Source organism: Ambystoma mexicanum, chromosome 3p (assembly GCF_040938575.1).
Source record: "Ambystoma mexicanum isolate Mex_15411 chromosome 3p, UKY_AmexF1_1, whole genome shotgun sequence".
NCBI classification, from domain to species: Eukaryota; Metazoa; Chordata; class Amphibia; order Caudata; family Ambystomatidae; genus Ambystoma; species Ambystoma mexicanum.
This window is the reverse complement of record NC_090925.1, coordinates 1269194382-1269482739: the sequence shown is the minus strand read 5'-3', so window position 1 is coordinate 1269482739 and position 288358 is coordinate 1269194382.

Sequence of the window (288358 nt, the reverse complement as noted above, 5' to 3'; positions counted from 1 at the left end):
GGGGATCCCACTGGTGCTAGTGGTGCAGTGCAGGACCAGGGACAGGAGGCAGCACAGGCGGCCGCGGAGGTGCCTGTGTGCAATCCTGTCCCCGATCCTGTCCCTGCATCATCTTGCACCAGCAGGGATGCCTACGTCCAGACCCGTTTTCAGGCAGGGGATGAGCTGACGTCAACTGGCCTTCCTCTGCCTGCGGACGTGGCCATCCAGGTCCGGGTTGAGCCTGTCCTGGCTGGTGTGGCGTTGCGTCAACGGGCCATGCGAGGTGACCTGCAGTCTTTTCATGGAGAGACTGCACGTCATCTCGAATGGCTCGTTGACCACGTCAGCCTGCTGGGACAGGTCACCCAGGCCGGATTCCGCTATCTGATGGGGCTTGCTCCGACCCCCTCCTCAACTGGACCCCCTACGCGCCAGTCGTCCTCTGTGCCATCTTCCCACCCATCAGTCACCTGGGTGCCCTGTGGAGCTGCCTCTGACGGTGCGGCCAGGCTGGTGGAGGAGGCATCCCTGCCACAGTCGGGAGTCGGAGGTCCAGCAGGGGTGGCCACATCAACAAGTGCACCCCAGCCGGCGGAGGATGTGCAGGCAGCAGGAGGCAGTGCACGGGCAGAGGCAGAGCAGCAGCAACATGGTGGGAGACATGAAGGCTCGGGGCTTTCGACATCGGAGGGGCAGGCATCGGCCGGAGGGCAGGGGGACCCAGGACAGAGAGTGTCTTCCGTGTGGCAGCGGTTGGGCCACGCCATAGGTGCGGAGCGGCGGCGGGCGGAAGAGGCGCGGCTCACAATGGTCAGGGCGGAGAACTCCATGGGGAGGGCCCTGAGGCGGGCCGAGTGCCTCGAGGCAATCCGCAGGGGGTTGGAGGAGGACACAGCGTCGGCCCTGCGGACCCTCGGGGCCATGGAACTGGACCGCCTCCGGGACATCGAACAGGAGTTCGATGATGCCCTGGCCCGGGACACCACAGAGTGAGCCGCTGGACTTGCCCGCCGCCTTTGTATATAGTTCTTTAGTTTTAGGTTTCCTTTCGTTCTTATTATGATTTGGAGTCGACGGACACTGCTCCACTTTTTGTATATAGTTGATATTTAGGTAGGTTTTTTAGGAGGTTTCCTTTGTTCAGTTGGGCTCATGGACCCTTGTTATTTTTGTACATAGTTCTTTGTTGCATGGAGATTTTTTTACATTTGACTTTGGACAAAATTTTTTAGGATTTGGATTTCCAGTTTTGTGTTTTTATACGGACATGCAGCTTATTTTTTCACATTCACATTGTAGTTAGTTTTCTTTCTTTAGCATTCTTTATTTTTTTAAATACAATTTTGTTTGCATAGTTCACTTTGTGGTATCATCTCATTGGTTTCATGCATGTCATGTTGTGTGTTTTCCCATTCAATTGCAAAAAATGTGTGTGACGGACATGGGTTCATTAGCTTCATGAACATTGGGGGGTAACATGTGATTTCCATTTCCATGTGGGTGAATGGGTTACTTGGTAGGGCTTTTTGGCTGTGGAGGCTGACCATTACGCACATGATTGGGGATTGTGAGGACCTGGTGGGGGCTGCCCATGGTGGCAGGGGGGTGGGGGTGGTGGGAGACATGAGTGGGGGCCTGGTGGAGGGTGACCCTGGATGCTGGGGGTGGGGGTGCAGGGGGACATGAGTGGGGACCTGGTGGAGGGTGACCCTGCACTGCCGGGGGGTGGGGGTGGTGGGAGACATGAGTGGGGGCCTGGTGGAGGGTGACCCTGGATGCTGGGGGGTGGGGGTGCAGGGGGACATGAGTGGGGGCCTGGTGGAGGCTGCCCCTGCACTGCCGGGGGGTGGGGGTGGTGGGAGACATGAGTGGGGGCCTGGTGGAGGGTGACCCTGCACTGCCGGGGGGTGGGGGTGGTGGGAGACATGAGTGGGGGCCTGGTGGAGGCTGCCCATGGTGGCTGGGGGGTGGGGGTGGTGGGAGACATGAGTGGGGGCCTGGTGGAGGGTGACCCTGCACTGCCGGGGGGTGGGGGTGGTGGGAGACATGAGTGGGGGCCTGGTGGAGGGTGACCCTGGATGCTGGGGGGTGGGGGTGCAGGGGGACATGAGTGGGGGCCTGGTGGAGGCTGCCCCTGCACTGCCGGCGGGTGGGGGTGGTGGGAGACATGAGTGGGGGCCTGGTGGGGGCTGCCCATGGTGGCAGGGGGGTGGGGGTGTTGGGAGACATGAGTGGGGGCCTGGTGGAGGGTGACCCTGGATGCTGGGGGGTGGGGGCAGGGGGACATGAGTGGGGGCCTGGTGGAGGCTGCCCCTGCACTGCCGGGGGGTGGGGGTGGTGGGAGACATGAGTGGGGGCCTGGTGGAGGGTGACCCTGCACTGCCGGGGGGTGGGGGTGGTGGGAGACATGAGTGGGGGCCTGGTGGAGGCTGCCCATGGTGGCTGGGGGGTGGGGGTGGTGGGAGACATGAGTGGGGGCCTGGTGGAGGGTGACCCTGCACTGCCGGGGGGTGGGGGTGGTGGGAGACATGAGTGGGGGCCTGGTGGAGGGTGACCCTGGATGCTGGGGGGTGGGGGTGCAGGGGGACATGAGTGGGGGCCTGGTGGAGGCTGCCCCTGCACTGCCGGGGGGTGGGGGTGGTGGGAGACATGAGTGGGGGCCTGGTGGGGGCTGCCCATGGTGGCAGGGAGGTGGGGGTGGTGGGAGACATGAGTGGGGGCCTGGTGGAGGGTGACCCTGGATGCTGGGGGGTGGGGGTGCAGGGGGACATGAGTGGGGGCCTGGTGGAGGCTGACCCTGCACTGCCGGGGGGTGGGGGTGGTGGGAGACATGAGTGGGGGCCTGGTGGAGGGTGACCCTGCACTGCCGGGGGGTGGGGGTGGTGGTAGACATGAGTGGGGGCCTGGTGGGGGCTGCCCATGGTGGCAGGGGGGTGGGGGTGGTGGGAGACATGAGTGGGGGCCTGGTGGAGGGTGACCCTGGATGCTGGGGGGTGGTGGGAGACATGAGTGGGTGCCTGGTGGAGGCTGCCCCTGCACTGCCGGGGGGTGGGGGTGGTGGGAGACATGAGTGGGGGCCTGGTGGAGGCTGCCCCTGCACTGCCGGGGAGTGGGGGTGGTGGGAGACATGAGTGGGGGCCTGGTGGAGGCTGCCCATGGTGGCTGGGGGGTGGGGGTGGTGGGAGACATGAGTGGGGGCCGGGTGGAGGGTAACCCTGCACTGCCGGGGGGTGGGGGTGGTGGGAGACATGAGTGGGGGCCTGGTGGAGGGTGACCCTGGATGCTGGGGGGTGGGGGTGGTGGGAGACATGAGTGGGGGCCTGGTGGAGGCTGCCCCTGCACTGCCGGGGAGTGGGGGTGGTGGGAGACATGAGTGGGGGCCTGGTGGAGGCTGCCCATGGTGGCTGGGGGGTGGGGGTGGTGGGAGACATGAGTGGGGGCCTGGTGGAGGGTGACCCTGCACTGCCGGGGGGTGGGGGTGGTGGGAGACATGAGTGGGGGCCTGGTGGAGGGTGACCCTGGATGCTGGGGGGTGGGGGTGGTGGGAGACATGAGTGGGGGCCTGGTGGGGGCTGCCCATGGTGGCAGGGGGGTGGGGGTGGTGGGAGACATGAGTGGGGGCCTGGTGGAGGGTGACCCTGGATGCTGGGGGGTGGGGGTGCAGGGGGACATGAGTGGGGGCCTGGTGGAGGCTGCCCCTGCACTGCCGGGGGGTGGGGGTGGTGGGAGACATGAGTGGGGGCCTGGTGGAGGCTGACCCTGCACTGCCGGGGGGTGGGGGTGGTGGGAGACATGAGTGGGGGCCTGGTGGAGGCTGCCCATGGTGGCTGGGGGGTGGGGATGCAGGGGGACATGAGTGGGGGCCTGGTGGGGGCTGCCCATGGTGGCAGGGGGGTGGGGGTGGTGGGAGACATGAGTGGGGGCCTGGTGGAGGGTGACCCTGGATGCTGGGGGGTGGGGGTGCAGGGGGACATGAGTGGGGGCCTGGTGGAGGCTGCCCCTGCACTGCCGGGGGGTGGGGGTGGTGGGAGACATGAGTGGGGGCCTGGTGGGGGCTGCCCATGGTGGCAGGGGGGTGGGGTGGTGGGAGACATGAGTGGGGGCCTGGTGGAGGGTGACCCTGGATGCTGAGGGGTGAGGGTGCAGGGGGACATGAGTGGGGGCCTGGTGGAGGCTGCCCCTGCACTGCCGGGGGGTGGGGGTGGTGGGAGACATGAGTGGGGGCCTGGTGAAGGGTGACCCTGCACTGCCGGGGGGTGGGGGTGGTGGGAGACATGAGTGGGGGCCTGGTGGAGGCTGCCCATGGTGGCTGGGGGGTGGGGGTGGTGGGAGACATGAGTGGGGGCCTGGTGGAGGGTGACCCTGGATGCTGGGGGGTGGGGGTGCAGGGGGACATGAGTGGGGGCCTGGTGGGGGCTGCCCATGGTGGCAGGGGGGTGGGGGTGGTGGGAGACATGAGTGGGGGCCTGGTGGAGGGTTTCCCTGGATGCTGGGGGTGCAGGGGGACATGAGTGGGGGCCTGGTGGAGGCTGCCCCTGCACTGCCGGGGGGTGGGGGTGGTGGGAGACATGAGTGGGGGCCTGGTGGAGGGTGACCCTGCACTGCCGGGGGTGGGGGTGGTGGGAGACATGAGTGGGGGCCTGGTCGAGGCTGCCCATGGTGGCTGGGGGGTGGGGGTGGTGGGAGACATGAGTGGGGGCCTGGTGGAGGGTGACCCTGGATGCTGGGGGGTGGGGGTGCAGGGGGACATGAGTGGGGGCCTGGTGGAGGCTGCCCCTGCACTGCCGGGGGGTGGGGGTGGTGGGAGACATGAGTGGGGGCCTGGTGGAGGGTGACCCTGCACTGCCGGGGGGTGGGGGTGGTGGGAGACATGAGTGGGGGCCTGGTGGGGGCTGCCCATGGTGGCAGGGGGGTGGGAGACATGAGTGGGGGCCTGGTGGAGGGTGACCCTGGATGCTGGGGGGTGGGGGTGCAGGGGGACATGAGTGGGGGCCTGGTGGAGGCTGCCCCTGCACTGCCGGGGGGTGGGGGTGGTGGGAGACATGAGTGGGGGCCTGGTGGAGGGTGACCCTGCACTGCCGGGGGGTGGGGGTGGTGGGAGACATGAGTGGGGGCCTGGTGGAGGCTGCCCATGGTGGCTGTGGGGTGGGGGTGGTGGGAGACATAAGTGGGGGCCTGGTGGAGGGTGACCCTGGATGCTGGGGGGTGGGGGTGCAGGGGGACATGAGTGGGGGCCTGGAGGAGGCTGCCCCTGCACTGCCGGGGGGTGGGGGTGGTGGGAGACATGAGTGGGGGCCTGGTGGAGGGTGACCCTGCACTGCTGGGGGGTGGGGGTGGTGGGAGACATGAGTGGGGGCCTGGTGGAGGGTGACCCTGCACTGCCGGGGGGTGGGGGTGGTGGGAGACATGAGTGGGGGCCTGGTGAAGGCTGCCCATGGTGGCTGGGGGGTGGGGGTGGTGGGAGACATGAGTGTGGGCCTGGTGGAGGGTGACCCTGGATGCTGGGGGGTGGGGGTGCAGGGGGACATGAGTGGGGGCTGCTGGAGGAGGGTGACCCTGCACTGCCGGGGGGTGGGGGTGGTGGGAGACATGAGTGGGGGCCTGGTGGAGGGTGACCCTGGATGCTGGGGGGTGGGGGTGCAGGGGGACATGAGTGGGGGCCTGGTGGAGGCTGCCCCTGCACTGCTGGGGGGTGGGGGCGGTGGGAGACATGCATTGTTGATCAGTAGTGCAAGGTGACATGTGGGTTGGCTGGGGGGCATGCCCATGGTGAATGGGCTGCCTGCGGGACATGGGCAGGGGTGCAGGGTAGTCCCCCTTGGTGTGGGCTGCCTGCAGGGGCCGTGGAGGTTGTGGAGCGTACACCTGGGAGGACCCACACGGCAAATTCACGTGTAGTACTCCCCAGAACCCCTGAAATACACATTCCCTGCTGGTATCGCGTGTGGAACTTCCCGCGCACCCCTGAAATACACGTACACTGCTCGCACTGGGATTATCGCGTGTGGAACTTCCCGCGCACCCCTGAAATACACGTACCCTGCTCGCACTGGGACTATCGCGTGTGGAACTTCCCGCGCACCCCTGAAATACACGTACCCTGCTCGCACTGGGACAATCGCGTGTGCAACTTCACGCGAACCCCTGTAATACACGTAGCACGCTCCCCCAGGCCCGATCGCGTGAGAAACTTCACGCTAACCCCTGAAATACACATAGCCCGCTCCCCCAGGCCCGATCGCGTGAGAAAGTTCACGCGAACCCCTGAAATACACGTAGCCCGCTCCCCCAGACCCGATCGCGTGAGAAAGTTCACGCGAACCCCTGTAATACACGTAGCCCGCTCCCCCAGGCCCGATCGCGTGAGAAAGTTCACGCGAACACCTTTAATACACGTAGCCCGCTCCCCCAGGCCCGATCGCGTGAGAAAGTTCACGCGAACCCCTGTAATACACGTAGCCCGCTCCACCAGGCCCGATCGCGTGAGAAACTTCACGCGAACCCCTGAAATACACGTACCCTGCTGAAATCGCGTGTGAAACTTCCCGCGCACCCCTGAAATTCACATACCTTGCTCGCACTGGGCCAATCGCGTGTGGAACTTCCCGCGCACCCCTGAAATACACGTTCCCCGCTTGCCGTTTGCCAGCCCAGTGAACTGGTCCAGGGTTAGCGCAGCCCTTTGCGATGATTTAGCGATTTTGATGGCTTTTCCTTGCGCGAGGGCGTTCTTCGGGGCGTTACTGGCGCTGCTGCAGGGTCGCTGCGATTATCTGCGCCACGGCTGGTTTGGGAGCCTAAAATCCATGAATACGCTGTGCGCAGAAATCGGTTTTAGCGCACGTGCCTGGCGCAGACAATCGCACGCGGACACTCTGCGCCAGCCGCTTGCGACACTGTTCTGCGAAATTCTATGAATTACCCTGTAAGACTACAGGAGCAGCAGTAAACCCAATTGGTAGCAGTCTGCACCACCCAGATTTATCTGGTAGCTGTGGCTGAGCAGTCAGACTTCTCTCAAGAAGAGTTAGGCAGTATACAGAGCATACACAATAGGGCCAAAAACACACTAGAACAAGCAAACACTGACCAGAGCTTTGGTATGAAAAGTATATAATTATTTATTTAACACACTTTATGGAAATACACTGGCACTAATATATCAAGCAAGTTCCAACAGTCACTATAAGCATATACACCTCCCTAGTTAATTATTCGACAAGTCTAGGTTAACACACCACTGATTAACAAAACAGAGGTGAACGCGTAACCTTAGATGGCACTCCAATAATTCGTTAAAAAGGGAGAGAAAAGGCAGAGCATGGAAATACCACAGTATCAACACTTTTAAGACTCCCCAGCAAGGCAGGAAAGGCAGGGTCTACTGTAGAGCCAAAGTTCATAAGCCAGGCCCACTCTTAGAGAGAGCAAGGATGAATGTGCCCAAGATCACACAGTGGAAATGCACTCGAAGTCTTTGCAGAAAATGTCAAAAGAGGTTGGATCAGTTCAGAAAGATAAAGTTAGAAGGTTTGGAGGCCAACCCAGTTGGAAAGTCAAGGATTTACGGGACACCTTGGACAGTCCGTTCCAAGGGAGGCCAGTCGGGACACAGTACCTTAAATGGTGAGAACGTTACAGCAGGGACAGTTGTTCCTGGCAGCAGGGACACGTCGTGGCTTTGACCAGAGGAAGAGATGATCTCGAAGAGGAAGAAAGCTGGAAGTCGTTGCACTGCCAGGGATGAAACCAGCCGCGGAGTTCCCGATTAAAAGGTACAACCCTTTTTTTCGCGGTCAGTGGTGAAGCGTGGCTATCCGGCCGCCGGGGTGCTTGGCACCGGCGATTCGACCACGAGACATCCTGGAAGGCGAAAAAGGCAAATGGTTGGTCCCACCAGCTCAAAGGGAAGAAGACTCTCCTGGAAGAAGATCTCCTCTGTCGTTGGGGAAGTGGTGAGTTCTTTACAGCAGGGCTCCACCGGTGGTGTCGTCGTCGTAGATGGCTCAGCTTCTCCCCTCTTCGGATTCTTTAGGTCCTGTGGCGACCTCTGAAGTTCCAGTCCCCAAAGCCCTGCTTTTATGCAGAAAACCCCCCATTCAACAGCCTAGCTGTCACTCAAACATGCTAAGTGGTGAGCCGGGCGGCTCACCACTGGGCCAATCACACAAGAGTGCGACTTGAGTTGCAGAGGCAACTCAGTCCAGGGTGCCTAATCCCCCTCCCACACATCCGGTAGACCCCAGACAGAGTGGCACCATTTGGAGGACTTCTGTGCAGAAGCCCGCCAAAAAGTGGCACAAAGGGCTCGACTTGGGTTAGAGTTTCAGAGGCGAACACAAATGCCATTTTAAAACAGAGTCCTGGCAAAAAGACCCAACCGGGGAATTAATATTAAATAAATAACCCGGCGGTATCTTTAACATTGCACCAAAAAGTGGTGTGTTTAAAATCAATGGGAAAATCCCATAAGAAATATTCCGGTGGAATATTTTGCATGGTATCCACTGCCACCAGCCTGAAACTCGACAAGGGGGGACTGGACAGTGCCCCCTTGGAAAAAAGACCCAGGGGCAATCGAATTACCCCTACCAGTACTTCCACAATATGATGGTTTGTACTGGTTCTGTTCACAATTTGAGACTAGTAAGGCCAATAGTGACTTTTCATGCCCTGGGAGACAGTAGTCAGTCCCAGGGTATGGAGTCTATGTTTGGGGGTCACTATGACACCCCTGTGTTACTGCACCGAGGGTGCTGTGTAACACACATACCAAAAACACATGAAGCTCTATGGAGTAAAAGCCCCCATAACCCATAAAACACATTCACAGTCAAAGGACATTCTCAAATCATGCCTAAGAGTGGGAGAAAAAGAGTCTCACTCTTAGCAGGAGAAAAAGAAATAACCCCAAGAATCCAGCAAAACTGCTGGGGGACTCACTAGGTTTGGGAAATTCACTTTTTAAGAGAATTCTCCCTAACACTCGCCCCCCCCCCCCCAGACTAAGGGACAGGAGGATTGAATCCACTCCTGGATGAATCTCATACCTCTAGTCCGTTACAAACATCCTAGAGAGACCATCAGCATTTTGGTGGTGACACCTTGACCAGTGTTTAATGGATAAACCAAAGGTTTTCCTTAGTGCGCTATATGACCTACAAACCCTTTGAGGAACATCTTTCTTGTTAAATTTATAGAGGATCTGGTTGACCAGTCCCTCAGAAGGAACAAGTTACATGCCTGTAACTGTTGGTCTCCAGCATGGGTCTGGCATGGATTCACATGCTCATGAATATTCCCCGTTGTCAGGCTGGGAATCCTCGGTAAAGAAAAAATCAGTATCAGTTTTGTTTCTGATCTGTCTTTCTTAGTAGTAACCAATCACTGATCTCTGAGTCATACTGCCCCCAGCCAATGACTGCCCTCTCCCTAAGCCCCTCCCCTGGCAGCCATCCTCAGATTTGGTAGCACGTAAAGTGGCAGTATGACCAAGTGAAGAGCGTGGAGGGGAAGGAGGGAGGGGTCGCATGTGAATCCATGCCAGACCCATGCTGGAGAACAACAGTTACAGGTAAGTAACTTGTTCCTTCTCCAGCATGGGGTCTGGCATGGATTCACATGCTCATGAATATAAGAATACATAGCAGTATACACATGCACAACCACGGGAGGTGGCAACAGGCTCAACATTAAGCAATACAACAACTCAACATTAAGCATCTCTTACCCCCTCACCAGGCTCACCTTAAAGGAATGGTTTGGTCAAAATTTTTTATTGCACCTACGGGTCGGCCATGTGTTTTTAAGCCTAAGTCACTCGATTTTAGAAAAATTTCCTATGGCCCTTACCCGAGTTTTCGTCCATTAAACGCACGTCAAAAAAAGGCATCAGGGAGCTGCCATTTTGTGATAATCCTATAATTTCCCCCATCGGCCTGGCTGACCTGCTTTTGCGGAACTAAATCATATCCCCCGCCCCTGAGCCTGACATTATCAAAACATTCATATTCCCCGCCTCTCTCCGTGACGTTTCTGTGCTACGTAGGCAAACGCGCCCAGTCGTCTTCTACGCGACTAAACACAGAACCCGGAAACCAACACAGATCAACTCACAACAGAGCGTGCCACAATTCGGAATATGAAACTGTACTTTAAAATCAAACAGCAACATGGTACATTTGGTAAAGTACATTTATTTGACATTAAATGTTTATAGAATATTCAGCAATTGCCATATGAACTCCGAATGCCATTTATTTTCTTTTATCTCTATCCGCAAATCCATAAAAGTTTATCGTGAGTCACGCGCTGTTCCTTTAAGGTACACAGGGTGTTGGTTTTCGTTAAAAGAAGCACTTTGGTCGCACGTTGAACCGCAAGGCTGTTCTATCAAGTAGGTACTAGGCCAGCGTAAAGGTTGATATGTTGCTTCTAGCCGCTAGTACCGCGTGAGGGCCTATGGGCCCTTGGCGATCGTCCCATAAAATCATCAAAATGGTGCAGTTGTTTACATTAAGCTGCAGCTGGCGGTTGAAAAAACCATCTGCCGGTGTCTGAAACTGGTGGCAGTAGCAATAGGGAAGGATATACCTGTTTTGAAAACATAACATTTATAATTAGTCTCGCCAGCCGATCTTTATTAATATTATTCATTTTATTTACTACGGCCGAGCTGAAACTATTTGCTTTCAAGGATAGTGCAATGGAGTATGTTCGGCACTAAAATCAATGCGAAAAGTAACGAAATAAATCGAGGTTAGTACACAATGAGAAACAACTTTTTGTCTACATGCATGTGGAATGTGGATCTGCATGCCCATGTGCCCGCTACAAGGACGATCCCACAAATGTTTTCCTAGCTCTTCATTCATTCATTTATTCAGGCATCCATTCATTAATTCTTCATTCTGGTATAAAAGCGTCTAATGAGTTACTTACATTATATTTGCATTTTCCATTGTGTCTCTGCGTACTTCAGTCCGTAAATCCCACTGTGCTCTTGACAATGATTTTTCGCATACTGAACTAACATGAAACTCGGTCTAGTTTCAGAATTTTCTGCCTTATCGTCTCTTACGTTATTGCACCCCCTGCTTCAAATGAAGTTCTTTCGGCATGGTCCCTGTCTCTCAAAAAAAATAGAACCTTATACTGCCAGTGCGAGTTGTGGGCCTCTTCAGGGCGCGAGCTGAAAATCAAAGCCGCTGACCTTCACTAGAAATGAGCATACATTCTTTCTTTGAAACATCCCGTAGTAAAGCCATCTGTGAGAACTTGAAGTTTCGAATCCATCTATGTAGTGCGCCTCAATGCGCAAATGCGAACTGGCTTCTCTCCCATCTGCAACGGCTCGCTTGGCGCGTTCGAAGGCCCCCAATTTTGTCCTCATTGTCTGCGAGCTTTGAAGCCCCAAAGAACCATAACTACTGAGACTTTTAATTTTTTGGGGAAGGTTAGGGAAAGTATAAAGTACCCGAGGAGTTGAGTTGAAAGTGAGATTTATTGTTTGTTTGTTTTATTATTTGCAATACGCAAGCCTCCCCTCGGTTAACAGTGCGCAACATTTACATGAGATTGCGAAAATTAGTTACATCAACAAAAATATATACATACACATATAGACAAGGTCAGCAATATGAGGTGAATAGAGAGAGAATTCAAAGATGACACCCAGGTTGTTCGCCACCCAGGATGGTGAAGGTAGGGGTTAGGGTTAGCGTACTTTGTATGCACACTGTACAATAACATTTATTTACAAAAAGACAATCGTATTACAATTATTTAAACCGGGATTTGTACTTCACAACCAACTCTCCTTTGGGTGGACATGGCACAGTGGCAATGTTGGGTGGCAATGGATCAGTGCTATGCACAGAAACGTTCAAAATTCCATTCTGTGCTTCTCTAATACAGCAACAATAAGGCTTTTGACAAAGTCGAACTCCATTTCCTCATCGACTGGTTTGATCACCCATTGCTTACTTCTTTTTGAAAAGGCCTTAGTGTAGCGAGGCATCCTTACATTACCCGTAGTCCTAGATTGTTCACGGCCGAGATTCTCGTTATGGGCCAAGACGGCAAGTAGAGTCCTATGTCTCATGCCCTGTATGCTGAAATGAAAGCGCTTTGACCTGTACTTTAGGCACATATTGTGGAACACCTCCAAACCTCCTGTGTGACAGAATTCTGTCAGTCCCCTCAAATCTCTTGATAGAGTTTTATCAAAAACAATCTTCTCAATGGCTTTGTGTGTCGGTGAAGATGGATTCAACCACTTCTTCTTCCGTGTGTCCACTGGGGACAAAGGGCCATGTTCACATTGGTGGAAATGTAGGTTTTCTGACCAGCGGTGCACGTTGGTACAGTGGTGCATCAGTGACCGCCATTTTTCAAGTAGTATTTCCACTGACCCTTCACAAGTTTTGGAGCTCCACCAAAGATGGTTGCTGATAGACTGGGACCACTCTGAAATACTTTCCAAACCTTTTTTTTCCCCTCCACCCGAGATTTTCTTATTGATTGATTTAGCAAGATGCCATACGTCAAATTGATGTTTAATATGTGGGAACTGCTCTCTCATTGTCTTGGCAATTGAAACGTGCCTGTCCGTGGCTATGAGGTCGATGTGCATTCCCCTCGATTGTAGATATTCCACTGATTTTATAAATCCTAGTTTCTCCATGGCCACTGAGGATGTACATTGTGTTACCTGCATGACCACCAAACTCACAATTTTCTTACTATCCGTGTCCTGAAAGTGGTTGGTGCAGTACTTGGCAGAAAATCCAGGGCTGTGGCACTGTCCATCGCCGGCTGGCCTGAATCGTTTGCCTTCGAATGTACTTACTAGAGACAATTGTTCAATTTTCCAAGCATCACTAATGGCCGGAAACAGATAATCATGTTGGTATTTGTAGTACTGCGTTTTTGAAATGAAATGGAGTCCCACAAACTAAAAGAAAGACTCTAACTTTCTAAAACTGGAGCCACTAAAAAGTGATGCAGCTGCACACAGTAGATTGCCTGCTGGCAGTTTCCCCAGCATCGGTTGTGCAGACCATGAGAATGTATGATGTAATCTACAGTCGGCATGTATTGTAACGTTACTGTCTTGTTTTTGACGAGTCACATGAATCAATGGCTTCCCACATACTTTCCCTCTGACGGAATGCCCACATTTCAGCATACTTATAATATCCATCAAACAACTGTCGAATACTATGTATTTGACCTCTTTCATTAGACTGTCATCCTGTGTCAAAGTTGTTTCGGCCTGTGACGTTGAGGACATATCAGCACATTTGAAAGAAATACCGCTGCTATCAAGTTCTGATGCGTCGGTGAATGCTGCTGCTGGTTCATTCTCTGTCATTTCAACATCTGCTACCTCAACATTGATGGGAGAACACAACAATGTCGACACCTTTTTTGGTGTCAATATTTTGGCGGGTGTAGATTGTGTGAATTGATCTGCGACTACTTCAGAGCTATCTTCAATACATCCAGTATCATGTTGTTGCGGTGGTGCGGTCATACTGTAGCAATGGTCCAATACAACTTTGCTGGATTCTCTGGACACATTCATTTGATGTTCTGGCCATTGGACATGAGCATCCCGAGTCTCAACACGCCGCATCTGAATTAATAGTTCCTCCATATTGTAAATGGTCTGGCAAGCAACATCTCTCATTCGCTTCACTGTATGTGTATGTATAGTTCGTAGACCCACGGGTAACTAGAGGACAGATTGGAAAAGGGATGTTCAGTTTAAACACAAGATAAAGTATACTACAATTGACTGGAAAAAAACATAAAATAGTCCCCAGCACAAAAACATTTCTAAAGTTATGAACTGTTTGTAACTAACCTTATTTTTGTTTCTTTTCTTTGTAACTTTTTTGACTCGACCTTCAACATTTGCACGCTGTTGCTCCGATTCGTATCCGCATGTCTCCCCTTCCTCTTGCGCTGCAACGACTATATTTTCCGTATCCGCATAGACAGCATGGAATGAGGCTCCATCGACTCCCTGAAACATAGGGCCTCATTACACGGACGGCGGTGGAGCAAGGTGCCTTTAGCACCTTGGTCCATGGCGGTAAAATACCGGCACCGCCTTGGTGGAAAGGGTAATTACCGCCCTATTCCAAGGATGGTGGGGCGGTAATTCCCCCTTCCCCCATTGGCCTTCCCCATTCCCATTTTGCCCCATAGGGCATAATGGGAATGTGCTAATTATGGCACCGCAAATTGCGGTACCGTAATTAGCTCCCTGGTCCCTTTGCGGGTTGGTTTTTAACGCCTGCAAAAAGCAGGCCGTGTAATGAGGCCCATAGTATTTTCATTACTGTGTATCAAAATATTGTTAGCATAAAACACATGTGAGGACAAACACACAGGTACATCTCAAAAGCCAAACACGATTTAAACATTGTGTGGAACAATCAAACGACAAGTATTCGAGCTCTGATGACCTAGTTTGATGGAGCTGTCAGTATCCATACCTCTGGCTCTGCATGGACTGCCACAAATGATTGTATTGAAGAGGAGGCATCAGCAACTCCCTGAAACACAGTTCTTGCGTTAGTATGGTTTTCGATATTGTAAACATAACACACACTTGGGGTCGACGGCACAGGTACATATAAAGAGATAACCACAAATGTTGCATTGTCTAAAAGAATCAAAGAATATTTAAATATGATCAGATTTAATCGACTTATTTCTCCGATTTCTTTACATCTGCATCATCTAAATGGGATCTTGTGATTGTAGTAGAAGATCCATCGTCTCCCTGAAACACAGTACTTGCGTTAATAGGGAAGAAATTATAGCAAATGGAATTACGTTATATGATCACGCTCGATGGAGCTGTCAGTATCCATACCTCGTGCTGTTGAAGAATATCTATGGATGTTGTAAATCTGGTGCGCACTTCCGAAAGCTGTTGTGCCGATTCGTATTCGCATGGTCCCGCTTCCCCTGGAATTACTTGAATGTCAGGCTCCGCATCAAGTGCGTGGTTTGACGCTTCAACAACTGCCTGAAACATAGTATTTGCATTAGTAAGGATTACAATATTGAAAACACAACACACACTTAGGGTCGACCCCACAGGTACATATCAATGGCTAACCACGAATGAAACATGGTGTAGAACAATCAAACGACAAGTGTTCCAGTCCTGATGATCACGGTCGATGGAGCTGTCAGTATCCATACCTCAGGCTGCTGAAGAACATCTAGGGCTGTTGTCAATGTGGTGGACGCTTCAGCATCTCCCTGAAAGACAGTACTTGCATTAGTATGGATAACACTAATTATAACTTAAAATAAACACCAAGGGAAGACAACTAAGGTGTATATCAATTGGAAAGCACTAACCAAACAATTGGTAAAATAATCACACGATACATAAAAACTATTACTTGACATGCATAAAACAAGTCTGTAGCGGAATAGCTAAGTATGATTACCTGATACACGCTAGAAGTGGTTGATAACTGCGAGCACGTCACGGAAGTAGAATGTTCTTGCTTCAGATTCAAGGGATAGTCAAGAAGTTGTAAAGGTAAATTATTGTTTGATAATGAAATGCCAATATTTAAAATTGCCATGTAAGGAGACAGAATACTTGAGAGTAATGCTATTGAAAATGCGCAATATAGCACAGTTACCTGTGACCATATATAGATTTCCTTTGGGGGTTATAAAATCGAAAAATAATTTATTGATGAATGTCATTATTCAAAAAGCTATACACTCATATCAATATCGAAAGTATTACAAGGGAGTATTACAAGGGACACAACACCTAAAATATCAATTAATCCATTCGGCTAGCTACACACTACCGCAAGGCCTAAAGCTAAATCCGGACACTTGACTCACCAGTGGCGGAATGTGGACGAATAGAGTTGGAATAGCATTTGCGAGCAATTTTCGTGTCGTTCGCCGTTTATTCTTCTTTGTTACCCAAGATGTGGCGTACATGTTCGAGGAAAAGTGCCGGCTGCAGATGCGGTATCGATCACCCCTCTTGTCCTCTAAGACTTGTTGGACTCTACTTTCCAGCTCATCCAGGGGATATCCGCAATGTCTGACCCATTCTCTTATTCGATCAACAGTTTTCGGGAATACATGCATTGTAGTGCCTTCAAATGTAGCATGGGTCTTCGAAGGGCAACCGCTAATCGAACAGGCAGGCATTGTTGAAAATTCTGAAAAGTAAATATCAAGATTATTATAAAACCTTGATGAATAAAAATGTCATAAAAAGTAAATTAACCATACCATGCTCAATGCAAGGTTTGTTTTGGTCGCCGGAACTATACCAGTTCATCATGTGCGGCTTAGTATTTGCATAAGTTACAGACATTTTCTAAATTATGTGACTAAACTCTGAACATGTGACTCGTCCCTTGGATGTTCTGTCTTGCACGAAAAGGAAACATGCATACATTATAGACTGGACCCCCCGAAGGATGCAATTCGATGACAATTGACACAGATGAAAATAAATAGATCTATTGATAGCATAACAATTGAAACTCAAGTTAATAGCAATGAGACCAATGACCATAGCTCTATTGGGTACTGTAATCGCAAATAGATAGAAATGTAAAAATGACCAAAATACGACTAGGATATACGGCCTTACCTTGGCCAACAAACAGTTGGATTCAGCAGGCCGAGCAGTATGTTGCAGGAGAACAGGTAGATGGCCACAGGTAGCACACTGACGAGTTTGCTCGAAGCGGTCACAGATAGCATGACGACGAGCAGATTAGCACAGATCTCAGTGCTTCTCAGGTAGAAGGTTCAGGAGTTGACTTGCAAAGCACAAAGATGTTCTCATGAGACATATCAAGTGGTTTATAAAGTATTAGAAACAGGGGTGTGTTTGTGAATGAATGACGTGTGTATGTCGTGGTATTATGTGGTTTGCAGCGGGGCAGCCTGCCTCAGGGGATGCCCGCCTGGAGACACGGGGTCTGAGGAGGCCATGTGAGCGATGGCCCCTAGGCGTGGGATACCTTTTGAGTGTACATGCTGTTTGGCACCTTGGCCGTTTGAGCCCATGACAGCCCCCCATGCCAGCGCTCATCCCCGGGTGCGAACCGACCGCCTTTGATAGAGACGGTGGGATGGATGGGCCTGGGGCGTGCAGATAAGGCACAGGAAGACTGCTGAATGGAGACACACTTATGTGGATTGCAGGGGGGCGGCCTGCCTCAGGGGAGGCCTGCCTGGAGACACGGGGTCTGAGGAGGCCATGTGAGCGATGGCTCCTGGGCATGGGATACCTTTTGAAGTGTACATGCTGTTTGGCACCTTGGCCGTTTGCGCCCGTGACAGCCCCCCATGCCGGCGCTCATCACCGGGTGTGAACCGACCGCCTTTGATGGAGGGGGTGGGATGGTTGGCCTGGGGCGTGCAGATAAGGCACAGGAAGACTGCTGAATGAAGACACACTTATGTGGATTGCAGGGGGGCTGCCTGCCTCAGGGGAGGCTTACCTGGAGACACAGGGTCTGAGGAGGCCATGTGAGCGATGGCCCCTGGGCGTGGGATACCTTTTGAAGTGTACATGCTGTTTGGCAGCTTGGCCGTTTGCGCCCGTGATAGCCCCCCATGCCAGCGCTCATCCCCGGGTGTGAACCGACCACCTTTGATAGAGGGGGTGGGATGGATGGGCCGGTGGGCATGCAGGCAAGTGTGTGGGAGCGAGGGGCCATCAGTCACCTCTCATCCTTTATTTCTCAGTAGAAACTCAGACCAAGTGCCTCCAGTAGTGGGTTCGCCCCTTGCCCTTATGTGATGTTAACTTTGGTTGACATTCGCGTAGATGGGACCACTGTGCAGGACACGGGGCATCCATTTTTGTACCCCCTTTCAACTGAATCTTGGTGACCAGGCCTCACCGCGCAGAGCACATGGCCCCCACCCTCGTTCCCACTCTGACTGGAAAACTCCAGAGGTATTTGCAACAGCTAATAAATGTAACACATCACTCTTCCTCTGAGATCACTGTCCTGCATGTGAACCAGCCCGAACTAAGCACATAGCTTGTTCAGCTCCACAAACGTGTGCTTGCCCACGCACCCTCGCCAGTGGAAACTTACTGCCATTCTGACCCTGTGTCCCTGCAAGGTATTGTCTTCATGTGCCAGACCACTGACCATGCCATGATGCCCACCTAGCAGGTCCCCAAACTAACATTAGACTCCTACTGCAGTATATCGTTGCCTATCAATAACAAATGCCGGAGATTCTTGTGAGCACAGACCCACACTTCAAACAGTGTATTATAGTGGTCAAGACCCTTAACCTAAGGCCTGTATAATCCAATGTTAATTGATATTATAGACATATGTGTGACTTTTATAGAGACATAACCGACTGAAAGACTTTGAACAAGTGTTATTTAGTGCATGCATTATTGAGAATATATTATGTTAGCTTAGATAGTGACCACCCTGCTTCACACCGACCTGACCTTCACCCATTCGGAGCACAGATGTCTGACATCCATCCTTGAATGGAGACACACTTGATTCATTTAAAAAATCGAAACAACCGTTGTTAAAATATATACAGTGTTTTATTTTGTATCTTATTTTGATGACACAAAAATACAAGACTTTAAACATTGTACAGGTCAGGTTGCAGCACAGCTAGAGAAAATCCCCTGTACTGACCGCTGTCACTCGGGAACGTTTCTCTTATGGCACAAACGGCACAGGCGGGTATCACTCTTCGAACGCGGTGTCCAAGCCTCCCGTGAAGCCACCATGTAAAGGAACGATAGGCCACCAGCCTGTACCACCGGTGAAAAGGAATGAAACAACCTGTTTTTAAATGACCAAGTTAAGTTTAATAAATGTTTGTTTTCAATGACAATTCTTGTAACTAATGGCATTCTGCTCGGACAAATGCTATCTAGACACTGCACGTTATTGAACGACTTTCATGCGTTACAATAATATGTATATGTAATTTTGGATATAGTAGAAGACCATGAAATAGGAGTGGCATGACAAGCAGAGTATACTTACTCGTTACTCGGATTACGAGGACGAACAGTTGCGCAAAGTTCATGCATAAGCACCATCATTATCCTCAACACGGACTGTGTGAGGCAGGCTGCCCTCAAGTCTGGCAGCACGGTGTGAAAGGGGCCCCTAGGGGACCCTGACGTCTATGGAAACAAGGCGGGTCACCACACACGATAGAGACGCCAGACACGAGGTTGTATTCCCAAAGCTAGGGTTTTGTTGCAAAGCAAAAGTCTCAGTTGGCCAACTCGGTCTCACGCCCCGCGACGTGTATCTCTGGACCTCGAGGGACGCAAGAGAGTGAATTACGTACATCAGTTACATATATACAAAATGCATATCAAACAATCAGCTATGACATGTTTAACACCCCTCTTTATTGGGTTTATTTGAACTTGGTGTGATGATGGACCTCTCCGACCGCTATGACACCTTCAAACATCTATTCTAGTAACAATTTGCAATTTGTGAGTGTGTAGGCATCTTTCGGTTATTGAATAGAACACAGCGCTTCTGTTCTTGGAAGCGAACTACATACGGGGGGAGTTGCATTCCGGACCTTGCTATCTATCAGGTGCTATTCGCATCCTGGGAACCGACATGGTCTTAGCCGGCTCAGCAAAGGGGGGCCGTTAGAAAAGCATAATTCAAGCCTTTAGCTGTATTATTCTAACATATTCTGCCATCTAACGAGACTGGCTGGCAGCTGTGAAATGATTAAATGCCCTGCAGCTCTGCTTCAAGGCTACATTAAGGAGGGAGCCGGGAATTCTTCCTGACGCTGCCTACGTTTGTGTTTCAGCGAACTCTTGTTATCCTCTCGGCCCTGCGGGCTTGTCCTTTTCACATACAGACAACAATGTTCCACAGTCGAGCAGTGTAAGTGGAAAATATACTGTGAAGCAATAGAAACAGAAAGCAATGAGCAATGGTTAGAAAACAAAATGGCGATTCTTGTTACATCAAAATGGCCGTTCATTGGCAAACTCGAAAACCTATATTCTGTCGTATCGTGCACGAGATGGTTGGCCCTCGGCAACCAAAATGCGTTTGCAGTCTCAAATTAGAGGTATCCGTATTTCTAGACTGACAAACCCTCCTTTGGCCGTATGCCAAACGTCTCATCTATTTATTGAAACCTCCTCTAGTGATGATGAATCTGAAGTACTTATGTCTGAGTCCCGCATGCTATCGTGGACATCTTTGTCTTCATCAATATCTATTGCCATCAACTCTTTCACTACTCTCATCTCATTTGGGTCTGGGCTAGTACGATCATGAGGTTGTTTTTTCTTTGTTATCATATGCATGCATCCTTCCGTACATCCCTCAGTTACCTCTGCACAAACTATGGGTAAACAATTTATACAACAACAGCACGTTAGGAATATTCCGAACACCACTACTAATATTGAGATCAACTTCCATCCCCAAGATCGTAGTATTCCCCAAAACCAAGATCCTATTCCCCAACTCCCTTCTCCCGTGGGGAGTTCAGAGCTTAGAACGTGCATTTTCTTTATTGCTTCAAAGATAGTGGGGGAATAGTCATCGACATAAACGCAACATGCTGATCCCACTAGTTTGCAAATTCCCCCACAATCAACCAGGATTACATCGAGAGCCATTCTATTTTGCAGCGTCATTAACCTGATGGGAGTAGTTTCTTACCTGTAACTCCATTTCTCCAGCATTGGTATCTTTCATGGATTCACATGCTTAGAATATTCCCCGTCGTCAGACTGGGAACCCTCGGTACACATATATATAGTCATTTCCAATAGGAAAAACTTCTGCCCTATCCCCGTCTGCGTCCTCTACGGGGCCGCCCACGTACGCCCCGTTGGACGTGATGGTATATAAGCCCCGCCCCCGCGGGTCCCTTCAGATTTCGACCCCTCCAAGATAACGGGGGGAAAACTTGCTTACATACCAATCTTCCACATTGCAGTCCGGGGAGGCCGGAGGGCGCATGTGAATCCATGAAAGATACCAATGCTGGAGAAATGGAGTTACAGGTAAGAAACTACTCCCTTCTCCAGCATTGGATCTTTCATGGATTCACATGCTTAGAATAGATTGTAAAGCAGTAACATCAAGAAGGAGGTGAGAGTGCAATGTAACTTACATTCGTAGAGACACCCCCAAACACTACCGTTTACACCATGTATGTAAGCAACAACTTATTATACTGATACGAAACGGATTTTCGCCATACAATGCTATGTCATATGACTCAGTATGCACCCCTTGCGCACATATCTACCCAACCACTTATGTTTAGGTCAATAAACCATGCACATTCATGTATACACTCTGAAAAACCAGCTGAGGCCAAATAATAATAGGCAGCATTCTACTTGAAACTTTGGCTTACCTCATTGAAAAAGGTGGCGAAGCACTGCCCTTCCCATTTGTACCTCATCCGCGTGCTGCTTTTCCAGGCAGTAGTGGCGCGTAAACGTGTGCGGAACAGACCATGCCGCCGCCTGGCAGATGTCCGTCAGCGGAATTCCTGCCCATAGAGCCACGGAGGAAGATGTCGATCTCGTGGAATGGGCTCTGGGACGATGTAGTAGAGGTCTCCCGGCCTTGGAATGACACAGGGTAATCGCCGAGGAGACCCAGCGAGCCAGACCTTGTTTGGAGATAGCCTTACCCCTAGCCGAGGGGCCGTAGGCGACGAATAGCTGTCTGGTGGTTCTGATATCTTGCGTTTTTTGTAGGTAAAATTTTAGTGCCCTTTTGACGTCCAGAGTGTGAAGAGCCTTCTCCGCCGTCGACGAAGGAGATGCAAAGAAAGTAGGGAGTACCAGGGTCGAGTGCTTATGATAGACCGACGGTACTTTTGGGATGAATGAAGGGTTAGTTGATAAAATAACTTTGTCCTTAAAGAACCTCAGATATGGAGGGTCTATGACCAGTGCCTGTAGTTCCGACATTCTTCTAGCCGAAGTGATGGCAACTAGGAACGCGAGTTTCCAAGATAGAAATTGTAGAGATGAAGAGGACATTGGCTCAAAGGGAGGCTTCATTAAGGCAGCTAGAACCGTGTTCAGACTCCACGACGGTGGGAACCGTTTTTCCGGAGGGAAGGTTCTAAACAGACCCTTCATGAAATGCTTCACTAGCCTGTCACTGAATAGTGGAGGGGACTGTCTTCTTCTGGTAAATCTCGAAACAGCCGCCAGGTGTACTTTGATTGACGATGATGACAGTCCGCTTTCCGCAAGATGAAGAAGATACGGGAGGATTTGCTCCGGAGTTACTTCCAAAGGTTGTATATTTTGTTGTGTTTGACACCATATACAGAACCTTTTCCATTTGGTTACATATGATTTGTTAGTGGACGGGGCTCTGGCCGCCTGCAGAATCCTTCGGCAATCAGTCGAGACTTTTAGGTTCCCGAACTCCGAGAAGTCAGGAGCCATGCAGTTAAGTTCAGGCTGTCCGGATTGTGGTGCCACACGGTCCCCTCGTCCCTGGACAGGAGGTTCGGTACTTTCCTGAATGGTATCGGCTGATCCAGCGACAGATGAAGGAGGTCTGAGAACCATGGTTGCCTCGGCCAGCGCGGGGCCACTAGGATGACCCGGCAATTGTACCTGTGGATCCCCTGGATCGTCCTCCGTATGAGGGGAAATGGAGGGAAGGCGTAGAGGAACTTGCCTGTCCACGGAAACGAGAACGCTTCCCCCAGGGAGTCTGTTTGGGGCCATCTGCTCGCGAACTGAGCACATTTCCGGTTTCTTTCCGTGGCGAAGAGATCGATCGACGGGGTCCCCCATCTTTCGAAGATTTCCCCGAGTTGAGTGGAGTCCAGCTCCCACTCGTGTATTTGTGACATAGTCCTGCTCAGGGAATCCGCCTGTAAGTTCTTCGCTCCCGGTAGGTGGTATGCCACTAGGGAGATGTGGTGTTTTAAAGCCCAATGCCAGATCTTTTGAGCTTCCTTCGAGAGGGTCCTGGATCTGGTGCCACCCTGTTTTATCAGGTAGAACATAGCTGTCGTATTGTCCGTGAGCACTCTTACTTTTGACCCCTTGATGTGTGGGAGGAAAGATTTCAGGGCCCATCTCACCGCCCTTAGCTCCAGGACGTTGATATGTAGGCGAGATTCGGTCGACGACCACCTGCCTTGGGTTTGGTGACGTGACATGTGTGCTCCCCAGCCCGACAGAGAGGCGTCTGTAATGATGGTGTTCTGAAATTCCGGCTCCTGCAAGGGGACCCCTCTGTCCAGGTTGCGCGCCACTTTCCACCATCGGATGGCTTTGATAACTCGTTCGTCGTCGACTATTATCTTGTCCGACCAGCGGCCTGTGGCCTGCTTCCATCTGTCTGATAGGAACTCCTGTAGAGGTCTCATGAACAACCGGCAGTTCGCGACTAGGTGGATGCACGATGCCATGGAGCCGAGGAGAGCCGCATATTTTCTTACTGACAACCTTCTCTGTAAACGAAGTTGGCTTGTCAGGTGTTTGATTTTCAACAACCTTTCCAGGGATGGTTTCACTAGTCCCGTGTGGGTGTCGAATTGAGCACCTAGGAACTTCAAGCTCTTCGAGGGCTTTAGTGAAGACTTTTCGTAGTTCACTGCAAATCCCAGACGCTGTAGCAGTCGCAAGGTGGTCAATAGGCTGTCGTTGGTCGACGCTGGGGAGGATCCCCTCACGAGCCAGTCGTCGAGGTACGGGTAAACGTGATGCCCTTCCTTCCGCAGCCAGGCTGCTACGGGTGCTAGGCACTTTGTAAAGGTTCTTGGGGAGGACTTCAGGCCGAAAGGGAGCACAGTAAATTGGTAGTGTGTTTGGCCGACTAGGAACCTCAGGAACCTCCTGTGGTGAGTGCGCACCGGAATGTGAAAATACGCATCTTGGAGGTCCAGAGACGCTAGGAAATCGTTCTTTTGGACCGATCTGATTACCTCCTGTAGAGTAAGCATCTTGAACTTTTGACTCAGCAGGGTTTTGTTGAGGTCCCGTAGGTCGAGGATGGGGCGCCACTTCCCGTTTGGTTTCTTTACTACGAAGCAGCGTGAGTAAACCCCTAAGCCTCTCTGTGAAGCAGGGACTAACTCGATGGCGCCTTTTTTTAGCATGAGCGCAACCTCTCGACGCAAGACGCTTAGGTGTGGTTGAGACAGGCGTATCGGTGGACGTCTCGGAGGTCTGGATTTGAATCTTAGGGAATGTCCCAGTCTCACCGTGTCCAGAACCCACCGATCTGTCGTAATTGACTCCCATTCCTCGACGCAACTTGACACTCTCCCTCCTAGAACGTCATTGTTGATCTTTTTGTTTTCCCGTCGACGACGAGTAGGTGGGACGTCTCTTAGAGGCCTGGAAATTTCTGCGTCGGGTCGAGGACTGTGAGGCGCGTCTATAGCCTTGGGACGGATATGAAGACCTCCCGAATGCTCTATCCCTGGATCCCGCAAATCGTGCGTTTCCCGTAGCTCCTCTAAAGGGGCGAAAGGAACGAAAGGGCTTACCGCTTTGGAGAGAGCCCAGCGAGCGCGCCGTCTCAGAGTCCTCCTTCATTCCTTTCAAGGCCTCATCCACCTTTTCGCCAAACAGGTGGTCACCTTCGAAAGGCATGTCGACGACCTTATATTGCACCTCGGGTCTAAAGTTGGTGCACTTGAGCCAGGCCTGGCGTCGTAGAACCACTCCATTGTTAATTTGTTTGAACCCCGAGTCTGCCAGGTCCACCGCTATATTGATAGCATGGTTCGAGGCTTCTTCTCCTTCACGAACCAGGGACATAGCTGATTTTCTGTGTTCTTCGGGGAGGTGGTCCAAAATGGGTGCCAGTCTGTGCCACATCTCCCTGTCATACCTGGCCATGATTGCCAGGGAGTTCGCTGCTTTCACTGTTGACGCTCCCACTGACAGGATCTTCTTACCGAAAGCGTCTTGGCGTCTAGCTTCGGAGTCCGGTGGGGTAGAGCACTTATGCTGGGCCTTTGCCTTTCTCGTCGCCGCCGCCGATACCACCGAGTCAGGCGTGGGTTGCGCAGAGAGGCATTTTGGCGTCGAATCTGGAACTTTAAATTTTTTCTCTACGCGGCCTTTGACCGCAGGTTCCGAGAATGGATGCCGCATGGTTTGGACGCCCTCTTTCCATACGTGGTCCAGTATCGGAATCGAAAAAACGGAACGCCTATTCTTGCCCATGTGGTCAAAGAGGAAGCAGTCCTTCTTTTCTTCTTGTTGGGTCAAACCGAACTCCTTGCAGGCTTTTTCCATCATGGAATGGAAGGCCCCTATGTCATCCGGTGGAGATGGGTGAATGGGACTTTTCGGAGGATCCACCTCCACATCCGAAACCCATGACGGGTCTCTCGACGGCGAGAGGGAGATATCAGAAGCTGACCCCTGTTCAGAGAGGGAGTCCGAGAGCTCACCTTCTTCCTGGACTGTTGGCGCAGTTGGGCCCACGACCGATCTAGTCGGGCGGTGTGAAGGTCCGGGCTCGTCGACGAGGGGAGTCGTCGGAACAGGCGGGAGCCTTTCGTCCAGGGACTTCAAGAGCGAGTGTAAGGAGGAAAGTACCTCCATGGAGAGAGTAGCCTGGGCGTTTGGAGGCTGGGTGAAAACTTGAGAGCAGGTTGCACCAGAAGGAAATCTGGGCCGTAGCCCCAGGTCTTCCGGGCTCACTATTCTGAAGCCGTCGTCTTCTTTGGAGGCAATCGAAACTGGCTGTTCTTGTAGCAGTGTGTCGGGTAGCCCCATGTCGAACGTTTCTGGCCTCCAGGCCTGGAACTCCGTCGACGAGGGAATCGTCGTCGACGATGAGCCCGTTTGAAAGGCGGGGGACTGTGACGGAGTGGGCACTTGGATCGTCGCCGTCGTCGTCGTCGACGGAGGGCCTGCAGGTGGCTTAGGAGGTCCCGCCTTCGCGGAGCTCTCCCTGTGTTTATCCGCCTCTCTACTCGTAGCTGATCTTTTCTGATCGCTCGAGGAGGATTTTGGCCTGTCCTTGTCTTTCTTCGACGAAGAAGAAGAGGAAGATGATTTCTTCGTCGATTCTTTCGATGAGGCCTTAGAGGAATGACTTCGAGGCACGTCCTTCCCCGTAGGTCGTGATTTTTTGGCCGGAGGTTCCGACGGATGTGAGCGTCGGGAGGCTTCTGATGTTTTCGCTGAGGCGATACTGCGCACCGATCCTACCTCCGACTGAGGGTACGCTCCAGCGCCGTCGTTCAGCCACGAGACCAGTCGCCGATTCCGGTCCTTCAGGGTTTTTTGGGAAAACCCCTTGCAGATATCACATTGGTCCGCCGAGTGGTGGGGGTGAAGGCAGTAGATGCAGTCAAGATGGCCATCCCCTTCATAAACCTTCTTTAGACCGCACGTGGCACACGGGCGGAAAAGAGGCTTACCCGACATTATTGCCAGACTAACTAACAAAACTCGTAGGAGTTGGAAGCGGACCAAACAGACCAACTCGCAGGAGTTAGAAACAATCGATAAGTATTTGAAGAAAATACACGAGGAGATCCCACTATCTTTGGAGACGGTTGAAATCTGAAGGGACCCGCGGGGGCGGGGCTTATATACCATCACGTCCAACGGGGCGTACGTGGGCGGCCCCGTAGAGGACGCAGACGGGGATAGGGCAGAAGTTTTTCCTATTGGAAATGACTATATATATGTGTACCGAGGGTTCCCAGTCTGACGACGGGGAATATTCTAAGCATGTGAATCCATGAAAGATCCAATGCTGGAGAATCCTCTTTCTTCCAACGTCATGTTAAATAATATATCTGTTGTTGTGTTTATTGTATTCTTTATGATTCTGGACAGTTGCCTTATATTATAGGAGTTCACTATCTGTTCTAAGAATAGAATGAATGATTTCACTACATCAGTTGCTATTAAAACACCTTCGACAGTTCTCCTGACTCTAGTTCTGGATAATCTGGCCATGGCTGCTGTTTCTAAGAGGAATACTCCTGGGAACAGTAGCCCTAGGTAACATGTACCTCCCCAGTTTCTGGGCTACCAAGGGTATGCTTTCTCTCCACATATAAAATAAACTGGATCACTTGGGCTATAATTCACTGTGTAAGATGGGGGAATTGCATCTTTGTTCCCTTCTGTTCTTCTACGAAACGTCATTAAAGATGTTTTTTCTGGCAGGGACAATCTATCTTGTCTATTTTGTTGTGTTATCTTCCGTGTACTTTTCCTCGTGGGCTCTGGGGCTATTACTTGTGCTTTATGGAACATGGAACAACCCACAGGCTTCATTATTATCTCCTCAAACTCATTCATGTTGGTTCTGTCTAATTGACCCGTATTACTCTTATTCCACTTCCCATAGAACATTGCACCTAAAGATGCACTACATGCAGAACTTAATGGTAATGGCTGCACATACCACCCTATTCCTTTCCCGGCATGCTGTGGTAAATGGGCACATACCCAGCAGTTTGTTTTCTTTAGAATTGCATGTGTCATGTTCATTATCAGAAGTAAGGTGTTATTTCTAAAACCTTCCCTGTGTTTTTCGTCCATTGGGGGTAGGGTATAAGTGATCACCTGAACCGGGCTTTCAGTAGTGGATATATTAATTATTGGTAAAAACATTTCTAATGGGTGTATTGTTTCTACCCACCATAATATTAGGGCTGTCGATATTGGTGCTACCACACTCATAAAGCACATTATTATCGTTAGTGTCAGCATACAATTTGTTTTTCCATGCGTTTTTCTTAAACTTATAGTCTTTATAAGTGACTCATTCTCAGCGGTTGTAGTGCAGGAGGAGGATGGAACCGGTCCCGGCATGTTTCTCGTCGTCCTTCTTCTTCCTTATCACAGTTCGTTGTGGATATCTCTCTTCGTCGCGCTTGCTCTGATGTCTATAAGTTCAATGGAATTCTCACAATTCAGTGTTGCCTGTCCTTTTTAGCCTGCATTCGATTATTCGTTTTTATGCGAGATCACTTGTCCCTTCTTATACTGCTCAGAGGACCTTTGATCAGTTATCGCCTCAGTATCATGTGCGCCCAGCTTATCCGCTCTGGTTCTGGACACATGTACTGTTAATCAATTATCTCACTTGCCATAGTACCATGTGCGCCTAGCTTGTCCGTTCTGGTTCAGGACACATGTACTTTTTATGATCGCACCGAGGAGCCGCGAGTCTTGAATTGTCCGACACAATTCTCACGCTTCATTCCTCTACACCCCTGGTTCCTTCTACGTCCATGAGCTGAACCAGAGGTTGACATAAACACCAAACAAAAAAAAAAAATGCGGATCACTTTGCCTTCCGAGGCCGCAGGTTGTATTGCCTTGCTCCTTGTATAGTATGATCCGTGAACAGTGCCGGTGCACTTTCAGATTCAGTCTTGAAGTCAGCCTGTGGCGCTACTGCAGGTGCTGGTGTGCGCCGCGCCAATGATGCAAATCCGTTTTTTGGCGTGCTGGCAAGTGCTGGTGGGCGCCAAAGGGGTACACGATTTGGTTTTGCTGGTATCTGCAAGGCAGATTTCACGTCGGTCATCAGTGATGTCGATTCTGCTGGGCAACGTTGGGGCACTCTTTGCCCTTCCCCCTTTTTGGCAATCGTCTCAGTTTCGAGTTTCACTTCACGTTTTGGCAGATCAGGTGGCTGCTCACTGGCAACAGTTTCTTTCGTTTCAGGGCCGCTGTCTCTTTCCGGTCAGCAGTGTCAGGCAAGACTTTCAGTGCAGTTGTAATCTTTTTGGCATGGGTGGCATGGATCCACGACTTCCTTCCATCCACCCGTGTTGCCATCTGCATCGCCAAAAGTACTTGATGGGGCCCGCGCCACCTGGGTGCTAATGATGACTTTCTTTCAAAGTTTTTTAGCAGCACCCAGTCTCCTGGCTCCAGCGCGTGCCCCGGACCGGTATACCGTACGGGTAATGCCTCCTGCACCTGCTGATGAATCAAACGCAATTTCTGCATTAAAAGGCCAAAATAAGTACTAAGCACAGGATGTTCTATCTCACTAAGTCGTTTTGGCTGAGGTGCGCACCAAACATTTGCCGGCCTCCCCATCATGATCTCGTACGGGGAGAGCCCAGTTTTAGCCTGTACAGACATACGCATGCATAATAGTGCTTGGTAATGCATCCACCCAACTCAACTTGCTTTCCGCACAAATCTTGCTAATCTTTGATTTAAGAATCCCGTTGTGCCTCTCCATAAGACCGGCAGAACTCGGATGCCTTGAACTATGGAATCTCTTATCAATCTGAAGACCTGCACATATCTGTAACACCACTGCACCCACAAAATGTGGTCCATTATCGGACCATAGGACACGGGGCAAGTCAAATCTGGAAAAATACTCCTTCAACATTACTTTTGCTGTAGTCATTGCTGTGCAATCTTTTAAAGGATATGACTCCTCCCACTTACTGAATGCACAGATTACCACCAAGACCAGTTTTGGCACCTCTCCATCTCTATGAAATCAAAATGAACTACCTCAAACGGCATGGAGGACGGGCCAAAACTGCCTGTTGGTGTCACTGTTCCCTTTCCTACATTGTGTTGTAAACACGTGATACAGTTCTGCACCAACCTCTCTGCATTATTTTTTATGTTTACATTCTGCCATACTGTAGAAAGGTGCTGTATAATTTTCTTGGCATAGATGTGCATAGGGCTGTGGGCCATTGTGACCATTGCAGTCACATATGAATTTGGCAACATCCAGATTCTAGTTCCTTTGTCCACCCAACAACCCTCCAAATCCAACTCAGCAGATCCCTCTGCCCATCCCTATATTTCATCGGCCGTAGCCTCGGCCTGCATTTCTTTGACAGTCGCAACTCCATCTTCTATCATACAGGGTACTTCCTCTGTCTGAACCGTCATCATCTTGGTATTCAAATCAGTGGCAGTTTGTTTTGCAATCCTGTCTGCAAACACGTTTTCCTCTCCTATTTTGTATGTTACTTTTTTATGTGCCTCGCATTTCACTATTGCTAGGCACTTTGGAAACGTGAGTGCAGACAGCAATCGTACAATCAAAGGGCCATGTTGAATTCTGGCACCATGTGATGTCAGAAAGCCTCTCTCAGCCCAGAGTCGACCAAAGTTATGAAACACTCCAAACGCGTACTATCAGTATATATATTCACATTCAAATTTTCAGAAATCTTGCAGGCTCTGGTTACTGCTATTATTCCGCGGCTTGTGCTGAATTATAGGGGATTCTTTTACTTTCTACAACACTCTCTAGGGTAGTGATAGTGTATGCAGCAGTTGTCGTGCCATCTGGTAATTTAAAACATGAGCCGTCACAAAATAACTCTCCATCCAGCTCTTTCTGTGGAATATCACTTAAATCAACTCTCCCCTTGGTTTCTTCCTCAGTGACCATTAAGCAATCGTGGGGGGGGGTGATTCATTCTTCCCAATTTCTTTTATGGTTAGTGGCATTAATTCTGCAGGATTCAAAGCGCTGCACCTCATAATCTGGATATTGGGCGCGAACAAGATAATCTCATATCTTGTCAATCTAGCAGAGGTGAGGTGTTGCGTCTGTGTCCTATTTAATAGAACATCTATGGCATGTGGCACCATCAAAATTAAAGTGTGCCCCAATACCATCCCTTCCGTTTGTTTCACTGACGCAGCAGCCGCCGCAACAGATCGCAAGCATCGTGGTAGTGCGCGCGCTACAGGGTCCAGCGCAGAAGAAAAATAGCCGCACGGCCTATTTTTTCCACCTTGTTCCTGGTCAAAACCGCCAATGCACATCCTTCACTTTCACACAAAATAGTCTAAAAATGTTCTTATAGTTCGGCGTACCCAAAACTGGAGCCAAGCACAATGTGGTTTTCAATCCATCAAATGCTCTCTGACATTCCTCATCCCAATGCAAAGGCATAACCCCATCTTTTCTAGTCAAATTCACTAATGGTTTCACAATTAACGCAAAACTACCAATCCGTTGTCTGCAATATGAAGCCATGCCTATTATGGCTCTGACTCCTTTTTGTGTCTTTGGAATAGGCATACAAGAAATACTTTCTATGCGTTCTGGCGTTAGTCTTCTCCCTCCTTTCGAAAGTAGGTAGCCCAAATAAGCTACCTCCTTTCGATTATACTGAAATTTCTTCAAACTAGCTTTATGGCCATGTGATGCTAGGTGTGACAGTAGTAATACAGTGCTTTCTTTACAAATCTCCTCTGTGTCTGCAGCTAGCAATAAATTGTCTATGTATTGCAAAAGTACAAAACCCACGGGTAATTCCAGCATGTCTAGCTGTTCTTTTAATGCTCTACTGTAAATACTTGGACTTTCCGTATAACCTTGCAGAATCCGCGTAAATGTAAATGATCGTCCTCCTAATGTGAACGCGAACAAATATCTACTGTCCTTGTCCACTGGAATACTAAAGAATGCGTTTTTCAAATCTATTACACTAAAATATTCTGCTGAAACAAGTATCATTGTCAATATTGTAGTGACGTCTGGCACTAGAGGAAATTGCAGATCTACTACCTTATTCAATGCGCGTAGATCAATTATGAAACGGTATGGTACCTCATTACCTCCTTTTTTATAAACCGGAAGAATCGGGCGGTTACATGTACTGACTGTGATTTCCTCTATTACCCCTAATTTCACCAAATCGGTAACAATACTCTTCAATCCTTTCTCACCTTCAACCGAAATTTTGTATTGGGGTATTCGCGGTAGGGTAACACCTTCTTTTAAAATAATCTTTACTGGCTCTATCTTTAAACATCCCACATCGTTGTCATGCATTGCCCATATACAGGTGGGTACTTTACTTAGTTCCCCTGGTAACGCTTCGGACATGAATTGTGACACAGGGGCATCGTGTGGCCATATCGTTAGAAACACTCCGTCTGCCGTGCAATGTATAACAGAACCTAGTTTTTTCAACAAATTTAATCCCAACAAATTTTCTCCACAATTTTCTGTTAGAAGGAAAGGACAATGTTCGGTAAATGGTCCTATGGTAACTGGGACTGGTTTGGACACTGGGTTTATGACTGGTGTACCTGCGAACCCTACGGAAATATTCTTTTGCCCTGACAGTGGTATATTCGGAACCAAGTGATGCTCTATTGAACACTTCTGTGCTCCTTATCTACAAGAAAGCGGTGCTCCTCATTCCCGACTCTAATTTCTACATAGGGCCCTCTCTGATTCACGGGAATAGACACTGGTTCCGACCCCTGTCCTGGGCTGTCCTATTGGGGAAATAACACATTGTCCGATGTGTAATCATTACTATTACTGTAATACGTGTTTGGCTGTGTATCGAAAACATTTCCACTCTTCCCTCTATTTCCCCCACTCTGATTTCCATATTGTTGATTTTTCTGTCCCTGACTCTGGTTTGGGGCATTTTGGTTTTGGCCTTGGTTTTGATTACCTCCGTTATTATGATGCTGCTGCATATTATTCCTATTTGGTCCATTCGCTCCTGGGTGTCCTCTATGCTGTCTCCTCTGACCAGACGCATTTCTATTCTGTAGATGCGGGCATTGCGCTCGCCAATGTTCTTCCTCTTTACAATATGCACACTGATTCGGCCCCACTGTTCCCGCATGCATATTCGAACTATTCCTTCCTTGTGCGTTCCCTCGCCCTCTATTATGTCCTACTACTTGCTGCATTAATACTCGTGTCTTTAGATTTACCCTATCCCTCTCTTCTTTTTCTTTTCCTGCAGTCACTCTGCGCTCATAATATTGGGCCATATGCAGTACTTCGCCCAACGTTTTTGCTTGCCATGCACTCTCTGATGTCATTATTAGATCCTGAATTGGAAGTTTGAACCCCCTCACATATCTGTCAACAAATAACCTCTTTCCTGCTTCTGAACCCACATCCTGCCCGCTGAAGTCTGTGAATACTTCTTCAAATCTATTAAAATAATCTGTAGCCAACTCATCTTTGCCTTGTACACATGCAGTCAATTTGTCCCATTGGATTCTTTTCTCTGGGACAATTGTTTTTAACTTCTGTACTATACGTGCTGGTAATGCCACCAGATTCGGTCCTGGTGTTCCTCCAACCGCTTTATTTCTATCTTCTATTATCAAGTCCGCCCATGTGGCGCCAAAGGCAGTTGTGTCATCTACCTTCCTTATTTGTTTCCATATGTCTGCTGGCAGGATCACCGGGAATATTAGGTCTATATCACCCATGGTAAGCACGGATGACTGTAGGCAGGACTCTACTTCCTTGTAAAACCCTGCCGGATTCTTATATCAGGAATCGTCTGCTTTATGTTGTTCACCTCCTGTCTGGAAAAGGGGACATGGACACATTGGCCGGTGTTATGGGCTGGTGTTACCTGCGCCACTACATTGCCCACTGCGGGAACCTCCACTTTGGGTATAAAGGTAGGTGGGACCTCTCTCATAGGAAATGCCCCACTTACCGTCCCTCCCCCTTCTCTTAGCTGTAACAATATTCCCAGATCCAATGATAGGGCTTTTTCTCCTGTCCCTCGCTCTAATGCTCTTCTATACACTGCCATTATTTCAGGCGGGCTGGCCTTATCGTTTTTTATATCTTTATCTAATAAATGTTCAACCATCGATTGTAGCGCTTTTCTTTTCATAGGCATGGAATATTCATCAAATATCTCGTGTATCTCCATTGTGGGAATACTAGGATCTGACATCCATCTAAACGCTTCTCGCATACATACTTTTAACTTGTAGCCCCTTTGTACTGATATCGAATGTCGTCGCTGTATATATGGCTCTACAGTTTCCTTTCTATTTCTCCCAATATCTTTACTCCTGTACCCGGGTGCAGTAAACATTTCAGCATAGTCATTATCTAATTCATCTTTAAGCTCAAAAAGTCTATACACATGTTCTCTCACTTCTTCATCCCTCTCCCTACATCGTGCTAATGCATTCAAATCTAACAATCGCTGCGGTGGTAATTTCCCAATTAGCTTTTTCCATCTCTCCACCAAATATTCACCCATGCATTCCAACACTACCTGTCTTTCGTTGCTTCTACGAAAGTCATATATCGAAGCCAATGTTGCCGTCCCATCATTCCCGTGTATATACATCTCTGCCTGTTGCTGCATTACACCTTCCTTTCCTTGCTGATTGCGCTGCGGGTTACCCTTGTGCACTCCCGTTGGTCAGTCCCGCCTCTTGCCCCCGTGGTTTCAACTTCAACCCCGGGAGGAACGGACGGTACCGAGTCTGTGTCTAAGGCGGGAGGTGCGGATGGGACAATGGGAACAGCGAGTTTCTCATGTGGGCCTGGTTGGCTAGTAGGAAGTGTTACGTGCGCGGTCTGTGTCTGTGGGAGGGCTTGAGCTACCGGTGGGGGAGCTTGGGCTACGGGCGGGGTCTGGGCAATAGCTACTGACATATCTGGTCTTACTTCTGATCTTGGGCCTTGTTTCGTATGGGTCAATATATTTTCTATAAATTCATCTGTCATGTGTAATTATCGTTGTGGGTATATCTTTTCTATATTGAACTGGTCACGCCTACCTGCCCTTCTTAGACTCTCAGTCCACTCCTCCTTTTCTTTTTCTTCTGCTACCTCACCTTTTGATTTATGCCTGCGCGCATGCTTTGCTCTGCTTTTAAACCGGAGCATTGCATCCTTTCGAGTCTTTAATAGTTTCAAATGCTGCAGGACACGCTTTCTTTCTTAGCAACACCCTTTCCAAGTTATCTATCCTCGCCATCTCAAAACTACCATCAATCGGCCACTGATGGTCTTGTTGCTTTCTGGTTTGCCTATGCCAAGTCTCACAGAATATTATCGCACCCACTCCATACTTCACATACATCTCATACGCCGGCGTTCCCCCAGGTGGTACAATTTGGCCATTTTCCAAAGATTGTCTACCACAGCGGAAAAACCCTGCTAAGGTGGACAGTACCCCAGGCATGTTTCAACCTTCCCCCTGGTTAATCATCCTTACCTAGGGCGTTTGATTTTGCAAAGTCAACTCTCAACCAATATCAGGATACTTTGAATCGGGGAATGACTCACCTGATAAATCAAGTCGTCTGTATACTGACGCACCAATGGACGTCGTGTCTGCGTTTCTTGGCTTCCACCTTGTTTCAGGACCCTCGCCTCCTTGTTCTCTAGCCAGGCACGTCGATCAGAGATCAGATGTGTGCAGATCTGCAAAGGAGTCTCTCATCACTTTTACAGGGCGCCCTTAACACCGCTTGATCCCGGCTCAATCGTCCTGTCCTCACCGTTCTCTGCCTTTCTCAATTACAACGTTACACGAAGGAACAAGTGGGGGAGGGTCCCTGTTCGGGTGCCATCTTGAAAGGGGCCCCCAGAGGGCCCTGACGTCTATGGAAACAAGGCGGGTCACCACACACGATAGAGACGCCAGACACGAGGTTGTATTCCCAAAGCTAGGGTTTTATTGCAAAGCAAAAGTCTCAGTTGGCCCACTCGGTCTCATGCCCCGCGACGTGTATCTCTAGACCTCGAGGGACGCAAGAGAGTGAATTACGTGCATCAGTTACATATATACAAAATGCATATCAAACAATCAGCTATGACATGTTTAACACCCCTCTTTATTGGGTTTCTTTGAACTTGGTTTGATGATGGACATCTCCGACCACTATGACACCTTCAAACATCTATTCTAGTAACAATTTGCAATTTGTGAGCGCGTAGGCATCTTTCGGTTATTGAATAGAACACGGCGCTTCTGTTCTTGGAAGCGAACTACATACTGAGGGGAGTTGCATTCCAGACCTTGCTATCTATCAGGTGCTATTCGCGTCCTGGGAGCCGACATGCTCTTAGCGGGCTCAGCAAAGGGGGGCCGTTAGAAAAGCATAATTCAAGCCTTTAGCGGTATTATTCTAACATATTCTACCATATAACGAGACTGGCTGGCAGCTGTGAAATGATTAAATGCCCTGCAGCTCTGCTTCAAGGCTACATTAAGGAGGGAGCCGGGCATTCTTCCTGCCGCTGCCTACGTTTGTGTTTCAGCGAACTCTTGTTATCCTCTCGGCCCTGCGGCCTTGTCCTTTTCACATACAGACAACAATGTTCCACAGTCGAGCAGTGTAAGTGGAAAATATACTGCACAGCAATAGGCACAGAAAGCAATGAGCAACGGTTAGAAAACAAAATGGCGATTCTTGTTACATCAAAATGGCCGTTCATTGGCAAACTCGAAAACCTATATTCTGTCGTATCGTGCATGAGACGGTTGGTCCACGGCCACCAAAATGCGGTCTCAAATTAGAGGTATCCGTATTTCTAGACTGACAGGTGATGCATTGCAGTCATGGCTCGCCTCCCGAAATGTAGGCCACGCATCCTGAGTTTTCACAGCAGCAGCAGTTCTCGTCCTCTGTTGGCATTAGCTCGCACCGATTGCATGTGTACCAGGTGGAAACACCACCCATGAGACTACGTCCAGGCTCTTCAGCTGTTGAATCATCCTCCCAACTGCCGTCCAAAGACCCATCGTTTTTGCGTGTTTCCCTTTCCAGTAGTTCCTCCTCGGTATACTCGGGCTTGTACATGCAGGGCATTATTGTAGCCATTGTGTGTTAAACAAACTAAAATAATTTATAGTGGTGGTACTGGTATCTGTTCACACGGGCTACTGGCAACAAAGGTAGCTGACCAGAGCACAGAAACGAGTCACAGAATACTCAAAGTAACACACAGAGAGGAATGGAATCGAAAATCTGGTGCTGTGTGTTGTGAAACGGTCTGTTTATACTTATTGAGGAAAGAGGCGCCCTGCCATTTCCATGGCGACACGTCATTAGCTGAAGCGCAGCGAATGTTGACACGAGACAAGCTTTGGCGTTGTGAAATGGGCGGTACGCGTCTGCTGATGACAGGCTCATCAGGGGCGGGGGATATGATTTAGTGCCGCAAAAGCAGGTCAGTTAGGGCGATGGGGGAAATTATAGGATTATCACAAAATGGCAGCTCCCTGATGCCTGTTTTCACATGCGTTTAATGTACGAAAACTCAGGTAAGGTCCATAGGAAATTTTTCTAACATCGAGCGACTTAGGCTTAAAAACACATGGCCGACCCGTAGGGGCAATACATTTTTTTTTGACCGAACCATTCCTTTAAGCGAACAAGTTGCGCAGCACTGCTTGTCTGACCCTGGACTCCTCCCTGGAGTCCCGATCGATGCAGTAGAATCTTGTGAAGGTGTGCGTCGACCTCCACGTAGCAGCCCTGCAGATGTCCAGCAGGGGCACACCAGACAGGAACGCCGTGGTAGCAGCGATCGCTCTGGTCGAATGGGCTTTCGGACGGACGGCCAGCGGTCCGTTTGCCAACTGGTGACAGTGCATGATGCAGCCGGAGAGCCATCTGGAAACGGAAGCCTTCGAGAGAGTCTTCCCTTGATTCACAGGTCCAAAGATCACAAACAGCTGTGATGTCTTCCGAAAACTCTTTGTGCGGTCCACGTAGAACTTCAGCGCAATAGCAAGTGCAGAGTCCTCTCGGCCTGCGACAAAGGAGACGGGAAGAAAACTGGCAACACCAAGGGCTCGTTGAGGTGGAAGTCCGACGGCACCTTGGGCATAAAGGAGGGGTGCGTCCTCAGCACCACCCTCGTGTTGTGAAAAGTCAAGTATGGAGGCTTGCAAGATAGGGCCTGGATCTCTCCCACTCATCGTGCGGAGGTGATGGCCACGAGAAATGCTGTCTTCCACGACAGGAACTTCAACGGCGCCGAATGCATGGGCTCGAATGGGGCCCCTATGAGCCTGGTCAGCACCATGTTGAGCTCCCACGCCGGGGAAGGGGCCTTCACCGGCGGGAACGATCAGAATAGTCCCTTCATAAATTCCTTCACCAGGCGATGAGACCACAAGGACGCCCGTCCTGTAGTTCTGGTGTATCAGGAGATGGCAGCCAGATGTATCTTGATGGAGGCGTGAGCCAGTCCAGCTTTTGCCAGCGACAGTAGGTACAGCAATACTTGAGGGGCCGTATTCCGCAGAGGGTTAATCTTCTGTGCACGGCACCAGACAGAGAACCTCTTCCACTTATGTCCATAGCACTTGAGAGTTGAGGACGCCCTGGCTTTTGCAAGAACCTCTCTGCAGTCAGCTGGGATATCGTATCCTCTAAACTCTAGTGATGCAGGAGCCAAGCCTGCAAGTTCAGCGACTCCGGGTCGTGATGAAGAATGGCGCCTCCTTCTCTGGAGAGAAGATCCGCGTCCGTCGCCAGCTTGATAGGTGGGGACGCTGACAAGTCCAGAAGGTCCGGGAACCAGATCTGTCTCGGCCACGCCGGTGCGACGAGGATTATCCTGCACCTGGACCTCTTGAGCTGGTTGATGAGATGGAGCAGCAATGGCAACGTAGGGAACACGTACAGGAACAGGCCGTCCCAAGGGAACGAGAAAGCATCGCCCATGCTCCTCGGCTGCATGAACCTGCTGGCGAACCTCTGGCACTTGGAGTTCGTCGCCGTCGCGAACAGGTCGATCTGGGGTTTGCCCCATCGTTGGAAGAGCCGATCCACCTGGTCCTGGCGTAGTTCCCACTTGTAGCACGAGCGCAACTCCGTGCTGAGTGAGTCGGCGATGGTGTTTTTTATTCCTGCCAGGTGTAAGGGAACCAGAAACATCCCCTGGGCGATGGCCCAGTGCCACAGATCCTTGGCCTCCTTGGATAGGGCTGGGAATCTGGTGCCTCCCTGCTTCCGGATGTAGAACATCGTGGTGGTGTTGTCGTTGAAGATCCTCACCACTTTGTCCTTGAGGGATGGAAGGAACGATTTGAGCGCCCAGAACACGGCTCGTAGCTCCAGGATGTTGATGTGGAGAGACCTCTCCTCCGGGAGCCAGAGGCCTCTTGCGTGGAGATCTCCGGTGTGGGCCCCCCATCCCTCCAGGGAGGCGTCCGTCGTCACCGTCTCTTGATACGCCGGGGTCTGAAACTCTGTGCCTGCCGTGAGGTGCGCACGGGTACCCCACCAGAGAATCGCCCGACGGAACTCCTCGTCGAACGGGATCCTGTCTTCGAAGCTGCCCGCCGCTTGAATCCAGCGGGCGTCGAGGAACTCTTGTAGCGGACGCATCTGAAGTCTGCAAAGGGGCACAAGATAGATGCATGAGGACATCATCCCGAGGAGGGACTTGATGGACCTCACCCTGGTGACATCCGTTGCTAACAAGCACTGCACCTTGCCCAAAATGGCCTTCGTCCTTTCTTCTGACAGAGATGCCAATTGTTCCACTGTATCGAGCTTCGCTCCCAGAAACAGTACCACCTGCGACGGAACCAGGTGGGATTTGGGGTAGTTGATGGCGAATCCCAGTTCCGTGAGCAGGCGGACGGTCCTCGCTGTGTGTTCGACGGCGGGTTCTCTTGACCTTGCACGGATTAGCCAGTCGTCCACTTAGGGGTAGACGTGGATCCCCTACAGTCGCAGCCGCGCTACCACTAGCGCTAGGCACTTGGTGAACACCCTGGGTGCTGACTTTAATCCGAACGGCAGGGCTCTGAATTGGTAGTGACGCCCCTGGACTATGAATCTGAGGAACTTTCTGTGTCCTTTTAGAATGGGGATGTGGAAGTAAGCATCCTCCAGGTCAAACGACGATAGGAAGTTGCCCTCCTCCAGCTGTCCCAGCACATGCTGGAGGGTGACCATCCTGAATTTCTGTGCCTTGATGTACTTGTTTAACCGACGCAGGTCCAGGATGGGGCGCCAACCACCTGTCTTCTTTCTGACGAGGAAGTACCTTGAGTATACTCCGGAGCCCCAGTGCCTCTTGGGGACGAGCTCGATGGCACCTTTCTTGAGCATCGCCCTTACCTCCAACAGCAGTTGAGGGACGTGATTCTCCTTCCTGGCCACGGGAGGAATGCAAGGACACTTCTTTTGAAATTCTAGCGAGTGTCCACGGGCCAGGATGTCCAGCACCCAAAGGTCAGTGGAGATGGACTCCCACACGCTGACGAACTTCGTCAGCCGGCCTCCCACCGGGTGGTTCGGTGGGGGCCCGACGCTACAGCCGGTTCAGTCCTGCTTGGAAGAGGCCTTGCCCTCCTTGACGACGGCGGCAAGACCCTCCTTGCTTGCCGCAACCTCTGTAGGCCTCCTGGGACGAGGAGCGGGCCGCCTGGCGGTACTTAGAAGAGCCACCGATGGATCCCTTGGAGGCTCCCTGTCTGCCTCCGGAGCTCCGAAAGGGCCGCCGTTGCTGAAGGACTCCTAGGGCTCGGGCTGTCTCTGTGTCGGTCTTGATGGCCTGGAGGGACTCATCCACCGTCTTCCCAAACAGGTTGTTGCCGTCGAACGGCATGTCCAAAACTCTGGTCTGGATGTCCTGGCGAAAGTCTGACGCCTTGAGCCATCCTCGTCGTTGAAGGCAAACCCTGTTGCCCAGCTGGCGAAATCCGGTATCGGCAATGTCTGTTGCCACCATTATGGCGTGATCCGACGCCACCTCACCTTCCTGCAGAATCTGTAGGACCTCCGCCCTCTTGTCGTCTGGTAGGAAGTCTAGAAGGGGAGCTACCTTGAACCAAAGCTCCCTGTCGTAACGGGCCACAATCGCTAAGGCATTGGCCGCCTCAATCGTCATCGCCGCCGACGAGATGACTCGTCGTTCCATGGAGTCCAACTTCTTGCCCTCGCTGTCCGGCAGGGATGTGGAAGTTGAAGCCGTCGCACCCGCCACTTTCTTCTTGGCCGCTGCCAAGACGACAGAGTCCGGTGTAGGCTGGGCCTTGAGGCACAAGGGGGCGGCATTGGTACTTCTTCTCGTACCTGTCCCTTTTTGTGGGTGTCGTGGAAGGGTTCTTCAGGATAGCCAGGCCCTCGTCCCACATGTCGTCGAGCAACGGTACCGTGAAGACCGTCTTTCTCTTGGCCTCCCGTCGTTGGTAAAGAAAGCCTTCCTTTTTCTGTTCCTCAGGGCAGAGCTGGAAGAGCTCGGATGCCCTAGCTATCATGGCGTGGAAAAAGCCAATTTCGTCGGACGGAGAGGCCAAAGGGGGAGGGGTGATGAAGGAATGTCCGTTGTATCATCGCCACCGTCGTCGTCCGTCCCCGTCGCTGTATCCGTCGCTGTATCATCCCGATGGTCCGGCGAGGGGGATGAGGGGTCCATAGGCCTCGTGGTAACGAAGGGCGGTGCGGGGTGGACTAGGGCTTCCCGACGGTCCTGGTTCTGGATCCTCCGTCGGGGTCCGTGGTAACCTAGTCCTTATCTCAGTACATAAGGATTGGATCGGCAACAAAATGGCCGCCGAGCTATCCTGGGGCTCGAGCAATGGCTGGGACGGGCGGGATGGCTGCTCCACTGGGCACTCGTCGTCGCCATCGTCGCTATCTTCGATGACATCAGCAGGAACCTTCCCTGGGATCGAACCTTCTCGAACCTCTCATTGAGGCCTTTCACGGTTTCCACCAGATCCTTCTCGGAGTCTTAATCCGAGTCCGTAATGGCCACCGCCCCCCCTCTTTTTCCACCGGGGTCTTCACGGGGGTCTTAACGATGGGCTGGAAAGAGGATTCCCTCCGCAGTGGCAGGGAAACTCTGGGCCCTGAGGCCGCCTCCACTGGCGTAGTCTCTGCCGGCTTCGCCAGGGCCGCTGCGACAACCTCGATAGAGGCCTTTGATGGTTGGATCAAGGCCCTCACCACCTTAGGTGCGTCCTGGCCTTTGCTTTGGGGGGAGGGTCATGGCCTCGCCTCCCCTCGGCTCCCTTCGAGATCGACTGGGGCCTCTCCAGAAGATTACCCGGGTTCTCGGACTTCCTCTTCCCGGAACCAGAGCGCTAGCTCGTGGTTGATCGTGCCGGGGAAGTCGCGCCCTGCTTGCCAGCCCAAGAGCCCGACCTATCGGCGCTCCCGGTGTCCGCAGACTCGCGGTGCTTGGCCTTCTGCTGGGCCCCCGTCGCCAGGGCGCCCTCACAGGACTTAGAAGACCGCTCAGACTTTTTTTTCGCCTTCTCACCTGCTGTGCTCTTCTTCAACCAGGCGGCGAGGTGGGAACGACAATCTTGCTTGGTCCGTTCCGACAGGTTCTTGCAGAACGCACAGTCCTTCTCCACGTGCATCTTGTCCTCATGAAGGCAGTAGAGACATCTCGAATGCTCGTCCTCCTTGAAAACATTTTGCAATCCGCATCCCGGGCAGCTCCTGAACAGCTTGGATCCGGGAGTCGAGCTTCCCTTGTCCTGGGCCATGTCCGTTGAGGAAGGCCTAAATTCTTCTGGAATCCTCAATTAAACTGAAAAAATTAGAAAATCTCCTGAAAAAGCGTGAAAAGCTCGAGAGCTAAAGCACGAGGGCTCCCAACACTTGAACGTGCGGTAAAAATCTGAGGATGGCTGCCAGGGGAGGGGCTTAGGGAGAGGGCAGTCATTGGCTGGGGGCAGTATGACCCAGAGATCAGTGATTGGTTACTACTAAGAAAGACAGATCAGAAACGAAACTGATACTGATTTTTTTTTTACCGAGGATTCCCAGCCTGACGATGGGGAATATTCATGAGCATGTGAATCCATGCCAGACCCAAGTTGAGACAACTTCTGAACCTGTATTAGGCTTTTTCAAGGGGTCCTTATAAAGGATTCCCTTAGATCTAGAGGGGCCTCCAAGGATCCTCACCACCTCTCTGTTGGGAGCAGGTTGGATCTCAGGCCTCTTGGTTGGAGGGGTTGGGGTTAGGCAATGTACCTGCTTCCCATTCCTCTTAGATCTTACCTCACCTACTTTAGGAGCTTCACTCCCAATACTAGGATTGGAGTTGGAGTCTTCAGTAGAAGGTCCAACAGTCTGAAGGTTTTTGGCCTTAGACTTTTCTTTTCTGGTTTTCCACCAGCACTGAGAATTACCAGTTCTCTTAGGCCTAGGTAGGGGTCCAGTTGGTCTATCCACCTCTTCCTCAGAAGCAAGAGGAGTCAAAGACTCTAATACTGGGGGAACAATGATGGAGCTTGGTTCGGGCTCCCATTTCCCTAACATTTTAGCCTGAAATGTGCCTGGGTTAGAGGTCAATTTACTAACACCAGGGCTTGTAGTGGGGTTCTCAGTAGTTCCTTAAGGTGGCCTCTCTAGCCATTTTGGTTAGGTTCTGTGTCTCCATACTGGGAGGCCTGGGGGTACTGGATACTGCTCCTAGAGTTCTTAGATCATTCCACAACAGGACTCTCCCAGGCACCTCAGTCTGAACACTGACAGGAATCATCACTGTCATGTTGTTACACTGTATGAGGGCTGGTAGAATAGGAACCATTTGGACAGGGCCTTCAGACATCTTAGTGGGACCTTTGGGTGCCTTAGCAACATCCTCAGGCCTGAAACAACTTTCATTCACTACTGTTCTGCTGGCCCCAGAGTCTCGCCTGGCAGGAGTATCCTGGCCATTGACAAGAATACTGTCCATGTAACAAACTTTAGAGTTTTCTGGTATGGAGTCATACACACTCCTATTCTGATCACTATCCAGACCCATTGCCCCTAATGATACACTTGCTTGAAGACCCAAAGGTTCTTCAGCAAAGACTTCAAAGTGAGCACTAGCCATTTGGACTTCCGCCTCAGGAGTGAAGGCTAAGGAGACTGTGCTGATCCCTGCAGGTTTACCCTTACATCTGGGATCTCCTTTGAGGTGGTCAGTTACCCCACAGAGATAGCATGTTCCAAATGCTCTCTGGAATGGTGGCTTGTTCTGAACCCCTCCTGGTTGGTGACCAGAAGGTACACTAGCCTGAGTGACCCCTGAATCCTTGTGCGTAGCCCTGTTGGCAACCCACATGTCAGCAGCCTTACCTAGCTTTCTTGGATCTGTTTCCCTTGAATCAGCTAAGTGCTGTCTGAGCTCAGGAGAGCAGGCATCATAGATTGACTCCAACATAACAAGATTTCTCATTCCCTCATAAGTGTTCGCTCTGTAACCCTTAATCCATCCCTCTAAGTTTTCAAACTTTCACTCACCCAGGTAGGGGTACCATCATGCTTTTTGAGGGTCCTAAACCTCTTAAGGTACTGGGAAGGGGTCTTCCCAAATATAGCTATTAAAGCTAGCTTCACACATTCATAATCCTTCTTATCCACCTCCCCCAACTCCATTACCACATCAGATGCAACAGGGGTGACCCTAGAGAACAACCAAGGAAGTAACTCATTCCCTGAGATGTCCTGGAGCCCATGATTATACTCAAACATAGCCAACCAATCTAACACATCCAACTTAGGCTCATACATACCCACAATCTCTTTAGGCATCCAGGTTCTTTTGGGACTGGAACTCCTAGAGGACCCGGATAGAGAAGCATTTTCAACAGACAATTTCTTCATCTCTAGCTCATGCTTGAGCTCCATTTCTCTGAGCCTTAGTTCTTGGTTTAATTCTTGGTGCCTTTGTTCTGCTTGAGCATTAAGTCTCTTAAACTCCAATTCAAGCTTCATTTTCTCTAGTTCAATACATTGAGGACTAAATGTGGGACCTGGCAAAGGTCCAGTAGGTACAGCTGGTAGAGCAGACAGAGGCCCAGGGGGGACAACTACAACAGCCTCACCCTCCTCTTCTGACTCTGCCTCAAGATTATCAATACTTTGATCCATAGCAATATCATCACTGTTATCTACATTTGATGGGAGAGTAGGATCCTCTGAACCGCTACCCAGACTTTGGTTTGCTAACAATCTTTCTATTAGCTCCATTTTCTTGACTTTAGTCAGGAGATTCTTATGCTTACAGAGAACTCTTAAACAATCAGCAGTTTTTGTAGCAAGGGACTCTTTACTATAAATTTCCATAGTTGACAGGTTTAGAAAATAAACTTTTTAGTGCTAAGCTTTGTGGTTAGTTGCACTAAGGTATTTAAAAGCACACTAAAATGTATACGCAATACAAATCCCACCGCTGCCACCAGTGTTAGGCAGAATCCTGTGCATTTCCCTTGGGGAACACTGCAAAAAGATTAAGACTACAGGAGCAGCAGTAAACCCAATTGGTAGCAGTCCGCACCACCCAGATTTACCTGGTAGCTGTGGCTGAGCAGTCAGACTTCTCTCAAGAAGAGTTAGGCAGTATACAGAGCATACACAATAGGGCCAAAAACACAGTAGAACAAGCAAACACTGACCAGAGCTTTGGTATGAAAAGTATATAATTATTTATATAACACACTTTATGGAAATACACTGCCACTAATATATCAAGCAAGTTCAAACACAGTCACTATAAGTATATACACCTCCCTAGTTAATTATTCGACAAGTCTAGGTTAACACACCACTTATTAACAAAACAGAGGTGAATGCGTAACCTTAGATGGCACTCCAATAATTTGTTAAAAAGGGCGAGAAAAGGCAGAGCATGGAAATAACACAGTACCAACACTTTTAAGAACCCCCAGCAAGGCAGGAAAGGCAGGGTCTACTGTAGAGCCAAAGTTCATAGGCCAGGCCCACTCTCAGAGAGAGCAAGGCTGAATGTGCCCAATATCACACAGTGGAAATGCACTCAAAGTCTTTGCAGAAAATTTAAAAAGAGGTTGGATCACTTCAGAAAGATAAAGTTAGAAGGTTTGGAGGCCAACCCAGTTGGAAAGTCAAGGATTTACGGGACACCTTGGACAGTCCGTTGCAAGGGAGGCCAGGCAGTACCTTAAATGGTGAGAACGTTCCAACGGGGGCAGTTGTTCCTGGCAGCGGGTGCAAGTCATGGCTTCAATCGGAGGAACAGATGATCTTGACGAGGAAGAAAGCTGGAAGTTGTTGCACTGCCAGGGATGAAACCAGCCGCGGAGTTCCCGATTAAAAGGTACGACCCTTTTATTCGCGGTCAATGGTGAAGCGTGGCTATCCAGCTGCCGGGGTGCTTGGCACGGGCGATTCGACCACGAGACATCCTGGAAGGCCAAAAAGGCGAACTGGTTGGTCCCACCAGCTCAAAGGGAAGAAGACTCTCCTGGAAGAAGATCTCCTCTGTCGTTGGGGAAGTGGTGAGTTCTTTACAGCAGGGCTCCACCGGCGGTGCCGTCGTTGTAGATGGCTCAGCTTCTCCCCTCTTCGGATTCTTTAGGTCCTGTGGCGACTTCTGAAGTTCACGTCCACAAAGCCCTGCTTTTATGCAGAAAAACCCCCATTCAACAGCCTAGCTGTCACTCAAACATGCTAAGTGGTGAGCCGGGCAGCTCACCACTGGGCCAATCACACAAGAGTGCAACTTGAGTTGATGAGGCAACTCAGTCCAGGGTGCCTAATCCCCCTCCCACACATCCTGTAGACCCCAGACAGAGTGGCACCATTTGGAGGGCTTCTGTAGAGAAGCCCGCCAAAAAGTGGAACAAAGGGCTCGACTTGGGTTAGAGTTTCAGAGGCGAACACAAATGCCATTTTAAAACTGAGTCCTGGCAAAAAGACCCAACCGGGGAATTAATATTAAATAAATAACCCGGCGGTATCTTCAACATTGCACCAAAAAGTGGTGCGTTTAAAATCAATGGGAAAATCCAATAAGAAATATTCCGGTGGAATATTTCGTGTGGTATCCACTGCCACCAGCCAGAAACTTCACAAGGGGGGACTGGGCAGTGCCCCCTTGGAAAACGGACCCAGGGGCAATCGAATTACCGCTACCAGTACTTCCATAATATGATGGTTTGTACTGGTTCTGTTCACAATTTGAGACTAGTAAAGCCAATGGTGACTTTACATGCCCTGGGAGACAGTAGTCAGTCCCAGGGTATGGCGTCTATGTTTGGGGGTCACTATGACACCCATGTGTTACTGCACTGAGGGTGCTGTGTAACACACATACCAAACACACATGAAGCCCTATGGAGTAAAAGACCCCATAGCCCATAAAACACATTCACAGTCAAAGGACATTCTCAAATCATGCCTAAGAGTGGGAGAAAAAAAGTCTCACTCTTAGCAGGAAAAAAAAACAAGAATCCAGCAAAGCTGCTGGGGGACTCAGTAGGTTTGGGAAATTAGCTTTTTAAGAGAATTCTCCCTAACAGCTCCAATGGCATCAACCCCTTACAGAATTTGACTTGGAATGTGGACGGGACACATTACCAGACAAAGAGAACATAAATCCTAAAATACCTGAGCAAAGTTAAAATGTGGCTATTTTACAAGAAGTGCATCTGGTCAAGTAGGAATGTATTAAACTGGTTATGAAGCAGGGAATACTAATTCAACGCAACTATAGGGGGAAAAAAGGACATGGAGATGCTGCACCACAGAAACATCCCATATCAGATGAACAATATCGTTTCAGACTTCACTGGAAAATGGGTAGCTGTGCAGGGCAACATTGTAGGCGGCAACTTATTGTTGACGTCCTTCTATGTTCCCAACAAACAGGTCCCAAAATGTTACCCCTTGCTGCATACATGATTAATGTCCTCCTGCATCATTGGCAGAGGATAGGTGATAACTGAAAAGCAGGAAAAATCTGGAATCCCTAAACAACTTCCATCCCCAGCAGAAGAGCACTTTAGCCACCGGTGAGCGACCATGATCTTCTGAACAACTGGACACAGAAACGTTTTTATGGGGGTGAGGGTTACCTCCTGCCCAACTTGGGTGGGGTGTGGGGTGGAATGCTTGGGGTTAGGAGGGGGTTGGCACCTTATGGTGTGTTGCCAAGACACGAGACCAGAAAACATTTTGCATTCTTTATTTCTTTCTCTCATTTACATCAGCATTTAGACACAGAAAAGAAGAAATGCTTTGTGCATGCATGCCTACATCCACATTTGACACACACAACAAACAAGCATTTGGCAAGACCAACAGTTTGGGCTTTTGTGTAGACATGGGGAAGGCACTTGCCAGGCACTGCATAGTGCTATTAACTGGCCATTGATGGTAGCAGCTGCAAAATGGTACGTGTACCTGGACATCTAATAGCAGCGCATTGGGAAATGTCTAATACTTATACACAAGCCAAAGCTGTTGGCGTTGCCAATGCTTGTTTTTAACAGGACTTCAGTGAAGGACGCTCATGGTGCTTATAAATCGAGTGGCTGAAGGCAGACCTGGTTGACATTTTTTATCAAACCAGTATAGGCTTTACAACTCAGATTAAGTCATTAACTTTCAGAAGACTGCTTTGAAAAAACACTGGTAGACACTTTGGGCCTCATCATGAGTCGGGCGGTAAGTGGGAGTTTTACCTCCAACTTTTTGCTAGAAGTAAAATTCTTCCCTTACTGCTCGATTTCGGCGCTATTACTGCTGGCGCTATTACCGCTGGAGGTAATACACCCCCCAACCCCATTGCATCCAATGGACCCAATGGGTAATGGGAACTTACTGCTGTGCTGCTACTCATGATCTGGCGCTAATAGCCCTGGACTGAGTAGTGGTAAATCTTAGTTACTTACCTGTAATTGTATTTCTCCAGCATTGGTATCTTTCCTAGATTCAGATGCTTGAATATTCCCCGTCGTCAGACTGGGAATCCTCAATGATGTAAAATAATTATTCAAAATGTAATATATATACATTATTTCCATAGGAAAGTGAATGTAGATTTTCCATTATGCCCAATCAGGCCTTCACTTGAGTAGTCCCTCCACCTCACTTTGGTCATTATGACCCAAACCAATGAGGTGGAAGGGTTTAAGCTCTGCCCCAGGCAGCCATCTTCAGATTTTGAGCCATAATAGACTACATGCATGATGACTGCTGGGTGTTGGAGCAGCCTTTCAGGGGAGGCGGGTGGGTGCATGTGAATCTCTGAAAGATACCAACGCTGGAGAAATACAGTTACAGGTAAGTAACTAAGACTTCTCCAGCATTGGATCTTTCATAGATTCAGATGCTTGAATAGAATACCAAGCAGTTAAACATGCCCACAATATTATACATTCTGCAGATCCTTCTGTGCTATACATTCTGCAGATCCTTCTGTGCGCCTAGCATACAGCAACTCAATAGGTCACATTACTAGGCAAAAGGCGGGAAAAAGAAGGCTGCTCCTACCTTACGCAAAGACGGTGGCGGAGGACCGTCTGACCAACTGCTGATTCTTTGCTGGTATTTTCAGCCAGGCAGTAGTGCTTGCCGAACGTATGCAGAGTGCTCCAAGTCGCGGCTCTGCAGGCGTCCTTTATTGGCACTCCTGCGTGAAACGCAACCAAAGCTGCTCTCCCTCTGGTGGAGTGAGCTAAAGGAGGTCTGATGAGGGGATCGCCTTTAGACTGATGGCAGTCACTAATACATTGGGTCACCCAATGTGCCACACTCTGTTTCGAGATATGCTGCCCTTTTGTGCAACCAGAGAATGCAATGAAAAGTCTAGTCGAGGAGCGGAACTCCTTGGTCCTTTGTATGTAAAATTTTAGGACTCTTGCTACATCCAGCGAGTGTAATGATCTCTCTGCATTCGATGTGTGGTTCATGAAAAGGTCGGAAGCACGATGCGCTCCGTGAGCACCGTTTCTAATAGCACCTTGGGTACGAATTTAGGGTGCGTTTTATGTATGATGCAGTCCCTTTGGGACAACGTAAATGGAGGTTCCCACGGAAGGGCTTGCAGTTCACGAATCCTCCTGGCTGATGTGATGGCTAACAGGAAAGCCGTTTTCCAGGATAAAAATGTCATGTCACACCTATGAATAGGTTCATATGGTGGCTCCATGAGCCCTGCCAGGACCGTGTTCAGGCTTCACGAAAGAACCGGTGCTGGCGTTGGTGGGTAAGTACGCATCATTCCTTTCAGGAATATCTTGATAGCCGGGATGGTGAGCAAGGATGGTTGATTAGGATTTGTCGTGTAGGCCGATATGGCGGATAAATGTACCTTGATGGAGGCCAGGGAGAGACCTGCTTTCGCTATGTGTAGCAGGTATGGTAGCACTTGTTCTACTGATGCAGCGAGTGGGTCCACCAATGATGTTTCGCACCACTTGGTGAAGCGAGTCCATTTCCGAATGTATGTGGTCTGTGTGCACAGTGGTCGAAGTGTACAAAGAGAAGTAGTGGAACTATGTTCCCTGCTAGTCTGCCCCTGCTCCCCAGACACCCCATCGCCACACCCCCTCCCATGCACAATCCAAACCCCCAAACCAAACACACCTGCCGTTTAGGCGAATGTTCAGTGCTGTGCACTTAAGTGCAAGTTTTAACTTCTTCCTACACTTTTTTTTTAAAACGAAACCATTCTGGAGCGGTTTCTTTTTAAAATAAAAGTAAAGGAACAGTAAAAGTGTTTTTTAAAAAGTAGAGGAATTCCTAAGCCTACTAAAGGAGCACCATTTAATTGACACATGGCGAACAGCACACCCGAAAGAGGGCCTTCACTTTCTTCTCCCCCCCCCCGCATCAAACTTTCTCGAGAATAGATTACCTTTAACTGGGCGCAGAAAGCGAAAGAGACATCCTTGGATCATCCATAGATGTGGTGGCCTGGTCTAATCATGACCTATGCACACTAGACCTTGATCTGGGCCATCTGCCTAGATCAGAGCGAAGATGGGTTTGCAATGATTTCTTGTGTAGGGACCCGGTTTTCAAGGAAACACTCTCTGAAGGCATCATGAGTTATTTTGAGACAAACAAAGTTGATGGGATGTCGCTGAATTCGGTTTGGGAAGCAGGGAAGGCCATAATAAGGGGAATCCTGATAGCTGAAGGGGCAGATAAAGGAAGACTCAGACAACTTAGAAAAGGGGAATTAAGAGCTGACATTTCCCGCCTAGAACGGGCTCTTAGATGCCACTCCGCCCAAAGCGAGGACTTGGCGAGTCAAATTAAAGCGCTGAGGGGAGAGCTAAGGGACATATGGAATGGTAAGGCGCTGACGCAACTTAAATACCGTAAGCAGAAATTTTTCGAGAAAGGTGACAAGGCCCACAGGATGCTGGCGAATAGGTTGCGTAAGCAAAGAGCAGAAAGAGCAGTGTATGAAGTCAACGATGAGTCCGGTACACCTCTTACTAATCCGCTAGAGATTGTCAGTCATTTTTCAAGGTTTTATTCAAAGCTGTACACAGCGGAAGGTGATAGTACCCCCTCGGCAATTGAGGAATACCTAGCTGCCCTCCCTCGCCCACCAATAATCAGAGAATATCTAGACATGTTAAACTACCCGATTACCACCCTAGAAGTGCAGGAAGCCATCTATAACCTAAAGGCGAGCTCAACGTCAAAGCAGGACGGCTATACGCTAGCCTTCTACAAATCCAATTGTAACACCCTTACTCCTTTCCTCACTAAACTCTTCATTTCAATCCTAGAGTCAGGGCAAGCCCGCAAATCATTTACCGAATCTATAATTATTGTTATCCACAAAGAAGAATAAGATCCCCTAGAATGTTCATCGTATCGCCCGATCTCAGTCATCAATGTTGATGCAAAGATTTATTCCAGCCTCTTGGCTTCCCGCCTAGCACTAGTCCTCCCCCAGCGGGTCCACTCATATTAGGTAGGGTATGTGAGAGGTAGGCAAGGAGCAGACAACATTAGAAAGACCTTAGACCTCATGGCAACTCTTCGTGAGGCTGGTGACAGCCCTCTGTTGTTGTCAGTAGACACTGAGAAGGCGATTGACCGCGTTGAGTGTCCTTTTTTACGAGCGGTGCTGAAATGGGCGAGGTTGGGAGCTGTGTGGACTCAGGGAGCTTGAGCGCTGTATTGCACGGCCCATTCACTCTCACACGGCGCATGAGGCAGAGCTGCCTGCTTTCCCCCCTAATCTACGCGCTAGTTATTGAACCTTTCGCCCAAGCCATCCGATCTAACTCCTTGATTCATGGCATCCCTCCGGGAGGCAGAGAATACAAACTAGCCATGTCTGCCGACAACATTTTACTTTACCTCACCCAGCCATTAGAATCTGTCCCTGCCCTCTTCCAGGAAATATCGCAATATGGAGCCCTATCAGGCTTCCGGGCAAACCTTCAAAACACTATAGCAGACCCCTTAAAAACAAATACCGAGCTTTTGGACCTGTTGAGGGAGAAATGGGGCTTCCAGGTACAGTCCCGCTCTGTCAGATACCTAGGTGTTAATATAATCGTTCCCCTCTCAGATCTCTTCGGGGCAAATTTTGTCCCCTTTTGGAAAACCATTAGAGCTGATATTAACAGATGGACCAGATTACCCCTATCTTGGACAGCACCCTTCACCTCCATAAAAATGAATGTCTTGCCAAGATTCTTGTTCTTGTTCCAATCCCTCCCAATAACCATTCCTGAACCTTTTTTAGCAGAGGTAAAACGCACACTATTGAAGTATATATGGGCCAATAAGAAGCCCAGGATTCCGTACTCCACACTAATTCAACCCAAAGAGTTGGGGGTATGGGATATCCATACCTGGGGGAATATTACAGGGCATCTCAGCTCTGGGTACTACCAGATCACCTATGGGCAAATCCTGAGAAGCAGTGGGTAGAGATAGAAAATGATATTTTCGCACCTGTCACACTAGGGGGATGGTTGTGGGTCCCTTTGCCAGCCATGACGCGAAGAATCAAGAGCACCCAGTCCTAAAAGTGTTGTGGTCTCTCTGGAGCCCAACTCGAGCTATGCAGAGTATCATGACTTGGCCTTCCCCCCTCAGCTGCCTTTGGTGTCCCCCCATTCGAGACTTGATAAGCGAGTGCGAGTGGGACAGATGTGGAAAAGGGCTTATTCATCTCCTGCGAGGACCTAAGAGATGCTTCGCAGGGCGTCGAGATCTCCCCCATACCCTTTCTCCAACTACGAAGCGTCCTGAGTGATGCTCGTTGGGGCAACTCCCTGAAGCGTCCTCTCACTTCATTTGAGCAAATACTTAAGAGTCCCCCAAACAACGAAAGGTCTGATTGCTCGAATGTACAAGACTCTGATCACTAGAGGTCATCTTAAGTGCCCATCGTCTGAAATCAAATGGGATGCCGATCAGGGACTTACAGATCAACCAGAGGCATGGAAGGCTATGCATAGAGCGGTGTGGGCATCGTCCATCTCCGTTCAATATAAAATGCACAACACGCGCCTACTGGTAAGGTGGCACTATACTCCCTTACAGTTGTCTAAAATGTTTCCAGGCACATCCCCCCACTGTTGGAGAGGCTACGGCAAAAGGGTTAACTACTGGCACCAGTGGTGGTGTTGCCGCAAGGTGAACATTTACTGGAAAGAGGTCCTGGGGTGGATTCAGGCCTTTGAGGGGATTCCCAGAGTACTCACACCAGTGCTGGTCTTGTTTGGGGTGGAATCGGATGATGAGGACTCTAACGAGTCACTTCCGCACATGCCACGTAATCTATTATTGGCAGCAAGGGTTTGTAGTTAAATGGAATTTAGCCACTCTTCCCACATAAAGGGAATGGCTGACCAAGGCACACGCCATTTATGAAATGGAGAGTCTCCCAGATGCCGTTCCTGAATCTTGCATGAACATAGACATGACATGGCTACCCTTTTTAGAATTTTACACTGCATATTGGGATTCAGTAAGACTGAGTGACTAGAACTATTACCGTGATTATTTTGCAGAAGCTAATGGAGGTGCCCCAAGTCGTCCACGAACCTTCACCTCGTTGTTGATAACCTGTAATGCAATCCATGCAATGCCAAAAATGTGCATAACAATTGGTGCTGTGTGATGTACCGCCTGTTCTTTTCAATTTATCTTCTGAAGCCTGGATGAGTGTGCGGTGGGGGGGTTGGGGGAGGGGTGGGTCTTATACGACAAGTTTCAAGTTGGTAGTTTTTTTTCTCACAATCGCCTCATAAATGTCCTATTTGCATGCCATTGCCTCGTTCTGTGTAGTTAACATGTACTATGTTAGACTTGTTGAAAAATCAATAAGATTAATTTAAGAAAAAAAGTACAGGAGCACCGCTCCCGCCCACTTAGACAACTGCATGTGCACGAGGCCCTCGAAGCCTTGATTATATCTCAGCACTCTGCAGAAAGAGTCAAATTAGCTAGTTTTCGCTGCTCAGGAACCACGCCTTGAGCAACAGACTTGCTGGGTCGTGGTGGATAACCTTGTGATTCTGCCGCGTTAAAAGTCTCTGGTGAGCTTTGAGGTGAATCGTGTGACAAGTGTCATAGGGTTGAGTACCAAACTTGACGAGCCCAATACGGTGCTATTAGTATCATTGTGCAGGCCTGTTCCTTCGGCCAGCAAAGTACTTGCGGTATCAGAGGAATCGGCGGGAAGGCGTACAGGAACTTGCCTGTCCAGTCCATTGAGAAGGCATCCCGTAGCGACAGGTGTTCTGGATATCTGGAGGCGAACATGTGACATTTGCTGTTGCCTTTGGTGGTAAAGAGGACGATCTCCGGATGCCCCCATTCGCAAAATATCTGTTGGGCTTCTGCTTCGTCTAACTCCCATTCGTGGGATGTTGTGTAGTCTCTGCTTAGCTGGTCTGCTAAGATATTGGGGCAAAACCAGCACGGCTGCCGCCAAACTCGTGAAAATATCGGCACCTGGCAATGGGCAATTTCCGGGGTATTCTGGCCCCGCCAGACCCGGTAATTACCCATTGCAGGGTGCCGGTACCCATTACTCCCCATTCCCATTTGAGCCCCATCAATGGGAATGGGAAAGTCGGATGCACCGGCACCATTCATGAATGGTGCCGGTGCATCCGACGAGTTGTGCATCGCTGGTACTGGTCTGCCCGCCAGGTCAGCCCTGGCGGGCAGAAAGGCACCCGCGAGCACAACTCGTAGTTTGCTGGTCCGGTAGCAACAGTGACGGTAGCTTACCAGCACCGTTACTACCGGACCGGCAAACCTATAATGAGGCCCCAGTTGGTTGGAGTTGTCTGGGTCGGGACTCCCTATCCAGCGCGCACCCTCTTTTGGACAATTGTAAGTCAGCCTGCAGCCTGGCTCCTGGTTTGTCTGGAGACCAACTCCAGGGTTCCCAATTGGCTGAATTGTTAGGTTGGATGACAAACCTGTGAATGATTATGGGCGCTGGGGGGATTCAATACTCCAAGAAATTAGCAGAGTTGCTTAGGTTTTAGTTCATTGTCAGGTCAAAAGAGTGGTATTGGTGCTTGTGATTTTTTACTTTATTGTTGTTTTTTCTAGATTCACCAGAGCAAATAGTAAACATCAAGGTGGCAATTAATGCCAGTTGTTCTACATTGGTGAGTGAAAACAGCTGACGCGCGTTTCGACCTGAGTCTTTTTCAGGGCTGTGAGTTGATTGGGTGGTTGAGTGAAGTAAATGGCGCAGTGACATTATTAAGGACCACAATCAGGTTGGAAAAGGTCAAAAATTGAAAGCGACATCCAAATATGATCACATGAAATTATCCGGTTATGCATGAGGTAATTGTAATCGCAGTCATGATATAAGAATAGTGGTATGTTGCATGGTTATTGAGTGGTGACAGTGAGTGAAGGTGAAGTGGTTTACAAAAAGCAAGACATAAGTGTTCATATTAATGCATATTGACATTCATGACAGATGGTAGCATTGGTTAGGCAAGAGCACGAGCAAAGTACCAAGGGAGAGAGAGGAAGGAGAAAGTTAGTTAGTTTGGGGGAGAGAGCCAAGCTTGAATTTAGGCAATGAAGTGTGGAGGAGGGTTGTTAGGCTTACCCAATTAAGTATTCAGAGGGCTCTGAGTAGAGCTGATGGCTGGTCCTCCCAGGTCCGGGTGCCAGTTGGGCTGGATAGCCTGTTCTGTGAAAATTATAGGAGAGGGTTGGAATCCGTGGAATGAGAAGGGTTAGGTAAGGACACGCCCGTGCTGGGGGTGCATATGAGGACCTGACTATGGAGATGAAGGTGGGTGGGTGGACCGGCAGGTGTGCCGTGTGGAGGGAGTGAATGAGAGGTTTAGCAATTAGGGGCTGTGGTGGAGGCACAGGCATCCTATGAAGAAATAAGGGAGAGCAGTGTGAGGGCCCGTTGGGGCAAGCGGTTATGGCAGTGGCCAACGTCGTGCTTGCGTGAAAATTTAGTATGGCTGAGTTCCGTTGTCAGCGCGCGAGCCGAGTAGTGCTCAGGAAGGAGGCGGGGGAATGGGGGTGCGAGCCACTTGATGCGATGGTGCAGGGGTCTAGTACGGGACCCGAGGCGGTCAATAGTTAGTTGTGGGCATGACAGTGGCGAGGCCCCCAAGTTTAGTGTGGTGTAATGCGGGCGTGGTGGCTAGGACAAATTAAGGTTTAAAACAGGCCGGTAGTGTAGTGCTGGGCATGCTGGGCCGGTCAGAGTAGAGGACACGGGTGCTGTGTGCGACCGGGGAGGGCGAGTAGCGGTCTGAGGCTCCGAGGGTCCCTGGTAGGGCATCAGCAGGGAGGACCCAAGGGATGTATTGTGGCAACGCGCTGGTGCAGTGGGCATGTCAGTTAAGCCATGATCTTACCTAGTGTCGGAGTCAGCAGAGAGAAGCCGATGCGCTCGTATCACAAGGAGATACGTGATGCCTGTTATGAATACTTCCGGGTTGGGAGTAAGGCTCAATACGATTGGTCGCGGAATGGAGTGAGCTGATTGGTTGCTGAAAGCAATCCCGTCATTGGGTACCCTGTGATTACATGTTGTGAATTGTAGACAGTTATGTCTGATACTGTCACAATCACACTTGTATGGAAAGGAAGAGAGATCGACACTCTCCCCCAAACCACGGAAGCCGAATTAACTCGACCCTCCCACCGTGGTTGGCACAGACGCCTGATATATAAAACAGGTCGCCACGTGGCAGCCAATGGGGGGAAGAGGGGTTAGGGAGAGGTTTAGGAACACCGGAAAAAGGGTAAGGAACTCCTACTTTGGATGGGACAGGGGAAGCACCAGGAAAGAACCCTACGCTGTCCAGCATGTAACAGTGTCCACAACTAACACCTACTTACTTCCCAACTAGCACACCTTAATACGTGTACTATGCCTTGCTGGTTCACAAGAAAACACATAAGCAAGCAAAAGCAACAGGATGAAAACAAACATTAGGAAAACTTCCCATACTGATTAGACAAGACACATGGCCCTTCGGACAGCAAAACAACATATAACATAATAATGTCCCCCTCCACTAGTTTACTGCACCAGTGAAGATTCGTTGACTTGGTTAACGTAATTCCCATGTATCATATAGAGTCTTTTGTCCGTGACTATTTCATTGTACATAGGCACCCATTAATGATGCAGATTAACTATTGCTTGATACCCCCTGGATTTCCCAGCACAACATTCAAGAGCTTTTGCCGTTACTTATCTTAAGTCTGGGAGCCCCTTAGGACTTCCCAGACAAAATGCGACCTGCCGTAAATCACTCCCGACAATGTAAGCAATGACCGTGTCTTTCCACGTACTTATCTTTGGTCTGGGGAGCCCCACGGGACTTCCCAGACAATGATCGTAGCACTGTGATCCTTATCTGCACTCTCCTGCTCCTTCCGAAATGCGGCCGTCTGTAGTTCATGAAGTTCTGATTTCCATTGCTCCTTTCCGCACGCGGCCTGCCTGCCTCCACCGCTGAATCACAATAAGCCACACCTGCCTGCTGCCGTTGCCAGTTAATATGCTGTCCTTAATCCCAGACAGCTGGCCAATCGCGCCCGTGTTGAACTACACGCAGACCCAGAGGATGTTGGGGATTGTAGGTACTAATCCTATCCAGCTTAAGAGGCATGTTTAAACACTCCCCGTCTTGGCCAGTCCCGAATCCTGACAGATACCAAGGATGAGTACATTTTAATACTCATGTCTCATAGGGAGTCATGTTGAAATTGTGAGCATCGGCTACAATTTCCTGGATGAGATCCAACGCTACAAAAAAGGAACACGCGCCCCACAAAAAAAGCAAGTTCGTTTTTTAGACCCTACCCAGGGGAAAATATCACCAAGATTAGAACCAAGAGAGGCAAGAGAGCAGGTACCAAGAAACATGCAAACAGAACAAGAAAACGCTATCAGATTGACAAGATCCAAAACACAATCACAACAGACAACACCAAGACCACGCACCTAGTAACCAATCTCTCCAAGCATATCCTTTCGGACCATGACACAGAAATCCTGAACAAAGGTCTCTCATTCGCTCCAGCTAATCACACCAACTATGTGAATGCACCGATAGATCTGTTCAAATATACTAGGAAACTAAAACTAAAGAAATTAATTGCCAAACAAATAAAATGGAAACCAGCGAGGAGCACGCCAGTACCGTTGAGTACCATAGATATGGAACACCTTGAATATACTACCCTTCTAACAACTTTGGAAATTCCCCTTAACATGGAAACACAGACCATGCACCAGACCTTGCAAGAACTAGACATTGAGGAAAGAAATATGAAAATACTTGAAATGAAGCTCAAATCGAAATGTACTCCCAATCTACAAGGTGACAATGCTATTGAAATCTTTAACCAGGCAGTCACACGTGATCTCCAAACATTAGAAGACCACCTGAGAACCAAACACCTAAGAGGAAGTGATAATATTACCAATCAGGAGAGACTGGCACTCAAGGAATTACAAGACAATCACCAAATTATAATCAAGGAAGCTGACAAAGGTGGCAACGTTGTCATCATGGACAGAGGAGACTATGTGCAAATGGCCCTCAACCACCTCACCACCCCTGGATGCTATGACACAATCAATATAAACCCAACCAATGAAATCTTAATGGAACCCAACACCCTGCTGACCAAATGGCACAAACACGGACTCCTATCTGACGATGAAATGAAATATCTTCACCCAAGACATCCCAGGACGCCGACTACTAACTTTCTCCCAAAGATACACAAAAAATTCCATACCATACCAGAAGGTCGACCCATATTGAGTGGAATGGGATGGATAACAGAGCCACTCAATCAATACATCAACAACGTACTGGCACCGGAAGTACCAAAGATACCAACCTTTCTACGTGACACCATGCACACCCTTTTAGTCTTCCAAAACATCAAGTGGAACAATGACTATCTTTTGGTATCTCTGGATGTTAAAGCACTTTACACATCCATAGACCACAAACTAGCTCTCAAAGCCATAGAATCCGCTTTTGCAAAAGCCTCAGCATCATTCTGGTCACATTTGGAACTTACAAAGGAACTTCTGGAATTTTCCCTAACCAACACTGTCTTTCTATTCGACCAACAGTACTACAGACAAACGAAAGGCATCGCCATTGGTGCCACATATGCACCATCAATGGCCAACCTATTTATGCATCACTATGAACAGGTGCATGCTTTTGCCAACAATGACTTCAACAAACTGATTCACACCTGGATGCGCTACATAGACGACATCCTGATGTTCTGGTGCGGAACCATGGAACAACTTGAATCATTCAAACAATATCTGAATGACAATAACTTTGGCATTGAACTGACAGGAACCTTAAGTAGCACTACCATTGTATTTTTGGACATTACCATCATGCCAGTAGGAACAGAACTAACGACAACAACCTACAGGAAACCCACTGAAGTGAATTCAGTATTACACACATCCAGTTGCCACAAGAAATCAGTAATTAACAACATTCAAAAAGGGGAATTCCTGCTAGCAAAAAGGAAGTGAAGCTCTCTGCCTGCCTACGGAGAAGAATGCATAGTCCTCACCAGACGTTTCTCACAAAGAGGCTACCCAGAGCAAGCAATACAAGCAGCTGAAGCAATGGCCAACAAAAGAGAATGCAGCACCCAACTGACTCCAAAGGAACACACCAGAGGTCTTGCAGTAAATGACAACAAATTAAGATATATCACCCAATACTGTAGTGATAGCTACCAAGTACAGAGGATCCTGAAGAGACATTGGCATATTCTATCGATAGATGAAGACATCAGAGCATGGATACCTGACAAACCCAGTATGACCTATACTAAGGCTAGAACACTCAAGACCATCCTAAGCCCATCCTTCATGGCACCGATTCCAAAAACAAATGACACCTGGCTCACGAGCAACAAACCTGTAGGTTTTTATAAATGTGGAATGTGCTCCATGTGTAAATTCGCCACAACTACAAAGAACCTAAAATTCAATGAAACCAATACACATGGAATCAAACAGTATATCAATTGCAAATCCAAATATGTAATTTATGCTATTATATGTGTCTGCAATCGAAAATACATTGGAAGTACCAAGAGGGAACTCAGAACAAGTATTAGGGAACACCTGAGCTCCCTTCACTCGCAAAAAAGCAAATACCCACTGGCTCTCCACTGGCAAGAAGAACACCAATTGGACTTCAAGGAAAACATCACCTTCGTGGGACCTGAATCAATACCATCAGACGCAAGAGGAGGTGACAGGGAACTGCTGCTCCGCAAAAGAGAAGCTCGGCTAATATGCAAATACAGAACCATCACCATTGGATTAAACAGTGACCATGACTTCCATGTTTTTTTGTGAATGTACTTGTGCACATTTCTATGTGAACCCTGCTCTTCCATCAACCACTCTGATATAGTGCCACAACTACAGGCCTTGGCCCAAACATCCCCCATTACTCGGTCACCACCAACAGGGGGTGCCACTCCAACTTGTCCACCCCCTTCCAATTGTGTTCCCCCCCTTTTCTCACTAAGTGCCTCCTCCCCCACACTCCTTCACAAGGGGATCGGGGTCTAATTCACCCCATGTAAGCCACCACCTATTGCCCTATTGCTGTGCATCTTACATCAACAATCCTGGGGCCATGATACAAGACCACACTTTCTTCATGCAACTCCAACTTATTTAACTATTTCTTTTCTCTGCCATTGTTACTTTGAGTCACAATTTCAACATGACCACTTCTCATCCCTATGAGACATGAGTATTAAAATTTATTCATCCTTGGTATCAGACATAACCGTCTACAATTCACAACATGTAATCACAGGATACCCAATCACGGGATTGCTTTCAGCAACCAATCAGCGCACTCCATTCCGCGACCAATCGTATTGAGCCTTACTCCCAACCAGGAAGTATTCATAACAGGCATCACGTATCTCCTCGTGATACGAGCGCATTGGCTTCTCTCCGCCGACTCCGGCACTAGGTAAGATCATGGCTTAACTGACATGCCCACTGCACCAGCGCGTTGCCTCAACACATCCCTTGGGTCCTCCCTGCTGATGCCCTACCAGGGACCCTCGGACCCTCAGACCGCTATTCGCCCTGCCCGGTCGCACACAGCACCCGCGTCCTCTACTCTGAACGGCCCAGCATGCCCAGCACTACGCTACCGGCCTGTTTTAAACCTTAATTTGTCCTAGCCACCACGCCCGCATTACACCTCACTAACCTTGGAGGCCTCGCCACTGTCACGCCCACAACTAACTATTGACCGCCTCGGGTCCCGTACTAGGCCCCTGCATCATTGCATTAAGTGACTCACACCCCCATTCCCCCGCCTCCTTCCTGAGCACCACTCAGCTCGCGCGCTGACAACGGAACTCAGCCCATACTTAATGTTCGCGCAAGCAAGCCGTTGGCCACCGCCATAACCACTTGCCCTAACAGGCCCTCACACTGCTCTACCTTATTCCTCCATAGGATGCCTGTGACTCCACCACAGCCCCTCTCATTCACTCCCTCCACACGGCACACCTGCCGGTCCACCCCCCCACCTTCATCTCTCTACTCAGGTCCTCATATGCACCCCCAACACGGGCGTGTCTTTACCTTACCCTTCTCATTCCACGGATTCCAACCCTCTCCTATAATTTTCACAGAAAAGGCTATCCAGCTCAACTGGCACCCGGACCTGGGAGGACCAGCCATCAGCTCTACTCAGAGCCCTCCGAATACTTAATTGGGTAAGCCTAACAACCCTCCTCCACACTTCATTGCCTAAATTCAAGCTTGGCTCTCTCCCCCAAACTAACTAACTTTCTCCTTCCTCTCTCTCCCTAGGTACTTTGCTCGTGCTCTTCCCTAACCAATGCTACCATCTGTCATGAATGTCAATATGCATTAATATGAACACTTATGTCTTGCTTTTCGTAAACCACTTCACCTTCACTCACTGTCACCACTCAATAACCATGAAACACACCACTGTTCTTTTATCAGGACTGTGATTACAATGATCTCATGCATAACCGGATAATTTCATGTGATCATATTTGGATGTCGCTTTCAATTTTTGACCTTTTCCAACCTACTTGTGGTCCTTAATAATGTCACTGCACCATTTACTTCACTCAACCACCCAATCAACTCACAACTCACAGCCCTGAAAAAGACTTAGGTCGAAACGCGCGTCGGCTGTTTTCACTCACCAGTGTAGAACAAATGGCATTAATTGCCACCTTGATGTTTACTATTTGCTCTGATGAATCGACAAAATAAAATCACAAGCACCAATACGACTCTTTTGACCTGACCATGAACTAAAACCTAAGCAATTGTGCTAATTTCTTGAAGTATTGAATCCCCCCAGCGCCCATAATCATCCACAGGTTTGTCATCCAACCTATAATGAGGCCCATTGTCCACTGTCGGCAGGTGTTCTACTTTGATCTGAACTTTGTTTTGTAACGCCAAGGTCCATAGCTTCTGAGCTTCTTGGGACAACATCTCTGACCTCATGCCTCCTCGCTTGTTCGTATAATATGGAGGTTGTGTTGTCTGTCTGAATGGTTATCCTGTGCCCTGCTAGAACCGGCACAAAGGCTTTTAGTGCCCACGTATTGTCCTGAGTTCCAGAACATTGATATGTAGTTGGGACTCCTGGCCTGACAACATGCCCTTCGTTTGCAGATCTGCCAGGTGCGCCCCTCAGCCTGATAGCGATGCATCTGTCCTGAGGAGGAGGGTTGATGTTGGTGCTTGGAATGGCATCCCCTGTAACAGGTTTTGAGGCGTACTTCACCATTTGAGTGCCTTGTGGAAGGTTGCTGGAAGCTGGATGGTATCTTCCCATGACCCGAGTGCTTGTCTCCATTGGCGGTCCAGGATATCTTGAATCGGTTGCATGCGAAGCCAGCAATTTGGTAGGAGAAATATACATGAGGACATCATGTCCACGAGTGATTTGAAAGAGCGTACCGTGGCTGTTACGTTGTCGTGGAACCAAGAGGTCAGATGAAGCAATGCTGATATTCTGTCTGTTGAGGGCCTTACCCTGGGTATGCTGGTGTTGAGTTCTACTCCCAGAAAGAGCACTGTCTTGCTGGGAATTGGACAGGATTTTGCTTTGTTGATTGAGAAGCATAGCCCCTTCAGAAGGTTCATTGCTTTTGAACCACCGTGGTTGCGAGCTTGAATGAGCCTACCCTTATTAGCCAGTCATCCAAGTATGGAAAGTCCTTAGTTCCTGTTCGTCTGAGTTTTGCTGCCGGCGGTGCAGGGCACTTGGTAAAAACTCTTGGCGCTGAACTCAGTCCGAACGGGAGGACACAGAATTGAAAATGTGACTCCTCTATTGCGAATCTGAGGAACTTTCTGTGGGCAGGATGGATTTGAATGTGAAAATAGGCGTCTTCCAAGTCCAGGGCGGCTAGGAAGTTGTGCTGGTTTAACCATGAGAGGACGTTCTTTAGGGATGTCATCTTGAATTTGATGTGCTTGAGGAATTTGTTGAGCGCTCTCAAATCCAGTATCGGTCTCCACTGACCGTTTTTCTTTCTCACTGGAAAAAAACGGGTATAGAAGTCTCTTCCCATTTGTTAGTCTGGAAACGGTTCGATGGCTGCTTTTTGAAGCAGCTTGTGAATCTCCAACATGATATGTTTCATGAGATGCACCTTGCATAAAATGGGAGCAAGGGATGGAGGTTGATCCAGAAATTCGATAGTGTGACCCTCGCGAATCACTTACAACACCCACTTGTCCGATGTTATCCTTTGCCAGTGTTGGTAATAGTGGCTTACTCTCCCCCCACCGGGGTGTGTCGTGGGAGGGGAAGATAGGAATTGTCCATTTTGTTTGCTTTGAGTTTTGGCTTGATTAGAACCACGTCTCCCCCTTTGGGTGTACCTGCTCGTTGACTGATGGTATCTGTTGTCTTGAAAGGTGTTGCCCTGTGTCTTTTGACTGTAGGAAGGATGGTTAAAGCCTCTGTGTTTGGACGATGATCCATGAAAGGGTCGAAAGGAAATGCGCTCCTTGTCCTTGTCTTTAAGAGAACTGATGGCTCAGGCTGTATCAGGGTCCGTCTTTATTCCTTTCAGATGGTCATCAATCTTTTTCCCAAAGAGATCTTGTCCATCAAAGGGCATATCTAATATCTGAGCTTGGACCTCTGGTCTAAAGTTTGTTGCCTTCATCCAGGCTTGTTTTCTCAGGACCGTGCCATGGGCCATTTGTCAAAGGTTTGTCAAAAGCCTGATTCTGCTACGTCCACTGCCGTGTCAATCACATGATTGGAGGTAGCTTCATCGTCCGATATGATAGTCCTAGCTTCTTCCTGAAATTCCGCTTGTAAGTGTTTGGATAATTTAGACATGCAAAGCCATAGCTCACGGTCCGGCAGCACTGTCATGGCCAGACCGTTGCCCACCCTAATGGTAAGAGAATCTGACGAAGACACTGTTAGTCCAAAATTAGGCTACTGCAAAGAAATGTAAACATACCAGTTACAAGGCCAAAGAACAATGTTTATTACGTTTGTACAAACGGGTCTCATCACCCCACGATGCATGCGCACAGACACCGGGGAGAGAGAGTGAGAGATTCAGAGGAAAGCATTACATATATACATTCCGGATAGCATACAGCAGACTTGCTAAACCGCTTCATGTGATAGGGTTCATGACCTCACCATGTAAGTGAAATTACCATAGCAACAAATATGCACATATCCCAATTCCTCCCCTCCCCCAGACATCTCGCAGACAATTTATTGCCTGGGAACAGAGGAAAGCGAAGTGTGGGAGTAGATCTTGTTCTCTGGTACAAGATAACATTCCTCAGGCTACAAATCTATGTTGCTACTGTAGCCTAAGGTCAGTCTGCTCTTTAGCTTAGCAATACGGTTTCTCTGGAGGAGCACGTTTAAATGCACATTATTATAATTAACAGCGCACAGAGAAAAACATATTCTAGACAGGAAGGCACCTAACTCACAGATTAGCTATGCTTCTGCAAGGACTTCAAGGTTCTATAATGAAAGACAAACAACACGTTCAGCAGTTTGTGCATTCATGTGCGAAAGTGTCAGAAAATTAATAGAGCTGTTTTTTACTGCGTTCAGAGCGAAATGAACAGGCAATCGAGCAATGCAGCCAAGATGGCGAAAAACAAGAAGGCAGTTCAGCCAGCGTTATAATGTGGTGTAATGCGAATGTGCTTAGGCCAACATACATAGTAATGAATGGTACCAAACTGAATGTATATTTACAACACCTTCCTGCCCATAGCCTCCAATTTACGCCCTTCCTTGTCAGGTGGGGCTGATAAAGGCGATGATGAGTTAGACAATTTCTTCCTGGTTGTCAGGCTCCAGATCTACCTCTGCCTTCTCCTCACCTGATTCCTCGGAGGTAAGTACCTGAAGAGCAGCCTCAGCCTTTTGTATGGTCCTTCGTCTTTGTAGGAGTCTTGACTTTGGGTGCTCGAACCTTCTGTTCGTGTAAATAAGGCCTGGCCCCTCCGAGGCCACCTTGACAGAGATGGAGACATGCCCTCGGGGGATCCCAGGGGGACAGCCTCAATACCAGGGAAAAAGCCTGAAGGCAGAAAAAACCCTAGTCATAGATGGGTTCACTGAGATGGCACATAACTCCAAGGCACAATGTCCAAAGGCAACGAGATGGTGCAGGGTTCAGCAGCAAGGTCCAAAACACGTGATGAAACAGTTCTAATAGAACTACAACTCCTGATTAGTAGAACATAACAATTCAAGCAGAAGAGTAAATAATGAGAGTGAATGCAACCCAGAAAGGAAGAGGATGGGGATCTAGTACAAGGAAGAAGAAAAAGAAAGGCAGTAGAAAAAGAGGTATATAAGTCCAGCAAGTAACGTGCAAAGGCAAAGAAAAAATAAGCAAAGAGAGATGAGTCAGAAACACACAAAAGGGGAAGACTTGTCAAACCAGAGGAAAGCTCGGAAAAGCTCACGGACGGCGAATGACAGGCGCCGCCGAGGAGGGAGCTGAAAATAACAGGAGGAGCGCAGCCCCATTCGCGACCACGGCCGGTACCTCGCAAAGTGAAAAAAGGTTGGCGCACCCGGCGCCGGAAACAGAAGAAAGCAGGAGACCAAGGTGGTATTCTAATAAGATGGAAACAGGGAGTAAGCTGCTGGCGAAAGGCGTCGCCGGTTGCAAACTGCGGAAAGGCAGACACCGGAAAAGGATAGACAAGTTATTAGCAGAACAAAAGAGGTAACCGCCAAGATGTGGTGCAAAAGTAACGGAGAACGAAAGAAAGCAGACAGTCACGGAAGGAAGCAGAAGGGGGAAACTGGAGTGAAAGGTACCGAAGGAAATTCACAGGAAGGTAGGATCGAACGATAAACAGGCAACAGAGCGTTGAAGATAAGAAAACAGATACAACGCACCAGCTTGTGGGCGGAGTCGGTATTTAAAGGAACCACCGCCATATTGGGTGAGGACTAGAACGTCCCACAGAGAAAGTCACCACCTCAAATGGTTCCAGAATTTCCACCCGCAGTTCCTGACACTGGCTGCCACTGTGATAGTGGAATCTGCCTTAGTGTGCCCTCTTAGGGATAGTGACGCCGTGTCCGGTGCTTTGTATTTCTTTTCTGGTCGAGAGACGAGTGCAGGTGTGGACAAAGGTGTTGACAAAATCTTTGCTCCCGAGTCCCATATGGTATCTAAAAGAGGAATCGTAGTGATTGTTCTCCTACGCTTATCTCTATGCTCCTATAGAACTGACTTATTTTCTTCTGATGTGACTTGTAATTTGAAAAGGTCTGCCGCCTTGCCGATAAACGTATGAAACGATACCAAATCGTCGGGTGGTGAAGTATCTCCTGGGAAGTCCTTCTTCCAGGATTTCTCTATGACGTAGTCGTCCCATTCACTTTGAGTGTCTGATTCATGTGTAATCTCCTCTTCTTCAGGGTCTGAAAAATCTCTGAATGGGAATTCCTGCCAGTCTGAGACTGACGCGGTCAATGGCACTACCGTAGGATCCCTTACAGATGGCCTTGGACTAGGCGATGATCTCGGAAGAGAGACTCTTGTCGGTGAAGCACAGCGTGCCTTGCTTCTAGATAGGCGAGGAGGCTCCGGTGAACGCAGCCTTTTATGAGGTCTACTCCTAGAAGGGGAGTTTCTTGGCGTGCTATGATTAGGCAACATGTCCCTCTGGGGGGACCTTGTGTCTCTCAGTGTAGAAGACTGATTCCTTTTCCTCTGGCGCCTGTGGAATTCGTCATTAATCCTCTGCATTGACTCCATGAGTCGTATGTATCAGTGGGCTCCTCCATAGGTGATGCCAGGGCGGCCTATTCTCCTTAGGGGTGAGAACAGGCTGTTCACACATGAATTCGGTGTCCGAAAAATCTTCCTGTAGAATGATGTCTGGAAGTTCTTTCATCTCTCTTAATGGAGACAATTGTGTTCCTATTGGCTCATCATGGACCTCTGGGATGTAAAGGATCATGCTCATTGGCTTGTCAAAGCTGCCCTCATTCAACGGCGTACCTGAGTTGTCCATGGACAGCGTTATGAGTTTGTTTTTCTCTGTCGACGAGGAAGTTGATGGTATCGTTGACTGTGTCATCGACGTTTTCGTCGACGGTGTCGTTGACGCCGCTGATTGCATCGTCGACAATGACTTTGTTGATGACGACTTTGTCGACGAGTGACGTCCCCTTGGCTCCGTCGATGAGAGATTTGTGAACGAGTGATGGGATTCCTTTGTCGAAGATTGCTTCGTGGACGACGATTTCTACGACGAGGACTTACTCGTAGATGACGAGGTCTGAAGAGTCGTCGTGGATGTTTTCGGCTTCATTGACGGTCTGGTCGTTGACGAGCCCTTATCACTGGTGCCGCTCTTAAATGGCGTTTTCGTGGACGATTGCCCCCCAACCCCCTGAGTTTTTAGAAAACGCCTCATTACCTTTGGAGGTAGTTTTTTCCTCAGGATGCCGTTTCTTCTGTTCTCCAGAGCTAAGGGAAAGTGTGAGGGAATTCATTTCACCTTTCTCTTGCTTTTATGTGAAGGAGAAGTACTCCTTTCCATTGAAGAGGCCCTTCTCTTTGAAGTTTGCCTCTCAAATGGTTTTATAGATGGCACAGGGGCTGTCTTGACGGATTCTACATCAGAAGAGTGTCCTTTTGACTCGCAGTGTACCAGGAGTCTCCTGTGTCTGTCCTGTAGGGTTTTGTTGGTGAAGGTCTTGCAAATGTCGCATTTGTGGATGTCATGAGGGTAAAGGCAGTAGATGCATTGTTCATGAGGTTCCCTCATATAGAAAAGTTTCTTCTTGGACCTGTTGTAGTCCCTGAACAGGGAAGGCTTTTTGGCAGTTGGTTCTTCAGCCATGGTGTGAAGTGAAGCTTCACTCGACGAAATCAGGTCGAAACCTTATGTTATCTGAGCCCAGAAACACAAAATAGATAGAGCTTGACCAGGAGATCAAGTTAGAGTATATCTTGATAAATATTTTAAAACTGCTAACAAATGAGAAAAACAAAAAGCTCAGAGAGCTGGAGGATACCCTCTGTCTGTTAGACTGCAGTGAAAAATCTGAAGATGGCTGCCTGGAGCAGAGCTTAAACCATGCCACCTTATTGGACCAAAGTGAGGTGGAGGGACTACACAAGTGAATGCCTCATTGGGCATAATGGACAATCTACATTCACTTTCCTATGGAAATAATGTATATATATTACATTTTTAATAATTATTTTTAATCACAGAGGATTCCCGGTCTGACAACAGGGAATATTCAAGCATCTGAATCTATGAAAGATCCAATACTGGAGAACGCTATTTACGCTGGCGGTATCCCAGCGGTATTGCCAGCGGGATGCCTCCAGACTCCTGATGAGGCCTCTTGAGAGCAATATTTGATGGTAAGGATTGATTAAAGGGAGCTGAAAGAGTTCCCATGAGGTGGTGTTTAGGGTGGGCAGGGGTAGGAACTGGGAGGGAATGGCCATAGGGATTAGCATAGCCATGGGAAGTCTATGGGCCTCATTACAAGTAAGGCGGTAAGGCAACAACGGCGCCGGTATTGCTACCGGCACCGTTGCTACCGTACTGCCCTACTAGTAGTTCTGCTCGCGGGCGCCCTTGCAGCCACCAGGTCTGACCTGGTGGACGTACCGGCACCCGCCAGCAGAACATGATGTTAGCACCGGTACCGTTATTAACAGTACCAGTGCTACTACCCTCACCATTCCCATTGAGCCCTATGGGGCTCAAATGGGAATGGGGATGTACTGGGCCCGACACCCGCGAAAGGGCAATTACCGGGTCTGGCTGGGCCGGAATAGTCCAGTAATTGCCAATTCGTGGGTGCCAGACCCGGATGCAAGTTTGGAGGTAGCCTTGCCGTAAAACCAGCAAGGCTACCTCCAACCTTGTAATGAGGCCCTATGTGTCTGCAAATAGCCAAACAACACCTTCAAGCTTTGAGTCCCTCCTCAGATGCCATTTCTCCCTATCTGTACTCTAACACAATAGTGTTGGCTTATAGGTGGCTCTGCCACCTAATAGCCCAAACTGAGATGACTCAATTCTCCCCCTGACAGCATAGCCCCCACCACATGGCAACCAATCAGTTTGCCGATTAGACACGTGCGCTTACTGCTGGCACCAGTGCAGGGACGACAGCCAGGAACTAGGAACATATAAAAAAAAGCATTGGCAATGCCAACAGTTTGGGCTTTTGTGTAGGCATAGGAAAGGCAGTTGCCAGGCATTGCCACAGTGGTATTAACTGGCTATTGATGGTAGCAGGTGCAAATGGTGCAAGTACCTCAGCATCTAATAGCAGTGTCTGCAAATGCCTAATACGTATACACAAGACAACACTGTTGGCTTTGCCAATTTTTGTTTTTAACAGGCCTTCAGTGAAGGACACGCATAGTGCTTATAAATCGAGTGGCTGAAGGCAGCCCAGGTTAAGACATATTTATTACATCAGTAGCGCATTTATTACTCTAATTAAGTCATTAAATCTCAGAAGAGTGCTTTGAGAAAACACTGGCAGGCGCTTCGGTTGCAAAGTTTGATGGTAAGGCTTGAATAAAGTGAGCTAAAAGTTCCCACAAGGAGGTGTTTTGGGAACAGAGGGGCAGAAACTGGATGGGAATGGCAATAGGTATTAGCATAACTATGGGCAGTCAATTGGTGGGCAAATAACCAAACAACACCTACAAGCTTTGTGTCCCTCCTCATATGCCATTTCTCATGAAGTGTACTCTAATGCAATATCTTTGGTTTATAGGTGGCGCTAAAACGCCACCCTATAGCCCAAACTAAAAAAGAGTAATTATGATTCACATGGAGGTGCTTGTGTTGTCTGATGGCTCCACGCCTCCTTGCAGTGAGCCTATAATTAGTCACTGTTCTCTCTGCCTTCCCTGATTGCTGGGTGTGGCGGCAGGTGCAAAAGCAAGTGAGCAAAACTGCGTGCGCCTCAGAGCCAAGCAGCATGAGGGCCCACGGAATGAAATGCAGCAGGCCCTACACCATATCCTGATTCCTGCCTGCCTTGGATCGGATGCTTCCCTTCCTCCTGTGCTGGTGTCACACTGCAGCAGCTTGTCTGAGACAGCTGCTTTGCCTCAGCCCACCCTCAGTGCATGGTGTAGCATGTCGCCACCACTGTTACTGTTTGCCTGTCCCCCAAAATCAGCACTTTCACTTTGCTGCCTAGAGCCTGCCTGCCACAGAAGGGTAGCCAGCCAGGAGCCTGAGGAGCTCTTCCTCAAGTCGCTCCTCTGCGAGGCTTGAGGCGAGGGAGACGAATGGTCACCAAATTGGGGAAGGTGCGTACTTTCATCATCAGCCAGGGGGGCAAACTGCCCTGGACCTTGCAGGGCAGGGCAGGCTTGCTGGGTGGGGGTTCCTCATGTGTTGTGTTGTAGGTTCTTATTTGCATAGCACTTCTGGCGTCTGCAGCCAAGTTCCAGGGGCGATGAATTGGATGCGTGGCCTAGTGTCCACATTACTGAGTTTAGTACGCACATACTTCGATTCAAATCATAGCTTCGGTACCTGATTAGCTGGTGTTATTCTGAAGCAATCTCTGTATCTCCCCATGTCTAAAAGTGCAATTATGTATAATGTGATGTGAAATGTAGCCGCCAGCACCACATAGGTTGCAATCTCGCCTTTGTCACTGCCGTTCAATGTTGGCAATCATTTTGAAAAACACTGACATGCTTACTTCTCTGCGAGTATACGCTTTGCAGCACGCCTGTTACAGCTCATCTTTGGTGCAGGGCTGGCATTCACACCCTAGTTATTAGCACCTTGTAAATCTCAATCAGCGCCTAGCTAAGGTGAGGAGAGTGATAACAGGCAGGACAAGTGCATACACTGAGATGTTTTACTGTGGGAGGGTCCTCCACCTGACTACCCGGCAAAGAAGTTGTTACAGTTTGTTTAAAGACTTAAACACATGATGATGATGCATGGTGGGATGATGAGATATTGCAACCAAGTTCAGATCAGATCAATGAAACCTCTAAATGCCCAGTTTGTGCATTCACTATAGCACAAACTTTCTGGCGATTCCATTTTTCTCTGGGGAATATATTAATAAAATGCAATAATCCAAGTTGAAATGAATATTGATAAGTTTGAGTTCCACCATAGTGAAGAAGATAGCTTAGTGAGTTAAGCACTTGTTGCAGAGATCTGTGTTCCTGTGCTGCGGTTCACATATGTGTATTGTGGTGGCTGAGAAGGAGGACGCGGACACTATATAGACATGGTTCACTAATAATAAGACATAAGACCTAACTTGCCCTAAATCTATGGGTGGTCCCTACCTATGTTTCTAACTAAGGTGCTTGTCAGTCAGTAATGTCCAAAAGGAAAATGTCTACTGTCCAAAACGACCCTAGCTGACCCTACCACTATGAAAATCTATAGGTTGACTCCCTTCTCCCTAGGGTACTTCTCGTACCAGTCTGTAGGATTCTTTATCAATATGTAATCCTCAAATAGTCTCCTGTGATTTCCTGAATCAGTTTCTGTAACTCTTCAAATGCGCTCTGAGTTTTTCCCTTCTCCTTGGGAGTGACCTTTAGGGATCTTTTACAATCTATGGATTTCTGGTTGCTGTGTCCAGCATATCTTGAGAAGGCATTTTGATTCGGATAGTCTTTCTCTCTTGGCCAACTGTAGCTCGGCTTGCTTTGGCCTGCTTGACTCTTGATTTGGTATACTTGTCTAGTTTCTCTAAACTCTTGCTCAAAATATTCTGTGACGAATCCCAGGATGGCATCACTGCTTCCATGGGGGAAACCCCTTCCCATGTGGCCAGGGAGATGAGGCAGCTACCTGATAGTCCCCCTAGGGGTGGTATTCAGTGGGTGGATATCATGGGGATGGGAACTACCTATCGGACGAGGGATGACCCCTTGGGAGAAAACGTGGTATAATTCCCTTACACCCCAACCTCCCTCGCCCTGTTATCATGCACAGGAAATAATAACCCCAAACACTTCCATATATGTCTGCAGAATAGACAATGGGCCTCATTACGAGCATGGAGGTAATGAAAAAAGGAAGGTGGAATGGCATTACCGGCATCGTTAACAGGTCTGGATTACGAGCCGACAACCCGCCAATACCGCCACCCCTCATACCATGCCCCTAGTTACTGGAATGCGCGCGTACACGCGCCCCTACATGGCACCAATACAGGGATGCCGCTAACAGGAGGACATCACAAGTTACGCGGGCATGCACTTACCGGCATCCCAATGGCGGTAATTAAGGCCTGCACGACGGCGGCAATACAGGCATCGCGGACCACCCGCAAATAGCAACCTGCAGTGCAGGCAACTGCCACAGGTGCACACAATCACCACAGATGGAGTCAATGGAGCCTGTCCCAGTACAAAAGGAGTACACCCACACACCACACCACTTCCTACACCAAAATGATCCCACTAGCTGTTGCAATCATGGGGCTGAAGGACATGCCTGTACTGCTACTACAACAGCAACAACAACAACAACTACAGCTTCAACAACAGGCAGAACAGAGGAGACGCAGGAGGAGAAGGAGGGTGAGACAGGCCCAGCAAGTTCCACCAGTGCAGCCAGTGGTACCACGTAGGCAGCCACCAATCCCTCGCATCAGACCCAGTCCATTCAATCTAGCCCCTGAGTAGATCCACACCCTGTACCGGTTGGACCGGGACTCCATCACCACCATAGTGGACATGATACACGACGACATCGTCAGCCTCATAGAAATCCGCACTGCCATCCCCCCACTACTAAAGGTTGTGTCTGTGCTCCACATCCTGGCCACAGGCACCTACCAGCACACAGTGGGACAGCTGCATGGCATATCACAACCACTCTTGTCCTGCATGCTGACCCAAGTGCTTGATGGCCTCCTGAAGCATGCATGCATCCACATTTACCTACCACGGACTGGCCAGGAGCTCGCTGACACCAAAGTAGGCTTCCATGCACTGGCAGGCATGCCCAATTGTGTCGGTACCCTCGACTGCACCCATGTAGAATTGGTGGCCCCTCATGCCAATGAGGTGGTGTACCACAATCGCAAGCAATACCACTCCATCAATGTGCAGATGGTATGTGACTCCAGCAAGATCATCACACATTGTTGCGCCTGATATCCAGGATCTACACATGATGCCCTGGTGCTGCGTAACTCCACGCTACCCCGTTGTATGGAGCGACAAGCTTGCCCTGCCTGCCTGGCTGCTCTGTGAATTGCCTGATTGGGCCATGGCAGTGCATCTGGGTTGTGAGGTGGGGGGAATGCATACTCCACCTGGGTGGGAATGGGGTGGGTGATGCATACTCCACCTGGGTGGGAATGGGCGGTGAGTGGACAATGCACTCAAGAGATAAACACTGTTGCCCTGAACATCCCAACCTGAACATGACACATCAAGGCCATACATAAAACCAATGCCGTACATCAATGACAACATGCAAGACGCACAGCAGGCCACCATGGGAATGTCAAGCGATGAATGACTAAACATGATTACAACTGGGCCAATGCCCCTAGTGTGATTAGGTACAGAGTAGCATACACTGCAATTATGGGTTGCAAGACATCGTTCCGCATCCACAGTACATCCACATCAGCATGCAAATGAACACCCTGCATCATCTGTACATTGCAATCCACACTAGCAGACCATAGTGCAGTACACAATGCATCAAATGAACCTGTGTACATACATTCAGGGACATATATGCATGTCGACACCAAATAGCTGCAGCCATGGCTATGAATCCGAAAGGTGTCAGCTCAGATTGACTCACACATACCTCTTTGTGCTCCAATGCAGGTGATGGGGGCTATCCCTTGAAGCCGTGGCTACTTATCCCTGTGTGAAACCCGCGTAACAGGCACGAAGAGGAGTACAATCGGGTTCATACCCGTACCCATGTTGTGATTGAGCAGGCCTTTGGCCTGTTGAAGGCACGGTTCCGCTGCCTAAGCAGGTCTGGTGGAGCACTCCTTTATGACCCTGAGAAGGTGGCAAAGATCACCATGGTCTGTGTCATGCTGCACAACATGTGCATCCGGAGAAATGTACCACTGCCACCTGACATTAACATGCATGCACCGAGTGAGGATGATGATGGAGGAGAAGCAGCACCCCTGCCAGTACGTGATGCACAAGATGGCCGTGCTGTAAGCCAATCACTGATTGACGATTACTTCTGAACCACAGGGACGTTGATGGTTATGTGACAGTGCTACACTGAGCACTGGGACCGTGTGGACATGGACACAAGGTGTGTGGGGAGTTGTGCACTGTGCGATGTCATGAATTGAATGGACACACACGAAATGAACAATGCCCAGGCATTAAATGATATTGAACACAACGGGTGTATTAAGAAAAATTACAAAATAGTGCTTCCTCCATCCAAAACACCCACACACCACATACCCCCCAAACACCCCCATACACCCCAATGAACACCCCATACTCCCAATGAACACCCCATACCCCCAATGAACACCCCATAGCCCCCAATAAACATCCCCTTAATCCCCTCTACACCTCCAACACCACCCCCCCCCTCACCCATTGTCATCCCACACTATTTCCAGGCTTTTTTGTGTCAGGGGGCAGCACTTCTGTCTGCCTTGCACCGCGCCTCGTCATCCGCACAGGGCTGGATGGAGCAGAGCTTGTAGGTGTGGATGCAGATGGGATTTGCACTGCCAGTGCAGGTTGTTGGCGCTGCATGTGTTGGAGCATACTGGTTAGGACCTGTGTGACGGCCCACAAACTGTTGCGGATCATGATTGCACTTGAATTAATGGCCGCATTGGTCCCAGCAATGGCCTCACGGATCTCTCAGCGTATTTCCTTGCCGTCAGCCACATATTGGAGCACTAGCTCGATCATCGAGTCCTGCCGGGCCTCTACCCTTGACAGGCGTGTCAGTGGGTGGAGGATGTGGAGTTAGAGTGTGCTGCGGCTGGGTGGGCCATTGCAGGGCTGGCCTCTGGGGTGGTTGTGAGATCTGGACTGTGCAGTAGAACCGTAGAATCCAGCATGGGGCTGGACAGTGTACCCTGAGTGGTGTGTTGGGGGGGTTAACGGGAGGCTTGGGGTGTGGGGACATTCCACAAGGATTGTGCCATCAAGGTCCTCGTACTCCTCCGCTTCCACATCCACATCGCTGAGTGAGGCTGTGGCTGCTGCCTCACCCACTGAACTTGTGGCAGCGGACTGGGTGCCATCAGCCTCCCCTTCAGCTGTTGCTGGCAGCTCAGTAGTTGCAGTCTCGATCCGCTGCTGTGGTTTCCTCATGAGCCTGCCTGGGCTGTGCACGTGCCCTAGGTTGCACTGTGGGCCTCGGTGCTGCCCCGGAGGTGGAATGGCCAGTGCCCTGTGGTCTGGCCCTGGATGTAGATGGCCTTGGGGCAGGGTCCTGACTTTCACCTTCTGCATCAGTGCCTGTGGGGGAAGAAGAGATGCAGGGCATCAGTGATGGTGTTACATGCAAGATGCATGAGTTGCTGCTGTACAGTATTTAATTTCTCATGCATTGCAATCTTATAGGTGTGTCACACAGGGTAGTTTCAAGGGGGGGGGCATATTGGCATAAGCTGTGGCGTCTCCATTCGGCACAGATGCATACCAGGTGGCATGCCGTTGTATTGAGGTTTATGTGATGTATGACATGCAAATGGTCCCTGTGTGTTGGGTGTCTGTTGGTAATGGGATTGCCACACAGCATGCATTTCATTGTGGCAGGGCTTGGGCCTCCCTCCATCTGGACATGGATCTGTATATGTGTGTATGATGGACCATGCATTGGCTTGGCTCACTTTTACATGAGTTGTACTATGTCATGGTTTGGCCTACTGGGGTTTGCAGGGTCCCTCAACTCCATCTCCCGATGTCGCAGCACCCATCTCCATTGCGCCAAAGCCCTCTATGGACCCCATTTGGATGATCGTGCTGCAGGTTTCTTCCCAGCGCATCAGTTTCACTGGTGAGTGGGCACCCCCGCCTGTGGCCATGGCCTCCCTGCAATTGCTGGACAGGATGTTCCGGACCGTGAGACGGAGGTCGTCCCATCTTTTTTTACAGTCTTTGTGCGGGGGGTGGTGCCAAACGCTGACACCTTGCGCGCAACCTCCTCCCAGATTTCTTTCTTTCGCATCTGTACTTCCCTTTTGAGGTTGTTAGCAAAAACCTCTTCTGCAAGGGCTGCAAGGGTATCAGCCAGCATGTTTAGCTCCTCATCAGAGAAGCGCTTCTTGCGCAGGCAAGGGGTGGTTTTGCGGGTAGCCTTCGACATGCTGGATGCTATGGCCATGCTCTCTCCTCTGTAGCACTGCTGGATTGAGAGGATTGCAATGGATTGTGTTTTTAAAGATGGCCGTCGGTGCATTTCCCGTTCCGATGCGATGACGTTACTTCCGGGTCCGTTATTACGAGCCTGGTATAAGCATGTTGTTATTACTGGGTCGTTATTAAGGGGTTGCTCCTTGGCGGAGGCGGTATCAGTGTTAGGAAACCCACCTGGAGGGATGTGGGACAACGTCCTCAGCCCTGGCAGCTTTACCCCCCAGTTCGGCACGCCGGGAGACGGATCTCCCGACGCCCGAACTCGCTGCCGTCTTCAAGTCGCAGGTTTGCGCATTTGCCGCAGACCACTGCGGAGGACGGCGCCAGCTTGTGTGCCAAGCCTCGTTCTCGCTCCGGCAGGGCCGCGGTGCATGCGCGGGCCGGCCGCGTTTCAAGCCTCGGCTTCATGCCGTGGGCTTTAAGTAGCGTTTGAGTGCAGGAACGAATCGTGTCTTAACGCAGTTCGTTCCTGACTCGCCGCTGCCCTTCGCCTAGTGTTTTCCTGCTCCAGTTTTCCCTCCTTGGATTCCCGTTCCTGTACCTGCCCTCTCCCTCGCTGTTCCGGCTTCCTTGGGTCTGGGTTCCCTGAGCTCCCCACCGGGGTCCTTGCTTCTCCCTTAGGGGGGGGTCCCCTCTCCTGGGACTGCCCCTCTGTTCCCCTCCTTCGGTCCCCTTCCTGCCTGTTTCTCTAGGGTACCAGCCTTGGCCTGATTCTCAGCAGCCTCCTCCTGTTCCACTTGGATTCCTGCTTCTGGTCAGCATTTCATCGCCAGTTCAACCTGCTTCTTTTGGAATTCAGTTACAGACTGTTCCCCTTGCCTACCCTACCTGAACTGTGTCATCATCTACTGGTCCTCAGTGTGTCTCCATCACCTATCGGCAAGGATATAGAGGATTCCTTCTCCAACCTTCAATCAGCATCCTTGAACTATTTGGACTTACCTTCCCTGTCAGTGCTTGCACTGTCGTGGCGTCACGTAAATCCACAGGGAAGAGTTTTCGTGGCGTCAGGAGTTGGTCCCCATCCATACCTGTACCATCAGGGCTGAGTTGGGGCTGCTTCCTTGCGTTACCTTTTCATCACCCGGCTTCATGATCAACCGGCCTGGCTTCTCCAGTACGAACAACTTCCGTAATTACAGGTACATCACGGTCACAAGACGCACACCTTAACAATCGGCCGGTTCCGTGATGGCGCTATCGGGGGGTTGGAGGGCCTTTAGCGGCATGGTGGTGTAGCCATTACCGGCATGGGGGTTCGCGTGTGCTCGTGCACTCGTAATCAGCCGCTATTAGCGGCGTCAAGGGTGCATGGACACGCTCATACCACCATGCCGGTAAGTACTCTGTTTTTAGTGGGCATCTCGTAATGAGGCCCAATGTCACTTACCCAAAAAACACTGAGACGAGAAAGAACATTGAGCACAGGGATGACAATTGTACTGGGACAAGGAAGAAGTGCTGGGTAAGGAGTATGTTGCTTACCTGTAACTCCTGTTCTCCAGCATTGGTTTCTTTCATAGATTCGATGCTGTGAATATTCCCTGGCGTCAAGGTGGGAATCATCGGTTACCTTTTCGATATTACTTTTAAAAGAAATGCTAGGTGCATTTTGCATGCTGGGACCGTCGTTATGGGTACCTTAGGCCCATCCAATGGGACATTGAGTAGTAAGCTCCTCCTCCCAAGCCCTTCTTCAGATTCTGACCAGTCATGCTGGACTTCTTTTGGTATCTGAGGGCTTTTACCTAGCCGGGGTGGACAGAGGGAGCATGTGAATCTATGAAATATACCAATGCTGAAGAACAGGAGTTACAGGTAAGCAACATACTCCTTCTACAACATTGGATCTTTCATAGATTCACATGATGTGAATAGATTACATAGCAGTACTGTATAACGCGGGTGTAAGCAGGTAAAAGGACCTCCTACCTTATTGGAACAGACGCTGCAGAAAGTCTCTTCCTGTCTGAACATCGGCTGCATGCTGTTTTTCCAAGCAGTAGTGCTTGGTAAACATGTGGGGCACCCTCCAGGTTGCTGCCTGGCAAATGCCAATGAGTGGTACCCCTGCTCATAGGGTCGCTGATGCTGCTGTGGCTCATGTGCAATGAGCCCTGGCCGTCCCTTTGAGTGTTCTACCTACTTTTGTGGGGCAGAATGAAATAGGTGACGTGATCCATCTGGACAACCCGTTTGGATATAGCCTTCCCCTTATTTGCAGGGCCGAAAGCGATGAAGAGTTGTGTGGACGCTCTGAATAACTTGGTTCTGTCTAAGTAGTACTTGATGGCCCTTTTAACGTCCAAAGAGTGCAACCCTACTTCCGCAGGCTTAGAGGCATGTGGAAAAAAGCACAGGTAGTGTTATGTTAGCATTTTTGTGAAACCCTGTGGGAACTTTTGGAATTAATTTTGGGTTGGTCATGAGTAGCAATTTATCTCCACGAAAGAGGAGGTAGGGCTCGTTGACCGCTAATGCCTGTAGTTTCGACACCCTTCTGGTTGACGTTATTGCCATTAGGAAGGCCACTTTCCAGGACACATATTTTATTTTAGTCGTGGCCAGTGGCTCAAACGCCTTTTTCATTTGTTCTGTGAGGACCGATATTGAGGCTCCAGTCTGGTAGGGTTGTCTTCGTTGGTGGGAAAACTCTAAAAAGCCCTTTTAGGAAATGCTTGACCAGCCTGTCACTGAACAAAGGTGTGCAACCCCTTCTCCTTGTGTATCTGGAGATCCGCCAAGTGCACCTTGATTGATGAGGGGTTGAGACCCTATTTCACCAACGAGAGCTAAGGGAGAAGTTGTTCCGGGGTCACGTTAAGTGGTTCCAGCGCTCGCTGCCATGGACACCAGCCACAGAACCTTATCCACTTAAAGCGATACGATCGGTTTGTGGCGGGCACCCTGCCCGCATCTAGGACGCCCTTCCAGTCCTGTGGGATTGCTAGCTGGCCAAATTCTGTGAAATCAGGAGGCACGCTGTTAAACTCAGGGATTGCAGGTCATGGTCTAGGATCCTTCCGTGGTCCTGCGATATGATGTCTGGTTGCCTGGGTAGCCTTATTGGCCGATATGTCTGGTCTCCTGGGTAGCCTTATTGGCTGATCCGCTGACAGCTCGAGTAGATCTGAGTACCATGTCTGCCGTGGCCAGTTTGGCGTGATGAGAATGATTTTGCAAGTTTGTGTCATGATCATTTGAATTGTTCGATGTATAACCGGCATAGAGGGAAAGGCATAGGCAAAGAGGTTTGTCCATGGGAACGAGAATGCATCCCCTTTGGACCCCCGCTGCAGTCTTCTGCTTGCAAAGTTCAGGCACTTCTTGTTGCTGGCAGATGCAAACAGGTCTATGGACAGGTGGCCCCACCTCCTGAACACTTTCTGCAGTTGTTGTTGGTTGATTTCCCTCTCGTGCGATTCGCGGACTGCCTGCTGAAGCTGTCCACTATGTTGTTTTGGACTCCCAGCAGGTGGTATGCATGCAGGAGCATTTGGTTGGAGAGGGCCCGCTTCCAAATGTTTTGAGCCTCCTGAGACAAGGTTGGTGATTTTGTTCCACCTTGTTTCCTGATATTAAACATTGTTGTGGTGTTATCTGGGAGTATTTTTACTGTGCGTCCCTGTAGCGCTGGCAAGAAGCATCTGAGGGCCCACCTCACTGCTTTCATCTCCAGCACGTTGATGTGCAGCTTGGCTTCTTGTGCCGTCCACAGTCCCCTTCCATGCAAGTGATTGATGTGCGCCCCCCAGCCTTCCATTGGTTTCCCTTTGTAAGGTTGTTCCTGTTCTTCCACCATTGTAGTTTGCATACAAATGTCTGGGGTAATAAGAATTTTGTCCTCCCAAGTTCCTGCCACTTGGGACCAGTCTGTGGCTATGACCTCTTGCAGGGGACGCATGTGAAGCCTGCAGTTGGGTATGAATGGAATGCACAACAACATAGTGCCTATTAGGCGCATGCACTTGCGCACAGAAGTGTAGTGTTTTGGTTTGTATGCCAGAATTAGTGAGGTCAATGTGTTTATCTGCTGGATAGAGGGACGCAACCTATGTTCCTCTGTGGAAAAGTGTGCCCCGAGAAACACTAAGCTATTGGACGGCTGCAAAGAAGATTTGTTGTAGTTTATTGAGAAACCTAAACTCTGGAGCATTCGAACTGATTCCAATATGGCGTGTTGCGCCTCGGAGAGTGTTGGTGCTCTCACAAGCCAGTCGTCTAAGTACGGATAGATGTGGTGACCTTCTCTGCCATGGCTTGCCACGATGGATGCTAGGCATTTGGCAAAGGTCTGTGGGGCTGACTTTAGGCTGAAGCACAGTACCAGGAACTAGTAATGGCCGTTTTGAACTACAAATCTTATGTACTTCCTGTGCTTGAGGTGGATTGGGAATGTGGAAGCACACATCCTGTTGGTCTAAGGACCCTAGGAAGTCATGTTGTTGAATGGACTTGATTGCTTGCTGTAGCGTCGCCATTTGGAACTTTTGACTTTTGATGAATTTGTTGAGGCTGCGCAGGTCCAGAATTGGACGCCACTTGCCGTCTGGTTTCCTTGCTACAAAGTACAGCGAGTACACTCCCTGCCCATTGTGTTGTTTTGGCACACTTTTGATCGCCCTTTTTTGTAGCATTTGTCAGATTTCTTGTAGTAGGACCTTTAGGTGTCCTTGTGTGTGCCGACTCAGCGGTATGTTGGGGGGTTGCCTTGTAAATTCTAGCAGGTGTCCATAGGTGATAGCTTGCAGGACCCACGTGTCTGTAGTTATGCAGTGCCATTGATGAACATAATTGGACACATTCCCCCTCACTTGCCCCAGATTTAGGCATAGTCACGGCAACTGGTGCCCGTCTCCCCCTGAGGGTTTGGTGTTTGCGCCTCTGTGTTTGGCAAAAATCCTTTCATTTGTTGTAGCCTTGGAATGCCTTTTTGTATCCTTGGGAGTAGTATGCCCCCTAGAGTATGACCGACTAACCCCATTAGAGGAGGTGGAGTTGTGTCTTCCTGGGCCCCTCTAAAGGGAAGCAGGATCGTCGTCAGTTTGTATTGCCTTCAGTGCATCATCTATCTTCAGGCCAAACAGATCATCTCCCTCAAAGGGCATGTCTATTACTTTGTGCTGTACGTCGGGTCTGAAATCACTACACCGTAACCACCCCTGCCTTCTCATCATCACTCCATTTCCGATTTGTTTAAAACCAGTTTTGGCCAGATGTACTGCTATACCAATGCAGTGGTTGGCCGCTTCTTCCCCAATCCGTAATATTGCCATTGCCTCTTTCTTTTTATCTTCTGGTAGGTGCTCCAGCACATTAGCAATTCTGTGCCAAATTGCACGGTCGTAGCGTGACATTATCACCAACGAGTTAGCTGCTTTCACTGTTATTGCCCCAATTGTTATCACTTTCTTCCCTAAGGCATCCAATTTGCGGCCCTCGCTTTCTGGTGGCACAGTGTATTTTTGTGATTGCGAATGGGCTTTTCTACTTTCTGCCACTGACACGACGGATTCTGGCATGGGTGAAGTAAGGCATATAAGTGTGGAGTCTGGTCCCTTAAACTTCTTTTCGCATCTGCAATTAACGGCCGGTTCCATATATGGATGCTTTAGGGTGCATAAACCTATTTCTCACAGGTGATCCAATATTGGGATAGATACCACCGACTTTCTCTTCTTACCCCTGGGCTCAAATAAGAAGCATTCTTTTTTATCCTCTGTTAGGACAAGGCTAAATTCCTGGAAGGCTTTAGAGATGGTGACGTGAAAAGTTCCTTTGTCGTCGTTGGCGAAGGGTTGGGTGTTTCTTCCTGTGGATCGTCCGCCGGGGTGTCTGTATCCCAATCAATGTGCGTGGGGGGACACCTTTGTGGTAGAGTCAGTGTATTGTGGGTTTTCGGTTTCTGCATCCGGGAGTTTGCCTTCCTCGTGTTCCTTGCTGCTGTTAGCGGGCAATGGTGGAGGCACTATCACTGGCCTTGGTAGCACTATGGGCAGTGACGGCCTGTGCTGTGCGGTGTCTCCCCGCTTAGACTTCGCTTGTAAGGTTGTTCCTGTTCTTCCACCCTGTAGGTGATGTTGAAAGAATAGGGGATCTGGACCTGGTTGGCAACCTCTGTCTGGACTTTGACGGTGACGCATGCGTGGACTGTGGTCTTGATCCTGGAGAGAACTTGGCTAGCGACCTGAGTGGTGAGACCGGTCAGCGCTCTTCCGTTGGTTGCCGTGTATACTGCTGCTTCGGCTGGGAAGGCGGTAGCCTAGTCTGTAGTTAGTTGTGACAATACTGTTTGTAGGGAGGAGAGGACTTGAAGCGACAGCAATGCTGCCAGTTTTATGAGCGGTTGGGTTGGTAGACCCGTGAGTGTATAACCAGGCCCATGACCCGCTATCTGTCCAGCCCCCCAAGGGCCACTAAGTGCTGCTGTTGTGACCAGTTCTTGAGGCGTTATACCTGATCGACTCCATCCTGGCATAGGGGGAAGTCGAGGAGAGTGTGAGTGACGGAGTGATGACTCTTCCGAATCCGAAGACTGTGGGGATTGAGCCTGCTGGGCCTCGAAATCCGAATCAATCTCATGCTGTAGAATGTCTTCTGGCATTAGGTCAGAGTAAATGATTGTTGAGACTGGTGAGGTAAATACCTGAACCTGTGTATCTTCTACCAGATTAGCCTCCTGCTGATGTTTGGGATGGCCTTCTGCCTGCTTAGCTGTTTTTTTGTGTCCGTGGAGCTGCTCTGGGCATCTTTGGTCCGAATCAGTAATATTCCCCCAGTCGTTGTGGGGGTATTACCCCCAACTGCCCATCTGACTGGTCGACAACAGGGCTGACCATGACACTGGTACCGCAGAGGACTCTTCCCTTGTACCGGAAGTCCGTGAGCTTTTTTCCCCATCCAAGGTTGTCCGCTTGAGTTTTGCCCTGGTCGACGGCTGACTTTACGCACCCGCTAGTGCATTTATTCCTTTGGACAAGGTTATTGGTTTGATCTTTTCCTTTGGCTTGGTTGGGCTTGTGGTCGAGGATTGTGCTTTTGACAGGCGCGTGGACAAAATGTTCCTGATCGACGGCCTCTCTGCCAAGGGATTTTTGGTCGACGAGCGTGTGGTTGACGGGCTCGTGGACAAGGTGTTCCTAGTCGACGAGTGTGTGGTCGACAGCCCCTTTGCCAAGGGTTTCTTGGTGGACGAGCGTTTGTTCGAAGGGCTTGTGGGCGATAATTGGGTTGACGGGCCTTTGGACGCTGTTTTCGTGGTCGAAAGGGCATGGATGTATTTCCCTGATGACAACGAAGGCCTTGACAGGCTCTTTGCTGGACCCTCCTGTCCCTTGATTGTTGACGACAAGGCCCTCATGTCTCCTGCCCTTGTCGTCAATGGTCCATGGCCGTGACAATGCTTATGCCTTTTTGGAGGTATTTCTTCAGATTTGGCGCTCTCTTTGGATGGTGACCTCTTCCCCCTAGGCACAGCCATGCTTTTAGTGGGCTCTCACTCTGCAGGTGGGTATTGCCCCTCCTGGAGCCAACACAGTAGTCGTTGGTGCCTATCACTGAGGGTTTTGGTGCTAAACCCTTTACAGATCTGGCAACCTTCATCTGGTTAGGATAAAGGCCGCACTCACTGAGCTTGTTGCCTTGGAAGACATTTTTGAGGCTGCAGGTGTTGCAAGCCTTGAATAAAGACTGTTTTGCCTTGTCTTTATCCATTCGTTTTCCACTTCCTAAGAAGTCTCCTAGTACTGGAAAAAAAACATGTAGAATGTATGTTTTCTTAAAGAAACATATTTCTCTTGATAAGAAAGAACTTGAGTATTCCTTCCAGCTTGACACGTGGTTAGAATCTGAAGAAGGGCGGGGAGGAGGAGCTTACTACTTGATGTCCCATTGGATAGGCCTAAAGCGCCGATAACGAGGGTGACAGCATGCAAAATGCACCTAACTGTTCTTTTAAAAGTAATATCCAAAAGGTAACCAAGGATTTCTAGCATGATGGGAATATTCACAGCATGTGAATCTATGAAAGATCCAATGCTGGAGAACGTGGAATAATCCACCGAACCACTACAAACACACTAGTCAATTTGTGTCAAGCAAATGGGAACGGAACATAAAAAGGAAAGAAGAACTTGCTGAAAGAAGAAGCTCTCCCAGGAGGAAGAGTGAAATTAGAATCCTGGCAGCAGTAGAGGAGATGGGACCGCAACAGTACCAGGAGATGGACGCTTACCCATTGGTAGAGCCATTCCCGAGACATCCGTTGCAGACGAACATCCGAGAGGAGCAGAAGCCCGAGCCCCCTAGTCAGATGGGAAGCCTGAGGCGTGTGGAGAAGCTGAGACGCGCAGCTCAAAGACCGGGTGTCAGAGCGGAACCGCTGCAGTCCTTGGAAGCCGCGGAGGGAAGCCGAGAAGCCCCACCGCACCTGCAAACAACGAAAGACTGTCGGTAAGCTCTCCAGAGAGGTCCGGGAACCTGGAAGATTGGCAGGACGGCTAATAGAAGGGAGAATCACAAAGGAGAGTCTGTGAACCGCACCTACAAACCTAATCAAAGCCTCCAAAAGTAATCTTTATAGTCATAGTACCTAGCAGGAAATGGAACCAAGCTAGCTGTGAACAAGGAAGCAGTAGTAGGAAAGCAAGACAAAGAACTATTAAAAATACAGAAAAAGTGAGTCTGGGATGCCCACCTATATGAAGAGAGAGCTCAAGCAATCTTTATAGTCACAGTACCTGGTAGGATAGTATACGAGGTTGGCTGTGACCAACGAAGTAGTAGTACAACGAGAAAACCACAATTAAAAGCGCAGAAAAGGCAAAACCCTGGGACTCACTCACATATGAAGAGAGCCAAAGCACTCTTCATTGTCACAGTACCTGACAGGATGGTGTGCCAGGTTGGCTGTGAATCCAAGGAAAAGGCAAGAGGAAATGTCATAGTCACAGTATCTAGGAAAAACAGGAGCCAGGTTGATTGTGAAATATACTGGGAAGAAACCAGGGGGAGGGAAGAAAACCGCCCGTGTTATTGTTTTGTCAACTTTTTTGGAACATTGAAAGAAGCATGACCCTCTTTAGACTTTCGGAGGGTAGGACAACCTGGGGAGTAAGGTTGTCCTTCCTTTTGAAGTTTGTTGCACCATTATGGAACTTTGTTTTGTAAACTGGAAAAGAACTTTGAGAGTAAAGAAGATCCCCTTTTCACATTAGTTTGAGTTCTTAGTGTGAGGGCTGGAAATAGGACGGTGCAGAAAAAGCAAAAGCCTGGGACTCACTCACATAGGAAGAGAGAGCCAAAGCACTCTTCATAGTCACAGTACCTGGCAGGACGGTGTACCAGGATGGCTGTGAAACCAAAGAGAAAATAAGCAGAATGTTCATAGCCACAGTTTCTGAGTGAAACAGGATCCGGGTTGATTGTGAAATATACTGGGAAGAAACCAAGGGGAATAGTTACAAAGCTCCCCTGTTTTTGTTTTGTGGACATTTTTGGAACACTGCAAGAAGGAATACCCTCTTTGGACTTTCGGAGGGTGAGACAACCTGGGTAGTAAGGTTGTCCTTCCTTTTGAAGTTTATTTGTTCCACATTTTTTGAGACTAAAGAAGATCCCCTTTTCACATTAGTTTGTGTTCTTAGTGTGAGGGCTGGAAATGGGATTGTTGACACAATGGTGGACTTATTTCTTTGGGCTAGCCTGACAGACTTCCTAGAATATTCTTTCGAGACAGGGAAATCCCTCTTAGTATTACGGACAGGAATGTATTTCCCCAACCCTCATTTATTTAATAAAAGTCTCTGATAACAATCATGTCAACTGTGTGTCAGTCTCCGCCTTCCACACCCTTACATATGGTGTCAGTTGTGGGATCTGGCTACATTTGATACAAACTGGGAACCCTAGAGTTTACTAAATTAACTGAAAGTGACTCTGCACCATCTGTGGCTACCCGTGAGTGAATTGGCTTTGATTTTTCCAGAAGCCGAGAGCTGACTATACTTCCAGGGGAAGACAACTCATACCTACAGACTTAGTTCTAAACCCACCAAAAGGGACATACATCCACCAGACATCAAAATCCAGGTTAGCCTGGAATCATGGGCTAGACATCCTAGTGGGAGTCATTGATCCCGATTATAGGGGTGATGTCAAAATCCTGGGAAGCATCCCGACCATGTTAAGATAGGAGACAAGGCGGCCCAAGAATTATGTAAAAAGCAGTATTCTCTGACATAGTTGAAGCCCCTAGGAGCCAACGGATAGAGGGGGAAAGGGGCTTGGAAAAGCCGATATGTTTACAGAGCCAAAAGTACAAGCCATCGCTCTTCGAGTAGACACAGAGGATGTAGAAACAATTCCCAATTTGGCATTCACTCAGTTTAACAGCCCAATACTAGCCGAAGCCCTCCTCAAGCTATCCCAGAGGAAGAGGGAAGGAAGAAAGACTGTCCCTTTTTCTTTATTAAACAAGGGTTGCTCGTCACCCTTTGTGGACCTGAAAAGTGGTGTGAGCACCCACTTTTTGCCCCCTGGGGTCCGCAACTCCCTGAAAACAAGGTCAGTGAAGTTCCCCTGCATTTGTGGGCAGAGAAATGACAAAAATCGGCTAAACTGAGCTCGGCTCTCAGTGGCCGCAGCTGAAAACGAAAGTGATTTATCCTGCCAGAGACACAGGGAAAGGACACAGAGCGTGGCTCGCCAGCCCGCCAGAGGGCCCACTACAAATGGCCTAATTCCAGAGAAGGAAGGAGCCGGGAGACACGAAGCCATTGAATGAAAGTGGGTGTCTCCTCTGGATACCCAGCAATCCCAGCACCTGAAGGGAGGATATAGATAGGCCCCCGGACCACCTGAGGCCAGCGGCACCCACAGAGATACGCAGTGGACCGGAGTAGAAATCCAGTATCCTCAGTGCGGCCTGTAGACCCCCGGGGAGAGGAGGGGGACAGCAGCTCACGCTTTGGCACCAAGGAAGAGCCCTGTGGGCACCCGGAACGAGCGCCATGCACATGGGACAGCCCCGGATACCCTGAGCAAGCAGTACACAATTGAGGCCCCTCTAGAAGTCTGAGGGGGGAAGAATGTGTGCCCGCCTTGCGGCCTTTCGAGGTTATGCAGAAGTTGATGCCCTGGAGCGGTCGGCCAGGGAGGCATTAAACAAACAGAAAGCACTTGCTTAAACAGCAGGGGACCCCCCTCCCCACGAGAAGTGCAGAGCCTGCCTATCAGCTGGGAGAGAGTGGATGGGCAGGTTGGATGAGACCTAGCAGCATGTTCCCAGGCTGAGGAGTGCTATACATCCACCCCAGTTTGGCACTGAGAAACCGATGTGTTCACCCACCAGGTGGCTGCGCTCCAGCATTTAAGACAGATAACTGAGTGGCCACTGCTGCACAAGAGACTTGAAACAGGACTTAATTTGGTGCATCAGAGGCTTATAAAAACGGCTGGGGGATACAGCAACACAAACCTGAAGTCGAACCAGTCCACACCTGGAGCTTCATTTTATGTAATCAGGTGCGCAAGTAATTGAGTGGTGGCACATGGTTGGGAGATCTAAACTAGCCAGCTTTGAATACACAACAAGGAAGAACGTGGGAAGGACCTCCTCGTGCAAAATCATGTCATCTGGGAGGGATGAGTCCGCCGCAACCCAAAAAGATGTTGCATCACTAATGGAGGAGATTAGAAACATGAGGGCGGACATTGGTGGAACGGTAGATAAAATCATAGAGAGGATCGATACAATGGAGGAGAGACTCGAGGAAGTGGAACATAACCAATCCTCCATGGACACTCTGGAGACCCAAATGGATGTCCGAATGTCCGAGATGGAAAGGACAGAGGCTGAGATTATCATGAAAATGGACATCCTTGAAAACTGCGAAAGGTGGAACAACCTAAGAATCTTTGGGATCCCAGAAAAAGAGAGACAGACGGAGATGGACTTGAGAAGAACTCTCCATAAAGTCATGAAACTCGCCTTTGGGGACGACACCATCGATGAGAGAGGATTCATAGAGCTGGCGGCTTGCCAGGGGGACCTAAACCAGTCCTTACCTGCTTCCACAACTATTCAGACAAGCTAAAAATCTTGGAGAAAGCAAGGAAGAAAGGCCTGGTAAGAAAGGCCTGGTAATGTATGGCACGGCTAGGGTAACCATCTTCCAAGACCTGTCTCTCTGACCCTTGCAAAAAGAAGACTGTGCTCACCCATCACAAAGTGGTTAAATGAGAAAGATTTGATACAGGTGGAGGGTTCCGGTTCCCAGTCCCCTTTGAGGTGGACGGATACAAATACAAACTGACTATCGAAGATGATATTCACAGAGTCACAGGAGAGCTTGTGGGAGAAGACGGAAGTTCTCAGAGTTCGAAAGAAAAGGTGACAGCAGATGGGCAATGGCGTATCAAGGGCCTGAATACATGACGAATGGCAGGATCCTGGAAATTCAGAAAGCTGAACACATCCCCAGCCTCTGAGACCTGACTTAATATCTGGGTATAATCCAGCAGTGGATACATGAAAAAAAAAGGGGTCGGGGTAACATAAATAGAGGGGATTCAGAATTGGAGGGCCAGGCTATGGTTTATTGAATATCTAACCGCCTTTTGGTGTTCGGAAAGAAGCGATGCCGGGGTGGAGAGATTTGGTAAGTTGCATTTAATGGTTGACAAGGGATAGATAGGAGGGCGAGAAGGGGGGCTCTTTAGTAAGTGGTTTGTACGGAAGGGACCCGACCGGACGGGTTCTGTTGGTGGTTCAGTCTTGACCTAGTGATGCTAACTGGGGATGGCTGGGTGCTGTTAGGGGAAGGGGGGATTGAGGGAGGAGGGTTGGGGTTTGGGGGCAAATGGGGTTCTTGGTACAGGTGCTTTCCTTGTTTTATTTTTCTTATGACAACGTTCGAATTGGCACGCAAAGGCCTACCAGGTGGCATGGAGGGTGCTCCCGAAGTTGGGTTACATGATTTCTGCAGCCGAAGATGGGGCACGGGAAGGCCATTCAAGGATTGGCACTCTTAATATCAAAGGGCTGAACTCACCAACGAAAATATCCCTAGAGCGAGGGAATTCCAGAGAGCTGAGTTGGATGTGCTGTTCCTCCAAGAGACTAAATTTAGTAAGGGTGAAGAACGAAGGATCCCATGTGGATTAGTTGGCCAAGAATATTGAGGATCCGGTCCTTTAAGGAAAGCGGAGGTGGGTATTCTAATAAGTAGGGCGCTCAAGATAGAGGTGTCCAAGGTCTAGTAGGATGTGAAGGAGAGGGCCCTTATCGTCTCAGGTACCATTAAGACCGTACGTTTTACGTTTGCCACAATCTATGCCACAAACCAGGGGCAGTTGAGATATCTAAAGAGTACCATCTTGAAAATCTTGGTCGAAAGTTCAGGACACCTTATCACGGGAGGGGACTTTAATATATGGGCAGATGTCAAGTTAGATGGACAGGTGATGCACGCGAGGGAACAGGAGTTGCCAACGCCGGGATACAGGGAGGTCCAGTAGACATTGGAAGTGTATGGGTTACAAGAAATATAGTGTCATTTCCACCTGCAGGAAAGGGGTTAACCTTTTAATCGCCCCTTCATGGAATCTTTACTAGGATAGATTACTTGTATATTTCAAGGGACTTATGGCAGTTCAGAGATTCACCCGATCGCCTGGTCATACCATGATATGGTAATGGTGGACTTGAGCTGGTTTGGGATGTGCGCTGGGGGCTCAAAATGGAGATGCAATGAATCCCTGTGGAAGGACCCAATATTCCGGGTGGAGATGGCTAGGGAAATCAGGGAATTCTTCAATACGAACCATACAGGTGAGGTGGAGAATTGTTTGGGAAGTGGGGAAGAGAACATGGAGGGGGGTTCTGATCAGAGAAGGGGCTAGGGAAAAAAGAGACCGAGGGAGGAGATAAAACAACTGGATAAACAAAAACACGCTTCTTTGGACGGGTGGGAGGACTGTGTTATGGAGGCCAGGGGTAAGAGAGAGGAGCAGCGACTTCTGGAGGAAGGGAAAATAATTCCCAATTTGTAATTTCTGAAGCAGAAATTCGATGAGAAAAAGGGCAAAGGCTGATGCACTCCTTGCAGCTAGACTGAGAGGGTAGCAAGCAGAAAGATGGGTTATGGAAATTGATGGGAGGGACAAAGTAAATGAGCCTTTGCTTCCTTTGATGAGATGCTGTACGAATCAGAGAGTAGACCAGGGGCGGGAGACCTCGGTGTATAATTAGCTAACATTCATCTACCCAAAATGTCCCACAAGGAGACTTATATACTGGAGTCCTCTATAACAGAGGAAGAAATTAAGAAGGCAGTGGCAAGGTTACCGCTGGGAAAGATCTGATCACAACTTGGGTCATAGATGACCACGGAGGGGTGGGGTTACCGGACATGTGTTTATATCATATAGCAGCACAGTTCAGGGCAAACAGATACGCAGAGACAGTGGGTGCATATTGAGAATCACTTGCTAAGGCCAGTAACGGTAGGAGAGTGGCTGTGGGTGCCCTTAACGGTGATTCAGCGGAAAGTACATGAGCATCGAATCCTGTGACCCCTGAGAGCACTGTGGAAAACAAAGAGATAATGACAGGAGTTACTTGCCACTGAGCCACATATAGGCGCCCCCGATACGGATGACATTTTGGACATCCCCCATGTCCGAAATGTCATCCCCTATCGGGGCAGGAGTGGGAAGTTGGGGGTATTTAATTTCATTGGGGGAAAGAAAAGTGAAAAGGGATCTGAGGGTGCATTGCGCTGGTGAGATCAGAAGCCAGTCTGTGGCGCCGCACATGTGCAGTTGGTACCGGAGCCCTGATGAGCTCTGGTAGGCGAACATAAGTGCAGGAAGGACATTACCCCTCAAGGACTCCCGATGCAAGGACAGCAGACTGTCACTCATTAGCTCCAAATTGGAGGTGCCGGTGCGTTCCGAGGTAGTACCAAGTCCTCTAGAGTCCCAGGTCCCTGCCTGGGCGACCCTCCACCTCACCTTGAAAACCTTGTTGACAGATTGCCTGGAGGCCCTACACATACCCTTGCTACTTACCTGGGTTCCAATCATCGCCTCAGGTGCACGAGGGCTGCAACTCCTGAAGAAACACAACAGGTGGAAGGCTATGGTCAAGGACAGGCCCTGCAAAGGGGAGGCCCAGCACAAAATGGACTGGTACACCACGTGCACCTCAACAAATGCCTCTGGGGCTGCAGACAACCCAGGAGAGGAAGTAGCACATGGGGAAGCTGGCCAGTTACCGTCATTCACGGACGTCATGGCGGCCATTGGAGAATCTAGGACATCGGTGGAGGCTAAAATTGACAGACTGGCCTCTGATGTCTCCTTTCTGCGGCAGGACCTGCGTAACCTGACATCCCGGGTGGGGGAAACAGAGCAACGCATATCAGACAACGAAGATACCATAAAGAAAATGGAAGAACGCCTGGAGCAGATGGCACAGAAGCTCACCACCCCCGAGACACGTGCAGAAGAAAGCAAAAGGCAGATCCCGCCGGAACAACCTGCGCATACTTGGCCTTCCAGAAAAGGAAGAAGGAGCATCTATGGAGCTTTTCTTGGAGGGCTGGCTCTCAGATTTTATGACACCCAAAAAACTCTCAGACTTTTTCTCAATAGAACGGGCGCACAGAGACTCTACCGGCAGGCCAATACCCAGTGCTCACTCACGCACAGTGATTGCCCGGCTCATAAACTACAGAGATTGTGATACACTCCTCCATATGGCTAGGGCAACAGGCCCGATCACATACAATGGTAACTGCATCGTTTTTCCCCCGGACTACACGAGGGAAGTGCAAAAGTCCTGCCAATCTTATGATTCTGTGAAGAAAAAGCTTTCATCCCTTGGCATCAAGTATGCATTGTTTTTCCTGGCTACTCTTAAGCTCTACTACAAGAACAGGGTCGATGTGTTCCACTATCCGAGTGAGGTCTGGGACTGGCTGGAAACACAGGTTATCTCCAGCCCACGGCTCGTGGGGCCGAGGGACAGCACACCTAGAAAGGACACCGGCGGAGGGAGCCCGACTCAAGTAGAGACCCTGTCGTCACACCTTGAAGACATGAGCGGAGGATCCCCAAGACAAGCTGAAAACACCTGAGGGGTATTGACATACAACGACTTTGGAGTGGAGGACTGATGACCACAATGGAAGGGAACCCCACCCTCTAAAAGACTTCTATCGCTCAGCCTCTATTTGAATCCTAAGACTGGCAGCCCGGGACGGGAGTTCAGAGAGAGAGAGAGTTAGACTGGCACCTGGGAATTACCCCGAATCTGTTTCACAAGTTTAAAGTTTCACCAGTTTGGGCGACAGGTACCTGTAGTTGGGGGGAAGTGCAGGGCAGGGGGTGTTTATGGGGCATTGTTTGTAGGACCGGGGGAAAAGATACACAAGAGTGTGCTACAAAAGACTGTTGAAAACCTAGGGTCTGCACCTAATCAACTAGTTCCGTTAGTAGGTGCGGAACCCGGGATCTGCAGTCCTGTGATGTTCATAGCTTTTTTAAAAAACATTTTTTATTAGTTTATTCAAACAAACAATACAAACCAAACTTGCAGTGCATATGATAACTTTTCAATGATACATCGCTCAATTGTGTTCACTGCTTTCCTTATCCCTTCCCCCCGTTCCAAGCCTGTTACTTCTCAAATTCTGTTCCTGCATCTTGTGGTAGGGTCTCTCTTTCCATGGGTTCCGTTGGGTCTTGTATTGACCCAAACAACTCTGCTATTAATAATTTCCAGGCCATCAGGGTCTCTGTCGCCTCCTCCCCCCCAGCACTGCTCACTTCTTGCCATACCATGTTTTCTGCCTCTGCCCATTTTTGCAAGTCTTTCCACCACACCTCTAATCGTGGTCTGTGGCATTTCTTCCACCCCATAGCAGTTCTCCTCTTTGCGAGCGCATATGCCAGGTCCTTTAGTTTGCTCACATGCTTAAGTTTCCGTGGTCTAGAGAACCCCCCCAACAAACAGACCCACAATGTATCCACCGCAATCTTGACCCCTCTTTCTAATAGTTTTTGTGCCATTTCGCCCCAGAAGCGCTCAATAACCAGGCATGACCAAAACATATGCACCATACCCGCATTCTCTTCATCACACTTAGGGCATGCTTGCCGTCCTGCATTTTTAAACCTCGATATCCTCTGGGGCGTCATATACACCCTATGCGTAATATACAATTGTATCTGTTTTAATCTCGCATTCCTAAACACCTTCTTGTGATACCCTTGGGCTCGTTTCCACATCCCATCATCCATTGGGGCTCCCACTTCCACTTCCCAGTCTTGTCTCAATTGTACTACGTCCTTTCCAACTTTAGACACATCATTTCGTATATTCTGGAAATCTCATGTCCCCCCTCCGCTATGTCATATATTATGTCTATGGTAGCATCTGGTTCTTCCTCCAGTACCACTTCAGGCCATGTTCTCTTAATTCTGTGCACCGTTCTGTGATACGTAATATACTGGCCTGGATGTAGCCCGGTTTCTTCGCCCAACACCTCAAAATCTATGATAGTCCCCTCTTGCCAAATATCATCCATTGTTGGTATACCAACCGGTTCCCAGTGATTTCTGATTATCATCCTTAGTTGCTCTTCTCCTCCAGTCAGTGCAACTAGTGGTACTTGCGGGGAACATGGGGCCGGGTTCTCCATCATCTGGCATGCCCTACGCCACATCTTCCATCCAAGTACCATCATTTTAGGGCGCCCTTCCATTTCTGCCTTGGGCAGCCACACCATCTCTTTTAAATGAAATGGGGCACAGTTTTGTCCAAACAACCTGACTTCAGAGGTCACCTCCTCTGAGAGCCATTCAGCAACATATTGCATTTGGCTTGCTACATAATAGACTTCATAATTAGGCAGTGTTATACCCCCTTTCTCATAGAAATTCTGTAGCTTCCAGAGGGCCACTCTGTTCCGCATGCCATGCCACAGCAAATACCTGCACATACTGTTCAATTTAGTGAAGAACTTCTTGGGTATCAAGTGCGGTATATTCCCAAAATAGTGCAGGAGCCTGGGTAGGACCACCATATTCAGCATTGCCCCACGTCCCATCATTGCTAAAGGCAGCTTCACCCAGAACCTCATGCAATTTTCAATTTTCTTAATGGCTCCCTCCGCGTTGCACCTATGCTCCTCTTCCACTGTGTGGTAGATATCTATCCCTAAATAACGAAATGTACTGACCTCCCTTGGTATCTGTAGCACGGGTAGTTGTTTCAGTGGAATCCCTCTATATCCTCACAACGGGAACATACTAGATTTCTGAGGGTGCACCGCTATACCAGACAGCCCTGCATATCTTTCCATCACTTCCAAAATGTATTGGAGGTTTTCCTCCGGGTGTCGCAAGTACAACAGCATGTCATCCGCATATAGGGAGATCAGATGTTGTTCCCTTCCCATGGCAATGCCTATCGTATCATATTGTTGTATGATACGATAGGCTCAAGCATATCGCTAGGGGTTCCAGGGCCAATATATAGAGCATAGGAGACCATGGACAGCCTTGTCTGGTGCCCCTACAGAGTTGCCATCTTTCTGATATCACTGCTCCTGTTTTAACTCTGGCCAGCAGTTCACTCTATAACATTTTCACCCACTGTAGATATCCAGGCCCCATCCCATAGCCAGCCAGGGCCGCCAGCAGCCATGGCCATTTGACTGAGTCAAAGGCTTTTATTGCATCCAATGACACAATTGCCAATTCTCCTTCGTTCTCGTTCCCATATTCAATAACTCGATGGAGTCGTCTATGATTATTGGATATGTTCCTATTCGGGACATAGCCCGTCTGGTCGGGATGTATTAGTTTGCCAATAACCCACCTCAGTCTGTTTGCCAAAATGGCCATCAATATCTTACTGTCTTGATTTATGATTGACAGGGGTCTATATGAACCGCAGCTATGCCCAGGCTTGTTAGGTTTGGGGAGCGGTATTATGATCGCTTCTCTAAGTGACTCTGGCAGTCTACCCAGCTCATACGCCTCATTCAGCATTTCTAACAGTGGTGGGAGCACCTCTCCTTTAAATACTTTATAGAATTCGCCTGGGAGTCCATCAACCCCCAGAGTCTTACTAGTGGACGACTGTTTCATTCACCTCTTCTAGCTCCTCCAAAGTAATCGGTGCATACAGATCCTCTCTTTCCTCAGCACTTATCTTCGGCAATCCTATGTCCTCTAGCGTTTCTATTATTGTCGTGCGACTGCTCTCCCCATCATCTTCATATAGTAGCCTATAGTAGTCTGCAAATTCCTGATTAACTCCCTCTTGTGTATCCGCTACACTACCGTCTTCCCTCGTTATTGTTCTAATCGTGGGCCTGGGGGTTTCACTCTTATATAGCCATGCCAAGAGCCTTCCTGGTTTATCCCCTCCCGCGTGCTGTCTCTCTATATATTTTTTATAGTTGAGGTTACACAGTCTTTCCCAGTGCCCGGCACATTTCTGCTGCAGCCTGAGAATCAGTTCAGTGTCTTCCTTGGTATCAATTTCTCCCTTCAATGCCCTTTCCAGTTCTCCCTCTGTTTCCCGTAGGTCAGCCAGGATCCATCCTTTCAATCCTTTATATTTTGCTATGGCTACCCCTCTCATCGCAACCTTAAAGGCTTCCCACAACGTACCCGCCGAGTTCACACCGCCAGTATTCGTCTCAAAGTAGTTTACAATCTTCTCCCTCATATCCTCCCTTAAAAGGGGGGTCTCTCAGCGCCTGTGCTCTGAGGCGCCATGTCGGAATCCTCGCTCTCGGGGGTCGGTATTGCCATCCGAGGATCAAAGGCGAGTGGTCCGAAAGGACCCTTGCTTTATATTCTGCCTGCGTGTTCTCTGTTATTACCTCTGGTGTGGCAAAGACATAGTCCAGCCTCGTATGTAACTGCTGCGGGTCAGAATAATGTGAGTATTGCCTCTTTTGGGGGTGTCGTGTCCTCCACACATCTCCGAACCCAAAGTCATTCAGCAGTGTCTGCAACGCTTTAGCGGCTGGGGTAGGTCTGTCCATTTTCCTATCCGATCTATCAACCTTAGGGTTTAGTACACAATTAAAGTCCCCTCCCCAAATCACCACACTCCCCACACACATGCTGAGGTTGTTACATTGTGTTCTAAAATATGCCGCTGTGTTTTGATTCGGGGCATACACATTTACAATGCTTATCTCCCTATTTTCCAACAATCCCCTCATTATGACCATCCTCCCATCCGTCTCAACCATCGTCTGTAACAACTGAAAGGGGACATGTGGCGCCACCCAGATAAGTACTCCCCTGGCATAGGCCGAATATGCTGAACCCACCACGACTCCCTTCCAATTCTTCCCAATCATCTCCATTTTATACCGAGTCAGGTGAGTCTCCTGCAACAGGGCTATGTTTATCTTTTGTCTACGCAGGTATAACATAACCTTGTTCCTTTTTAAATGGCTATTAAGCCCCCTGATATTCCAAGTAATTAGTCTAAGGTCCCCCAGGCCTATTAAAATCCTACCCCCCCCCCACCAGTGCAGTCCATATCTAAGTTCCTTTCCAGTCTGTATAGGCTTGGTTCCCAACTTGAACTCCTCTTAACTAAAAACATGTCAAACACCCCAGCCCCATCCCTCCCACCTCCCTCCCCTGCCCCAACAATGCCCTCCCCAACTGTTGCCCCAACTTCCCCAACTGTTGCCCAGCTCAGGCACCCCTGCATCTAGCCCTTTCTGGCAGCTGCCTTACCTGCGGCTCAGCAGGGAGATATCACCCTAGTGGCAGTCCTCCTAATCCAACTCTGGGGGTTAGACTGTCTCTGTTCCATTGTTCCCACTTCAAAAATCAAGCTCATCGCACCTTCCACTCTCCTTCTGTCGCTACACATTCTATATTCCAGTCCAATAAATTCAAATGTCTCATAATGCAGCAACCCCCTAACCCCCGTCTTATTCTCAATATGCATGGCTGTCAGATCACTTATCGTTACTTCCAGGACCCTGCTCCTCGCCCTGCTCCGGACAGCCATGTGCATCTAGCCACGTCGCTGCATCCTCTGGGGTGTCAAAAAAGTGCGCTTTGTCTTTGTAAAAAATCTTGATTTTGGCGGGGTACAGCAGCATATATTTCAATCCGGCCGTGCGCAGTCTCCTCTTAATAGCCACATAGCTGTAGCGTTGTCTTTGGACTAGCATGGTATAATCAGGATATGCAGTGATGGTTGCAGCTGCTCTTTTTATCGTCCCTCCCTTCCTGAAGAACTACAAGATCTTTTCCCTGTCTCTATAATTCAGGATCTTCGCTATGATTGCTCTTGGAGGGGTTCCAGGTTGCGGTTTTCTCATAAGTGCCCTGTGCACGTGTTCGACTGCAAATCCTTGGGAGAGCTTGTTTGCACCCATCTCCTGCAGGATCATGTTTTCCACATAGTTTGTGGGATCTTGGCCCTCTTCCCCTTCCGGCAGGCCAACCACGCGTATATTATTAGGTCGACTCTTCCTTCCGCCTCCTCTGCTCGATTCTCCAGGTTGGCTACCTGCTGCTTCAATATGTGGACTGCCTTGGAATTGTCTTTGCTGGTGTTTGTGAAGATTTTCACAGCACTCCCCAGGCCACTGGTCCTTTCCGCCAGCGTCCTTACATCTTGTCTTAGTAGGTTGACCTCCACTCCCACTGCATCTATTTTCATTTCCAATGCAGTCCTTAGTTCTGCCATCGTCGTCTCCCACAAAGCTTTCAGTTCCGTTATGGCTGCCAGTACTGTGTGATTGTCGCTTGGCATGCCGCACCAGTGGATGCAATAGTCCCGCTTTGGGCTGGGGCTTTGGGCGACTGGTGTGGTTTAGCGAAAATATCCATTGTGGGCTGTTTGCATTTAGCCTTACCCCCTTTTGCCGACATTTCTGTTCACTTCTTTACTTCAAGTCTGGTGCACAGGCCGAGTTCCAATCTGTATTCCCTCACTGTTGCCCACCTGACTTCAGGTCTTACACGGTATGTCCCCCCCTTCTGTAATCCCATGAACGGCCCAAGGTTGCAGTGTTTTCACCACCAGCTTGCGGATTGTTTCCCAGCTCTTGTCGCTGCAGTGTTTCCTGCTGCAGGCTTCCCCGCCTCCTGCCACAGTGGTTGGGTCAATCTGCAGTGGATTAATTTAAAACCGTTCACATCTGTGCTTCACTTTATGGCATCCTGGTGTTCACGCGTTGTGGTTCGTGGGAGTGCCCCCACACTGCCTCAGCCAACTCACAGTCCCGTGTCCACACCACTTGCGCCTTCACTGTGGCACGGTCACAAACTCATCTTACTATATTCGTGCCCCAGGCTTGTCACCCAGCTGTCTCGCTCCCAGTAAACTGCTTCCTTTGCTAGGTGGCTATGCAGCACGTTTCCATTTTGCCTCCGGACCCCAGGTGCATGTATCTTGGGGGGCTCCGGAATGCGTGTCCCAGTTCAATTCCCAGCTTGTGCCAGGAGTGGGCCTGCTAACATCCACGGGGTGCTCCCTCCTAATTGCCTCATTCCAGGCACTGCAGCGCTTCTCGCGCGTGTGTTCCCTCTAATTGTTCATCCGCAGCAAATATTATAAGCACAGTGGAGGGGGTTCAGGCCACGCAGGGCCAGTCAAACCTGTCCTTTATACCGTTTTTTGGGGGACATGCGCCACCGTGTGAGCTGGATTTCCCAGCGCAGTGACCAGCCCTCTGTCCCGCTCTGGTGTTTCAGCCTCAGTTCAGCCGATCCTCCACTCGTCCGCCCCTCCCCCACCGCACTCTTACGATCCGCTGTGCTGTCTTATTTCGGCATTACAGCATGTCCGTACCTTGTCAGCTGCTTTAATCAGCTGTCCGGGGCTCGAAGTTAGTGTGGGAGAGAGCCGCTGACGCCAAAGCACAGTCCGCTTGCACCCGCGAGGCTCTCCTCTTTGTTCCGGCCGTCCGGGTGCGCACCGCGAGATCCTTCTCTTCTTCCCCGGCAGTTCGGGCGCTCCTACACCTCGCTCTCCTAATGTATGCGCTGACCGTCCGTTACCTCGGTTGCCCGCATCTCTCCGCTGCGGCGCCTGTTACAATTGTTGCGATGCAGGCTCTAAAAGTTTCTTTTGTTCACGCTCTGCTGCCATTTTGCCATTAGCCTGTCGTTCGCCGGCAGAAGTTACTATGGTGCATAACTTCCTTTTCCGACCTCCGCTCTTCATGCAAGGCGATGCGTTCAGCTCCGCCCCGTTTCCCGTTGATCCTTGTTGTTAGGGAGAATTCTCTGTAAAGGCTAATTTCCCAAACCTAGTGAATCCCCCAGCAGCTTTGCTGGATTTTTGGGGTTTATTTTTTTCTCCTGCTGAGAGTGAGACTCTTTTTCTCCCACTCTTAGACCTGATTTGAGGTGTTCCTTTGACTTTGTATGTGTTTTATGGGCTATGGGATCCTTTACCCCATAGGTGTTTTTGGTATGTGGGTTACACAGCACCCTCCGTGCCGTAACCCAGGGGTGTCGTAGCGACCCCCAAACATAGACTCCATACCCTGAGACTGACTACTGTCTCCCAGGGCATGTAAAGTCACCATTGGCTTTACTAGTCTCAAATTATGAACAGAAACCAGCACAAACCATCATATTGTGGACGTACTGGTCGAGGCAATTCGATTGCCCCGGGTCTGTTGTTCGAGGGGGCACGGCTCCGTCCCCCCTGATCGAGTTTTGGCTGGTGGCAGTGGATACTACTTTTTATATTCGACCGCAAATATATCTCTATGGGATTTTCCCATTGTTCGAGGCTACCAACTTTAATTATTTAATTCCTATATTCTCGAACATACCGCCGGTTTATTTATTTACTATTAATTCACCGGTTGGTATTTTTTGCCAGAACTTGATTCTAAAATGGTGTTTGTGTTCTCTTCTGTGACTCCAACCCAAGTCGAGCCCTTTGTTCCACTTTTTGGCGGGCTTCTCCACAGAAGCCTCCAAAAGTGGCGCCACTCTGTCTGGGTACCACAGGGGGTGTGGGAGGGGTTTTAGGCACCCTGGACTGAGTTGCCTTGGCATGTTTGATTGACAGCTAGGCTGAATGAATGGGGGTTTGCTGCATAAAAGCAGGGTTTTGGGTCTGGGACTTCAGAAGTCGCCACAGGACCTAAGAATCCGAGGAGGGAGAAGCTGAGCCGACCTGCAACGACGACACCACTGGTGGAGCCCTGCTGGAACCGTCTCACCACTTTTCCCGATGACAGAGGAGATCTCCAGTCCGGAGAGTCTTCTTCCTTTGACTGATGGGATAACCAGTTTTGCCTTCTTTTCACCTTCCTGGAGCATCTCGTGGCCGCCTTGCAAGTGCCAAGCACCCCGGCAACCGGAATACCACGGTTTACCACTAGCGCGAATAGAAGGGTAGTACCTTTTAACTGAAGAACTCTGTGGCTGGTTTCTTCCCTGGCAGTGCAACGACCATCATCTTTCCTCCACGGCGAGATCTCCTCTTCCTCTGGACGAAACACTGACTTGCACCCGCTGACAGGAACAACTGCCCCCGCTGGAGCTTCCTTCACACTTAAGGTACTGTGTCCCGCCTGGCTTCCCTTGCGACAGAACGTTCGGGATGACAGTAAAGCCTCGACTTTCTAACCTGGGCTGGCCTGGGACAACATAGCTAACTGTTCCTGACTTTAATTTCATTCTTTGTGTGCAAACTATCTACAAGACTCTTTGGGCATAACCCCACTGTGTGAACCTGGACCCCTTCTGCTTGCTCTCTCCAAGAGTGGGCCTTGCAATTGACTTCCTTGTTCTCCAGTAGAACTCTGCCTATCTTGCCTTACTGTGGTTCTTTTAAAAGTATTGAAATTTGTATGCTTCCATAGCTCTGCTTTTTTCCCTCCCTTTTTAATAACTTATTAGAGTGCCATCTTATGTTAAGCGCTCACCTCTGTCTGAAAATAAGTGGTGTTTCTCACTAAGACTTGTCTAATAAGTAATTAGGGTTGTATATATATAATAGTGACTATGTGCTGAATTTACTTACCTCTTTTTTGCTAGTGTAATTTACAAGCGTGTCTTTAAATAAATAATTATATACTTTTACACCAAAACTCTGGTCAGTGTTTGTTTGTGCTACTGTATCTCTGTACCTATTGTGTATACTCTCTATACTGCCTAACTCTTCTTGAGGGAAGTCTGACTGCTCAGCCATAGCTACCAAGTGAATCTGTGTGGTACAGACTACTACCAAGTGGGTTTACTGCCAAACACCTGTAGTCTTAAATCTTTTGCAGTGGTCCCTAAGGGAACTGCACAGGTTTCTGCCTAACACTTGTTGACTTTTTTTTTCCAGATCGCTGGCTTGAGTGCGTGCGATTCCACGGATCAATTGTCGGATTCGGGAGCTCCGAAGAAGAGCAGCCTATTCCATGGCTGCCAAGCCATGCACATTCCCCCCCTTGGGATGTTCATAGTTCATGATTTAAGTTGCGAGGTCATAAAGCAGCAGCAAGGTCTAAAATGTGCTACCAGGACATGGGTAGTTGGAGTGCAAGGAAAAGGGGGTTGAACTGGCATTTATTGAAGATGGGAATTTATGCTTTACGATACCCCCTCCAGACCCAACATAGATGGCACGTGATTGGTATATATCCCTAATCACATGGAACGTTAACACGCTAGGCTCTAGCATTAAAAGAAGGCTAGTGCTTCAACTTCTCCACCGTCATTCCCCCAACATTGCCCTCCTAACGGAAAACCACTTATTGGGCACAGAATGTAGTTTATTTAGGAAGTCCAATTACTTGCAAGCATACCATGGTGGATTCTCAAGAGGGGCCAGGGGCATGATGGTCCTTATTCATGAACAGGTACCATTCCAACTGAGGAAAGTACGAGCCGACACTCGAGGCCGGTTTGTGGTGATGCTGGGCGACATGTGGGGAGAAAGCTGGGGTCTCATTGCTGTCTATGCCCCACCTCCACTTACATTAGGGCTCCTAAATGAGCTGCAGACAGTGTTACTGGCGGAACGGGTTGACGCGTTGGTCCTGGGAGGGGACTTTAATGAAGTCATGGAGATTGGCAGAGACAGGTCACAATAGCGCTAATAGGACCCGGAACACCCCAACTAAACTGTACACCTTTGTGGAGGCCCTGGGGATGGTGGACACTTGGAGGGCAGTTCATCCCACTGATGCTGATTTTTACTCCAATGCAAACAGATTGCTCTCTAGGATAGACTATGTACTAGTCCCCCGTAATATGTCCCACCGGCTACTATCTGCAGAATTCATCGCAAGAGGGGTCTCAGACCACTCCCCCCCTACTGATAATACTTAAAACCACCCAAGACAAGCCAAATCCCACATGGCATTTGAACACATACTACCTGGGCATAACTGAGATCGCAGAAGGCCTCTCTCAGAAGACCACAGAGTATTTTGAGATGAATGAGGGGTCAGTGACCTGTCCAATCACGATGTGGGAGGCCTACAAGACAGTCCTACTGGGGGAAGCCATTTCCTTAGTATTGGCCCACCGCAGGCAACACACTCAGGAGATTGTCGAGGCAGAAAGGCAGGTGACTAGAAAAGAAGAACAGTTTCTGGAATTGGGGAATCAGGCCACACAAGAGGCCCTAGTGACGGCTCAGGAATGTTTAGAAATATTGCCTTAGATAATGACAAGCTGCCCACTGGGCGACCCGGAGTCAAATATACGAAACAGGGTACAAGGCGTGTAAAACCCTGGCTTGGCTAGAAAGGCGCACAAGAAGCAAGGGGCATGTACGGGCCATTCTATCGGGAGATGGAGAACTACTTACTGCAGACCCCGACATAGCGGAGGCTTTTGCTGTCTTTTATGAATGACCCTACTCCCCCCATCAAGAGGGTCCGTGACAGGTAATTTGCAATTCTTAGACTCTATCCCACTCCCTTGTCTCTTCGAACAGCAGGCAGGGAATCTTGAATCCGAGATCCTAGAGGAGGAAGTTCAGACCGCTCTATCGTAGCTCCAATCAGGGAAAACACCTGGGCCCAACAGCTTCCTGGTGGAAACCTAGAAGCGACTAGGGAGCGACATAACGGGGCATATGTACTGCATGTTCCTGCGCAGTAAGGAACGGGGACAATTTACACGATCTTCCACAACAGGCTAGACGGCCGCACCCGTGTGAATGAACCCTTGCTTCGCTCGGGATACCCCTGTGCTACTGGGACATCATTTATGGTTAATACTGCTGATTGTATAACATGTGACCTCGTTGGTTGTTTCATGCTGTTTCATGCTGTTATATAACAAGAGTCATTAAAAAAAGGTGTTCTGTGGGGAGGAGAAACAGGGTGTTCTGAGGGCATCACCGCACTTCTGCTCGGTAGGTCTGCCATAGAATTGAGTTCCCCTGGAACATGTTGTGCCAGGAGAAATATGTTGGCTTTTAGTGCCCACAGCCAAAGGTTCTGGGCTAGTTTGGATAACCCTGGAGAAAGTCCCCCCAAATCCCCTCTGTTTGTTTATGTAGAACATGGCTGTGGTGCTGTCTGTTAGGATCATGACCCTTTCCTCATCTCATTTATTCAGTCTGTTGTCAGGCAGGAATTGCATGTGCCTGAACTAATGCCAGGTAGGGAATTCTATGTAGCTTAATTGAGAATCTCTTCTGGATGATAGCTCAGAGGGTTAATGCAGTACCTGTAGGAAATTATGTCCACCCTAGAACAAACATGCGCAGGTCCCTGTGGAGTGCTCAGCCATTCATCCAGTTAAGGTTGGTAATAAAGATAGGTTTGATAGTACCAGGTGCGAGCTGAGGCTGTTTTGTCATGTTCCTGCTATTACTAGCCACTTCATAGTTCCTTCAATAAGACAGAGGAGAGAGAATGCGATGCACCCACTTAAAAGGGGACTCGTCTTGTGATTGGCATGAACTGAAAGTACACCCGAAAGTAGCATTGGGGTACTGGGGCAATTGGAGGACAGGAAGTCCAAACAATAGCAAACTGCAATGGTTCTCTTATGTTGAACTGTACTGGACAGTATGGCTCTGGGGCATTGGTAGCATAAACCTAGGAAGCAGAAGAATAGCTAAGGATAATGTGTTGCATCCTCAACCACTGAAAAAGTCTGTTTCAAACTTTCTGAACTTACTGATTTTTTCCCTGGAATGTTGTCTCCCAATACATAACGCCCTTTTAACCAGAATGTTAGAACTTATATGGATAACTCGGATGATAGCAAATGCCCTAACAATTGGCACTGCCAATGCTTGTTTGGTTAATGCTTCTGTCCACACTCTGTGTGCAGTGTGATGGAGAAAGTGTGCTCCCCACCCTGTTAGGGATCCGTCAATAGCTGGTGTGTTGAAAGGAGTTCCCTTTAAAAGAGTGTCCTTGGACCATCACTGCAGCAATTTTGCCAGAAGTTGCAAAACCATCACTAGATCGTCCAATAGTCCACTTGCTTGCAACCATTGTTTCGCCAGCCACTCTTGCACTGGACGCATTCACAGTTGGGCTTGAGGCACTACATAAATGCAGGAAGCCATCATTCTTAGATGGTGCATTTGCCTTTTGCACTGTTACCTGACGTCCGGCTATGTACTGAGGGGTTTGAAATAACATGTTTTGTACCCTCTCGTTGGAAGCGAAGACCAAACCGTTGTTTGTTCGGATTAGTGCCCCCAGAAATTGTTTTACTTGGCTGGGCGCTAGACTTGACTTTTTCTCGTTTATAGAGAATCCTAATTGGAACACTAGGTCGACTGTTTGCTGGGTGGTCTGCCAATACATTTGAGGTGTGTCTCCTTTTATTAGCTAGTCATCTAAGTAAGGGTATGGACTGCCTTTGCAAGTGAGCGGCCACTACCGCTTGGACATTTGTAAACACCCTTGGGGCTGAGGTTATGCTGAATGTTAGAACTTTGAATTGGTAGTGCTTGTCCGCCACTTTGAATCTTAGGTATTTTGTTAGCTGGCAACAGTGAAATATGAAAATATGCATCTTTCACGTCCAATGTTGTCATGTAATCGCCCTGTTTTAGCAGGGGAATTATCTCTTGCAACGTAGTCATCCGGAATTTTTTAGGCTTGACATATGTGTTTGCAGGGCGCGGATCCAGTACTGGACGTATTGTTAGATCTTTCTTTGGAACAAGGAAGTACACTGAATAAATACCTTGATCTTACTCTAGAGGTGGTACCAGCTCTATTGCTCCTTTTTCCAGTAATATTTCAATCTCCTCCTGTATGATAAGGAAATGTTCTGAAGACATTCTTCTTGTACCCTTTTGCCACTGTTGCGAGCACCCAGCGAACTGACGTTATCCCCTCCCATTGCTGGGTGAATTGTGTTATGCGACACCCGAATGGGGATTCATGGAAGGGAACGTGAATTGGAACATAATCTGTTGGCTCGCCCTTTCCCGCTGTGAAACCCCCTCTGTTGGTTGGACTGATAGGAGTAAGGCTGAGTTTGGGGACTGTAGAAAGAGGAGCTAGACGCCCCAAATCTTGGTTGGTTGGATTGATTGAATTGAACCCATGGCTACAAAAAATACAATGCGCGTTGAAGATACCGCTTGGACATAGGGCTTATTTGTAATGTGTCCTATGGTTTTAATTGACTTGTGTTCCTTTTTTGTGGTCTCAAGTTGGTCATCAACCGGCTTTCCGAACAGGACTGCATCGTCAATTGGCATGTTGATAAGCGCTGCTTGAGTTTCTGTTTTAAACCCGGAATCACAGAACAAAAACAGTCTTTTCAGTAGGGTGTCCTCAACAATGACTCTTCCTGAAGTGTTAGATAAGTATGGGAAGCTTTTAAATGTACCATAACATCTATTTGAGACAAGAATGATAAAATTACATATCACCCGAAAGAAATCAACAACATCTTTCGGGATTTTTATGTGGAATTGTACCAAAATGAGTTAGGCGAGACGGGCAAAGAGAATGAATTTCTGGAAAAGTCTAATCTTTCAGTGATCAATGGGGGTGATTCCGGTGACATTACGGTTGATTAAATTAAACGGGCAATTAGTAAACTGAACACAGGGAAATCCCCTGGCCCTGATGGATTGATTACCTGTGGAGTTTTATAGGTTGTTACTGAATTCTGCCCTACACCTATTGAAGGACATGTATATGGCATCATTAGCGAATGGTATGCTACCAGATACTATGAGACATGCGATGATTTCTGTTTTCCCAAAAAAAGGGAAGGATGATACCCTTCCCACAAGCTACAGGCCAATAAGTCTTATCAATACAGATAACAAGATCCTGGCAAAACTTTTGGCATTAACATAGGAAAATCTACTTCCATCATTGATTCACAGAAACCAATCAGGTTTTGTGAAAGGGAGGAAAACCTTGAGTAACATCAGGAAACTATTACATACGATTTCCAAGGCGACTGAACAGCAGGAAGACGTTGCTGTTCTATCCCTCGACGCTGAGAAGGCTTTTGACAGTTAATTGGGATTTCTGCTTCTCTGTGCTTGATAGGATGGGATTTGGAAGAAAATGTGTGTCATGGATTAGATTACTTTATAATGAGCCAACAGCAGAGGTAAACACCAATGGAATACGATCCGACAGTTTCACGCTTAAAAGAGGAACTAGGCAAGGATGCCTTTTGTCGACATTATTATTTGTTATTGCCATAGAACCATTAGCTTCTACCATCAGGGACGAGAGTAGGATAATGGGTTTTACATGCTGGGGACTACAGCAAAAATTGTGGTTATTTGCTGATGATATGCTTTTAATCCTCAGGGACTTGCGACATTCAATAACGGCACTCATGGACATCTTGTCAGAGTTTCATTTGTGTTCCGGTTACACAATAAATTGGACAAAGTCTGAGGTACTGCGGCTGGTGCATTTTTGTGATAAAAAATGTGTAACAGAATTAGGATTCAGGCGGTGTACAGACAGGTTGTTATATTAAGGCATTTGGTAGACACCCAAAATCTCAGATAGGGTACATGAAAACTTGAAAATAGTTTGTTGTAAATTAAGGGATGATCTGGAAGGATGGAGTCTGTTGAAGCTGTCACTCTGGGGCAAGGTGAATGCCTTGAAGATGGTTTCTGCCCCGAAGGTTAACTATGTCCTGAGTATGATTCCTCTGACAATAACTTGCATGTATTGGAAAGAAATGGATGGACTACTTCAGGAATTTTTATGGAATAAAAAACCACCAAGGTTAAAGTTATGGAAGTTGCAATTGCCACTGGTAAAAGGTGGATAAGGGGGTACCTAATTTTAGAGCCTACCATTTGGCATGTATTTCTAATTTCTTTGTTCCCTTTCTGGAAGATTCAAGTGATGATTGGGTGTTGGCAGAAACTAGTTACAATGGTCCTCTGACGCCGGGAGCTATCTTGACCTCAAACTCGAGACAAAGGTGTGGGAAAGACCCATTGATTGCGTGTTTGAGAAGCTTGTGGAAGAAACTGTGTGACTTGTTGGGAGTGGATGCGTTTAAAGATCCTTGAGCGTCAGTCTGGATGAACCCACCTATTAAAATAGAGGGCGGAGTGGTATTCTGGCCTGATTGGTTCCTAGGTGGTGTTCAATGGATAGCTGATCTTTTTAAAGATGGGCTTTGGGTGACAGCGAGAGAACTGCAGGCGAGCTATAACATTCAGAATTTCAAAGTTTCTGACTACAGAAAACTCAGAAATGCGATTGGTGATGTTGATTTGAAGAAAAGGCTTAACTTAGACTTGCTTACAAGGAAGGCAATTGGAGGGGAAAGTGGACTAGCCAGCCGTGTTTACAACATGGTTGTATCTGAGTACAAGAGTAACGGCTCATTAAGAGAAGAATGGAGTAGAAGAATTGGTTCGGATATCTCGGAGGAGTTAAGGAAGCAAATGTGTGTGAATGTCCGGCTATGTTCTTTGGGACTTAGAGAAAGAGCAAGACAGATTAAGATCCTAAATCGGGTTTATTGGACATCCGAAAGAATGTAGAAGCGAGTTATGTTGGAAATTTCTGATGGTTGGACATGTACACATGAATTAGGTACCCTGGAAAACATGTTGTGGGATTGCAGGAAAGTGAGAGTGTTCTGGAGAGAGATAGGTGTAGTTTGCGGAAAAGTGATTGAGGAGTTGCCTTTTCTAGACTTTAAAACAGTGGTGTTGGGGAGCGGTGAAATTTTGGATGACCTAACTCAATGTCAAAAAAAGTGGTTGTTCAGATGAGCTATGATTTGAAAGAAAGTTATTTTAAGTAATTGGAAATCGGCTTCGAACCTGAAAATAGAGGCTTGGGCAAGGGACATGCATGCTTTAGCAGAAGTGTAGAAGGTACTGTATAAGAGAGAGGGGAAAAACGGATTGTTTGAAAAAATGTGGGGGAAATGTCTTTCATTGTGCTAAATTGTTTGTAAATAAGAAATACATTTAAAAGGGGTGGGTGTTTGGGTTGGGTGATTATGAAGGTGGTACAGAATCAGCTGTGAGATGATGTAGTAGTTTTTTATTTGATCCATATGATATTATTTTGACCATTTGATAGCATAATTATGTATCATTCTGTATTTTTGTTAACTTGTAAATAAAGTTTTTAAAAAATGATGAGTCGAAGACATTTTTTCTTTTTCAAACTTGTTTTTATTAAACCGTTGGAACAAGGAATGATCAAGCAAGACATACATTTCAAGTAATCAGTGGCTTAAAAATGCAACCCCCCATTCGAGGTGGACCAGGTCCATCACTGTAGGGAAAAGTACAACATTGCCCAGGTTTCTTTCCCATGCCCCTACCCCATCGCACAGAACAGCGTCCCTCAGCCACAGCTTAATGTAGGTAGAGTTTCGCTAGCCAGAGTTCCCAGGTCAACGCTCGTAATCTCTGGTCATAGTCCACTAGAGGGGCCCAAATCGCCTGGAATTGGTGGAGCTTTCCCTCCTTTGCAGCAGTGACCTTTTCGGTCCCAAAATCAATCCACCAAAGAGAAAGTTCTGGACCCTCTGCTGTTTTCCAAAGGCAGGCGATTGAGATGCGTGCCACCAGCACCAAATGAGTCAGTAGTTTCGCTTGTGCGCCAGATTAAGGATATGTTTCCTCGTTGGGGGCTCCTAAGGGCAGAGTCTCTGGGCTCTTCTGGAGTTTGGTGCCTGTGATGGATGCAATAAGAGACACGATTTTGTCCCAGAAGGACTGGGTCACTGGACACTCCCACCACATGTGGTGGTATGAGCCCCAGGCCCCACAGTTGCACCAGCATAAGGGAGATGTTGCGCCCTGGAAAAGGTGAGTTAGAGTTGGGGGGTAATACCAGCGAAATATCAGTTTCAGGGCGCATTCGTTGTTGGTCACACATCTTGAGGATGAGTGGGCTCTCACCCAGATGTCCAGCCACGTTTGGTCCTCCAACTGACGGCCCAGATCCTCCTCCCACCAGCCCATATAGGTTGGTTGTGAGGTCAGCAGGTCTTCCCTTAAGAGTTTATAGATCTTTGAAATCCCCCGATATTAAGCTGTCCGTAACTGTCAACTCTATTGGGCTCAGCAGACACGTAGCTTTTTGTCTTATCTCATGGTGTGTGATCCAGTGGCATATTTGCATGTAAGGGAACCTGTCTGATTCAGAGAGCTGAAATTTACTTTTACATTCTTCAAATGAGCATGGCTGATCTCCATTGAATAGCTAGGCTAACGTTTGCAGACCACCCCGCTTACAGCTGCCGAACGCTTCTGGCGATAAGCCTGGAGAGAAGGCCAGGTTGCCAAAAGATTGGGGACAGCAGGCCCAGGCCCCCTGGGGATCTTCTTCCGCCTTAGTATCTCATCCCACCATTTTAGTGTGACCCTTGAGGATGTCAGTAGGGCGTGCCCCTGTTTAGGCACCGTATGGGGGATAAAGGGGAGAAACCGGAGCGGGAGTGCAGGTCTAGCCTGTTCAATTTCAACCCATCTTGGCAGGGGCAGCCGGGATATCCAAGTCGTTAGGTGTGTTATTTGTGCTGCCTCTGCATATTTGTGTAGGTCAGGGATCCCCAGCCCTCCCAGCCGGGAACCTCCCATCATAACCTTTTTGGGAATCCTTGATTTTTCACCCCGCCATATAAAACGTAGGACTTTACGCTGGAGGCGGTCTAGTAGTTTTTTGGGGTCTCCAGGACCGATGAGCAGAGATAGAGAAAGCGGGGCAGTAGGTTCATCTTGGTAGCCGTAATGCGGCCCATCAATGAGATCTCCTGGCCCATCCATCTGACCAGGTCCCCTTCTAGTGATTTAAAGAAGGAGGGAAATTTGCTGCAAAGAGGTCTTTAGGGGATGCCGTGAGTCGGACCCCCAGGTATTTAATAGAAGATGTTTCCCAGCGTAGTGGACATAGGGCATGAAGGGGCTTTATTTCTTGTGAGGACAATCCCACCCTTAATGCTACCGACTTCCCATAATTGATCTCGAATCCTGCTGCTTGCCCGAACGCATGGATTCTTGAAGTGATTCTTGCGGGGAGGGACGGTTGTTTGTAATGGAGAGTAGGACATCGTTAGCGTACAGGGCTGCCTTGTGGGAGGACTCCTGCACCCCAACTCCGTGGATAGCCTTGTTGCTGCGAATAAAAGGGGAGAGAGGGGGCAGCCCTAACGAGTTCCACAAGTGAGGGGGATTGGGGATGATCGTTCCCGGTTAACCTGACGTATGGTGCTCGGGGAAACATAATTGGCTGCTATCATTACCTAAAACTGGGCTCAAAGTGAAAGGCCTCTAGAGTTAAGTTCATAAATGACCAGTCCACCTTGTGGAAGGCCTTAGTGGCATCCAAGGCCAGGAGAGCCAGCTTCCCCCAAGCCGTAGTGGTCATATCTATCAAGTTTAGGGCTCGTCTTATATTATCCCCGGTTTTTCTTCCCAGAATAAAGCCTGTTTGGTCTGCATCTATTAGTGTGGCGAGGAGCGGGCCAGACGGTTAGCTAGGATTTTTGAATATATGCTTGTGTCAATGTTCAGTAGGGAAATTGACCTGTACGAGGCACATTCCTTTGAGTCCTTTCCTGGCTTCAGTGGGAGGATCGTGGTATATCTTTGTAAGGGCGGAGTCACAGCCCTCCTCCCTAAAGGAGTTGAAGAACGCTGTCAAGTGAGGGAGCAACTGGTTACTAAAAGGTTTATAGAATTTTGGGGAGAAACTCTCGGGACCAGGGGCTCTAGCTTTTAAGGCCCTGATTACCGCCTCAACCTCCTCCTGTTGGATCGGGGCCTCTAACGCCTCCATCTCCTCCCGGGGCAGTTTAGGCAGCAGTGTCTCCCCAGTGTATCGCCTTTGGGCCGATAGTGACCTTGTAGGGGCCACCATTGTCTCTGCGAGGTGGGACACCCCCAATTGTAGTTTCTTCTTTTCCCTGTAGTGCGTCTGCCCATGGAGGTCTTTGAGCCCCACGATGGTGTTACGCTTTTTGGATTGGGCCAATTTTCTCGTCAGAAGATGATTTGCTTTATTACCTTTCGCATAGTACCCCTACTTTACCGTTATCAAGGCGTGTGCTGTTTCTTCCGCATATAATGCCTCCAATTTGTTGCATGCAATGCATAACGCTCAGTGGTGATTTGGTGACAAGCCCTTCTGATATTCCCCCTCACACTTCACAATGTCTTGTTCGAGTTGGGCTCTAGTCTGTGCTTTCCATTTATGATGGGCCGCCGTGTGGGCTATTAGAACCCTCCGAATGACAGCTTTCATGGCGCCCCACGTCGTGGCTGGGGAAGTTAAATCTGTGGGATTCTCCCGGAAGTAATTTTGTATTGCCTTTGCCACTTCGTCCCTTAAGGTCATGTTGTTTAAGGTGGGGTGCCACTGTGGTCTGGAGAGAGGGGCTGAATCCCACGCCCTAATTTGCAGGAGGTCTGGGGCGTGGTCTAAGAGGACCTTGAGGGCAATTGTTACTTTATCCACATAAGACATAAGTTGGGGTGATAGCAAGAGCAAGTAAATCCGCGAGGAGAAGCGATGGACCTGGGAGAAGAATGTGTAATCTCGCTCTTCTGGATGTAGAATTCTCCTGACATCCACCACCACCAGGGATTTGAAGAGATGAAGAATGCTCAGGGCAATTTTAAAGTCCCGGGAGGATGAGGTGAATGTTTTGTCTTTGATAGGGTCAGGAACCCTGTTAAAGTCCCCACCCATAACGATCAAGCCTTCCAGGAACGACAAGAGCGTTTATTCCAGGTCCCCCAAGAACTGTTCCTGTCTTTCGGTGGGCGCATAGATTGAGACAAATGAATACAGTTGCCCCAAGAGCTTAGCTTTCAATCCTATGTACCGACCTCTGGAGTCTCGTATGGAGCCCATCTCCTCAAACTGGATTCCTTTTGGCATTAAAATTGCTGTCCCCCCTGTTTTTGTCCCCCCCCTGAGCCCAGAAACTGCATGGGAAAGTCTTTGCATTGCAAGCGGGCATAGTATCCCGGACGGAGGTGAGTCTCTTGGGGAAACACGATCGTACCTTCTATGTCTTTCAGCTGCTTCACAATCGATTTCCCTTTGACCAGAGAGTTCAAACCTTTAACGCTGAGCATGAGAAAACATACCTTTAAGTGTGGGTATGCTGAGCCCTCCCCTTCCCCTGGCAGGGGTGGGGGGCACTAAGTGAGATTCAGATGCCATGCGAGCCAAAGAAGTTGCTTCTGTCCCGTTCCAACCAGAGTTTTGTCCCAACCTCGGACTCATGAACCTTAGTTTGCCGAAATTTTGCGGCACGCCTCCCCAAGGAACTTTAGATGAAGCTGTTTGGTACTGTTTCAGCACCAGATGTTCAGGTTGCAGAGGGTTAGGTGTGTGGGAGCAATTTCCCTGGGCTACGATTTTTGGGGATCCTCGACCAGGCAGGGCGACGAGATTGTGGATACGTGTCCTCCGTCACCTCAGATGTTCCCGATATGGGTGCCTCCTCCTTTTCCAGGACAGTTGAGTTTATAATCCCTTCTGCGTCCTCCAGGCAAGAGATTGTGCGGGACACCACTTTGAATGTGAACTGGAGGGAAGTTGGGAATAACCAGCGGTATCTGATGTGTTGATACCTCAGAAAGAGGGTCAACGGGCAAGCACTCTGCGTTTCTGCATTGTTGTGGATGCTAAATCCTGAAAGATCTGTAGGGAGGCTCATCCGGAGAACGACCCGGTGCCAGGATCTCCTGCTTAGTGGTATAAAAGTGAATGCTGGGGATTACGTCGGGCGGGGGTTCTGATGAAAGGCCACTGCCGGGGCGCAGCCTATGCCTCCAGTCCAACAGTAGCATGGGTTTGTCTATATGTGGCAGGAACGATTGGAAGAAGTTACCCACGTATTCTGCTAGGTCTTTGCCACAGGCTGTCAAGGGCACCCCTTTGATCGTCAAGTTGATTCTTCGGGCCCGGTTCTAAGCATCTTCTTGCTTGTACTCCAACGATCTCATTTTTGTGTTCCAGGGCTCGGAGCTTCTGTTGAATTTCTTGCAGGGCGGATGTTTGGTCTAGGGCCTGTTCCACTATCTGCCCCAGCCGCAGCTCCATATCCAACACTCGCTGGTCCGTGCGTTCCAGTTTGGAGGAAATTTCAGACATGCAATTGCAGATTTCTGCTTTAATGTCTTTCATGAAGGATTGCAAGTTTTCTTTAGTGGCTAATTGCCCTGCTGGGTCACTCGGGCCCTGATTACCGCTGCATCTGCCTTCCTTCCCTTCTCCGCCGGTAGTAACAATGTAGAGATGTCCATGTTCTTATGGGCTTTGGAGGATATTCCCATCTTGAAGTGGGAGCCAGGGGAATGAAATGGGGTCCCAGTCTTCACACTCGTCCTAGTTATTATTGTGACCCCAATGGACTGCCCGGCATGTCTGAACGAGGAGGCGCCAGTTCACGCTCCCGTTGGATGCCGTGCTTAGTTGGGAGCCTGGGGGGAGGAGGGCTGTGGGGGGGGGTGATCGACCGTTCACTGCTGGGGCGGAGAGCCTTGGACCTGGGTACAGAGGAGGGCCAGTGCCCGGCGGCAAGTGTCCAGCCGGCGGGGGAGGCTGCGGCCTGCCTATACGTTGCTCCAAGAAACACTGAGGAGTAGAGGGCCAGAGATGGTAAGAGAGAGAGGGGGAGAGGTCTGAGCCCCCCCACCACCCTGCTGGCCTCAGGGGAAGCAGGAATCTCACCCACCACCAGTGATGTTGTGTAGTATCCCTTGCAGGGGCAAACCACTCCGGGAAGACCGGGGACGGCTAGATGGTTCACCTTCGGGGATCGCTCCGGGAGGTCTGGGGGGCCAGATGATGTCCCTCTGTGGGGGGGGTGCTCCTCACTGTCCTCCCGACACCTCGAGCGGCCCCATCCGTGTATCTGAGGGGGCCTACGTCACCTCCTCCTCACGGGCCTCCGCCGGGCAAGCCGGAGCTGTGGGTGAGCACCCCAGTCCAAGATGTGCGATGGGAAGGTGAAGGGCTATGTGATCCTCTGCCGTAGCACCAGGGATGCAGCCGATCGCCCCCGCCCCCACAGTGCTCCTCCTCCGTTCCCGCACTCACGCTACTGTTGAGGCTAGCTGCCTTTACACCCGTGAGGCTCCCTCTCTGATCCGCGTCTCATATGAGAGGAGTCATCAGCCCGCTAAGGGCTCCCGCCGAGCTCCGTGTAATACAGGGTGCACCAAATTGGATCTGCATCGAGTAGCTGCTGGGCTGTGGGGCTCCGAAGATTACACCGGCTCCAGGACCGCTCGATTCCCCCACCGCGTCTGGTCATGCTATGCTCCCTCCGGGATCCCCTCCAGGGGGCCCAGCCATTCTGGGGCACTGAGAGCACCTATAATAGCTGATGCAGACAGGCTTCAACCGGAGGCCATTAGCAGAACGACCGCATCGACGGCGCTGCTGGCCACGCCCCCAGTCTAAGACATTTTTAAGTATGTTTTGTGCCACTTGCTTCCCCTCTATAGATCTTGATACAATGTGACTTAGCAGGTTCAGGCACTCAGTCAAGGTGTTTTAGTACCTCATCCCATTGAGTATTGTTGTAACTTACAACCAGTGTGGTATTGTTTGCAGTTCTGGTTATGTACACCCCAGAGGTAGTTATGCGTTTGCCTAACGTGTGTAAGCGTTTGCACAGATTATTAGAGGATGCCCCCAAAGTTGAGAGTGGAACACCAGCTCTCTTTTTGGTAGTGGTGACTACCAGGGAGTCAGGTTTCACATGTCCCCTAATGTATAAAGGGTCTGCATATGTTTTCTACTCTTGGGTTGACTGCCCAAGTAAGTGAAGGTGCAGAAAGAGATGGGCTAGTTCTCTCTTTAATAGATTTTAGCAAGGGAATTAATTGGCTGATGGCCCCCTTTTCGTTAAGAATGTCTTCCATGAAGTCGGTACTATCGGCTACTATTTCTTCAGTGTGGATGTGGAAATGGTGACCAGCCCTTTTAAGAAAGTTGATGTACAACAACTGGTCATCAATAGGAGATGTGTGTCCACTGTCAAGTGTTGCAACATCTGGGGTTTCAATGATTGTGACATCCTGATCATCCTGGTCGTCCTGGTAACATTTGTGAGGGTCTTGACTGGAGTCGTCTTGGTCTATATACCATGTCCTGATCTGGCTGATCATCGCCTTGTTGGGAGTCATAGGAGGTGTCCATGGCTATGTGTGTGGATGTATGCATGTGTGAAGGAAGGCACTGTGGTTGACCTGTCTATAAGGGCCTGTCTATAAGTGTTGAGACATTTCTAAGTCTAACGTTTTCTGACGGACGGGACATTTGGTCATAAAATTGACAAAAAAATAAAATGTTCCACTGTTTCCTCAAAGCATTCTTTTGTTCAAGTCCCTGCCTTAGGATTTTCTGCTAAGGAGTACACAATTGCCTCTGGGCATTCCCTTGGTCTTTTCTTCTTGTAAAGAGATTAGAATAAAGGAAAATACTGGTGCACCTAATGAATGGCAGCAGGAGTGTGAGATGTAAGGTCACGTGATCTTTTGTGGTGTTTTTCTGTCAAAATGGGGCCCTTTTGCTTTTTTTACAGATGTTCTGATGCTTCCAAATCTTCCGTCGAGTGGTTTGTATGCACACCTCTAGCTGCTGATTGTTCTTTATTACCTTGAGGTACACACGGTTACAGACCTGCAGCAGGCTATTTCAGCGCTTTGTCAGTAGGCCCGAAGCACCTCCTTTCAATAGTTCTGTCGAAGAGCGGCCTGGGGTTATGTGTTTCGGCGCGCCTGAGTGTCCTTATCACCAGAGGCTCTCCCCATAGCAGCGAGCGGCAAATCCCTTTCGGGGCTGAGAACTGACACACGGGAGCCTGATGGTTCCCTTGTGATGTCTTAGGGCTCCGAACCGGAGCCTTTGCTGCCCTGACCTTGGGGATCAGACTCAAAGAGACTGGCCATCAAAGCATATGCCACCCATCGCTTCGTTCGACACCCCTTTAGGGTTTTAGGCCTAACATTTTTACAGGAAGCGCAAAGGGTCTCCTGGTGATCTCCAGGAGGACAGTGGTTACACACTCTGTGAGTGTCCTTCCACTGATATTTCTTGTTGGAATTAGGACAGAATTTAAATGGAGTTTGCTCCATGGTGTATGAAAATATTAAGGGAAGCAAGACAGAAACAGTAAATGTAATAAGTGGAGGTATGCATTCTTTGTAAAAAAGGAATCAGTCCCCCACTCTCCCTTCTGCTAGGCCGAAGCCAGATGTAGGCTCAAGCACGTCGCTGGAACGATTGTCTGTTTCGGCAGTCAAGTACCAGGACTATACTCCACTGATGATCCTTAATAAGGGTGAAATCAGGTATGTAGTTGTGAAGTGTGGATGATGGGTTAGAAAAAATATCTGTGCACTAGTGACCACTCTCAGTTACGATTCAATATTAGGACTGGCGGCAAACACCCTGTCCCCAAACCCACCCACCTGGGGTTTGTATAGAATGAACCAGGATATTCATTTGGGAAAGGGCTGACTCGCGCTCAGTTGTTAGAGTGTCAGTGTAAATTTGACAATAAAAATTCTACATGAGATAAAGTTTTCTAAACAAAAGTGAATAAGTTGCCAAAATCAAATTTATTCTTGATTGTGAACAGTCAAAATGTATTCTTGAACAGCCGATACGTGTTTCGAGCTCATTGTCATTTTCAAGGCTGTGGAGTTCCATAAAAATATGGTATAAAATAATTATAAAGCATAATTAGATCCATATCAGAAATCCGTTATAATCATGTGCACATGTTTACATTTGAGGAATAAACAACATGAATGAATGTAGAGAATGTAAAAAGAAAATGAATTTGGAATACCATACCACACATCAATTTGGAAAAACAAGGTATTGCGGGAGACGTACATTGAATTCAAAACAAAAAAGGAAAACAAATATGTATTTAGCATTGAAAAATGTCAAAGTGCTGATAAGCAAGTACTAGTTGCCAGAATTCTAATCACAAATACTGATTTGCACCGAAAAAGTGCAGTGATTAATTTTGTGTGTGATGGGTCAATGTGCCCTGTAATGTCTTCGAAACCGAAAGGTGTAACCCATGAATGCTGGTAAATATTTTTTGGTTGGTTATGATTAAGTTTCATTTTCCCAGATTTTTAACCGCAGATGTAACATACACTCAATTTGCAACTACCGTTGAAGTAATAACCAAAGTTAGCATGGGGTCATTAGATATATATTGGCCATAACGGTTCCGTTTGTTTGAACGTATTAATGTAGAAAGAGTTTTGTATACTTTTTGGTGATGATATAGTTTAGCTACGCGCCTCTGACCAATGGTGTTTTTTTTCTCGTATACTATATTATCTACTCAAATGGGGGTTTTCTTGATTGGTACTCCTTTTATTAACCTTGGTTGACGTCTCACAGTACTTTCATTGCTCGAATCATAGTTTGCTTGCATGAGTCAACTGTCAACATTGTTTTTTTGATTTTCATACACATCCCGACATGGGGCCTACATAGGGCAATAGATAATGGTTGCCACATCACACTGTCCACTGTGATGTATACTTTCACCCACATGTTCTCATTCACAATATGTGAAATGTAAGGGTTACATCAACCCAACCCCCGAGTATACATTTAACATATTTTCATACCCTCAATGGTTATAATAGTCATGTTTTTGACGCAAAGTCAATTCCCGTAGCCGATGCTTTATGTGCGCCTAACGGGCGCCTCATGTTTAGACATGTCGTCATGCATTCCTTACGCATGACGTCATCGTGCTGCTACATGAATGTATGCGACGAGCACCATCAGGGAGCAGTAATACTAATCCTTATCTAACCTTTGAATTTATAATCGACTCATCCTCATACCCCAAAGGGTATGTGTAAGTTATGTCCTGACATTTAGTCAGGAGAAAAATTATTGTAGGAAACAGTGTGATTATCAATCATAAATAAGACACACAGTACATGAAGGAAAGACATTGTGCTAGCTAGCCCTAGGGAAGAACACCCTATCCATGACGGGGGTGCCTGGCCCTAGGTGGTATGAGGTGCAACGCCTATCTAATAGGGATAGTCAGGAGATTCTGTCCCTAGTTTTCTACATTTTAGCATCCATATTCATAGACTGTTTATCATACAAAAAAAGCTAATCCGACCAGCTGTTGATAGACCGGCAGGACTGATTTTTAGATTCTGCCGTAATAGCTCAAATTGGTGATGTAACATCCTGTCACATGGGGGACTCTCTTGATTCTAGTTTTAATCAACCCTTGGGTGTTTAGAGTCACCAGGCGCAGTAGGATTGTGCTACAAGTAGGACTGGTTAAAAGAAAAGCTCATTAGGACTCAGAGAATTAAAAAGCTCACTCTGCGTGAGTAATAAGTGTAAGTTTTTTGGCTGGTATCCCTATATTGCTGTAAGAGATATCGTCAAGATCATGAGAACTCGCATGACCAGAGAAGTCGACCAGTTTTGATGGCAGGTCAAGTTAGGCCATCTTCTTCAGGACCATATTTATGTTTGAAAATTAATTCAGTTTCCAGCATGCCTATACTGGAGGCGCCAACGACTAATGCATATGTCTCCTGTAGGGAGACAAAAAGGGACAAACCAGGAAAGAGGGCATTAGTGGACCCGTACCTGAGTATACCTTACAATGTAATAGCTAGTCGAGTGACATCTTTTCTCCAAAAAACAACGGTGTGACTCTTCTGTATTAAAAAGGCTGTGGGAGTGCCTGTCCCCCTTAATGGGTGGTCTTTGTTCTCCTTAATCGCGGCGGGTGCCGGTAAAAAGGGGGCAGAGGGGGTGTAGTAGTGTAGGAACCTGTGGGATGTTGGAATCTAAGATGCGGTGATCCTGCAGATTGTGTGTTGCATGCTTATTATGGCATGCTCAGGACATAATAGTCAACACCAAAGTGTGGACTGGAATAGGTTGCAGGCAGTGTCTAATAGTCATGGGGGTGTAGCGTAGGGTGCCTGCTCATGCATCAGGTGGCGTGAGAACACACAATAGCTCACCTACTGAGGCATATTCGAAAGTGCGGCCAGGCAGGAAGGTCACGGCAAACTTGCACATAAGTGAATTTTTGATTCACTGGCACTGTTGATAAATCAAAATCAGGTCAGACTCAACTAGAGATGCCCAATGGGGCTCCTCAGCTATACGGGGCACATAAGGGCATCACAGTGGCTTACTTGGGTGGTGCGGTAGCTGCGTATGTCAGTGCAGGACATCGGATCGTCGGGGAAAACAAGCCCGATCATCCTACAAAAATGTATAAATAAAATGCATCCAAAGTTACGCATATGTCACAGGATGTGTGTGCGTATGGTTGCTAATGCTGAACAGAGAGAATTTGCGGCGGCCATGTTGTAAAGTAGTAAAACTCTTGGGGCCTCATTACGACCCCGGCGCTAAACCATGGTGCTATTAGCACCATGGTCCATGCCGGGGTCCGCCATGGTGAATGGCGGAATTACCGCCCCATTCCAAGGTTGGCGGGCGGTTATTCCCCATTCACCATGGGCCCTTCGCCATTTGCATTTTTGCCCCATAGGGCTCAATGGGAATGGGGAAGGCGCTAAGTACGGTGCCGCAAATTGCGGCACCGTACTTAGCGCCAAGGTCTCTTTGCGGCACCCTACTTTAACGCCTGCTGAAAGCAGGCATTAAGGTCGGGTCCCGCAAAGGGAACTCGTAATCAGGCGTTAAGGGTTTAACGGCGCCGACACCTTTTACGGCGCGGTTAAACCCTTAACGCCAGGGTCATAATGAGGCCCGATGAAAAATATATACTCCAGGGTGAGAAAGCACCCGACTCCTGTGCTTAGACAGTAATACTACTGAGGCCACCTAATGTAATAGTTAATGGCGTCAGTCTGACGATATTGTTTGAAACAACCAAGCATGTGTCTAGATCTGTCATTGGCGTTTCATGCCATCTTGTTAACTCTGCGGTATGTTGGGAAATAACTGCCTGACCACTTAAAAGATACGCATTGATGCCAGGAGGAGCATATCTCCATAGGGCATGAGTATGGGCTTGAAATAGTCTCAACCTATGATGCCTGTAACAGGGTGAAGATAGAGAAAGCCCTCATAAGTTGCATCAGGCGCTGGTGAATGAGATGAATGAGAAAGGCAGGAAGAAGGGACAAATTGCCCAAATCTATGCATGTCGGAGCATGGAAGGAGAACATGCAGGTGTCTAGGTGATCAAGGGATAACGGACTAATGCCAGTATGGTAGGGGTACCAGACCCGATAGGAAGAGCAGCAAAAGAAGGTTGGTTAGATAGGACTAGCGTGCCATTACAGCCAACTCCTGCCACTGAACGGACTTGTTCAGTCCATGTTGACATGTATTCAGTCTAAAGATCCACATTTGTTCTCGCCTGAACAGAATGTTGTGGAAATTACTGCCTCTCCTTGGCGGTGTGACCTTCTCGATGATGGTCCATTTGATTTGGCCGGCAGTATGGCCTTCAGCCACAAAGTGTGGTACCAAGGGTGCCGTCAGTTTGCCCGTTCTTATGCATGATCTGCGCTCGATCATGCGTTTGCTGACTTCTCTGAAAGTCATCCCTATGTATCTAAGGTTGCATGGGCATTTAATCAAGTATACAACACCTCTCGTGTTGCACTTGGTGAAGTTGTTTTGAATCCAAGGGGTGCACCATCCTATGTCTACTTGTGTGTGGTGCGAGAAGTTTGCACCAACATCGAGCAGTTGCCACAGGGTGAGCGCCCTCTGGCTGGGGTGGTGTTCCATAAGGTTTGTTGGCTTGGGTCACATGTTGTTCCTGTGTGTGGTACTGTCTTCACCAGCTTATCTCTGACATTTTGGCATCTTTTTAATGCAAACCGGGGAATGGGTATGGTGTTTCTGCCAGTATTCAAGATAGGCCACAACTTCTTAATCTCCCTTTTGATTTTGTTGAGGAGAGGAGAGTAGCTGAAGACAGCAGTAAATCCTGCCGAGTATTCACTGCCGACCAATTCAAATGGACCATCATCGAGAAGGTCACCCCGCCAAGGAGAGGTGGTAATTTCCACGACATTCTGTTCAGGCATGAACAAATGTAGATGTTTAGACTGAATACATGTCAACAAGGACTGAACAAGTCCATTAAGTGGCAGGAGTTAGCTTTAATGGCACGCTAGTCCTATCTAACCAACCTTCTTTTGCTGCTCTTCCTATCGGGTCTGGCACCCCTACCATACTGGCATTAGTCCGTTGTCCCATGATCACCTAGACACCTGCATGCATGTTCTCCTCCATGCTCCGACACGCACAGATTTGGACAATTTGTCCCTTCTTCCTGCCATTCTCATTCATCTCATTCACCAGCGACTGATGCAATTTATGACGGCTTTCTCTATCTACAACCTGTTACAGGCATCATAGCTTGAGATTATTTCAAGCCCATACTCATGCCCTATGGTGATATGCTCCTCCTGGCATCAATGCGTATCTTTTAAGTGGTCAGGCAGTTATTTCCCAACATACCGCAGAGTTAACAACATGGCATGAAACGCACATGACAGATCTAGACACATGCTTGGTTGTTTCAAACAATAACGTCAGACTGACGCCATTAACTATTACATTAGGAGTCGGGTGCTTTCTCACCCTGGAGTATATATTTGTCATCAATACCGAGAGTTTTACTACTTTACAACATGGCTGCAGCAATTTCTCTCTGTTCGGCATTAGCAACTATACGCGCACGCCTCCCGTGACGTATGCAGAACTTTGGATGCATTGTATTTATACCTTTTTGTAGGACGATCAGGCTTCTTTTCCCTGACGATCCCATGTCCTGTACTGACATATACAGTGATCGCGCCACCCAGGTAAGCCACTGTGATGCCCTTATGTGCCCCGCATAGCTGAGGAGCCCCATTGGGCATCTCTAGCTGAGTCTAACCTGATTTTGATTTTTCAACAGTGCCAGTGAATCAAAAACTCACTTAAGTACAAGTTTGCCCTGACCTTCCTGAATGGCTAGAGACTTTCAAATATGCCTCAATAGGTGAGCTATTGTGTGTTCTCACAACACCTGATGCATGAGCAGGCACCCTACGCTACACCCGCATGACTATTAGACACTGCCTGGCACCTACTCCAGTCCGCACTTTGGAGTTGACTATTATGTCCTGAGCATGCCATAATAAGCATTCAACACACGATCTGCAGGATCACTGCATCTTAGATTCCAATATCCCACAGATTCCTACACTACCACACCACCCCCCCCTCCCCGGCAACCGGCGAGATTAAGGAGAACACAGACCACCCATTAAGGTGGACAGGCACTCCCACAGCCTTTTTAATACAGAAGAGTCACACTGTTGTTTTTTGGAGCAAAGGTGTCACTCGACTAGCAATTACATTGTAAGGTATACTCGGGTACGGGTCCACTAATGCCCTCTTTCCTGGTTTGTTCCTTTTTGTCTCCCTACAGGAGACATATGCATTCGCCGTTGGCGCCTCCAGTGTAGGCACACTGGAAACTGTATTCATTTTCAAACATAAGTAGGGTCCTGAAGAAGATGGCCTAACTTGACCTGCGATCGAAACCGGCCGACCTCTCTAGTCATGAGGGTTCTCATGATCTTGATGATATCTCTTATAGCAATATAGGGATAACAGCCAAACAACTTACACTTATTACTCACGGAGAGTGAGCTTTTTAATACGCTCAGTCCTAATGAGCTTTTCATTTAACCAGTCCTACTTGTGGCACAATCCTACTGCACCTGGTGACTCTAAACATCCAAGGGTTGATTAAAACTAGAATCAAGAGAGTCCCCTAGGTGACAGGTTGTTAAATCACCAACTTGAGCTGTTACGGCAGAATCTAATAATCAGTTCTGCCGGTCTATCAACAGCTGGTCGGATTTGCTTTTTTTGTATGATAAACAGTCTACGTATATGGATGCTTCAAATGTAGAAAACTAGGGACAGAATCTTCTGACTATCCCTATTAGATAGGCGTTGCACCACACGCCACCTAGGGCCAGGCACCCACATTAGGGATAGGGTGTTCTTTGCTAGGGCTAGCTAGCACAATGCATTTCCTTCATTTACTGTGTGTGTATTTATGATTGTTAAGCGCACTGTTTCCTACAATAATTTTTCTCCTAAAGAACCGTTGTTTTTTGTGATAACATACTGTTCTGTTAATTGTTAGGGAAGGCAGTTGTCCTCCCGCAGGGTCCTCGGACCTACCCTGTTGTCTCCACGCTGACATTTAGTCATTCATTGGAGCCAACATATTATGTGCGCCTTACGGGGCGTGCTTTGTTTACATATGACGTCATGCGTCTTTTACGCATGATGTAATTGTGCCGTTACATCAATAGACGCGACAAGTGTTAGGGAGAATTCTCCACCATGGCTAATTTCCCTTACCTACTGAGTCCCTCAGCAGCTTTGCTGGATTTCTAGGATGTATTTTTTCACCTGGTAAGAGTGTGAGCCTTTTTCCCACTCTTACAAGTGTTTTGCTGTGTGTGTTTCTACTATTTGTGTGATCTTGGGCTATGGAGCCTCACCTACTCCATGGGCCACATTTCTACTGTGTGTTATAGAGCACCGTCAGTGCAGTGACACAGGGTTGTCTTTTAGACATACCACCTCTGACTCCAGTTTCTGGGGCTGACTACTGTCCCCCAGAAAAAATAAAGTTGCCATTAACTTTATTTAGTCTCTTTACCCACAGACCCAGTACACCTCATCTTACATGGAGTATTGGAAAGGGTTAATATTTATCCCTTTTTGTCTGTTTCTCTTGGAGCACTGTTTTGCTCCCTTTCATCAAGACTTGGCTGGTGGCAGTGCTAACTACCCTATTTTTTCTACAGCCGTTATCTTAAATAACCATGGTATTGTTTTAGGCTATCTTAGTAGCCTCAAACTTAAACCCGCTTGACCATATTGATTTTAATATTACTCCGGCTGGGTTTATCCGCCATTTCTTGTTGTAAAAGTCTTTCTTATGTTTTACTCTGCGCGCCAAACCAGGTTTGGTTCCTTTGTTCGCTGTCTTTTCGCGGGCTTCTGCACAGAAGCCCTCCTTGAGGCACCTGAAAGTCTGGGTAGGTAGGATGTGAGGGAGGGGTCTTAGGAACCCTGCCATGGGTTCCCTTGGTAACCCAAGTCGCACTCCTGTTTGATTGGCTGGGTGGCTGTCCTTGCCAGGACAGCCACTCTGCTGTGTGATTGACAGCCAGGATGTGTGAATGGGGGAAAACTGCATAAAAAGCATGTCTCTGGGACTGGAAAGGCAGAGTCACCACTAGAAGGAAAGAACCGATGAGGAGCTGATGGAAGAGGACCCCTACAACGACTGAACCACCCGATGAAGCCCTTCTGCAGGTCTGCATCTTCAATTCCGACGACACAAGAGTATCCTCCAGGAATCTTCTTCCCATGAGCTGGTGGGATCAACCAGTTTGCCCAAACATCAAGCCAGGGCCCCTCCTCTGGTCGAATTCGCTGTATATAGCTACAATGGGCCAGATAGCCAGGAAGGTCGGACCCTGCTTGGGTTTTAAGGAGTGCACCGTTTATTCGTCGCTTTGCTCTGCTGCTGGTTTCTTCCCTGCGTAGGGCAGGACCCTCCAGTCTTCCTACTTCTTGTCAGTCCGACAGTCACTTCAGGAACCGTGAGCCTGCAGGAACTTCCAGGAACATCTGCCTCAAGTACAGCTCCCTCTCCGTTTTAAGGTACTGTGCAAACCCGGTTGCTCGTTTCGTTCAGCCGCGGTGAAAGTGTTTGAAATCTTTCGCCAATCTGAGGGCTTATCCTTCTCTTCTTTTAATACTAACTTTTCTGCCGCCCATCTTCGTCCAGAACCCGTTGCACAAACTTTACCGCGAACTACCATGAACTGTGTAATCTTGAGCAAAGGTCTTTTGTCCTATTGACTTTGGCCCTTAGCCTTTTCTAGCTGATTCTATCACTGTAGTTCCTCTTACTCAATTGCCCTGAGTACTTACCTTTTTGTGTGGTTCAATTTAAACCTAACTTTGTCTTTCCCTCCCTTTTAAATTGCTAGAGTGCCATTTTGCTCCCACTTCATTTTGTGAGCTTAACTTGTCTGGAACGTATTGGGAGTGGTGTGGTGTATTTAAGAGTGTGATTTTTAGACTGCTTTACTTTACTGAAAAGTTATACAACTGTTGAGTACATAAATATATATTCTTTTACTTAGAAACCTTGAGTCAGTGCTTGCCTGAATCATAGTAATTGCCTCCTTTGTGTACTATTTGATACTGCTCACTTACTCTTGAGATAAATCTGGCTGCTCAGCCACTGCTACCACTTTTTCTGTGTAGCACAGGCTTGGACCAAAGGTGAATTTGTGCTTCCCCTTGTAGTCTTAATTGTGTGTAGTGTTCCCAAAGGGTACTGCATATAATTCTGCCTAACAACGAGCCCCCACTGGGAACAGCAGTACAAACATAAGGTGTTTGTCAATGACAGACTGTGGGCTAAAGCAGGGATCTGACCCAGGGATTGTTACTGATGTCGAATAAGGTAAGGGACTTTTTTCATATAGAAGAACAAGGTACTCTCTTACCTGATAACGTTCTTTCGATGGGATCGTCCGACAAGGTATTCCATGACAGTAATCACCACAGCTGTGCTGCTTCGGAAAATGTTTTCGGCGTCTGCGTCCTACGTCGATGACGTCGAAGCGCCGTCCCCGAGGACCTCCTCCGACGTCACCCGATGTGATAAGTAGGACGCACGAGGCCCGTAGCCTCAGTTGTAGTTTTTTCCCCCAGAACATGTGACACCAGTCTTCTGCCAGTCAGACACACAAGGCCTTGCGAAACATAAGCTGCAAACGCATAAGAAATTCTGCAGCGGGGAAGGGAGGGAGGGAGCGATATGGAATACGTCGTCAGACCATCCCATCGAAAGAACGTTACCAGGTAAGAGAGTAACTTGTTCTTCAAGGGGATTGGGTCCTCCGACGTATTCCATATCTTTGACAGACTCCCAAAGCAGTACCAAAGCAAGGAGGTGGGAAAAGAATTTAGAATACAAATTTAGCATGCCCAATCAAATTACGGAATAAAGTACTGCCTTGCCAAAGGCCAGATCCTGTCCTCGGATGGAATCGAGGGAGTAGTGACGTACAAAAGTATGTACAGAAGCCCAGGTGGCTGCATCACAGATGTTACGAATAGGAACACCCCTCTGTAGGGCAGTAGATGCAGCCATACCCCTGGTAGAATGGGCCCGCAAGCCAGCCGGTGGGTCCTTACCCGCCAAGCGGTAACACTCGGAGATAGCCAAAATAATCCAACGAGACAAAGTCTGTTTCGTCACAGTTTGTCCCAAACGCTTTCCAGCGTAACCAATGAAGAGTTGATCGTCCACTCTGACCTGGGGTATGCGGCAAATATAAAAGCTCAACGCTCTCCTAGGATCAAGCCTATGGAGCCTCTCCTCTTCCTTACCAGGATGCGGAGGAGGATAGAATGCCGGAAGAACAACCTTCTGGCCCAAATGAAATTCCGAAACCACCTTCGGAAGAAAGGAAGGACGAACTCAAAGGACAACCCTGTCCTTATGAAACACAGTGAAGGGTGGCTTAACTGAAAGTGCCTGTAACTCACTCACTCTGCGAGCGGAAGTAACCGCAACCAAAAACACAGTTTTAAGAGTTAACAGTCTCAAAGCGCAAGAATGCAAAGGAGCACCCATCAGAAACTTAAGAACAAGGTTCAAATCCCAACCGGGCACCAGAAAAGGTGACGGAGGGAACACATTAGTGAGCCCTTTCAAAAACTGAGAAATTAAAGGAATCTTAAAATAGGAACATTCTTCAGACGAGCGCTTAAATATGGACAGCACCGCCAGGTAACCTTTAATGGTACCCACTTGCAAGCCCCTGTGGGCCAAAGAAAGCAAAAAAGACAGAACCATGGGAATGTCACATTCAAAAGGATCCACATTTTTAACTCTGCACCAGTCGCAGAATTTACGCCAATGGCAACGGTACAGAGACTTTGTTGCCAGCCGTCTGGCCGAGAGCAACACCTCCAACACGTCTTCAGGGAGGTCCCAATCCTTATACCTCAACCTTTCAGAAGCCAAGCGTGAAGGTTGAGGAATCTGACCTCTGGATGGAGAACTTGACCCCCCTCACGTGAGAGCAGATCGTCTCGGTAGGGAAGATGACGTGGAGGGCAGATGGACAAGTCGAGAAGGTCCGGGTACCATGTCCTCCGGGCCCACGCCGGAGCAATGAGGATCATCCGGGAACCAAACCTCTGTAACCTCTGCAGTACTTGCGGGATGACGGGGACTGGAGGAAACGCATACAGTAGTGGGAATGACCACTCCACCACGAACGCGTCTCCTAAGGCTCCTTTTGGAGGAAATTTCCGCAAGCAGAACCTTTCGCACTTCCGGTTGACACTGGAGGCGAAGAGATCCACTTGAGGGGTCCCCCAAAGGGCGAAGATCTCCAGGAGAATCTCCTGAGCCAGCTCCCAGTCGTGAGAGATCGTGCCCGGCCTGCTCAGAGCGTCCGCCGTCTCGTTGTCGTCTCCGGCTAGATGAACAGCCGAGATCAAAACTTCCTGCTGGATGGGCCAGAACTCGAGCTGCATCGCCTCCCTGCACAGAGGAAGTGACCCTGCCCCCCCCCTTTTTGTTGAGGTAGTGCATGGCCACCGTGTTGTCCTTCAGGATCAGGACACTCTTTCCTCGCACAGTCGGCAGAAAAGCCTTCAGGGCTAGCCTGACGGGCCTCAGCTCCAACAGATTGATATGGAGTCTGGACTCCGACGGAGACCAATGACCGCTGACTGTCAACTCGTTGGCATGAGCTCCCCATCCCGTGAGGGATGCGTCCGTCACGATCGTCACCTCCGGCCAGGGAAGCAAAAACGGAGCCCCCTTCATCAGATTGCCTTCGACGGCCCACCACAGAAGGTCCTGGGCGACCGAGGGCGGCACCTGAACAAGGTCCGACATCCTGCCGGAAGATTGCGACCACTGCATCTTGAGTGCCCACTGCAAAGATCTCATCCGCAGACGAGCCTCTGGCACCAGAAGAATGCAGGATGCCATGAGGCCGAGCAACCTCAAGAACTCGAACGCCGGGAGCGTCTGGGCAAGTTGAAACTTGTGCACCATCTGCTGATTGTGAAGAGCCCTCACCTGGGGAGGAAAACACAGCCCCAGGGATGTGTCGAGCACTGCTCCGATGTACTGGAGCCTATGTGTTGGCGTCAAATGGGACTTTTTTAAATTGAGGGAGAAGCCCAGCTTGTGAAGGGAGTGGCAGGTGATGGCCAGATGATCCAGGACTTGCTCGGGAGAGCTCCCCCCTGATCAACCAATCGTCCAGGTAGGGGTAGACGTGAATTCCCCCTTTCCTGAGATGCGCTGCCACCACCACCATGAGCTTGGTGAAAACCCTCGCGGCGGCAGTCAATCCGAACGGCAGGACCCGAAACTGAAAGTGCGAGTCGCCAACTGCGAACCTCAGGTACTTCATGTGCTTGGGATGGATCGGCACATGAAAGTAAGCGTCCTTGAGGTCGAGAGACACCAACCAGTCCTGAAGTTGAAGGGCCTGGAGGACTTGAGAGAGAGTAGCCATCCTGAACTTGTCCTTCCGGAGGTGTTTGTTCAAACCCGGCAAGTCCATGATGGGTCTCAATCCCCCGTCTTTCTTCGAAATCAAAAAAATAAGGGGAATACCATCCCTTGTTCCTCTCCGCTACAGGCACCAGTCCTATGGTGCCTTTCTCCAGCAGGGATTGAATTTCCTGCGCAAGGAGCGGATCCGGACTCTTCAAAGAAAGGTTCTCAGGTGGATTGTCGTGAGGCCTCTGCCGAAAGGGAAGGCAGTAGCCGTGGGTTATGATCTCCAGAACCCACACATCTGAAGTAATGGCACACCACTCTACAAGATGCTGCGCCAGCCTTCCCCCAACCGGCGAACCACGGGACATGGCCTCATGACTGAGTGGCAGCGGCTGCGGCGTTGCCTGAGGGCAAAGAGTCAACTGCCCGAGCGGCTTTGGCACCTCGAGTACCCTGTTTTCCACCTCTGGTGCTCCTACTGTGGCCTCTTTGACTGACAGCTCCACTCGCTTTACCAAAGGATGAGTAATAACGAAAGGAACCTCCCCTCCATTGTTGTCCCCTAGGACGAAAAAGGCAGAGGCTGTCGAACTGCAGCGCCCAATGACTTTGCTGCAGCTTTGGAGGTCTGCAACCTCTTAAGGCTCTCGTCAGCCTTGCTGCCAAAAAGATGTTCACCGTCAAAGGGCATGTTGAGGAGCCGGGACTGCACATCAGGAGCTAACCCCGACTTCCGTAACCACGCAAACCTACGTATTACGGTGCTCACTGCCATGGACCAGCTGACACAATCTGCCATGTCCAAACCTGACTGAATGGCCTCACACATGGCATCCTTGCCATCCTGGACCATAGCAAGGAAACCATCCCGTTTGTCCCCTTCGGGAATATGTTCAGCCGCTAATGCAACACAGTTCCACAGAGTGTCTGTGAAACGAGACAAGGCACATACGGAGTTGGCCGCCTGAAGCGCCATACCCCCTGAAAAAAACACTTTCTTTGCCCAGCCATCAAAACGTTTGTCCTCCCTATCCGGAGGGATGATAGGATCCGACGCCTGCTTTGCCGGGGCCATAGCCGCCTGCACCACCAAACTCTCCGGAGTTGGGTGCCTGGACAAGTAGCAGGGGTCGCTACTGGCTGGATGGTATTTTTGCGACAAAGACTTGCCCACTGCCGGGAGACTCTCCGGAGCAGTCCAAGCTGCTGCCACCCTTCTCTGCAGAGCCATATGAAACGGCAGTACCGGGTCAGTGGGTGGACCAAGATAGAGGATGTCTGTAAGATCATCCTGAACAAACTCCCCTGGGGGAGCCGACCATCCCAAGTACTCTGTGACCCGAGACATAAGGCACGGGTACGAAGAATCGGCATGAGTGCCAGGCTGAGGTCTACAAAACTCCACCTCCGGAGAGGTGTCCAGTCCACTGGCATCATGCAGTGACTGCCTCAGGTCTTCAAATTGGCTATGACCCGAGAGAAGCTCATCTGACACCGTATCCGGAACCAAGCCTTCATCAGAGCCCTCATCAACCTCTGAACTGTACTCCAGGCGGTGAGAGGGAGGCAGCTGGGGACCAAAGCTATGCCGGACCTTAGCCAGAGCCTTTCTAGGGGCTTCCCCGTGCCACATGGCCCCTCTGACAACACCGCCTCAAAAGGTGTCGAGGGCGCCGAACGAATCGGCGCCAGTGTCGAGAGAATCGGCGTCAACGTCGAGTGAATCGGCGTCGATGTCAGCCGCAGTGCCGCCAGCATCGACGGCATCGACACAGGCCTCGAAGCCAGAGCTCCGAGCGTGTCCTTCAGCGACCTAGGCGCCGACAGCGTTGACGTCCCCCTCGGAGGCAGAGCCTCGAGAGAGGCCGTCGACGACCTCAGGGCCACAGGCGTTGACGTCTTCCTCGAAGACTGCACAGGATCGCGCGGTCTCGAGCGCGTCGAGGACTTGTACCCGGAACGGGCATGGCGACAACGGTTACCTTAGTCCGAGTGGGACCTCTCCAGCGAACTGTGCCGTCCACCCGAGCCCGAAGGCGTGTGAGCGGTGTCTCTCGACCGATCACGACCAACCCCACTCAGAGGCGCGGACGGACCGGTGCCCTGCGATTCGAAAATCGCTAACATCTTCTTCCCAAAGGAAGCCCATTCCTCCGGTGTCGCTTGCATGGTGGGATAAGTGACCCGTCGAGGGGCGGAGTCCTCGGAAGAGGACGGGGAAGGCGACCGATGCCGGCGCTTCCGGGAATGCCTCGAAGAGGCAGAGGAGTGGCGAGACCGACTCCTGGAAGGAGACCCACTGGACCGCTGACAATGACGCAGAGAGTTGCCTCTCGAATCATCCGTCGAAAGCCCCGCAGACCTTGACATCCGGGGCTTAGACACCCTACCTACCGACAACTTCTTCTTGCGCTCCCACAAGGCCTTGTCCGTGAGCGACTGGCAGTCGACACAGTCGTCCATGTTGTGGGCCTCCCCGAGGCACCAGAGGCTGGCGTTGTGCGAGTCCGTTACCGACATCTTGGACCCACAGTCCCCGCATTTTTTGAAGCCCGGACGCGGGGTTGAAGACGAGGTAGACATCAAGAACAGGCTTTTTCACAAAACCAAAGAGGTTCAAAGAACCGAGAAGATTACAACAGAAACTCCAAAGAGTCGAGGCGTACCGAGATTCACGAAGCAAACACGTTCGCGGAAAAAACGGAACTGAGGCTATGGGCGTCGTGCGTCCTATTTATCACATCGGGTGACATCAGCCATCGGAGGAGGTCCTCGGGGACGGCGCATCAACGTCATCGACGGAGGACGCAGAAAAAAAATTCCGAAGCAGCACAGCTGTGGTGATTACTGTCAAAGATATGGAATACGTCGGAGGACCCAATCCCCTCGAAAGGACTTTTTTTAGACATTGTTTGCACTCATTCCCCCTGTGACGTTTGTGCACATGTCCTTTTTGAGATTACGCCGAACAAGACGCATAGAAACTGATCATTTATCTCACGCACATTTATGGGCAGATGACCGAATTGGGTTGCTCACCCCATGGCATAACTGACCATGGGTGAACTCAGTATTCCTACGAGTTGGCCCATAGTGGCTTTTTGAAACGTTCCATGTGTACATTATCAGCTTTTGCAGCAAACGGTAATTTTGCTAATTTTTAACAGGCTGCCGTTTTATTGGCTCGAAACGAATTCTTTGATTCCTGTCAATCGGATTTTGTAAACCAGAATCTAGCTGTTATGCAATGCATTTCTGGACTCAGGTGAGAGACTAGTCCATTGAAAGTTTCCCTTTAGGTACAACATTTGTGGTATGCGATCCTGCACATAAAGAGGGCAATTTTCATTTCATGAAAGATTTATAAATCTTTTTTTCAGATGTGCTGAGTATCGCGTGCATCGTTAGTGCTTACAACTAGCTATCAACTAAACCGAAATACTTTTTCATCAATCCTTAAAAGACAAGTGACTACTACGGTATGATCCTCCTTTTTGATTGGAATAGATGTATGGAATCCTTTGTTTTTTTGAGGGCGCATTGTGCATCCACTTGTTGACGACTACATTTCTACTTATGTTTTTTTTTTCCTCAGGTTTAATTACCGTCTCTTAGGAGGAAGTGTAAGATAGAACCAGGTATTGGGTAACTAAACACAGGGGTGATTATCCAGTCTACATTTAGTATATAGCTAAATAGGTTGCTACATCACATTTTGGATTCCACTTTACCATTCACATATTATTCACCGCATACGTTTACGAGCCTATTTGACTTTTAGTTGGATTTACCAGCATTCATGGGTTAAACCTTTTGTTTTTGAAGACATTAAAGGGCACATTGACCCATCACACACAAAGTAATCACTGCAATGTTTAGGTGCAAATCAGTGTTTGTGATTATAATTCTGGCAACTAATACTTGTTTATAAGCACTTTGACATTAATCAATGCTAAATACATATTTGTTTTCCTTTTTTTTTAATTCAATGTACGTCTCCCGCAATACCGTTTTTCCGAACTGATGTGTGCTATGTTATTTCAAATTCATTTTTCTTGTTACATTCTCTACATTCAATCATGTTGTTTATTTCTCAAATGTAAAAATATGCACATGATTATAATGGATTTCTCATATGGATCTAATTATGATTTATAATTATTTTAAACCATATGTTTAAGGAAATCCACAGCCTTGAAAACGACTACGAGGTCGAAACACGTGTCAGTTGTTTACAATCAAGAATACATTTGATTTCGGCAACTTATTCACTGTTTTTTTTTAGAAAACTTTATCTCATCTAGAATATTTATTGTCAAAGTGACACTGACACTCTAACCCCTGAGTGAGAGTCAGCCCTTACCCAAATTGATATCCAGCTATGTAGCTGTCCTGGCAAACTTGCAAATGTCTGCCTTGGGTTGATTAAGCTATGTATAAAGTAGCACTGCCCTCTTAGACAAAGACAATTTCATGGAGAAAAAGGTTTGTATTTGCACTAATTTGCATACCCACAATGCCTTGCTGTTGTGGCTCAGAACTGGAGGTGAACTTCCAGAAATGGCTACGAGGTGGCGCTGTGGAATGTGTGACTTGGCTGAAATGGAGCTTCCCAAAACTCTTGAAATAGAGCAGATGTGGGAAGTCTTGACCAGCTTAACTCAGCTCATTCACGTTGATGTACCCCAATATGTCATTTTGTATGTCATTGTGAATCCCTTCTCTTATAATATTTATGTGCTCATGGGCTTTGCAAAGGGAACGCGCCAAGAAAGCTGGTCAGAAGTTTCCACATCTGCTAAATTTCAAGGGTTTTGTAGTGTTAAATCTGCACAATTTAACTGCACCTTAACTAAGGTATTTTTCTGGGAATTTCAAGGGTTTGGTTTTACCATAATTTTTTTACATGCCAATAACTATGGCCTTTGGCCATGGCCACTGTACATGTTCCACCAATATGTTTCTTTGGGCCCCATAGGAGACCACTGTATCTTTTAAAACACTACCTTTCTTTCCTGCTCTCTAGCCATGGCCTTAGTCCATGAACATTGGTCCCGGCTTTCGGTCGTGGCCACTTTGAATGTTGCCCCAACAGCTTTTTTCCAGTCCCACTAACCATGGCCTTTGGCCGTGGCCACTCTACATATTGCTCCAGTAGGTTTTCTAAATGCGCCAGCACGGCCGTGGCCACACCACTAGGTTTCCTTTGGGAATACTAGCCATGGCCTTTGGCCATAGCCAGTGGCCACAGCATTTCGCCATGTTCCCTTAACATGTGCCCGTTTGTGGCTGTGTCCACTTTCCATATTGTACCATTCAGTTCCTTAAAATAATCCAGTAGCCAAAACCTACGGCCACACCCCTTACCCCTCCACCTCATTGTAGCTGTAAGTTTCCACTTGTTTTTTTTTAACTCTCTTTTTTAAGTATAACCCTGATAATAGCAATGTACTATTGTAACATTCTAGCTGTGAATTTGGTCCCCAGGCCCCCCAAACCTCAATTTTCACAGGGTGTTCTCTTTCCCCCTCCCCACCTCTAGCCTAATGCCAATTCATCCTTTGTCCTCCTCCAAATGGCATTTATTTTGGAAATAACCCTGGGTATATATTGCATCGAACAAAACAAAATGCTGGCTTTCTCATTTCTGTAAAGACTCTCTGCTGCACCATTGGAGATGTAGCTATAATTTTGGGAAAAGGGGGCACCACCTTCCCCATCACATATTTTAACAACTACTGGACAGAATAACCCCAAATCCATCCCGGGAATCAAGTCAATGCTTCATATCAAAGATGTTTCGTACCTGGTCCAATCCAGTCCAGTGGTTTTTGCTGCACAGACATTTTGACTTTTTCTCTAGGGGGAAATTAATGGGAGTAGGCCGAAAACAGTGTTTTTTAACTTTCCTAATAACTTAAAACAGTTTATGAATCGTTCCCACATTATCCAGTGTGACGGGGCCTGTGACAAACTTTTTGTTTGCAAAATATCAGCCAAAGCCGTCATGCAAGTCAAAAGTTATTACAATTCAAATTTCGGGTTTCCTATGGAACGTGAAACTCAACTTAATTACAGTGTGGCAACCACTGCACTATTATATATATATATATATATATATATATATATACATGTATATATATATATATGTATATATATATATAATATATATATCTTCTGGGCACTGATGGGCATCAGGCAGGGTGAGTAGCACTCTTCACATCAAAGTAGCAAAGTCCGGACAGCAGAGTTCTGGTAAAAATAACCGTCTTTATTAATGCCTTGCAAATTGGCACAAAACTTAAAAAGCCATCAAATTCTGGCACTCTCAAAGTGCATAATGTAAATGCGCGTTAGGAACGTTAATGCGTTTCGCGGCTTGCCTCGTCGCTTGATCACAACCTATATATATATGAAAAAAACCAAAGCAGCCTAAAACAACAGTTCTCTGCCTCTATCACAGCCGGTGCACATGGGCAAGGTAGGCTTCACCCTAAAAGTATTGCCACTCAAACTCTGGAGTTCAAAGAGAAACAAAAAAGCCCTGGCACTCGTAGAAAGGTGCTAAGTGCAATTTTATTAATATACTACATATCGCAATGCATTAAAAGACTGGCAATATCCTATGCACAATCAAAGCAGATCCGGTAGATTTAAACACACTCACACACACGGGTGAAAAACGCCACACATTCCATCCATTTCACAGACTTCGTCAGGCAAGTATAAACAGTGTTGGGTGCCACTTCCTGATTATTTAAAGCTTGGTTGACCATTCCCTTCTAAGTTTTATCATGTGACTGTCATAGAGAGTATACTCTTCAGCCCATCACACCATCTTGGAGTGGTGTGAGTACTCTTACATGGAATACAGTTTAACATTTTAAATTAGCTATGATAGCAAATACTATAAACTGATGTTGTCTCAACCTTTGTGGTATAGTGTAACTGGAATTACAGAACCTGTAAGTCTAAGGTTGCATTTAAATACAGAAGCTAAATTCCCCAGTGCGATCAAGGTAATGTATTGTTAATGTTAATGTTAAAGGTCATTTGTACCGCGCACTATCACCACCGAAGTGGTCCCCTGGCGCTCTGGCGGCTCTGAAAAGGGGAGGAGGGGGGGTGGGTTAGTAGGAATAAGATGGAAAAGTGCAAGAGAGCAGTGATGTGCTGTTGGCAGCCTCAGCCCGGTGGGTCCGTCGGCTGGGCTTGGGGTGTTTTATGGTCCGCAGTCGTCGTGTGCTGTTGTGCAAGTCTATGTGTGGTTTGTTTTGTTGTTGCATTGTTGTGAAGTTTGTGCGGATTGCTGCGTTTAAGACTTGTGGTTGTGTTTGGTTATAGTTTGAGAGGTGTATGCAGACGGATGGAATTGTTAGTTGGTTGGTTAGTTGGCATTGCTGTCCTTGCAATTGTGGGATTGCATCTAGGTCCGGTACATGCTAACAGTCACATTTCTATCTAGATGCCGCGCAAGCTAGGTTCATAATTCTAAGTGTGGTGCATGCTAAGAGTCACATATGCTAATAGTCACATTTCTGAAATTCTATCTAGGTGTGGTATTTGCTAACAACCATATTTCTATTTAGATGCAACGCGGGCTAAGTTTGAGAATTCCGTCTAAGTGTGGCACATGCCAACAATCATGTTACTGCCTAGATTTGGCGCAAACTAAGCTTGAGAATTCCATCTAGGTGTGGCATATGCTAACAGTCACATTTCTGAAATCCCATCTAAGTGTGGCATATGCTAACAATCACATTTATGAAATTCCATCTAGGTGTGGCATATGCTAACAGTCATATTTCTGTCTAGATTTGGCGCAGACTAAACTTGAGAAATTCCATCTAAGTGTGGCATATGCTAACCATCGTATTTCTATCTAGATGCGACGCAGACTAAGCTTGAGAATTCCATGCAAGTGGGCACATGTTAACAATCACATTTCTGTCTAGATTTGGTGCAGACTAAACTTGAGAAATTCCATCTAAGTGTGGCATATGCTAACCATTGTATTTCTATCTAGATGCGATGCGGGCTAAGCTTGAGAATTCCATGCAAGTGTGGCACATGTTAACAATCACATTTCTGTCTAGATTTGGCGCAGACTAAACTTGAGAAACTCCATCTAAGTGTGGCATATGCTAACAATCACATTTCTGAAATTCCATCTAAGTGTGGCATATGCTAACAGTCACATTTCTGTCTAGATTTGGCGCAGACTAAACTTGAGAAATTCCATCTAGGTGTGGCATATGCTAACAGTCACATTTCTGAAATCCCATCTAAGTGTGGCATATGCTAACAATCACATTTATGAAATTCCATCTAGGTGTGGCATATGCTAACAGTCATATTTCTGTCTAGATTTGGCGCAGACTAAACTTGAGAAATTCCATCTAAGTGTGGCATATGCTAACCATCGTATTTCTATCTAGATGCGACGCGGGCTAAGCCAGAGAATTCCATGCAATTGTGGCACATGTTAACAATCACATTTCTGTCTAGAATTGGCGCAGACTAAACTTGAGAAATTCCATCTAGGTGTGGCATATGCTAACAGTCACATTTCTGAAATTCCATCTAAGTGTGGCATATGCTAACAGTCACATTTCTGTCTAGATTTGGCGCAGACTAAACTTGAGAAATTCCATCTAGGTGTGGCATATGCTAACAGTCACATTTCTGAAATCCCATCTAAGTGTGGCATATGCTAACAGTCACATTTCTGAAATTCCATCTAAGTGTGGCATATGCTAACAGTCACATTTCTGTCTAGATTTGGCGCAGACTAAACTTGAGAAATTCCATCTAGGTGTGGCATATGCTAACAGTCACATTTCTGTCTAGATTTGGCGCAGACTAAACTTGAGAAATTCCATCTAGGTGTGGCATATGCTAACAGTCACATTTCTGAAATCCCATCTAAGTGTGACATATGCTAACAATCACATTTATGAAATTCCATTTTGTGTGGCATATGCTAACAGTCATATTTCTGTCTAGATTTGGCGCAGACTAAACTTGAGAAATTCCATCTAAGTGTGGCATATGCTAACCATCGTATTTCTATCTAGATGCGACGCGGGCTAAGCCAGAGAATTCCATGCAATTGTGGCACATGTTAACAATCACATTTCTGTCTAGATTTGGCGCAGACTAAACTTGAGAAATTCCATCTAAGTGTGGCATATGCTAACAATCACATTTCTGAAATTCCATCTAAGTGTGGCATATGCTAACAGTCACATTTCTGAAATTCCATCTAAGTGTGGCATATGCTAACAGTCACATTTCTGTCTAGATTTGGCGCAGACTAAACTTGAGAAATTCCATCTAGGTGTGGCATATGCTAACAGTCACATTTCTGTCTAGATTTGGCGCAGACTAAACTTGAGAAATTCCATTTAGGTGTGGCATATGCTAACAGTCACATTTCTGAAATCCCATCCCATCTCCCATTGTCAGCCGAGTGCGAGGATTAAAATACACTTGCAATCCCAGCATACCCTGCGCGGGTGGCATTTGCAGAGTAAAGGGCAGTAGCAACACCCCATATCAAGTATTGTAACAAGTGCAAAAAACAATTGTTTAAAATACAATTGCAAGTGATGTATCAAATACAGATGTAATATGTATGTACGTAGTATGTAGTATGTAGTTATGTAAAGAGTATTGATCTGTTGTGAAATACATAAATATAGCTGACCGCTGTTCTATCAAGTCTGGGTAAATATGTATAACAACCTAAACGTTGTGGCCGGCGACCAAAAAGCAAAATATTACTGTGAAATGTGTCAGATGATAGCAATAGTATGTATTAAATGTGCGCCTTTTTTATTTTATAGTTCAATATAAATCTGATAGGGCCGCTCTCAAAGTTGTATTTTTATATCAAATTCATTGGGTTCTTATCAAATTTATATAAAATGTAGATAAAATGTATATAAAATGTTTTGGGGGCATCACAGTTATTGAGGTTCAATTACATTTATAGGGGTTCGAGAAAATCTATATCATATTTTTATATAAAACTAATTGGAATTATTATCAAATTTCTATACAATTCATATCAAATGTATATCATTTTTTGGGGGTCATCAAATTTATTGAGGTTCAAATAAATGTATACGTGTTCACATACATTGCTAAGAAATGTTACATTTACTACAGATGAGTTCTTATCGAATTCTTATAAAATGTATATGCATTTATTGGGGGTCATTAAATTCATAGGGATTCAATCAAATGTATAGGGGATCAGAGGTGTGGCCACCTGTCATTTGTAGCGTTTGATGAAAGTTATCCCACTCTACTACTCACAAGAAAGGATGTCACAAAGAGTGTGGTCGCACATAGGCATCAGTACCTCTTCTTTATTACCAAGAATGCTGATCCACATCATGCTTCACTCCTGCCCCCTTTCTGGGGACCACACCCCACAAGTGCAGAGAAAATGGGATGGGACATTATAATGCAAAAAAGAAAAGCAGTGGTTTAAAAAAAAGATTTAACCTCCATTTTAAAAGTGTATCAATATCCCAGATGAAAGCATTTGAAATGTATGAATATTAATTAATATCCCAAGATGAGAAAACAAGGTTATGCCAATCCTACCAGTCACTTATGCCTGGGAATGGCCTCCATATGGGGGGGTGGGGTGGAGAGCACCTAAGCGGGTTTAAGCAAAGGAAAGCAGCCAGGAGGTCCATGCTAGCCATGACTGGTCAGAAACCTAGTGTGGCTATGAAAAGTATCTAGCCACGTGCAAGGTTTTGGCTCATTGAAAACCAATGAACAAATAAACCTTGAATTGGCTGCCCTATTCCTTTAGAAAGTATATGCTGGTTTGGCCAAAACCAATGTTGTAGCATGTGAATGTTACGCTCACCTGGTATCCACGGGGACACCACCCACCCCTGGCTGGATGATTTGCACTCTCGAACCCTCTCCCGGTCCCTCGGTAAGTCCTCTGGTTAAAGATGGGTCTGCAATATAGGAGAGCTGGAGTCAATACCAGATTGTCTTTATGTTTTCCCACCTCCCTTGGCCTCAACTCCTTCCTCCCCTTGGGCCTTCTCCTCACCTTAATATTGTAAGAGGTTGATTCTCCGTCCTGCTCCTCGTGGCAGGGGCGCGTAGATGTGGGGGGCGAGCAGCGACCAAGTTACTTCACTGGTGCAAGCCCCCCTGTGGGAATCCAGGCCTGCTGCAACTCTGTAGGTTTGCTGCTTTACAGTCTTTATATGCAGTTCTTATGTTCCTCTTAGTTCGAATAATAATGTCTTGCTTCTTTCCTTTTAGGTATGGAAAGGTATTTTGATGTTGTCATGCAGTTTAAAGATCAGCATGGGCTGGTAGGCGAAAGTGCGGTGTACGCGATGCTGTCCGGTGAGTAATGCGCGATGTGCGGCGCTGTTTTGCCTTTTATATTGGTAACCTGTGTCTTTTCTCTCCTTGCAGGTTGGGATGTTATTCGTCGAGCACCGTAATGTTCCAGCAATGATGCTGACCAGGAGATGTCTACCTAGGTAAGAATTGTGTGGCTTTCTTCATTCGGGAGGGAACGTGAGTAAACGCTTACTAATGCTGTCTTTCTTTCTCCTCTTTCCAGGTTATGGTATTACAGGATGCATGCGGTGCCGGATGATGGAGTTCGTACCTTCAGGTGAGTGGAATTGAAGTCAGTGATGGATTGAACATAGGATACTGGTCCACGTAAGTTTCGAAGTGTTCTTTCTCTCTCTGCAGGTCCTTGGTTTCAGGTAAGCTGGCATCAAAGGACTGGACACGGTGAGCGTTACGCTACCCACAGAAGAATAACGCAAAGCATGTTCTGCTGTTTGGGTGTGGTTTAAATAGTCGCAGGTTAAGTAGTCCAGGTAAAATAGTCCCAGGCCTGCCACACCCAAAGTAGTCCAGGTAAAGTAGTCCCAGGCCTGCCACACCCAAAGGACTAGACCGCATAGCTCAGTTCCTTGTAACTGAGCTATGTGTGTGCCTCCATGTTGGCTGAACCCCCCCAAGTTAAATAGTCCCATTCTAATGTTGGTCTTCATGATGGTTATGAGCCTGGCGCCAGAGGCACCAGGGCTGACTCAAAGAGAGTCTTGGATGAGGTTTTAAGGCCTTTGACCTGGCCCTAACTGGAAGGCTGACTTGCCAGTGAGGGCCAGGGGCAAGGGTCATGACAGTGAAGGGGTCTTCAAGTCAAGTCCTAGAAAGTAAAATCATATTAATGGTTTCAGAATACCCACACAAAATAAATTTGAATATAGTGAATAAAAACATGGGTTATTTACATAGCCAGTGGTTATCCTGAAAACCAAGTGCAATTGTTGCTCTTTAGAACCAGAATAGGAGACCTAGAGGTTTCCAGTATCACACTGTTTAGTGTCACCATTTATTGTGTATGTGTGCCAATATGAATTGCACAGAGTACCTATGGTGCGGAGAGGGTTTATGAGCAGCGAGCCTTTTGAATCATCTGACAAATTTTGCTGGTACCTCTAACTGCTTGCATCATATAATTCTGTTTTATAAGGATAAGAATAAAAGTATGTGAGTGGACATTACCATACACTGTGTGGCACTTGGAGAAGAATAGGCTCTCCTCCGTCAGCAGCAGCAGACAGCAATATAAGGACCATGTGAGAACCTCGCTGGTGCAGGACAGCTGCTCAAACAGGAACTCTAAAAATATAAGAAAAGGGCATTGCAAACTGACAATTGTGAAAACATCAGTAATGCAAAACATAATTTAAAAATGGGAAAAATGATCAATTAGTGATTGTAAATCGCACAACACTGTAAGGCTAAATGTGCTGCGGTCTACCATCCACGAAATACATGGACAATGCTTAGCATAGGCGCATGCTATACAGAAGAGCAGGTTTCCCTTAACCCACAAATACATGGGAAAATCCAATATTCACGGAAACACTGTATCTGTGGAATGAATGTGAAAATAATTAAAGTTTTAATTTATTAAACAATTATTATACATTATTTCATACGAAAAAGCAGAGATATATGCACATAACTAGTATCTTATGCAATCAAGTCACAAATGCACATAATCACTCACCAATATATCAAACATACACATATATTACATACAGTGGACAAAAAAATGCATCAATAGCTTGAGTTTGGACATTGTTATATATAAGTGCCTTATTAAAGTGTTACAAATCTAAGTGTCATATGCATTTCCTTGTGTTTATACTTTCAACGCATATATTATTATGTTTACCGTATAAGGAGATAAACATCTGTTGTAATAAAAGCATTTTTAGAGATGTTCAAAAGCAACTATAAATAATAAACATGTTTCGGTTTATGCATACTGTGAGAAATCTTAGGGTGTTCTCACATTTAACCTGCTTAAGACCCCCTCTCAGGTAACCAAGAGAAGGGTAAGACTGCCAGATTCTGACCCCAGGAGTGAGGCTGCAAAGAGGTACTATTGGGATGGAGTGTCGTTGAAGAACCGAAGTGGGATGTCCGAAGATAAGATCTAGCATACCCCTTTTCCCAATCCTGATCTATCCTACCTCCCTTCTACTGTCATAGGATATCATCACGTATGTCCCAACCTACCCCGAGATCGTCCCTCAAACATTCACACTCTGAGGAAAGCAAGAGAATGTAAACCCCTTTTTCTAACTATAACCCAGACTTATCTCCCGTCCCTCTAATATCATAAACTACTGTGAGAACCAATATTGTCCTTCCCTGTTAACCTCATTTACTGAGGGTACCAGAGTGAAAGTACCAGTACCAGTTTCCTATCCTAAGAACACCCCTAGACCAGAGACATGATATCCCCCCTTCCTTGACAGTGACCTACCCAACCCCCCTCAGACTTCATAGAATGTATTAAGACACACAATCTTCTTTTCCCCCCAAAGTATCACTCATGTACTGTGACGAAGAAGAGGAAATCCAGAGGAGTACAGATTTCCTTTGAGAAACACCACTATGGCACTGGGACGAAGAAGATGCATATATAGGCACATCAACATCTGCATAGGCCATGTCTCACTAACAAGGCCAGGCAGGGTCAGGCAATTGAAATCAACCATGCCCACCTGTAGCCTGTCAAGACTTCAGGAGAGTATAAAAGGAACACTAGAATCAGCAAAGAGAGTATTGGGAGGAGAGCTGAGGAGCCGTGGCTTTCCAGGACCAGCTGGAAGAAACGGGGTCACAGAGACGCAGTGGGTCTGTGTGATGAAGCATCCAGGAGCAGCGTGGTCAAAGACCACTGTTTCCAGCAAAGAAGAGAAGTCCTAAGAAGGGAGACAGGAGGCTTACTGATCCCTTGTTGCATTGGTAAAATGAAATGCTTGTTCCCCTGGGCCAGGACAGGAGCCCGTGCATGTCTGAGGGGCAGGTGGGGAGACCCTGACCTAAGATAAAAAAGACATTTACTCAAGAACGAAGAAAACACCACCAGTGAGTGACGCACAGTGAGAGCCCGGTGTGTATTGAAGTATGTTAATGTTTATGTTTATTGAATTTATATAGCGCTTTACGCCAAAGCGCTTTACAGATAAACAACAAGATACAACATTTTGAGTAGCTTATTACAAACGTGAAACAAACCAGAAGTACAGTATATGGAACAATTTACTCAAGGGAAGGGGAGGAGGAGGGAGAGGGGGGAGGGGAAGGTAGAGGGTATGAGACTCAGGATCAATGCTAGCAGGGTGGGAGACGGGGGGGATCAGGAAGGCAGTCCCTAGTGGCCTCTTGCCCTCTAGGTGGCAGTGTCCAGTGAGGTCAGTGGGAGGAGGGGGAGGTGAGTGGAGGGGGGTAGGGGTTTGGGGAGGGGAGATGGGGGGGATCTCCACACAGAACTGTACGTAGTGATAGGGGCCAGTATTCTGCCTACCGTTTCAACCATCTTGCTTTCCTTTCTATCTCTATTGCTGGTTTCCGCGTTATTGATCTGTGTCACATTTTAACCGTACAGTTGATGCACTTTAATGAGATTCGATAACATTGGTGGTACCACTTTAGAATTGTATATATTTATCCTTCGAAGGGATTTCAGGGAGGAGCGGAAGGATGAGTAGGTGGAGGAGGAGCGGATGGAGAGAGGTAGAGAATTCCAGTGGAGGGGGGCAAGGAGTTGGAAGGAGCAGAAGCGCGAGGCGGCACAAGGGGCAGGGGGTACTGTGAGAAGGTAGAGATCAGCGGACCGGAGAGAACGGGAGGGATGGTAAAATGAGAGGAGGGAAGAGATGGGGGGGGCGAGGTCATAGAGAGATGTGTGGACAAGACAGAGGAATTGAAATTTCAGTTGTGAGAGGAAGGGAAGCCAGCCAAGGTGAGAGAGGTAGGCAGAGATAGAGTCACGAGGACCGAGAAGACATAGAGTACGCGTGGAGGAGTGGTAGATGGATTTTAGGGGAGTCAGGTGAGAGGCGGGGAGACCAAAAAGAAGAGAGGAACAGTAGAAGAGGCGGGAGAAAATAAGGGAGGAAATTAGGAGTTTAGAAGCGTGGAAGGTGAGGGAAGAGCGGATCTTGCAGATGTTGAACAGGTGGTGCCGACAGGCGCGAGAGGTTAGGGAGATATGGTTAGAAAAGGAAAGAGAGGAGTCCAGGTGGAGGCCAAGATTGCGGGCGTGGGACGAGATGGGGAGATTGGAAGGGGGAAAGTAGATGAAAGGGGGTGATGGGGAGGTAGTGTTAGGAGGGAAGAAAAGTACTTCCGTCTTGTCAGTGTTGAGGGAAAGAAAGTGGGAAGACATCCAGATTTTTATGGCATTGAGGCAGGAAGAAACAGTGTGGTGGAGGTCAGCAGTGAAGGAGAGGAAGAGTTGGGTGTCATCGGCGTGGAAGTGGTGAGAGATGCCGAAGGAAGAGATGACAGGGGCGAGAAGGGAGGTATAGAGAGAGAAGAGAAAGGGTCCAAGTACGGAACCCTGAGGGACTCCGTAGCTCAGAGGGAGGCTGTCTGAGGTACGGCCACCCCAGGAGACCGTGAAAGATCGGTTGGAGAGGTAAGAGGAGAGCCAGGAGAGGACAGTGCCTTTGAAGCCAAAGGAGGACAGAGTGCTGAGAAGTAAGGGGTGGTCGACAGTGTCGAAAGCAGAAGAGAGGTCAAGGAGGATTAGAAGTGAGGATTGTTTGGCGTAGCGAGCAGAGAGGAGGGAATTAAGTACGTGAGTGAGGGCAGTCTCAGTGAAGTGTTTAGGGCGGAATCCAGACTGAGAGGGGAGAGGAGGGGGTGGGAGGAGGCGAAAGATGAGAGTTGAGAGTATGCTAAGCGCTCGAGGAGCTTAGAGATGAAGGGGAGAAGGGAGATTGGTCGGAAGTTGGAGGTGAGAAGAGGGTTAGCAGAGGGTTTTTTCAGGATAGGGATGATGGTGGCGTGTTTGAAAGCTGAAGGAAAAGAGGCAGAGGAGAGACAGATGTTAAAGAAGGCGGTTAGGTAGAGGATAAGGAGGGGGTAGACTTTGGGGATGAGGGAGGTGGGGATAGGATCAGAGGGGGAGCAGTGGGGTGAGTTTTGGACAGGAGATGGGAGACACAGGCTGGGGGGATAGGAGAGAAAGTGGACATAATAGCAGAGGTGGGAAGGGAGGTGAGGAGGGGAGGGGGAAAAGAAGGAGAGGTGAGGATGTTCTGGCGAAGAGAGAGAATTTTGGAAGAGAAGAAGTTGGCAAAGTCAGAGGGCGAGAGGGGGGAGTTCGTTGAAGGGTCAGAAGTAGGAGGGGAGAGAAGACGAGAGAGGGTCTGGAAGATACGGCGGGGGTGAGAAGCTTGTGAGTGGAGGAGGTTAGAGTACAAGGAGCGCTTGGCGGATGTAAGGCAGGAGTTGTAGAGAGAGTGATAAGAGAAGTATGAGGATTGACTAGCCAGAGATGGAGATTTGAGCCAGCGTCTTTCAAGGCGACGGAGGAGGCAACGCATTGACTGAAGGTGAAAGGAGAGCCAGGGTTGGTAAGGTTTGCGAGATGGTGAGAAGGAAGTGAGAGGATAGAGTTGGTCAAGACTGGAGGATATAGAGGAGGACAGGGAGGAAAGGGCGTCGTCGGCGGAGAGGGAAGAGAAGAGTGGGAGGGGAGAGAGAGGAGGTGCATGAGTCGAGGAAGAGAGAAGGGTTGAAATTGCGAAGATTGCAACGTGAGAAGGAGGGGGATGAGGGAGTGGGGGAGGACAGAGAGGAGGAAGGAGGGGTAAGGGAGAAGGAGAGAAGGGCGTGATCAGAGAGATAGTTGGGGAGTGACGAAACAGAGGAGGAAGAGTGAGATGAGAGGAAGATGAGATCGAGAGTGGAGCCAGAGGAGTGAGTGGGGGGGGGGGTTGGAAGTGGAGAGAGGAGGTAGGAGTGGAGTAAGAAGAGGAGAGGGGAGGGATGAGATGAGGTAGAGAGAGGGAGGCTGAAGTCGCCAAGGATAGAGAGAGGAGTAGGGGAGGGAGAAATGAGGGAGAGAAGATGGTCAAGGTCATCATAGAAGGAAGAGAGGGGGCCAGGGCGTCTGTAGATGATTAAGAAGGAGATAGCATGGGGGTGAGTAAAGGATGTATAGAGAAATTCGAAGGAGGAGAAGGAGGGAAGAGGAATGGTGGGAGATGAGGAGAGGCATTTAGGGTGAAAAGGAGGCCGACACCGCCTCCGCGACCGGAGGGGCGAGGGATGTGAGAGAAGGAGGAAGAAGGGGTGGAGAGAGATGCAGGAACAGTGGAGTTGAAGGGGGGATCCAAGTCTCAGTGATGCAGAGGAAGTGGAGGTTGAGTCGGAAGAAAAGGTCAAGCGCCGCGGTGGCTTTATTGCAGATGGAACGGGCATTCCAGAGGGCAATGTTCATGATGCTGGAGGGATGGACAGTGGGGAGAGGGACGAGGTTGGAGCGAGAAGGGATGGGGCAAGGGGCGAGAGGTGGGCATGTAGGGAGGTAAGAGGGGGTGGGCATGAGGATGGGTGGGAGGAAAAGGATGGGGAGGAGGGAGAGGAAGAGGGAGAGGGTGAGGGAGGGTGGTCGATGAAGGGAAGGGCAGAAAGTGTGCATGACAAGAGTAGGATGATGGTAATAGCTGGTGGTCACTCGGTAGATTAGAGACGATTGGAGGAAGTGTAGGGAGCAGGTAGGTAGGGGGTGGGTGAGAGGGCGGGGAGGATGAGGCAGTAGAGATGGTGGGGAGCGAGACAGGGTACCGTCACTCGTAACCAGTAGAGCAGGTAGGTTGGGTCGCTAGATGGTTTGCGACAGTGTAAGCGGTCCAAGTGAGGAGGTGGGTTGAAGCGCTGATGGAGCAGATGCAGTTAGAGGGGTGTGAGGGCAGTACAGCTACAGGTGAGGGGGTACAGCAGGCTGAGTAGGGACAGTCAGAGGCTGAAGAGGTGCCAGGAAAAGTGGGCCAGGGCAATCCGTTGTAGGAGGGAGGAACGGCAGAGGGGAGAGGGTGGTGGGGGGGGGAGATGCCAGGGGCTGCAGTGTCAGTAGTAGGCACGGCCTCAGCAGGGGCCCCACAGATGTCAGGGGCTGGGGGCTGTGACTACTGGGCGCTGGAGTAGTCACTGGTGGCGAGTAGGCGCTGGTAGGAGGCGCTGGTAGGGGCAGGTGAATCACTGGGTCCAATGGGGGTAGCCCGTAGTTAGGATGATGCTCCGGTAGGCGCAACCACGGCTGTGGAGTATCGAGCTGCCTCAGCCTGAGGGCCGGACCAAGTATGATGCGCCGGAAGGTGGCATTGGATGGAGGCCTTGTCAAGACTTGGCGCCCGGTGAGGATGACAGTAGAGATGTCCAGTGCTGCAGTGTCAGCGGCAGGCACGGCCTCTGCAGAGTGAAGTTCCGGATGGTGGTTGTGGTTGGAGACCTTGTAACGACAGGCGCCTGGTGAGAGTGACAGTGGGGGAGAAGTTAGGTGCTGCAGATCAGTGGTAGATATGGCCTCTGCAGGGTAATGCGGGTGCCAGGTGTTGAGGGCAGTGACGGCTGAGCGCTGGAGGAGGCAGTTTCTGCAGGAGTGGGCTGAACAGGGAGCAGAGATAAGGGCTGGAGAGGAGGGGGTAGGCTGGAGTGTCTCGCTGCCAGTGGAAGGTGCAGCGTTACGGCACTCTTCAGGGAGAGATTGATGGAAGGATGCAGTTCCGGGTGGTCTTGAAGAGGCGGGTGCTTCACTGGTCCTTGTGAGGTGGCCCGCAGCTTGGCGTAGTAGTAGGCGAGCAAGATACAAAATTGCAGTCCGAACGCGTAAGACTGGAGATGCGTCAGGTGAAATTGACAAAAATGGAATTACAATGATACATAGTGGCAGAGTGGTTGTATGTATGATTACACGTTCTCGAATGACTGTGTAAAGAAAAGAAGTGTCTGCAAAGCAAGGAGCTGTGCAAGGATACGAAAAGTGAGCAAAATTGAGATCCTAAAAAGGGGAGCTGTGTGAGAAATGAAGTGGGAGCAAAAGTCCCCAAACTGATAGAAAACTGTTGACAACAAAGTGTGTTGGAAAAGCACTGGTGTGGCCACCAGGTGGGAGATTGATCCAGGCTGGCTGCAGAGATTCCAGAATAAGCAAAGAATGTTGGAAAAGTATCAGGGTGGCTGCCAGGCGGGAGATTGATCCAGGTTGGCCGCAGAGACCCCAGTATAAGGAAAAGAGAACTCTATTAAAGGAATGGTTCGGTAAAAATGTTTATTGCCCCTACGGGTCCGCCATGTGTTTTTAAGACTAAATCGCTCGATTTTAGAAAAAATTCCTATGGAGCTTACCCGAGTTTTCGTCCATTAAACGCACACGAAAAGAGGCATCAGGGAGCTGCCATTTTGTGATAATCCTATCATTTCCCCCATCGCCCTGGCTGACCTGCTTTTGCGGCACTGAATCATATCCCCCTCCCCTGAGCCTGACTTTATCAAAACATTCATATTCCCCGCCTCTCTCCGTGACGTTTCTGTGCTGCGTAGGCAAACACGCCCAGTCGTCTTCTACGCGACTTCACACAGAACCCGGAAACCAACACAGATCAGCTCACAACACAGCGCGCCACAATTCAGAATATGAAACTGTACTTTAAAATCAAACAGCAACACAGTAAATTTGGTAAAGTACATTTATTTGACATTAAATGTTTATAGAATATTCTGAAATTGCCATATGAACTCCGAAAGTCATTTATTTTCTTTTCTCTCTATCCGCAAATCCTTAAAATGTTATCGTGAGTCACGCGCTGTTCCTTTATGGTACACAGGGTGTTGGTTTTCGTTCAAAGAGGCACTTTTGTCACACGTACTAGACCAGCGTAAAGGTTGATATGTTGCTTCTAGCTGCTAGTACCGCGTAAGGGCATATGGGCCCTTGGCAATCGTCCCATAAGATCATCAGAATGGTGCAGTTGTTTACATTGAGCTGCAGCTGGCGGCTGAAGAAACCGCCTGCCGGTGTCTGAAACTGGTGACAGTGGAAAAATGGGAGTAGATACCTATTTTGAAAACATAAAATGTATAATTAGTCTCGTCAGCCGATCTTTATTAATATTATTCATTTTATTTATTACGGCCGAGCTGAAACTATTTGCTTTCAAGTATAGTGCAATGGAGTATGTTCGGCTCTAAAATCAATGTGAAAATTAACTAAATAAATCGAGGTTGGTACACAATGAGAAACGACTTTTTGTCTACATGCGTGTGGAATGTGGACCTGCATGCCCATGTGCCCGCTACAAGGACGATCCCACAAACCTTTTCAAAGCTCTTCATTCATTCATTTATTCATGCATCCATTCATTAATTCTTCATTCCGGTATAAAAGCGTCTAAAGAGTTACTTACATTATATTTGCAATTTCCATTGTGTCTCTGCGTAATGCAGTCCGTAAATCCCACTGTGCTCTTGACAACGATTTTTCGTATACTGAACTAACATGAAACTCGGTCTAGTTTAAGAATTGTCTGCCTTATCGTCTCAAACGTTATTGCACCCCCCAATTCCCCTTCAAATGAAGTTCTTTCTGCGTGGTCCCTGTCTCTCAAGGTCAAAAAACAATAGAACCTTATACTGCCAGTGCGATTTGTGGGCCTCTTCAGGGCGCGAGCTGAAAATCAAAGCCGCTGACCTTCACTAGAAATGAGCATACATTCTTTCTTTGCAACATCCCGTAGTAAAGCCATCTTTGAGAACTTGAAGTTTCGAATATATCTATGTAGTGCGCCTCAATGTGCAAATGCGAACTGGCTTCTCACCCATCTGCAACGGTTCGCTTGGTGCGTTCTAAGGCCCCAATTTTGTCCTCGTTGTCTGCGAGCTTTGAAGCCCCAAAGAACCATAACTATTGAGACTTTAAATTTTTTGGGGAAGGTCAGGTGAAAGTATAAAGTACCCGAGCAGTTGATTTGAAAGTGAGATTTATTGTTTGTTTGTTTTATTATTTGCAATACGCAAGCCTCCCCTCGGTTAACAGTGCCCAGCATTTATAAGAGATTGCGAAAATTAGTTACATCAACAAAAATATATACATACACATATAGACAAGGCCAGCAATATGAGGTGAATAGAGAGAGAATTCAAAGATGACACCCAGGTAGTTCGGCACCCAGGATGGTGAAGGTAGGGGTTAGGGGTAGCGTACTTTGTATGCACACTGTACAATAAAATGTATTTACAAAAAGACAATCGTATTACAATTATTTAAACCGGGATTTGTACTTCACAACCAGCTCTCCTTTGGGTGGACATGGCACAGTGGCAATGTTGGGTGGCAATGGATCAGTGCTATGCACAGAAACGTTCAAAATTCCATATCTGTGCTTCTCTAATACAGCAACAATAAGGCTTTTGACAAAGTCGAACCCCATTTCCTCACAGACTGGTTTGATCACCCATTGCTTACTTCTTTTTGAAAAGGGCTTAGTGTAGCGAGGCATCCTTACATTACCCTTAGTCCTAGATTGTTCACGCCCGAGATTCTCGTTATGGGCCAAGACGGCAAGTAGAGTCCTATGTCTCATGCCCTGTATGCTGAAATGCAAGCGCTTTGGCCTGTACTTTAGGCACATATTGTGGAACACCACCAAACCTCCTGTGTGACAGAATTCTGTCAGTCCCCTCAAATCTCTTGATAGAGTTTTATCGAAAACAATCTTCTCAATGGCTTTGTGTGTCGGTGAAGATGGATTCAACCACTTCTTCTTCCGTGCCTCCACTGGGGATAAAGGGCCATGTTCACATTGGTGGAAATGAAGGTTTTCTGACCAGTGATGCACGTTGGTACAGTGGTGCATCAGTGACCGCCATTTTTCAAGTAGTATTTCCACTGACCCTTCACAAGTTTTGGAGCTCCACCAAAGATGGTTGCTGATAGACTGGGACCACTCTGAAATACTTTCCAAGCCTTTTTTTTCCCTGCAGCCGAGATTTTCTTATTGATTGATTTAGCAAGATGCCATACGTCAAATTGATGTTTAATATGTGGGAACTGCTCTCTCATTGTCTTGGCAATTGAAATGTGTCTGTCCGTGGCTATGAGGTCGACATGCATTCCCCTCGATTGTAGATATTCCACTGATTTTATAAATCATAGTTTCTCCATGGCCACTGAGGATGTACATTGTGTTACCTGCACGACCACAGAACTCACAATTTTCTTACTATCCATGTCCTGAAAGTGGTAGGTGCAGTACTTGGCAGAAAATCCAGGGCTGTCGCACTGTCCATCGCCAGCTAGCCTGAATCGTTTGCCTTCGAATGTACTTGCTAGAGGCAATTGTTCAACTTTCCAAGCATCACTAATGGCCGGAAACAGATAATCATGTTGGTATTTGTAGTAGTGCGCTTTTTAAATGAAATGGAGTCCCACAAACTGAAAGAAAGACTCTAACTTTCTAAAACTGGAGCCACTAAAAAGTGATGCAGCTGCACACAGTAGATTGCCTGCTGGCAGTTTCCCCAGCATCGGTTGTGCAGACCATGAGAACGCATGATGTAATCTACAGGCGGCATGTATTGTGACGTTGCTGCCTTGTTTTTGACGAGTCACATGAATCAATGGCTTCCCACATACTTTCCCTCTGACGGAATGCCAACATTTGAGCATACTTATAATATCAATCAAACAACTGTCGAATACTATGTATTTGCCCTCTTTCATTAGACTGTCATCCTGCGTCAAAGTTGATTCGGCCTGTGAGGTTGAGGACATATCACCACATTTGAAAGAAATATCGCTGCTATCAGGTTCTGATGCGTCGGTGAATGCTGCTGCTGGTTCATTCTCTGTCATTTCAACATCTGCTACCTCAACATTGATGGGAGAACACAACAATGTCGACAGCTTTTTTGGTGGCAATTATTTGGCAGGCGTAGATTGTGAGAATTGATCTGCGACTACTTCAGAGCTATCTTCAATACTTCCAGTATCATGTTGTTGCGGCGGTGCGGTCGTACTGTAGCAATGGTCCAATAAAACTTTGCTGGATTCTCCGGATACATTCATTTCATGTTCTGGCCATTGGACATGAGCATCCCGAGTCTCAACACGCTGCATCTGAATTAATAGTTCCTCCATTGCCTCGATAGTGTAAATGGTCTGGCAAGCAACATCTCTCATTCACTTCACTGTCTGTGTATGTATAGTTCGTAGACCCACGGGTAACTAGATGACAGATTGGAAAAGGGATGTTCAGTTTAAACACAAGATAAAGTATACTACAATTGACTGGAAAAAAACATAAAATAGTCCCAGCACAAAAAAATGTCTAAAGTTATGAACTGTTCGTAACTAACCTTATTTTGGTTTCTCTTCTTAACAACTTTTTTGACTCGACCTTCAACATCTGCACGCTGTTGCTCTGATACGTATCCGCATGTCTCCCCTCTCTCTTGCGCTGCAACAACTATAATTTCTGTATCCCCATAGACAGCACGGAATGAGGCTCCATCGACTCCCTGAAACATAGTATTTTCATTACTGTGTATCAAAATATTGTTAGCGTAAAACGCACGTGAGGACGAACACACATGTACATCTCAATAGCCAAACACGATTTAAACATTGTGTGGAACAATCAAACGACAAGTATTCGAGCTCTGATGACCTAGTTCGATGGAGATGTCAGTATACATACCTTTGGCTCTACATGGACTGCCACGAATGATTGTATTGAAGAGGAGGCATCAGCAACTCCCTGAAACACAGTACTTGGGTTGGTATGGTTTTCAATATCGTAAACATAACACACACTTGGGGTCGACGGCACAGGTACATATAAAGGGTTAACCACAAATGTTGCATTATCTAAAAGAATCAAGGAATATTTAAAAATGATCAGATTTAATCGACTTATTTCTCCGATTTCTTTACATCTGCATCATCTAAATGTGATCTTGTGATTGTAGTGGAAGCTCCATCATCTCCCTGAAACACAGTACTTGGGTTAATAGGGAAGAAAGTATAGCAAATGGAATCACGTTATATGATCACGCTCGATGGAGCTGTCAGTATCCATACCTCATGCTGCTGATGAATATCTAGGGCTGTTGTCAATGTGGTGCGCACTTCCGAAAGCTGTTGCGCCGATTCGTATCCGCATGGTCCCGCTTCCACCGGAATTACTTGAATGTCAGGCTCCACATCAAGTGCGTGGGTTGACGATTCAACAACAGCCTGAGACATAGTATTTGCTTTAGTAAGGATTACAATATTGAAAACACAACACACGCTTGGGGTCGACCGCACAGGTACATATCAACGGCTAACCACAAATGAAACATGGTGTAGAACAATCAAACGACAAGTGTTCCAGTCCTGATGATCAGGGTCAGTTGAGCTGTCAGTATCCATACCTCGCGCTGCTGAAGAACATCTAGGGCTGTTGTCAATGTGGTGGACGCTTCAGCATCTCCCTGAAAGACAGTACTTGCATTAGTATGGATAACACTAATTATAACTGAAAACAACACCAGGGGACGACAACTAAGGTGTATATCAATTGGAAAGCACTAACCAAACAATTGGTAAAATAATCACAAGATACATACAAACTATTACTTGACATGCATAAAACAAGTCTGTAGCGGAATAGCCAAGTATGATTACCTGATACGCGCTAGAAGTGGTTGATAACTGCGGGCATGTGACGGAAGTAGAAGGTTCTTGCTTCAGATTCAAGGGATAGTCAAGAAGTTGTAAAGGTAAATTATTGTTTGATAATAAAATGCCAATATTTTAAATTTCCATGTAAGGAGATAGAATTCTTGAGTAATGCGCAATATGGCACAGTTCCCTGTGCCCATATATAGATTTCGTTTGTGGGTTATGAAATCTAAAAATAATATATTGATAAATGTCATTATTCAAAAAGCTATACACTCATATCAATGTCGAAAGTATTACAAATTGGAAACAACGCCTAAAATATCAATGAATCCATTCGGCTACCTACACACTACTGCAAGGCCTAAAGCTAAAAACGGTCACTTGACTCACCAGTGGCAGATTGTGGATGAATAGAGTGGGAATAGCGTTTGCGAGCAATTTTCGTGTCGATCGCCGGTTGTTCTTCTTTGTTACCCGAGATGTGGTGTACATGTTCGAGGGAAAGTGCCGACTGCAGATGCGGTATCGATCACCCCTCTTGTCCTCAAAGACTTGTTGGACTCTACTTTCCAGCTCATCCAGCGGATATCCGCAATGTCTGACCCATTCTCTTATTTGATCAACAGTTTTCGGGAATACATGCATTGTAGTGCCTTCAAATTTAAATGGGTCTTCGAAGGGCAACCGCTAATCGAACAGGCACACATTGTTGAAAATTCTGAAAAGTAAATATCAAGATTATTATAAAACCTTGATGAATAAAAATGTCATAAAAAAGTAAATGAACCATACCATGCTCAATGCAAGGTTTGTTTTGGTCGCCGGAACTATACCAGTTCATCATGTGCGGCTTAGTATTTGCATAAGTTACAGAAATTTCTGTTTTGTCTTGCACGAAAAGGAACCATGCTTACATTATAGACTGGATCCCCGAAGGATGCAATTCGATGACAATTGACACAGATGAAAATAAATAGATCTATTGATAGCATAACAATTGAAACTCAAGTCAATAGCAATGAGACCAATGACCATAGCTCTATTGGGTACTGTAATAGCAAATAGATAGAAATGTAAAAATGACCAAAATATGACTAGGATACAGGGCCTTACCTTGACCAACAAACAGTTGGATTCAGCAGGCCGAGCAGTATGTTACAGGAGAACAGGTAGATGGCCACAGGTAGCACACTGACGAGTTTGCTCGAAGCGGTCAGAGATAGCACGGCGACGAGCAGATTAGCATAGATCTCAGTGCTCCTCAGGTAGAAGGTTCAGGAGTTGACTTGCAAAGCACAAATATGTTCTCATGAGACATATCAAGTGGTTTATAAAGTTTTAGAAACAGGGGTGTGTTTGTGAATGAATGACGTGTGTATGTCATGGTATTATGTTTATTGCAGGGGGCGGCCTGCCTGGAGACACGGGGTCTGAGGAGGCCATGTGAGTGATGGCCCCTGGGCGTGGGATACCTTTTGAAGTGTACATGCTGTTTGGCACCTTGGCCGTTTGCGCCCGTCACAGCCCCCCATGCCAGCGCTCATCCCCGGGTGCGAACCGCCTTTGATAGAGGGGGTGGGATGGATGGGCCTGGGGCATGCAGATAAGGCACAGGAAGACTGCTGAATGGAGACACACTTATGTGGATTGCAGGGGGGCGGCCTGCCTCAGTGGAGGCCTGCCTGGAGACACAGGGTCTGAGGAGGCCATGTGAGCGATGGCCCCTGGGCGTGGGATACCTTTTGAAGTGTACATGCTGTTTGGTACCTTGGCCGTTTGAGCCCGTCCCTTGCCCTTATGTGATGTTAAAGGACACGGGGCATCCATTTTTGTACCCCCTTTCCACTCCATTTTGGTTGACCACCCCTCACTGCGATAGTGCAGCGTGCAGAGCACATGGCCCACAGCCTCGTTCCCACTCTGACTGGAAAATTCCAGAGGTATTTGCAACAGCTAATAAATGTAACACATCACTCTCTGAGATCACGGTCCTGCATGTGAACCGAATTGAACCATGCACATGGCTCGTTCATCTCCACAAACGTGTCCTTGCCCACGCACCCTTGCCAGTGGAAAGTAACTGCCATTCTGACCCTGTGTCCCTGCAAGGTATTCTCTTCATGTGCCAGACCACTGACCACGCCATGATGGCCACCTAGCAGATCCTTAACTAACATTAGACCCCTACTGCAGTATATTGTTGCCTATCAATAACAAATGCCACATTTCAGAGATTCTTGTGAGCACAGACCCACACTTCAAGCACTGTATTATAGTGGTCAAGACCCTTGACCTAAGGCCTGTATAATCCAATGTTCATTGATAGTATTGATATATGTGTGACTTTTATAGAGACATAACCGACTGAAAGACTTTGAACAAGTGTTATTTAGTGCATGCATTATTGATAATATATTTGGTTAGCTTAGATAGTGACCACCCCGCTTCACAGCGACCTGAACTTCACCCATTCCGAGCAAAGGTGTCTGACGTCCATCCTTGAATGGAGACACACTTGATTGATTTAAAAAATCGAAACAACCGTTGTTATAATATATATGTGGTGTTTTTTTTGTAGCTTATTTTGATGACACAAAAATACAAAAGTTTACACATTGTACAGTTCAGGTTGCAGCACAGCTAGAGAAAATCCCCTGTACTGACCGCTGTCACTCGGGAATGTTTCTCTTGTGGCACGAACGGCACAGGCGGTATCACCCTTCGAACGCGGTGTCCAAGCCTCCCGTGAAGCCACCATGTAAAGGAACGATAGGCCACCAGCCTGTACCACCTGTGAAAAGGAATGAAACAAACTGTTTTTAAATGACCAAGATAATTTTAATAAATGTTTGTTGTCAATGACAATTCTTGTAACTAATGGCATTCTGCTCGGACAAATGCTATCTAGACACTGCACACTATTGAACGACTTTCATGCGTTACAATGACATGTATATGTAATTTTGGATATAGGAGACGACCATGAAATAGTAGTGGCATGACAGGCAGAGTATACTTACTCGTTACTCAGATTACAAGGATGAACAGTTGCATAAGCACCATCATTATCCTCAACACGGACCGTGTGAGGCAGGCTGCCCTGAAGTCTGGCAGCTCGGTGATGCATTGTGGTCGTGGCTCGCCTCCTGAAATGTAGGCCATGCATCCCGAGTTTTCACAGCAGCAGCAGTTCTCCTCCTTGGTCGGCATTAGCTCACACCGATTGCATGTGCACCAGGTGGAAACCCCGTCCATGCGACTAGGTCCAGTGTCTTCATCCGTTGATTCGTCCTGCCGACTGCTGTCCGAAGCCCCATCGTTTTTGCGTGTTTCCCTTTCCAGTAGTTCCTCCTTGCTATACTCGGGCTCGTACATGTAGGGTATTATGGTATCCATTGTGTGTTGCACAAACTAAAATAATTGATAGCGGTGGTACTGGTATCTGTCCACACGGGCTACAAGCAACAAAGGTAGCTGACCAGAGCACAGAAACGAGTCACAGAATACTCAAAGTAACACAGAGAGAGGAATGGAATCGAAAATCTGCTGCTGTGTGTTGTGAAACCGTCTGTTTATACTTATTGAGGAAAGAGGCGTCCTGCCATTTCAATGGCGACACGTCATTAGCTGAAGCGCAGCAAATGTTGACACGAGACGTGCTTTGGCGTTGTGAAATGGGCGGTACGCGTCTGCTGATGACAGGCTCAGGGGCGGGGGATATGATTTAGTGCCGCAAAAGCAGGTCAGCCAGGGCGATGGGGGAAATGATAGGATTATCACAAAATGGCAGCTCCCTGGTGCCTGTTTTCACGTGCGCTTAATGGACGAAAACTCGGGTAAGGTCCATAGGAAATTTTTCTAAAATCAAGCGACTTAGGTTTAAAAACACATGGCCGACCCGTGGGGGCAATAAAAAATTTGGACCGAACCATTCCTTTAAGGATAAGGCATGTGGTTGCACAACCTGTAATGGGTGGACTGTGCAGTCTAACAACTGCGCCACAACCATGGCAGCCCAACTGAAAGCAAGGAGCCGCATGATCTGAAGGGCTTCTGAGTTCACGGAAAGGAGACCCGGAGAAGCGTAAAGAACTTATCAGGAAAAGGTACAGTGAACTTCTTTTGCCAAGTGAACACTGAGCCAATTGAACTTTTCTTTGCCAAGTGAAACCTGAGTGCCTTAAACTTGAGGAAGTGAGCTGCAGAAAGGCTCCTTTGTCATATTAACTTTATTTTGAACACTATTGAAGTGACCAAATCCGATTCAACCTGTTTTTTGTAGAAGTGAGGACAAGCATAGGTTTTGACACAGATAGTATTTTGTTTTCGACTGATAGACTTAGACTTCCCTTAGTTTTCTTTCCGTTAGGGAAAATTCCGATTTTAGAGTTAGGGCAAGTTAGGCGTTTCACCATCCTGACCATTGAGAAGAACAAGTTACTTCTTACCTTGTAACGTTCTTTCGATGGGATGTTCCTCCGACGTATTCCTTATCTTTGATAATTCTTCTCCAGCTTGCTGGCCTCGGAAATTTATTCAGTAGAGGGCGCTGCGCGTCGACGTCCGCCGAGTCGATGTCCCTCGACGGCCACCGTATCGGCGCCGACGTCACCATGCCCATAAATAGTCACGCGCGGCGTCCGTTGCTCAGTTCCGTTTTGTAGTATAAGAAAAGTCATAGGAGGGGCGATAAGGAATACGTCGGAGGAACATCCCATCGAAAGAACATTACAAGGTAAGAAGTAACTTGTTCTTCGAAGGGATTGTGTCCTCCGACGTATTCCTTATCTTTGATAGACTCCCATAGCAGTGGCATGTAATTGGAGGTGGGAGTAAGAATGTCATGTATGAACCGAATGTAATACGGCTTTGCCAAATCTGGTCTCTTGACTAGTGGAGGAATCCAGGTTGTAACATTTTGTGAATGTATGTGCGGACGACCATGTGCAAGCCGCACATATGTCTCTGACCGGTACCACTCTTTGGAGGGCCGAAAAGGCTGCGATACCCCTGGTTGAATGAGCCCTAAGATTTTGGGATGGCTCTTTCCCTGTCATTTTGTAACATTCCAGAATGGCCAAGATAATCCACCTGGAAATGGTTTGTTTTGTTATGGGTAATCCCAACGTGTGACCTGAGTATCCTACAAACAGTTGGCCTGCTTGCCTGATCCTAGCCATTCTGCTGATGTAAAAGCTTAGAGCTCGACTTGGGTCCATCCTATGTAGTCTTTCTTCCTCTTTCCCCGGATGGGGAGGAGGGTAGAACGAAGGTAAGGCAATTTTCTGAGTAATATGAAATTCAGAAACCACCTTTGGGAGGAAATTAGGCTTCACCTATAGGACAACTTTGTTCTTGTGGAAAATAGTATGTGGGGGTTTACAGGAGAGAGCTTGTAGCTCGCTCACCCTCCTAGCAGATGTTAGTGCTACCAATAGGACAGTTTTAAGCGTGAGAAATCTCAGCGAACAAGAGTGAAGTGGTTCGAATGGAGTGCCCATTAGGAAGTTTAAGACTAAATGTAAGTCCCATAAGGGAACTTGGAATGGTTTTGGAGGATAAACATTAGTCAATCCCTTGAGAAATTGTATCTCTAGAGGTAGTTTGAAATACGATGGTTCCTCCGTAGTGCACTTGAAGATTGAAAGCGCTGCGAGATAGCCTTTTACAGTGCCAACTTGAAGGCCTGAGTTTGCCAAGTAGAGTAGAAACGATAACACCGTTGGTGTATCACATGAAAAAGGGTCGATATTCCCTTCTCTACACCAGCTGCAAAATTTGTTCCAATGGCAGCGGTATAAAGACTTTGTTGCTGGCCTTCTGGCCGAAAGCAACACCTCCATGACGTCATCAGGGAGGTCCCAATCCTTGTACCTCACCCTTTCAGAAGCCAAGCGTGAAGGTTGAGGGTTCTGATGTCTGGATGGAGAACCTGACCTCCCTTCTGCGAGAGAAGATTCTCTTTGAGTGGAAGACGGATTGGAGGGCAGATGGACACATCTAGAAGGTCCGGGTACCACGTTCTCCTGGCCCAGTCCGGGGCAATTAGGATCATGGTTTTCCGGAATCTTCTCAACCTCCTGATCATTTGAGGAATACCAGGGACTGGTGGAAACACGTAGATGAGTGGAAACTCCTAGTCCACTACGAACGCGTCTCCTAGAGCTCCTCTCGGGGGAAATTCCCTTGACCAGAACAGATCGCACTTCCTGTTGGTGCTTGTGGTGAACAGATCCACCTGAGGGGTTCCCCAAAGGGCGAAGATCTCTTGAAGGACTTCCTGAGCTAGCTCCCACTCGTGGGAGACTGTGCTCTGCCTGCTCAGAGCGTCCGCTGTCAAGTTCTTCTCTCCGGCTAGGTGGACTGCCGATAGAGAGATTCCGTCCTGAATTGCCCAAAACCAGAGCTGCATTGCCTCTCTGCACAGTGGCAGTGATCCTAGGTCTCCTCTTTTGTTGAGGTAGTGCATGGCACCGTGTTGTTCGTCATTATCAGGACATTTTTCCCCTGTACTGATGGCAGGAAAGCTTTCAGCGCTAGTCTGATCGCTCTCAGCTCCAATAGGTTGATGTGTAGTCTGGACTCCGATGGAGACCAACGACCGCTGATGGTCAAGTCATTGGCATGGGTTCCCCACCCCGTGAGTGAGGCGTCTGTGACTACTGTTATCTCCGGCCATGGTTGCCAAAACAGTTCTCCTTTCAAGATGTTCTCTGGATAGGCCCACCATTGAAGGTCGCGGGCTACCTTGTCCGGAATCCGGAGGAGATCTGTCTTTCTCCCTGAGAGTTGCGACCACTGAGTTCTCAGTGCCCACTGAAGAGATCTCATTCTCAGGCGAGCCTCTGGCACAAGGAAGATGCAGGATGCCATGAGGCATAGTAACCTCAAAAAGTCGAAGGCTGGAAGACGTTGGGCATTTTGAAACTTGTTGACCATCTGCAGAATATCTTGAGCTCTCACCTCAGGTGGCGAGGCTGTTCCCAGGGAAGTGCCAGGACCGCTCCAATGAACTGGAGTCTCTGTGATGGTATCATCTGTGACTTCTTTAAATTGAGGGAGAAGCCCAGTTTGTGAAGGAAGTGGCAGACATAATCTAGCTGGATCTGAGCTTTTTCCGAAGATACAGCCCTGATCAGCCAATCGTCCAGGTAGGGGTAGACGTGGATCCCTTCCCTCCTTAGACTCGCAGCCACTATCGACATTAGCTTGGTGAAGACCCTTGGGTGCGTAGGTCAGCCCAAATGGCAGAACTCGAAATTGATAATGAGAGTCGCCAATTGCGAACCTCAGGTATTTTCTGTGTTTGAGATGGATTGGCACATGGAAATAAGCAGCCTGAAGGTCCAGAGATACCAGCCAGTCCTGGAGCTGGAGGGCCTGAAGGATCTGAGAGAGAGTTACCATCTTGAACTTGTCCTTCCTGAAGAACTTGTTCAATTCTCGTAAATCCAGGATGGGTCTCAGTCCTCCGTCCTTCTTTGGTATGAGAAAGTAGGGGGAGTATCAGCCCTTGTTCCTGTCCGCTACAAGTACCGGTTCTATGGCACCTTTCTTTAGCAGGTCTATAATTTCCTGCAAGAGGAGCGGATCTGGAACTTTTAGAGAGCTGTGCCCCGGTGGATGACTGATGGATGTGTAAAAAGGGTAGGCAGTTACCCTGGGCAACTGTCTCCAATGCCCAAGCATCTAACATAATAGCCTGCCATTCCGTCAGATGGTGAGTTAACCTGCCCCCTACAGGTGTTTTGTGTGGAAAGACCTCAGAGTGATTTGGGGGCGGCTGATGCAGATGCCGAGGGTAAAGAGGCACCTGCTGCTGCTGCGGCTTTAGTACTTTTGACTCGTCCACCTCGGGTGGATCTCCTTTGGCCTCTTTGAACCGACTGTCCTCTGCCTTTCCCGAATGCGGAATAATAGCGAAAGGACTTTCCTCTGCCAGAGGTTCCTGAGAGGCGAAAAGGAGTTTGGCGGATTGCAGCTCCTAACGATTTTGTCGTTGCTTTAGATGTCTGCAGCTTTTCCAGACTGTCATCAGCCTTTTTTACAAATAATGAAGAGCCGGCAAAGGGCATATTCAAAATTCTGGCCTGTACATCTGGAGCAAAGCCAGACTTTCACAACCACTTTCACAACCACGCATGCCTGCGGATTGTTGTACGTGCCGCCATGGCCAGCGGAATCGATGCCAGTTTGAAGTGACTCGCACATGGCATCCTTGCCATCTTTAATAATGTTAAGGAAGGCTTCCTTTTCCTCTCCTTCGGGTATGCAGTCAGCCGCTGATGAAGCACACCCCCACAGTGTGTGACTGAACCTGGCGAGCGTACAGGTGGCGTTGATGGACTTCAACGCCATACTACAAGCAGAGAAGACTTTCATTGCCATAGAATCGTAACTCTTGTCATCTCTATCCTGTGGGACAGTAGGGTAAGCGGTCCTGCTGCTTGATGAAGTTGCCGCTTGGACCACCAGGCTCTCTGGAGTCGGGTGTTTTGATAAGTATTCAGGGTCAGCTGCAGCTACCCTATACTTGGCTGACAATCTTTTATTGACAGCAGGGATAACTTCAGGAGTTTCCCAATTAGATGAAATCTTTCTTTGTAAGGCTGCATGGAAGGGGACCACAGGATCCTCCTGTGGACCTTTGTCTAATATGTCTGTCAGGTCATCCTGTTGAAAAGGCGCAGACCAACCCATAAATTCAATAATCCTTGCCATCAGGGTTCTATAGGGTGTTTCGGCATGTCCCCTGTGTCTGGCTTAACGAATTCCACTTCTGGGGAAGTGTCCAGCCCACTTGCCTCATGTAAGGACTCCTGTAGGTCTTTCAACCTTCTTTCCTCAGAGGTGAAACAGGTAGTGTGGTCCTCTGCAACCCGAAGGTTTCCTGGTCAGAATCTTCCCCCTCTTCATAAATTGAAGATAATCCAGGGTACTCTGACCTCTGAAATGGTGTAAAACCCATCTCTAAGGCAGAAGGAGCCAAACTCGTCATTATTGGCTGAGAAAACGTCGATGTCGTCGACGCCGATGTGACAGGCTTCGAAGGTGCCGAGAACGGCGTCGATAAAACTGGAAGAGGCCTCGAAGAACTCGAGAGGATCGGGATCCTAGTCGAGGATGTCGACGACGGTCTCGGCGTCGTGTCGGAGGCTCTTGGAATCACCGTTGGCTGTGGAGTAGCCGTGGTCTTCTCTTTCATCGGCGTTGACGATGGAGTCGAGTCGATCGACCGATGCGTAGAAGAACCCTTCGACAACGGCGCTGATGGCGCCGATCCATGCGTCGAACGAATCTTCGACGACGGTGCCTTCTTACCCGATGGCTCGTGGCGCTCTCGGGTGGAATGTTTCGCCGGGTGCAGCGACTCGCAGCATTTTGATTTTTTGGGTTTTTCACCCGGGGTATCACCCTCAGCTGTCTTCGAGGGGGTCGAGGCCGCTTTCTCAAAGACGCTTAACATTTTCTTTCTGAATTCCTCCCACTCAGCCTGAGAGCTATGTTTTGTGGGACAGGAGACCCTTTCTGGGGAAACAGAAGACAACGAGGAAGGGGATCTTCGACGTCTCTTCTTTGAGTGTCTTGATCTCGACGAATGGTGGGAGCTACTTCGAGATCTAGAATGGGAATGTTTTCGACGGCGAGGAGACGAATGCCTCGACTCAGCCGAAGAAACTTTCGAGGAGGTTTTGACTGACTTACCTCTCTCGAGATTCCCCTTGCGCTCCTTCGAGGCTTTTGCCGTCATGGACATGTAGCCCTCACACTCCGAACAATGGTGCTCGGCCCCCAAGCACCACAAGCAGATCCTGTGTGGATCTGTTATTGACATTTTTTTACTGCAGTCTTGACATTTTTTTAAGCCGGATTGTGGCGTCGTCGGTTCCGATGAAGATGCCATCAAGAACAAGTTGGTATATTCGAGTAGATGTAGAAGGTTTATTCTGACTGAACTGAGCAACGATGTTCTGAGGCCCCACGAAGCGCGGAAAAACGGAACTGAGCAACGGACGCCACGCGTGACTATTTATGGGCATGGTGACGTCGGCGCCGATACGGTGGCCGTTGAGGGACATCGACTCGGCGGACGTCGACGCGCAGCGCCCTCTACTGAAAAAATTTCGGAGGCCAGCAAGCTGGAGACGAATTATCAAAGATAAGGAATACGTCGGAGGACACAATCCCTTCGAATAAAGGTTTTCAAACTGTGTTTCACTTGTCTGTGTTGTCTCTTTATACCATGCCTGTCTCACAATCCCTTATAAGGACATAGATATCAAGAGGGAACTGTAATAAATATATGTGTTATGGTATCAGTTTAACTTAATTCATAAACATGTTATGGCCATATGCCACTTTCAAGCTTGTATTTATTTGTTCTTGCCATTCATGCACAGAACCAACATCAACATGTGATGAGATCTCCTAGGAGACATAGAGCCTTCTAAAGGTTCCATGCCAATGTATATATATGTAGCAACCTGTACTGTTCAGAGAGGGAGAGTGAGAGATCCAGCTTTGACAGGAGGGCCTTTATTTATGGAAATAAATACTTACAACAAATGTACCTGATACTGTGGACATACATTACTTCAGACATACATTACATATATTGTTCAAATATTCCCAAGGTATAAAGACATTCTGACATACAATACATATAGTATTCAAATATTCACGAGGTATAAAAACATTCTCCGCAACACAATAGTGATCCATTCACAAAAAAAGTGCTGTAGTACAAATATTTTTATTTTTTTATTTGTTTTAATCAAGAAAAAAATGTTTAATCAAAATTTGTTCTACACTCCGTGTTGTCAGTTTTATAAGATTTTATCAGGCTCACAGAGGTGACTCATTGAACTAAATAAACTAAAGTGTCTCGTTTTGCGTATTGGAAAAGCCGGCAATCCTAAATTGTTGAAACAGGTAAGTTTGTCAGGATTACCATTATGTATTGCAAAATGTTAAACATTGCTGTTTGCCAAGTGGGTTTGTCGCCACTCATCATCCTGGCCCACCATAGATCGTCGTCCGCTAAAAGTGGGTTTGAAAAGAAGTGCTTCACGTATTGAGACCTGAACCTTGTTGTGGCAGGGCATGACAAGAGAAGATGGCGAATAGTCTCCTTTTCATTGCCAGCCTGACAAAGTCTGCAGTTGGTTGTCGTAGAGAGGTCTCTGATTGCCCAAATTTCGTTGATGTCTAAAAGATTGAGCCGTGCTCTCAGTAGGAAGTTTCGCACTGGTCTGCTGAGAAATTTTCTAATGAAGCCCTGCAGTTCATTCAGTTTTTTTGTGTTGGGAGGCAGGTGTATTGCCAGTTTGTTATCTGCAGCCTTAGCTGGAGTCTCAATCCAGTCCAGCTCCTTGAGTTTTTTTAGTACTTTCACAGGGTTTTTGACCAGATCGTCCTCTCTGCTCTCAAATGCTTTAAGGAGTGCTGTGTTGTCGTTTCTCCAAGTTTGTAGCATTTTGCAGTTTGAACCCTTCATTTCACTGTTGATCAATCGGTATAACAAGGTGCTATTCGGCATCAAGAATTTCCTGAATAACATTAGTGAGTTGCAGTTTAATGATCCTTGTAGTGAGAGGAGGCTCAGTTTGTGGCTGATAGATGCCACCAGTGTAGATTTTGGCAATCCAAGCACTGTCCTCCAATAATATACCTCGAGTCTCGACCATAGGGCATAGCCTCAGCTCCGTATATGATAGATGGAACAACTTTCATTTTGTAAAAGTTTATAGCTGGGATGGTGGAAAAAAGGCTGTATTTGTGATCAATAGCCTTTACCTGAGTTTCCAGTTTCCTGATTTTTACTTGAAGAGTGTCTTGCATTGCAGTTTGCTGTTTTGAACTGTCCAAAGTTATATCAAGGTACTTGAAGTTTTTGACTCTATCAATTTCGCAAGTTTGAAGGCGCCATTTTAGTTTTTCCAACTGTTTGGCTGATTTTTCTAGCACCATTATTTTAGTTTTTTGTTTGTTAATTTCTAGATTGTTTTCTGCTATGTATTGCATTCAGTTGTCAGGTTGGCGCTGCAGCTCAATGGGCATCTTGTCGAATAAAATTAAGTCAACATTGTACAGTAATCTACTGATTTTCGACTGAGCCAATTTAGGAGGAAAAGATCTGACAAAGTCTTCTGTGGACTTGTAGTCGCCTAAATAGGCCAGAAAAAGGGCAGGAGCCAATGGACATCCTTGTTTGACTCCTCTTAGCTTTGGAATGGCTGCTGATAAAGATCCTTGTTGGTTTAGGCGGACTCTCATATTGGTGTTCGTATAGAGAGCTTTTATGGGCTCGAGAATTTCACTAACACAATCCCAACCATGAAGCTTATCCCAGAGGTAAGCCCTATCAACCCGGTCAAACGCCTAAGTTAGGTCGATAAATGTCACAAACAGTCTTGGACCGCCTTCCATCAGCTTACTTTTTAAGGTACTTAATAGTAGGATGTTGGCTGTTGTTCCAGTGTTCTTTTTAAAGCCACACTGAAAGTGGTTGTTACATGGGGCGTCCATTGCCCATGTTTGGAACTTCCTCAGCAGGAGCGAGCCGAATACTTTCCCAATTGGGTCCAACAGCGCGATTGGACGGTGATTTGATGGATCGTTGCTGTTTCCTTTCTTAAAAATAGGGACTATAATGGCGTATGTCCAAGATGCTGGGATGGATTTTGTCCCTGCACATCTAGTGAAGACATTACTTATGAATTTTGCCCAATCCTCCAAGTGAGTCTTTAAATCCAAGTTTGTGATGCCATCTGGATCCGGTGGCCTCGAGTTTTTCTGAATTTTTTTATTAGATCAGCAATTTCCCCATGATCGTCGAGTTTCACCCAATTCGTGTTGGTCCTTTCTGATCTTTTTCCATTACCGGGCCGGCTGGGAGCTGGAAGAGGGTCTTAAAATGTTTTCTCCAGGCAAGTTCAGCTATGCCAATCAAAATCGTGTCTCTGTTTTGTGGCGTTGCCGTATTCAGGAGTGACCAGAATTCCCTTGCGTTGTTTGTGCATATTGTTTTTAGCACTGTTTCCGCATCTTGCTGGTATAACTTCCATCGATGGGATCTTACCCATGACTAGTAGGTTCTAGTGGCTGCGCGGATCTCTGCTTTAGCCTGCTGCGGTTCAAGACCAGCCGCTCTCCTTTTGATTTTGCGATACTCATGTCGCTTGAGTACGAGGAGGTTGTCGTAACCATGCTTCTCCTGAGTGACCAGAGATGGTTTCCTGTTGCCTGTTTTCATATAGGCCGTTAGCAAGGGGCCATAGTCGACCGGTTTATGGTGGCCGTTTTCTTTTTCTCTGCTATATTTACTGGTTAGCTCAATAATACAGTTTTGCCTCAGTTTTAGTCTGTTAACCTGATTGTTGACTTCTAGCTGATAGTTTGTTCTTTCTGCTGCTTGACAAGCGTTCTTCCAAGTCGTAAACAAAAGATTATGATCACTGGCCTTGGTTTGAACAACTTCAAATGACGCAATCATTTGTAGCAGCGGCCTAGAGACAAAGATGTGGTCTATTGTGGATTGAAATTTGACGCTTTTCCAAGTTGGAGGACGGCCTTGTTTTTCAAAAACAATGTCTAGACTTAGCAGGTTTCTCAAATTCATCAACTTTAGCCAGAGGGCGCCTCTGTGTTCAGCTGTGGAAGCTTTATTTTTATGTTTTTTGCAGACGGCATTCAGGTCACCACACAGTAAGATGTGGAGGACCTGGTGGACCGGCAAAATCTTGTCAATCGCGCTCTCCACTGCTTTCAGGTACTGCGAGGAATCAGTTATTGCTGGGTTCCAGTAGGTGTTGAGAACAGCGACCGGTGTCGATTGTTGAACATTTTCAGAGCTTTCCTTCTGGTTCCAAGTTATTGGCCCGCATTACAAGTCAGGCGTTAAGGGTCTAACGGCGCCGTTAACCCTTAACGCCTGATTCACACTTTAACGCCTGCTTTTTGCAGGCGTTAAAGTCCAAGGCGCTAAGCGACATTGGTGCTAATTACGGCACCGTAGTTTACGGTGCCGTAATTAGCGCCTTCCCCATCCTCATTATGCCCTATGGGGAAAAAATGGGAATGGGGAAGGGCAAATGGTGAATGGGGAATTACCGCCCCACTCACCTTGGAATGGGGCGGTAATTCCGCCATCCACCATGGCGGGATCCGGCATGGACCATGGTGCTAATAGCACCATGGTCCACCGCCTGACTTGTAATGAGGGCCATTATCACTGCCAGCAGTGATTGATTCGACACCAGAATGCTTCCCACAGTAAGACCATGTCCCCTGCGGCAGGCCATGACGAGTCCTGATGAGGGGAGGCCAATAGGTCCCTTTTTGGCAGGGGCTAAGATGATTTCATATCCATCTAAGATAGGTTTTTTTATGAGCCATGTTTCTTGGAAACATAGGATGTCGTAGGATCCTAAGTTCATGTCTCCTGGACCTGTCAAGTGGAGGTCACCCCTTGTACTCCATGAACACAATCTGTTTCAATTGTTATATTGGCTTCGGTTTTCCTTCTGGCCGTAGAATATTGCTCTGATGCTGTTAAGTCAATAGTTCTAGAAGTTGCCACGACAGCTTCTAAATTATGTTTGGGAGCATTATGCCCTGCTTCACGTCGAGCCTGATCCTTTTCAGCGGCCTGTGTCCATAATTGAGAATGGATTGGGTCCTGGATTGAGTATTTGGGTCTCTCCTCTGGCGCCGTTACGTATCCTTCCAGGTAAATTAGTTTGGAATGTACCATGGCCTGGATCGTTGTATGGTCCTTTAATGTATCGTTTATGGATTCGTAAAGCTTAGTAAATGGCGCCAAGGCAATGGTAATAGGCGACATGATTGAAAACATTTCTGGCCTTTTTGAAGGGGTATGTTTATTTGTTGGTAAAACCTGGGCTTGTGATTTGCTTGGAGGCGGTGAGAGCAGGGAGAACACAAAAGAGGGTCTCCGTTGACTCTTACTCGACGGGAGGTCCAAGGAGTATCTACGATTGGTACCAGACCGTGCAATGATCATGCTTGTATCTCTGGGGTTTCCTGTCTGCTGCTTCTCAGAAACAGGAGAAGTTTTTAATGGCGACGCCATGGAGTCGTTTGTTCTCCAGCGACTATCACTTGAGGAAGGTACCTGCAGTTCTTTATCAATGCCTTCCTGGCACTTTTAGCATTAAAGAGGTCTGTAGTGGTATCTTGGATCTTTGCCAAGTTTGCCGTTAGGGGCGAGGAAGAACGTGTACTTAGGGTTGGACTGCACGATGGAATGTGATCGAAATTTGCCCTGAGGTCTTTTGGGCTCGTGCACGTTGGTTCAAAGTTCTCTTGAAGTAGGTTTACGGGGGTGGGGGAGGTCGATGGGGAAGGCTCAGATAAAGCAGGCTCATTCAACGTAAAATGCCTCAAGGATTCAGGTGTCCTCGTCTTCCCGAAGGGCGAGTCTGTTTGAGAGATTGGGGGCGTTTCTTTGGACATGGTTTTAGTTGTTTTGACTTTTGGTTCCGCCCTGCCGTCGAGCCTTCTTAGCTTGAAAAACAGCTGGTAATCCATTACCGCTTCAAGTATCTCAGCGTCAGATAGTTCTGCTTTGCTACCTGCACGCGGGTTGGAGTGTATATTAAAGAAGTTTGTCAGGAGGGTTAGAGGCCCATTTTTGCCCACTTCCCTTCTCCTGGCTGTGGCTGAGGCTCTTTCTCCATTAAGCCTTCTTTTGTTTAATAAAGGGGTTTTTTTGCGAACCGCTGCTTCGGACATTGTTTTTCCTAACAGCTGTCAACTCATTGGAGTTCTTTGTTCTCAAAAACGGAGCAGTCAACTGGTGCCTTGAGCGCTTCTTTAAGTTCACTGCTGAGTTTGTTTCCTGCTATCTGGCAAGGTTGACGGCGTGCAGCGTTCTGCGTCTTCACGATTGCACCTGAATCTGATGGGTTCTCCTTTCTGGCCCTACAAGGGGGCAGCAGGCACAGACGTCGTCGGAAGTTCTTTCAGTTGCTGGTAGATGGCTCCCCTCTCGGGTCGGCATGAACCAACCCCTTACTATTAGGGCGTTCTGTGCTCCTCCGTTCAATGGGGTCGAATCATTGGCAGCTGAGGCGGAGATCTCCCCTCCGCAGGCTGTGTATGGTACGCCTGCACTTTAGTTGTAGCCGCCAGCCGGGACTGAGCCACGCCCAGCAGCTCGACAGCGGAAAGATCCTCTGTGGGGCCACTCCCCTCCGGCAGCGTCGACTATGTCCCCCTCTGGAGGTAACAGGTAAGCGGGCCAGGGAGAGGGTGCCCACGGAATGTTGATATTCAGGGCGTTTAAGATTTTATTGGATTTCAGGACTGTGGTTGTGATGCCTGAGCGAATGTGGCCTCACTGTGACTGTCGACTGTGTGACAAGAGCTGGGAGAGGAATCTGCACGCTCAGTCGTCCGCTCGAGTCCCAAGTCCTTTCTATCTGTTTTCATTGTGTCACGCTTCCCATTTTTAAAATGAGGGGGGAAGGTTTTCTGCTGGTAGCTGCGGCTCGGCTCTCAGTGATCTCTCGGGATCAGGGCGCAGGTGAGTACTTCGCAGCCAACGTCCCTCTTCCTCATGGGGCGAGTTGAGAAAGCGCAGCCCTCGCAGCCATGACTGCAAGACTGCCACTCGACGCCACTCCGCGTCCGCTCCGCAGACTAAAGCAGTCTTTATTGAAGTGATGAAGACTCCTCCTCCAGGTAAGGAGAGACAAGGAAGACAGACACAAGCAGAAGGGTTTCCTGCAAAACTGCCACTCGCCGCCACTCCGCGTCCGCTCCACGGACTAAAACAGTCTTTATTGAAGTGATGAAGACTCCCCCTCCAGGTAAGCAGAGACAGGGAAGACAGACACAAGCAGAAGGGTTTCCTGCAAGACTGCCACTCGCCGCCACTCCGCCACACACTTAAGTTGATGACTGCTATAATCAATAGACATAACAACCACCTCTACATTGCAAAGTCTTTGAGAAATTATATACGAAGACTGTTCGGTTTACACCTCATCAGGAAAATTGAATATCAACTTCAGTTGTTGATAAAGGCCTATTGTTGTCATCATCATCGATAACGTGTTATATGCACACCGACCGGTTTCGACATGTATAGTTGAATGTGCACGTCTTCATCAGGGTATCATTTGACTAAAACAAAAGTCCAAAAAGCAAACATTATTTTATGTGCCTGTTGCCCCAGTACTGATATCTCAATTATAATACAGAAGCCATTTCTCATATCTTATTTATGAATTGTCTTTTGGACACAGCGATACGTCAATTGACCAGTGCAAAAAGATGTGGGCGACTGCAGTTAATTAGAGTCCCACTGTTATTGTGCTAAAAAACAAGGTGACCCTCTGCCAATGTGCAAAACTTAAAGTTTGGATACTCACAGCACCATATCCTCTAAATCTTACTGAAAAGAGAAAGAAGATAGGAGTTGGAATACTCTGTTCACATGAATACTAGTGACGTTGTTCATTTGTCTCTCACCAAGTAGCCAGGATCAAAAGTATATTTATTACTTGACAGAAACACTTCTCTCAGGTCTGAACGGTGGTTTAGCATCAGCGTCCGTTAAGAGTTTTGCAAAAGGTTACTCACTCCTTTCAAGCTGGCCCAAGTCATTTATCTCGTGGACAACCCCCTTTTTGGTGTTGGTGAATTTTTGTTGCGTAAACCACATTTCCTAAAACATTGTTACAAAAGAGAGAAAGAGGGAAATGGGGTTATGAACTGAGAATATGTGGTTGGTATAGCAACCAGCAATGCCACAGCATGAAATGGCCAACTCACTAAAATGTATTTTTCCTTTTCCAAACTCCTCTGCCGTACTACCCAAGGAGGAGCTTCCTAACAAGATTTGCTCAAAACAGCAGCTTTGGAAGAAGCAAGTTGGCTGGGCTTTCCATTGCCGCTTATTGTTGGGCTATTTTGTGTACAATTGGGCTGATGTTGGGCTACATTTGGTGGTGATCATGTGTTATTCCTCCTGAGGTTGCCTCTCCAGCCACTCTCTCTAGCCCCACCCCCAATCTCTCTACCCTCACCCACCCCACTCTCTCTACCCCCACCAAACCTCCCCCTATAACGTGTGCTGGTTGGGTTTTGTTTGGGCTAGTTCTGACTAGTCATCCCAAGGCTGCTTTGTTCTTCATGCTTTTTGCCCTCAACCAACAACCATCACACTCACACCCCACCCCATTCTCTCTAACCTCACCCACTCACCTAAAGCTACCTAGCCTCCCCTCACCCTACCCCCCACCTCCACCTACCCATTCCCCACCCTCTCTACCCTCACCCACTGTAACCCCACCCTGTCTATCACCATCACCCCTACTCTCTCTACACCCACCCACACTACCCAACCTTCTCTACCGCTACCCACCCAATCCCCACCCCCTCTTTACCCTCACCCACCCAATCTCCACCCTGTCCACCACCCACCTAACATACCCTCAACCATGCACCCTAGCCCAATTCTCCCTATCCCAACCCATCCAACCACCAGTCTCTTTATTCCAACTCTCTCTACCTCAGCTCATCCTACCCCCGCTCACTCTACACCTACCCTACCCCCACTTTATCTACTCTCACCCATGCTACACCCATCCAACCTGCCCCCACTCTATACCCACTGCCCTAACTACCCCCACTCACCCTACCCCACTTGGTCTACCCCCAACCACTCTACCCCCACTCTCCCTAGCAAACCCCCACTCTCTCTACCCCATCAACCCAACCTCTACTCTCTCTAACCCCAAACACCCTACCCTCACTCTCTCACTCTCTCAACCTGCACCCACCCACCCAATCCCCATTCTCTCTATCCCCACTCTTCCACCCTACCCAAATTCTCTCTAAACCCACCTATCCTACCCTCACTCTTTCTCTATCCCCCACCCACAAACTCTACCCCACTCTCTCTACCCCTACCCACCCTATCACCACTCCCTCTACCCCAGCCACTCACCCTACCTCCACTCTCTTCCCCACTAACCTTACCTCCACTCACTCTACCCCCACCCAACCAATCCCCCACACTCTCTACCTCACCCACCCAAACCCCACTATCTCTACCCCCACCCACCATACCTCCACTCTTGCTGCCCCATCTGCCCTAGCCCCACTCTCTAGCACCACCCACCCTAGCCCCGCTCTCTATACCCCACCACCCTACCCCCATTCTCTCTACCCTGTTTATCACCATCACCCCTACTCTCTCTACACCCACCCACACTACCCCACCCTCTCTACCCCCACCCACCCAATCCCCACCCCCTCTTTACCCTCACCCACCCAATCCCGTCCACCACCCACCTACTCTACCCTCAACCATGCACCCTAGCCCAACTCCCTCTACCCCAACCCACCTAACCACCAGTCTCTTTATCCCAACTCTCTCTACCTCAACTCATCCTACCCCCGCTCACTCTACACCTACCCTACCACCACCCACCTACCCTACCACCACTCTATCTACTCTCACCCACACTACACCTATCCAACCTGCCCCACTCTATATCCACCCACCCTAACCACCCTAATTCCACTCTCTACCCCCACTCACCCTACCCCCACTCTCGCTACCCCATCAACCCAACCTCCACTCTCTCTAACCCCAACCACCCTACCCTCTCTCACTCTCTCAACATGCAGCCACCCACCCAATCCCCATTCGCTCTACCCCCACTCTACCACCCTACCCAAATTCTCTCTACACCCACCTATCCTACCCTCACTTTCTCTATCCCCCACCCACAAACTATACCCCACTCTCTACCCCTACCCACCCTACCACCACTCCCTCTACCCCAGCCACTCACCCTACCTCCACTCTCTCTGCCCCACTAACCTTACCTCCACTCGCTCTACCCCCACCCACCAATCCCCCACACTCTGTACCTCACCCACCCAAACCCCACTATCTCTACCCCTACCCACCATACCTCCATTCTTGCTACTCCATTTGCCCTAGCCCCACTCTCTAGCACCACCCACCCCAGCCCCTCTCTCTATACCCCACTCACCCTAGCCACCCTAATTCCACTCTCTAAGTACAATCACCCTACCCCCACTCTCGCTACCCCCAACCACCATACCACCACTACCCCTAGCAAACCCCCACTCTCTCTACCCCATCCACCCAACCTCCACTCTCTCTAACCTCAACCACTCTACCCTCACTCTCTCAACCCGCACCCACCCACCCAAATCCCATTCTCTCTAACCCGACTCTTCCACCCTACCCCAATTCTCTCTACACCCACCCTACCCTCAATCCCTCTACTCCCACCCACCTACCTTACCCTCACTCTTTCTACTCCCTCCCACACTCTACACCACCCACCCTGCCACCACTATCTCTAGCCCCACCCACCCTACCTCCACTCTTTTTAGCCGCACCCAATGTCCCCTCTCTCTACCACCACCCACTCACCCTACCTCTACTCCCTCTGCCCCACCCCCCTTACCTCCACTCGCTCTACCCCCGGCCAACTAATCCCCCACACTCTCTAGACTTACCCACCCTACCCCCACTAGCTCTACACTACCCACCCACCATACCTCCACTCTCGCTGTCCATCCCCCCTAGCCCCACACTCTCTAGCACCACTCACCCTAGCCCCTCTCTCTAACCCACCCACCCTACCCCATTCTCTCTACCCCTACACACCCTCCACTCTCTCTACCCCCACTGACCCAAACTTCCCAACCACTCTACCCATACCCACCCTACCCGCACTCTCTCTACCCCACCCACCCTACCCCCACTCCTCCTACTGTCACTCACGCTACACCCATCCCACCTGCCCCGACTCTCGCTATACCCACCCACCCTACCCCCACTCTCTCTAGCCCCACGCACCCTACCTCCATTCTCTACCCCCAACCACTCTACACCCACTCTCTAGCAAACCCTCACTCTCTCTACCCCACCCACCCAACCTCCACGCTCTCTACCCCACCCACCCTACCCCCACTCCTCCTACACTCACCCACGCTACACCCATCCAACCTGCCTGACTCTCGCTATACCACTCTCTCTAGCCCCACGCACCCTACCTCCACTCTCTAACCCCAACCACTCTACACCCACTCCTTCTAGCAAACCCCCACTCTCTCTACCCCAACCACCCTACCCTCACTCTCTCAATATGCACCCACCCACCCAATCCCCATTCTCTCTATCCCCACTCTTCCACCGTACCCAAATTCTCTCTACACCACCTACCCTACCCTCACTCTTTCTCTACCCCCATCCACACACTCTACCCCACTCTCACTACCCCTACCCAGCCTGCCACCACTCCCTCTACCCCCACCCACTCACCCTACCTCCACTCTCTCTGCCCCACTAACCATACCTCCACTCGCTCCACCCCCACCCAATCAATCCCCCACACTCTCTTCCTCACCCATCCAACCCCCACTATCTCTACCCCCACCCACTATACCTCCACTCTCGCTACCCCATCTGCCCAAGCCCCACTCTCTAGCATCCCCCACTGTAGCCCCTCTCGCTATACCCCAACCCACCCTACCCTCACTCTCTCTACCCCCACCCACCCCACTTTCTCTACCGTCACAAACCCTCCACTCTCTATACCACCACCGACTGAAACTTCCCCATTTCCCTATCCATACCCATCCTATCCCCGCCCACCCTACCCCCACTCTCTATTTATTTGTTTCACGCCATAGCCCGCAGGCATCAGGGAACACACAAACACACAAGACACAACAGAAAAACAGGACTCAAAATAAATGGATGACCAACAATAACAGGCAGGAATCAATTATTCAAGTAAATGGGTTTTCAAGAGTTTCCGGAATGGGAGCTGGTTCGTTTCCTGACACAAATACATAGGCGAAGAGTTCCAGGCGTTAGCTGCCTGTACTGGAAAAGACTGTTCATTTCCGTTCACACGCCAGCCTCTGAGACAGTAGAGAAGGCTAGTATTGCTTGAGCACAATACTCTCCTTGGCTCGTGTTTAATTAGGATTTCCTTAAGATAAGGCGGGCCTATGACATAAAGGCATTTCAATGTCAGGGTAATCAACTTGAAATGTATTCTATCAGCCAAGACAGCCAGTATAGTTCTATTCTAGATTCGAAGATTTGAGCTCTATTGTTGTTCATAATATGTATTGCCTCATTCTGCACAACTTATAGTTTGTGAATGCTACCTTTGCTAGCACCAGCCAGAAGAGCATTACAAGAGTCAAGCCTCTGCAAAATAGTAGCTAGAACTAAAGTGTCACAGTTTTTATCAGAGACGCAAGGTTTAATCTATCTCAGAAGTCTCAGATGATAGTATGAATTTTTAACAATGTTACTAATATGCGCATAAGCACCAAGAGGGGATTCTACATAGATTCAAAACGTTTTTACTTTGTTTAAAACAGAAATGTTGCAGTCCTCAATAGCATAATTTGAAAACTTTGAAATAAGTTTTGCTCCTGCCTGAGTTAATCCAAATATCATAAGTTTAGTTTTAGAACTATTCAAATACATCCAATGCATCGACATCCAATGTTTAATAAACTTGACTTATATATAACAGTTATTGTCTCAGAGCCTATGGTATAATCATCATTCTAGCAGCAACTGGGTGTCATCAGCAGAATTTGTGAACCACATTCCTATTTTGAGTAAGTAGAGCACACAGCGGTTTGAAGAAGACATTAAAGAGTGCAGGCGACAAACATGTTCATGGGTGGGCTCCACAAAACAGCAGAGCTGGGTCCGAAGTAACATCATCCTAATGCACTGCAGATCTCTGATTGTTTAAAAAATGGAAAGGATCGGATCCATTGCACAGTGTTTGCGCAACATTCCCCCAAAAGCCTTTTTAATTTAGTCGCAAATTAAAAAGACCAATTTAGAAAGTTTTCAGAGCGGTCTTCCTAAATCATAACTGTCGCTACACTGCCCCACAGGAGTGCGCACAGGGCCTAACAGAAGATCCAGGACTGGCAAGGGGAAGACAGAAGACAGGTACGCTTATTCGTGGGGGCCTGTGTGTATGTTGTGGGGAGAAGGTGTGTGTCTGTGTGTGTGTTTTTGTGTGTATTTGTATGGATGTTCGTCTGCTATGGTTACGGCGGGCGGGATTTTGCGGTTTCAAAGGAGGGGCTTTGAGGGATGAAATCACCACAGATTTCACAGGCAGATGGGAGAAGGGGAGTAATATATTTAGAATATTAAAGGCAGCACCAAAATGGGCAAAATAAATCGGTCTTTTTGTGTGCAGCCTTTAATATTCGAGAATATGACATAGAACCATCAGGAGGCGGTCACGATCTAGACTGAACGCTGCAGACAGATCCAACAACACCAACAGCCCATCCTTGATATCCACATGTGAGTCTGCAGATATAATAAGGCATTCTTGGTTCCGTGGTTAGGGCGAAAGTCAGATTGTCTCTGGTGAAGAAAAGAAGAAAGGTCCAGATACACCTGAAACTGAACAGTAGCTATTTGATCAATGATTTTGAAAAGAAATTGAACATTCGTAATTCGTCTTAAGTTCCCAACCTCCCCGGGATTTAAGCCTGCTTTTTTTAAGAGGGACGTATCCATGACGTCTCTTATGGAATTTAGAACAATGTTGTATGCAAAGATGGCATTCACAAACCATGTGAGAAAGGGATCAAAGATTTGTATGCTCTCTAAAATAAGCTTTGAAGGAATAGTGTCACCAGAGCAGGTAGTACAGTGCATCTCCCCAAGTGTCTTTTCCATATCAGCCACAGTAATAGCTTTGAAGGAAAACTTTGAGTGAGTAGAAGTTCCCTTCATCTGTGCTGTATGGCTGTGGACAAATCATAATTTTCACACTAGCTGCACTGATTTTATTTGCAAATGCTTGCTGGGTTCTAATACAATGTTCCTTGGTAGGAATGAAAGATTGAGGTTGAACTTCTGGTTTCTCCATTTTTTATAGAACTTCAAAAAGCTTTTTAGTATTATTATTGGCATTAGTAGTTTGCTCATTTAGACATTTTTCTTGCCGTCATAAATCGCTGTCCTGTATGTTTATGCCTAGATTTTCCATGTTGCTTTATTGGTTTTGCCGCATTTGGTGGTGCTAGCCAGCTATGTGGCAAAGCATTGCTAAAAGAAAAGATATAAGTAGGGGTTCTGAGAGCAGTGGATCTGGTTGCCATGGTAATGTGAAATAAATGCTCAGTTATGAATCAACTGAGCCATAGAAGGAACAAGTTACTTAAATGTAACAGTTGTTCTCCAGCATGGGTCTGGCATGGATTCACATGCTCATGAATATTCCGTGTCGTCAGGCTGGGAATCCTCGGTAAAGAAACAAATCAGTTTCAGTTTCGTTTCTGAACTGTCTTTCTACTAGTAACCAATCACTGGTCTCTGGGTCATACTGCCCCCAGCCAATGACTGCCCTCTACCTAAGCCCCTCCTCTGGCACCCATCTTCAGATTTGGTAGCAAGAAAAATGGCAGTAGGACCAAAAGAAGAGCCGCAGAGGGGTAGGCGGGAGGATTCGCATGTGAATACATGCCAGACCCATGCTGGAGAACAGCAGTTACAGGTAAGTAATTTGTTCCTTCTCCATCATGGGGTCTGGTATGGATTGACATGCTCAATAATATAAGAATACATAGCAGCAGTACACACATCCACAACCACGGGAGGGGGCAAGGCTCAACATTAAGCAATACAACAACTCAACATCAAGCATCTCTTACCTCCTCACCAGGCTCACCTTAGGCGAACAAGTTGCGCAGCACTGCCTGGCCGACTCTGGACTCCTCCCTGGAATCCCGGTCGACACAGTAAAATCTCGTGAATGTGTGCGTCAACCTCCACGTAGCAGCCTTGCATATGTCGAGCAGGGGCACACCAGACAGGAACGCTGTGGTAGCAGCGATCGCTCTGGTTGAATGGGCTCTCGGACGGCCAGGCAACGGTTGGTTTGCCAACCGGCGACAGTGCATGATGCACCCGGAGAGCCATCTGGAAATGGAAGCCTTCGAGAGGGCCTTCCCTTGGTTCACAGGTCCAAAGTTCACAAACAGCTGTGATGTCATCCGAAAATTCTTTGTGCGCTCCACGTAGAATTTCAGCGCTCTAGCCACATCCAGCGAGTGCAAAGTCCTGTCAGCCGGCGACGAAGGTGACGGGAAGAAAATAGGTAACACAAAGGGCTCGTTGAGGTGGAAGTCCAATGGCACCTTGGGCATGAAGGATGGGTGCATCCTCAGCACCACCCTCGTCTCGTGGAATGTCAGGTATGGAGGTTTACAGGTGAGGGCCTGGATCTCTCCCACTCGTCGTGCGGAGGTGATGGCCCCAAGAAACGCTGTCTTCCATGACAGGAACTTCAACAGTGCCAAGTGCAGGGGCTCGAATGGCAGCCCCATGAGCCTGGACAGCACCCCGTTGAGCTCCCACGCCGGGGCCGGAGCATTCACCGGCGGGAACGATCGGAACAGTCCTTTCATGAACTCCTTCACCAGGCGATGGGACCATAGGGATGACCGCCCCAGAGTTCTGGTGTAGCGGAAGATAGCCGCCAGACAGAACTTGATGGAGGCATGTGCTAGCCCTGCCTCGGCCAGCGATAGCAAGTACGGCAGTACCTTAGGGGCTGTAAACCGCAGAGGGTTAATCTTCTGTGCACGGCACCAGACAGAGAACCTCTTCCATTTGTGTCCATAGCACTTGAGAGTCGAGGACACTCTGGCCTTCGCAAGCACCTCCTTGCAGTCCGCCGGGATGTTGTATCCTCCTAACTCTAGTGCTGCAGGAGCCAGGCCTACAGGTTCAGCGACCCCGGGTCGTGGTGGAGGATGGCGCCTCCTTCTCTGGCGAGAAGGTCCGCGTCCGTCGGCAGTATGACTGAGGGGGACGCTGACATGTCCAGAAGGTCCGGGAACCAAATCTGCCTCGGCCATGCCGTGCGACGGGGATCATCCTGCACCGGGACCGTCTGAGTTGATTGATGAGTCGCAGCATCAACGGCAACGGTGGGAACGCATACAGGAACAGGCCGTCCCAGGGGAATGAGAAGGCATCGCCCATACTCCCCGGCTGGGGAAACCTACTGGCGAACCTCTGGCACTTGGCGTTCATCGCCGTCGCGAATAGGTCAATTTGTGAATTGCCCCATCGTCGGAATATAAGATCCACCTGATCCTGTCGCAGCTCCCACTCGTGGCACTAGTGCAGCTTCCTGCTCAGTGAGTCCGCAATGGTGTTTTTTATTTCTGCCAGATGGAAGGGTACCAGGAACATCCCCTGGGCGACGGGCCAGTGCCGCAGATCATGCGCTTTCCTGGATAGGGCTGGGGATCTGGTGCCGCCTTGCTTCCGGATGTAGAACATCGTGGTGGTGTTGGTGGTGAAGACACTTACCACCTTGCCCTTGAGGGACGGAAGGAACGACATGAGGGCCCAGGACACGGCTCGGAGCTCCAGGACATTGATGTGTAGCGACCTCTTCTCCGGAAGCCAAAGGCCTCTTGCGTGGAGATCTCCGGTGTGTGCTCCCCATCCCTGCAGGGAAGCGTACGTCGTCACCGTCTCCTGATGAGCCGGGGTCTGGAAGTCCATACCCACCACCAGATTGGTGGAAAGACTCGTTGAGTGAGATCCTGTCTTCGAAGCTGTCCGCCGCTTGCATCCAACGGGCATCGAGGAAATCTTGCAGAGGTCGCATCTGCAGTCTGCATAGGCGCACAAGGTAGATGCACAAGGACATCATGCCGAGTAGGGACTTGATGGCCCTCACCCTGGCCACGTCCAAGGTCAACAGCCGTTGTACTTTGCCCAGGATGGCCTTCGTCCTTTCCTCCGACGGTGAAGCCAATCGCGTAACTGTGTCGAGGCTGGCTCCCAGGAACAGGGCGACTTGCGCTGGTGCCAAGTGGGATTTCGCGAAGTTGATCGAGAATCCCAGATCTGTGAGCAGTTGGACAGTCTTCGCTGTGTGATCGGGGTGAGTTCTCTTGACTTTGCTCGGATGTGCCAATTGTCCAGGTAGGAGTAGATATAGATCCCCTGCAGGCGCAGCCAAGCCGCCACTGGTGCTAGACACTTGGTGAACACTCTGGGCGCTGACTTCAATCCGAAAGGAAGGGCCTTGAACTGATAGTGCCGCCCATGGACCACAAATCGCAGGAATTTTCTATGTCCTTTTAGAATGGGGATGTGGAAGTAGGCATCCTCCAAGTCCAGCGACGACAGGAAGTCGCCCTCCTCCAGCTGTCCCAGCACGTGCTGGAGGGTGACCATCCGGAATTTCTGGGACCTGATGTACTTGTTTAGACGACGAAGATCCAGGATGGGTCGCCAACCGCCGGTCTTCTTTCGGATGAGAAAGTATCGCAAGTACACTCCAGAGCCCCGGAGCCTCTTGGGGACAAGCTCGATAGCCCCCTTTCTTAGCATCGCCCGTTCCTCCAGCAGCAATTGTGGGCTGTGGTTTTCCTTCCTGGCCACGGGTGGAATACGGGGACACCTCTTTTACAATTCCAGGGTGTGCCCGTGGGCCAGGGCATCCAGCACCCAACCGTCGGTGGAGATGGACTCCCACACGCTGACGAAATTCGCCAGCCGGCCTCCCACCGGGGTGCTCAGGTGGGGGCCCGATGCCACGGTCGGTTCAATCTTGTTTCGTCGCGGCCTTGCTGCCTTGGCAATGACGACGAGATCCTCCTGTCTTGCCGCGCCCTCTGTAGGCCTCCTGCGATGAGGAGCGGGCCGCTTGGCGGTACGATGAGGAACCGCCGCCAAATCCTTTGGAGGCACCTTGCTTGCCTCCGGAGTTCCGAAAGAACGGCTGTCGTTGCTGAAGAAGAGCCAAGGCCCGAGCCGTCTCGGTGTCCGCCTTGATGGCCTGAAGAAAGTCGTCCATTGTCTTGCCAAACAGGTTGTTCCCGTCGAAAGGCATGTCCAGGACCTTGGTCTGCACTTCCTGGCGGAAGTCGGTGGCCTTGAGCCAACCACGCCGGCGAAGGCAAACGCTGTTGCCCATCTGGCGGAAACCAGTGTCAGCGATGTCCGTGGCCACCGTGATGGTGTGATCCGAAGCCACTTCTCCTTCCTGGAGGATTTCCAGGGCCTCGGCCCTCTTGTCATCCGGGAAGAAGTCCAGCAAGTGAGCAATATTAAATCACAGCTCCCTGTCATAGCGTGCCAGGATCACAAGGGGGTTGGCCGCTTTAATCGTCGTCGCCGCCAATGAGATAACTTGTCGTCTCATGGGATCCAACTTCTTCCCCTCGCCGTCCGGTGGGGAAGTCAAAGTTGATGCCGCCGCCCCCGCTGCCTTCTTCTTGGCCGCCACGGAGACCACCGAATCCAGGGACGGCTGTGCCCTGAGACACATGGGGGCAGAGTCCGGGACTCGGTATTTCTTCTCATACCGGTCTCTTTTGGCGGGAGCCATGGATGGGTTCTTCAGGAGCGTCAGCCCCTCGTCCCAGATGTCATCCAGTACCGGGATTGAGAGGACCGTCTTCCTCTTTGCCTCCCGTCCTTGGTAGAGGAAACCTTCCTCTTCTGTTCTTCGGGGCAGAGCTGGAAGAGCTCAGATGCCCTGGCGATCATGGCGTGGAAGGAGCCAATTTCGTCAGGTGGGGAGGCCCGAGGAGGTGGTGAGGGGAGGTCCATTCCATCGTCACCATCGTCGTCGACCGTCCCCGTCGTAGCCGTCTCCGTTCACGTCTCATCCCTCGGAGGAGGGGATGGGGTGAAGGCTGAAGAGGGGGAGGAGGATGGATTCGTCTCTGCTTGTTCGGCGGGCTCCCCGACGGGCCAGGTTCCGCTGGGTCCTCGGCGGGGGGTAAGGGCATCCTCGTCCTGATCTCTGCGCACAGGGACTGTATAGCCATCAGGATCGCTCCTGAATTGTCCTGTCGTACGGGCGCAGGTTGCAACGGGGCCGATGGTCGGGGTACCTCGTCGGCCCCCCATCTCTCCCCTCGTTCGCCTCGTCGGGATCCTTCCCCTGGGCCCTGGTATCCTCAAACTTCTCATCCAGGATCCTTTGGACGCTCGCCAACTCATCCTCAGAGGTGGTATCCGTGTCTGTTATGGCTACCGTGCCCCCCCCCTTTTCCTTGCTTGGGTTTCACGGGGGTCTTCTCGATAGGCAGAAAAGACGATTCCCTCCTGTGTGGCAGGGAAACTCTAGCCCCTGAAGTCGCCTCCACTGGGGAAACCTCTGTAGGCTTCGCCAGGGCCGCCACGACTCCCTCAATTGAGGCCTTAGCCGGATGAATCAGGGCCTGAGGCGTTCACCTTGGGGGGAGGGTCACCGCCTTGCTCCCCCTCGGCTGTCTCTGTCGGGATCGACCGGGGCTTCTCCCGAAGCTTACCCGGGTTCTCCAACTTCCTCTTCACAGAGCCAGAGCGTTGGCTCGTGGTTGATGGTGTTGGTGATAGTGCGCCCTGCCTGGCAGCTGAGGAGCCCGACCGTTCGGCCCTCCCGGTGCCCGCGGACTCGCAGTGCTTTGCCTTTTGTTGGGCCACCGTTGCCAGAGCACCCTCAAAGATCTTAGAAGACCGCTCAGGTTTCTTCTTCTCCTCACCTGCTGCTGGGCTCTTCCCTTCCAGCCATTTGGCGAGTCGAATACGACGTTCCTTCATCGTCCATTCGGACATGTTCTTACAAAACGCACAGTCCTTCTCCACATGTGAATTGTTGTTGTGAAGGCAGTAGAGGCACCAAGAGTGCTCATCTTCCTTAAAGACGTTCTGAAGCCCGCAGCCGAGGCAGCTCCTGAACAGTTTGGATCCAGTAGGCGTCATGCTTCCCTTGTCCTGGGACATGTCCACACGGGGTAGGCCTCAAAGATCTTCTGGAATCCTCCGAGAAGTGGAAACATGATGAAAAAGTGCCCTTGAGGGGCGTAGAATTTTCCGAAAACGGGTCCCGTTAATCGGAATCGAAGTTGGTGGAGCTTGAGGCTCGATTGACCGAAAATATAAGAGTAAACTCTTTGAAAAAAAGAAAATGCACTAAAAGCTCGCGAGCTACAGCACGAGGACTCCCAACACTTGAACGTGCAGTAAAAATATGAAGATGGCTGCCAGAGGAGGGGCTTAGGTAGAGGGCAGTCATTGGCTGGGGGCAGTATGCCCCAAAGACCAGTGATTGGTTACTAGTAAAAAGACAGTTCAGAAACAAAACTGAAACTGATTTTTTTCTTTACCGAGGATTCCCAGCCTGATGACAGGGAATATTCATGAGCATGTGAATCCATGCCAGACCCCATGCTGGAGAATGTTCATTTCTGTGTCATGGCGCCATTTCACCCAGTGAGGAAACAGTGTTCAGTAATTTTGCCAATCGGGTGTCCCATTTAAAATCACGTGTTTTCATCTTATTCAAGCAGCGTAGTGATCCTTCCTCTGCTGGCTGGTCACCCCGGCCATTTGCTCTGCAGCTCCCTCCCAGCATGGAATTCAGAAGACTTGTGGAGACGCGAGGTGAGCTCTCTGTGTGCACACAGGGCGTTGCAAAGCCTTGTGCACTTTAATCACATTGTAGCATGTATGAGGTGTAGGAGGGATGGCAGGGAGGGATCTAGCTCAGGGCTGTCACGAGGGAGGGGAAAGGGGGGGCAAACTGCCCTGGGCCTCGCGACTGGGGTCCCTCGCGCAGCCTTCCCCTGAGTAGAAGGCAGCACAGTCCACCTGTGTACTTTGTTCACACGGGGGACTGTGCTGTCTGGTCTCTGCCCCTGCAATAATGTTGTTGTTTGTTGCGGAGCCAGTTGGCTCTGCAACAAACAGAAAAATAGTGGAAGACACCAGAGTCCGATTGTACGTTTGGGAAATCGACCGTTTCCCGAAATCACTTTAGCTTTAAGTGGGGCGATGTTATCTCCTAATGTGTGTGGGCCTTTTTTCCTCCAGCTGACTTTCATTAAAGTTTTACTTTTGTTAACTTCTTGCTGAGCTGCACCTATCGAGTCAGCACTGCAAGAAACATGGTGCCATGACCAATACTTAAGAGTTCAAGAAGTGCTACAGTCCTGCTCCAGCCCAGGTTGCATGGTAATGGGCCATTAATCAAATTCCCGGGACCTCACATGTGATTCCTGTCTCCAAACCCTGCTTCTGACTGAGACACTGGAGCCTCTGAGATAAAAATGACTAAACTTGGTAAACCAAAGGTAAGCAAACCTTAAAAGGTGTAAGAGTTCATATACACGTATGAGAATTTTCCAAATTGTATAAGCACTACAAACGGCTGCTCTATGAGAGCTAAAATGCAGCCCATGCATGCATTATTGGTACTGTAGGCAACTTGAAATGAAGGGTTAAAACGCTGGTCGCTCTCCACCTTTCGACTGTCTGTTGAACTAGGTTTTTTTACTTTTTAGTCCCCCTTCAACATTTCCCATCCTCTAGCTGCATTTTCCATTTTCAAATAGTGCTTAAGACAGCTGCTGTAATGTGAAGTGTTGAAGTGAAATGGTTCCCATTTTCAACCATGGATTTTCATGTCCCAGGATTGCTTGACAGATTTGCCTTTTTTGTTTGTTTATTCTTCTCACTTCTGAGCCCTGTGATAATCAGTGGTAATATGGATCAACATTATGGAAATAATATTTAGCCAGTAAAGTGGATGATAATAACCTATCAAATTGGGTATTCATTTGATCAACTTTCCATTTTGAAGTGCTTAGTTGGCACTCCTCAGATTCGAACCTGTTAATCGAGGTTGCACATAGATCCTGTGTGCTAGAACTAGTGCCCAAGTCGCTGAGCATTAGCACAGGATTTATAATTCATCCTACTGCCAGGGCGGCATCAATACTTTCTGTCTGCGTGTGCAGAGGATGGGTGGCTCTCGGTTGTTCGAAAAACCTTGAGCTAGGGTTGACTTGTATGTAACAGCACAACCCCACGGATCCACATACCATATGATATAAATATGAAGTACTTCCCCATTCCTGTAACATAATGCCCTGCCCATTAACTCATCATCGTTGCTGAAATGTTCAAAGCAACGTCTCATCTCCAGCCAGGCACACTTGTAGGGTTCAGACTGTGGCCATCCATCAGTTTGGGGGGATAAAATGACTCCAAAGTCTACGCACACCATTTCCCAGTCCTGGGCTTTCATGAAATAATGAATGTATTCTGGGAGCTGTAGTCGTTTAACTTCAATAAGACATAAGTAGCCGATTCATGTGATTTGCAACAAAGGAAGCCCAGGACTGGAAAGTGGTGACCTGTTGTAATGAAGTTTTCCAGGAAACTTTATCCTCAGTACTTTGTTAGCATGTCTTCTTGGAGGCCTCGGGACCTCTTGGGATTTGTAAAATGAAAAATCTCTCCCTCTGCCCACCCCCAACACATCTATCTTGCGCGTTTATCTGCTGCAGAAGCAATGCCAGGTAGGTCTCTTAAACAACTCAGACATGGACTCTCCAACAATGAATCAGCATGTGAATTTATTGCTAAGATTATATAACGCACATTGCTTGATGTCTGTGTTAATGGCACAGAGGAACATTGGTGGATAGTGCAAATGACAGCAGAGGATGACACACTGCCAAACGAGGACAACATGATTATTAATTTTAAGTCACAAGCTGTTATCAGTATGCTGGTTCCTTGCATTATAAATTGAGAAAAGTGTGTATTTATTTTGATACCTGATTGTGAACAGGATAGAAAATAAGTGAAGCTCTTCACATTTAGTGAGACTAGAGTGACTTTGGCACAACCACTCCACTTTTTCAGCTCCGAGCATTCATTCCACAAGGAGAGCATTTATTCTGGGCAGTCTTATATTGGGCTATTAGGCAATAGGGCAACACTTTAAAAGCTGAATGGGCTGACCAATGTAGGCCAGTTTGATGATTTAGTGCACTGTGCATTTGCCATGTTTACACAAACTACCTGGTGTACATTAAAATGCATCATTTGCAAACATGCCAGTAATGCACTCCCAGGCAGTACTAGAGAGGTATGTTGTGAAAAGTTACAAATTGCCATACGGAAATGTGGGCCACTTTCTTTTTTGGTGCCCGGGTACATTTTTTGTTCCAGTCCGACCCTGTATGTTAGTGTTTATGTTTGTGGCAATGCTGTGTTTGGTTTTATGTATGTGTGCATGCAAGGAGTTGTGTGACTGGTGGATAACTGCATAGGTAAAAAATGGTGTATGTGAGTGTGTGTGCCAGCCCCAGCTCCTACATTTATCGGCCCTGAAGGCCAATAAATCTAGGAGTGGGGGGCATGGAATCAGGGTTGCACATAGGATACAATTTCAGGACGGAGGAGCTAACACCTACATGTTGGGAAAGGCGCTAACTTCAGAGGCTATGGGGCAGGGGCTAACTTACTTGTGTGGGGGCATCTAACTAAATTGCGCATTCAAATGAGACTGTTTTGGTGATGCTTCAATGTTACAAGCAGTTAACCCTCTCATTCATTTCTGAAATGTCACACTTGTGTACTGGTGTGAGAATGAGCTGTCTTATGTTCCATGTCCCCACTTCCCTTCTTATCACTCCCCTGGCATGCAAGTGCTAACCCCGACATCACAATTTCAATTGCCTAAAAATGTATGCATATGAATGCAGGTGCTAACAGTGAAATGTTTTATTAATTGAAGCGCCTTTGTTAACAGCGAAGCCCAGCCACCACTTAACGTCTTTGTCTTCCTGTTCTATCCGCTTGTACGTCAGCCAGGGCGCAGCCATCCTCAACATTGTGGGGGGGGGGCGGGTAGATGACAGTTTTGAAAGCGAATAGTGAGTGGGGCCAATAAACTAATTATGCCGTCAGACTCTCCACTACGGGATGGTGGCTGGGCCTTTCAGCTTTTACAGTTGAAAGGGTCCCTCAAGCAGCTGCCCCATATTGGCAGTCCTATGAGGCAGAAACATACTGATGGTCTGCAGCTTTTAACCATCTTGGTGCATTCTTTTGACTTCATTATTGATTTAAGCACTCCATTGGTGCCTTGGCCTATTTTTCCAAACTGTAAGACAAGGGGTGCCCCCTTCAATCCCCCAAACATCAAAATGAAATGGGCCCCCACCAGCCCTGACACATTGTTATCCAGTAATGCTCCCACTTCCCTCCCAATTCCCTGAGCCCAGTTAGGAAGTTGAATAGCAATTTCACGTTCCCTTTGGCCATTAGTCGTACCACCCCAATTCAGTGGCTTTTTACTTTCATAATGCTATGCTAATCACTGGAGGCTTAGGCCATCTAAAAGCTGAGCCCAGAAGTTAAGACAGGACCAAAGCAAACATAAGTGTTTCTACGTGGCTACACTGGAACACATTAAATGTAGGCAAGTCTAGCCAGTAATAACTCTTATGGAGATAGATTCTAGGTGTACCTGTATGTTATTTTAGCATTTATTCACTCATTTTAGCAGTTAATTGAAGAGCTACCTGACTGGTTCCACTAATAGGATTTTATTTGAAGAAGTTCGTTTTTTTGTGATTTTAGCAAACATTCTTTTAATTATTAGGGATCTAAAATTGAAGTTGTGCTAGTAATAATCGTATGATTTTTATGTGAATGTAATTGAAGCTGCTCGAAGTTCTGTGTGTGAACCTTTGAAAACCTTTGAATACTTGGTTGCCTGAAATGCCGACTGTGTGTTTATTTCCGCACACGTGCGGCCGCCACTAAAAGACTACATTACCCAGCAGCCCTGTAGTCTTCTTATTCCGTCCCCGGGCGCGAACGCGCCGGCACGAACGGAACTAGCGGGTCTGTGCGGGCACATAAAGCAGATCCTGCGCTCTCCTCTCCAGAGATACATTCTAGGTGTGCCTGTATGTTATTTTAGCATTTATTCACTCATTTTAGCATTTAATTGGAGAGCTACCTGACTGGTTCCGCTAATAGGATTTTATTTGAAGAAGATTGTTTTGGTGATTTTAGCTAACATTCTTTTAATTATTAGGGATCTAAAATTGAAGTTGTGCTAGTAATAATCGTATGATTTTTATGTGAATGTAATTGAAGCTGCTCGAAGTTCTGTGTGTGAACCTTTGAGAAACTTTGAATACTTGGTTGCTGTTTATTTCCACACACGTGCGGCCGCCACTAAAAGACTACATTACCCAGCAGCCCTGTAGTCTTCTTATTCCGTCCCCGGGCGCAAACGCGCCGGCGCGAACGGAACTAGCGGGTCTGTGCGGGTCCGTGCTGGGACGCGCTGACGTGCAAACATCACTTTCCTCTCTGTTGCCCTGTACTCATGGCACCTTCAGGTAAGGGCGTGTGTACCACACCGGAACACAACCCTGTAAGTCATACCCCAGGCCATCCCCCTAAGCAAGGGTCTGAGTCTCCTCTCAAGGTCGCCCTACTTAATACCCAGTCTGTAGCTAAACATTCCTTGGACATATATGACTATATATTGGAACATAAAGTGGATATTATGTGTCTCACTGAGACTTGGCTTACTGACTCCCACGGACCTACCCTAGAGCAGGTGACCCCCCCCTGACTATGCTTTTTTCGTGAAACATAGAGAAGGGGCAGTGGGAGGTGGAGTGGCCATTATATGTAACAAACACTTAGGATTCTATGAAGTTCAAATTGAATGTTGTGGGACTGACATGATACACATCAAGATGACGTCAAATCCTAATTTTACCTTAAATCTGATTCTTCTTTATAGACCTCTGGAGGTTTCTGCTAGTTTTAATGAAGACTTAGTTAACCTCATTTCGCCTATGCTAACCTCACATACTGGCCTGGTTATCTTGGGTGATTTTAACCGCTGGAAAGGTGACAGGAGAGACAAGGAAGCTTAGTCGTTGGAAAAAATGCTGGCTAACCACCATATCACAATCCATAATGTTGACCCAACACACATTAAGGGCCACATTCTGGACTGGGTTGGCAGCAGTAACTTATCTATCGAAGATATCTCGACCACACCATGTATTTGGTCAGATCATTTCTTCGTTACCTGTGCCTTGCGGCTTCCTGCCTTTGCACGCAGAGTACACGTTCCCATGCATCCAGTTAGAGTCCGAAATTTAAAAAACATAACCTCACCTGTCCTAACTGATTACCTACACTCCATGATGACTATAACCAAGGATACTGACGATCCTGAGTTATTAATAGATAAATACAATACCCTGATCACTGATGTGCTAGATAAATTCGCTCCTATGAAAGATAAGCTGGTCAGGGATTTACCAAATCGCCAGAAATGGTTCTCCCCCTCCCTGGCTGACTTTAGAGCAAGTAAAAGGCAGGCTGAACATATCTGGCGTAAAGATGGTTCTATGGCCAACTTGTCGGACTGGAAGCTAAAAGAGAAGCAGTATAAATCAGCTATTCTCGAAGCCAAGAAAACTTATTATAACGATCAAATCAATTCTGCAGGTGATCAGACCAAAGAACTTTTTCACCTCTTTAGAGCCTCTGAAAAACCCACCGCTTGTGACTCCATTATTAAACCCACCACTGAGGATTGCAACCGTGTGCAGAAAGCTTTTGCGGATAAACTATGCAAATCCCAAGACAACATTAAGCAGGAAACCCTGACTCTCCCATCATCCACAGTTAAGACTATACCTCTGTCTAGGCAGGTACCACAACCTGATGTTAAACCTAAGGTTATTGAACAAAATTCTATGCCCAATACTGTCACCAAAACCGAATCTGCAGATGGCTTTTCCTTTAAGGAAACCTCTGTAGTAGAAATTATTAACATCATGAAATCTATGCGGCCTACTAACTGCCCAGGTGAACTTCTCCCATCCAAAATCATCTAGATGCACAAAGAGCAATTTGCGCCTTTCTTATGCAGATTTACTAATGCCTCGTTTCGGTTAGGCAAAATCCCCCAGCCACTAAAAAATGTTGCAGTCTCACCTTTACTAAAAAAAGCTGTACTGGACCCCACTGACGCTGCCAACCTAAGGCCAATTACTAATACTCTCTTTCTACTCAAATTGATTGACAAAGTTGCAACCATCCAATTGCAGAACTATGTATTGATGGCTGATATACTCCATACTAAACAGTCTGGTTTTAGAAGCCATCATGGCACTGAGACCGCCCTCCTGAACTTGCAGACTCACATGCTTTCTAAATTGGAAGAAAGCAGGTCAGGGCTGCTGATGTTGTTGGACTTATCGGCAGCTTTCGACCTGCTCGATCATAACATACTTCTTGAGAGAATGCAGTCAGTTGGGGGCCTCTATGCAAATGCTATAGAATGGCTAAGATCATTCCTAGAGGGTCGTCGATCACAGATATACTGGGGGGATTGCGCCTCGGAATCTCAACTGCTAACCTGTGGAGTTCCACAGGGGGCCTGTCTTTCCCCTTTATTATTTAATATCTATATCCTCCCCCTTTGTAATGATTTGGAATTCTTTCACATTTTCTTTTGCAATTATGCGGATGATTTCCAATTGATCCTTGACATCACATGTAATCATGACACAGACCAAAATATGGTGGATATGGTATATCAGCTGATAAAAAAATGGAGGTCTACAAACTGGCTTTGCCTTAATGCCTCGAAGACTGAACTCATGCTATTCGGACCCCGTCAGGTGCTAACCAAACTGGACCAGGCATATTCAGGTTTCAAGATTGATGGTAGTGATATAAAAGTTGTACAGAAGGTTAAAACGTTTGGCACCTTCATGGAGAGTAGCTTAGACTGCGAAGTTCACGTTGCTGCCATATCAAAGAGCACTAACTACCATCTTAAAGTGCTCAGACAGGTTGCCCCACTTGTTTCCATCGAAAACCGTACTAAACTGGTGAGAGCTGTTATTCTACCATGCGTAGATTATTGTAATGCTCTCCTATGTGGGGCAAGCAAGGCCAACATCCTTGAACTCCAAAAAGTCCAAAATAAAGCTATTCGCATCATCTATCAAATGAAATATTCAGAACCCACCACTTCTGCTAGGGAAAAACTACATTGGCTTCCTGTTGAGGCCGAATTCGGTTTAAGCTTCTCACCATTTGTCATAAATGCGTCTTTGGGACTGCACCAATTTATTTGAAGGATGTGGTAAGTGTTTATGAACCCTCAAGAAGGCTCAGATCAGCGGAAGATCTCTTGCTAGTCCAACATCGTGTGAAACGGTCCCGTGGGCTAGGCAGAGCGTTTCACATCCAAGGCGCTAAGGCCTGGAATGCGTTACCAGCTACACTGCGTAAGACTGAGGATTTACTCTCCTTTAGGAAACAGCTGAAGACCTATCTCTTTCATTAGTACCCTTTTCTTCCCATAGGTAGCCTGTATGGTCTGTCTCTCGGCACCTGTATGCCTACGGGCTTTGGCGCGGTATAAGATAAAATAACATAACATAACATAACATAACATATGGTGCACAGCCAGCCTGGACATGCATTTTTACTGGCTGGGAGTCCTTGTATGGTAATACTGGCATATATTGGTGCAGCCTGCATGAACATACATTGGAACAATCAGCATGAATACATTTTTATACTGGCATATGTTGTGGTCAAAGGTTGGTGACTCACAACTATTAGGTTTTTCCATTTGCTACCATACAAACCAATTGCAAACTGTATGGCTTTCGACCCAATTTTGCAAAGAAAGTGCTGTAAAATGCATCATTTTAACCCAATGTTTCAAACATTTTCTTGGGAGTGAGAAACCCCTTCAAGCGCCCCTTGTTCGGTTTGTTTTCCCTTACTGTGCTCTGTCGATTCTGCATAATTGGGGCAAACATTTAAGCCGCTTCATTTCAGAAATTCACTCACAGTATATCATGTGTGTTTTAATGCGCACACAGCGGCAGAGCTCTCCTTAATGCGGGGGTCACGCAACCCACACTGTCATGCCATCCTACATATATTTATGCATATGATACATATAAAGTTAGTCGGGCATAAACCTTTCTTCAGTAGAGAAATACAGATTTTCAACACAATTGTTATAGAAAGTCATGATTCTATTAAAGACTCGGAGGCGAAAGATTATGCTCAATTCTTCTCTTTACTTCTCGAGCAGCAAAAAATTACCATAATGAATAACAAACTAACAATGAACTACAACTCCCAATAATAAAAAGGTGAATCTGTAGTTTATTTTTCATAGGTCTGTTAAAACATGTGTCCTTCTTTAAGTTCAATCAACCTCTGAATAACTTGCGTCCCAACCGGTAAACATCTTCTCTTATTTTATTATCCTGAACATCCCTCACAAGGCTGCCGGCTTATTCTCTCCCCCTGTCAAAAAATATAAACCTCAATGAAATAACTTACTGACCGGGTGGGCAATCGCACATGGTGACAATACATAACATTTCCAAAAACCCAACAATATATTGATAAACTTCTTTTTATCATTCATACAATAATAGCGATTGAATGGGTGGAATAATCTTTCGCCTCCGAGTCTTTAATAGAATCATGTGTTGAAAATCTGTATTCTATGTCAAGACACAGAGTCTCTGATTATGCTCGTTTAATGCTTACTTACCACCAACAAAGCTATCTGGTCTACTGGTCTAAAATAAACATTCTTAAAAGTCGTTTCATTTGACCAGTCTGCCGCCTTCAAAATAGCCTCTAGGCTAGCCCCTAGTATAAAGGCTGAAGATGCCATAACACATCTAGTCGAATGTGCTCCGAACTGACCTACGTCAATGCCTGCTTCTGCCATGCACCATTTCACCCATCTTGCTAATGTGGCTGACACTACTGCCTTAAACGGCTTTCTCACTGCCATCAACAGCTGAGATTCTCATGCAGGTCTCACCCGATCTGCAATGGCCTCGTAAGCCTTCAGACACCTGACCGGGCATAATCTGGGCCTTCCAGGGAAAGTCATATATTCTACGGTCTTAATCCCTGTCTTCGTCCTTTCTATGTAAAATATAACACCTGTGGGAGAAAAAGATGTTTGGTCTGCATCTAATGCTCTGACCTCCGACACTCTCTTGCAAGAGATTAAACACAATAATGTAGTCAGTTTCGCCCAGAGAGCTTTCCAAGATACATTTTTGTTGTCCGGCCAGGACCCAAACATCCTCAACACCACACTCACGTCCCAGAGGCGTGAATATCTCAGTGTCGGGGGTCTCATGCATCTGACTCCTTTCAGTAACATACAGATCAATGGGTGCTCCTCCACCGGTTTTCCTTCTATATACTCGTGACCTGCAGATATCGCTGATCTGTAAGTGTTAATTGTTCTATATGCCTTAGCCTATGCTGCTAGAAAATTCACCACTTGAATCACATCAGTTTATATGGGATTAACCTCCCTCTCCATGCACCAATTACTCCATTTGCGCCATGCCACTTTATAAGCCTTCCCGGTCCCCGGGGCCCATGATTCTTTGATAAATTCCTGAGCCGTTCCCGAAAGACCTGGCTTGGCCCAGGATCTGCTGAAATCGCCCATGCTATCAGGTTCAGGTTCCCCGTTTGAATCAGCGGGTGGAGTTCTCCCGCTGGTACCATAACTATGTCCTGTCTGTGTGGCAATAGAATTGGAAAGTCGTAAGACATCTACAGTAGATCTGGGAACCATGCTTGACCCTTTCAGTTGGGTGTCACTAAAATCACTGTCGCTCCCTGTCTCCTGATCTGCGCCACAGTTTTTGCTATCATAGCAAAAGGCAGGAATGCATATTCCTTCGCTGGTCCCCAAACCTGGAGAAATGCATCTGTTGTTGCTGCTTCTGGGTCTGGTCTCCAGCTGAAAAATCTGGAGATCTTTTTGTTCAACCTCAAAGCGAACACATCCGTCTGACATGGACCTCTCCGATGCATTATCTCCTGGAATACTGAGTCCTCCAGCTGCCAATCGCTGGAGTCCCTCACGTGTCTCGCGTTCCAGTCTGCAACCTGGTTCTGTTCCCCCCAGCAGGTGCTCCGCCATCACGCTGACTCTTCTTTGGAGACATAGGTGCCAAAAATCCTTGGCTATCTCCGCCAGCATCTTGGATCTTGTCCCTCCAAGTCGGTTTATGTACCTGACTGCTGAGACATTGTCCATCCTGAGCAGGATAGCGCATCTCGTTCCTTCCCAAGTCCAGCAAACGACTGCAAAGGATAATGCTAACAGTTCGAGACAGTTGATGTGGAGAACCAATTCTTCGTTCCACCATCTCCCCCCGGTCATCGGTTCGCTGCACCTGGCCCCCAAACCCCAGCGGTGGGGTCCGATTCTATTACCAGGTCCGGGGAGGATCCAAATTTCACCCCGCAATTCCATGCCTCCATTTGGTAGTACCACCATTCTAGTTCCGTTCTCGCTTCCTGCAAAATGGGTACTTTCTGTTCGTAAGATAGACCCTTCCTGATATGTTCTATTATCAACCGCTGCAATGCTCTGTAATGCAGCGGGCCCGGGAAAAATTGTCTGAATCGAAGATGACAGTCAGCCTACCAGCCTGGCAATCTCTCTCAGAGAAATCATCTGTCTTGTCATTAAGTTGTTTATCTCTCTCTTGATGGAGTTCACCTTCCCCTGCGGTAATCTGAGTGTGCCCTGTACTGTCTCCAGGATCAACCCCAAAAATTCCATTGACTGGGCTGGTTCTAATTATGACTTCTCCCAGTTTATTATGATTCCTAACTGCTGCAATAATTCTGTTATCCGGATCTGTTCTACTAAAGTCGCTTTGTCCTGGCACATTATGCATTTATCGTCCAGGTATATAATCAATCTGATTCCCTGTTCTCTGAGGTGTCCCACCACTGGTTTCAACAGCTTGGTGAAGCACCAGGGGGCTGACGCCAGTTTGAGCAGCAAGCTCGTGAATTCCCATGTCTCTCCTTTCCAGAGGAACTGTAGTAGTCCCCTCTGACTGATAGATCGGAATTATGCTCACTTCTAACTCTTTCGCTGGCGCGTTTTTTCCTCTCACCTGTGGTAGTTTGATGCTGCTGTCTGCCGCTAACTCTGCCTCTTCCTCTGGAAGAGAAGAAAGGGTTGGCCCTTCAGTCCTCTAGTTCCCTCCAGTGATGTATGTCACTGTAGGACCTGTGGTACTGATACCGGCTGGCCGAGCGGCCCTTGCCTTTGCCAGCCTTGTCAAAAAACTTCCTTCCAAAAATCTTCTTGAGGGAAGCTTGCGCCTTATCCATAGATGCGTATGTATTGGCAAACTTGGCCATGTCTTTTATAAAAGATTCTCCAAATAATGTTTGTTTGGCAGCCGTCACCTGTTCTGATGTGGCCAGTTCCCCTAATTTCAAGTCCATCTTCAACAAGATGGATCTCCTTCTCTGTGTGGTTATCGCAGTATTTGTATTACCCAGCAGACATAATGTCCTCTGGGCCCAGCCGGCAATTATCTCCGGGTCAATGGTTTCTTTCTTCTGCCTGGCCTCCTCCGTGAGATGCAATATCCTTGTGATGGACTCGACCAAATCCAATAATTTATCTTGGCATGATCTCCAAGACTGGTCTATGCCCTTTTTTACATCTCTGCTGTACCTCCACAGGAATGTTAGGATCCTTTCATCAATCTCGGGTGTTTCCGCCACTCCATCTGGCACCCTGGGTCTGGGGCATTCAGACCTCATTTTATTTCTGGCTTGTTTGCTTAGAGTAGCTCTACGTCTCTTCCTTGAGTATTCTGCTATATTCTCTGGGGGGTCCCATTCAGCTGATCTTGGGTGCACTAGCTCATCTGGGTCAAATTCATCCCCTCGGAGTCCCTCATCTTCTTTTCTGCCTTTCTTGCTCTTGGGCTCTCACCCTTCACTCGATGAGGAGGTCTGATATTCTGACGAGCTGTGCTCGTCTGACTTGCTACTGCTCATGCTATCTTAGTCAGATGTGTCATCTGAGCTATAATCATATTTGGCTCTCAACTTCGCCTTCCTCTTGCCACTTTCGCACCTCCGTGGCGAACCCGTCTTCTGTGGGGCCTGCCGGCACTCGTGACTCTCTGTACCGCTTGACTCATTCTCATACCACTAACGTGGGGTCCCTCTGAGTCTTCCTCCGAGTATCCACTCATTATTGTGGTTGTGCCGTGTGTCTTATCTGTGCAATTATCTTGGGATGCCCCCGTCAAATACACACTTTTCTTCATAGCGAGGCGGGTCTACTCGCACTTTTTCACTTTTAACTTGGGACTGCGACCGTCTTTATCTGTGTATATATATATATATCATATACAATGAGCCTCACCTCCTCTTTATAGCAGATCTTGGACATTGAGACAGTTTTTTCTTGCGACTGTGCCCGTCAACTTTCTCTTTGCAGCTGCAGTAATTGTATCTGCGGTGCTGCTATTGACCACTAGGTGGCGTGTGGCTGGCTTCTTTCTGCCGTGCTACCTAGAAGAAGACACCTGCAACACCACCTGTAGTGGCTGCTGGCATTGTCTGATGATCGTAAGTATTTACATTTTTTAAAAATCTTTGTAATTCGTGTAAATTCACTACCTAACACAACACCATAGCTCTCAACTCACACGCTTTTGGCGGGTGTCACCCGCCTTATAAAAGGCTGACTCACCCGCCAAGCCTCCAGCGTCACCCGCCAAAAACAAAATCGGGTGATTTCACCCGCCTTTGCAACACAAATGGTTGAGAGCTATGCAACACTCACTCTCCCACGAAAGTTTACAATGGTGCCGGAACCTCTGAGGTCCCGTTGCGCCCGGGGCAAACTTCTGTGTGGCAGTGCCTCCTTTCGAGGCTCAGGAACACCGGAGCTTAAAGCCTTGTCGCGTTCCCTATCCCTAATGCATACGCTTTACCAAATATCCCCTTTATCATGCGTGCTGCGCTATGAAATCATTACACTCATGCACTCCTTTTTTTTCAATCACATTCACACATCAAAGAAAATAATTGTAAAAGCACATAGCTCAGCTGCTTGAGCAGAAAAGAAAAGGGAAGAATCACAGATGTTGACAAGGTTTATGTGGAAAGATTGAACGTGATTGGACTTAAAGATGGACACGTGTTTCAACAGACCTATGAAAAACAAACTACAGATTCACCTTTTACTATTGGGAGTTGTAGTTCTTTGTTAGTTTGTTATTCATTATGTTAATGTTATGCTGCTTGAGAAGTAAAGAGAAAAATTGAGCATAATCAGAGCCTCCGAGTCTTGACATAGAATCTAACTTTGCTGTAGTTGATTTGAAGTTGTAGTAATATTTGGGTCCTCCACACAAACTCGAGGGGAGATTTCTGACATCTCCTGTTTGCAGCACTGCCTCCGCTGGCCCAGTGCAAAAAATTGAAGGGGGGCCTCACCAAATGTTTTGCCCCAGGCCTCACCAAACCTTGTGACATCCCTGATCTAGCTTGTAACAAAGTGAAAGCAGAGGGGCAGTTTCCCTGCAGTTCCCACTGCAGGACCCGCGGTGGACCGTGGACACGTATTTATATTAATAAATCTCATTTTCCTAATGTGTGGAAAAATGGAAGAATGGAGAAAATAGAGAACATAATCTCTCTGTGACTGCTGTCTGCCTGTCTTCCAGCCAGTGCGTGTGAGTTTCAATTAACTCCTCCAATGCCAGACAAGCTGACCGAAACAGCTGATCCCAGCTACAGCAGAGTTATTTTGTTTCAGCGTGGCATCATAGCTGGCTGGGGAAAGGATTAAAGCAGCTGATTTACAGAGTGCAGTTTGATGTCCACGTGTCTGTGGAAGTACACTAATAAAATAATAATTAAAAAAAGTTAAAGCAGGTTGTGACCTGTTTTCGGGTCACTTGTAAGTGCGGGAATGCAAACCGTTTTCCTTTCGCTTCGGTTTCACCTGCCGCCTGGGTAACATGGGCTTTGTAATGCAGCGCCAGAAGTGTGGTGTTTTCTTCTTATTCTACGTGCTCGCTACCCATGGACTCGATTCTCAGTGGGGCCTCCAGCAACTGCCCTCATGATGCCAGTCAGCAGTCTTCTACCACAGTAATGTATTCACTTTTCTCTTACTTTCGTTGTAGGGCTTTAAATGTGTTCCTTACCAGTTGTGTTTACTGAAGGCTTTCTGACTGTCACCCCCCTAGTGGTAGAGAGAAGTGTTATTGCCGCACAGCCTTCCATCACGGTTTCTCCACATCAGCCACTTGCTGACAAAGAAGAATGTATAGCTTTTCGGTGGGCATTTAACATTTCACATGGCTGGCCATCTCGTGATAATTGGAAGCTATTTACCCTAGATGCTTTTTCTTTGTCTTCATTATAATGTATGCACCCACAGGTGCCTAAGACTGTTTTCCCCTCTAAGTAAGGGGGGGACCAATCATCATGCCAAAATGATCCTAATACATCTTCACCCGGGCAGCCCACAGCCTTTAGTTGACTAGCCAGGCTCATTCGCCTGAGTCGCCATCTTGCTCCCTCTGATTGTGTGAGTGTCTGACAGCAACATAGCCCTTGATGGTTGGGCTAAGTAAGTGCTGCACACAGACACAGCCTCATATGTTGAGAGCCCGCTCCCTCGCTTTTTTAATATTTAATGTATGTCTCAACCCTGCCCGGCTGCCAAAGTCGCTTTTGCCATGTTGTTTTCTACATTAAAGGTGGTGTCAGGTTCCAACAATTTACCGTGTTTTTTTAGACTATTAATGGCGTGCCCACTGCACCAAAATGTCAGACACCTTTCACATAGAAAACGCACTTGTAAACAAGCATTGGCAATGCCAACAGTTTGGACTTTGTGTAGGCAAGGGAACGGTATTTGTGAGAAAGGCATGGTATCAAGAGACACACTACTCAAAAGTGTTCGTTTTAAAACCTTTATCTGTTAAGGTTCCTGGGTTGGTGTAAAGCCTGACTGGCCCTAACTCTAAAGGGATGGTTCTCTTAGCTGATGTTTCTAATGGCCATCACTGTCTAATAGTCCAAAATAAAAGTCTGTCTGTGTCTAAACCTATGCGTGCCCTCAATCTTTACAAAAAATGTGATAGGAAGTCTTTAAAAAGGAAAATAGTGGCTCAACAGAAAATTGGAAACCAAAGATTGTTTCAGGTGGTCTTCTCAGCAGGTGTAGTTGGGTCAATGTCACAAAAATTAGTTAAATCAAAAAGAGCTGTTGTATGACCTCCACAAAGCCCTTGGCGTGGTTTCAAATACCTTCAGTGTTTTTGGGTTCCTTGGGGTTCCCTTCCCCAAGCATCAACTCGTTTAAGTTCCAAACACCACAAAAGAAATATAACACAGTTCCTTTTTTAAGCTTCTCAGGGTTCCTTTCCCCTAAGCTTCAATCCTTTCAACACTACAAAAAGAAACAATAAATCTCCAACTTGGTTGGGTCCCTCAGATTTCCCTTTCCGAAGCGCCGCCCCCTTTCAGCTTCCAACACAAATTCAGTTTTGCCCAAATGCACTTGGCTTTCTTTGTTAGGCCTCTCAGGGTTTCCACCCCATACGCTAAGCTTAGGCCCAAATCAGTTTCAAACACCAATTCAACTTGGCTTTCTTTGTTAGGCCTCTCAGGGTTCCCTTCCCCAAGTTTAGGCCCCTTTCAGTTTCAAACACCAGTTGAACTTGTCAGGATGTACCTTTGTCTTATATATTCAGTTTCTCTGACATGCAATCCTTTCATGGGTTAGAATCAGAGGCTTTCGAAGAAGTCAGACTCTTTGCTTCCTAAGCATGACCACGCTGATCCTTTGCCCCTCTATTTATTTCTTACACTTGCTTTCCTTTGTACTTTTTATCTTCAGGTGCTTCCTGCACCCCTTTCATCTATCTGTGCTGCTTTCATTTTGTCGTGCAAACTTGCACCATCTTTTTCTTTCTCTGTCTTCTTTTTCACTTCTTTGTGCACATTTGTACCTGTCCTTTTCCTATCGTGCCTCTTGTACACTTCGTTCACTCCTCCGTGCACACTGGCACTTGTTTCTTTCTTTCCAGGTAGTTTGCACCCTTTTCTTTTACACTGGACTTCGCTTTTACTTCTGAGCCGCTAGTGCGCTAGTGTGCTTTTTCCTTCCTTCAGTGCCACTGGCGCGCTTTCTCCTTCTCACTTTTACTTCTGAACCCCTAGTGTGCATTTTCCTTCCTTTGGTGCCACTTGCGCATTTCTCCTTCTCACTTTTACTTCTGCGCAGCTAGTGTACCTTTTCCTTCCTTCTGTGCCACTAGCACGCTTTCTCCTTCTTTCTTACTTTCTGTCTCTTTAAACTGTCCTTTTCGCTTTCCGCTTCGTATCGCTTTACAAATCTTGCTTTCTCTCTTTCCCGTTCCAGCCATCCACATGCTCCCGAGTTTCTTTCTCTCATGCGAAACTCACTGATTATTATTATTATTTTTTTATATAAATAATGTTTTATTGGTTAAACAGAAATTTCAACCTTTAACATACAACCCTTAAATCAGGTGAGTCTCCTTTTAATGAATCATCATGGATCCTCCCTAGTTATAGTTAGTTACCCTCCATTAATCGAAGTGAAGATCAGTTCTACAAATTTGAGAGCGTCCAATGTTCGGCCAATTCTATCAGCCGTTATTAGTCTTCCCCAGTAATCCTCTTCTGTAGTTAGATTAACTTGGTCCACCCAGTCACCCAAATACTTTCTTCTGGGTTAAATGTTTCGGGCAAGATAAGATCAGATGTTTAGTTGTTTCCAACATTTCAAGATTGCCACAGAAGCGACTACTGGCTTCTCGAGTTGTAACCTGTTTTCTTAAATATTGCACCTCCATGGATGGCAAGATGTTTAACCTGCAGCGCATCAGTAGATCCCTATATCCGGATGATGGGAACCTTCTCAGGTAAGGAGGAGGATCATTCCATGTTTTACATTCCCATATGATATTATGACAATTTTTGTTCTGCTTCTTCAATGTTTACGTTTCCTCCCAATCTTTTTCGCAAAGGGTTTTCTTTACTTTATCAAGATTTCCTTTCAGTGTCTCTTTTTCGATATTATGATGCGCTAATACATCTTGACATTTCTGTTTCCAAGCCTGAAAGTTTTTATCCTCCTTCCTCACTTTTGTATTTGCCATAATGTCAAAAGGGATCGGAGGTCTGTCCAGCATGCATTTGCGGTAAAAGGAAATGGTCTTCCACAATACTGTCGATACCAGAGATTGCAACCTAAGTTATTGTCGTGACTGGTAAGCAGTTGGGGAGCCTAAGGACCTTTCGCCAAAAAAGGGCCTTGTATACTCCCCATGTTTCTCATGGGAGGTTTGACAAAGACTCAGCGCCATAGGTCAAGACAGCCACGACCTTTTGTTTATAAAATGAGATTATTGACATAATTGAATAGGTTCCATATCTCCGGTGGAGAGTTCACCCTTGATTTGATAATTTGATGAGTCTCTCCCTGATTAAACTGTGTTGTGACTGTTCACTGATGTTTTTATTAATTCTTACTCCAAGGTAAATAGTTAAGTCGACTATTTCCAGGGCCTGGCTATCCAGGCCCTGGAAATCCAGGTCCAAGCAAATGAGTTATTTTTTTTCCTTGATCCCCTGGCAGACTGCATGATAAAAATAATTTATTTTTTTATGTTGATCTTCATGTGGTTGTTGTCGAGGTTAATGTTAAATTCAGCGATTCGTCTCTGGAGAATACAATACATGAATACAAAATCGTCTGCGTATAGGATCCAGGGCTGCTCGACATCCTGAAATCATGGTGGAAAGGCTCTTATTTTTTCCTGGGACTCTTTCACATCAGCCAGATATAGGATGAACAGGAAGGGAGCCAAGGCGCATCCTTGTTTAATGCCCTTAAAGGTCAAGATCTTATCAGTGACATCACCTCCTTTTGAGACCAGAATTTGAATTGAAGTATTTGTATAGTGTTCCTGGATGGCTTCAAGAAGATCTTCCGGAAATTGCAATTTTTTTAACTTGGCCCAGAGGAGTTCTCTACTAACTCCATCAAAGGCCTGTTCAAGATCAATGAAACCTATATAGATGTTCCTTTTGGTTTCTAATGCACGAAGCTTTAGCATGTTTAGGATGAATACGTTCAAGGAGGTACCGATGCCACTCATGAATGCCGTTTGATGTTTATCCAGGATTCCAGTCCTCATGGCCCAGCTTTTGAGATCCCTCAGGAGACTAGAAGAGAATAACTTTCCAATGGAGTCCAGGAGGATGATTGGCCTGTAGTTCCTGGGATTGGTGCAATCCCCTTTCTTAAAGATGGGTACAATTAAGGCCTCTTTCCAAGTTTGTGGTATTGTTCTTGTTTTTAATATCTGTTGGAACAGTGCCAGAATGAAATCCGACCTAGCTTCCCCATTTTCTTTAAGCATATAGTTCGAGATGCCATCCGGGTCGGCCGCTCTTGAGGAACTCAAGTTTTTTATCCTTGACAATACGTCCTCTCGATCGACTTCAGTGAGCGAAGGAGATGGTTTATTTGCTCTTTGCCTTTGATCGACTACATCGTTCTCCTGAAAGAGGGCCGTATAGAATTTCACCCATTACTCATTTGGGACTTGATTAGAAGTTAGGGAAGCCTGGAAATCTTCTCCTTTGTTTATAATCTCCCAAAGAAATCTTGCATTAGATGTTCTTATTGCTACTAGCATTAGCTCTGCATCTGCTTGTGCTCTCCAGACCCTTGAGGACTTCAGCCAATTTTTATACGACTGTTTGCATTGCCTTGACAATTCCTCTCTATTAGCGAGAGTGCTTCTTCGCAATCGTCGCAATTTGGCTCGGTGATCCCTCCTTTTCTCCACCAAATCTGTGTTATGTGCATGTTTCCTTGCAATTGTTTTGTTTTTGTTCACATCACTCTTCACTTCATACTCCTTGAGTAACCATCTATACTCCACTGCGTCTTGATTATTTTTAACATTGTGAGCGAGATGGTCCACTAGTTTGGGGATGACCTCAGCTTTTATTTTTAGCCTGTTCCTTCCCCACGATAGTTCCATTGTGGGTATGATGTACTGCATTGCCTCTTTTGTCCTCCAAAGGAGTTCTACTTCCAGAAGCGCATAATCACTGGCTTTCTGTTTCTCGACTGTGAAGGAGTTAATCCACTTTAGGGTGTTCCCGGCAACAAAACAATAGTCTAAGCATGCACTACACGAGTTGCAGGACCAGGTATCAGCCCCTGGGAGATCACCTTTTGTCTGTCCATTCATCATTGTCATCTCTCTGACATCCATTTCTTTGAGCCAGCGTTTTTCATTTATTTCCATGCCGAGCTTCATTTCAACTGGCCGTTTATATCCAGGAGCTTTATATTCAAGTCACCGCAAATTACAATAAGTTCATTTTTATCCTTCAGCATTGATATATCAATAACCGCCATAATATCTGATAGGTAGTTTTCCAATTCGGAGTCCTTTATGCTCCAATACATGTTAATTAGGATAAGTCTGGTCTCATGTAGTCTCACAGATTAGCATAGCGCTGGCCAGCTGTCTCTCCTGGATGCTTTGGATTGAGGTCAGGGTCTCACCACCTGCCCCTCAGGCACTCTTGGGCCCGGGACACGGCTGAAAGGAGCGAGCAATTACACGGACACCACCAGCAGGATACTGGCTGCCTTGAACCAGCTCTCTGGACATACGGCTCCCGAGCCATGCTGTAGCTCCTCACAAACACTGGGACAGCATTGCGGCACGCCGTTCTCCAACGGATCCTTCTTTCTGCAGCTCCTTGGCTTCTCTTGTCCCGCATGCCCCTCCAGCTCGCTCATACACCTGTGTGAAACAACACCTTTTATAGTGGAAAGAATAGTCAAGTAGAGCCAGGTGTGAGTGGTCATTATGAAATACCTGACCCTGCCTGACACTTTTAGTGGGACAACTTGAGTTCTTTCTATGGTAGGTTTCCCTTTCTTTCCTCATGTTGATTCTAGGGGTACTCTTTACTGCTTTTAGTTGCCTCCTGCTCATCTCAGTATTTGTTGGGAACAGGGACGGGGAGTCAAGGTGAGATGGGAATTGACATTTACAGTCTATACTATTACAAGGTGATTGGTAAAGAATAGGGGGGATCCCTGGCCCCGGTTTTGTATACACAAGGTGATTCTCTTTGTATCAAATTACTCCCTCTGTTACACACCCGGACATGCGAGCACGGGTCTGTATAACACTTCCCATGATCTAAACTAGAGATGGAAAAAGAAGTGTTGGGATTGAGGTTATGTCTTTGCCTTATCTTGCTTTCCCCTTTTCCAGGGATTGTTCTGGGACAGCTTGTTTGTCTCTCTCTTGGGTTAGGGACAATGGGACCTGCATAACCCATAAAGGCTTCTGACACCTCTTCATCTATCGTCCTGTTGGAATACCGCCTCTGTCCTAGGGTACTCTCCTGAGTGCAACCCTGGCCTCCCCTAAGCAGGTGATCCTCCCTAGCTTGTCCACTCCCAGGGTTGGGATCCAAAAGCGATGGCCCTCCCCTGGCCACCTGAATAGAGGATTCTCAGAGCCTACATGGGAGAATACCTCTAGGTTTATCACACACTGCTGTACTGGTATTACCTGGCCATTGATGGCAGCAGCCAAAATATGGTGTGAGTATCTGGGCACCTAATAGCAGGGCCTGGCAAATGCTTAATACTTATACACAAGCTAAAATTGTTGGCTTTGACAATGTTTGTTTTTCCAGTTACGATGTGCCACATTCAAAGAATGCTGCAACTGATGAGATATTTTTATTCTCCCTCATTTTGTCATTTATTTCTATTTCTCCCGCCACAGTGCTTCCCTCGCCCCTCCAGTGTTGCCCTTCATTTGCTGCCATACAGTCATTCCTTCCTCCCTGTGCTGTCATTCCTCATTCCTTAACTCCATGCTAAATGTAAAATTCAATGAACTACAAACACCAAAACTACTGGCATTGCCAATGCTAGGTTTTTGTAGAGGTGCAGTACCTCTGACAACATACAGATATCCTCGTAACAAATCTGAGAGGATCTCTGTATGCTGTCAGTGGTACTGCACCTCTCCAAATAATGATGCTTGTAATGAAATGTTAAACTCTGATCCCAGGGTTTTGTTATGTGCCACACAAAAGTGTGTTGTGTATGTCGTTCAAAGATTTCTGTCTGTTGGAGGGACAGAAATTAAAAATAGCCACACAGGGTCATGAATGACCTGGATATGCATTCCCCTACTCCTGATTGAAACATGATGTATGTGCATTTTAAAGCACATCCCATTTCTGAACTTTGGAATGCACTTTTAAATGGGTAGAAATGCCTTTTGCCCTACTGCATTGTGCCTCTCACAGGCCTGTTATGCTGTTCCTCTGTAACCAATGAACACACATTTCCTCCAGGGATGTTTATATTGTTTCTCCTACCATGTAAGTCTGTACTAAGCAAGCATTCTGTAACAGGGCCACAATGCCCCAGGGCCACTGTGCACTATACACGTTTAAATAAATAATTTAAAAAAATTGCATAAAAAGCGGGGGAAAGGATATCAGAATGTGTTCATCTACGACTATGAAGAAATGTAGAAAAGTCAGATTTATTTTGAGGACATATGCACCGGGACGAAAATGTACCCCACTCTTGCTCATCGCCGATGGCGTTCTCTCTCAATAGGTTCCTCCCATGCTCTATTCTCCTTCCTTCTCATTCTCTTGCACACCCGCGCCGCTTATCAGATCCTCCTTTGAAACGCTGTACTCTCCTCTTTGCACCCTGGTGCTTATAAATGCAAAATGAAAAGAACAGCAGTAAACACCAAAACTACTGGCTTTGCCAATGCTTATTTTTAATATGCTGTTGGAAGGAGAGAGCTGTGTCTAAAATGACCCAGAGGGAAATGGAAGTCTGGGTCAGATGAGGTGTAAAGCCATCAAGGTGCATTTCGTTTGGCCATACTTGTATGGTAGTCTGCTTAGATGGGTTCCAAGTAGGAAAAAGTCCATATCTGTAGAATTGAGCGCGAGGTATGTGCTTGTGATCCAGGCTTGGATGGAGGCGAAGCAATTCCTAAGGAATGAAATTTCCCTGATACCACTGACTTAGTTTTAATAGGATATCATCTGCAAATTGATGAAGTGAGATGTTCGTCATTGAGAAGTGATCCCAACGGCTCCATGTATGGAGTAAGAGATCCCCAGCAAGAGTATTGAGGCTTGTGGAACTCCAGAGGTGGCCTGGTGGTGGTCTGACTTGAATTTGCCCATCTGAGCAGCTTGTTGCCTGTTTGAGCGGTTTAGAACTGTGCCCAATTGTTACAAGCGCTTGCTCTATACGTTACTGAAACTGGCTTCCCCTCCAGCAAGGTTGCCGTCTGTGATTCTCCCAAAATGGACGTGGCACCAGGACACAACGACCGACCCAAGTTGGATACGGAATGGGGAGGGCACACCGTATGCCACGTGGTGACATCACAGCATCAGAAAGAGGTTTACCGAGTGCTGGAGTTATCATGGCATCTCTCAACTATCCGGGTTCCGGAGATCCGATGCTGCCTTTTCATTCATGGCCATTAGTACCTCTCTTTGCCTCCTGTTTCTTTCAAATCCTTTGGTGAACCGCTTCCGTGCCTTTTTCCTTCCTGGTATCCTTTTAGTCCTTCTTTGCGTTTTCCCTGACTCCTGAGTTGCTGTTTCCTCTCCTGGTTCTATATCCTAGACACCATTGTGGACTATTGTCATCTTACATCCTGCATTTAAGGACACCAGTTCCACTAAGGACTCCTGTAGCTTTAAAGACTTACTGGATGTACTTACTTACTGCATGTCATCTATTGTGCATGAACATCTGCACATCCTTACCATGCCCAAACACAACGAACCCTATCCCATTTTAACACCTGTCTCTTCAACACATACCGCCAACCCCTATCTCAACTCACCAGCCCTCTGGCTAGAACACTTTGCTGCTAAACCTACGCCTAACCAACCATGCACTGTACACATGAGGAACCTTAGACTTGGCGCCAGACTCCCACATGTCTCCTAACGCCACAGCGGCACTTTCATGCACTTAAACCCTGCGCTACATTCTGCAACAGCCATCACCACACTATCACCTACCTCAACCAAAAACACTAAACCTAGTCCTAGTACGTCCTCCCCACACAAAACCACGATCAAGGGTGCTCTGATTAATGCCAGGTCTCTCACTGCTCACGCGCTTGATATGGCCGACCTGATCATAACACATGATCTTGACTTCATCGCCATTACAGAAGCCTGGCTCCATGCTGTCTCAGAACCACTTCTAACACTGGCCATCCCCACAGGATACACCATCATTAGAAGTGATTGCAATACTAGCCACACTAACGGAGGCGGTATTGCCTTCATACACAAAAACTCGATTAACCTATGTATCTCTCCCACACAAGAGACCCCTTCAGCAGAGTTACTCTCAGCAAAATTAGCCATATCACCTAACCAAACCATCACACTTAATCTTATTTATAAGCCTCCCGGTCCGATATCTAAATTTGCAGAAGATTTATCTTACATCCTTGCAGACAATACTAAAAGTAAATCGCAAATGATTCTATTCCTAGACCCCAATGATGCCACAGCATACGATATTACCAGTATGCTTTCAAACCTAGGCTTTACACAACGCATCAGTGAACCAACACACATCAAGGGTAGAACCCTTGACTGGTTAGCTGATTTAAACTACGAAATCAATACGGAATCTAACCAACCTTCTGCTTGGACCGACCATCATTTAAACAATTTTAGCATCTTAGCAAAAAACGTCTGCATCACGCAGGACATCGCACCTGCAATCGCCACAAGAAATAAGAGGGATATAACATGCGAAAAACTATTCCCACTTCTCCTCCCAGCTCTCAACGTACTCACTTCTTCTTGTACTGATCCCACTGTCCTGGTAGACATGTTGAACCAGACAATGCAGAAAGCTCTCAACCTTATTGCTCCTATCAAATCTAGGAAACCCAAACCACATGCTCACCTCAACTCTTGGTTCACACTGTAGTTCAGAGTCCTACGTAAAGAAAAACACAACATCGAAGCTTGTTGGGAAAGTAATCCTACTGAAATGAACAAAGCTAGCCTTGCCCTAATCACCTTGAGCTATAAAGATGCTATACTCCAGGCCAAAAAGAACACTTATAACAAGCGTATCCTTCAAGCCAAATCAAACACTAAAGAGTTGTTTAAGATCTTAAAAGAATTGGAATCCCCAGTCCCCCCACCTGACACATGTACTAAAGACAGTTCCTGGTGTGCCAATATTCAGAAGGCCCTCCATGGTAAAATAGCAACACTCCCAAGCTAAAATCAATGATAAAGAAATCTGCCTTCAGATTGACCCGCAATATAAGCCCCAACAGGATAGAACTAAATCTAGCACACACACGCATAAACCATTCAGCTTCTCAACCCTCTGCAACACGCAAGTCGAAAAAATCATCAACAATCTCAAGCCTTCCAACTGCCAGGGTCCCATTATCAAGGAGGCCGCACATAACTTAGCCCCATTTATCACCGCCTTTATAAACTCAACTTTTAACTCAGGTATTGTCCCAGACAATTTGAAGCATGCTTGAGTTATCCCGCTTCTTAAAAAACCTACATTAGATGCAAGCATACCTACAAATTATAGGCCTATCACCACCGTGCCTTTCCTGTTAAAAATCTTGGATCGAGCAGCCTACCTGCAGATCCAAGACTATCTAGGAACTAACAATCTCCTGGGCCTTAGACAATCAAGCTTCCGTCCCCGTCACGGAACTGAAACTGCCCTTATTGATCTAAAAACCGAAATTGAAGAGCTAAAAGACAAGGGCAAGTTGGCACTCTTCTCCTTGATTTATCAGCAGCGTTCGATCTGGTAAATCACCAAATCCTCTGTCAACACCTCAAACTAGCTGGCCACTTCTCTGACAAAGCAACGGCATGGATTAGCTCATTCCTGGATAACAGGTCCATGAGGGTCTTCTCCCCTACTGCTGCCGCTGAACCTTCACCAGTTCCCTGCGGGGTACGACAAGGATCGTGTGTCTCCCCTACACTTTACAATGTGTTTACCAAACCATTGTTCGATATCTTGGGTGTCACCTATATAAATTACGCTGATGACACCCAGATACTCATCCCCATCAAAGGTGACCACACAGCTGACACACTAGCAGTAAACACTATCTACCAAGTCATTCAAGCCTGGATGGCTCAACATGAACTCTGTCTTAATGACGAAAAGACAGAGCTTCTAATTTTGGGCTCTCATCAGAGACTAAATAAACTAGACCCCTCTTTTAAATCATTCATCATTGATGGTAACATTACTAAAGTTACCAACGACACTAAAACTCTAGGCATTTATCTTGATTCCACCCTTTCCCTCGCTAGACAAACTAACGCAGTTTCCTCAGCTGCAGTGTACACTTGCAAGCTCATCACAGCCTGCCGACCTTTCCTTACACCAGCCAACTGTACTACCCTAGCCAGGACCCTGGTCATGTACAAAATCAATTATTGCAATGCCCTTTATTTAGGCACTAACCAATGCAATATCAACAGATTACAGATTATTCAAAACAATGCTATTAGAGCCGCACTAAATATCCCTAGGAACCATCACATTTCTGACACCAAATGGACCCTCCACTGGCTCCCAGTTTTTCAAAGAGTTTCACTCAAAACACTTGCTCTGACGCACAAATGCCTTGCCAACCAAACGCCCAGCTATCTGACCTGCAGATTTGCCTGCCACACTACCAACAGACCCCTCAGATCTGCACATGCCAATTGCCTTGCCATACCTCGCTTTAAGCTACAAAGATCAGGCGGGTTTAGCTTCCCAGTCTTGGCTGCAAAATTATGGAACTCACTTCCAAACCCTCTAAGAGCAGCTGAACCCTCCTTCCTTGCTTTTAAGAGCAAGCCAAAGGATGGCTGTCTGCCCAAGACTCGCCCTGGCAGTGCACATGCTTTTGCCTCACTGTATAAAGCTGATTGTTTATATATCTGTAAAGTAGATCTTTATATAACTATTTGGACCTTCTCTGCGTGTTGATCGGCCTTGCTAACTGCCTTTATTATCGCCTTTCTGCTCCTCAGACTGCAGAATCTGTATACCACTGTAAATTTAACGATAACTGTATATTAACAGTATATTACCCTGTATGATGTGCTTTTATCTACTGTCTTTCTTGTAACTTAAGCGATGCGCCCGGATGCCCCAGGGCCAGGTGCGCTATATAAATGAAAATAATACAAATACAAACTACTGGGGGGTTTTCAGCAGCTGCTCTTCCCCCTTTCTGACATCCACATGTGATGTCTGTGTGTTTCCACATCCCTAGTTTTAAATTGTGGAGACCAGGAGAGACCGGCCTTACCTCAGCAAGTCTTCCAGACATTCGACTGAGCAGATAAGGCCGGTTGGCGACACCAGGAAACATTTTCTGTTCATGAGTTGGCTTGTCAGTGTGAGGTGGTCAACCTGGTTTAACACAGAGGAGGTTGAGGAATACTGCGAAGCATGAGTCACCTTTGTACATAATTTGAAGGGTGACATCTATGACCTGGAAGGTGGCTTCTTCAGTGATAACCTTTGGTCTGACCCCAGACTGGTAATCATAGAGCAGGCCATGTTGGCTATTCCGATCATGGAGTAGGGTGGCAACTGCCTTCTCAATAATGTTTTCAATGAGTGAGAGGGTAGTAATCATTCAGTTGTTTGTAATATCGACTGGGTCCAAGGTGGGCATTTTTGAGGAGAAGGAGGATTATTCCTGTTTTTAGAGTGCTTTGGAAGATGCCGTACGTGAGTGAGGCATTCACTGTTTTCAGAGGGTGGGGATGATAGCATCTCTATTGATCTGCTTTAGGATCGCAGGATCTTCATATATGGTTGGTTTAGATGATCAAAGTGTGTCAGCAAGATCCCTGGGAATGAGGGGAGTGAACGCAGTGCAAGTTTGTTATGTGGCATGACTAGATAGCGACTGGGGCCATCCATTTTAAGGATTGATCTGTTTTCATATGTTATCTATCCTGTTTACAAAAACATTGTTATTAGCATTACATTTTTCTGTAGACTCGGGGATTGCTGAGTTGAGCAGTGGGCTTGAGTAGTGTTTGAGTGAAGTGAAGAGAGCTTTACACCAGGTGGCAGCCGCCAAGATAGTTGATGAATAGTATACAGGTTTGGACTCAAAGATGAGAGACAGGCGCATTCTGCTTGAGGTGTTGATGGTGAGGAGGTCTTTGTTCCTATGTGTTTTACACCAGCGTTGTTCAAGTGGCCGGATGGTGTGCTTATTTTTGGTTAGTTGCCTGTGTACCAAGGTGCTTAACCTTGATGCAATAGAGTTTCAACTGGGCATGTGCAACAACCAGTTCATTGAGAGTTGGTAAGAGAAGGTCGACGTTAGGGAGCAGGGTTGGTCAGAGTCACTAATACTTCCAAAGAAAACTCCCTAAAGGAGTGACAGGCGGAAATGGTCGGCTAACCTTTCCCTTGTTTTTTGGGAGGTGTGATGAATCCAATGGAGTCATCGCTGATTCCCTGGCGGTAACCTCCTCCCATGTAGCCAAGGGATGGCAGCCGCTACCTGTTCCTGGGGGCAGTTTTATGAGGGAGGATCACATGGAAGGAGACAACTACCGGAGAGATGTTTTGGCTCCTTTGGTCAAGACACAGTATTCCTCCCTTTCCCATGAGGAAGACCCTTTGATACCCGGGTTCCTAATGGCCTATTGTCATTGTAGCCAGGCCTCCACCTTTGGCCAAACTCTCACATCTCACACATACCACCTTCTGTTTCTATCATGCATTATTGTAACCATCCTGAGAAAAACTATTTGAGAAGTGGAAGCCCAATAACATTCAACGACTCCAACTCCCATAATCACTCAGGTACTGAGATGAGAAAATGGGAGAGGTTGTGCAAAGTAACAAGTGCCCAAAGTACAAAAGTGCAACGCGCACGATAGTTATTTATCAAAGCCTACATCGTGTGGGACATTTAAAGATGGTGACCGCACTCGGAAGTCTAGCAGTGCAGGAGAGGACGGTGAAATCCAGGTGGAGGCTCACAAGCGCGAGACACAGAGAAGGTTCCCGGAACAGAAAGGGGGAAACGGCAGACAAGCAAGAAAAGCTGTGGAGACGCGAGGAGCTGCACAGAAGCTCCTGGGTGTCCAGCCGCTCATGGAAGCACCGTTCTCCGTCCAGAAGGAGAATGGAAGCCAGCCTGTGATCGCTGATCGCGGACCGGTGCAGACCGCTGGAGAAAACTCTGCTGACTCTGGGGTGGAAACCGAACGAAGCAGCTGTTCCACAAAGGCTCGGAGGTGCAGGAAGAGACCAGTGAGTTTGCCCAAAGCAGCTGTAGACCACGGGGTGTTCCGACAAGTGCGCCAGCCCATATTTGATAAATATGAAATTTTGCTAACGATGAAAGGTGCATAGGAAGAATGTGTGAATGCAGTCAAGACACAGTACTATTGCAGCGGCCAATACCAAGAATGTTTCTATGCATACAAAGAAAAGTCCCTATTTCTATACTGTTTCTAAACAGTACAAAGAAAAGTCCCACGGCAATACAGGTACATGAGATGCCAGTGTGGGGGAGAAGTTTGAATAAGTGTTACCATAGGCCAATATACTAAGAACCTCACGATATAGGCCATTTTGGTATAACCCAGGAACTGTGAATCAATTAAGAGAAGTCCTGGCAGGCGAGTACACCAGGCAGTTGTGGTTAGGTTAAGATCCCTGGCAGAAGAGTATACCAGGTGATCTGAAAGGAAGAGACCGGTGAGTCTTCCCAAAGCAGCTGGAGACCCCAGGGCGTTTTGACAAGTGCACCAGCCCATATTTGATCAATATTAAATTTCTAAAGATGAAAGGAGTATTAGAAGAATGTTTGAATGCAGTCAAGACACAGTACTATTGCAACAACCACTACAAAGAATGTGTGTATGCAGACAAGACACAGTACAAAGAAAAGTCCCAAGGCAATACAGGTACATGAGATGCCAGTGTTGGGGAGAAGTTTGAACATGTGTTACCATAGGCCAATATACCAAGTACCTCATGATATAGGCCATTTTGGTATAACACAGGAACTATGAATCAATTAACAGAAGGCCTGGCAGTCGAGTACACCAGGCAGTTGTAGTTAGGTAATGATCCCTGGCAGGAGAGTAGACTAGGTGATCTGAAAGGAACCATGAAAGAAATCCTGGCAGGCAATACCAAAAGAGTATACCAGGCAATTTGCAGAGTTAAAAGAAATCCTGTCAGGTGAATATACATTGCCACCTCCACCAATCCTACTGACATTTTCTACTCTGCATTGGTACTTTGCCTACTTTGCCAGCACTAACCTACATCTCCTATCGCTGCGTATTGCCTGTGTCTAGCTGTTACATCTGTGGACCTCTCCAGCATTGCATCTGTGCCTTTTAAAACAAACTTGATTTTAGGTTGTGTACTTTTTTACAGCTGTGCACCTCTTATCTCTTGATACTCAATTCCTTTCTGGATTGCATGTATGCCTTTGTGACTACTTCCACTAGGCCACCTAGTGAGTTCAGCAACAACTGTGTGGTGCAGCCACTCTTCTTGCATTCCTCAACTTTCCTCTGCCGCTCCTATAGCTCTCTCCATCTCTCTTATTTTCTCTAACTTATACCCTATCTCCTATCCCCCCTCTCTCACAAAGTCTGGTAGAAAAAAGCACAAAAAAGTGCCAACCCTGGACTTCCCATCTCAGACACCTACGTCAGCGCTTCCTCCAGAGAGGTTTTCACTGATATCCTCTTCTCTGTCCCCTCTCCAGATCTATGGACCCCCATCTCATCTCCACTCCCTCTCCTTCCACATCCTCTACCATTAATGGTGGCACAAAGTGGGAAGTTCTCTTGCCAGCTTCTCATCCTCAGGTTGCTTTGTTAATCTCCATCACACAGGCACTATCCTGGTTCAGGGCCCACAATCCAACCTCCTTCTCTTTTGACTGGATCCTGCCTTCTCTCATTAACTTCCTTCTCCTGCATCACCCCCTACCACTCTCCCTCCTCTGACTATTGTATCACGCCCCTGTACACCACCTCAGAAAACTTTCAAAGGTAGAGACCCGCTCCATCTGGCAACTCTTCACGCCCGCTCAGCCAACAAACACTCTGCTGACATCTGTTTCCTTCTCAAAGACATTGACCTAGACCTTCTCGCTCTTACCGAGACATGGTTCAATGCCAGCTCGGTCACTGCTTTTGACTACCTCTTCCCTGACGGCTCCAAAATCAAGCCTCGATCTCACCGTACTGGCAGGGGTGGGGGGTTGTCTTAATCTTCCCCGAGTTAGTTCCTGCTTTCATCTTACCCACCCAGCACTACCCTTCCTTTGAAAGCCTAGTTCGCAAGTTGGTCATCTCTCCCATCTCCACCCTGACCATGGCTGCCATTTACTGGCCTCCAGGTGCCTCCATTCTGGTCCTCTCTGAGTGGGCTGATTTCTGATTTTCCTTACTTTCATCCACCTTCAACCTCCTCCTCCTCCTGGGTGATTTCAACATCCAACTGGACTCCCGTGGCTCTGCATCCACTCTCTTAACTGACCTCTGCACCTCTCTTTCCCTCACCATTCTCCCTTTTGAGCCAACCCACTCAGCTGGACACACTCTGGATGCCCTCATATATTCTGACCTCTCTCTCTCTCTCCCCTTCACTAGACAACTCCCTCTCCTGGTCAGACCATTATCTCCTCTCTTCTCCTCCCACCTGGGTCCATTTGGCCCTCTGACTGCCCCATAAAAAGCCCCGCCAACCTTGTTCGCTAACATCGTTCGATGAAACAAGTGTCAGATGCTGCCTTCGCTTCCACCTTCATTCCCCCATTCCCCCTCTCCCCTATCTCTGATACTACCCATGACTCTGCTCTGAGCAACCTCCACCTTTCTATCACCAATACTCTTGAAATTCTTGCCCCAGTCATGAGGATCCGCCTGAAACCTGCCTCGAAGCGTAACACCTGGTATGACTCTGAACTTGCGGCCCTGAAACGAAAGTGCAGGGTGGCGGAACGGAAGTGGCAAACATCAGCCTCACCCTCTGACAAACTGGCCTGCTGCCTGCTTCAAAGGCAATACAGACTCTCCATCCGAGCCAAGAAAAGAGCCCACATACAGGCACAGATTTCCGGTGCATCCAACAACACTGCTGAACTTTTCAAGATCTGCGGGGAACTAACCAACCCTTCTGCAGTCTCCTCCTCCCCTTCTCCTTCCTAGGCCCTCTGCAACGCACTGGCCACACACTTCGTCACTAAAACTCAGGACATCCTGAACCAACCCATCCCTCACCCCCTTGCCTCCCTTGGCCTCTCACACTCCTCCTTCCTCTTTCTCCTCCTTCTCCCCTGTCACACCTGAAGAAGTTACCAGAGTTGTCTACTCAATGAAGGTCTCTTCTGAACAGGTTTCCCCTTGCTCATCCAGAACCATCAAGGATAACATTGGCTCAGTTGCCCCTGAACACGCTGATTTCTGCAATCACTCTTTTGACAGTGGATCTTTCCCCTCCTGCCTTAAGCACTCCCTTATGCGCCCACTCCTGAAAAAACCTTCAGCAGACCCTACCTGCCGACTACCGCCCTATTTCTAGCACCCCCTTCCTTGGGAAGCTGATGGAGATGTTGGCATTGCCCCAACTCAACTCACACACCGAACATGTTGATGGTCTCCATGACCATCAATCTGGATTCCGATCATCCGGAGGCACTGAAACTGCTCTTCTGAACACCTGTTAAGAACTGCTTGCATCTCTGGACTACAACGTCCCTGCTGTCCTCATCCTTCTCAATCTCTCCTCTGCCTTTGACACAGTCAACCATTCCATCCTCGTACAAAGGCTCCATGATACCCTTGGTATCTCTGAACTGCACTGGACTGGCTGACATCCTTCCTTACTGACCGCTCTTTCCAAGTCATCTTGGGCACCTTCTCCTCTCCTACTTCCTTCTCCACCTGTGATTTCCCCCAGGGTTCTATCCTCTACCCATTGCTCTTTAACATCTACCTTGCTCTGCTTACACGCCTCATCTCCTCCTTCTCCACTAGAAATGGTGCGCTACGGGCATCCCAGCTTAAGACTGAGGATCTCTTTGTGTTCAAGAAACAATTGAAAACATATCTCTTTAACTAGTATGATCTCCCGATAGCAGCTCGATCACTATACCTGTCTCTCGGCGCCTGGATGCCTACGGGCCTTGGCGCGGTACAAGCAAAAATAACATAACATAACACCAACCTCCAGTGTTACGCAGATGGCACACAGCTCTTTTTCAAAATTCCTGCTCACCCTCTTGCACCCTCCATCATCCCTGACTGCCTATCAGCCATCCAGTACTGGTGCACCTCCAACGATCTCTGTCTCAACGTCTGTAAAACTGAGATCCTTCCCATTGGGACCCCTGCTCCCTCCTTCTTCCCTTCACTCTGGTCTTCTTCCCTGGACTCTCCCCCTGCTCCTTCTTCTAAAGCCAGAAACCTTGGAGTCATCTTCGACTTCTCACTCTCCTTCCTCCCTCACTCGGGACATTGCCAAAAAGTCCCACTTTCAGCTCTTCCTTCTCAAAGGAATTCTCCCTTGTCTCACTTTACCCCAGAGGCTCAATGATACCCGAGCCCTGGTTCTCTCTAGGCTTGACTATTGCAATAGCCTCCTCCTGAATCCTTCTTCCACTCTGCGACCCCTCCAGCTAGTCCAGAATAGGGCAGCAAGACTTATCCTTGGCACCCAGGGACCGCATCTCTCCTGCCCTAAAAAGTCTTCATTGGCTCCAGGTTGCTGCACGGATTAAATTCAAATTCCTCTGCATCATCCACAAGGCTGTCTGGGCCTGTGTACCAAACTATCTTCAACTTTATCTTACTAAATACTCTCCCTCTAGACCACTTTGTTCCTCTGGCACCAACTCTTTGTGTGTAAAGGGATTTGCTAAACAGAGGGTCGATCGCTTTCCTCAGCTGGCTCCGTCCTATGGAACAGCCTCCACCTGACTGCGCCTTGAGCAGGACTTTCTTAAATTCCAGAAGCTCCTTCCCTTTTTCTCTTTTCTGCTAATCCCACAGTTGCTGTGCTTGGTGTTCGGGGCATTTATGCATCCTCAGGGCCTCTGACCTCTGTGAGAAACCTGAAGGTGTCTCACCCGCTAGTCCCTGGAGATCTGTCATCTAGGTGGTCAGGACACAGCCATCGCTATTGCATCCAGTTCCTGGGGGTGGACCAGTGCCAGAGGATCACCTGGATGAGGGGTCTTCGGGGAATGGAAGTGGGACACTGAAGGGTGAGATGCGGTATCCCCTTCCCTGTAACACCTTTTCCACATCCTACCAGGTAGGATACCTAGAAGCTCAACCACCCCCACCCCCTTTCCTGACACAAACACTTTCTCACTGACAGTTAATCATGACCGACAACGGACTAACACCAGAGCCATATACCTGACATGTCCCCACACAAGGGTCAGGCAGTCAGGAAATTACTGATAATTACACACGCCTGCCTCCCATCACACTTCCCCACATGGATAAAAGGCGGAGCACGAAAGCACACTCTGAGCAAGGCAAAACACACGAGGAAGCAGCAATTCCAAGATGGCAGTTTAAACTGAGGAGAAAGGCAGCAAGACCAGACAGGGCTGCAAGGAGGGAATTCCCCTTGCCATTTTCAGGAAAGGACTGCGACTTTCGAGAGGCCTCAGGGAAAATAAACATAAGACTGGGAATTTCAGCTGACGAACGGTGCAGTGTGTGTGAAAGGTATACGGGGCCCTCCCACATTGATAGCCAGGGCGGGGAGAAGCGATTGTCGCTATGGTACTGTCCTTGGCTCTAACAGTTAAGCAATGCCAGTGAGTTCAGCACAGCCGGTGAGTCGGAGAGACTGATAGCAGACCGGATTGTGTTACGCTGGTTGTATACTAATTGACCTTTTCACAATTGACCTTTTCCCAATTGATCGTGGGAGAATTGACTGAATTTAAAAGGTCAATTAGGACATATATATGGGGAAACCCCCCGCAACCCCTGCCCAAATCCCTTATATTATGTATTATCCCAAACCCATCCCACACATATATATATATATAAAACTAAAATAAAGGTAAAGGTCAATTGTACAGAAGGTCAATTAGGACAAAAGGTCAATTGTAAAAGGTCAATTTGGGTGATACCGTTACGCTCAAGGTTGCAAGCGGCAAGAGGAAAGATAACTTGTATGCGATTGAACTTTATGAAACCGAAATAGGTACCAGGTACTGGTCCAGTGCCACGTGGGTGCTCACTTCAAAGGTCTCTATTTGGTATCAAACTGAGTGTGTGAGAATTATGGAACCTTAAGCACCACCAGTGCCCAGCAGCACTCCTGACCCACACCTGGCACTAATCACTCTCTCACATATTATCCACCTGTTTTACTCACCATGGCTGTACCCAACCCATATTTGAACGTCCCACCCCTATGGTTCCGTCACTTTGCCACTAACCCACACCGAATCGCCCATGCACCACCATCACCAGAAACTTGAGACTTGGCTCTAGACGTTGTTGTGCACTTACTATTCAGTCCACGTACACAGCCAGTTTAACCACACAATCGACTCAGCCTATCACCATCCATGCCCGCAATCTGAGACTAGGCACGAGACTACATAGGTGAGCTAAACACATCTATCCACACGATAGGTGTGTTTAGCTCACCAGACCACGTCTTGCTTCTATCCAATCATCTCTGATCCAGACTGCACCCCCTTGCACTCACTTGAGTCAACTATGCACTTCACACACCAGAAACCTGAGACTAACATCCAGACTCCACCTTGGGACGCGCCACCAGGGCCCTTACCCTAACTCCAAACTCCCACGACCAACCACCGACCATACTCTAACACACACCTCTAAACCAGTACTGGACACAAACTTAAACCCATCACCACCTCTGACTTCAGGCCATATCAAGGCAAATAATAAGAAACTCATTGGTGCTCTGATCAATGCCTGATCCCTCGCGGCTCATGCCTTTGATTTTGCTGATGATTACTACTGGTAATCTAGAATTCCTAGCTATCACCGAAACCTGGTTGCATACTGCATCCGGTCCTGCTCTTTCCCTTGCAGTTCCAGACAATTATTCCATCATTAGACAAGACCGGGACTCCAATCAATCCAAGGGTGGAGGAATAGCTGTCATCTTCAAAAGCTCACTAGAACTTAGGATGATGCCTATCATGCAGATTCCATCTGCTGAACTCCTCTCTTTTAAGCTACCCATCTCTTCCAACCAAGCTATTACAGCGCATCTCATATATAGGCCCCTTGGCCCCATCACCTCATTTATTGATGATTTATCTTCCATTCTTGCCTCTAGCACCAAGCCTAACTCGCAAATCCTCCTACTTGGTGACTTTAATATAGGCTACCAAGATGCAAATGATCACAAAGCGACTGACCTCCTAAACACTCTGGCTTTGGTCTCACCCAACACATCAAAGAGCCCAGGCATATCAATGGTTGCATGCTCGATTGGATTGCTGACCTACACTGCAAGCTTAATTTGATCTCTATGAGCCCTTGCCTGTGGTTAGACCACTTCAAAATAACCTTTGCTATCAATTGCACCGCTCAAATTTGCAAACCCAATCTAGCCCCTGCCATTCAAACCCACAATAAGAAGGATATCCCGACCGAGACACTCCTTCCTATTATCCTCCCTCTACTAAACACCTCTCTGACCAACAGCTCAGACCCTACAGTCCTAGTGGATATTTATAACCAGGCCATGCTTAAAGCCCTAGATACTATTGCACCGCTCAAACTGCGAAAACAGAAACCTTGTTCTCTTCTGAACTCCTGGTTCACCCCCCATCTCAGAGATTTACGCAAAGAAAAAGGAAAAGCCGAGTCCCTCTGGAAAAATATACCTTCCTCTGTCAACAAAAACAACCTAACCATGGCTACCGCTACCTACAAAGCTGCTATTCTTGCAGCCACAAAAGATGTCTACAACAAACGCATTATGCAGGCTCAATCAAACACGAAGGAACTCTTTAAGATCCTCAAGGAACTAGAGTCACCTGTTGCCTCCTTGGTGACCTGCTCCCCTGACGCTACCTGGTGCTCGAATATTCAAAAGACACTGTGAGAAAAAATTGCCTTATTGCAAGCGAAAATTAATGCCAAAAAAACATCCTAACCAATCTCACCTTGAACCCACCTCCGCCTGACCCCCCCACCCCCACAAGCCCTAAAAAAACCTTTCAGCTTCTCACCGCTATCCATTGAGGAAGTGGAAAATATTATCAAAAAGCTTAAACCCTCAAACTGTCAAGGCGACTCCTGTCCAGCACCTTTCATCAAGGAAGCTGCACATGACCTTGCATCATTTATCACTACTTTTATAAATGCCTCTTTTAGATCGGGCATCGTCCCAGATAACCTCAAGGATGCTTGGGTTATCCCATTAATCAAAAAACCTTCCCTCGACCCAAGCAACCCCACCAATTATAGGACTATCACTACGGTACCATACCTACTAAAAACTTTGGCCCGCGTCGCATACTTGCAAATACAGGACTATCTTGAATCAAATCAATTATTTGGTCTGCGTCAATCTGGCTTCCATCCCAGACATGGCACAGAAACTGCACTGATTTATTTAAAAACGCAAATTGACGACCTGAAAGATAAGGGCAAGTTGGCACTCCTCCTCTTGCCCGATCTGTCAGCAGCATTCGACTTGGTCGATCATAAAATTCTGTGCCACCACCTTAAAATTGTTGCGCACTTCTCAGACTCAGCATCGTCTTGGATTAGTTCCTTTTTAGCTAACAGAACCATGAGGGTTTTTTCTCCTCTAGTCTCAGCAGTACTTGCACCTGTCCCTTGTGGAGTCCCCGAAGGATTCTGCGTCTTCCCTACACTATACAATGTGCTCACCAAACCCCTCTTTGACATACTTGACTGTCTAGGTGTTTCATACACCAACTATGCTGATGACACCCAGATACTCATCCCTATCTCTGGTGACTTTGCTCGTGATGCAAAGGCTCTCAATGATGTCTACCTAATCATCCAGGCTTGGATGGCCCATCACAGGCTTTGCCTCAATGATGAGAAAACGGAGCTACTCATCCTAGGAACGCACTCCAAATTGGCCAAACTTGACCCAGCATATAAATCATTCACCATAGATGGCAACATAATCAAAGTGTCGAACGTAGCTAAAACCCTAGGCGTTTATCTCGACGCAACTCTATCCCTAACCAGACAAACCAATGTCATAGTGTCCGCCTCGGCCTATACCTGTAAACTTATCACAGCCTGCAGACCCTTCCTGAACACTGAGAACGGCATCATCCTTGCGAGAACACTAATCATGGCAAAAATAGACTATTGTAACGCCCTCTGCCTAGGGACTAGCCAAAAAAACATTGACAAGCTACAAGTTACACAAAACAATGCCATCAAGGCAGCCCTCAACATCCCGAGAAGATCTCACATTTCTGACATCAGACGTAACCTTCACTGGCTCCCCGTCGCCCAGCGAATTTCGCTCAAAACTTTAGCCTTAATCTACAAGGCTCAGAATAACCTGGCACCAGCCTATCTGACCAGCCGGTTCCCACAGCATGTTGCGCTTAGACCGCTGAGATCAACCTATGTCAACACACTCTCTACACCCAGATTCAAGCAACAATCTGCTGGGGATCAAGCTTCCCTGTCCTTGCAGCTAAACTTTGGAACACCACCCCCAGCACACTCAGATCAGAACCCACGTTCCACTCCTTCGAAACCAAAACTAAACTTTGGCTTCACAAGCTTGATGAGCCTACTTCACTCCCATAATAGGCGCTCCCTGTAGCACACCAGCACTTCTCTCCTGGTCTAACCTTCATGTTCTCTTGATTCTCTCTCTCATTTGCAGCCTTTAGTTTAGCTTGTAGCACCTGTTATACACTACTGAAGCAATTATGTGTAACCTGCTCCGCTATGTCACTAGCTGTATCATTGTAAGCCTTATTGTTTCTCCTTTGTAAGCCTGTTCCCTATGCCTGCCTGTAACCACCTTCCTGTAACCACCTTCTTGTAAACACGCGCCAAGATGCCTCAGGGCAAGACTGCACGCTACAAATAAAATAAATACAAATACAAATATAAACTGTGAAATCAAAGTGGTCCTGCAGCGGAGCAAGTTAAATCCTGTGCACATTTGAAAGTCTTCGATTGCCTATGAACTGAAATTGGTCTGAGCCCGGCTGAGGGAGACTAATTGTATAAAAGGGGATCTGAGCCCGGGAGATTGGGATCCGGGGTGAACCATGAGTCACCCGAGAAGATATTGCTGTGGCAAGTGTGAACCCAACTGAGGGATGCCTGTGAACTAAAATTGGTCTGAGCCCGGCTGAGGGAGGCTAATTGTATAAAAAAGGATCTGTCCCCCGGCTGAGGGGGTCCAGGGTGGAGAGTGAATCGCTTGACTTGAATATTTGAAAAGGAACTTTTTTCGTTGTTTCTGGTACATCAGGCCCTCTGAATCAAGAGACTTTGAATGTAAGAGATTTGGGCACAGACGGCCCTGATGTTGGTAAAAGGAACTGTGACCTTGTGCCAAAGAAGCCCAAGAGTGTGCTGTGCTCGAGTGACCTGCCTTGTCCAGTGCTAAAAATGTGGTCAAGGGAGGCCAAGGGCCTGAACATCCTGACTTATCATTTTGTGAAAACTTATTTCTATTTCGTGAACATTACCCCACTTAATTTGTAGCATAGCGGGAACAGAGTTGCAATATTTTATTTTTAGTGTAGGTCCTTTTTATTTAAAGAGACTCCACTAGGACTGTATTGTTATTATTTGATGTTCATAGCTTGCTCTCATCTTGGATTTAGGTTTAGATAGGTGCTTTTCACACCCTTGATAAAGTTCAATAAGCACCCTTGAACTGTGGTCACTTGTGTCTGTCTTACTTTGATACCATGCCGTCCTTACACCTCCCATCAGCCTAGCTCCTGTCTTCCCTCAGCACTTGACTTGGCACACCCTCCGCCCCCTGGAGGATCGTACTTACTCCTAGCATGGCCCTTGTGCACCGCTGTATTGCTGCACCATTTATTTTAATTTTGTATCTTAGCCATTGTGTTTTTAGCATTGTCTTCATTTGCTTTTACATAGCTTTTAAATAGCTCTATTCCATCCAACCAATAGTTTTATATTGGGTTATACACTGTCCTACTTACTGCATTATTTTACTGTGCATAGCCTTTCCTGCTTTCTCGTGCGATTTAAAACAGTTTGCATCGAGTCACTGCGCGCACTGAGTCCCGGGAAACTACAACTCCCAGTCTGTTTGTAGTACCGGGCCAGTTTTATTTTGTCCAGAGCCGGTTTGTGCACAGAGAGGGCAGGAGGGCTGCATCTTTTCGGTTGTTGGGTCAGCAAAATACTTCAAGCACCTAGGTTTGTTATACACTTGGGCAGTATGTTGATAAATTATTTAATTAGGCGGATACACCTAAACCGCAAAATGAGGCTGCAGGCACAAAAATGTGGCCACGCCCCAAATCATTTCTCCCCTACATCAGGCGGGTCCCGAATTAGTACACACATAGTGGAGTTGACACAACCAGATATGGGTACACCTGTCACTACGGTGGAGACTGAGGGGGCTGTCATTAACCATCAAACAGGCTCTGAATCAGCAAGGGTCTATCCTAGTGCAAACATGCCTTTTAAAATAGTGTTACTAAATACCCGTTCGTTGGCTGGTCATGCTACAGAGGTAGCAGACTACATTTTGTCTACCGACTTGGACATTGCGTTCCTGACAGAAACCTGGCTCTGTGAGGCTCATTTACACTCCTCTCAATTAGCCACACCAGTGGGCTATAAAATCTTAGCACACCGACCGGGTAGGGCAAAGAGGCGGGGGTGGTGGCAATAATTTTCAGAGATAATCTCAGTTTCTTTGTATCTAGTATACTGGCATTTGATGCTTGTGATGGCTTTCTGGTAAAACTGAACCTGAGTCATACAACCACCCTTAGCCTCCTTATTCTTTATTGCTCAGTGGCCATTTTGCCAGATTTTCAGGAACAACTCCTGGCTTTTGTGGGATCCCATACAGGCCCCATTAAAAGTGGTGGGTGACTTTAATCTCTGGGCTAATGATCCATAGGACTCGGAGGCGGGCATCCTACTGAACCTCCTGAAGAGTATAGGTCTGAGACAATAGGTCACCATCCCCACTCACCAAGGAGGCAATGCACTGGACTGGATTTTATCCAGAAATCAGATCATCTCGCCACTAAATGTAAAAACCTGCTGCTGGTCAGACCATTATCTTATTCAATTTTCTATCCCTATTTCAGGCCATGCTACCGATAGGGCAGGTTCGTACCCCAAATCCATCCTGCGCAGAGGCACTTGTAATGTTTCACAGGAGGCCTTCAATTCCATTGTTTCCTCTCAATTACTAGCCATAGAGGGTAATGGTTCATTGGAATTAATACCACCCAGTAAGCGAGACATATTAAATGTTGCCTTCGATAAATTAGCACCTCTTAATTCTTCTTTAATAAAAAAAAAAAGAAGTGCATGTATGTGCTAACCAGTGGTTCTCCCCTGATATTCTGGCAGCTAGGCAGCTAACAGGCGGCTGAAAGAGGCTGGCGGAAAGATCCTTCAAAAAAACACCATGGCTCTGTATAAAGAAGCAGCCAAATATTACAAAGATGCTATTCTGAGAGCAAAACAAATTAAGATGGAAGAACGTATTTTGGGGGCAAAATCCAGCACTAGGGAGCTGTTCAACATTTTGAGCGAGCTAAAGGGGAAGACACTTGATCGCAGTTAGTTGTGGACGATGCATGGTGCCAAAATATCCATGAAAGCTTTGTCCAAAAAGTTAGACAACACCAAGGGAGTACACCAATAACCCTCACATGACTCATATTGTAGGCATGGATACTAGGGCCTCTAGTCTAGTAGATGATAGAGCTGTTGATGCTTTCGCGTTCAAGCAGTTAATGAGTTATCAACAATGGTTGCTAACTTGAAACCTACACCATGTAAGGGCAATATTTTCCCTGCATTATTGTTTCAGGAACATTTTTTCAATATTGCAACACCAGTTATGTCCTTCATAAATCGCTCCTTCCAGGAAGGAAAAGTTCCGGACTGTATTAAGGAAGCCTGGATCACCCAACTATTAAAAAAGGAAGGCTTAGATCCACAGGAACCCCTTAACTATCGTCCTATAACAAACATCCCTTTCTTATTAAATATTATCGATAAAGTTGCCTGTACTCAGTACGAAGCCTTTGTTGAAGAGAGGGGCCTTTTGTCTAAGGGCCAGTCTGGTTGGAACAGAAACGTCATTGGTGAAAGTCAAATCTGCCCTAGCCGAAATTGTTGATCAAGGTAGCCTGGCCATGCTGCAGTTGTTGGACCTGTCCGCCGCCTTTGATCTGGTTAATTATGATAGGCTGGCGGACAGGCTAATTGAGGTTGGCAACTGCTCTAAGCTGGCAAACTGGTTTAGATCATTTCTTGGACCGAGGAGGGCCAATGTAGCCAGGGGGGACTTTAAGTCACAAGAGGTTCTCCTCTGTTATGGTGTTCCACAAGTATCCAGCGTGTCCCCCCTGTTGTACAACATCTATTCAAAACCTCTTTTTTATGCTGACGACACCCAGATTATTCTGGAATTGTCAGGCTCCTATGAGGCAGATTCACTGATGGTAGGTGGGGTCTTTGATGCCATCAAAGTCTAGATGGAATACAACTCGCTGGCTCTAAACGACAAGAAGACCGAGATTTTGATTCTCGGTAGTATGGCTAAGCTAAAGACATTAGGCCCTCAGTATGAGGCCTTCTCAATAGGTAGGGCTAGTATGCAGGTTGAAGCCAGCAAGGAAAACAGGGAACCGCATGCATTTCCCAAAAGAGGACACCCGTGGGAATGCACAGAGGTCTGACTTGCGCGAAGTGGCCCAGAATTTATTACCCAGAACCCCAGACAAAGTGAACATTGTGTTTTTTCCCCACCAAATATCACACTTTGTCGGGGATTGCGGCTAATTAAAACTGGGGCAATTTGCGCAAGGCAGACCTCTGTGGATTCCCACCGGTGTCCTCTTTTGGGAAATGCATGTGGTTCCCTGTTTCCCTTGCTGGCTTCGACACCCTAGGCCCAAATCTGTAGGTTGCCCACATGAACAAAATGGGCAGTGGCGAATGGCTTGGGGTTCCCAGTCGGTTACCCTTTTCCTTTTGCGCCCCCGGTAGGTGCACCCACACATGTGAGGTACCGTTTTCATCGGGACACGTGTGGGGACGCGGGAAGGTAGGCCACGTGTTGTTGGCGGTGTGTTTCGGTGGGTGGCCAGAGCGAAATGTCTGAGAATTGTCTTCATTTCCGGCCAATTTCAGAGACATTTCCCTGTGTCCACTCACCGAAACACGTCGCCAACAGCAGATGTCATACCTTCTCGTGTTCCCACAGGTGTCCCGACGAAAAAGGTACCTCGCATGTGTGGGTGCACCTACCGGGGACGCAAAAGGAAAAGGGTAACCCGCTGGTAACCGCAAGCCTTTCGCCACAGCACAATTTGTTCATGTGGGCAACCTACAGATTTGGGCCTAGGGTGTCGAAGCCAGCAAGGAAAACAGGGAACCCCATGCATTTCCCAAAAGAGGACACCCGTGGGAATGCACAGAGGTCTGACTTGCGCGAAGCGGCCCAGAATTTATTACCCAGAACCCCAGACAAAGTAAACATTGTGTTTTTTCCCCACCAAATATCACACTTTGTCGGGGATTGTGGCTAATAAAAACTGGGGCAATTTGCGCAAGGCAGACCTCTGTGGATTCCCACGGGTGTCCTCTTTTGGGAAATGCATGGGGTTCCCTGTTTTCCTTGCTGGCTTCGACACCCTAGGCCCAAATCTGTAGGTTGCCCACATGAACAAAATGGGCAGTGGCGAATGGCTTGGGGTTCCCAGTCCGTTACCCTTTTCCTTTTGCGCCCCCGGTAGGTGCACCCACGCATGTGAGGTACCGTTTTCATCGGGACACCTGTGGGAACACGGGACGGTAGGCCATGTGTTGTTGGGGGCGTGTTTCGATGGGTGCGTAGAGTGAAATGTGCGGAAAAAGCAGTTTTTTCCTGACTTTTCAGACTTTGCGGGGCTGTCTGGGTAATATCTGGGGCGATGTGCGCCAATCATACCTCTGCAGATTCCCACGGGTGTCTTCTTTTCGGAAATGCATGGGGTTCCATGTTTTCCTTGGTGGCTTGGACACCCGAGGCCCATATCTGTATGTTGTGCCGGTCGGCAGAATGGCTGAGATTCCCCTCTGCAAACAGACTGGGGGTTGCTTGCGTTTTCGGCTTGCCCCTTGGCCGCCAGGTAGGTGCACCCACACATGTGAGGTACCGTTTTCATCAGGACACCTGTGGGAACGCGTGACGGTAGGCCATGTGTTGTTGGGGGCGTGTTTCGATGGGTGCGTCGAGCGAAATGTGCGGAAAAGGGTTTTTTTTCCCCACATTTCAGACTTTGCGGGGCTGTCTGGGTAATAAAAACTGGGGCGATGTGCGCAAATCATACCTCTGCGTATTCCCACGGGTGTCCTCTTTTCGGAAATGCATGGGGTTCCCTGTTTTCCTCAGTGGCTTCGACACCCGAGGCCCATATCTGTACGTTGTGCCGGTCGGCAGAATGTCTGAGATTTCGCTCTGAAAACAGACTTGGGGTTACTTGTGTTTTAGGCTTTCCCCTTGGCCGCCAGGTAGGTGCACCCACACATGTGAGGTACCGTTTTCATCAGGACACCTGTGGGAACGCGTGACGGTAGGCCATGTGTTGTTGGGGGCGTGTTTTGATGGGTGCGTTGAGCGAAATGTGCAGGAAAAGTGTTTTTTTCCCGACATTTTGGACTTTGCGGGGCTGTCTGGGTAAAAAATTCTGGGGCTATGTGCGCAAATCATACCTCTGCGGATTCCCACGGGTGTCCTCTTTTCGGAAATGCATGGGGTTCCCTGTTTTCCTCGGTGGCTTGGACACGCGAGGGCCATATCTGTACGTTGTGCCGGTCGGCAGAATGTCTGAGATTTCGCTCTGAAAACAGACTTTGGGTTACTTGTGTTTTAGGCTTTCCCCTTGGCGGCCAGGTAGGTGCACCCACACATGTGAGGTACCGTTTTCATCGGGACACCTGTGGGAACGCGTGACGTTAGGCCATATGTTGTTGGGGGGCGTGTTTCAATGGGTGCGTCGAGCAAAATGTGCGGAAAAAGCGTTTTTTTCCCCATATTTCGGTCTTTGCAGGGCTGTCTGGGTAATAAATTCTGGGGCAATGTGCGCAAATCATACCTCTGCGTATTCCCACGGGTGTCCTCTTTTCGGAAATGCATGGGGTTCCTTGTTTTCCTCGGTGGCTTGGACATCCGAGGCCCATATCTGTACGTTGTGCCGGTCGGCAGAATGTCTGAGATTTCGCTCTGAAAACAAACTTGGGGTTACTTGTGTTTTAGGCTTTCCCCTTGGCCGCAAGGTAGGTGCACCCACACATGTGAGGTACCGTTTTCATCAGGACACCAGTGGGAACGCGTGACGGTAGACCATGTGTTGTTGGGGGCGTGTTTTGATGGGTGCGTTGAGCGAAATGTGCAGGAAAATGTTTTTTTCCCCGACATTTCGGACTTTGCGGGGCTGTCTGGGTAAAAAATACTGGGGCGATGTGCGCAAATCATACCTCTGCGGATTCCCACGGGTGTCCTCTTTTCGGAAATGCATGGGTTTCCCTGTTTTCCTCGGTAGCTTGGACACCCGAGGGCCATATCTGTACGTTGTGCCGGTCGGCAGAATGTCTGAGATTTCGCTCTGAAAACAGACTTGGGGTTACTTGTGTTTTAGGCTTTCCCCTTGGCGGCCAGGTAGGTGCACCCACATATGTGAGGTACCGTTTTCATCGGGACACCTGTGGGAACGCGTGACGGTAGGCCATGTGTTGTTGGGGGCGTGTTTCGATGGGTGCGTCAAGCAAAATGTGCGGAAAAAGCGTTTTTTTGCCCACATTTCGGACTTTGCAGGGCTGTCTGGGTAATAAATGCTGGGGCGATGTGCGCAAATCATACCTCTACGTATTCCCACGGGTGTCCTCTTTTCGGAAATGCATGGGGTTCCCTGTTTTCCTCGGTGGCTTGAACACCCGAGGCACATATCTGTACGTTGTGCCGGTCGGCAGAATGTCTGAGATTTCGCTCTGAAAACAAACTTGGGGTTACTTGTGTTTTAGGCTTTCCCCTTGGCGGCCACGTAGGTGCACCCACACATGTGAGGTACCGTTTTCATCTGGACACCTGTGGGAACGTGTGACGGTAGGCCATGTGTTGTTGGGGGCGTGTTTCGATGGGTGCGTCGAGCGAAATGTGCGGAAAAAGCGTTTTTTTCCTGACATTTCGGACTTTGCGGGGCTGTCTGGGTAATAAAATCTGGGGCGATGTGCGCAAATCATACCTCTGCGGATTCCCACGGGTGTCCTCTTTTCGGAAATGCATGGGGTTCCCCGTTTTCCTCGGTGGCTTGGACACCCGAGGCCCATATCTGTACGTTGTGCCGGTCAGCAGAATGTCTGAGATTTCCCTCTGAAAACAGACTTGGGGTTACTTGTGTTTTAGGCTTTCCCCTTGGCGGCCAGGTAGGTGCACCCACACATGTGAGGTACCGTTTTCATCGGGACACCTGTGGGAACGCGTGACGGTAGGCCATGTGTTGTTGGGGGCGTGTTTCGATGGGTGCGTCGAGCGAAATGTGCGGAAAAAGCGTTTCTTCCCCCTCATTTCGGTCTTTGCGGGGCTGTCTGGGTAATAAAATCTGGGGCGATGTGCGCAAATCATACCTCTGCGGATTCCCACGGGTGTCCTCTTTTCGGAAATGCATGGGGTTCCCTGTTTTCCTCGGTGGCTTGGACACCCGAGGCCCATATCTGTACGTTTTGCCGGTCGGCAGAATGTCTGAGATTTCGCTCTGAAAACAGACTTGTGGTTACTTGTGATTTAGGCTTTACCCTTGGCGGCAAGGTAGGTGCACCCACACATGTGGGGTACCGTTTTCATCGGGACACCTGTGGGAACGCGGGACGGTAGGCCATGTGTTGTGTTTGTGTGGTTTTCATAACGTTTTGACCCATTTGCTGGTGCCCTTTGTCTCACAACCCTTTCTTTTCCCAAATGTGACCTACATTTAGTTGCTGCTTTAGCCACCATACACTTTTGTAACCTGCACAAGTCACCTACCCTTGAAAAGGTCTGCCTGTGCTCTGTCAAAAAATGTATGGCTGCCATTCCTCACCACATTGGTTTTCCCAATTTACACATGCTAAGTGCGTCTGGTCAGGCCGTGAGTGTAAAACTCCTGTGTACCATGGCTCAGTGTTTGGCTTGTGGTATTGCTTGTTTTGTAAAAACACTACAAAAATTGTATGCTCTCCTAACTGCAAGAGTCGGGGGAATGTAGCGGAGCATTGCTTTTCACAAAATTCATAGAAGCCATTGCCGTACCAAGCCAACCATGTCCAACACATACCTTTTTTTCAGTCATTTTCCCGCTTTTCCCCCATTCGATGGCAGTTCCCCTACCTAGTTGTTGCCTGACCTATGCAAATCACCCCTTCCTAAACTTGGAATTTTGTCTACTTTTCAGAAATATATGCCTTTCTGTCCTCCAATTTGGCTTTCTTGCCCTTTTCTTCCATTCCGTCCATGCATGTCCAATTGGCAAAAATGGCAAAAATCGCCTACCTCTCACAAAACGGTTGATAACCACATCAAAATAATTTTTTTCCTTTCCACTCAACCTGTTCCTGAAAGCCACGAAATTGGGGAACTCAGCACAGCAAACCATTTGTTCCTAGCTCTTACAAGGAAAAAACCACAGGCTTCTTTGTACATCATTTTGTTGTCATTTTTTGAAAAAACCCAAAATTTTCACACCTTTTCCTTATTTTCTCTCACCCCCCTTTAGCAACCTGAGATTCCTGGGTGGCGTTACGACCGCCTACATGTGGGAAAAAAAGGAGCCAAATTTGGCCGAGATATCTCATGTAACAAAAAAGTTACAAGCCATTGAATGGCCACATACCAAAATCACCAAAAAAGGCCCTGGCACTGGGGAGAAATACCCATGGCACTTAAAGGGTTAATCTATCTCAGAAGTCTCCGATGATACTGTGAATTTTTAACAATGTTATTAATAAGCGCATTAGCACCAAGAGAGGATTCTAGCTAGATTCCAAATGTTTTTACTTTGTTTAAAACAGAAATGTTGCAGTCCTCAGAGTCTATGATATAATCATTATTCTAGCAGCAACTGGGTGTCTTCAGCATAATTCATGAACCGCATTCCCATTTGAGTAAGTAGATCACAAAGCGTTTTGATGCAGACATTAAAGAGTGCAGGTGAAAAACATGTGTCCTGAGGGACTCCACAAAACAGCAGAGTTGGGTCCGAAGTAACATCATCCCAATACACTGTGGATCTCTGATTGTTTAAAAAGGATTGGATCCATTGCACAGTGTTCGCTGAACATTCTCCCATTGCTGATAGCATCATCAGTCATTCAGTCTATATGTTTATTCGGATGTGAACATCCATCAAACAGACAAAAACACAACAATATATGATAAAAACAATACATTATACAGTCAACAAGAATAAAATAAAGACCTTCATAACACTGCCAAAACATCCTTTCTTTTATACATAGCTCTTTTTAAAAAGATAACAAAGAACTAGCAACATATACTGAATCCGCAGATACGAGAAAGAGCAAGGCAGGATGATAACAGAGCAAATTGAACTGTCTAAATATAGGTAGTAATGTGGACTTTCTAATATCCCTGTATGCTGGGCAGAAAAGAATAAAATGCTTTAGAGCCTCCCTGACCTCCCCACATAACAGACAGCTCGCTGTATCCAGATAACCCAGTTAACTGTATTTCCCCTCAACTGTAGGCAATCCATTCTAGCACGTGTAATCAGCAAATGATCTCCCTTTTTTTTAGAGCTCATAAGGAAATAAGGCTGTATCCTATCTACCCTGCAGATAACAGCATGTGCTCTATCATTATTAGTAACAAGTGCCTGCTTTCCCCTCATTTCCATAACCGCTGGTGTCAAAATACACTTATAACACTGCTTTTGCCCCAAGGACAAGCTACCAGGAGGAAAAAGGACCAAAGTGTTACTCTTACTTAAGCAGTCTTTGATAAAGTTCAACCAGGGAATTTTATAACAATTAGCCCGACCTATCAAAGACTTAATAATAAAGTGACTTAAACTTGTGTGTTCATTGGACCAAAGGTGGAGCCAGAAACAAATTGGAGCCAGATCCCAATGATCCTCCTATGCACTGCTACATTTGAAACAGATCATGGGAGTCCCAGTAAACGTCTGAGCAAACTGTTTTCCAACACCTGTAACTCAGGTGCTTTCATATAATGCCATAGAGGTGCTCTATACAAGGTTGTCGCTTTCCTTTGTCTCGCATACACTCTAAAGTCAAATCCAGCGGTTGCCCCTGGCATCGGGTCAAAAAACGGAAAAGCCCTCCCGTATGTTGCATCACCTTCAACAATTGATTTTCTCAGGTGTGCACGGCCAGTGACTGTCTCGGAGAACCGTACTCCCAGATAGTCAAAATCATTGGGATGATTGCCCCATTACAGACCATTGGGCGCATTTTCGCCCCCAAAACACCCCATCACCGTTGATTTGGAGGTTAATCTTCAACTCCCAAGTTATTCATAAATGCTGCATAAGCGTTAATCAAGCCCTGGAGGGCCACAGGGGTTCTTGCTATTAAATCTGTGTCATTGGCATAGGCTAGAATGAGTAATGTCCTGCCACACAGACACAGACAATCCACCTTGGTCTCCACCAGGGCATCCTGTAGGCAATTGATATATAATGTAAACAAAACCGGGGCCAAGACACAGCCCTGATGGACGCCCAAACCCACTTTAAAACACGCAGTGCATGGTCCCCCTGGTCCACATCAGACACTCACCTGGTTATCACTGTGTAATTCCCGAAACACAGTTAGTATCTCAACTGGGAAGCCCAAAGACCCGAGCATGGCCCATAACTTCGGCCTATTGACCTTGTCAAAGGCCTTGCTCAGGTCCATAAATGCAAGATACACTGACTCCCCTCTGCAGTACACCGAGTTAGACACCAATAGGTACAGGTTAAGTACCTGCTCCATTGTACCCACCCCGGCCGATAACCGAGCAGTATATCCAACAGGACCGAACAATTTCGTAACCATTCTAAATGTGCTATCAAACAGGGATATTGGTCTAAATGACAAATGGGTAGAAGGATCCCCCTTTTTACATATTGGAAACATTATTGCAGATTTCCAAGACAGCGGATAAAGTCCTGACTCTAAACATGCCTTAAACGCTAAAGTCAACAGCCGTGCCCACAATTCAGGGTTCATCCTGGAACAAATCTGCTGGAATAGCATCCGGATCTGGGGCCCGGTTACGGGCCTGTTTGTTGTTGGCGCCAATAACCTCCTTTAAATTTAAATTTTATTGATTTTTAAACATCAGGATTGACCATTTAGGTAACATCAGGATTGAACATTTAGGTGGGTGCATGTTATACTCGCAGTTTACATCAAGATACTATATTGTTCCACCTTAACAACATTTTAACAACAGATACGTGTCCCGCCCTAACAAGAGAAAGTTTTAAACCCTTACCCCCCTCCCTCCCACCCCTTAACAGTGCTCATAATTTTCCAGTTCATTGGCGTTTGTTGTGGCGATTTGTAATGGGCGACATGATGTTTTCCTCTGATCTTCTTTTAAGTTAAGAGTTGATGATAAAATCTGTGACAGGCATGTTTAGCTGGCGGCGTATCAAGTGGTGCTCAGTTCGTGCTGGGACAGGGCGTTTTCTAAATTCCTTGGTGCGCCGGGTCGGTCACCACTGAGCCTGCGATGTAGTGACTGGCAAAGACGCACCAGGCTTCCTCGTGTCGTGCAGCCTTGTCGTGGAGGGCTGCCGTGATTTTATCCATCGTGTAGATGTTTGTTGCGATCTGTATCCAGTCCTTTTTATCTGGAAGGTGTGGGGATTTCCATTTGATGACCAGGCCTGCTCTCGCAGCTAATAGCAGAGGGGATGCTAGTCCTTTAAACCTAGTCAGTTCGTTGTCCACTTCTTCAAGACCAACAAGAATCAGGAGGGGGGATAGTTCCCTTTCTATGCCATCTAACTGTTTGATCCATCCCAGAACTTCCTGCCAGTAGATGTGAACTTTGGGGTAGTCCCACCACATGTGCCAGTAATCAGCGTCCATGCCACATTGTCGCCAGCATCTCGGGCTGGAGGTCTGAAACATTTTGGATAGCCTGTGTGGGTCATACTGTCATCTGTGGAGTAGCTTTATTGCAAGTAGTTTGTACTGGGCTGCAATTGATATTCTGGAGGCTGTTCCTTACAGATCAGTGCACTGTACATGCGTGCTATTAGGCCTTTGTTTGTGTTGGTCGTGCGTAAAATTGTCTCGAAGGGCATGAGCTCTCTTTGCGTTTTGGCCTTCCATTCTTTTTTCGACAACACACCTTTCAATCGCAGATACAGGAAAATTGGAATCGGGTGAAGTTGGAGAGCTTCCTCTAGTTCTGTTATTGGTATGAATTTTCCGTTTCTCCACAGCTGGCCAACTCTCTCAAGTCCGGCATCGAACCAGTCTTGGTATCTGGTGTGTTCTGGGATTTCCTCTCTGATCCCCGCAGACCAGAGATGGCTCAGAGGAGAAGGCCACGTGGTAACTCCTGACATTCCTTTCCCCTCCTTCCATTTATACCATAATGTCCCCAGTATTGGATGGTTGCGCAGTCTTCTTATAAGTTTTGGTCTGGGGACCCATAACCATTCTGCGAGAGTTGCGGGGGTTAGATTATCGTTATCCAACTGAACCCATTGCAGGTCCCTTCTGTCGCAGAGGTGTGGGATCAGGATTCTGAGTTGTGCTGCCTGGTAGTATCGTTCTATATCCGGAAGACCCACTCCTCCCTGCTCCTTTGGTAGTATCAAGGTTTCATAGGGTATCCTGGGTTTCTTTCCTTTCCATAGGAATTCCTTCTTGACTTGTTTGAAAAATTGGTCTGGGGTTGTGATAGGCAGGACCTGAAAGGGGCATAGGAAGCGTGGGAGGCTCACCATCTTGATGGCATTTAGGCGTCCCATCCAGGAGATTGTAAGTGATTTCCATTTTGTGAGGTCCGCTTTAAGGGCGTCGAGAAGTTGGGGAAAGGTTACTTCATATAGGTGTTCAAGGTCTCTTGTTAGATTGACCCCCAACTATCTCAGTGTTGGGCCTCCACTGATTAGTCCTAGGCGCTCGAGGTCTATTAATTGATCAGGGGAGGGTTTGTGGAGTGGGAAGAGGATAGATTTGGTTTTGTTCATTTTGAAGCCTGAGAGTGCGACATATTCTTCTATCAGGCAGATCGCGTGGGGGATTGATAACGTCGAATTCTGAACATGGAGCAGGATGTCGTCTGCGTACAGGGCCAGCTTATACTCTCTGCCGTTTACTCACATCCCCTCTACTCCGGCGTCTGTTCAAAGCGTATGAGCCAAAATATCTAAGGCAATGTATTCCCATGGAATGGTGGGTAGTTCTATGTGCTTTAATGGTTGGACATGTGTTCTAAGTACCTTGTCAGATGGAACGCATGGGTTGCAGTTTTTTTATCATATCTTCAACCTCCAATAGTCTGAGCTGAGAATTCCTTTGGTTCTGGAAATCTCTATGTGACTATTATGAGTCAATTGTAATAGCTTTTTCCTCATCCCAATGGGAGGGATAATTCTACCTGCTCTTACCAATTGTGTACCTTCAATGCTCAGATAATTTTTTACTCTGTGAAATTCTCCTGAACCACTATATGGTGTCCACCCTGACCAATTGTTAAGCACAAACTCTCTTACCTTTTTGAGTTTCAAGTCATCCTCCATACTCTATTCCCATGCATCTTGGGAAAAAGCTTCTTCATAAATCCAAAATAGTTTTTGTAAAGGCTCCTCAAAGTCTTCCTCACAAGTGTTCACAGAAAACCTAGATAAATAATCAGATTTGACATTGGGCCTCATTACTGTTTCCGGACCAGCACACTACAACTCAGCTGGGCGGGTGCCCTCCAGAACGGCACCCGCCCGTAGAGTTTCACGGAAGCACTGGTACCGTTATTAACGGTGCCGGTGCTTCCATGGTCCCCAGTCCCATAGAGTCCTATGGAACTCTATGTGAATGGGCAACAAAATTTAACCGGCGCCTGACTTCCCGGCCGTCCGGGTTGTAATCCCCTGGTGTTACCGGGAAGTCAGGAGTCAGTAAATATTTATGGGTCTGGCGGCAACCTGCCAGTATGACCAGCACGGTTACCGCTGGGCCCGTAATGAGGCCCCTTGTCTTTACCTGCAACATGTTTGATGGTAAAGTCATGGCTCTGAATGGATGTTACCCAGTTCATGATGCATCCAAAAACTCCTCACAGCCTTTTGGACATGAATACTGCCACCAGTGGTTTGTGATCAGTGATAATAGATAACTTCCTTCCCCAGTGAAAGGTTCTGAATTTCCTCACAGCCAGTGTTACAGGTGGGGCATCTTTCTCAATTACAGAGTACCTTTATTCTACCTCTTTCAAGGCCCTAGAGGCAAAAGCTATAATACAGTCACCTTGATTTTCCGATTGCATGAGTACTGATCCTAATCCAGTGCTACTAGCATCAGCCATGACAAATGTATCCTTATCTGTGGCAAATGGTGTAAGAATTGGAGCATTGACAAGGGCTTTTTTAATTTCATTAAATTCACACTCACATTATGTGTTCCATCCAAACACATGCCCTTTTTGCATACATTTCTAACTTTTCTGCATTTGTCAGAATGATATTCTTACCATCCCCAAGAATTACATCACTTCCTGCCTATTCTTGGGTGGTGTTGATTGAACTATGGAGGCGACCAAACCTTCTTTAGCCGAAATGCCTTTCTCTGATAAGCAGTGTCACAAGTAATCAATGTATGAGGTCCTAAAATACCATTTGGAATTCTGAAGGATGAGCCTTGCATCGCCTAATTTGAGCAGAACCATTTTTAATTTGTCATCATGATCCTTGGTGGATGCCCCCATGACAAGGATATCATCTTGATAATAGAATACCCCTGGAATATCACCAACAACTTCCTTCATCATTCTTTGAAGGAATGCTGCTGCAGATATTAGACCAAATTGCATTCATTTAAAGCGAAAAGTTCTACCCTGTGTGATGAAGGTGGTGATGTTCTGGGATTCTGGGATTCTGGATGCAACCTAATTTGGTGGTAGGCTGACGCTAAGTTAAGTGTGGACATTTTTTTAGCCCATGTGGTAAGGCTCACTAATTCCCCTATGTTAGGGAGGGGAAGGCAGTCAACCCCGACACATTTATTTAATGCCTTGAAGACCACACAGAGGCCGGCACTGCCATTTGGGTTTCTTAATACCGCTACAGGGGAAACACCATTCTGAGGTCTCTACTAGTTAATGCAATGGGGACACACCTTACTTTGGCAGCTACTGGTTTCAAGCCCCTCTTTAGTTTGATCTTGTGATAACCGTCTTCTAAACACCCTAAATCCTCTCTGAATTCATTGGTGATGCAATTTTCAGGAGTGGAGGATATGCTGGACACACAACCTGGAATTTTTTGGTTAATTGCTGTGCCCATATCCTGTTGCCGATACAATTCCAACAAACAACCACCATTGTCAAGGACATATACCTTGTTTTTTGTAATTTTCCCTGTACACTTTAAGGTTGCTAGAATCAACCCTGGCATGGTGTTTGGTGAGCCACCACAAGCACAGGCCCTTACATGTAAGGGCCTAAAACTAATTTTGGGAAATCTTGACTGCCAGGTCTCCCTGTTAATTATTGTATAATCTGAGCCAGAATCAATACGCATTTTGACTGGTGTATCATTGATCAAAACAAGTGAGTGAGGTTTACCATCAGATTTGCTGGGAAGATCAAGCTTACACGCAGCCCAACTTATCCCAGAGGATTATTCTTCAGAGGTATACTCCTCTGACACATCATTCTCAGTGTTATCAGATATTTCCTTGACCTTCTTTACTGTATTGTGAAACATTTAGCGAGCTGACCTTTCTTTCTACACTTGGCACACTGTGCATTTAGAGCTGGGCAGGAGGGGTTATTTGCTAAGTGGGAGGAACTGCCACAAATGAAAATACTTTCTGACAGTGGAGAGGTATGTAGACTTGGAGAATGATGCCTTTTTGTCATCTCCTTTAATGATAGACTTCTTTTTCTTATTACGTTTCTTTGTGTCTTGTGAGGAGGTGATACAAATGGCATCTTTTCCATCTTTAGTTTCAAATTGTTTAACACACAATAACATATGTTCAACACATTTAGCAATATCCAAGACTTCCTTCAGAGAGGGATTGCCTTTTGCCCAAATGTCCTCTCTTTTATTTTCATTTCCTTGACCTTCAACATGAATTGATAACGTAGACGTTCATTATAAGAGAGATCAAAATTACAGGTATTAGTCAATTGTCTTAGGGCAGTGATGAAAGCCTCAATGGACTCATCTTTGGAATGTTCCATGGTACTGAAGTGATAACGCTGTAAAATTATACTGACTTTACTTTCATAAAGCTTGTCCATTTTCTTTAGGATGGCCTCATAAGCATTGGGTAAATCAACCCCTTCCCAAGCAGCCTGATTATCACAGATAGGATCAGATAGGATCAGGGAGACTTTTCAGAATCCATCTACCTTCATAGCCCAAACAGTGCATGAGTAGGGTTCTAAGTCTCTCAATGTTAAAATTGGGACCATGTATGGCTGTGACATAGTCTATAAAATCTTCTTTCCAGGTTTCCCGGGGGATTGTAGGTTTGCCTGTGGTTGTTAGGAAATGGGGGGCCGGTTCGACATGATGCCACTGCTTGAGGAGTAAAAGCAAGTGGTAGCGTGGCACAATACACATGGGTAACAAGTATACAGGTGAACACAGGCATAGGCTGTGTCCTGTAAGCAAATGTAATCACAAGAAAGTGCCCAAACTGCCTGCCTGGAGTGAAAGCCCACAAGAAATGATATTATCGTTGTGTTGGCACAACACATACATTCAATAAATTGCCCAAGAGGTAATTGTGGGTAGAATGGAACAGCAGTGTACCTAGAATAAGTGTATGATATGATATGGCATTTATAACGCAGCTATAAATATGGTAACTGGGTGATTGAAGTGCAGAATACGGGATACAGAATACGAGGTGTGTGGTGAAGACCTATGCCAAAATTGAAAATACTGCACTTGCTATCAGTTTTCCTGGAAGTATTGTGCTGTGAAAAAGTTATGCTGATGTTATAGTGGTAAAGTGAGCATAGGAAGAAAATACACTTCCTTGCACCGCTGAGCGAGCTAAGGAAGAGAAGTTTGTTCAGCGCTCTGTGCTTTCCAGAGGTGAAAGCGGCGCCTCACGGTGATGAAGCGAGGAAGGTTGGTGGATCCAAGAGATCAGTGGTGGCACTTGCTCGGGATCGAGAAGACAATGAGAAGCTGCGATCCGTAGATGCAAGAAACAGCCAATCGCAAAGTAAGAGGAGGCGGAACTTTCATGTCCAGTGATGGTTGGCAATGTTGTTGGCAGTACCGGCCGTTTGGGATGAATCAGTCCTCCCAGAGTTCCGATCAGGTGATAGTGGCGTTGCAGGCACCTTTACTTAGCAGAGACCAGCAACAGCACCGGAGCAGCTCTGGAAACCGTAGGCACGTTCGGAAAAGCACCACAGGCAGGATGTGTAAAAGGAGAAAAACACCACAGATCCAAGACAGAAGAAACCGGGGGAGTGGTGAGGCACCGGCAGGATGGACAGCAGCATAAAGAAGAAGAACAGGAGGGCCTTGAGGGGTTCACCTCGTTGCTATTCTGAAGTGAAGGACTCCCAGGATAACAAGTACGTTTTCTGGTAAGTATTTATTTCCATTCAGTGCATATCTGTCACAGGAAGGTTGGAGTCTGTCTATATATGGGATACATTACTCACCGTAATCGTATTTCTGATGCTTGTATCCACTTAGATTCACATACATTGCATAGGCCCACACCTAGTGGAAGCTGTGGAGTATTACAGTTGTTGTTTTCGAAATTCGAAAAGGGACGTCGACAGGGCGTGCCAGTAATACAATCCCTAGTGTGACGTAAACTGTACCCATGATCCCTCACGCGTCAAAGTCCCCCAGATTGTTTTGTTCTGATATGAGGTTGCATGAAGTGTCGTGTGAGTACAGTTGTATCCAAGCAGATATAGACAGAAAGCTCATATAACATCTGTGCACCTTCTCCCAGGGGAGGAAGGGTGGGCACATGTGAATCTAAGCAGATACAAGCATAAGAAATAAGTTTACAGTGAGTAATGTATCCCTTCTGAGGCTTGTGGAATCTGCTTAGATCACATGCTATGCATAGATTAGCGAGCAGTGTTCTGAGAAGGTGGTGGGTCATGAGAAGGAGTAGCGGCAAATAGATGTTTTAGAACCGCTGTTCCACCTGTGTATCTGTCTTGGAATGTGTGTCAATGCAGTAGTGCTCAGTGAAGGTATCTACTGAGCTCGATGTCGCTGCCTTGCAAATGCTGTCTAGTGGGACATTTGCAATAAAGGCTAAAGTAGCCCCAGTCATCTGTGTGGAGTGGGCCCTTGGTGTAAAAGACAGTGGCTCTAATTACAACCTTGGCGGAGGACCATGGTGCTATTAGCACCATGGTCCATGCCGCTAAGGTTACGCTTCCGCCATGGTGGATGGCGGAATTACCGCTCCATTACAAGGTGAGTGGGGCGGTAATTCCCCATTCACCAATGGCCCCTTCCCCATTCCCATTTTTGCCCCATAGGGCATAATGGGAATGGGGAAGGCGATAATTACGGCACCGTAAATTACGGTTGCCGTAATTATCGCCAAGGTCCCTTAGCGGGTTGGTTTTTAACGCCTGCAAAAAGCAGGCGTTAAAGTCACCATCCCGCTAAGGGACCTTGTAATCAGGCGGTAAGTGTTTAACGGCGCTGATGCTCTTTACGGCGCCGTTAAACACTTACCACCTGGGTTGTAATGAGGGCCAGTGTCTTGTCTGATAATGAATAGCATAATTGTATACATCTGACTATCCTTCTGGAGATAGCATTTTTTGAAATGCGTTCTCCTTCTCTGCCTGTAGCCATGGAGACAAACAGTTCATCAGTTTTCCTAAGCGGTCTGGTTTTATCTACGTAGTAGAGAACCGCTCTCCTCACATCTAGTGTGTGCAGTTTAACCTCAGCTGAGCTAGTTGGCTTCTGAAAGAAAGCTGGAAGCTAAATGAATTGGTTTACATGGAATTTGGAAATGAATTTAGGTGAGAACCTAGGACGAGTACGTAAAACCAATTTAATTTTATGGATAATAAAGAAAGGGTCCTGCACTGACAATGCTTGGGGTTCGCTGACTCTTTCTATGGAAGTAATAGCCACTAAGAAGGCAGTTTTGTGGGTAATGTGTTTAAGACTAGCTTGGTGCAAAGGCTCAAAGGGGGGTCCCATGAGCTTTGCTAGTACTACATTGAGATCCCAACCTGGCGGGGGATTAGAAATTGAAGGGTGGAGTCTCTTTACTCCCTCCATGAATGCTTTAATGACTGGCACTTTCCACCACAAGAATTTGCTTTGAGAGTTGGTGTAAGCTGATAAAGCTGCTAGGTGGACTTTAATAGAGTTAAAGACTAACCCTGAATCCAACAAGTGTCTAGTGTTTGGTTTCCGTGCCTCCTTGAGGATATCCATACACTGCTGTGGAAAATTAAGGCATCCAAACTCTATGACTTCAGGAGCCATGCTGCCAAGTTCGTGGAGTGTGATTGTGGGTGTACCATTGGCCCTCCGTGTTGGGTTAATAGGTTGATCTGGTACGGGAGCTTGATGGGATTGTACATCGCTAGCTTGCGCAGATGTGGGTACCACGGTTGTCTCACCCACATAGGAGCAACTAGGATGAGCGTCATCTGTTCTCTGTGTATTTTGTTCACTACTCTACTGATCAATGGTGTCAGGGGAAAAGCGTAAGCAAATTTCCCTAACCAGTTCATCCATAGGGCGTTCCCCTTGGAGTCTGGTTGGGGGAACCTGGACGCGAGGTCTGGGCATTGCTGGTTTTCTCTTGTAGCGAACAAGTCTAGTGTAGGGTAACCCCATTGAGAGAAGATGTGGTCTACAATGTGTGGGAGTAGTTGCCACTCGTGTTCTTCTGGCAGTGGATCTCGGCTTAGAGAGTCCGCTAGAGTGTTGAGTACCGCTGGAACGTGCTGGGAGGACAGTGACATCCCTCATTTGAGTGCCCACCTCCATATTTTCTGAGCCAACTTGGACAGATTTGGAGAGTGAGTGCCCCTCTCTTTGTTGATATAAAACAGTGCAGTGGTGCTGTCTGTTAGGACTTGGACTGACTGGTTTGCCAGATGTTCTTCAAAAGCTTGTAGAGTCTTGAGGACTGCTAATAGTTCCAGTATGTTGATATGGTTCAGTGCAGTGGCTTGTGTCCACAGACTGTGTGCTGTGTGGTGAAGGTAAATCCCCGCCCCACCCAGAAAGTGACGAGTCTGTTGTGACGATCTCTATCGCTTCCGGTTCGTGGAAGGGTTTCCCCTTCAGCAGATTTTCTCTTGACCACCAGCGTAGGTTTTGAACTGCAGTAGGCAAAACGACCATTAGATCGTCCCACTGACCACTTGCCTGAGACCATTGTTTCGCCAGCCATTCCTGCATTGGTTGCATGCCCAGGCATGCGTGTGGGACCAAATAAATGCACAATGCCATCATGCTAGTAAACGCATCGCTTTGCGTATGCTTATCTGGAGACGGCTTGATACTGGGATATTTGCCAAAGCATGTTTTGTACCCTTTCCATGGATGGGAAGGCTAAGCCTGTCTTTGTATCTAGAACAGTTCCTAGGAAGTGTTTTGATGTATTCGGTACCAGACTTGACTTTTTCTCGTTTATCGAGAAGCCCAATTGGAAAAGAAGGTTTATGGTTCTTTGCGTGTTTATTTTGCAAAGCTCGTAAGTTTCTCCCGTGATCAGCCAGTCGTCCAGGTAGGGGTTCACTGGAATAGTTTCCCTGCGTAGGTGCGCTGCCACCACCGCCAGTACTTTGGTGAATACCCTTGGAGCTGAGGCTATCCCGAAGGACAGCACCTTGAATTGATAGTGCTGGTCTGCTACTCTGAACTGCAAGAACCTTCTGTGCGCTGGGAACATTGAAATATTAAAATAAGCATCTTTCATGTCCAATGTTGCCATGTAATCCCCCCGTTTTAACAGTGGAATTAACTATATAATATCATTTTTGTGGCTTGACATATTTGTTTGCAGGGCGCAAGTCTAATACTGGGCGCATGGTTAGATCTTTTTTTGGAACAAGGAAGTACGTTGAATAGATACCCTTGTTTACCTCGTTGGTCGGCACGATTTCAATGGCGTCCTTGAGGAGTAGCGCTGCGATTTCTTCCATCAAGATGAGCTGTTCTTCTCTTGATGACTTATTCTGCCGCAGGGGAAGATTTGATGGAAAAACCAGGAGTTCTATGCAATAACCTCCCGCTACCGTAGAAAATACCCACTTGTCTGTGCGTGGTTGAAGTTTGCAATCCGTCCCCAACTGGGGAGACATGGGAGGGGACCTCCAGAGGGGCGTCATTGTTTGGGAGGGGTTCCTCCACCCCTGGAGGGGCCTCTCCCCCGACCGCGGCCTCTGCGCTGGCCTCTAGGATAACCTTGGGATGCTTGTTTGTTGTTATTCCATGAAGAGTTCTGGGACTGACCATACCCGGAGCCTTTTTGAGAATTTTGGCTGCGAAAACAGCAAAAATGGTTACCCTCTCTTTGTTCAGTCTACTTGTTGGTAAGCTGGCCAAGGACTTGAGAGTTTCGTAGTCTTCCTCTGCTGACTTCACCGCATCTTCTACTGCTTTGCCAAATAAAACATTGGGTTCTATTGGCATGTTAAGCGGGGTAGCCTGTGTTTCCAATTTAAACCCAGACTGACGAAGCCAGGCATGGCGCTTGAGGATAGTGCCCTCTGCAATAACGCGGCCGGCATTATCGGCAGCCTCTAAGTTGTTTTTAAGTAGATTGCTGGACTTCGGCCGCTACCATGGCGAGTTTTGATTTAAGGGGTTCTGGAGCTGAATCCATCGTTGTGGTCTCGATGAAGACAGAGGTTGCACACTCTGTGCTTATCGATCCACATATATTTTTTGTTACAGGACGGGCAAAATTTAAATGGTGTCCTCTCCATGTTTGGGGTAGGCAGCAGGGCGACCAGGGAAAGGGGTGGAAATACACATTTTGTAATGACCGGCCCCCAACTCTCCCTACTGTAAGGGCTTAGGCCCGGTGGGCCTTCCAAGGCCGATAGAAATCCATCGAAGATCTTCGTCCGACGGTTCGTCTTGTCCTTGTTGGGTTCATCACCGCGCCTAGACACGGCGGTTGAAAAAAGACAGGGAGAGTAACTATTATTAACACTTTTATAAAGTCAATGGCGTATGCCGAAATTGCACTCCGCAATAAGCGACCGCTCACGATGGCAGAAAAAAACAATCTGAGGGATCTCGACACGTGAAGGATCATGGGTACAGTGAATGTCACACTAGGGATAGTATTGCTGGCACACCCTGTCAAAGTCGCTTTTCGAATTTTAAAAACAACAACTGTAAAACTCTGCAGCTTCCACTAGATGTCGGACTATGCATAGCATGTGATCTAAGCAGATTCCACAAGCCTCAGAAATATATATACACAGTACTGTGGAACCCTATGAAGGTTCCATGTTTCCAAGGAGAGCTCATAACGAGTTTATTATGATTTGGCAAAAGAATGGCAACAACAACATATACAAGGTTAAAAGGGAATATGTAACCATAACATGTTTATGAATACTGCTGTCACAAGAATCATAATTTGTTTGTTTATTGCAGTTTTGCACAATGTTTACCTCCTTATATGGCATCAGGAGCCACAACATGTTTATCATTACAGTTATCAGTTTATATACATAAAAGATACATTTGTACAACTGATGTCAAAAACCATATAAGGATATTCAAGCATATTTATTAAAGTTATAATTATACAACCTTAGAACGTAGTGAGAAGCTAACAAGTGCGATATACCAGACATCTATGTGGCTTTTTCAGTGCTAACGTTTGGTCTGACCCCAGACTGGCAATCCCGGAGCCGGCCATGTTGGCTAATCTGATCATGGAGTTGGTTGGCAACTGCCTGCTCAATGATTTTTTCAATGAGTGGAAGGGTAGTGACATTCAGTACTTTGCACTTTGCAATATCGTCTGGGTGCAAGGTGCGTTTTTTTTTTTAAGAGAAGGAGGATTAGACCTGGTTTAGTGTGCTTGGGAAGATGCCATACGTGAGTGAGGCATTTACTGTTTTGAGAGGGTGGGGATGATGGAGGCTCCCTTGATCTGCTTTAGGATGATCTTCATATACGGTTGGTTTAAATGATTAAAGGGTGTCAGAAAGATCCCTAGGAGTGAGGGGCGTGAAGGCGGAGCAAGTTTATGTGCCATGAATAGATGGCGGCTGGGGCCATCACTTTTGCAGCATGTATCTGTTTTCATTTGTCATCTATCCTGTTTTCAAAATAATTATTATTAGCATTACATATTTCTGTAGACTTATGGTTTGCTGAGTAGAGAAGCGATATGATATGATATGGCATTTATAACGCGCCTGTACACAGATGTTTCAAGGCGCGAGTAGGGTTTGACTACAGTGAAGAGAGCTTTACACCAGGTGGCAGCCACCAAGATAGTTGATGAATAGTATGCAGTTTTGGATTCGAAGATGAGAGACAGGTGCACACTGCTTAATGTGTTGACAGTGAGGAGGTCTTTGTTCCTGTGTGTTTTACATCAGCGTTTTTCAAGTAGCCGGATGGTGTGCTTATTTTTGGATAGTTGCCTGTCTACCAAGGGGTTTAACCTTGATGCAGCATTGTTTCCACGGGGCATGTGCAACAACCAGTTCTAAGATTTCATTGAGAGTTGATAAGAGAATGTCGACATTAGGGAGCAGGATTGATCAGAGTTGCTAGAACTTCCAAAGAAAACTCCCGAAAGGAGGGACAGGAGGAAACGGTGGGCTAACCGTTCCCTTTTTGGATGTGAGTTGTGATGACTCCAATTGAGTCATCACTGATTCCCCGAAGGAAACGCCCTCCCATGTGGCCAGGGAACGGCAGCCGATACCTGATCATGACCCTAGTGCCAGTTTTATAAGGGAGGATCACATGGAAGGAGACAACTACTGGAGAGATGGTTTGGCTCCATTGGTCAAGACGCAGTATTCCCCCCCTTTCCCATGAGGAAGACCCTTTCATACCGGAGTTCCCAATGGCCTATTGTCATTCTAGTCAGGCATCCACCTTTGGCCCAAACACACATAACTCACACTTCTGATTTTAACATGCATCATTGTAACCATCCTGAGAAAAACCATTTGAGAAGTAGAAGCCCACTGTCATTCAAGTTCTCCAACTTGCATAATCACTCAGGTACTGAGACGAGGAGGAGGATGAGAGAAGTTGTACAAAGTAACAAGTGCTCAAAGTACAACACACAGGATAGTTGTTTTTCAAAGCCTACATTGCGTGGGACATTTAAAGATGGTGACCACACTCAGAAGTCGAGCACTGCAGGAGAGGACGGTAAAATCAAGGTGAGGCTAGTGAGCGCGAGACACACAGAGAAGGTTACCGCAACAGAAGGAGGGATGCCGCAGGCAAGAAGGAAAAGCTATGGATATGCGAGGATCTGCGTGTCAGGCTGCTTGTGGAAGCAGTATTCGTCCATCAGAAGGAGAAAGGAAGCCAGCATGTGATCGCGGACCCGCACAGAACGCTGGAGAAAACTCTGCTGAAAATGAAACAGCTGTTCCACAAAGGCTCAGGCAGAGTCGGAGACGCAGGAAGAGACTGGTAAGTCTGCCCAAAGCAGCTGGTGACCCGGGGCATTCCGACAAGTGCACCAGCCCATATTTGATAAATATGAAATTGCTAACGATGAAAGGAGCATAAGAAGAACTTTTTGATAAGTTTGAATACAGTCATGACACAGTACTACTGCAACATCCAATATGAAGAATGTTTGTATGCAGACAAGACACAGTACAAAGAAAAGTCCCAAGCCAATACAGGTGCAGGAGATGCCAGTGTGGGGGGAGAAGTTTTAACACGTGTACCATAGGCCAATATACCAAGTACCTCACAATATAGCCCATTTTGGTATAACCCAGACATTTTGAATCAATTAAGAGAAGTCCTGGCAGGAGAGTACACAAGGCAGTTGTAGTTAGTTAAAGATCCCTGGCAGAAGAGTATACCAGGTGATATGTAAGGAACTATTAAAGAAATCCTGGCAGGCGAGTATACCATGGGGATACAATTGAATAAAGATTCATGACAAGGGAGTACTCCAGGCAATCTACAGGGCTAAAGGAAAGCTTACAGAAAGACTGTTACACATATTGTGATTTAAACAACAACTTTGTGAGTCCAGTGAAGAAACAAAGGAACTGTTAATTTAATTTGAACTTTTGTTATCGTATTTACAAAACCAGGGGAAGAGAACTTCCCTTTTGGATCCAAGGGTCTCTACCTTAGAGAACATTTTTGTTGAAACCATTATTATATATTGGTTTTGAACATGTTTTGCAAACATTAAGAAAAATACATTTCCTTGCACTCTTTATTGTTTTGTTTTAGTGAGAAGGTCAGGATAGGTCGTTTTGGACGCAAGGACAGCTTTTCAGTTACAGACTTCCTGACACAGACTGATCCTTAGTTTTGATTTTTAGTTAGGTAATTTACTTTAAGAGTAGGGCCAGTTAGACAGTTTCCCAACCCATTTTTGTTTTAATAAATGTCTTTGCTTGAGAAAATAATACCTTGTGCCTGACTCACATTTCTGACCCATAACATATGGTGTCAGTAGTGGGATCAGGCTCAGTTGACAAACTGGGGAACCCTTTTCCGAGAATTGCCACTAAACACTCTATCAGATTTGACGTGTGCAGTAGCAGGGGAGAACTGATTCAACTTTGCGACCGAGTGCTGGTCCCTTCAGATTTAGTTCTCATTCCCCTCCTGGAACCTACTTAAGACGTGCCTCTAGGTCAGGTTTAGCCTGGCGGTATGGCCTAGACGAATTAGCAGGCGTCATAGAACCTGCGAACAGAGGAGATATTGATATGCTCAGCTGGTCTCTGCAGAGGAGTTGGGGCACGGTTGCAGCCCTCCCTGAACTTGACTCACCCCCTTTCAGGCCTCTCCCTCGGTAAAAAAGCAGTGAGCGGTGGTACATGGTGATACTGCTCCTGCGTGGAGATAAGAGTGTGTGAGTGCGCCAATCTGTGATTTTTGTACCTCTCGAATCCTTCTCCCCAAAGTATGGTTTCTGTGAGCAAACGCCGGCCCATAAAGCTCACCTGTGAATTATGGAAGGTAGGCTCTCCGTCCTGCTACTTCTGGCAAGGGCACAATGAATAGGATCTAGTTCCTTCACTGATCCCCGATAAGGATTAGTCCAGTCCAGCTGCGACTATGCTTCCCCTTATGATTGGTAAGTGTCTCTTGAGCTCTTGTGATTCTGTTCGTTCTGTTTAATGTCTTCATATGTTGCTCCTTATGCCCGCAATAATATCTCTCTTCTGTTTTCTTCCCTTAGATGGAAATGCGGCGTCAATGCAGCTGTGAGACGCGGCCGGATGGAAGATTGATGCTACCGCAATGTTCCACAGCAGGTAAATGATGGGTTAAGAAAAGCGCAATGTATGGCAAAGCACAACCTTAAACTGACTGTTTATTTGATGTCTAACCTTGTCTTCTGTTTTTCCTTGCAGGCGCTGCTGTCAACGATGGAGCGTGCCGTGCTGTGGTGCCAAGATGAAGATTTTGGCATTCCGGAAAGTGTAAAGATGAATGCTCGGTTTGCCGAAGAGATGTACTGGTAAGAACAGCTTCCCCCAGTTGGTAAGTCTGCTGGCAGGAAGCAGGATGTCCAGGAAGCAGGGTCTTCAAAGATAAGCAAGTCTGAACTCAGGCGACAGTGAGCATTACGCTGCTGGTAAGTCCAGAATAACACAAAGCATCTGTCTTGAGGATCAGGGCAGCTTATATAGCTGTGAATCCATTAGCAGCCACACCCAAGAATACACTTGGGGCTGCTTAATGGATGGAATGTTCAAGGTTAATGCATCTGAAGTGCTATGTCCATAATAAAAGCTTTTTGTTGTTAAATGGATGTTCTTGTTTACTTTTGTTCATGAGCCTGGCGCCAAAGGACAGTGTCCACCCAGGTTTCCTGTGCATGCAACCCCTGCATGCCTGTGCCCCTGACTTCATGACCATGACGGCACTCCCCCTCAAGGCCCCTCTCATGGATGGTTCTCTCCCAGTCCTTGTTTGGTGGGATTATTGCGATGGAACTGTCTGATTAAATGCAGAGCATGGAAATGTTCACTGGGTTCCCATGTTCGGTCTTGAGGTCTGTAACCTTTCCAGTCAATTAGATAATACAATTTTGATCGAACCACCTGGGAGTCCAGGATGGATTTAACTCCATATTCTGGTTCTCCATCTATTACTTTGGGCTCTGGCGGAGAACTAAGCCATGTATTGGATTTCATTGGTTTGAGGAGAGAGACATGAAATACAGGGTGAATTTTCATGTGAGATGGTAACTCCAATTTCATGGCGGCAGCATTGATTATGGACTTTATAGTATAGGGGCCCAGGTATCTTGGGCGGAAAGCTCTTGGCCCCTTCAGGTGAATATATTTGGATGCTAACCACACCTTTTCTCCAATCTGGTAGGCGGGAGCTTCCTTCCGATGCCGATTAGCAGACAGTTTTTGTCTTTCCTTAGCCCTGGTCAGATGTTCTGTCGCCTCCTTAAGCACCTGAGTGATGGTTTTATGCAAGTTTTTTATGGCTGGTATTTCCAGGGTATCGGGTGGATCAAATACTGATGTCCTCGGATGTCTTCCGTGCACAGTGCAGAATGGAGTTTGTCCTGTGCTTGTGTGCACTGAGTTGTTGTATGCATCCTCAGCTATCCAGAGAATATTATTCCAAGAATCCTCGGACTGTTGCAACATACACCTGAGATATTGCTCTAAAGTTTGGTTGGTTCGTTCAGTTTGCCCATCACTTTGAGGGTGATCACTTGTGGACAACCGGAGGTCGATTTTGGCAATCGTACAACACTTTCTCCAAAAGGCAGAAACAAATCGAGTTCCACGATCAGATACTAATATTGATGGAAATCCATGCAATCGAACAATTTGCTCTAGGAACACAGACGCGAGAGTTGATGCAGTTGGGAGTCCCTTTAGAGGGATGAAATGGGCCATTTTGGAGAATAAATCCACAACGACTAATATGGTGTTGTATCCATTGCAGGGTGGAAGATCTGCGATGAATTTCATCGATAAGGTATGCCAAGGTGCTGGTGGTGCTGTTAGGGGATGTAGTAAGCCAGCGGGGTTCTGTTTCTGAGACTTGTGTTGTGCACAGACTCTGCAGGTTTCAATAAATTGGGCGATGTCTTTTCGCCAGGTTGGCCACCAGTAGTTTTGTTTTACCTTAGCCTGAGTTTTGGCTATTCCTGGGTTTCCTTCCATTAACGAATCGTGGTAATTTGTGATGATTTGCTTTTGCAGTTTTTGGTCTTTGACATATAATTGTCTTTTGAAATACAGTAGATTGTCTTTGATGGCCACCTTTTAACAGCCATTCCTGTTGTGTTGCTTGATCCATCGGGGATTGCAAACTGGTTCTTTGGTCATCCACACAAGTGGTGGCAGCTATTCTGGTTTGAATCCTTTCCTCAGGAATTATGGCCACGGGGTTGGATGCTGTAAAAGCCTCTTTTTCTTCACTTATGCGTGATAGAGCGTCTGCCTTCCCATTGCGTACTCCAGGTCTATAAGTGATAATGAAATTGTATTCTGCGAAAAAGAGGGACCAATGAAGTTGACTCGAGGATTGTGCTTTGGCGGTTTTCAAGTATTGTAAGTTACGGTGGTCCATGATGACAGTGACCTTATGTCTCGCCCCAAGAAGGTATGTCTCAAGGCCTTGAATGCTGCTTTAATCGCCAGTAATTCCTTATCTGTGATTGCATAGTTCAACTTGGGGGCTGAAAATTTGCGGGACCAGAATGCGATGGGGTCTAATTGTCCTGTTTCAGGGTTTCGTTGTGACAATACTGCTCCCATGGCTATTTTTGAAGAATCTGTCTCAACTATGTAAGGTAGGTCTGGTCGTGGTTGTCGAACGACTGGTGCTGCAGTGAATGCTAGTTTCAACTTCTGGAAGGCCTCTTCAGCTTCTGTCGACCAATAGAACTTTAGATTTTTCTTTAACAAGGAGGTAATTGGATGTACAATTTGTGAAAACCCAGGTATAAAACGAGGGTAAAAGTTGGCAAATCCGAGTACGCTTTGAACTCCTTTTGTGGAAGTTGGTGAGGGCCATTGGAGGATTTCATCCACCTTTCGTGTGTCCATATGTACGCCTTGCGGTGTGAGCATGAAACCGAGAAACTCGACCTTGGTTACATGGAAAAAACATTTTTTGAACTTTGCATACAATTGGTGTTGTCAAAGCTTCTCTAAGACTGCCCGGACATGGCCTACATGTTCTTCCATGGAATTTGAGTAGATAAGAATGTCATCAATGTAAACAAGAGCGCAAACTTGGAATAGTTCACGGAGTACATCATTCATAAAGAATTGGAATGCTGCGGGGGCATTACATAGCCTGAAGGGCATGACCTGGTATTCAAAGAGGCCGTACTTCGTGCGGAAGGCCGTTTTCCACTCGTCTCCTTCTTTTACTCTTACAAGATGGTACGCTGCTCTTAAATCCAGTTTTGTGTATATTTGAGCATGTTTCACTTGATCCAGGAGCTCTGGTATAAGTGGTAAGGGATATCGATTTTTTTACTGTGATCTGATTGATGGCTCTATAGTCGATGCAAGTTCTTAAGTCCCCCTCCTTTTTAGGCACGAAGAATAAGGGCGAGGAGGCAGGTGACTTGGACGGGTGAATGAAACTGTTCGCCAGGTACTGATCCAGATAAGTTCTAAAATGCTGGTTTTCCTGTTCTGTTAGAGCGTAAATTCAGATGCAAGGGATCTGGGCTCCGGGTATAAGATCTATTTGACAATCGTAGGATCTGTGCAGGGGCAGACGTTGGCTTGCTCTTTTTTGAAGAAACCCTGGTAATATTGGTATTCAAGCGGTAAGGAGCTAATGAGGCCCAACACGATTCCTTTCTTTGGTTTCAGATTGGTGTAATCTTTTTTGTAACATGTGTCGGCACAATCATGAGGAAATGTCAGAACTCGTTTCTGCCAGTCGATCCTAGGATTGTGGGTCTCCAGCCAGGGCATTCCCAATATCATCTGGAACAGAGGAGCACCGATGAGATCGAAAGTAATGTCCTCTTGATGCCCGTACTGACACAGAAGCTTGACTTTCTCTGTGTATTGTGTCACTGGGCCGTTTGATAGCTGAGAACCATCCACAACAGTGACATTTTCCGATTTCTGCTTCTGTCAGAGAGGAAGGCCTATTCGGAGAGCCAAATCTTGGTCAATGTAGTTACCCACAGCTCCACAATCAATATATGCCTCCAAGACATGTATTTTTGATGGTTTCTTGTGATTCACCAAAAGCACTCGAAGGACTAGATGTGAGTGTCATGATGCCTACCTCCAAGGAGCCGAGTCTGACCCAGCAACCCCAGAGGCAGGCATCATTCCCCCCAGGGAAGTGCCAGCGGGCCCAAGCTGGGGCTCTTTGGACACAGTCCTGGCACCTTAGGCGCCAGGCTCATGTTGGACCCCTGTCCTGGCGCCTTAGGCGCCAGGCTCACAAAGCTAGACATGTGTTCAAGTGTTTCAATGTGCACTTACCTGATGCAGACCATGCTGCTACAACCAGGCCCTCTTGAGGCCTGAATGGAACTACTTTACCTGTGGGACTACTTTCCAACTGGGTGTGGTCGGGGAAGGATACATACCTGATCGGTGGAAGGATACATACCTGGAACTTCTTCCAAAGCTATTTAAACCACTCTTGCTTCGCGTTGTTCTGCTCTTCGCAGCTGGACGCTCACCGTGTCAGCTCCTGCATCTGGACTTCAGCCACGCCTGTCAGCACCCTGGGTCACCTGCAAAGGGAGATCAGAGAGAATTGGGGAGAAAGAAGACCTTACCTGCTAAAGCTGTACCACAGAGACATCACACCGACGATCCTGAAAGGGAAGACATCATTTTTAAAAGCATTTCGCTTGGATCGCTGCAGCGCTGCATTTCACTCACCTTTCCTGGGCACCTCCATCTTCAGCAGCGATCATCCGGGTCCGCAGCCACTTCCCAGTGCCTAGAGAGAAAAAGACAAGAACACAAGGTGAGAGAAGGAAGGGAATAGGAAAAGCTCAGTTTCCTTCTAAGACTTACCAGTTGGGTCATTCCCATTTCATTTCGTGTCCTGCCGCTTCCTGGCATACCGGACCCCGGCCCCTATGGGGAAAAAAGACAAAGACATTGAATGAGCGAATGCAAAGACATTACCCGAACGCTCATCCAGAACTTACCTTTCATTTATTGGAACTGCACGTTTCACTTCGGGTCGGCGCCATATCTCCGGCATTCCGAACCCCGGCCCCTAAGGGGAAAAAGACATAAGCGTTAGCGCTTGCTGCAATAAGACAATGAACATTATTATTAAGCTTGAACTTTTGAACTTGCAACAGAACTCTTACAGCGCCTTACCTGAATAGTCAAGCTTATTTGAACTTCCATCAAACCTTAATCCAGTGAAGTATCTGGGTTTCAACGCGCCCCTGCATCAGAAGCAGGATGGAGAACTCATCCTTCCAGACCCTAAGGTGAGACTTCACGGGGAATCGTGGAAGGGTATCGTGGAGGGTTGGAAGGAAGTGGGAGGCTTGAGCATTATTCCGTCAGTAGGTAATACTCCCTTTTCACGCACAGGGGAATATTCCTACGAGCCAGAGAAGCTAGAGTAGAGGGGCCCTACCTGTCCATCTTCAGAGTCCTGCGCTTCACCATTGAAGAAGCATCAGTACTCGAAGCCAGACCTGCGCCTCCGTGGGAATCAGGTGAGCGTGACAGAACGCGAAGCCTACCCACAATTTACCACCCGGGCGCTATGGAGACTTCCGAGACAGATCAGCTGCCCCAGCTTTTGGGAGAATTACGGGAAGAAGTGCACTCAGCCTGCCAGGAGACTAACGCTCTCAAAAGAGAACTGATCCTATCAAAGGAAAGAACAGATGACCTGGCCAAAAGGTTATTGCAGGCCCAGGCAGGGCACACTCCTTTACCTAATTCCGGAGGTACTTCCACATCAATGGGTTTGAATAACCCGGTACAAATCAATCTACCTGGACACATGCCTTTGGCCCCGCCTGAACGTTTTGCGGGGGATCCCAAGAAATATGCCGTCTTTATGAACCAATGTCGTTTACACTTTCTATGCAGACCTGGGGCCTTCCCTAACGACCAGACCAAGGTAGCCTTTATACTATCTTACCTCAGTGGCAGTGCTGCCGATTGGTCTATTCCATTGGTAAATCAGGATGATCCCATTCTCCAGAATTTTCAGGGTTTCCAGGCCAGCATGGAAAGATTGTTTGCTCGACACTCTCAAGGACAGGCCCTTGATAACGAACTGCTATCCTTACGACAAGGTAATCAGGATCTCCTGTCCTACGTTGCCACCTTTAATAGACTGGTTGTGGAAACTGGATGGCCAGAAAACAAAAGGATCACATTGTTTCATCGAGGCCTGCGCGGAGAGCTTAAGGATGTTCTAGCTCAGATAGTAGATCCACCCCAGGTCTGCGCAGACTACATAGACTTGGTGGTTCAACTTGATCACAGACTTCAAAATAGAAAAGCAGATCGGTTCAAGTACGAAACCCGAGTACCGATCAAAACCCACGCCAACTTCAAGAGTACCGACATATCCGAACCTATGCAAATCGGCGGTGTTAAAGGACCATTAACGCAGAAGGAACGAGAGAGAAGGCGGCAAATGCAACTTTGTCTGTATTGCGGAACTTCCGGTCCCTTTCTTCGAAATTGTCCGGTTAAACCACCTAAAATGGTGGTTGGAGCCACTGATAACGAATTATTGACACCTGATTCGGCAAACGACCTAGCCCGACAAGCGTAGGGGTCCGCTTGCCGAGCTTGAAAACAGATTCTTTGACCTCGCATTTTGTCATGCCAATGGTGCTCGTGGACCCAAAACAGCCTCAGCAGTTGCATGCTATAAAAGCATACATCGACAGTGGAGCTATTGGAAATTACATAGACCGTGAATTGGCTTCCAGGATTAAGCTCCCTCTCCGCCCGAAAGTAACCCAAGATGTCATTACTACAGTAGATGGAACCGAAATAGCCTCAGGGCCTGTAACGCATTCCACTGTTGAAATGACACTGGTGGGTCAGGATGGACATAGGGAAACAATCGTGTTTGATGTGATCAAGGCCCCACAATTTCAAGTAATTCTTGGAATTCCTTGGTTAGAAACACATAATCCCAGAATTGATTGGGCGAGCAAAGAAGATAAGTTTTCCTGATTGTGAACCAACTTGTTATCTAAGAAATCCAGTTATGGGTCTAGCCTCAGCAACTTCCACCCCTGTACAGCTACCGTCAGAATACCAAGAATTCCAAGATGTTTTTCAGAAGGAACAGGCTAACACGTTACCTCCCCATCGGTCTTATGATTGCCAAATCGATCTGGTACCCAATGCTCAACTACCTTGTAGTAGGATTTATGCTCTTACGGAACCTGAGAACCTGCATTTGTGTCAGTATTTACATCAGTACCTAGCCAATGGTTTTATTCGCCCGTCCAAATCTCCTGTCTCCTCAGCTTTGTTCTTCGTGCCGAAAAAAGAGGGCGACCTTAGAACATGTATAGACTATCGCGCCCTAAATCAAATAACGATTAAGAATCGTTATCCTCTGCCCCTGATCCCTGAGCTTATCGACCAGGTGAAAGAGGCTTGTGTGTACACCAAGTTAGATCTTCGAGGAGCTTATCACCTGGTACGTATAAAAGAAAGCGACGAATGAAGACTGCATTCCGCACCAAATTTGGGTTCTTCGAATATCAGGTGATGCCCTTCGGTTTGTGCAATGCACCTGCCGCCTTTCAGTACTTTATGAATGATGTTCTTCGGGAATTTATCGATGTCTGTGTCATTGTTTATATTGACGACATCCTGGTATACTCTTCTTAAGAATCCCATCACAGAAAACATGTTAGGGCAGTTCTTGAGAAATTGCGCCAGCACAGACTATTTGCAAAGCTCGAAAAATGCGTTTTTCATACCACAGAAGTTGAGTTTCTCGGATTCATCCTGACACCACAAGGAGTCCGAATGGACTCACGAAAGGTGGACGCCATCCTCAAATGGCCATCTCCTAGCTCGGTGAAGGGAGTTCAGAGCATGCTCGGCTTCGCCAATTTCTATCGAAGATTCATCCCGGAATTTTCCCGAACGGTCCAACCCATCACAGCTCTCCTAAAGAAAAACAAACGCTTTGAATGGACTCTTGAGGCCGAACAAGCCTTTCAGGACCTGAAAACCAAATTCACCTCTGCACCTGTATTGAAGCACCCGCACCCAGATCTCCCTTTTATTGTGGAAACCGACGCATCCAGTTCGGCCATGGGAGCTGTCCTGTCGCAAAGAGACCCAGAAACTAACCAACTACACCCAGTGGCCTTTTGGTCCAGGAAATTTTCTCCTCCTGAAATCAACTACGCAATTACCGACAAAGAGTTACTGGCTATTAAATCTGCTTTCAAGGCTTGGCGTCACTACCTTCTCGGGGCAAGACACACCATCACCGTAATTACGGACCACAGAAATTTACAGTATTTAAAGACGGCCAAAGCTCAATCTTCACGACAACTCCGATGGGCTCTATGCATTGCGGAATTTGATTTTGTAATTACCTATCGCCCTGGCTGCAAGAATGGTAAAGCGGACGCCTTATCCCGGATTGGCATGGAAGAACCCAATTCGAGTTTAGAACCTGTGCCAATCATACCTGAACAAAGAATCTTAGGTCTAACTTCATTGCAAACTATTGAGGACATCCAAACGCAAGTAAAACAACTTCTAGACACTTCAGCCTTACTGGAATGGAGTCAAAAGGGTACTCATTACACCGTTAAGGATGATTTACCCTACTTCCAGGAGCGGTTGTTTCTGCCAAGTAAAGAATTGCAAGAACTTGTTATTGCCCATCATCATGAATCATTAATGGAAGGACACCCTGGTATCGCTAAAACTGTAACGCTCACCTGATTCCCGCAGAGGCGCCGGTCTTGACTGGGTGAATGCCGTATCTTCAAAGGTGATGTGTAACACACGGTTGGCTCTTTGGGCTGGACCTCTGTGCACTGTATGTCTGACTCGAAGAGTAAGATGTCTGCAGATAGAAAATATGGGATTAATGAACTGGGGTTATTGGGTGCTTCTCTCCTCTTCCCTTTCTCTTCTCCTGTAGAACCCCAAAGGTTAACGCCCTCACCTTAGGTAAGTGAACGCCGAGCTCTCCATCTGCCTCGGGGCAGGGTGCCGTAACCAGTTTCTTCACTGGATAAGGGTGCAGGCCTCTTGACCTCAGAGGACTGCTGTCCGTCGTTAACTACACGAGCGGTAAGTTCTGGGCACTTCAAATGTCTTAAAAGTCTTTTGTAATGATATCTCTTGTTTTGCAGGGTTCCGGCGATGGCAGATGGCGGGCTGATGAGAGTTGAGGATCGAACCCGCGTGAAGAATAGAAGCGCCTGGAAGCACGTAAGTAAGCGCTTGTAGCCTGCTTCACGATGCGCACTAACTGTCCCTTTTATCTTGCAGGTACAAGTTCGGAGCTTTAGAGAAGCTGAAGGGTGCTGGAATACCCACTGGATTCGGCGTGGGAAGGAGTAAGGGCACGTGAGTAATGAAGTTGCCCAATGTCTTTAAACGCACCTTCTTTTGTCTTTCAGATGCGGGATGCAGCGCCGAAGGCCTCCGGAGCATGCGAAGAGCTGGTAAGCTTTTGTCTTTCAGATGCCGGAATGCAGTGCGAAGACCTCCGGAGCATGCGAAGAGTAGGTAAGCCTTTGTCTTTCAGATGCCGGAATGCAGCGCGAGGCGTTGGTGACAGCCGATGGACCAGGTAAGAGATGCGCTGCCACTGAAGACCGTAGTGCTAACCTGTTCTTTCTTTGTCTTTACAGGTGCTGCTGAAGACTGGATTCCAGGATGGTAAGCCTTTGTTCCATTAGGCCCAGGATCAGAAGCAGAAGACACGATGAGCGTTCTGCTGCAGAGAATGCAGAATAACGCAAAGCAAGATTCATCCATCGGGTGTGGTTTAAATAGCCTCCTGTAGTGCTTAGGTGTCTCCTTCCACAGCCTCGCCTAGGTAAGAAAAGAGTTCCTGCTTTCCAGAAGAGTTCCAGTGTTCTGAACCTAGGGAGTGGCTCCTGCCCCACCCAACAGGAAAAGTAGTCCCAAACAGAAGAGGATCAGGGGCTCAACTGGCAGGTAAGTAAGCAGCATGGTCTGCTGCAGGTAAGTCCACCCAAGCATTATGAGCCCGGCGCTTCCAGCGCTGGGACTGGGCATCTTTATGAGCCTGGTGCCACTGGCGCCAGGACAGGGTCCAAAAGGTCCCAATTGGGACTGGCTGGCACTCGGAACTGGGGTTATGGGTCTGCTTCCAAGGGAGTCGGGCAAGTCCTGATCTTTTGGAAGCAGAGATCATGACAGCACCCCCCCTCAAGGCCCCTCCCAAACCGGGCTTCTCCGGGGGGTTGGGCTTGTTAGGAAATGTTCGATGAAATCTTTTGATTAGACGAGGGGCGTGGACATATTCTGCAGGTTCCCAGGATCTTTCTTGGGGACCGTAGCCTTTCCAGTCAATCAGGTAAAATAGTTTAGATTTGGAGATCTTGGAATCCAGGATGCTTTTGACTTCAAACTCGAGTTCTCCATCAACTAGAATAGGTTTTGGAGATTTAGTTAGTCGGGTTTGAGGTTGCACGGGTTTTAATGAGAGACGTGGAAGACCGGATGTATCTTCATGTGAGGGGGCAAGTCCAACTTGACCGCTACTGGATTTACTATGGTAGTGATGGAATAGGGACCAAGGTATCTTGGGTTGAATGTGCGTGGTCCTTTTAGCGGTAGATATTTGGTGGATAACCGGACTTGATCTCCTACTTGATATTGGGGGGCTTCCTTCCGATGTTGGTATGCTCCTTTCTTGTATTGTTCTTTAGCCCTTTGAAGGTGAGAAACGGCTTCCTTAAAGGCTTGGGTGATTGTAGAATGCAGGTGGTCTACTGCTGGTGTTCCAAGATCTTGGAGTGGATCCAACTCCGAGGTTCGAGGGTGACTACCGTATAAAAGAAAAAACGGGGTCTTCCCAGTTCCCGAGTGGACAGAGTTATTGTAGGCATATTCGGCTATCCAAAGGATATCTTTCCAAGTTTTTTCAGTTTGTTGTAGCATGCAGCGCAAATACTGTTCCAGAGTTTGATTGGTCCTCTCGGTTTGTCCGTCGGTTTGAGGGTGGTGGCTGGTCGAAAGTCTCACATCAATTTGAGCCGACCGACAGCAACTTCGCCAAAAATGAGAAATAAATTGACTACCTCGATCCGAAATGAGAACTGAAGGAAAACCGTGCAGTCGGACGATGTTTTCGAGGAATTCTCGGGCCAGAGTTGTTGATGCTTTGAGTGGAATGAAATGCGCCATCTTGGAGAATAGGTCCACGATTACTAGGATCGTATTGTATCCGGAGCATGGAGGTAGATCGGTGATGAAGTCCATAGAAAGCGTATGCCAAGGGCAAGGTGGGATGTCAATAGGGCGTAAGAGGCCGGCTGGTTTTTCCTTTTGACTCTTGTTTGGGCGCATACTCCACAGGACATTATAAAGTCTCTGATATCTTTTTTCCAAGACGGCCACCAGAAGTAGCGCTTGATCTTTTCCGAGGTCTTGGTCATACCGGGATGTCCTTCCATTAAAGAATCGTGATAACAAGAGATTACCTTTTTCTGTAAATCTGTGCTGGGCAGGTATAACCGTTCTCGGAAATATAATAGGTTGTCCTTCACCGTAAAGTCCTTTCCCTGCAGATGCCAATTCTGTATGTCTGCTGGAGTTACCAGTAGCCTGGCTTTATCCTTAACTTCCTCTATGGATTGTGTGGCGATTACACCTAGAATTCTTTGTTCGGGAATGTTCGGGAATGATAGGTACAGGTTTAGGATTGATCAAATGTTCTTCCACTCCCATCCGAGAAAGGGCATCAGCTTTACCGTTTTTTGTACCAGGTCGATAGGTAATTATGAAGTCAAACTCGGCAAAGAATAGTGCCCACCGGAGTTGCCTAGAGGATTGAGCTTTTGCGGTTTTCAAATAGTGCAGGTTTCGGTGATCTGTAATCACAGTAACGGTGTGTCGGGCCCCCAGAAGATAATGCCGCCAAGCCTTAAAGGCGGACTTGATAGCTAGAAGTTCCTTATCAGTAATAGTGTAATTGATTTCAGGAGGTGAGAATTTGCGGGACCAAAATGCCACGGGATGCAACTGATTGGTTACTGGGTCCTTTTGTGATAGAACTGCCCCCATGGCAAGGCTCGAAGCATCAGTTTCAACGATGTAGGTGAGTTCTGGGCGAGGATGTTTTAAGATCGGTGCAGAGATAAATCTAGTCTTCAAATTCTGGAAAGCTTGTTCCGCCTCGGTAGACCATTCAAAACGTTTGTTTTTCTTTAACAAGGCGGTGATGGGCTGGACTATTCGAGAGAATTCGGGGATAAACCTGCGGTAAAAGTTAGCGAAGCCTAACATGCTTTGAACACCTTTTACGGAGGATGGCGATGGCCATTTGAGAATTGCATCGACCTTCTTTGAATCCATACGCACTCCGCTAGGTGATAATATGAATCCCAAGAATTCAACTTCAGTCACGTTGAAAACACATTTTTCCAACTTAGCGAAAAGTTTGTGTTGACACAATCTCTCGAGGACCATTTTCACGTGTTTCCGATGTTCAGTTTCCGATGAAGAATAAACGAGGATGTCGTCAATGTAAACAACAACACACACATCTATGAGCTCTCTGAGGACATCGTTCATAAAATATTGAAAGGCGGCCGGGGCATTGCAAAGTCCGAAGGGCATGACCTGATATTCAAATAGCCCATACTTGGTGCGGAAGGCTTTCTTCCATTCATCGCCCTCTTTTACTCGTACCAAGTGGTAGGCTCCTCTAAGATCCAACTTTGTATATATGCATGCTTTTCTGACTTGGTCCAGGAGTTCAGGGATCAAAGGTAACGGATATCTATTCTTAACGGTGATCTGGTTCAGGGCGCGATAATCTATACAAGTTCTAAGGTCCCCTTCTTTTTTTGGAACGAAGAACAAAGCTGAGAAAGCAGGGGACTTGGAAGGACGAATAAACCCATTCGCTAGGTATTGATCCAGGTATTGTCGGAGGTGAAGATTCTCAGGCTCAGTGAGGGCATAAATTCTACTACAAGGAGGAGAAGATCCAGGTATCAGGTCTATCTGGCAGTCATAAGACCTATGAGGAGGTAGAGAGTTAGCCTGATCCTTCCGGAAAACATCTTGGAATTCTAGGTATTCAGGAGGTAACTGGGGAGCCTCCGAGGAAATTGCTGCCAGTGCAACACCAGGTCGAGGGTGACAAGTAGAGACACATTCTGGAAACTGAACCGTTCTTGCTCGCCAATCGATCTGAGGATTGTGCTTCTCTAACCAAGGAATTCCTAGAATAATCTGGAACTGAGGGGCCTTGATCACATCGAACACGATCTTCCCATGGTGTCCATCTTGACTTACTAGCGTCACTTGGGTGGTATGCGTTACTGGTCCGGAGGCTATCTCCGTACCTTCCACCGTAGTAATGACATCCTTTACAGCCTTTGGACAAAGAGTCAGATTCATCCTCAAAACCATTTCATGATCCACATAATTGCCGATGGCACCGCTGTCGACGTAAGCTTCAATCGCATGTAATCGATCCGGATGTTCAGGGCTAATGAGGACCTGTCAGGAATAAGGGCTGGTGCCGCCGGGGAGTAACTAAGTTTGCTTATTGAAGCATTGGTAAAGAGAACTACATTTCCCAGCATTCCGGGAGGACCTGTAGTTCAGCGCAAGTTGCCGCGCGTTGCCAGCTGCAAGTAATGAAGGGCAGCATAAAGCCAACACGCTCGCAGCCGCAGGTGTGGCTTATTTTGTGTTCCTGGATGGGTGCGGTCGGAGCGAGACGTGAGCGAATCTTTCCTTACAGCCCGTAAGACTTTGGAGCAATACGAAGCTGGCGGACTGGCTACAGCGTTTTCTTCAGACTCTGAGTGGTCCCGTGGGGCCGCTCAGAGCTCAGATAAGTAATGGGTACATTACTCTGGTAAAATCCTGGAAGCAGGAGGAATGCGGGCGGGCTGGCTGACATTGGTTACGGCATTTTCTTTAGACTCCGAGTGGTCCCGTGGGGCTGCTCGGAATTCAGATAAGTACTGGGCACATTACGAGTTTTACAGCAAAGTGTGTGTTTTCAGTAAATCCTTGTTAAGGAATTCGATGCTTAATACTCGTGTGTTCAAAGGCACACGACAGAATGTGGACTATGTTTTGGGTTGCTAAATCAGCAACATACAGTACAGGACATTCAGGGTTCGGGGCTGTTTAGGCACACCAGTTTTCTGTGTCCCTGTCTTGGCATGTACATTATGGCTATAGGAGTTCAGTGTTGCTTCCGCTTGCCCAACGGGCCATGTGTCATGTATTTCATGTATGGAATCTAATTCCATTGTTGGTGTTCATCTATGCTTGCTATATGTTTATCTTGTTACATGTTCACACGTATTAAGGTGTGTTTATACGATTTTGGAGGTAGACTGGAGGCAAGATTAATAGCGTCTAACCTATGTGTTTGTGTAGGAAAAGAACTAGATAAGGAGGTTTTTTCCCTGTGCTTCCCCTTTCCTATCCACCTTAGGAGTTTCCTAACCCTCTATCCGGTGTTCCTACATCCCTACCCTATTCACAACCTCTTCCTAACTCCTCTTCCCCCCATTGGCTGCCACGTGGTGTCCTGTGTCTATAATCAGGCGCCTGTGCCAACCACGGGTGGAGGGTCGAATTAATTCGGCTTCTGTGGTTCGGGGGAGAGTGTCGATTCCTCTCCTCCATTATTGTGTGCATACTGACATAATAAGCCACCCCCATATTGGGATACTAAAACCACCCAAGCCAAATGGATACGACTCCTCCGCCTTTAGCCGATGTGCTAAAGGCTCTTCAAGATATTCAGTTAGAATTAGCACAGGCACGCCAAGAGTCAGACAATTTAAAAGTACAAGTGCAAGGTTTGATGGCTCAGCGAACCCCCTTGGAGGGGGCTAGTGGGTCTAATGTTAGAGAACCATCTACTAGTCAAAATTCTACCGTTATTGTTCAATCTCCTAGTAATGTACCGTTAGCAGCAACTGAACGGTTTTCTGGGGATCCTCGGAAGTATATGATGTTTCTTACACAATGTAGATTGCATTTTCTGTGCAAAGCCATGGCGTTTGAGACCATTCAGGCCAGAACCGCTTTTGTAATATCATACTTGACAGGGGATGCGGCGGCCTGGGCAATGCCCTTGGTTCAAAAGGATGATCTTTTGTTGTATAGTAGGGATGGGTTTTTGGCAGAATTTGGAAGGTTGTTTGATCGGCGGGAAGTGTCTTTGGCCCAAGATAAAGAATTATTAGGGTTGAAGCAGGGTACTAAAGATTTGGTAACGTACGTGACCCAATTTAATAGATTGGTGATTGAAACAGAATGGCCAGAGGCTAAACAAACAGTGTTATTTTATCAAGGATTGAAGGATGAACTAAAGGATGCCATTGCTCAAGTGGAGCCGCAACCTAGAACATGTACAGCTATGATAGATTTGGCATTGAGACTAGATCACAGATTGAACGAGAGAAGAGGTGAAAGAAAAAGACCGGAGGCTGTTTCGTTTACGAGACTAGATAGAAGTAGAGGAGGAAGGTTGAGTGAGGCGGAACCCATGCAGATTGGTAGTATCAGAGGACCTTTAACAACCGCGGAAAAAGAGCAGCGTAAAAGTAACAATCTATGTCTTTATTGTGGACAAGCAGGGCATTTTATCCGCAATTGCCCTAATACTCCTCAGAAAGGGGGCGGGGGAGACAAGAACAAGAAGGAAACGGTAAAAGAGATGGGCCGGCCTTAGGGGGAACACAGGTGTCTGGCCCGAGTGAAGTAAGGTTCCCCAGATGGGTAGCAAACACGGTTGGAAGTAAAACCTCTCATTTTTATATCCTGGTGACCTTATGTTTTGCGTTGTCCAAAAAAGAGGTATGAGCAATGGTGGATTCGGGGGCTACGGGAAATTTTGTAGACATTACTTTGGCTGAACAGTTAGGATTACCTGTGCAAGACAAGGAGAGGGTGGAAGGTGTGCAGTCAGTGGATGGGTCCCCATTGATATCCGGACCAATTCGGAAGCAGACTGAGAAATTGGAAATGATATGTGCGGCAGGTCATAGAGAGGAAATCACATTTGATTTGATAGCAGCACCTCAGTTTGGTGTGATCCTGGGAATGCCTTGGTTGAAGGAACATAATCCAAGAATTGACTGGGCAAAGCAGAGGTTGTGGTTCGAGGAACAGGAGTGTAAGGAACATATGTTATCAGAATAGGGACCGGCAGCATTGTTGGTGGAAAGGAAACTGGATATGCCAGTAGTGGGAGTGGTGGAAACAGAGATCCCTGTCCTGTATATGGAATTTGCTTAAGTTTTTGACAAAAAGGAGCGGAACAACTACCACCGCATCGATCATATGATTGTGTAATCGAATTAGAGGAGGGGGCCAAGTTGCCTTGCAGTCGGATATATGCCCTCACTGAAACTGAAAACAAACATCTCAGAGAATATCTTGATGAGATGTTGGCTAAAGGGTTTATCCGACATTCCACTTCCCCTGTTTCTTCCCCCTTATTTTTTGTTCCCAAAAAGGAAGGCACGTTACGAACATGCATTGATTATCGTGCACTAAATAAGGTCACAATTAAGAATAGGTTTCCTTTACCTTTGATTTCTGTCTTGTTGGATCAAGTACGGTCCGCAAAGATTTATACTAAGTTTGATTTGAGAGGTGCCTATCACTTGATAAGAGTTAAGGAGGGTTATGAGTGGAAGACGGCCTTCAGAACTAAGTTTGGGTTGTTTGAGTACCTTGTAATGCCATTTGGTTTATGTAAAGCTCCGGCGGCCTTTCAGTTTTTTATGCAAGAAGTATTGCGAGATTTCATTGACATTTTTGTTATTGTTTACATTGACGACATTTTGATATACTCAGATTCCCCAGAACAACATGTTGGACATGTACAGGCCATGTTGAAGCGTCTGCAGGAATACCAACTGAGTGTAAAATTGGAGAAATGTGTATTCCATGTAAAACAGGTTGAATTTTTAGGATTTATTTTGACACCAGCAGGAGTGGTTATGGATCCCAAGAAAGTGCAGGCAGTAACTGAGTGGCCTTCCCCGCAGTGCATTAAAGATATCCAATCATTCTTAGGGTTCGCCAATTTTTATCGGCGTTTCATTAGTAATTTCTCTAAGATAGTTTCTCCTATCACACAATTACTTCGGAAGGCAGTAAGGTTTGTTTGGAATTCTGAGGCAGAAAGTGCTTTTAAAGAATTAAAGAAAGCCTTTACTACAGCACCCGTGTTAAGACATCCAAACACTGAGAAGGCTTTTCAGGTGGAGACAGATGCTAGCAATTTGGCCGTAGGAGCTATATTGTCACAGAAAGAGGAAGATGGAATATGGCATCCAGTGGCGTTTTTCTCTAGAAAATTGACCAGTTGTGAGCAGAACTACTCCATTACTGATAAGGAATTGTTGGCCATTCGGGCAGCCTTTCTAGAATGGAGACATTATTTACTAGGGGCACGACATCAGGTGGTGGTGGTAACAGATCACAAGAACTTGCAATATTTTAAAACTGCACAAACCCTGAGCCAGAGACAACTGAGATGGTCCCAGTATTTTAATGAGTTTGATTTTGTGGTAACATTCAGACCAGGCAGTAAAAATGGGAAGGCGGATGCCTTATCCCAACAACAAAATACAGACAATCTAGTAGAAGAAGTCAAAACAATCATTGCCCCAGAAAAGGTTATTGGAGCAGTCACTAAACACATAACTGATCAAATAAAGAAGGTGTTGTCACCAAGTCAAATGCAGAAGTGGAAAAATATGGATGCAACACAAATGGTGCGGGAGGGGTTGCCTTACCATAATGGGCATTTGTACTTACCCACCAAAGAATTACAAGAAAAGGCGTTGTATTGGTGCCATAATTCACCTTTAGCAGGACATGCTGGTCAAAGGAAAATGCAAATTATGTTAGAGAAGTACTTTTGGTGGCCTACATTAAGAAAGGATGTGGAGAACTATTTATTGCACTGTGAAAATTGTGCGCGTAATAAGTCTGAGCATGTAAAAAAGAGAGGGCTCTTACAACCATTGGCCACTCCTGAAAGCATGGACTCACCTGTCAATGGATTTCATTACTGACCTACCACCCGATAATCAGTTCAATACCATTTGGGTGGTGGTAGATTTTCTGTCCAAACAAGCCCATTTTGTTCCATGTGTGGGAATTCCGGAAGCAGGCAAGTTGGCAGAGTTTGTTTTTGCAACATGTAGTCAGATTGCATGGTCTGCCAAAGAGCATTGTGTCGGATAGGGGCTCGCAGTTTACATCCAGGTTTTGGCGTGCTTTCTGTCGGATGTTGGGAATCAATTGTGCTCTGTCCACTAGCTATCATCCTCAAACCGATGGGCAGACCGAAAGAGTGAACCAGACATTGGAGCAATACCTGAGAGGTTACCTGGGGGATGGCAGAGAATCATGGGTGCAGGCACTGTGGTTGGCGGAGTTTACATATAATAACACTTTTCACAGTTCTTTGGGAATGGCACCTAATGAATGTTTGTATGGGCATGAACAAAACATGATACCAGAACAACTACAAAACATGGAAAATATGCCAGCGTTGAAAGAGCGAAAACAGTTGCTTCTTCAAGTCAGACAGAGGGCACGCACAAATTTGGAGAGAGCCAAAGAGGCATATAAAAGACAGGCGGATAAACATCGACAAGAGAGTCCGCAGTATCAAGTGGGGGATCGGGTTTGGTTATCAACACGCAATCTTTCATTGGTAGGATCAGGTAAATTTATGCCTCGGTTTATTGGTCCTTATGAAATATGTAAGTGTGTATCAAATACTGCTATGAAATTGCGTTTGCCAAAGACTGTGCCGGTACATCCGGTATTTCATGTATCTTTACTTAAACCTGCAGCTCCCGGAATGAAAACCAAACGGCCTCCACCCATTGTACAAGATGGACAAGAGGAATACGAGGTTAAAAGGATTTTGGACGTGAAAAGGAAGAAGACGCATCTATGGTACCTCATTCAATGGGTAGGTTACGGACCAGAAGACTGTTCATGGGAACCAGCAGAGGCCGTACATGCCCCCAGATTGGTGAAATTATTTCATTTGAGACATCCAGAAAAACCCGGTCCTGGAAAGAGGCCTGGGAGAGGAGGTAATGTCAGGAATAAGGGCTGGTGCCGCCGGGGAGTAACTAAGTTTGCTTATTGAAGCATTGGTAAAGAGAACTACATTTCCCAGCATTCCGGGAGGACCTGTAGTTCAGCGCAAGTTGCCGCGCGTTGCCAGCTGCAAGTAATGAAGGGCAGCATAAAGCCAACACGCTCGCAGCCGCAGGTGTGGCTTATTTTGTGTTCCTGGATGGGTGCGGTCGGAGCGAGACGTGAGCGAAGCTTTCCTTACAGCCCATAAGACTTTGGAGCAATACGAAGTTGGCGGACTGGCTACAGCGTTTTCTTCAGACTCTGAGTGGTCCCGTGGGGCCGCTCAGAGCTCAGATAAGTAATGGGTACATTACTCTGGTAAAATCCTGGAAGCAGGAGGAATGCGGGCGGGCTGGCTGACATTGGTTACGGCATTTTCTTTAGACTCCGAGTGGTCCCGTGGGGCTGCTCGGAATTCAGATAAGTACTGGGCACATTACGAGTTTTACAGCAAAGTGTGTGTTTTCAGTAAATCCTTGTTAAGGACTTCGATGCTTAATACTCGTGTGTTCAAAGGCACACGACAGAATGTGGACCATGTTTTGCGTTGCTAAATCAGCAACATACAGTACAGGACATTCAGGGTTCGGGGCTGTTTAGGCACACCAGTGTTCTGTGTCCCTGTCTTGGCATGTACATTATGGCTATAGGAGTTCAGTGTTGCTTCCGCTTGCCCAACGGGCCATGTGTCATGTATTTCATGTATGGAATCTAATTCCATTGTTGGTGTTCATCTATGCTTGCTATATGTTTATCTTGTTATATGTTCACACGTATTAAGGTGTGTTTATACGATTTTGGAGGTAGACTGGAGGCAAGATTAATAGCGTCTAACCTATGTGTTTAGTGTAGGAAAAGAACTAGATAAGGAGGTTTTTTCCCTGTGCTTCCCCTTTCCTATCCACCTTAGGAGTTTCCTAACCCTCTATCCGGTGTTCCTTCATCCCTACCCTATCCACAACCTCTTCCTAACTCCTCTTCCCCCCATTGGCTGCCACGTGGTGTCCTGTGTCTATAATCAGGCGCCTGTGCCAACCACGGGTGGAGGGTCGAATTCATTCGGCTTCTGTGGTTCGGGGGAGAGTGTTGATTGCTCTCCTCCATTATTGTGTGCATACTGACAGGACCATAGGTATCACGAAATGCGAGGTCACGGAACTGGTTTTAACGCTCGGCAAGAGGACCTCTATTCTTGTCGGGCGAGGTTGTTTCCCTGCTCAGAGTTTGTGACCCTGGTAACTGCAGCTCCTACTGCCTTCTTGGCTGGTTTCACCAGACAGTCTCGAAGAAAGTGCCCCGAGTTTCCGCAATAGAGGCATAATTGCAGCTGTTTTCTCCTTTCCCGCTCCTTTTGTGTTAGTGGTCCTTTCAGGCCCCCTATTTGCATGGGTTCCCCGGAGTCTACTCCTTTGGTAGGAGTTGGTGGTTTGGAAAATACTCGAGCATCAAACTTGGAACGATCGCCCTTCCTGTTCTGCAGTCTGTGGTCAATTTGAACGACTAAGTCAAGATAGTCCGAACAGTCTTGCGGGGGATTCACTACTTGGGCTAACACATCTTTGAGCTCTCCACGTAGACCTCTATAAAACAGCGTAATCCTTTTGACCTCAGGCCATCGAGTTTCCACTATCAGTCTGTTGAAAGACGCAATATAAGCCAAAAGGTCTTGATTACCCTGTCGCAATGAGAGGAGCTCATTGTCCAAGGCCTGCACCTGTGAATGTCTTGCAAACAGTTTTTCCATACTGAGCTGAAAAGCTTGAAAATCATGGAGAACCGGATCATCTTGATTAACTAGAGGGATCGACCAGTCTGCTGCATTGCCACTAAGGTACGAAAGCACGAAAGCTACCTTAGCTTGATCAGTTGGAAAGGCTGCTGGCCGGCATAAGAAGTGCAACCGGCACTGATTAATAAATACTGCAAACCTCTTTGGGTCACCAGAAAATCGTTCGGGCGGAGCCAGAGGTACATTCCCAGGTAGGTTGATCTGCACTGGGTTCGTAGAGGATGTTGAAGGAAGATTTGCCCCTGATGCGGGTAACGGAGTTTGTCCGGCTTGTGACTGTAGCAAATGTCTAGCGAGATCGTCTGTTCGCTCCTTGGAAATAATCAGTTCCCTTCTTAGTGCATTCGTTTCCTGACAGGCTGCATGCACTTCTGCTCTTAGTTCCCCAAGTAACTGGGCTAGCTGGTCGGTATCCGAGGTTTCCATAGCGCCTGGGTGGGAGTTTTGCGTTCTGTAACGCTCACCTGATTCCCGCAGAGGCGCCGGTCTTGACTGGGTTAATGCCGTATCTTCAAAGGTGATGTGTAACACACGGTTGGCTCTTTGGGCTGGACCTCTGTGCACTGTATGTCTGACTCGAAGAGTAAGATGTCTGCAGATAGAAAATATGGGATTAATGAACTGGGGTTATATTGTGCCTCTCTTCTCTTCCCTTTCTCTTCTCCTGTAGAACCCCAAAGGTTAACGCCCTCACCTTAGGTAAGTGAACGCCGAGCTCTCCATCTGCCTCGGGGCAGGGTTCCGTAACCAGTTTCTTCACTGGATAAGGGTGCAGGCCTCTTGACCTCAGAGGACTGCTGTCCGTCGTTTACTGCACGAACGGTAACTTCAAATGTCTTAAAAGTCTTTTGTAATGATATCTCTTGTTTTGCAGGGTTCCGGCGATGGCAGATGGCGGGCTGATGAGAGTTGAGGATCGAACCCGCGTGAGGAATAGAAGCGCTTGGAAGCACGTAAGTAAGCGCTTGTAGCCTGCTTCACGATGCGCACTAACTGTCCCTTTTATCTTGCAGGTACAAGTTCGGAGCTTTAGAGAAGCTGAAGGGTGCTGGAATACCCACTGGATTCGGCGTGGGAAGAAGTAAGGGCACGTGAGTAATAAAGTTGCCCAATGTCTTTAAACGCACCTTCTTTTGTCTTTCAGATGCGGGATGCAGCGCCGAAGGCCTCCGGAGCGTGCGAAGAGCTGGTAAGCTTTTGTCTTTCAGATGCCGGAATGCAGTGCGAAGACCTCCGGAGCATGCGAAGAGTAGGTAAGCCTTTGTCTTTCAGATGCCGGAATGCAGCGCGAGGCGTTGGTGACAGCCGATGGACCAGGTAAGAGATGCGCTGCCACTGAAGACCGTAGTGCTAACCTGTTCTTTCTTTGTCTTTACAGGTGCTGCTGAAGACTGGATTCCAGGATGGTAAGCCTTTGTTCCATTAGGCCCAGGATCAGAAGCAGAAGACACGCAAAGCAAGATTCATCCATCGGGTGTGGTTTAAATAGCCTCCTGTAGTGCTTAGGTGTCTCCTTCCACAGCCTCGCCTAGGTAAGAAAAGAGTTCCTGCTTTCCAGAAGAGTTCCAGTGTTCTGAACCTAGGGAGTGGCTCCTGCCCCACCCAACAAGAAAAGTAGTCCCAAACAGAAGAGGATCAGGGGTTCAACTGGCAGGTAAGTAAGCAGCATGGTCTGCTGCAGGTAAGTCCACCCAAGCATTATGAGCCCGGCGCTTCCAGCGCTGGGACTGGGCATCTTTATGAGCCTGGTGCCACTGGCGCCAGGACAGGGTCCAAAAGGTCCCAATTGCGACTGGCTGGCACTCGGAACCGGGGTTATGGGTCTGCTTCCAAGGGAGTCGGGCAAGTCCTGATCTTTTGGAAGCAGAGATCATGACAAAAACGGAGGAAAAAATCAAACGCCATTTCTGGTGGCCTTCTTGGAGAAAAGACATAAAGTCTTTTGTATTGGGCCTCATTACGACTCAGGCGGTAAGGGTTTTACGGCGGCGTAAACAGCGCCGACCCTTACCGCCTGAGTACGAGGTCCCCTAGCGCCATGGCGGACTTAACACCTGCTTTTAGCAGGTGTTAAAATGCATGGCGCTAAGGGACCATGGAGTTAATTACGCCACCGTAATTTACGGTGGCGTAATTAACGCCTTCCCCACTCCCATTATGCCCTATGGGGCAAAAATGGGAATGGGGAAGGGTAATTGGGGATTTGGGACTTACCGCCCCGCCAAGGTCGGAATGGGGCGGTAAGCCATGGTGGTAAAGTCACGGCCCAGGCGGTAACTTACCGCCTGGGTCGTAATGAGGCCCATTGTCTTGCGGAATTTGCGCCCAAAACAAGGGTCAAAAGAAAAGGCCAGCCGGCCAACTTCAACCCTTGGATATTCCACCGGCACCATGGCACACCTTGTCAATGGACTTTATAACTGACCTGCCTCCTTGTGCTGGTTACAACACTATTCTTGTAATTGTGGATCTATTCTCCAAAATGGCCCACTTTATCCCTTTAAAAGGTTTGCCTTCAGCTTCCACCTTGGCCAAGGAATTTCTGGAGAATATAGTTCGCATACATGGTTTCCCTTCCATATTAGTCTCGGATCGTGGAAGTCAATTTATCTCCCATTTTTGGAAGAAGTGTTGCCATCTAGCACAAATAGATGTGCGGTTATCCACCAGCCACCACCCCCAGACCGACGGACAAACCGAGAGAACCAATCAGACTCTCGAGCAATATCTTCGGTGCATGTTACACCAATCCGAGTTAAATTGGAAAGACATCCTTTGGATCGCAGAATATGCATACAACAGTTCAGTGCATTCTGGAACCGGACAAACTCCTTTTTATACTTTGTATGGTCACCATCCTCGGACCTCTGACCTAGATCCACCTCTGACCCTGGAAATGCCCGCAGTAAATCATTTGCATTCCACAATAACCCGAGCCTTCAAAGAAGCTGCAACTCATTTACAGCAAGCCAAGAAAAAGTATAAAGAAAACGCTGATTTGCACCGAAGTAAAAGTCCTCCTTACCAAGTAGGAGACCAGGTATGTCTAGCAACGAAACATTTACCCCTCAAGGGCCCGTGAACCTTCAATCCCAGATTCATAGGACCTTATCCCATCAAGGCTATAATCAATCCCGTGGCCTTTAAACTGGATTTACCGTCCAACATGCGTATTCATCCAGTTTTTCATGCATCACTTTTGAAGCCAGTACAACCAGGGACCCGACTGTCCAAGCCTCCAGACCCAGTTCAAATTGAAGGGGAATTAGAATTAGAAGTTAAAGATATTTTAGACTCCAGGGTGTTAAAGTGAAAACTCTTTTATCTTGTTGACTGGAAGGGATATGGACCTCAGGAGAGATCGTGGGTGCCTAGTAACCATGTTCACGCACCTCGATTAATACAAAGGTTCCACCGGAGATTTCCGAACAAGCCAAAACCCCCAGAGGGAACAACCTTGGGAGGGGCCTTGAGGGGGGGTACTGTCATGATGCCTACCTGCAAGGAGCCGAGTTCGACCCAGCAACCCCAGAGGCAGGCATTATTCCCCCCAGGGAAGTGCCAGCGGGCCCAAGCTGGGGCCCTTTGGACACAGTCCTGGCGCTTTAGGCGCCAGGCTCATGTTGGACCCCTGTCCTGGCGCCTTAGGCGCCAGGCTCATAAAGCTAGACATGTGTTCAAGTGTTTCAATGTGCACTTACCTGATGCAGACCATGCTGCTACATCCAGGCCCTCTTGAGGCCTGAATGGAACTACTTTACCTGTGGGACTACTTTCCACCTGGGTGTGGTCGGGGAAGGATACATACCTGATCGGTGGAAGGATACATACCTGGAACTTCTTCCAAAGCTATTTAAACCAAGCCCGATCAGCAACTCTTGCTTCGCGTTGTTCTGCTCTTCGCAGCTGGACGCTCACCGTGTCAGCTCCTGCATCTGGACTTCAGCCACGCCTGTCAGCACCCTGGGCCACCTGCAAAGGGAGATAAGAGAGAATTGGAACAGAAAGAAGACCTTACCTGCTAAAGCTGTACCACGGAGACATCACGCCGACGATCCTGAAAGGGAAGACATCATTTTTAAAAGCATTTCGCTTCGATCGCTGCAGCGCTGCATTTCACTCACCTTTCCTGGGCACCTCCATCTTCAGCAGCGATCATCCGGGTCCGCAGCCTCTTCCCAGTGCCTAGAGAGAAAAAGACAAGAACACAAGGTGAGAGAAGGAAGGGAATAGGAAAAACTCAGTTTCCTTCTAAGACTTACCAGTTGGGTCATTCCCATTTCATTTCGGGTCCTGCCGCTTCCTGGCATTCCGGACCCCGGCCCCTATGGGGAAAAAAGACAAAGACATTACCCGAACGCTCATCCAGAACTTACCTGTCATTTATTGGAACTGCACGTTTCACTTCGGGTCGGCGCCATATCTCCGGCATTCCGAACCCCGGCCCCTAAGGGGAAAATGACATAAGCGTTAGCGCTTGCGGCAATAAGACAATGAACATTATTATTAAGCTTGAACTTTTGAACTTGCTACAGAACTCTTACAGCGCCTTACCTGAATAGTCAAGCTTATTTGAACTTCCATCAAACCTCTATCCAGTGAAGTAACTGGGTTTCAACGCGCCCCTGCATCAGAAGCAGGATGGAGAACTCATCCTTCCAGACCCTAAGGTGAGACATCACGGGGAATCGTGGAAGGGTATCGTGGAGGGTTGGAAGGAAGTGGGAGGCTTGAGCATTATTCCGTCAGTAGGTAATACTCCCTTTTCACGCACAGGGGAATATTCCTACGAGCCAGAGAAGCCAGAGTAGAGGGGCCCTACCTGTCCATCTTCAGAGTCCTGCGCTTCACCATTGAAGAAGCATCAGCACTCGAAGCCAGACCTGCGCCTCTGTGGGAATCAGGTGAGCGTGACAGTGAGGTCTGCACGGATTCCTTTTTCGTGCTCGACAAGCGGACCCCTACACTTGCCGGGCATTGGCGTTTCGCGAGTTCTGTTCTTCTTCATCCGTTTTGTCTGTTGCGCCAACCGTTTTCTTGGGTGGTTTTACCGGGCAGTCACAGAGGAAGTGACCTGCTTGTCCACAATATAAGCACAGCTGTTGTTGTCTTCTTTTTTCCCTTTCTGCTTTGGTAAGGGGACTTCGTAATCCACCAATTTGCATTGGCTCAGACTGTTCATGTGGTTTAGTCTGATTCTCACAAGGTCGTAAGTAAACTGACCGTCCCTCTGATCTAGCTCGATCCATTTTCCGATTCTGCAACCTATGATCGAGTTGCACTGTCAGGTTTATGTAGTCCGCACACCTCTCAAGGGGATTCACCACTTGCGCTAGCACATACTTAAATTCTCCACGTAACCCTTGATAAAAGAGTGCAGTCCTCTTCTCCTCTGGCCAGTTGGTTTGGGCTTCGAGACGATTGAAGGTTGCACTATAGGTTAATAGATCTTGACTCCCTTGTCTGAGTGACAACAACTCGTTATCCAGAGCTTGTCCTTGAGTATGACGGGCAAACAATTTCTCCATCTCATTTGGAAATTCCCAAAGTTCCGGAGTAAAGGGTCATCTTGGTTTACCAAACGTATAGACCAGTCCGCCGCACTACCTCCTAAATACGAGAGTACAAACGCCACTTTGGCTTGGTCATTAGGAAAGGCTCCTGGTCTGCACAAGAAATTAAGGCGACATTGGTTCATAAATATAGCGAACTTGTTTGGGTCGCTGATGAAGCATTCGGGAGGGGCTAGAGGCACTGCTCCAGGAAGAACCACCTGAACCGGTGTTGATTGCTGTGGTGTGGAAGAATGAGAAGAATGGGTTACTCCAGGCAGTGGAACCTGTCCTGCTTGTACTTGTAGCATTTGTCTTACCAATTTGTCAGTTCTTTCTCGGGTTACAATAAGATCCCTCCGTGATGCATTGGTTTCCTGTCTTGAAGCATGTACTTCAGCCCGTAATTACCATAGTAAGAGGGCTAACTGATCTGTTTCTGAAGTTTCCATAACGCCCAGGCAGAGAGTTTTTGAGGCTTTGCGTTCTGTTACGCTCACCTGTTCTCTGCAGAGGCGTTGGGGCACGGTTGCAGCCCTCCCTGAACTTGACTCACCCCCTTTCAGGCCTCTCCCTCAGTAGAAAAGCGGTGAGCAGTTGTACGTGGTGATACTGCTCCTGCGTGGAGTGTGTGAGTGTGCCAATCTGTGATTGTTGTACCTCTCAAACACTTCTCCCCAAAGTACGGTTTCTGTGAGCATACGCCAGCCCATAAAGCTCAACTGTGAATTATGGAAGGTAAGCTCTCCGTCCTGCTACTTCTGGCAGGGGCGCGTTGAATGGGATCTAGTTCCTTCACTGATCTCTGATAAGGAATAGTCCAGTCCAGCTGTGACTATGCTTCTCCTTATGTTTGGTTAGTGTCTCTTGAGCTCTTGTGATTCTGTTTGTTCTGTTTAATGTCTTTATTTGTTCCTCCTTATGCCTGCAATGTCTCTCTTCTCTTTTCTTCCCTTAGATGGAAATGCAGCATCAATGCAGCTGTGAGGCGCGGCCGGATGGAAGATTGATGCTACCGCAACGTTCGGCAGCAGGTACATGATGGTTTAAGTAAAACATGAAGTATGATGAAGCGCAACCTTAAACTGACTGTTTTTTCGAGGTCTAACCATGTCTTCTGTTTTTCCTTGCAGGCACTCCTGTCGACGATTGAACGTGATGTGCTACGGTGCCAAGATGAAGATTTCAGCGTTCCGTAAAGTGTAAAGATGAATGCTCGGTTCGCCGAAGAGATGTACTGGTAAGAACAGCTTCCCCCAGTTGGTAAGTATGCTGGCAGGAAGCATGATGTCCAGGAAGTGGGGTCTTCAAAGGTAAGGGAGTTTCAAATAAGCTTGACTATTCATGTGAGGCGCTGTAAGAGCTCTGTTGCAAGTTCAAAAGTTCAAGCTTAATAATAATGTTCATTGTCTTATTGCAGCAAGCGCTAATGCTTATGTCTTTTTTCCCCTTAGGGGCCAGGGTTCGGAATGCCAGAGATATGGCGCCGACCCGAAGTGAAACTTGCAGTTCCAGTAAATGACAGGTAAGTTCTGGATGAGCGCTCGGGTAATGTCTTTGCATTCGCTCATTCAATGTCTTTGTCTTTTTCCCCATAGGGGGCCGGGGTCCGGAAAATGCCTGGAATTGGCAAGACCCGAAATGAAATGGGAATGACCCAACAGGTAAGTCTTAGAAGGAAACTGAGCTTTTTCTATTCCTTTCCTTCTCTCACCTTGTTCTTGTCTTTTTCTCTCTAGGCTCTGGGAAGTGGCTGTGGATCCGGATGATCGCTGCTGAAGATGGAGGCGTCCAGGATAGGTGAGTGAAATGCAGCGCTGCAGAGATCGTAGCGAAATGCTTTTAAAAATTGTGTCTTCCTTTTCAGGATCGTGGGTGTGATGTCTCCGTGGTGCTGATTTGGCAGGTAAGGTCTTTTGTCTCCCTTTGCAGGTGACCCAGGATACTGACAGGCGTGGCTGAGGTCCAGATGCAGGAGCTGAGACGGTGAGCGTCCAGCTGCGAGGAGCAGAACAACGCAAAGCGTGAGTTGCTGATCGGGTGTGGTTTAAATAGCTTTGGAAGAAGTTCCAAGTGTGTATCCTTCCACCGATCAGGTATGTATCCTTCCCCGACCACACCCGGGTGGAAAGTAGCCCCACAGGTAAAGTAGTTCCATTCAGGCCTCAAGAGGGCCTGGATGTAGCAGCATGGTCTGCATCAGGTAAGTGCACATTAAAACACTTGAACACATGTCTAGCTTTATGAGCCTGGTGCCTAAGGCGCCAGGACAGGGGTCCAACATGGGCCTGGCGCCTAAGGCGCCAGGACTGCGTCCAAAGGGCCCCAGCTTGGGCCCGCTGGCACTCCCCTGGGGGAAATGATGCCTGCCTCTGGGGTTGCTGGGTCGGACCTGGCTCCTTGGAGGTAGGCATCATGACAAAACCTTCCCCTGGATCCAAGGGTCTCTACCTTGGAGAACATTTTTGTTGGAGTCATTATTATAGTTTGGGATTGAACACTTTTTGCTAACATTAAGAAAAATACATTTCCTTGCACCCTTTATTGTTTTGTTTTAGTGTGAGGGTCAGGATAGGACGTTTTGGACACAAGGACGGCTTTTCAGTTACAGACTTCCTTACATAGACTGATCCTTAGTTTTGATTTTTAGGTAGCGAATCTGCTTTTAGAATAGGGCCAGTTAGGCAGTTTCCCAGCTCAATTTTGTTTTAATAAATGTCTTTGCTTGAGAAAATGAATACCTTGTGTCCGACACTCATTTCTGACCCATCACAGAGGGTATTGTGATAAGTCATAACCAAGAGATGGACGAGGAGGCATAATTAGTATCAATGTTATTCTCTCGTCAAAGTTAAATAAACTACTCTTTCCTTAAACATGTGATACTAAGTCCTGCTCTATATAAAAGAAAGTTTAAAAGGGAGCTTGTCAGGGTGTCTAGATGGCTAAACATAAACAAAGTCCTCTGTCCAGAATCCTACCCTAACCTAGTTTCTCTCCCTACTACTCAAAAGAAAAACATTAAACAACAAATACATACATATGGGCTTTACCTAGTGAAAGAAAAAGCTGCAGGCTTCTGGCCCCCACCCTTGTTTCTCTTTATCAGAGGCCCTTGCCTACGTTCAGTGTTCCAAATGTATAGTTTGTGCACTGCTGTAGAACCATCCCAGGGTCCAGCCAGCTCTCTCTGGTTATCTTGAAAAATTGGGTTTCTCTCCCTTCTGGGACACATTCCCATTTTTTGCTCAACATCCTATCGGGTCCTTTCAGTATCTTTCTCCCCACTATGGGGCTTCTCTGTATTCTCCCCACTCCGGGGTTCATCTCTGTCTCTCTCCAAACACTGAGGCTTCTTGGTTCCTTCCCCACTCCAGGCTTGTCTCTGTCTTTCTCCCCCCAATCCCAGGTTTGCGCCTGACTCTCCCCCACTCTGGGGCGTCTCAGTATTTTCCCTGCTCTGGGGCATGTGTCACTCTGTCTTGCCGTGCCGCCTGCCTCCTGTTCCACTGGAGCCACCATGTACCTGCTTGGGATGGGCGGTGCTCCTCAGGAGGGCTCTGCAGTTTCTCCAGAGTCGCTCTCTCCGCGGAGCCACTTATGCGACTGGTCAATTGGACTTCTCGTTGGTCAGCGGCTTCTCTACTTTCCCGGTATCTCTGTGTGAGGACCGGTGGGGGTTCCTTCTCGGGGTCTCTGCTCGGTCCTCCAAGGTTCTCTGTTCTTGCTCCTGTTGCGGTGGCAGCCACTTCCGGCTAGCCCTCTGTGAAGCCTTGCTGCACTCGCCAAATGCACAACGCCAGAGGAGACGCCTTGTCTGGTGTCCTTTCTTCCCTGCCAGTCACAGATCCTGTGTGCACTGTAATGTATTTGAACTCACCGGGCTGCGTTGATACGTTCTCCTGATTGGTTTCTTAGACGTCTTGCCTCCAGGAGGCTGTTCTTGTCACCTTTCGCTATTTCCCAGAAGGACTAAGTAAAGTTTGGGTCCGAAGCATGGACCTAGTCGCATGGACGGTGTTTCCACCTGGTGCACATGCAATCGGTGCAAGCTAATGCCAACCGAGGACGAGAACTGCTGCTGCTGTGAAAACTCGGGATGTGTGGCCTACATTTCGGAAGGCGAGCCACGACCGCAATGCATCACTGAGCTGCCAGACTTCAGGGCAACGTGCCTCACACGGTCCGTGTTGAGGATAATGATGGTGCTTATGCACGAACTTCGCGCAACTGTTCGTCCTCGTAATCCGAGTAACGAGTAAGTATACTCTGCTTGTCATGCCACTCCTATTTCATGGTCTTCTACTATATCCAAAATTACATATACATATCATTGTAACGCATGAAAGTCGTTCAATAGTGTGCAGTGTCTAGATAGCATTTGTCCGAGCAGAATGCCATTAGTTACAAGAATTGTCATTGACAACCAACGTTTATTAAACTTATCTTGGTCATTTAAAAACAGTTTGTTTCATTCCTTTTCACAGGTGGTACAGGCTGGTGGCCTATCGTTACTTTACATGGTGGCTTCACGGGAGGCTTGGACACCGCGTTCAAAGAGTAATACCCGCCTGTGCCGTTCGTGCCATAAGAGAAACGTTCCCGAGTGACAGCGGTTAGTACAGGGGATTTTCTCTCACTGTGCTGCAACCTGACCTGTACAATGTGTAAAGTTTTGTATTTTGTGTCATCAAAATAAGATACAAAATAAAACACCACATATATTTTAACAACGGTTGTTTCGATTTTTTAAATGAATCAAGTGTGTCTCCATTCAAGGATGGACGTCAGACATCTGTGCTCCGAATGGGTGAAGGTCAGGTCGCTGTGAAGCAGGGTGGTCACTATCTAAGCTAACATAATATATTCTCAATAATGCATGCAGGCATTGAGGACAAGTTTGTGGAGATGAACGAGCTATGTGCTTAGTTCAGGCTGGTTCACATGCAGAACAGTGATCGAAGAGGAAGAGTGATGTGTTACATTTATTAGCTGTTGCAAATACCTCTGGAGTTTTGCAGTCAGAGTGGGAACGAGGGTGGGGGCCATGTGCTGTGCGCAGTGAGGCCTGGTCACCAAGATGGATTGGAAAGGGGGTACAAAAATGGATGCCCCGTGTCCTGCTCAGTGGTACCATCTACGCGAATGTCAACCAAAGTTAACATCACATAAGGGCAAGAGGCGAACCCACTACTGGAGGCACTTGGTCCGAGTTTCTACTGGGAAGTAAAGGATGAGAGGGGCCTGGTGGCCCCTCGCTCCCACACTCTTGTCTGCATGCCCACCAGCCCATCCATCCCACTCCCTCTATCAAAGGCGGTCGGTTCGCACCCGGGGATGAGCGCTGGCATGGGGGGCTGTCACGGGCGCAAACGGCTAAGGTGCCAAACAGCATGTACACTTCAAAAGGTATCCCACGCCCATGGGCCATCGCTCACATGGCCTCCTCAGACCCTGTGTCTCCAGGCAGGCCTCCCCAGAGGCAGGCCGCCCCCCTGCAATCCACATAATACCACGACATGCACACGTCATTCATTCACAAACAAACCCCTGTTTCTAATACTTTATAAACCGCTTGATATGTCTCATGAGAGCATCTTTGTGCTTTGCAAGTCAACTCCTGAACCTTCTACCTGAGAAGCACTGAGATCTATACTAATGTGCTTGTTGTCGTGCTATCTGTGACCGCTTCGAGCAAATTCGTCAGTGTGCTACCTGTGGCCATCTACCTGTTCTCCTGCAACATACTGCTCGGCCTGCTGAATCCAACTCTTTATTGGTCAAGGTAAGGCCATGTATCCTAGTCATATTTCGGTCATTTTTACATTTTAATCTATTTGCGATAACAGTACCAAATAGAGCTATGGTCATTGGTCTCATTGCTACTGACTTGAGTTTCAATTGTTATGCTATCAATAGATCTATTTATTTTCATCTGTGTCAATTGTCATCGAATTGCATCCTTCGGGGGTCCAGTCTATAATGTAAGCATGTTTCATTTTCGTGCAAGACAGAACATCCAAGGGACAAGTCACATGTTCAGAGTTTAGTCACATAATTTAAAAAATGTCTGTAACTTGTGGAAATACTAAGCCGCACATGATGAACTGGTATAGTTCCGGCGACCAAAGCAAACCTTGCATTGAGCATGGTATGGTTCATTTACTTTTTTATGACATTTTTATTCATCAAGGTTTTATAATAATCTTGGTATTTACTTTTCAGAATTTTCAACAATGCCTGCCTGTTCGATTAGCGGTTGCCCCTCGAAGACCCATGCTAAATCTGAAGGCACTACAATGCATGTATTCCCGAAAACTGTTGATCGAATAAGAGAATGGGTCAGACATTGCGGATATCCACTGGATGAGCTGGAAAGTAGAGTCCAACAAGTCTTAGAGGACAAGAGGGGTGATCGATACCGCATCTGCAGCCGGCACATTTCCTCGAACATGTACGCCACATCTTGGGTAAAAAAGAAGAATAAACGGCGAACGACACGAAAATTGCTCGCAAACGCTATTCCAACTCTATTCGTCCACATTCCGCCACTGGTTTGTTTGTTTGTTTGTTTGTTTGTTTATTTGGTATAGCGCAAAGAAACCAAACCCGCGAGGGTAACTGGGCGCAGGCAGTACAAGGATACTTGAGAACTTAGTTACAATACAAGAAAAGGTTGTACAGATGAGAGGAAAGCATATACAGGCAGTACAAAATACAGAAATGTAGATAGAGCAGGTAGTCTAGCGACCTGTAATCTGGTTATGCACATCCGCAGTCTCTGGGAAAAGTGGCGGTAAGGTGGACGGGCTAAGTGTCGAGGGAGTGAATCCAGGTGAGGGCTTTACGCCTGAAGCTAGTGTAGGGTTGGTCTATTCTGAGGTCAAAGGGGAGTTTGTTCCAGGTTTGAGCAGCTATGACCGGGAAGCTGGAGCCGCCCGCTGTGCTCTTTTTATATCTGGGCACCACTAATGTGTAGGCATTCGTCATTCTGGTGGGTCGGTTTGAGATTCTCTTGTTGATTCTGTTTACCAGGTAGGGGGGCGCTATGTTGTTGAGGCATTTGGAGGTAAGGGATAAGGTCTTGAGCGCAATCCTGTCTTTGATTTTTAGCCAGTGAATATTTTTCCTAGCGGTGGAGATATGAACTCTGTTAGGAATGTTTAAGGCTGCTCTGATAGCGTTGTTTTGGAGCGTTTGGAGCTTGTCATGGATGTATTTGTTAGAGCCAGTGTATAGGGCATTGCAGTAATCCAGCTTGGATATGATGAGTGCGTTTGCTAGGGTAATGCAACTAGCTTCCGTTAGGAATGGTCTGCATGCTCGGATCAGTTTACAGGTGTATGCAGTGGAGGATGCTAGTGAGTTAGTTTGTTTCTTGAAGTTGAGCGCTGAGTCAAGATAGACCCCGAGAGTCTTAACTGCAGGCATCACTTTAATGATATTATTGTCTATGTGAAATGAGGCATAATTAGGGTCCAATTTTTTGATGGCCAGCTCTGAGCCGAGGATCAATAGCTCAGTTTTGTCGTCGTTCAGGCAGAGGCCGTGAGATGCCATCCATGCCTGAATGAGGAGATATATCTTGTTCACTAAGGCTGTGTCCGCCAAGAAGTTGCCTGAGAGAGGAATAAGGATCTGCGTGTCATCAGCGTAATTAGTGTAGATGACACCCAGTCTATCCAACTTGTCGAGCAGAGGCTTAGTGAAGATGTTATACAACGTTGGAGATACACATGATCCTTGGGGGACACCGCATGAAACATGTGTGGGATCAGCAGCTGCTAGGGGGGAAAATACTCTCATTGTCCGGTTTGCTAGGAAGCAATGTACCCAGGCTATGGCATCACTTGAAAAATGAGCGGCAGAACTGAGGTGATTGCATAAAACTGCATGATCTACCAAGTCGAAGGCCGCAGAGAGGTCAAGGAGGAGTAGCATAGCTGATTTGCCATTGTCCTTCAGCTCGTCAATTTGGGTCTTGAGGTCAATCAGGGCTGTCTCAGTTCCATGAAGGGGACGGAAGCCTGATTGCCAAGAGCCTAGTAAATTGTTAGCTTCTAAGTAATCCTGTATTTGCAGATACGCTGCTCTGTCAATGATTTTAAGCAAAAATGGGACGGTGGTGATGGGTCTGTAGTTTGTCGGTATAGCAGGGTCAAGTGTTTGTTTTTTTAGGAGGGGGAGCACCCAGGAGTGTTTTAGGTTATTGGGCACTAGGTTTGACTTCAAGGATGCATTGATGAGTTTAGAGATGAAGGGGGCTAGGTCTCTGGCTGCATCTTTTATGATTTGGGGAGGGCAGTTGTCTCCTTTGCAATTGGATGGTTTTAAAGATAGTATGATTTTTTCTGTCTCTAGTGTGGTTACTTGTCTGAAGCTGAATGGGTGAGGGGTGTTAGGCTGGTTTAAGGGCGGCTCTGAGTGAGGTATGGGTTCGGTTTGCAGGAGCAGGGCGGCTTTTTTATTAGCGATTTTGGTTTGGAGCAGACTAATTTTGCCCGCGAGGGCATTTTGTATGTTAGTGCACCAGAGTTTATTTTTAGGGATGTTATCAGTCGGGGGTATGGGTGATTCCATTTCCCGAAGGATAGAGAATAGTTCCTTGGTATCTGATTTAGCCTTAGATATTCTGTTGTTAAAGGTGTTCCTTTTGGTGGTTATAATTTCCTTTTTGTACTGTTTGGCAAATGTGGCTAATTTGATTTTGTTCTCCGCCGTGGGTGAGTGTTGCCAAATTGATTGTAGCTTTCTTTTTTGGATTCTGAGGTCTTTCAGCTGTGGTGTGAACCAGTTGTTCAGGTGACAGAGTTGTTTACTTTTGCGAGTTTTGGTGGGAGCAATCAAGTCTAGTGCCTTAGTCATCGTGTTGTTGTATACTTCCACAAGCAGAGTAGGGTCTGTAGTAATGTCTAGATTGTCGAGTGTGGGGAGAAGGTGAGGTAGGAGTCTTTCTGCTGTGATATCTTTTTTACTTCTGGTGGGGAGAGGGGGGGCCATGAGTATAGGTTTGGGTCGGATGAGGTCAAGAGAGGCGTTGAATACAATTAAGTAGTGGTCGGTCCAAGATTGTGGCAGAATGTTGATGATGCTAATGTTACAGTTCCGATCAGCAACCCAGTCTAAGGTCCTACCTTTGACGTGAGTGGGGGAGCAGACTTTTTGAGTTAGGGCATAGTCATTCAAGATTGTAGCGACGGATAGGGCGTGTTTGTCGTTACAGTCATTGAAGCCCAAGTTAAAGTCTCCCAGTAGGAGGATTTGAGCATGGTCTTTAGTGTTATTGGTTAGGATACTGGTTAGGTCATCTTCAAAGGATCCTAGTGGTCCTGGAGGTCTATAGATGACGTGCATGGTGAGGGTACGGTTGCACGAGAGGTGAAGTTTAGCGGTAAGGAGTTCACATGATTGAAATAGTACGTTAGTGGCTAATTTGATGGGTAGAGAGGATTTGTGGATAATGGCTAGGCCACCTCCTTTGGTGTGAGGTCTGTCAACTCTTAGGAGTTGGTAGCCGTCCGGTATTGCTAGCATGATGGCTGGGCCAGCCGCCTCATGGAGCCATGTTTCGGTTATGACTAGTAGGTCTAAGTTCTCATTCGTTAAGGTGTCAGAGATCTCTGTTGCGTGGGCTACCATGGATCTAGCATTGACTAGTGAACCAGTAAGTGATAAGGTATTGGCTAGTGTAGTAGTAGGAGGTTGTTTATTTTTGGTTAGGGTTTCTCTTTGTGACGGTGTCTGGTTGGGTGTTATGAGGGGGGCAGATTTGGTATGTTGCGAGCGTTTGTTTGCTAGATGAATGTAACCTCTGTGGTTATGGTAGGATGATGGTTCGTGTAGGCTGGGGAGTCTTGCCCTCAGCCTCATGTTTCTGTCTTTAGGAGGGTGTGAGGCGGCAAGTGTAAGTGCCATGGTGGTGAGGAGGCTCAGTATAAGGTGAAGTGATTGGTGTGGGGAGGTTTTCATAGTGGTCATAGGCAGGGAGGAGTTGATGAGGCAACTTCGAGTTAGGGCTAAGGGTGTAGGCAGGTGGCGAGTGCAATCTAGTGAGGTAGTCTAGGCGGGGGTGGGATTGCTAAGACCTATGTGGGCAGGTGAGCTGGGCAGGCATAGGTGGTGGCAGGCTGGCAGTGCAAGTTAGTTGACGAGGCAGTATTTCACCTAGATGCGAGAGTCGCAGCACAGCCAGAAATCACATTAGGAGCATAGTAAAAACCAGGGCAGTGTTTCACCTGGATGCGAGAGTCACAACACAGCCAGAAATCACATTAGGAGCATAGTAAAAACCAGGGCAGTGTTTCACCTAGATGCGAGAGTCGCAGCACAGCCAGAAATCACATTAGGAGCATAGTAAAAACCAGGGCAGTGTTTCACCTGGATGCGAGAGTCACAACACAGCCAGAAATCACATTAGGAGCATAGTAAAAACCAGGGCAGTGTTTCACCTAGATGCGAGAGTCGCAGCACAGCCAGAAATCACATTAGGAGCATAGTAAAAACCAGGGCAGTGTTTCGCCTGGATGCGAGAGTCACAACACAGCCAGAAATCACATTAGGAGCATAGTAAAAACCAGGGCAGTGTTTCACCTAGGTGCGAGAGTCACAACACAGCCAGAAATCATATTAGGGATCATACATCAACTGAGTATCTAAGGTTGTTAGAGGTAAGTGTTGAGGAGGTGATTTGCTAGAGGGTATGTGTCATAATACTTGGGCTAGTGATTAAGAATCATTACATTCTCACGGCATGTAAGTCAACATCATATGTCCTCAGTGTCTGGTGGGTACATAGCTATATGGTAGCTTGGTGAGTCAAGTGTCCGGATTTAGCTTTAGGCCTTGCGGTAGTGTGTAGCTAGCCGAATGGATTAATTGATATTTTAGGTGTTGTGTCCCTTGTAATACTCTCTTGTAATACTTTCGATATTGATATGAGTGTATAGCTTTTTGAATAATGACATTTATCAATAAATTATTTTTCGATTTTATAACCCCCAAAGGAAATCTATATATGGTCACAGGTAACTGTGCTATATTGCGCATTTTCAATAGCATTACTCTCATGTATTCTGTCTCCTTACA